Source organism: Melospiza georgiana, chromosome 8 (assembly GCF_028018845.1).
Source record: "Melospiza georgiana isolate bMelGeo1 chromosome 8, bMelGeo1.pri, whole genome shotgun sequence".
Classification (NCBI taxonomy): Eukaryota; Metazoa; Chordata; class Aves; order Passeriformes; family Passerellidae; genus Melospiza; species Melospiza georgiana.
In genome coordinates, this window is record NC_080437.1 from 21,241,414 (window position 1) to 21,443,768 (window position 202,355).

Genomic DNA, 202,355 nt, shown 5'->3' on the forward strand with positions numbered 1-202,355 from the left:
TGGAAAGCCTGTGTTTGAGCATTAGCAGTGGTTCAGTACAGAGAAAATAAGTAAGGCAGAAGTGATGCCAGGAGGCAGATAAAAGCCCTTTGAAGGGTTCACAGCCCTATATTCTCTCTTCTTTCTCTGAAGATTTCATATCCCTAGAATCTGTCCAACACATATTTTAGAGCAATCTTTGGATTCCTCTCACTCATTTGACAGCACAAATTTTCTCTTACCTAAGTTAGGGTATGAGCCCATAGTGGCAAGCCTAATTTACCCACTTACTGCAAGCTCTGGACCACAGCATGTAATGTAACTGGGCATTGATGCTCAAGGATACTTGCAGACTTGCAGGCACAACAGATAAGGTTCCACAGCTTACACTTACTACTTTGGAAATTGATTCAGATTCAAGTTCTTGTTCTTAATACACAAATTAATCTGGGTTTCCCCAAGCTTCATGCTGGTAAAGGCCACAGAAAATGCTCACAGTAAAGATCACAGTAGTAATAACTACTTGGTAATTATCCCTGGCCAGAAACAAACCCATCCTGAAGGGATCCCTTGGTTATAATCTTTGCCCCATAAGTTCCAACAGCTCACGCGCCTTGCCACCTAGTGTTCCATGTTCCTTCTCCAGCAAGGGCTGAGCAAACTTGTGTTTGAATAAAAAACAGATAAAGAAAGCCCCTTGTTTGTAGTATATGCTGATTTTCCTGTGGTGGAACATGCCAAATATCAGGTGCAGTGGCTATAGCTTGATTGCATGATAGGTACTTTCCTGGAGACACCCCAGTCTAGGAAACAGGTCTCTTTCAGCTCTTCCTTGATGCTCCATCTATGGAAACAATTACACAGAGAAATGGAGGCAGTGGGTATGATTGGTTCTTAAGACTGAGTCAAGATGAAATAAGTACAATGTACATAATGTCCTTGGAACGGAACAATGAGAAGTGTTCCACTGTCACACTGTTCAGCCACAGCCATCATCTAATAGCTCCATTTACAGCAGTGTTGAACTGGGACACTTCACTGATAAGAATTACATGAAAAACTTTATGGAATAATTCAGCAACACAGGCCCTCAGTGCTGTCTGGAAAATAGCTCAGGCTATGTGTAGGATGCAACACTGCATAATTAGAAGGTGATATTTCTGTGTAGTAAATATACGCCCTTTTTTTTCTCATTTCCCTCATTCCTGTCCATCCATGATGCCAAATGTTGCAAATTGGTTTGTACAAACAGGCAAACATTTCTCAGCAAATATAATTAACAAATGTCCTTAATAAATTATACACTTTAAAAGTTTCTCCCCTTTTGCACTGTCTGTGATTAGCCCTACTCCTACTGGCTGTGCCTGGCTGCAGCATTTCCTGAGGGATTGTCTGCCAGTTAAGTGCAACTTAAACACACTGCAGTAAATTGAACCTTACCCTTTCCAACTTTCCAACCACTCCCTCTTATTCTGTTTGCCCAAGATAAGGGAGATTTGTTCTTTTAAGGATAAACTCCTTTTTGCTATTATTTCAGACCTGGTTCAACATTCACAAGCAGTGCTTTGTAAACTGAGGTAGGCAGCTCTTGCTTCCAGCTACTTATTCCTGTATTTGTATCTTCCAGCTTCATGTGCTGTGAAACCAACAGAATTGCTAGGACAGTAATGTCAAAAAAACATGGCAAAAAAAAATTAGGTTATTTTTCATCCGTAAGACCAATTCATACCAATGTTATCACTGAAAACTGTTCACTCATTTGCTCTTGTACATTCTGTAATAATTTCTTCAACTTTCTATGAAAGGTTTGAAAGCTTCTATGCTGGTCATATCTCAAGAAAATAATTTATAATAAAATCCAATTAAAAGTTTTCATCTGCAAATAGTCCTAAGCCCCTTTCAACTTCCCTTGAGTTCAGGAGGAAAGGCTCTTTCAAGTTTCATCTTAGTGGACTTTTTTTTTCTGAGAGTACTTATCTTGCCACTAAATTTATCAAACAGAATTCAAAAGCACCCAGGTCCTCAAACTCAGTCTTGGCAACATTTTAGAGTCATGCTGTATATTCATACATAGCATCTGTAGGTTCAGGGCAAATTAAAATCAGATCAACTAGATTATTCCTAAATATTTAATGTGAACTTACCTTATGAAGAGGATGTGTTTGGAGAATGAGAAGACAGACTCCTCATAGCTCCCAATGTGTATTACAACATTATTTAAAATTTTATTACAGAATATAAATCAAATATGACTTGGCAAAAAAAAAATTAAAATAATAATTCCCATGTATTACTTTTCTTCCTGCTTTTGCTTTATCAGCCATAGAAGTGATTTTATCTGTATTAATGACACAGTAAGCAAACAGCACAAGACTGAGACAGGAATTTGTTGTAATCACCATAGGGGAGAACTAACAAATGTTTATCAACAATGTATTGATATTAGAAAAGTAAACACTCTAATTGCACGTGACCATATATGTTGGTAGGAAAAGTGCAAAGTAAAATCTCTGCAGTTCAATGAACTCTCACAAAAAATGGGTACTGCTGTAGGCTACCATGGTGCTATCCCGCCTAAAAACCAGAAAGTTTTTAAAACCTTCAAAACCGGTTGAGACTGAATATATGTGATTCAAAATTAGTGGATGAAATATGTGAGAGAATATCTGTTCTTGGTCCTCTAAGCCCCTTATAAAAACCCAAAAGAGGTAGGTTGAGAACAACTGGCCAAAATGTTCTCAGAGACAGGAGAAATGGGCTCAGATCATCTCCTCATTCAGTGACCCCCTTTTCACTTAATCACAAAAAGATGCCTCCCCTAACAACACAAGCTGAGGAACATGAGGTCCTGTGTTGCCTGTTGACACTTACTTGTTCCTTTTCTTCTGCTTCATCTATGTCTGTTCTCTGCCCATTTTTGTGCATCTCAAGGAGTGAATTTGTACAAAAAGGAAGAGAAAACCTGAAGTCTGTGAACACATCATGAGGTTTCTGGCAGACATGGACAGAGACTGTGGATCAGGTAAGTAAGTGGTTGGTTAACTGGATAGAAAGAGGAAAGGAAAAGGGTTTTGGATCATAACAGAAGTGGATTTTAAATTTCTTTCATTAATATCTTCTACACTCTTAAGAACCTGTGTGGTTACAAATCTGTTTTGGATGTGGTAATAAATACTTCTTTTTGTTTCTATTTTAACCTGGTTTTAGATAAGGGCAATTTCTAGGTAACTCTCTGTCCATATGGATTTAATGGCATTTAAACCAGGAACATTTGGATACATTGGAGTCTTTGACTTTTCTGTATTTTGATGGTGATAGCCAGAAGGAAACAGAAGTCTATATATAGGTATATAATCTAATTAGCCCTGTCTGGCCGTGGGAAACATGGAGGTTACATGGAAGGAGAGAGAGTCTCCCAGTGACTGTCAATAACCTGGAAAGGCTCCTAGGTGCCTAACAGAGCAATGACAACTACAGCTTAGCCCATAGCAGTGCTCAGGGTGGTTTTGGCACTGTTTGAACCACCACAAGCATAAACATACACAAGCAAAGTAATACAGACTGAACTGCCTTAATACAGGTATACAGAGTGTTTGATCCACAGGCAGTGTAATTTAATTCTAGGACTGCAGCAGGACTGGGAGTGTGCCAAGGAGAAGCTTTCAGTGTGCAGGAGTCTGCCAAACAACTAAATTAATTGTTAGTTACACTCTGCGATGAGATCTTGTCCAGAGGGCTTTGTATTGAACGTGCAAACTGCTATTAGTGGGCTGCAAAATGTTCTTTCCAAAGCAGCATTTCCAAAGGAGTGAAAGCCTTGGGAGGGAACTGCCAGAGATCACAACTATATTGCAAATAGAAGAACATGTGAGCTTTTGGGAGCCCTAGGGAAGAGCTCTTCCTATACATTGATTTGAGGAAGCCATTCCATGTTTTAATTACAGAAGTAATGAAACAGCTCTGAGAAACCATCAGCGGGGTATTGGTTATGGTGTACCTGTTACAGTGGGTATTTCAGTTAGCAGCATTGATTGCACAAGAGTTAGACTAATATTTGAATCCTTGTTATGTTGTCCTTTTGACAATGAGAAGTTAGTGATGGGCATTGGCTTATTAGTTATACAGTTTGTTGTTTGGGTTTTTTTACAGACTAGTGTTTTTTGTCAGTCTTTGGAACAAATTATAAATTACAGTTTCCTCATTCATAATCTGCTATTTAGTCCCACTGTGAATTGCTCACAACATTTTGCAAACTACCTCCTCATGCTTGCTCATTCAAATCAGACTGAGCTGAACTGGCTGAACATTTGCCTGATGATGGAAGTGCTGAATTAATTCCCTGCTTTGTTTTGCTTGTGTGCACAGCTTTTGCTTCACCTCTTAAACTGTCTGTCTTAATCTCAACCTATGGATTTCCTTATTTTTACACCCCTCCATCCCACAGGGAGATTGAGTGAATGGCTGTGTGGGCCTTAGCTGCTGTCTGGGATTAAACCACAGCAGTCCTGGAGATGGAAATCAATGCAAATCCAATGAACCAACTGGTCTTATTTTGTGCAGCACAATATGCTATCCTTTGGAAGCCCTGGCACAATTACCAGCTGCTGCACTGACTGAAATTGGCGCACCACAACCCAGCCCTGTGTTATACCCTCAGGCCAGTCTCCATTTCACTCAGCTTGTTTAACATCTGGGACTGCTTTGCTGCTGCTACATTAATGAAATCACTGAGGTCTGTTCAAGGGTGACTCTGCCATGGAGCATCCCAGGTAAACAATGAACACTCTGTTGAGAATGAGCACAGACACTCTCTGGATCTGAGTGTTTCCTTAAACCTGAACTTGAAAAGCAGGAGAGCCTCTGTAGCACCCAGGATGTATGTTCATTCAGCAGGCAGAGTGATCAGTCTCCACCGTGTCTGAGATGACCCGAATCACAGTGGAGAACAAAAAGCCTACCATCTTAGTTACAGCAAAACCTTAATTAGAAAGCTTTAGCTAAGAAAAAACTTAATTAGTTCATCTTTGTTAATGGTTGCTTTTGACCAAAGTAGCACACAAAGTGTTCTCACAAGCAGTTCAGATGTCCTATTCAAAGGATAGGCAATCCTGGAGATATTTATTGGGCATTTTTGCAAACAACGGTGGTCAATAGTCCTTTATATTTGGCACAGCTGCAGCTGGATGAGGCTGCATGCTTGCTATCAAGATAGTCAAATAAAATTTGAGATTATAACTATTAGCCAGTTACTCAAGTCAAAAAGGGTGAGATCAGACTTCCTTGCTGCACGTATAACACCAGTGTTGCACATCTGACCTCACGACAAAAAAAAAAAAAATCACTATTTTTTTAACTTGAGCAAAGCCTAGACTTTATACTGCAAAGTGCTAAGAAGTCACAACACAATGAAATGCATCAGCGTTTTATTTAGGTAAGGAATCCCAGTCTAAACCTTTCTTTCCAAAATGCTCACAATTTTTAAGGAAAAAAAAAAGCTAAGGAGAGGCTGCTCCTTCCCTGTGGCAAGTCACGCCTCTGGGCATGCTCCCCTTGCCTCCCTTTAAAAGCAAGGCACTCCAAACACTCTGGACCACCTTCTAAGGTGCGGACATTAAATGGAGGACTTCTTTGGCCAGGGATTTCCAGGACAATGGCACTTGTCTTGCAATGAACTGTGAGTATTTGCTGTTGGAATACCTAAGTAATCTGTTGGGTTGGGGTGTTTTTTGTGTTTGTCTAGGATGAGGGGTAGTCCGCAAGGGCAGCCATGGGACGTAATGCTGTTACTGATTTTCCGGGCACTTGAAGCCCCTTTACCTCTTCTTTGACTTGTGGCCTTGCTCTCCTGCCGGGCCGAATGGTCTGTAATAATTTGGTTTTTCTCTGAGAAATGTGGTGGGAAACAGAGGTGATGGGACCTGTACATGCCCTCCATCCACCTCTCCAGCGTTAACCTGGAGTTTTGACATTCCATCCCTTGCTCAGGAGAGGATTCACCCCAGGATTTCGAAGTGCCGATGTAATTTCCCTTTTCTCCCCATCCCGTTTCCCCAGAGCTCAGGAAGGTCCCGTCTCCTCCAAGAAGCGATGCTGCCCTGCCCTGCCCGTCCCTCGTGCCCACAGCTCGGCCGCCGCGGGGGCAGCGGTGCCGGGGCTCCCCGGGCCCTCTGCTGGAGCCCGTCTGTGTGCAGTGCGTGTGCCAGCCGGGACAGTTCGCTCAATCCCAGCCCGGGCGGCTCTGGGGCAGGGACGGAGGGATGAGGCGGCCGGGCTGGGCTTTCCGCAGCCGCGGCACATCGGCGGAACGCGGTCCATGCTGCGAGCCTCTGGGCGGAACACGATACCGGGGGCGCGGCGCGGCCTCCACAGCGCCCCTGGCGGGCGAGGGCCCGTCTGGGTGGCATCTCTATGGTTCCGGGTGCGGCCCTGCCGGGAGGGTGAGCGGGCGGGCGCTTCCTGCCCGGCCTCTCTATGGTGACTCTCCGGGGGAAGGGCCGCCGCCGGCGCCGCGCGCCTGCGTGTGCCGGGCCCGCCCGCCCCCTGCCGAGGCCGCTGCCCGACGCGCGGAGCGGCGCCGGCTGCCAGCGCTCGCGGCGCCGCCGGTGCGGAGGAAGGCGCGCGCGCCCCGGCCCCCGCCGCGCCCCCGGGGCTCCGCGGCGGCAAATGGTGGGGCCGGACGATGCCGGAGCTCCGGGCGGCGCAGCCGTGTTTCCCGCGGGCCGGCAGGAGGCGGCGGAGGAAGAGGCGGCGGAGGAGGAGGAGGACGGGGAGCGGGATGGGAGCCGGGGCTCGAGCCGGCGGAGCGGCGGGCCGGGGCAGGAGCGGCTGCTGCAGCGGTACCTGGCGACGCTCGGCCCCATCGCGGCGGCGAGTGGGAAGCGCTGCCCGGAGAAGCCCGCGAACGGAGCCGCCTGCGCCGTGGGCCCCTGCGGGAGGATGACCAACGGGGACGTCGGCTTCCTGCTGCCGCCGCAGGAGCCGCCGCCGCCACCCCCTCGGGCAAGACGGGATGAGCCGGGGCCGGAGGAGGAGGAAGCGAAACTGCAGAACGGGGGCTTCCTCCCCTGCCCGGCGGGAGGCGTCCCCGTGGGAACCGCCTTGGAAGAGCCGCTGAGGAGCTGCCGGCTGCGGAGCGAGGCGGAGCGGCCCGGGGGGGCGGCGGCCGAGAGTCCCTCGCCGCCCCGCAGCCCGGGGGGCGACGCCCCAGCCGCGCGGACCTGCCGGGACCGGGCCGAGCCCGCCGCCCTGGCCCCGGCGCCCCTCGGCTTCACGGACGTGAACCTGAACTCCCGCAACACGTACGAGGTGAGCCGCCGCCGCAGCGCCCCGGAGCACCTGCCCCACGGAGGGACCGCGCCCGCCGAGCCGGCCCCGCCGCCGCAGGAGCCCGCGGAGAGGGCCCGGCACCGGGTGGGCATCGCCGCCGCCGGCAGCAGCTTCGCCGAGTTCTTCACCAGGTAAAGGAGCTGGCGGCGGGGCCGGTGAGGCCGTGCCCGGCAGAGCCTGGGGCCGGGGGATGCGGGTCTGCCCGCCGCGTCACGGGCGGCCGTGGGCTCTGTGCGGGAGCGGCTCTCGGGGCAGCTGGGCCTTGCTGCGGGTAGCACAGGGAAAAGTGGCTCCGACCCTCGCGGGCTCTTTTCGCTAGGAAGCAGATACTGTCAGGGCAGGATAGAGGCTTTGGACGCGACAGTAAGATGATAAAGACCCTTTTACTGCTACGAACTTCATGGACTTCAAACTGGAATTTGCTTCCTGTACCAGGGCATATCGCTGAACGATCACAGTGGTACTCATTAAACCGCTGGAGAATAAAGTGAAAGTTGGTGGTGGTGGAAACGCCTTTCAAATCGTCGTGGAAATTGCCAAGTGTTATAAAGCGTTTCCTACTTGTTGACGGTGTAGATAGAGTTTACTTATTTAGTTCTAAGTGTGGTGTTGAAAACTTCAAGGACTATGCTTTGTGCTTGAATTGACTTGTGTTAAGTTTCTAGCACAAAACCGAAAGCTGTGGGACATCCAGCTTTGTCGCCTAGGATCTCTGTCGCATTACTCTTTAGCATACTACACAGGAGGTGCAGCTGGACCATAATCATTTATAGCACACTCCATAGTACCTTTATTATGTTTAAAGTGAGGAATTTTATTTCCAGCAGTTTTAAGTCTCCCAAACCGAGGGGTTATAGTTGTTGTTCAAGTCGCTGATAGGACAGTAGGTCTTTTAAGTGTTTTAAGATGACAGAATAAGATTAATTTATTAACTGAAGAATTGAGATGGGAGAGGTTTGATCTCAAAATGGGATCCCAAATGGAGAAATGGGCTCGCTCTGCCAACTCTCAGAAAAGGGAGAGATGGATTCTTAAGGATAAAGATAGTAGCAGTTGAAGATAAGTTTGGTGCACCCACTTTGTTTCAGGGATGGACTGAGAGATTCCTGCAATTCCTGCTATTCCATATTAGTGATCTTCCATCCCATGCTTTCGTTCCTTTTTCCCTCATGTTATGTAGACTGCAGTATATTGTATGAGAGTAGCTCAGTTGGTTGGAGAATGGTGCTGATAAGGCCAAGGTTGTGAATTCAGTCCCTGTCTGAGCCGTTCACTTAAAGAGTTGGACTCGATGATCCTTGTGGGTCCCTTCAAGTCAGAATATTCTGTGCTATTACCTTCCTTTTGCCTCACTACTTGAGCACGTCTACCAGTAACATTTATGTTGTTGCTTTTGCCCCAAATCAATAATTGATTGAAATTCTGGAGCATTTTCCTCATAGATGCTGTGGTTTAACCCCAGGTAGTAACTAAGTACTACACAGCTTCTTGCTTTCCACCTCCTTCACTGATGGCCCCAGTGAAATGGGAAAGAGAATCAAAAGTAAAACTTGTAGGTTGATGTAAGAAAAATTTGGTAATTTAAGCAAAATAAATTATAATAGTAATAATGATAATATAAAGAAAAACTAAGTGGTGCAGAACCTAGTTGCTCACCACCCATTGATTAATGCCAGACCTTTCCCCACACACTGATCAACCCCTTCTGGATAACTCCCCCAGTTTATGTTCTGTGCATTAGGTTTTTATAGTGTGACATCCTTTTGGCCAGTTTGGATCACCTGTCCCAGCTATAATCCCTCTCAGCTTTTTGTGTACTTCCTTACTGGCAGAGCATGAGACACAGTCCTTGACTTAGGATAAGCACAACTTAGCAACAAACAAAACATCAGAGTGTTATCAACATTGTTCCGGTACTGAATCCAAAACAGAGCTCTGTACCAGCTACTGGGAAGAAGTTAACTCTATCTCAGATAAAACCAGCACCATAGAAAACTTTGAACTTGGTGTGCAGTAGAAGTGGTCAATATACATTGATATTTGCTGGTTTTAGTAAAGGCTTGGGTAATAGATGAAAAAGTGTAATTGCTTCTATCCTGACAAAAGCTATAGTACAGACACCTCAGTGGAAGAGTGGCTTTCAGGAAATCCCATTCCACAGTGCCTGACCTGCCCAGCTGGCTGTGCCTCTGGTGCATTTGGCCTGGTGAGCAATACTGGCTACCTTCAGTTTTGCCTGTACATTCATAAAAGAGCCTTAGTTACAGCTGATTTCATCTCATCGGCCAAAATGAGATTGGCAAATGAAAATTTGCAGTGATTTTCTTTAAAAACAAGTTCAAACTTGTCTTGCTTGGTAGATTTGTATCTAGATAAATAAATACTAGAATGGGTAATATCCATTATGAAAAGTGTAATAAAGCTTTTATAACTTTCTCAGTAGTTAGTTCTTTTCTTCTGAACCTGTAATTCAAAAGCATAGACTTCTCACTTTTATTTTAAACTGTCCAGATTTATACAAAGCTGACAGTTGCCAATGTAAGTGGGTTATCCTATAGTTCTTAAAAAGAGGATGTCAGTAATGAGAACTAAAATGGTATAAAAAATTGTCCTGTGTTTGAATGTTTGTAGCAACTCTACTTCCTTGTGAAGTTCTCAGGAGAAGTTGTTGTATTTTTGGATGTGCACAGGCTCATAAATGATGTTGCTCCCCAGAGTTTGAGTTGTACCAAGTGGCTGTGTACCTGAGAGAGAGCAACTCATTTGTGTTTTGTCAGAGTGTAGCTGCTCCCACAATGTAAAAAAAGAAAACCCAAAAGGTACTGGATGTGCTCCGTGGGTAGCCCAGCAACCTGGAGTATCTTATGTAGGATGTTTTGTGCTTGTAATGCTCTTAGTTGAGTTTCCAAACTGTCTAAAATGTGGTATTTCCCAATGTGTTTTTCTAATAGCCATAATTACATGAAAATGATTCTAGAAGCTGGACATTTCTTGCAGATACTTAAAAAAGAGCAGGCAAAGGAAGTCCTACTGCCTTCGGCTTTATTGTTGTAATTGCTGTGACTGAACAGTTTGATCAGACAGATCTGGGTTAGGAGGCTGCTGTTTTCAGCTAGTCCAGCTTGTTCCCAGCTCTTCAGTTATCAGACTGACCTGCTTCATAGTTCTTTGAAATAATCCGTGTTAATTGTCTGTCTTCATTCATTGAACCAGAGAGAAAATTGATGAGGTAAGGTGGGGGAAAAAGCAAGCAGCTGTCATCAGATGCATCTTATCCAAGCTCTGTGACAGGGAGAGTGGCTGTGCCCTTGAAATTGTCGTTAGTAATTACTTTAAGATCCTGGGGAAGTTTGCATTGGTGACTAGAACCTTTTTTTAAGGTAAGTATTAGGGATGATGTGTAGCCTTGGAATTTTAAGTTGTATTTGTCCCAAATCATTAAGCCTGTCAAATCAATACTAATAACTTTTAACAGAAAAATAATTAGTTTTGCTGTACATCTTATTTCTCTTCACATGTGAAGTAGGATGCCACAAGTAGATCAGTATGTGGAGCAGAGTGTCATGGAAAGGAAAATTGCATGGCTATGGTCAGTTGTATCCACTGTGCTGCTCTTTTGGTCAGAGCAAGAAATAGCTTCTTGGAAGTCACCTGTCACTGCTTTGTAGTCCTGTAGTGTATAATTCATAATGCAGTCATATACAGGCATTGTTCTGATGGTTTGTGGTCTTACACAGCAGCTTCCAAGGGCAGTGCTCTGTTCTTGGGTTACTGGATCCCTGTTGGGTGCAGAATGGTTCAGTGAGCAGGAACATTGCATGGACAGTTGAATTAAAGCCATGATTATTACCTCGACTACAGTATGCTCTAAATGTGCTGCTTTTGGGGGCAGAGCAAAACAGTACACCAGAAAGGTCAAGCAGCAGCAAGTAATCCAGGGCTGAGATAAAGACTTGATTCTGAACCTCTTCTAAAGATGAGTTCTACTTAATAGTTCTGTAGGTAGGTACCAGACATCTTTTCAGCTTGTGTAGATATTGTACCTTTGTGAATTGTGTATTTGCTAGACAAATTTAGGTATCTGGTAGTTTGTTATTCCTTGATTCAAAGCTTACTGTTGACAACAGTGATATTTGCTTTTGTAGTGGTAGAGCACCATTTTCCCAAGTACTTGTGTTCCAGTATTCACCTCAGATTCACAATGAGATTAATTAATAACTGCCACTTCTTGTAGGTCTTTGGAGTGTGCTGTGAGAAATAGGTGTAAGGGGTTATAAGCATGTATGGCCAGTTGGCACACATATTCTTATGGAAAATGTCTTTAGTCTCTTACTCTTTTCATTGCCCAGAGTGATTGTGTTTGTTGTCCACAAGTTTTGAAAAATGTTCACTTGAAGAGGTGACGGCAAGTCAAAAGTAGTCAATATTTGTAGGCACAAAGCACAAGAAATCACTGAAGCTCACATCTTTGTCTCCCTCTTTGTAAACACAGCCTTGAGTAGGTAGTCCTTCAAAAGCTGCTAATCTTGCCTTTGCAGATGTCCTTGGCAGAGACTGGAGGGTTGCAGGGAGGTTCACTGAGTGTTGTTACTCAGTACACAGTAGTGTCTCTAGCTATGTAGTTTATATTTTAGTTTTTTACTAAGTGCCACTTGCAGCTCTTTGCACTACCTAGGCATCTACCTAGATGGGTCTTGTGAAAGTTTATTACCAGAATCAACATTTCTCTTAGAGAAAAGCTCTGCATACATAAGTCATCATGAAACTTCAGGGGATGTACTAGGCACCTATGGAGAAGAAAAATCTTTAGTGGACTTCTGATCAAAAATGAATCAAGTGGGAATGGGCTGTCCTTGTGACAGGTCTTCTAAACCTTCCATTCATGTAAAGATAAGAAAACAGATTGATGGGGTCACTTCACAGTGCTTAATTTCTATTCTGCTATTGCTTATGCCTATATCTTGATCAGATCTTACTGAAAAAAACCTGTGTGTTTTATGATTTTGGTGTTGTTTTTACATTGTCCAGATTAAAACAAACCGAATGGAAAAAAAGTACAGCTATACCATCAATATATATTGGAAAGATGATTAGAGAGAAGAGTTAAGGGAATACATAAAAGCTTCCCTGAGAAATCATGAGAGCACCCTTCTGCCTTCTGTTTTTGGGTGCATATGTTTCTGCTTTCTATAAGTAATTTTGTAACATAAGGGAAGAAATTGATACATATAATTGCTTTGAATTAAAGCTGATTGGAGAAAGTAAGCAAGAGTGCCTGGACCCTAATCTGTGGGTAACTTCAAACAGCCCTTTTTTCCCCCCTGAGTCAGAGACATAAGTGACTTGATAAAATAGGATATGGCATTCATATTATCAAATTGAGAAGCTCCTCTGTGTATTCTTCCTTGACATTTGTGAAGAATGATTTGTTCTGTGACGTTGTGTTCACCTGTTGACCAGTTTCGGACTTTCAATGAGTGTTTCACCATAGATAAGATGCTTTGCACCCATGGAATCAATTTGGTTAGGATGTCTGTTGACTAGCAAATCAAAGTGAAATTTCAGGAGCTCAAGCAGAAGAATGTTACGTTAATTTAATTCTGGATAGGTTTCAGAAGGCCACGTTGCTCCAGCTTCTGTCTGCAGCAAGTCTTTCCCCAGTTACCCCCTCAAGGAAAAAAACCTGCCTGAATAGATGTCAATTCTGAAACCTCAGATGTATAGTCTTCATCAGTCTGTAATGCCTAAAGTATTGTTAGCAATTTTTCTACTCTCCTTAGTGGATAGTGTAATGGACAGTGTTATATTCTACACTGGTACATATATTTGCACTAGGAGTTTTGTTATCCTGGTATGAATTTTCATGAAGTAAGTTCTCATTAAACTAATGCTGTAGGGGTTTTTTGTGGGGGACTGTGTGGATTTTTTTGAGCCAAACAGCTTAAATTGCTGTTTTGTATGCAGCAAACTGTTGGAATCATAGCTTGTTTTGTTCAGGACTGTTCCACAGAGGCATTTAAACTTAATCTGAAAGCATCTTCTCTTCTCCCCCTCCCCTTCATTTTGCAGAAGGCCTTTTCATTCATTGGTCTCTTCTGCTTATTTGGGGTCACAGGGTTTCTTACAGGGTATATTGAGAGTAGTGACAAAGTGAATGGAACATCTCTTCTGAATAGGCTATGACTAAAAGAAGAATGTTTTACATGGGAAATAACAACCAAAGGAGTTCACTTAAATCACAGCTGGCCTCTAAGAAAATGATAGTTCTATGTTTTTGCTCTCTTGGCTGTTCCAGTGATTCATTAGGTTATTTTGTCCTGATTGCTTAAGAATAAAAAAGGAGTTTAAGGGTTTTTGGTCACATTTCATTCACGTAGATGAAAAAATCATTACTCCTCTCTTGAGTTTATTGGAACTGCTGAGATGTTTACGATATAAACACCTGTCCTTTTTTATTTATCATAATTGGTCTTGTTTGTTGTTCAGCTGGGAAGGAACTAGGTTTGTTGAACGGGGTGGTTGGCACTGCTTTAAACTTTGCAATCTCTGTGTGTGCATCTTTTTATTATTGCTTTCTAAGGAAGTGAAGCAGGATTTCTGCATCATCTCTCTAGTACTGCAACCTGTTTCCGAGGTCAGTCAAACCTCTCAGAGTCTGAGAGAGCTCCAGCATAAAAATCCTACAGATTTTTGAATGAAGTGTGAACACAAGGAGAGCCTGCAAAAGAGACTGATAATTTGCCTCTGTATTTTCAGAAACCAGTCAGCTGTGCAAGCCACCTGCAGAGCATTTTGCTTCTGGCTCGATATTGGGGTAACAGTCTGAAGAAGAGTGTGGCTGTTATGTGGGTGAACTTATGACTTCAATTAGTAGAAAACTAGTTTTCATGGTCACAGATGAGTTTATTCTTTCAGAACTTCTGAGAGCCAAACACTCGGACTGGTGTTCTTCTGAATTCCTTTCCTGCTTTCTTATAGCCTGACTAAAAAGCTGTGGCCTAGAGGAGTACTTTCCTACAATTTTTCTCCCTTCTCCAAGGTACTCCTTTATTAAGAAGAAGCTATGTTCAGTTTCCATTGTTATGTTGGGTGCACATTGTAATGTGCTCTTGGCTAAGTGAAAATGTGTCTTTTGATCCTGTAGCATAATAAAGCTTCCTTGTTGGCTCCCCTTGCCTGTGACATTTGTTGGTCTAAGCTTCCTGAAGGCCAGCTGTAGAATAGGCAATCTAAGCTTGGCTGTGGTCAGGCCTCAGACCTTGCAGAGCTCTGTCCTGTCTGTGTTGCTTCAGTTGCCTAATGCATTCATTAATGTGGGATCTTGTCTGTCTGCTGCTGGGCAGTAATGAAGCAGTTTGTGTGCTGGATGCCAGAGTGCTTTAAAACTCAAACAATCCACTTGCTGTCAAAGGTATTTGTGTGGCTGGCATCTGTCTGCCTTAGGTAGCTGGAGCAACTGGGGTGGTTTGGACAAGAGAAAACTGAAGGGAGACCTTGTCATTCTACAAATACTTGAGAGGAGGTTGTAGTGACATGGGTGTCAGTTTCTTTTTCCACTTATCAATGATAGGATGAGAGGAAACAGCCTCAAATTGTGGCAAGGGAGGTTTAGGTTGGATATTAGGAAAAGCACCATCACTGAAAGGCTAGTCAAGCATTGGAACAGGCTGCCCAAGGAAGTGGTTGAGTCACCATCCCTGGAAATGTTTGAAAGTCATGTAGGTGTGACACTTAGGGACATGGTTTGGTGGTGATCCTAACAGTGCTGGGCTAATTGTTTGACTCAATTATCTTAGAGATCTTTTCTAACCTAAATGATTCTATTCTTGCTTTTTCTTGTTGTAAACTGTGTTTTGCAAATTGCTTGCTGTTCCTCAAATTCTGTAAGTAGTGGAGTGGTAGATTGGAAAATTTCTTCCTCATTCTTAGAAAAGATGTCAGGCAAAACTGAATTAAATCAGTCCCCTGCCTTATATCAGCTAAGAGATCAAAAATTAACTCTTGTGTTTTGTAGTATTTCTGCAATTGATCACTGAAGCAATGACAAAATATATTGTGAATTGCTAGTTGCAGCTGAAACCCAGTGCACTGAGTGACTGCAAAAGTGCTCCAGTGCTTGTAGCGCCACATTGTGCAATGGAGTAGTTGACAGGCACTCTGTCAGGCACCAGAAAGGAAAAATATTAACTGAGGCTTAACCAGGCTGGTCAGAGTTACAATCACCCCTGGGACAGTCTGCAAAATAAAACTCTGCCCTGTGTTTGAACTTCCAGTTCACAGACTTGTAGGCCATGTCAAAGGCTGGAAATCTTTATCGCCTTTGTTTTGAAAGCATACATTGTATGGAAGCATTTGAACTATAGGTATAGGGGTTGCCCTTATAAAGCTGGTGAGTTTTGCCTCAACTGAAAGTGAGTCACATCTAGAACAATTTCAGGTGCTTTGTTTAACAGAGTTGTACTTTGTGAGATATCTTGGTGAGCTGATTGAAGAATTTATTATTGTCAGGAAACAAAGGAAATGTTTCATCCCTGCTTCTGGTATTTATATGATCCTCTGTGAGCTGCCTGTTGCTCATTAAGCTGGAGAGTGAAAAAGTGTTGATGGTTTTCTGTGGGATTAGTGAGCTGGATTGACTTGCAAGGTATGGAGGGTGTGGGAGCTGATGCAGCAGAAGGGATTGTAGGACATTACTGTGCAGGGAGGGGAAATGGGCTTCCCATTATGTGGGTTTGTGGGAGGAAGGGCTCTTGTTCCTCTAGCACTGTTTTGCTTGGAGTATGTTGCTCATTACGTAGCTGTGACTTTGATGGATTAGATATTCCTGGCCATACAAAAAATACCAGAAAATACAGATACACAGAATATCTGTAGTCAGCTGGTAAAAATTCTCCACTTCTCACAGCTGTGATCTAAGACTTTGTTTTAAATGCTGTGGGTAAGTGTCCTTTGATCATTATTAGAGAAGATTGACCATAGTGTTTGGTGTAGTGTTAAAATAGCTTTATAACTGCCTGATCAAATATGAAAATGATAGAACAGTCTAACATTAAGCTCTGCTTTGCTACTTCACTCTGAAAAGTAAAGGCTGATTTTCTTCCTTTATTTGTATTAAACCATTCTGAAATTGAACCCCATCAGTTACCTTGCTTATATGTCTGCTTGTTTATGTGTGTTTTTGAATGCCTGAACTGCTTGTAAAGCTTACCTGGGCAACAGCTCTTTGTTGGGGGCAGCATGTAGTCTGGTAAAATAGAGTTTATCAGTGAGTGTTCTGTACAAGATGTTCTGCAATACTGCTAAACACTTTCAACTCTTAAAACTTCCCAAGTGTTTGTGTACCTGTAGTAAAACTGGTCTCCCAGCAGAGTTTGTAAAGCCACTTTGGGACTGGTATTCACTAGGAGCTTGATAAGACAGTTGATCTAATTAAGTCTCATCAGTGCAGTTCCATGATAGTTCTGTCAGTCTCTGTCCTCTCCAAGACACCAGAGGCCACCTCCTTCCAGCTTCTCAATCCTCAGCTTGAGAACTGTCCTTGACAGTTCATTAAATTTCAGGTGGACCTAATTGTAGCCAAGGCTTTAGTTGATCACTAATACAAATGGAGACATATTTAATTTAAAAAAAATATTACAAGCTTGGTCTTGCTGAGGATGGTTGTTTTTCTGGGTAGGATTTTTCATTTCCTTATTTTATTTGTTTTTGTTGGAGGGGTGAGGAGGGGAGAGAGGCCAAAAGCTTGCTTGTGTAGCATCTAAGACCGCAGATTTAGAGTATTGCAAACACTGAAGCTTCTTTGGAGAGAGTAGTTTGGAATATTCTTTGGGTTGTCTTGGTGCAGAGAGTAGGAGGAGATCTTTACATCTAGAAGGTGCTAAAACTGGAAACCTGTAACAAATCTGTGGTTGGGGTAATACAATTAAAAGAGAATCTATAATCTAGCTGCTGCTTGTAGCAAAATGGTGGAAATTTAAACTGTAAAATTGGTTGGGTCACATCTCTTCCAATATAGGGCACAACTTTGAAACTTGTGCTGAGAGCAATCAAAAATGTGTTGGATCAAAATGGGCCGACACTTGAAGCTATTGAAATTAAAAATGTAGAATGCCTGTTGCTCTGCAGGCTTTGTAACTGGCTAACCAAAAAGGTTTTATTTCCTTTCAATGATTCATTATTTATGCTTAGAGTTGAGTTACCTTTGTTTCTGCATGTAAATTATTGAAAAGTCTTGTTTAAAGCAGAGGGGCTAATTCTGCTTAATAAAGCAATGGGATTTTTTTGTCTGCTGTTATTTCCAAATTATTTCACATGAGAGCATAACAGAATGGCCAAGACTCGAGTATGGAGAAGAATTCTGATGTGTTCTTAAACAGCTTTTGTGTGTTATGCCTGGTAAAGAGATGCCAATATGAATTAATAGTTCTTGTTATGTATTTGACTATGGAATATTCCATACAGAATATGGAATTGCAGGCACGTAGAGGTTTCCAGAATTTGTTCTAAAAGTATGGTTTTAAGTAAAAACATCTAATTTTAGGGCTTTTTAAAATGTTTCTATATCAATTCATGGAACATGTCTCTTCTAACTCCTTACTGATACAATTCTCTGGGTAAAGATTGTTGGGTAAATAAGTAATTTCCTTATCAGCTCATCTTTCAGCTAATTCAAATTTCAACAAGTTTTAAACATACACCTATTTTGTATACCTATGAAGCTTATTAAGAAATTAGCATGGGGTGGAGCAAGAGCAGATGGCATGTACAAGCAGAACTCTACTCTTTGTGGGGATGCAAAATCAGTTGTTTGTAATACAAACACAGTTTTAAATGACTTTTGTTACTTCATTCCTTTTACATGCTCTGAGGTTTTGTTGGAATCAGTAGATTTTTAATGTTATCTCAGAGAAATTTAACTTCAGGGCTTTTAGCTCTATTTTTGTAACTATATTAAAAACACAGAGAAAATGTACTGGGGTTTTTTTGGTCCAACTTGGTGCTCATTTGTAGTATTACTTCTATGCTGCATTTCCCTTCTTTGTGATTCTGTGAGGAAAAGCTATGTGTGATAGAGTGAGGATGTTCTTGATGGGATGCTGATTCCTTCCTGGATTTAAAACGATGCAGTTGTCTTATGTAGTGTTTACTAACAGGTACTAGGTGCTTAATCAAAAGGAAAATCTAATCAGCCCTCACTTCCTCTGTCAGTTCTTGTGGCTTTCAAATCTTGTTTTCTCAGAACAATTCCCTGTTATCAAAGCTCTTGAAAGATGGATGCAGTGAGAAGAAATGATTGATGATGGAAAATGACAGTAAACCAGATTGCTGTGTGTAAAGTAAAAGTCAGAAAATATTTTGACAGTTAGCTTTTTTATCTAAAAAAAGTAACTTTTACTATGCTAGTATAACTTGAAGTCTCTTTTTGTAAATTAATGGGTAAACATTTTGAGCAAGCTCAAAGTTACCTTGTAAGGATTAGAAATCAGAGAATAGTAGTTTACCTTTCAGCATTGAGATATAAACACAACATTGATTTATTGGTAAAATAATCCTAAATTATGTGTATTTTATTTGGAAAGATGTTTTTTTGTTGCCACACTGTATGTTTGCCAAAGGTGCCCATAGTTTAGTGGTTTTGTTTTGGTTTTTGGGTTTTTTTTTTTTTGGTTGGATGGTTTTTTCCTGGTTTGTGTTGGGTTTTTTTTGGGTGTGTGTGATTTGTGTTGTTTGAGGTTTTTTTTTGTCTAACGTAATGCAGCATTTCAAATTAAATTAATTTTTATATTAAAATGAACTGTAAGGAAGTATACTTTCCTCATGTATAACAGTAGTGATGATAATAACATGGTTTATGCTCTCCTCTAAGACCACTTGAATTTTGCCATTTTTGTGTAGTGCAAGATGAATAAATTAGAGAAAAGATCTCATTGTTAGTATGGTTTATATTGATATTCATCCTGAAGGCTCAGGTGTAACTCCAGCCTTCCTCTACACCTGGAATCTGTCTATAGATTGGTGAAAGTGTCAGAATAGGTGAAGCTTGAGCCTGTATATGGAGTTGTAATGATGGAATGACTGGGAAGGAAAGCTGCTGAAGGTGGTGCTGGGATGCACAAAGCAGTGGGATGCTGCCAGCCTGTTGTTGTGGCACACAGTGGAGTTGAACAAAGGAAAGATCCATGTATTTTATCTTCGTTGAAAGAGCTGTAGCAAAATGATGTGTAGCTTGAAACGAGGTTAGTTTGACATTTTTGGTCAAACAAAAGATTCTTGTCAGACTCTTGTTCTTGAGGAGAGGTGACTCAATTATACCTAGAGACAGAGTGCTGGAGATGGAGCTGCCCTGAGCCATTCCTTCCTGCTGCTGTTCAAAGCACTTCAGCTTTGTTTGAGTGGCTGTTGTGCAAATACAGCACAGTCTAGTTTTGGATAAAATTTAAGATCAAGGTTCAGGTAATTATTTCATCTTTTCCAGTAAGTTCCTCTAAATCTTGGAAATCTGTTGTCCTCTTGACCTGTAACTACTTGGAAATCAGAAAGAAGTTTTTTGTGTGAAGATTTTTTTGCAGGGGAGGGCAAGTCAAAACCCCAAAGTAAATTAAAAAAATCACTAAAGTATCAGGTTCCACCTATCCCCTTCTGAGACTTAATTCTAATTGCATTTAGACTGCACTAATTAATCTTAAATAGCAACAAAAAAGTGATTTGGAAAGCAAAAGAGGGATGAAAGCAAGCAATTTCATTAGTAGAACATAGTGTTAATGTCACCTCTAGAAATGATTAACATTTTTTTAATTGCTGTACCACCAGTATGGTGAAATTTGCACAGACTATGCTGGGCACAGGCAGGAATAGTTGAAGCAACACAGTTAAAAATAAGGGGGAAAACCACCAGTCATAGCTGTCATTACAGTTGTGTGCTCACAGTCCACAGGTTTTTGTTTAGTGTAATCCAAACCATGTTAGCAAGAGATGTCTTGGTCTGTGCCAATAACTTCTCATTCTGTGGCACTTCATTTAGCTTTTGAGCTCTTCAAGGCACCTACTGAGACATTTTGGAGTGTCATTTGAGGGTGTTAATACGTGTTATATAAAAGAAGCAGGGAAAAAAAACCCTTGCAGCTTTCCCCTGGGCTTTTGTAAACCAGAGCTTAAATCAATGAACTAATTTAATACTTCTGTCCCATGGGTCCTTGCAACAGAAAGAATTGTTCACTTCTAAAGTGTAGACTCTCTTTTAAGGAATTTTGAGGTTTTCAAATGGATTTTGAGATTCTGTACCAAAATGCTGTTGACTTTCCAGTCATTTCAATAGTTGACTCTTCCCAGGATCAGTGAGGCTCATGAATATTCTAAGCAGCAACAAATACATCAAATCTAGTACACTTCCTGCAGTTCAGTGAATGCAACTTGTGAGCATTCACAGATGCTGTTCCTTAACAAGGCTTTTGTAAGGCTTTGCTGCTGTCAAGAACACCTCAGATGTGATACTGTTCTTTGCCAAAACAATGTATTAGAAGTGTCCTTCCATCTTCAGCAAAGCTTATTTGTAATCTCTCATTAATTTCTTTCTGATTAGAATTCCTGTGTGTGGTTTATTCTGACAGAATACAAAGTTTTGTGAGCTCTTAGCCTTCACAAGAAACAGACTTCATTCAATATGTGCTCAATAAATGTTAAACTTCATTCCTTCCAGACTACCTTAAAGTTTTGTTTTGATGTTTTATTTGTTTAAAAAAAACTGAAAAATTAAATCTTGTAAAAGCCATGAGCATGCCTAAATCTCATTTTTTTCCTTTTAAAAATCAACCAGTTACCTGGTTAATAATGAACCAGCTTTGATACAATGACAGATTGCCATCAATATTAAATGCATCTTTCAGCTTCTACATATGCTAGAGGCAGTGGAGTTCAACTGCCAAGTAACCCTGGTGGTATTCCATAGTGTGTACAGAGACTGGGTGGTTATTGCTACCTGTGAAATCAAGAAAGATGCTCCAGAATGTACCTTCCTGCATACCTGCTTTTGGGGGAAAAAGTCTTCTCTAATGAAGTTCAAATGCAGCTGTTGCAGATTTAAGGGCAAGGCTGTGGGGTAGTGCAGAGTCTTTAGAAAATTTGTCTTGTTTTGTTGTTTATTCTTTGACTGCTCCTCCTTCCCTCCTGAAGACAATGTAAAGCACTGTGAAAAGTGCCCTTATGAAATGAGCCTTTGTTATTTATGTAAGCACACTTTTTTGTCTTACAGAGTGGATCTGTTTATTTCACTATAGTGTTCAGTTCTGGGATTGACTGAGGATGTTTTTTTTCAAAGGCATAGGGAACCATGGTCTTTTTCACTGTTCCTCCTTTCCAGGCTGTGTATCAGAAACCACTGTCTTGGAGCTTCTGAGCTAACTTGGCTTCCACAGGGATGGATGAAGATATTACAAATTTCTCTGATGGGGACATCTGTGGGATGTGTGGATCACAACCAATGCTTCCTAGAACAATTTGTATTAAACTATTATTAGTAGCAATGGCTCAATTTCAATAATGGCAAACAACTATTCAAACCATGCAATCAGTTATTCCCAAGCATGCTTTCCCGGTAATTGGGTTGGAACAACATCTGGGAGACCTCCACAGAAGTGGCACAGTGTACTGTGGCACCAAAAGATTCTATTGTCTTTTGTGGGCATTCCACAAAAATGTCTCATGGTGTTCATGTCGATCAGGTGTGTGTGTAATCCTGTACTCCCTGCCTGCCTGTAGCAATTGCTGTTTTCTTGAATGCAGTCTTTTAATTTTTTTTTTTTTGATGAGTTGTTGATGATGGTAGTGAGTGGCAGTGGCCTCAAATGGAGTGAAGAGAGTCTTGGTGTTCTGGGTTTCTTGATTTTTTTTTTCTGGATTCCATGAGACCACCAGTCTTGAGCTTAACAGTTTTTGGGAGGCTTCCATGCTCTATCAGCACCTACTTCTCCATCTCTCCAGCTCACCGCTTGCTGGTGGCTAGATCCTCAACTACACACAAGCTCACAGGCTGTAGAGTTCATTCACACAGACTTGCACTGAAGGGATTTTTGACAGGCATTTCCTTGTTTCCCAAATAACAAAAAACATTCTGGGAACAAAAAAATTAGCTTGTATATGAAGATCATACAATGTCTTACAAACACTACAGTTCCTAATTGTAAAGCTATGCTGTCTGGCCAGAAACCCTGACAGCACTGGAATTTAAGAGCCCTGAACGCTTTTCAGACAGATTGTGGTTGTTGAAGCATGCTCCTTTTATCTGGGAGCAAAGCTAGGAGACTGTTTGCTGTGCACAAACATGACTGCTTCCAATTTGAAAAGGAATTGTATTTTAAAATACAGCAAATACATTAAGTGAAGAGTAAATCTGAGGATCTCTTTCCAGGAGAAGAGTGTGAAGTTAGCTAGTTAACACTACAAAAACATCTCCCACCAAAAGTACTCCCCTGTTGTGTTTTCTGAGGTCAGCTGGTAAGCTTCCTGAGAAATAACCTTACAGGCTCCTGAGCTTTTAATCCCTTTGTGGGAAGAGTTTCTGGAAAGTAACTTTCCAGTATTCAGAATAAATACACTTCTTTCATTTTTAAAGCACTTGTACATAACATGCTCTGTGGGAACTTGTGATTGGAGTCTAAATAGTATAGCTGAGTATCTGACAAGTGGTCGCTAACAGAGTCTTGTGATGGTTGGCTTTCTAAGAAGTAAGAGCCATGCAGTCATCTCCCTCGTTGGGTGTAATTGATTAGGCACTGATAAAGCATGTCTGCCAAACTGAAACTGTGTGATTGTTTCCTGATTTTCTAGTCCATACTATGAAAGTTGAAGCCGTGAAGATTGGTAGAAGTAATAATTTACCATTAAAAAAAAATATCTTTAAGTTACAGGGTGTTTTTCATCTGTAGTCATTTCAGTCTCCAAATAAATCAGGAAGAAACACTTAAAACAAGCCCCAAATAAAAGTTTGAGAATCTGTGGTGTGCTGTTTTTGTATAAGGAAGTGCCTGCTATTACTAAAAAAAAGCTCTGATAAAGTGGCTTAGAGGTAAAGTTGAGTGTTAAATACAAATATTAGCATCAAAGCACCTGTAATGAAAGATGCTCCACTTCAAATTAATTATTTGAAAGCAGAATGCACTTTGCATTTGCTGAGCAGTAAATCTCTACAGTTCACCCAAGTGAACTGGTGGAGAAATTGAAGAAATGTAAATAGGATAGGAACAATATTCTTTGTTTATATGCTTATAACAAACAAAACAAATCCTTTCTCTCTTTTCAGAAACTTCTTCACTAAAAGGACAAAGGAACTCAAACCTGCTGTCCAAAGCGCTCCTGGTTGGAAGTTGTTTGGAAAAGTCCCACCCAGGGAAAACCTTCCAAAAGATTCCAAAATTATTCAGCAGGTGAGTAAACATCACATAACTCAAGCTAGGAAAATTGTAAAAATAAGATACAGGTACTGCATTTCTCTGCTGTTATATCCACATTGGTGTTATATGAACACAGGCTGCTCTGAGAACATTACTTTGGGGCTTTAAGTAATAGTAGTTACTAAGGAATTTGAGTTTTATTATTATTTTGTGCATTCTTCAGTACATCTCAGTACTTATAAAAAGTACTTCTAAAAAGATGGTATAGGTTCAGAAAGCACTTAAGCTGTTTTTGTCAAGACATTAGAACTTGCATTAATTTCCCATAAAATTTTGTTGTATTTAACATGAAATGCTGCAATATGACTCATTTTTCCATTGCCATCCTTGTCTGGAAGACTTCCTATGTAGGTGACCTCTGACAAATTCCTTAGAATTCTGAAACATGTAATCTTCTTTAATTTAAAGTTTTAATCTCACTCAAGATACTTTGTTGCAAAATAATACTGTAAATTAAACTTGACTTTGAGCTACTGGAATTCTTCACAAAGACACTTCTGATTTCCTTCCTCTACCACAAGGTTGCACTTCCATATAATTGTTCCTGTGGAATCTGTCTTTGATAAAATAATACTTCTGATAAAATAATACTAAGATGTCAGTGTTCAAAGGGGAGCAATTGGTAATGTATCATTACCGTAATGTTAGCGTGCAAACCTGAAAGATTTGTTGACATAAGAAATATAAACGTCCACTGTGTTGGTTAAAACAGTAACTTGAATCTCTTGAGGTCTGCTTTCTCTGTCTGCTTTGTTAAATTCCAAATAAGTGTTTGGCAGGTGTAAATGGCTGTGAATGAGGCAGTGTTCAGTTGTCTCCTAGAAGGGGCTTTGTGGCAAAGAGGGCCTTTTGGGAGCAACCAAGGTCAAAAACTAGAGGATCTTTTTGAAGGACTTTAATGCAATGTGACTTGTGACAATGGGTTGAAATTATGTGACCTTTGAAGATCCCTTCCAACTCAGATTATTCTGTGATTTGAGTGTGAAGTAAAATGAATGCTTTTTCAAATTTAAGTGGTTTTCCTCTTTGGGTGGGAGAGGGCAAGCATTCTTGCTTTGCTTGCAGGTGCATGCTGTTGGCCTTGTGCTGTGAAAATACTGTGGTAAAATCCAGATGTCTCTTCCATCCTGAGAAGTGGAGAATCTGCACAGTGTTACCTGTCATCTGCTTACTGTTTTCTAGTAATGAAGATATTTGATCTGGAGATCATGTTATAATAGAATTGTTTGGGTTGGAAGGGAGTCCTGCTCTCCCTGCTATGGGCAGACACCTTCCAATAGACCAGGTTGCTCTAAGCCCTGTCCAACCTGACTTTGAACACTTTCAGGGATGGGGCATCCACATCTTTCCTGGGCTACCTGTTGAAGATGATGATCTGATGAAATAGTCTTACTTTCTTATTCTGTTTTCCCTCAGTGATGGTGTTTGTTTTAAACAGTAGTGTTTCTGTTTTTTAACTCCTCCAAAGTGTCGGAAAAGCAAATGTATCACAACAATGTATTATGTTTAGCCATGATTGAGTTGCTCCTAGTCATGTGGTTTGTGCTATAATGTTTTCCAGATTAGAGTCACTGTTGGATTTACATGATCTTGAGTGAAGTACCAGTAATTGCTAATGGTTTTAGCTTTCTATTTGGCTAAATCATTCATGGTCTTTATCTAAAGCATCATGAGCTAAAAGATAGTTACCAGTGGGGGAACCAGCTTGACACTCTGCTCTACACACAGTTAGAACTACATACCTAAGGAAATTTGATTTTAAATTGTGAAATGACCCCAGTGTCTCCATAATTAGCATATGTCAAATGTCTTGCACGTGTGTTTAAAACTTACTATGTAGCTCCTTGTGCATATGCCTTTGAAGAAAAGCTGATGGTTTCTTTTCTCAAAATTGTTGGAATTTGCTAAGCTGGTGATGGGTTAGAATGAATGTAGGCACAGTTGGTTATTGAAGATCAATGGGGAATAGCATTTTCACTTCAAATGGCTGACTGTAGTCTCTAGACGAATTTCTCACTATGCTGGGGATGTGAGTGAAAACAATATAAGGCCTTCAAGAAGTTGACAGAAGTATGATTAAAGCTTAATGTGTTTTGTTTACGTGGAATTCTGTGAATCTGTCAGGTGACTTCATAACCTACATGGAATATCTCTCCAAACATGCTCTTTGACTTTCTAAATCAAAGTGGAGGGATCAGATATGATTGAAACAGAAACCTCATATTTCCCCCCAATTTTTTAGCTCTTTGTGGCCAGAACCATGGTTACTTCTTGTTAGCCAGCTTTTTAAAATGAACCTTAGGTGTAAGACTACAAGAAGGTAGGAAAGCTGCCTGTGAGGGAGTTTATGGCAGTTTATTATTAGCCATAAATCTTGCCATTCCTGAACATTATTTTTCATGGTTGGACGCGGTCCTTTCACTTTACTGATGTCAGTGGCCAGCTTTGGGAGGGTGCAAATAAACCTTTGATTAAGGAAACTCAGTAATGAGTCAGCATCCTGCATGTAAAAGATGAGATCTGAAGAAGTCCTGTTGCAAGAAAAATTAACTCACAACAGGAAAAACTTTGCAATTAATAGGAGGAGGAAGTCTTTTGGATAAGGATAATACTTACATCAAAGTTGTATGGCAATATCATGAAGCATGAAATACTTTCCTGTTAGTAAAACTGAGAAAAATTGCATCATTGTAGATATATAGCCAAAAGACTGGTGGGGCTTATGTGTCCCTTTCCCATCCTGGCTGAAGGAAACCTCTCTTTTTCTTTTTGTTAATGGTAAGGATGATGTAGTAAATTGCTGATCACATTTAAATGAATGCTTGTGGCTCCCAGTCACTGTCTATCAACTAGACACTGCTATATGACAACTTCACTTCCAGAGAAGTCCGGTAGTGCTTGTATTATCTTGAATAACCTCCAGGAAAATCTGGGAACTTCACTGGGGATACTGTTTCAGACATTTTTCAGATGAGGATGCCAGCCAGCTGTGCCTTCAGAGACTGCCTAATGAACATGATTGTGAGTAATTTCTTTGCAGGCCTCTCAGGCCGAGTGGAAGATGCTGAGTGTTCCGTGGCACGGCAGCCCGTGGTGTTTGCCCCGTCCGTGCAGCTGCGCCGCCCCGGGCGCGACGCGCTCCCGCAAACTGGGTCAGAGGTTGGAAGTTCTTGGCAGCTGCAGATCCCCACTCGCAGCTGCTGGCACGCTCAGCTCTCCTTGGATTTAGAGCTGCCCAAGCAGGATGTGATTGAGGCCAACTCTTTTGCTGGACATCTCCTTCCTCTGGGCTTTTTTCCTTCACTGTTTTATTTTTTTTGAAAAGGGAAAACAACTCCCCAGGACTGCAAATGTCAAATGCATCTGATGGTTTTAGGAAGTGTGCCTTTTTTCATGAACTGCAGCTAATAAAACTAGCTATTATAAGAAGCATGTTGTCATTAATGATCAGTTTGGTAAATTCTTTTCAGTCTGTACAGAAATCTGCTTTAAATTAGACTGTTGAAATACTTTAATGCAGAAGCATTTAAAGCAGAAACAGACTCGTGGGCTGATATATAACATTTTGGAATGTATTGACCCAAAGTCCAGATGCTGTTTAAAAATGCAAGCACAATTTCAGTTTTTGTGCTTACAGTTAAAGAGCTTTTAATCTATGATAAAAATTTTTCTGAATATCAAATCATTAAGTTTACCTTATTTTATTAAGGCAGGCTTGCATACATTTTATTAATTTGTTTAAAGCAGTATGGTGGGTTTTTCATAATATGCCTGAATTGAAGTAAATTCAAAATATGCAATTACACTTTGCAATATAAAAACCAAGCAAAACATAGACCAAACTTGCTTTATCAGCAGTTTTAATAATGCTTTTCTCAGTGGCAGCCTTAAATGAAGTGGAAAAAAAAAGCTTCTTTTCTACTTAAATCTGCCACAACATTAAAAGCTTGCAGTGATTTTAGCAATGACTGCTTGTTCAGAAGTGAAGTGAAGCCATCTTTTCCAATAGCTGTCACCTTGTGTACAAAATTGAAGGTTTTAATCTTTGACAGTCCATTAAGTACTAGCTTTGACTGGGTCACTGTTTTGCATCTAACCTCTGCAAATATGTTGGGATGGCTCTGAAATATTTACAAAGATGAAGTACCTGAGGGCTAAAACAAGTGTCTTCACTTGAATGTTTTTCCAATGTTGTTATCTCCAGTCTGAGATCTAACGGAGAAATTGCAGTCATTAATTCGGCAGAATTCCCGTGGTCTCCCAGGGACAAGGGTTTTCAGAGGCTTCTCTTCAGAGGAACAGATGTGGTTTGAATCAGTTTTCATATGACTCAAACATTTTGGCTTGCAATATTAACTCTTCCCTCTTCCCTCCAGTCCTGGTTTTTAGAGTTTAAAAGTGCACAAAGCTCTTAATGCCTATAAAATGTGTGTGTGTGTTTGTTTGTTTGTAAGCAAACCCAAGGACTGACTATCTTAGGAAAGTTGTTGAATGCTTTTTTACAGGAGTGGTTCTTAAGCATATTGTTATTTAGAGGCCCCATTGGCTCACCTTGCACTACTACTGGAGAAAAAGGAAAGGCAATACTTCTGCCTGTTTGCCAGATACAGAGCAGAAATACATTGGTAACAATCTGCCTAGAAACAAGGACTGATAATAAATGGGGCTATTGGGTCTTGCAAGGAACCTGTAACACCTGTAGCAGTATTATAACAATTTGCCCTACCAGAAGCAGTGAGAAGGCTGGGATGGTTTCTTTGTAGATGCTGTAGCTGGTCAGATTTTCAAGAAATGTCCTGCATCATTCAATTATCACATGTGTAGTCAGTAAAATATCTGTTCTAGAGGTAAACCATAGACATTCCCCAATGTTTTAAATTTCTTCAGTGAGTATCTTGTCAGTAAAATGGTGACAGATGCTTTCTTTTGTTTGGCATAAAGGCCATAAAATACGGTTCAGCTCCTACTGCCAGGACGTCCCAAGTTGCTTTGACAAGGGAAACTTGTTAAGGAGAACTTCTAACAATATCAGTGCTATGTTGGTGGCACAAATGCATCTTCAGGGGAGTACCTTACAAGGGGAGAAGGGATCAGTGTTTTGAAAATGACATGCAAGTATTGACTCTGCTGATGTGAATTCTTTTGACTGCTGTTTTTTTTAAAAACAAAGTCTTTAAGAACAACTACAATGAGTATTGAAGCAACTGTTCTCTTACTAAGGCTTGAAAAAGAAAGCATGGGCATACATAGGTATGTGTTTTCATTTCTGTTCCTGAAAGTTGCTGCATTTGGAGGAAACAAATAATATAAATTGAGATAATAAAAATTATAGAACTTACTTTACTTTGATGTGATGGGGACATTATATTTTATTTTTTGGTCTTCTGGATTCTCTCTTTGTGGGATCCCTCTCCTTCTCTTGGGTCTTTGAATTTCTTTAGCCAAGCATGATCTGTAGGATTTTTTCTTCTCTCAAAGAACTGAGCATTTGCAGGTTAAGCAGATATGCTGCTGAGCTTGAGGTGCTGAGGAAGCAAAGTCATCATCTAGGCAGGCTGTATCAAATTCCAAAAGGGTAGGTTCAGGTGGTAAATCTGCTGTCTTTCTTGGACATTTATTTAAAGTGTGAGATTGTGGGGTTTTTTTTGTTGGTTTGTTTTAATATAAATCTTACCCTTCCAAGGTTAGCATGGTACTTCAGTATGGAAAAGGAAAAATAGTATGGCAAGGAAGAAGAAAACCTTTAAAATGGTTTCTATTATTCTGAACACTGCAGATGTGTTCCGTTGAATTAATGATAAAAAACTTTTTTTCCTTCTTCCAGGCACAGGCTTAAAAGCAGTGGGCTTTGTTTGTCACCTCCCCTACACACCCCATCTTTTAGCTTGGCTTATTATAGCTTTCCATTATAAAACCAGCTTTGACTTTTGGTTGGAAAATGTGCAGAGCTGTAGTTGTACCAGGGTCTCCTGTACCTGGGCTTGCTTTTATACCTGATTGCCTTGCTGCTTGAGTGGTGCTTAGAATCTTATTTTTAATGGAAGTGACTGTTGCTCAAACCTTTACAAATACATCCTTGTTATCACCAGCAAGGCTGAGGTATAGCCCACTTTTGAGCTTTCAGTTTAGAAATATCAATAATAACATGGCAGAGGACAATGTTTTGTTTCTCCTTTCTAACAGCATGTACCTTCCAAGGCTGTGGTTAAGTCAGTCTAATGTCTGTGAGTGGTGTGTACTAGGGAGACACAGGGTGTATCAGGGACTGCCTTTGTCATGCATCTGAGAAGTGCCATGGAAAAAATCTCCCATGGGCAAAGGGGCTGATTACTGAAAATATAAAACATCAATTAAACCAGAAGAACAATCCAGTCAATGTCTGTACAGACCTTGCACAAGTGGGAAGTCTTTGTATATGTCTGTTTTGAGGGCTGGAAAAGGAAGAGGAACAGACACATCCATGTTTTTTCAAAAATACAAGATAAATAGTCTACGTGTGAATTTAAATTTTGGATTGCATATTGCTGTTTTGTCATGGTCTTTTCCTTTATTTATTCACTAAGGCTCTGCTTCTGTTTTTCTTATTAGGATGACAGTTCTGGCAGTCTTGCGTCAATATCTGCTCTCAGTCTATTAAACACAGGGGTATGAAATTTAATATATACTTTTTGTAGTTGTATTTGATGCCATGCATGGGACTGTGTAGCACTCATTAAAATAGTACAAACATCACATTTTCACAGTAGCATGAATATTTTATGGCACTAACCATCAACTCATTAAAAACCATTAGCAAAATAAACAAGTTTCACATGTGAATCTCACTAACGACTTCAAGTGATAGAGAATTATTGTGTATTGTTTATATTGCATGTTCCTGGATAGCAAGAAATAGGTAATCATACAGCTTGACAGTAATTTACTTTCTATGTTTGCTGTGCCTCATTGCTTAATGGTAAAAGTTTTTTAAAGGCTAAATTTGTAATATTTTTTAACAAATTACTAAATTTGAAGATTTATATATTAGAATCTTTCTGTCTCTGAGCCACACAAGCTATTAGCACTTCAGAACTCCAGATGCTTTTAATCACTATTTCCCATCTGGAATTGGAAAACTAGAAAAGCATAGCTATTGAAACTTTTGTTACAATTTACATTATCTATTTGTGTGACTGGGATCCTTCTGAAATTGTGCATGCCCATTACTTTGTACACTTTTTGTGTAATTCTGCACTCTGTGTTAAACATGAACAGTACAGACTGGCTTCTCAGTTCTGTGGAACTGTGGAACAGCAGTCCCATAACTGCTGGTTGGTTCTGGTGCCTGTGGTTCACATTACACGGCCTGGCCACTCTCAGCATGTCTTTATTGGGCCCAGGGCCGGTGACTTCTTGTAAACAACAGATGAAACTTGATGCACCTTATTAAATATCCAATTGAGGAAAAAATACAGCAAACAAAGAATTGAAAGTGAATGGCATTAACTTTGGAAGATTGACCTAGAAACTCTTAAGTGTCTGTTTGGTTGTCCTTTTGTACTGTGTGAAGATTAGTATTTTCTTCTCCATCGATACATCTGTTCTTTCTATTTCACCTGCAAATTAGGCGAGAATGTACTGTTCTGCCTGTCCTGACAACATCTGGAATTCCTATTTCTGGGAAAATGTCTAGTTTATGACTCACAGGATTTTTAAGTGACATCTACTCTTGCTATAAACACTCCTTTGTTTATAATCACTTTATAGCCAATGCTAGCTCAGCAATTTTAACATTTAACCTGGAGGCAACATGCATGCTGATGTAGGATTATTCATTAGCAGAAATTCTTTTTACATGGATGCACTCCTAGGTGATTCTATTAATGCTTCTATTCTTGGATGATCAGCCCTGATTCAAATGAAGGCCTGTAATCTTTCTGATGATATATCTAGTTAGCTGTACAACATAATGAAATAATCATATAGATGTTTCATAGACCCATCTGCTCCAGTGTGTGTAGAAGGGAGAGAGGTTTAAAACCTTTTGCACAATATATGGCAATCCCCACTCTGTTTCATCAGCAGAAGCCACAGCTGATTGAATAAAAACTATTTTAGGATCAGACTTAGCATTAGAGAGGAGAAAGCATATTAGAAGAAACTGTCATACACAGGATGTTTAATTGGAGTATTAGTATGCCTTAACATCTACTTTAAATAGAGGCAATCCTTAAGACAGGGGAAGCTTATTCAGTGTTGCATTCTTTAGTTGCAGAAATTCTCTACACATCAGATGCCTTTCTCCTCCAGCATACCTACAACATAATTGGATGTGTGGTGTTTTGTTTATATAATTGGTACTGTGAGAACTTCCATAGTCCTTGTAACCAAAGGCATTTATCACTTATTCCCACGAGTTCAGCTTTTGTTATTGGATCATAAATAAATCAAACTTAATTCCAGATTCATGTTGAATTTTATGGTTGGTATTTATTCCTTTACAGCTGTATCGTTTGAGCTCTGTAGATGCAAATTTGTCTTTTCACACTGAATCCCTGTGTTTCACACTTAGCTAAATACTTTATCCCCACAAGCATACCCTACTTCAGGTCTACTAACGCTTTTGGAATGCTGCAGTGCAGCTGGCTTTCCTTTCTCTAAGGTCATTGGCTTAAGTATTGGAAGAGGAAGCTATGAGCAGTTACTTTTGTGTTACACAGAGCAGTCCAGTCCTGTTTAGAGGTATTGAAAATGACTCTCAATGATCTGACTGTCCTTTATGGTACTACAGCAGAGGAATAAATGAAATTTCAGACTTGCATGTTTTCCATGTAGATAACAAAAAGGTGCAAGCAATAAAGACCTCTGTGGGTTTATTTACTTTTTAAAATTATTATTTAGAATACCAGGGAATTTTTTTGGTGTTCTTTGTTGTGATGGTAGGGGGTGGGGTTTTTTGGGCTTCTGGTTTTTGGATAGGGTTTTTTGTTGTTTTAAGAAGAAACTATTTGAGATATCTTTATCTTCTTAAACAAATGCAGTTTATAAGCAAAATATGTTTTCCCAGCCCCAGTTACCTGTCTGTAGTTTAATAGGCTTATCTGTGTCTCTGCAGGAATAAATACTAGAAATGCAAGTCCCTCCACATATTGAAGCACTCTTAAGTATATTGTCACAGTGCTTTTCAGGAAAAACATGATTTTAGCTTCTTACTGAGTTGATTATTGGCGGTAGATAACAGGATGGTGTTCCAGACTTAGTAAGATGATAACTTTTTATTAAAGCTGAAATTTGTTTATTTTGGAATTAGGAAGTGTTCTGGAATTTTCAATAAATGCCTGATATGTTGCAATAAATTTTTTTTAAACAACCTTCTTGTGAAACCATACATGGGACGCTTCCAAAGTAATTGTTTTACATATACAGGTTTTACATAGTCTTGAATCTTAGCTGTCAGCTGTTCTATCTTCTGGCTCATGCCCTGCATGTTAAGCATTTGACAAGACATTTGACTTTAAGTTGTATTTTGACCTTGTTGTGGGAGAATATTAACTCGCATCTTTCAAAGTGAAGTTTTATGTCAGTTCAAGCTTTTTAGATTCTGCATGAACTGCACAGTGAAGGATATTGGATTCTTTACGTGTCGTCATATAAAGTATTCCAGAAAAAAATGGATACTTTATTTGTAGGATTTCTCTACACATCTGATAGTTGTGGGATCTGATCTTCAAATCAGTTTCCTAGAGCACAGGCTTCTTTAGGAAAAAGCATCTTCCCTTGGAAGGTTCTGATACTTTGGAATGTATTTCAGTTTGGGGAATGTGCAGCCATGACAGTTTGAGCCTGAGGCTATTTTGGTCTCTCTATGGACTCTAGTAACACTTATAGTTCTCCTTCTCTGCCCATATGATCTCTTTTTAAAAAATCCAAGTGTTCATGATGTGTACTTTCAGAAACACAGGTGGATGATGAGTTCTGCCTTTTGTGAATATCTCTGTTAAAGAATTTTTAATTTTTGGTTTTTTCTTCCTCTGTTGCCTTGGAAATAGTGTATCAGTTCTTAGCACAGGCAATAGCTGGAACCACTAGTCCTGTTCACATGTATCACTTGTGTTAAAAAATGGCTTAAGAGTGGCTTCATTTCTGATAGACATCTTGCAGTGCTTTTTTAATATTTTTTTCTTCCCCCCCCCCTTTTTTTTGCATACAAGTTAGATATGTAGAGATGTTGAAAAGGTTGCTAATGTTTGAACTTCCTCACCTCTGACCACTAAATGAACTTGATTTGGTTACTCTTGTTACAAAGGAGAATATGGAAGTAAATCAGAACTTCTACCAAGTTGGGATGGCATTGCTGTTGTGCTGCAGCCTGGATGCTGATCTCTGGGTGTTATCACAGGATACATTCCTAATTTACAGATGTACTGAGTGTCCTGAAGTATACAGCGTGACAGGAGTACTGAGGTTGTTTCTATTTTTAAGTGGAATGAAATCATTTTCGGCTTGAGACTATGTGTGTTCATTCAAATGGTGAGCATTGAGTTTTTGATTTTGCTTGTGTAAATTATAACAGAACTCTACCAGTCCTGTGTCCAGTCGTTCAAGATACTTGTTTCAATGTGCCAAATGGTGTTGATGCATATTATTCCATTAACTTGGCAGTAAATTTTTATTTACAGAGGAAAAAAAGAAGGGGATGTGAGATTTGATGTTTTCATCTGGCTCTGTTTAGCTTTTTTCTAAGGATTGTGTCATATTTTTGTTTTGTTGAGTTGCTGTTGTGGTCAAAGGATTAGAATTCTTTCTTCCTCAGAATCTTGTGTGTATTGGAGGCAGTTAAATATTTCTTTCTAAGTAGATTGCATGTTTTAACCTCAGCAGAAGGAAATTATATGGAACAGGCTTGTAATGATAAATACTGGTATATTGTCACTGAGTGTACTGTAGGTGGTTTTGGTTTATGTGGGTGTGATGGGGCTGTTCCAGGCCTTGGGAATGTGAGGTGTACTGGATCTTAAGGGGGGCTGGATTCGGGAGGAAGAAATGGAAAGAGACACATGTTCTTGATTAGTGGTGGGTTTTTTAATTGTCAGATTCACACGTTACTTAAATACGCTTGTGCACTAGCTAGGCTGGGTAGATTATGCAGATTTCTTTACCACCTGATCCTGGGATGCTTAGTTGAAATATTGAATGAGAACAGATCAAAGATTAAGTTGATACAAGAAACTGCTTTCTCATTCATCTTTACTCGGCAGTCTGGAAAGCTGCACTGTTGCTATCAGCAATTTCAACTTGTAGTGTTTGCCACTTGCTGTCTTATTAAGTAATGTTAAAATATTTAATGTGAAATTATTTATGCATTTAGTAATATCATGCTTACTAATTTGGAGTGAGACTGAAAGTTGAAATGTAATTTTTATCAATAATGCTGTTTAGGAGTATGAAGCACGGACAGGAAGAATGTATAAACCTCCACCCCCATCAGCCAGACGTAAAAATATTGAGTTTGAACCACTTTCAACTACTGCTTTGATTCTGGAGGATCGCCCAGCGTAAGTATGAGTCTCCTGTGCAACTCAAGGATTGAATTTTAGCTAAAATTCTCAAGTCTTATGTGAAAGAATGGTTGGATTATGCTGTCCCACATAATAGCCTAACAAACTTCTCAGAAGAGCCTTTAAGTGAATCACAGTGTATTTGAGGATTTTTTTCTCACTGTAGTGGAGCCACCAGTCTGTAATCTACTGTGTCTCACAGTGGTCTGTGACCATGCTCTGGGCATCCTCAAATCTTCAGGAATTTTCTTTATTTGTTTCTTCCCTGCTTTTTCAGTGTGCACTTCCTTCTCCCATATCCTCCCTTACCCTATTTTGGAAACTTAAAACATTTTAGGTAGGTAATACCTAAAAGTGCAGCTGAAGGCAGGGAAACAGCAGTCGAAGATGTAACAAAATCCACATAAAGTACAAATAAGAATAGTAATAAAAAATGGGTAATAAATTGGTCAGTATTTTCAGATCTACAGTCTTCAGCAGTTTGAAGGAAAGAGAAAGGACCTGCTGACTAAGAACATAAAGAAAGCAAATGGAGCAATGTTTTCAAATTGCACCATGGAAAAGCTTGTGATGGCACTGTTAAATGTTTGCTCTAATCTCTTCCAATTAGGAAATGGAAAATAAAGCATATTAGTGTTTCTTTGGATTTTCTCTCTGGGAGTGTATACACTCATTCCTTGCTAAGACAGAAATATTCTGAATGGAATTACAGATTACTATGAGTATTTGTTTTCATAAGTGCATTATTTCTTTTACTGTATGGTATAGGGTAAGATATGCAACAACTTGATTGCTGATGTTTTTCTTTACTTTTACAGTATTAGAATTCAAAAGCCAAGATAAATATGCTTTTACAAATGACACTTGTTTCAAATTGGAGAGCCATCCCAACCATGCAGTGTGTTGCCACAGTCTAACCTTTGAAAATACTTTCTGCTGTCACTTTCATTGAAGATATTAATAAGTTATTTTGTCTACTTATATGAGAGAGGAGACAGAAAAATTTTTAAATATTAAAATGACAAAACTGTTTTCTATTTATTTTGGACCAGAGTAGACTAGACATTAGTTAAGAGGCTGAGACCAAACCCTGTGGTCTAATTTGCTTTGAAGTGAGTCTCCTTGGTCAAGAAGAAGTGTGTTTAGCAATTAGGGGATCATTATGCAGCCAAAAAACAAACACATTTTTATCTGGTGAACTTTTAGACTGCACCAAGCTTCCTTAGCTTCAGCTCTGACATCAGTGGTGATCTACCCTTTCTTCCTTTGGCAAACTTACCTTCTTTTGTGAGAATTTTAAGAGGTTAACTACAATGAATAAAAACCTTTACCTTTTATTGAAAATACTTCATTATAGATTTCATATGAACATATGATTAAAATACACATGGCCAGAAATGCATTGGAATCAATAACTATATTGTATATCAGCATTTTCCTTTTGTCACTCACTTGAGCATCATTCCAGGTGTTCAGCAATTTAGTAACCTTACTTTGGGGGAAGCTCTAGGAGAACTAAAAAACAGGAGCAGCAAACATCTATCTAGTAGTTCTCTACAGCTGTTACTGGAACACTGACAATGTGGCAGTCCCAAAGCTCACCTTTGAGAGAAACCGAATTTAATCCTGTTCTGAAATGGTCCAGAATGTCATTTGTGTGTATTGAATTCAGGAACAACTTGTTTTCAGAAATCTTCCTGCCAAATCAGTGGAGGAGGCTTTACGTCATCGACAGGAGTATGATGAGATGGTGGCAGAAGCAAAAAAACGAGGTATGTCCACTGCCAGCAATGACTGTAATTCCTCTCCACTCTGCTGCAAAAATAAAGCAAATCCTGGCTTGTAGGCAAGTGGCTACATTAAAGAACCTCTTGTGTAATGTCTGGGTTATTCTCTGGTGCATAGGGGCACGCAGTTTAAAACAGAACTCAGCTATCAAATTGTTATTCTACTACAATGAACGTAGCTAAGTTCAGAATGCAACTTAACCTTACCTTTACTTTTTAAGGAAAGACTTAATTTTTTAAAGATACTTGTGTAGTAGAAACTTTCCGGATACTTGGACTCTTTTTGGAAGCTGTGTTGCTGCAGTTGCCACGACGAGCCACAGTATAATAAAGCTGACTGCTTTAAGATCTGGTTTCCTAAGAATTTCAGATCAATTTCAATGTGAAGAGAGATGAAAACTTTGGGGTTATTTTTCAGTCAGTTGTACCTGTGTGAACCTTCTCATTCCCACTAGGCACGATTAATTAAAAAACAGATCTGTAGCATCTGGTGCTGTGTCAATCTATGAATAGTTGTTGAAAGGACTTTTGTAGTCTTGTGCCTAGTATTCAGGGAATAAGCTATTTTAAGAATCTGTGCTGCATGTTTTACTTGGGCTATTGTCAGAGATACAAGCTTCAGAGATTGATCATCTATGGATCCATGGCAGCTTACTTTGAAAGATGCAGTAAGAAATCCACAGCATTTGACAATGCATTTCACTCTGCTCTTGTGGTGTGTTTCTTGTAAATTGTGATCTGTGGTCTGTGTTCTTTAATAACGGCATCTTTGGAGGTTCAGCCATGTGTGGTGTTTTCATGTGTGTGCCCTGGTTTATTAACTGTTGCTACACACTCAAAGCTTCAGTAAAACCTTGATGAAGCTGGTCAGCCATCTCTGTTTACCAGGGAGGGCATGTTTACTCTCTTGACGTGATCAGTGCATGCTTAAATAAAAACTGTCTTGCAATTTCACAGTGGTTCTAAGTGATGTCAGGAGAGCATTGGTCTGTCCTTCTTTTAGCCTTTTTGATAAGAGGAATCTGCAAATGATCTTTTTTTTATCAGAAGGCAGGACATTGTTCTCTTGTTCAGCATTGTGACTTTGTCTTAGGTCTTTAGGTCCTGTTTCCAGAAAAGAAAATAAGAATCCGTTTAGGTGGAAGCTTCAGTAAAATTTGAATAGTTTTAAAATGGATGTAGAATTGCACTTTTAAATAATAAAATTATCCATAAATATTGCTGGTTAGTCTAATAAATGAATAAGGCTCAGATGAAATATGGTATGAAAATCAAGAGTGGAAAAAGAGCGCTGATGATGTGCTTGCTTATTAGTTATCCTGTGTACTGCAGAAGAGAATTATCTTAGTTTTCTAGTCTGATTTTTGCTTGTCTAAATCACTGTATTTGAACAACTTAGCTTAAATTTAAAAATGTCCAGAGAAATACACCTACAATCAACAGAAACAGTACATGCAACAGTAATTTACCCTTGATCTTTTAGACATCTAAATACTTGGGTAGTAGCTGAATTATTTACCTACTAATTTGTATACACTAATACAGAGTTATTAACATGTTATGCCTGACAGAAATTAAAGAAGCACATAAAAGGAAAAAAATAATGAGAGAGCGTTTCAAGCAAGAAGAGAATATCGCTAGTGCTATGGTGATTTGGGTCAATGAAATACTACCTAACTGGGAAGGCATGTAAGTAAAGTTCTGCTGTATAAATGAGGCAAGCATGGCTTGTTTCTCCTCTGGAAACTGAGGACCCACATACCTTATTTTCCTTTTCTGTGTTGTCAAGAAGTCAGTTTTTGTTGCCATGATATAGTGTGAGGTCATTACAGAGCAACATGAAATGTGCTTTCTGGGAGCTGAGTGTTTGGGGGTTTTTATTGGGGTTTTAGCATCAGCAGAGATCTCTGAATATTGATTTGGTAAACAGTATGTTATTTTGCTTGTAAATTGCCCAGTGATTTTACAAAACAAAAATGTGCAATATGTGCCTTTTGTTTTTTTCTTCTCCCTGCTCCTACATATTAGGCGTGCTACCCGAAGAGTTCGAGAGCTGTGGTGGCAGGGATTGCCCCCAAGTGTACGTGGGAAGGTTTGGAGTCTAGCTGTGGGAAATGAATTAAACATCACTCCTGGTATGTTCCTAACAGATCACATGCTAATGCTAAATTAAGTTGATTATTTTCAAAGAAAAATGTGAGCTTTTGTTAAAAATAAATAAATCTATATCTATAAATCAGGGTATATTTCTTTCTGAAGAAATGTATTTTATAAGGCTAGGAACAATTGTGTTTTACAGTTAGACATTGTAGCCTCATAAATTATGGAAACAAGGTTCAAAACCTGCTTAGAAAAACATTTAGTATTTTAAGAATTAAGGTAGTGCTTCCCCCAGAAAACAATTTTTTTGTTTAAAACTGAGAATCTGTAGCTTTGCTTTCTTAAGGGAGTGAAAAGGGGAATTGCTTTATTTTATGACTAATGATTGATAAATTGTAAGCATTTTATTCAAAAATACAAATCTGTATTATGTAAGGCATGATTTCCCTGTCATAATTTGCATGTTCACAGCAGAAAGTACAAAACAGTGCACACTATAAAACTGTGTGTCGTGGTAACCATCTAATAGACTTGTTTCCTGCCCCCAGTGATGAAACCAAATAACCAGGGCCAAGAATACTTAGCATGCTTTTGTCTTGGATGGGTGCTTTTCTTACTACTTCCCTTCTGGTTATTGGTTTTGTTTTGCTTTCTTGCAGAACTTTATGAAATCTTCTTGTCAAGAGCTAAGGAACGATGGAAAAGCTTCAGTGAGACAAGTACTGAGAATGACATAGAAGGTGAGTGCTCAGCAACCTCCTATTCACTTTTACAAACCCAAGAAGTCTCACAAGTTCTTCTGCAGTTTCAGCATTAAGAATACTTGTTAAAAGTTCTCAAAGTCATTCCCTACTTAAATATTTGCTATCTTATAGCAAGTCAGTGAGTGAGGGGCTTGGCACCACTTACTTACTGTATTGATAAAAGACAGATTAAAATATTTCATGTGCTACTTTCAAATAAATGTTTCCTTTGAAGTGTCAAGACTCAGGCTCTCATGAAAATATTAGATGAAATACAAAAAGAAGAAACAGGAAACTCAATTACAATACATGTTCTTGCTTAGCTCTTCTTAGATGGGTTCTCCTCAGTTTCACTTCCATGATTTTGGGAAAGAAAAAATAATATCCTCTATTTTTTAGTTCTGAAACTGAGAGGTGAAAAATACAAAACATGACACATTTCAGATCCCACTTGTATTTCCTTGCATGCCCAGATGGCCTTTCCTTCCTGATCTATTAAGTGGGGATGTTAGCACTCTTTTGTCAAATGCAATTTTTTCACTGGCATATTGCTGTCTCCTGTGGATGTTCTTTCTGTTAAAAATAGTATCAGCGATGTTTTTAATGTTGGATGTCTCCTTGTTATAAAGGTTAACTCTTTGTGCTGTTAACTGATAGTTTTTAAAATGCTGCCCTGTAATAGTGTCTTTTCCATTACTTTAGTTGTTTGTGCTTGCCTTAGCCAGTCCAGACTAATTGCCTACTTTGACTGTAAATTATTTGGGTCTTCCTTAGGGATAGCCCTGTGACTCATCTGAAGGTTGTCTTGAGACAAACAATTTATAAAAAATTTGGTGTGTATATGACTGTAAATATGCTTATCCTTGAAAAACATGTTTGCCATGGCCCTTGGTCTGTGGAGTGGTGGTTTGCTTGTTCTTTTGTTGTGGGGGCTGTGGGCTGTCTTTGGGGGAAAGCTTAGGTAATCTGTTTTTTTGAGAGGTAATATTTCTGGATGGGAATGAAGGGAGAAGGAGCTGTTTTAATTGTGCCAGATGTCCTGGGAAATGGTGTAATAAGGGAAACTGAAGAGTGATAGAATTTTCATCTCTGAAAAGCAAGCAAGCTGACAGTGCTTATTACTAATCTTTGGTAGCAAAGTCTGGAAGACCAGCTATGATAGTTTTGGGAAGACTGGAATGAAATGCTGCTTCCCAAGCTTCAGCAGAGCAGGTTCTGTTTAGCTGTTCATCAAATTGTCATCTTTGCTTTCCAGTTGGAAATCTTGTCTGATTTAAGCCCTCTGAAAGAGCTTTTTCCCCAAGTCTTTTACCTGTATTTTTCCCACATTTTCACTAGTGTTTTTGTCATGCCCCTGTGGAGAGGACTGAACAGAGATAATTCAAGGGCTGGCAGAATTTCTTCTGGAAGTTTTTGGATGAATGCTGCCTTCCTTGTCTTTATGTGCCTACAGGAGTTTTGTTCTGAAGTTTGTAGAATTGATCAGCTTTAATAAGTGTTGGTTTTGCTTGCAGATGCAGGTGCATCTGTTGCTGATCGTGAGGCCAGTCTGGAGCTAATTAAGTTGGATATATCGCGCACATTTCCATCCCTGTATATTTTCCAGAAGGTGAGATGCCTTTAACTTTCGTTGTGACAGCTTTAAAATTCTGAATAGTTAAACAAGAAACATAACTGGCCAAATATGGAAGAGTTTTTAGAAGTTGTTTGGACTTCTTAAATGTTCTTAAATGAGAATAAAATAGAGACACTTAGTGATAGACTATGAGATTTTTTTTCTTCTTGAAAATGTATGAGATTCCTGTTAATGAGATTCCTATTAATTAATTGATTCCTATTAATTATGAAACTACAGGCAGAAATGAGAGTATTCTCACTGCTACAGAAATCTTGATGCATTTTCAGGCTTTATGATTTTTATATAGCTATAATATGTGCATACATGTATATAAAATAAGATGCAATATCGTTATACAGTAATTTGCACTATGAAGAATTAAAATATCCATTGTCTCTGAAAAGGAAAGTCCAACCTTGGATCTGTACCAGATATCTTTATTTTCTATTATGTACTGGTTTCTGCTGAATTATTTCATGGGATTATTGTTACTTTTCTTTTAACATCTGAAAAGCATTTGTGGCAATGCTTGGAGTAAAAGGTGGTATTACTCTAGGTATGATTAAAGCAACAATTCACTGGCTCACCTGCATCTTAAAATATCAGCTTGTTCCTTTCCTGTATTTTTTTTAAATAAATATTTCTTTTCTCCTTCTACTCTCTCCTCTTATTAGGGTGGTCCTTATCATGATCTCCTTCATAGCGTTTTGGGAGCATATACATGTTACAGACCAGATGTGGGATATGTAAGTATTTGCTGTAAAATGTTTGTAACATGACAAATAAGCTTAAGATGTCATGTATTAAAGTATATTGAATAAATAGGTGTTCTAAACATTGTGCTACAAGCATAATAATAATTTATTATGCTTTAATAATTAAACTTTGGCAGTTATTTCATAGCAGTCACAATGATGGTAGTTCTTAGAGACAATTAAATAGCTGAAAATGTACTGAATGTCATTGTTGAGTATCTGGATTGCATGGAAAATTTTAAATGGGTGTGTTCATAAGACATTATAGTTCTGACAGAGTATCCACAGGGAAAAAAACCCACAAGGTGTTAGTGGGCTTCCAGTTAGCACCTCACTTGTTCTGTCTTAATTTTTCTTCCCCAGGTGCCATTTCCATAGTGATACTCCCTGCTTCACTACTGCACGTCCTAAAATCCAGAAATTCCTTCTTAGTGTCTTGCTGACACAGAATAATCACTCTCTCTGAGTTCAGTGAAGATCAGACTGTTTTCAGCAAACATTACTGTGTTTAAAGACAAGCAAAAAAAAACCCATTAAAAAAACTGTCAAAAACCCCTGAACAAACCAACTAAACCGAACATCTCTCTGAAAGGTGTTAGCTTACAGAAGCATTTAAATAATGAACAGTAATGAAGAAAGGGTTTTGTTTTCCTTTGTTCCTGGGGGTATCTAGGAACATCTTTCACAAGCTGTAATGCTTCAGGGCTCAAAAACACTTGAAAAGTTTTAAGTCTCATCCATGTAACAAAGCATTATTTAGCACAGGGTGTGTCTTCCTCTCTAAATCAGATATGCTTGGGACTCTGCATAAATAACTAGTCGGTTTTTCATGTTCAAATGTTTTTAGGCCTGAATTCTGTAATCAGTGACCTCATTTTTGGAGACTCTCCCATATTTTTTAAGTGAGATTACAAACTCTGCAGGTTCTGAGACTGCTTGTTCCCAGGGTGGAGTTTCATAAGGCAAATAAGTAATTTTTTGTGGATAAGTCTTCTCTTTTCCATTAAAAGTATAGCTAGTCTTGATATTTCTTATCACATTTTTAAAATGTTAATATGGCAGTAAATGTAATGAAATCTTATTTCCACACCTATTTATCCCCCAGAAATGGAAAGCTGATTGTCTGTTTCTGATGCATATCAATACTCTTTTCCCTAGTTGGTTAAAATGCTGACTGCATGGGTTTTTTTAAATGAGAAGAGGCAGCATGAATATTTAGAGACAGTGGAATAAAGATGATTGCAATTGAAATTGGTAAAATTATTGTTAGCATAATGGATATTCAGATCATCACTTAACTGCAAGAATCATGCTCTTTACTTTCATTGCAGGCTAAAGTGTTTTTGGGAGAGTAATGGTGGAAAAATGTAAACTTGCACTGCAGCTAACCACCTAGAAGTAATTTTATATATGTGAAAAATTATGGTTTGGCAAGTGGAAAGGCATGTATTGACTGTTCTGAAACAGAATTTTGTCTCAGTTCCAATGTATCTGTCTGGGTCTAAACTGTCCCATATGTGAAGTTTTTCTCCATGACTGCTTTTCCCATAGTTTAACAGTGAACTTGAGGCCAGATTTTGTTTCTCATGAGCTCTGCATTCACTCTGTGTGGTTTTAACTTTCTTGTATTTCAAGTCCTGAGGACTTGTGATCATGCGACCTCCCAGAGCGTCTGAACTGCTGGAATCAAATTGATTGCATGCATAAAAATAATTTATCCACATTGTTTCTATTCATCTGGAAATGTTATGCAATGGTACTTGATAAATTGCAAACTGTAAATATTTCCATTTCCAAAGATGTAAGATCTACTGAACCTACTCACCTTTATTTGCCCCATGCTTTTCCCACTTGAAGGTACAAGGGATGTCCTTCATTGCTGCTGTGCTCATTCTCAATCTGGAGGAGGCAGATGCTTTCATTGCCTTTGCTAACCTTCTAAACAAGCCATGCCAGCTGGCCTTTTTCCGTGTGGATCACAGCATGGTATGCACAGAGTTTTCTGGTTTTGGACCTTACCGTTCTTTTGACTTGAAGCAAAGTTGTTTTATTGATGACTTCCTTTTGTCCTATTGAATAATGGAGAACTTTAACCTGTGATTATAAAACTGAGAATACTAGGTACTAATCCATAGAACTCATTCTCATGTTTTGATTTCTCCTCTAGAAACATTTAATCATTTTACTTATCCTAAGGAGTCACATTGTGCTGTGTTGACATCAGTTCTTGGTGGGGTTTGTGTTGGTTTACAACCATTCTTTTGATGACTGCTTATCATGTGCTTTACTATCCCTACAGATGCTGAAATACTTTGCAGCCTTTGAAGTATTTTTTGAAGAAAATCTTCCTAAATTGTTTCTTCATTTCAAGTCATACAGTCTTACTCCAGACATATATTTGATAGACTGGTGAGTTCATAGAACATAGAACTGTTGGAACACTTTCTACTTTGCTATAGGTCTTTCAATACTGGAATAAAGCATAAAAAAGGCATTCAGTAGGTCTTGTGAAATCATGATGAACTGTTTTGTGTAACTGCAGTTCCTCTGGCAGGCTTCAAGCTTTATTGAAAGGGATGTATTCAGTTAAAAAATGAGACAAACAGGAGTTCTGTGTGTTCATTTTCTTGTTGCTGCAGTTCTGTGACATAAGTAGGGGAGAGGAGGCTACTACACCATAGCAGTATGGTGTACTGTGATTGTAAGTGACCTGATGAAATTAGCATAGTCAGCTACTGAAGGAAGCATGGCTGTAGGAATAGAGACTTTAAAGCAGAGCGAGGATGAAATTTAAGGCCTGGTTTGAAAAGGGATAAACTTGAAAATGCAGTGAAAAATTTGAAGTAAGGAATGTTCTAAAGCACAGAGTAGCAAGCTCTGTGTGTGTGTCTGTAATGGAAGGTAGTAGTGCAGGCACCCTTGAAGTGTGGTAGTGCTGTCAAAAACAGAGTATCTGTTTGTGTGCATAAGGGTGAGCTTCATCTAAAATTATGATTAGATTTTTGTGATTTTAACATGAAAAATTGGAAAATGTATCACAGAAATGTAGCTATTGATTTATCGTTAGTACATTGGTGGGATGCAGCCCTCTATTGAGATTAGTTGTGGCTTCAGATTTAGTTTAGGAAACAAATGATGAACAGAGCTGTCAAACTGTATGGCTTAAATGGGAAAGGTTAAGTCACACAGTTGTGATCTTTGTTGCTTAAGTTCTTATGTGTTTATTATACTCTGTTGGAGTATGAAGAGATTTGTCACCTTTGTAGCCAGAGCTTTCTAAAGGAGATGGCATTGAAATGGAGGATTTCCTGTGGCATCAAAAGAGATGGCTTTCAGAGTCCAAGTTCTGACTTCAAGAACTGGAGACTTGTGGATCATTGAAATAGGGGGAAAAAAGGTGTAAAATAACTTGTCTTCTGCTTACTTTAAAGTAATGTAACTGAGATTTAAAGGAAGTTGTCTTTTCATTTTTCTGAAATAAGTTATAACTCCTCCTTTTTGTTTGTTTTTGACTCATTTGCAGGATTTTTACACTCTACAGCAAGTCATTACCACTTGATCTGGCCTGTCGTGTCTGGGATGTTTTCTGTAGAGATGGAGAAGAATTTTTGTTTAGGACAGGATTAGGAATCCTTCGGTTATATGAAGATATTCTCCTACAGATGGACTTTATTCATATAGCACAGTTTCTAACAAAACTTCCAGAAGATATTACATCAGAAAAGCTTTTTAGTTGTATTGCAGCTATTCAGATGCAGAACAGTAACAAAAAATGGGCACAGGTGAGTTTCTTGGAGGTAGATATCAAATCTGACATGTCAGCACATGAATATATGGGGCACCTCTCTTTGTGATTATTTAAGCTGCTTGTCTGACTCCTGAGCAATGGGCACTTCCTTCCTAGTGTCTCAATCTAGAAATTCATCTCCATGCTAATATTGTGGCAGTTAATATTGATATTATTATAACACTGGCAGCCTTCATATTCAGTCATTTACTTTTCCAGGTGTTTGCCTCACTGATGAAGGACAACAAAGAAGGGGACAAGAACCATAGCCCAGCACCAAAAAGCTAATGTTGGGGTCCATTGGAAACGTGGAAAACCACTGGATGACAAAGAAGTCTTCATGTCACTTCTATGTGGGAAAAGCACTAAAGAAAATGTGAAAATGAGATGGAAAAAAGACACAGCTCTCAGTGGAGTAACAAACTGATGAAATCTTCACCCTTTTGCCAGTATTAGTTTTTGCCATGGGAAGATCTGATTTCACACAGAAAACTAAAACCTATGAAACTGAGAAGCGGGGAGTTCATATTTAATACTTTAAAAGAATCAGCTCAATGCAATAAACATTTGTAATAACTTCTGTTGGTACTTTAAGCAAATTTTTGAGGCATAACTATTTTTAAAAATACCACAAAGGCACTTTTTGGAGGGGATGAGGGAAATGCTAAATCTTAAGACCCCAAAACTGCTATCCAAACCAAATGCTTTGGTGCAAACATTACCTCCAAAATTAACAATTTGCAAGTATTGAGGACCAAATAAAATAGTTTGGTGTGTTTATGTGCAAGGTGGTTAAGATTTGGGAAGGGATATTGTCTTATTTACTTGTTTTGGTTTTTTTTTTAAGTTGCAGCTTCATTCTTTAGTCTGGGCAAATGTAATTAACTCAGGAACTGTAGACATATTGTGCCCAAACCTAGAGCAAAAATAATCTGAATTTTAAACAGTGGTAAGAACAGGGCTGCTATTTTCACTGTACAGCTTTCAAAGCAAGTGGTGTTTAGGCATTTGTTTTGGTGTATTGATTGTGCAGTAAATGGAGTGGGTATTCTGTGAAAGGGTTTTGCCACCAGAAGTTTCATATTGTCGAGCCATTTCCAACTAAAAAATACTTGTATGTAATGGTGAACACTAGAAAATGACAAGGCTATCTAAAGGATTTTGTGTTCTCAAAGAAGCAGCCACTTTTAACACTTGGAAATAATGGAGACACAGAATTGTTTTTGAAACTGTCTTTTTGTTAGTGTGCAATACTGAAATCCAAAAAGCATCTGTTAAGTGATAATTCTTTAACATCTTTTAACTGTGAGACATAAGGTCATGCTGTATGTGTCACGGCAAATATTTTCCAACATTTCCTGTTCTAGAAGATGCTGTACAACAACCTGTGGTTGTAGGGGACAGAAATTTAAAATGGATAGCACTGCAGGTGAGGAACACTTGCACTCTCTTGATCCATTTTTTGCTAATATTTAATGTAAATAAATTCCTTACATGTGGGTTTTTGTAACTGGTCCCTCTGGAAATCAAGTAAAAATTTCCATTATGTATTTTTCAGTGCAGGAGGCTTCCAGTTGTCTGGTGTTTTAAAAGCAGAGTCTGCATAATCGGGGTAAAGATTTAGTGTGGTGTAACTTGCGTTGCTATCTGGTTTAAAATCTACATATATGCTACTCATAACATTACAATTTGAAATGTAAATGTCCGATTTTTCTTAACTTATGTATTCACTACTTTAATTGGATGCAATTTGTCTTATATTTTTGTGTTATCTTGTACAGTTTTCTTACTTTTCAACTATAAATCTGTATATAACTGTAAATAGAAGGCTCAAGCCTTCCTTTAAGACCACTAGTACCGATTCCTGTGTAAATAAAACTTACCTTAGCTGCGGGCCGTGCTTCTTTCCCGTTGCCGCCGCCCGGGCCGCTCCTGTGGGCGGCGCTGGACCGGGGGCGCCTCCGGCCTCCGCCGCCAGGGGTCGCTGTGGCCGCGCCGGGCCGGGCTGGGCTGGGCTGCGCGGGGAGCGCTTCCGCCGCCGGCAGCACGCGCGGGCCGCCGCCATGAAGCCGGTAGGGGCCGTGAGGGGAGCGGGCCGGGGGCTCACGGGTGGGACGGGGAGCCGTGGTCGGTAGCGGCCGGTGCTGCCGGGGCTCCGGAAAGGGCAGAGCAGTGCGGCTGTTTTGGGTGGGCACCGGCGGCGCAGCGCAGGCTCGTCTCTCACCCCGAGACGAACGCTGACCTTTCAGCGCCTTCCCGATAATCCAGCATAGAAAGGGAAGCTAAAGTTGAGCTGACAGAAATTCCGGGTTCACAGATTCTCGCATGTTCTCAGTTGGAAGGGGCCCGTAAGGGTGGTGGAGCCCAACTCCGACCGGCCCGTACAGGCGGTGATCCACAATCGTGCTGTTAGTAGCACCGTGCTCCAGCCATGAGCTGAGGGATCCCCACACCGATCCAGCCACTTGTCCCCTTTGTAAAGGGACACGGTATCCCCAACAGCGCTTCCGTGGCAACTCCTCTGCACAGCCTTGCCTTCCCATACCCCTCGTAAGGTGATCCCTGCCATTCCAATCCCATCCCGAGGACCCTCGGAAGAGCTTTGCGGGTTTGGCACGGGCCGCGTGTATTGACCCCGAGCCTCCCGGCTTTCCCCGATCGGGCCCGGTTCCTCAGCCCCCGGTGCCTCCCCGAGCTCTGGCCCCGTAACCCTGTTGTGCTACAGCTGCTGTTGAGAGCCTGGCAGTAGGCAGCCTCGCCAGGTCCCTGCAGCTGCTGGGCAGGGAGAGCTTCAGGCAGGAGAAAGCCAGAGCTCAGCTTGGGGAGATGTCCTGCAGGAGGACATTTGTCCGAGACTGGGGCCTTGCACATTAAAGCCCCCCTAGGTACTTTAGCATGTGCTGGGGAACAGCAGCACCCTGAGAAGAGAACAGAGTGCTTGGGAGCAAAGAACTGCGCCCTGACGAGCTGTGTATATACCTTGAGTGTGTAAAAGTGATGGACATAGGGTTTAATAAAAAAATTGACAGAGAATGTTTCTGTAAAACATTTGTCACCGTGCTCTCTTTCTCAAAGATGTAACACAGTTGTGTAAATTTGAGGCTAGTTGATGATACTTCTAGCAAGAAACATATTGCTCAGTCCTAATAGAAACAGGAACTCAGAGATCTTAAACAGTGGAATAAATTACACAAAGACTGTTAACATGTCAGTGACTTGTAGCTTTCTGTTTGTTTTCTAGAGAAAAAACACAAAGCGAGTTCCAAGTTTTCGCAAGTTACTGAGAACTAGTCAAATAAAACTTGACAATAAATTAAAGAATAAACAGTACAAGCAGAAGAGTGCTGCTAAGAAGTATCGTAAAGAACAAAAGAAGCTAAGGGAAGCTGTCAGAGATGCTATTTCTAGAAAGCCTTTTCCACTGGAGGAATGCAAGAAGAAACAAGTTGGTAAGTGTTTGTTCACTGAATATCCTGCTGCTTCCTGTTACAAAATTGGAGAAAGCAGCATTTCATTTTCTGTATACAAATAGCTGCTGTTCCTATTGAAATAATGGGAGAAAAATACAAAATGTGGCCATTCTGGCACCTAAAACTGTCAGTTAAAGATGGTAGAAATGTGTTTGCACTGATCATTTTGGATATCATAGTAAAGGGGCACTTTTCTGGGATAACAAAACCCATAGGCATAAAGGTCAGTAAATCCAGGTAGAAGTAAGGCATAAAATGGTCTCAAAAGTGTAGGCAGGGTTAGGTTTTCAAGGGTGACTATACATATGGGATCTTAATCTGTAAACATCATCTTCTAAAATAGCTAAAAAATGGGAAGAAAAAGAAGAAGAAGATGCTCTTCCACTGGACATGATGGATGAAGATGACTTAAAATTAATGGAGGATCTGGCCCAAAAAGCATCCTTTTTAACCAGAGATCTTTCCTCTAAGTGAGTTGCAATGTCTCCTTTTCATACTAATTCAGCCTTGTGTGGTTAATATGTAATTAATATGTAAAGTAATGCATTTATCAGGAGGTCGCTTTCAGTCTGGTGTTTCTTTGCAGCTCTGGTTTAGTGTTTCCTCAGCCTGTCTGTACTTCAGTATCAGTGTGTCAGTGTGTATCAGTGCATTTAGGTGCTCTGCCTGACCTTCAGGGTACTGCTTGTGCAGTGTTCCTTCCTGGGAGGTCCCTGGCTCTGAGATAAGTAGCATCCCTCAAATGGAAGAAATGCTTTAATCTGTAAACAGAGTCTTTTTTCTATATAAAGTGTTCAGGACATTCCCTGGACTGTGGACCACATATTGCACTGCAGATTGCTGGAAAAAAAATAAAAAGGGTTCTGTAAGCCATGTCTGTAAACACATGCAACACCAAAACATTCATACCAAAAATTTGTTATCAGTTTTGTGGACCAAGGCATTGGGTACAGTTCACAGTGACATATGTGGAAAGGCATTGCTCCTAGTTGTAGAATAGTTTTTAGAAATACACTTCTACCGTGTTGTCTGGGTACATGATTGTTTGAAAATCTTACCTTGCCCTTTTTGATGGATGTGAAAGGACTCTCTATGCTGCTGTAGGGTGATTTTAATTTGTTAATGCTGATTCTGCTTAGTAATTAATAATTTAGTCTAGTTTTGAAGGAAAGGCATAAATGGCAAATAGCTTTTATGTACAAAGTTGCAGTTGTGCTGCATGGTGTCTTGTAGCCACACTGCAAGTTCTGAATTAGAAGAATTTTGTTTTAAACCTTCCCCTTCCCCTTTCAAATTAACTGGGTGTGACACAAGTTTAAAGTCTTGCATGGCTCTTGTCTAATTGCATGGCTGGTTCATTTAGTTTGCCTTGTATTTTTCAGTGAACCTGTTCACATCAAAAAACGAAAACATGAAAGTGTGATTGAGAAATATGAGAAGATGCCAAGACGTTTGCAAACAGAGCCAGAAAAAGAACTCATTCATCTGCTCCCCATCAAAGACAAGAGTGGCATAATTCCTCAAACTGTGGAAAAGCCAGGTAAGACACAGATTCTGGAACTGGTATAGTAGCCAAGAAGTGTATAATTTATTGGTTTAAAATTTCACAGTGTTTGTTATGTGCTTGATGCTAGATACTCTGTTTTTGCAGTTCTCAATGTTGCACATGATGAAGAAGAGGACACAGAAAATATGGAGGAAGCAGAGGGTAATAAAAAATTTTGTTTGCTTTTTGTTGTTTTTTTTTTTCCAAATCACTTACATACCGGAAAAGTATTTTGCTGTTCCCCAAGGAAGTTTGCAATTGAAGTGTATTTTGTTCAGGATGTTTTTGAATATGTTCATTACCTCATTGCCACCAAAGCATAACCATTATTCAAAGTTTGCACTCTTACCTGTTAGAATCTCTGGAATGGCTGGCTTCAGATTCTCTTTGTTCAAAATTATTTTGATTTTTCACCTAGAACTGCTGCTTGCATGATGTTGCTTTTATCCTTTGTGTCATATTTGCTAGTAAGAAGGAAATATTGGTCTTACATAACGAATATCTGTGTGGTTCTATTTTGAGATAATTTTGAAATGCAGTTCTGGACACAGCCTTTGTAGGCTTTAAGTGTCTTGTCTTTGTCTTTAATTTTTTTTACTTAAAACATCAATACCAGGACACTGTAATTTTCATTTGCAGTTGGCTATTGAGTAATGATAATTTTCAAGTAACTTTGTGACTTCTGGGTCCTTACTGTCTAAATATAAAGTTGAGGAAGGAAATACTTGTAGCAAAATAATACTCAGAAAACACAAACAAAAACAATTGTATTTTTAAGAGAAAAAATGAATGGTGAATAATTTGATACAAATTGCAGAGCACTGCAATGGGGTAATACATTGAGTTTATATGTTCCCACTGTACTCAGAGAACACCATGAGGAGATTCAAAAACATTTAGTCAACTTTTTTTTAGAAGCAGGAGATTTTGAAGTGGAGCAAAAATGAATCTATGGACTATATAAGATCTAGCAAAGTAATTCTTAAAGCTTCTTTGATTGTGGAACTTCTTGTGTTGATCTCCTGGGGCCTTACTTGGGTACCTGTTTGAAATGCAGCATCTGCAACTTGGTATTTGTTAAATGATTCTCCTCTTTTCTGACTCTCACGTCTGTGCCAGACTTCATTGAGGAGCCCCTGCCTGTTCTCACTCCTGAGGAAATGGCTGCCCAAAGGAGACAAAAGCTACAGGAGAGGAAGATGCACATAGCTGCCTTAGCATCTGCCATTCTCTCAGAGCCAGACAGCAATGTAGGTACATTTACTTAACCTGCATGTACAACACAAGTGTGTGTGTTGTTCACTGTGTCAAGAAACAAAGATCTGAATGAGCAAACAGTAGCAAAAGCACAAGAATATATGGGTAGAACAAGGAAAAGGTCAGTGTTGTATCACTTAGTTATTTTTCTTGTTCCTTAAGCATGACCTTTATGTAAGCTCTGATTTCAGGGTTGTATCTCAATGCTTCATGATATACTAATAATTTTCTGTAATTCTGTGCAAGTTTGTAATATTTTGAATATTCCTGAGACTAAAATTTTGTTGGGATATCTATAATTTCCTGGCTCTTTATGCAGTGCTAAGTAGAGTCTGAGTAACTGCTGAGTTAATGTATGTTGTGCCTGTCCCTTGGTTTGCAGTTGATTTTCATCTGCTGTCTGCCTGTTTTCTCCAATCAGATTAAGAAGCTGAAGGAGCTGCGTGCCATGCTGATGGAGCAGGATCCCAACGTGGCTGTGATAGTGAGGAAGCTGGTCATGGTGTCTTTGATGGAGATATTCAAAGATATTGCACCTTCCTACAAAATTCGGCCTCTGACCGAAGTCGAAAAGGCTACCAAGGTGAAATAGCAAATCTTTCTATTGTGTATGTGAGCAGTTAATGTTGTTTTCAGCTATGCCAGATGCTAAGACTGACTTGTTTAATATGGTTTTATGGTTTGAGCAAAGGGGACAAATACACAAATACTTGTTGAAGCTCTAAAGCTATGACACTTTCAGGCAGAGAGATTTTGGTTTTGAGCATTAAATTCTTACATACTTCCTTCAGTAAGCAGGTGACATGCAGGTGGTAATGGAGGGGATAAGTTGTGTCTGAAAGTAGTATACCAAACCTGGGTGACTTTCCTCATGAACCTTGGAATAAGAACCTGCACTAAAGAGAGTTAGAAAGAAAGCAAATTATGCAATGTTGTCACCTAACTGGCATAGATTTCTTTGATATGTCTTCAACAATTTGCTGAACAAATGCAGAGTAACTTGTTTTCTGGAGCTTGTTGTTAACCAATATTTAGAAGGTTTTTTGGATATAGGTTTAGTGCAGTTTAGAGTCATGGTTTTAAAATAGCATCTGGTTGATAATATTTCTTCAAGCTCTATAAATGAAATAGGCCTAGTTGGAAAAAGCTCTCAGAACACATCTGTACAAAAGTGCAGATATATTTTATTTTTAATACATTTCTGGGAATGTCTGTCTAGAAGAAAAAACTGCTTAGATATCTGATATTTGTTTTAAAACTTTTTTTTCACCATTGGCTAATTTCCATATTAGGCTCTCCAAATAAATCTCATTTCAATTATGTTTACAGGTTAAAAAAGAAACTCAGAAACTGAGAGAATTTGAAGAAGGCCTTGTAAGCCAGTATAAATTTTACTTGGAAAATCTGGAACAAACAATTAAAGGTACAGTTAACATTTCTCATTTTTCATAGTAAAGGCAAAATTGTTTGCAGCAGTTTCCCTCCTCTGAATGAATGGTACCTTCTGTCTTTGAGATAGCACTTGTATGGAGTACACATGCAATCACTAAAAATGTAAATATTAATAAGATCATCATCATCATTCTGACGAGTAATCACTAAAAATAATATTTTGTGCAGATTGGAAGCAAAGGAAATTGAAGAAAAGCAATGTCATCTCATTAAAGGCATATAAAGGACTAGCAGAGGTAGCAGTGAAGTGTCTCTGTGAGCTGCTTGTGGCCCTACCCCACTTCAACTTCCACAATAACATTATTGTTCTCATTGTTCCACTCATGAATGACCCATCAAAAATGGTAAGTGATTTTCTGATTAGAGAAAGAGTTCTTTTTTTGTGTGAAAAATAATTATTTCTGAGCTTTATTCCACAATATCCAGATCTTTTGGCCGTATCTGTTCACTATTTTACAGGCTGTGTGCACTTTATAATTAGTAAATACCATGAGTATTATCTGTTAGTAGCTGTTGTTGTGGACTGGCTTTACAGAACAATTTCTGTGCTTTGCTTTTCAGATTTCTGAACTGTGTGTTGAGGCAGTTAAGAAGCTCTTTAAACAGGACAAGTTGGGCTATGCTTCACTTGGTGTTGTTAAAGTAATTTCTGGCCTTGTGAGGGGTAGAAATTATGATGTCAGACCTGAGGTAAGAGTCTTTCTGTTATACCTCACAATATTCTTCTGTCAAAAGTTTCAGAAATCCCCAGATGTTAAAGTTACTGCAACTGCTAGCTACAGACAAGCAGAATTTCCTCAGTCTGTCAGACCACAGACAATTCAGGATTAGGCTGAGCCAGAGAATTAGGGAGGTATGGGGCAAGAGAAAGAGACTGGGAGGTGGAGACCAGATTCTGCCAGAGAGACTTGAAGTGAGAGGCAAATGGAGGAATGGATAGAAATGGACAGTGCTGGGGAAGGAACTGGGAGCAGGGATCAAGAGATACAGGTGTGAAGGAACAGGAGGGGAGTAAACAGAACTTTTGACCATCTAAGCCCACTAGATGGAATGGAATTCAGGATTTTTTGCCCTAGTTCCTGTCAGGTTGTACATGACCTTCCATTGTATTTATTTTATTTTACAATAGGTGTTAAAAGTATTTCTTCACTTAAGAATTAAGGAAGTAGAATTACAAAAAGATTCTGAAGACATTGCACCAAAGAAAAAGTTCATGACTTACAAAGAAAAAAGAAAAAATCTTTCCAGAATGCAAAGAAAGGTAGGACATGTGCTTTCTCATGCTCTACTTCTGTTATTTAATGTAGCAATTTGTTCCAGCAATGACTGCATATCTGCTGTTGCCATTGTTAACTCTCAGCATCAGTGATCAATTTTTGCAATGTACTTGAAAATTAATGAGGTTCTAGACGGAATTTAATTACCTTCCTACTTTTTCCTCTTTCCTGTGTTGATAATGCCTTTGATTGGTTGTTTCTGATAGGACAAGGGTTACCCTGTAGAATCACAGGGTGACTTAAGCAACTCAAGCATGGAAAATTTATTCTCTGGGTATCTTTTCAATCTGGATATCCAGACTGGTTGGAAACATTGGATGCGTTGTCTTAAAATCAACTGTGTATTTTCAGTGGAAGAAAGCTGAAGAGAAACTGGAACGAGAACTCCTGGAAGCAGAAGCATCAGAAAGTAAAGAAAAGAAACTGAAGTTGGTAAATAATTTAGACATTATTCCCCTATTTTAGCAGCATGGCAGCTCCTAATCCTTTTGTAACTGTCTTCCCTCCATCCCAAGCTGGCAGCATTCCACATCTCTAGATCATGCAGTTAGCTAACACTTTGCCTGTGACAGAGATCTAGGTTTTAGTAAACCACACTCTCAGTTTAGCCAGGAAGGCCAACGTGGCCATTCCTATTCCCTTCTGCTGTCTGCTCAAAATGGTATTAAATCCATTGCCAAAAGTCCTCCATGTGCCCTGCTCCATAGGACACTGTGCAGTGGGTGTTACAGCCTCTCAGAGTGGCCTTTAGGCACAGGGGGAGTGTGGCTGTAGGCAGGAGAGAGCCAGGAGTAGGAGAGCACTGGAGCACTCGAGCTTTTCAGTGTGAGAAGAGCAGAGATGGCAGTGCCAGGACTGATTGGGAAGGCCTGAGTGCAGGCTTGGACAGAGAAAAGCATTTCAGTTGAGTTGAAGTGAAATAGAAATGTCTGTTTCACATGATTAAGTATTTTTATTTTCTTTCCTTCAGCACACAGAGACCTTGAATATTGTATTTGTAACTTACTTCAGGATCTTGAAGAAAGCTCAGAAGTCTCCACTTTTGCCAGCTGTGCTAGAAGGTCTTGCAAAGTAAGAACTGACTACCCTCTTTTGTGTGTGTTGGAAAATACATAAAGCACTAAAGAAATTTTTGTCTTAAGCAGTGAGAAAAGATAGTCCCTGATAAATTAGTTGAAATTCTTTTATTTCTCTGCTGAAGTTTTCTGCTATTTCCAAAACCATTTCAATGTGATTTGATATTTCATGATAGAATTGATGTGATGCAAACACCACAGAGTGTGGTGTGATTCCATTCTTTTGTCTGATTAATTGCTAAAGGACACAAGCATGTCTTTAATGCTCTAGAAGAGCCATGATTAGCATGTTGTGGGCTGAATTATCCTTTCCTGTGAAGATAGTAAGTGTTCAACATTTGATTTAGCCTGCTTTTAAAGTTTGGATCTTGGCAATTCAGAACACTTTGAACTGAGTTTAAAGATAATGTCTATAATTTAAAAATTAAAATCTCTTTCATTGCAGGTTTGCTCATCTCATAAATGTGGAATTTTTTGATGACCTATTGATTGTCCTTCATTCTCTTATTGCATCTGGGGTAAGTTGATTTTTATTACAGTTTTCTTAAAATTACTTTCTTTTGGGTACTTAATCAGTTTTGTATTCTTAGGATTTGAGCTATCGTGAGAGTCTTCATTGCATTCTCAGTGCTTTTCATATACTCTCTGGTCAAGGTAAGAGATTTTGTAAAACAAACTTTTGTTTAATATTGCCTGATAAACAAAAGGAGTAAATGTGTTTATTTGGGATTATGTTTATAGGTGATGTTCTTAACATCGATCCAATGAAATTTTACACACATCTGTACAAGACACTGTTCAGCCTACATGCAGGTAATTCCAGATTCCTATATTCACTGTTCACCTAGATAATGTTTATTCTGTTTCCTTGCTAGCAAAGCCTTTATGTAGCATTAATAAACTACACTTTTTAAAGACATCTGATTTCTGCGAAAAAGTATTGTCTGGTTTAACCTGCTTTTTTTTCTCGAGTTGCACATTGCATTACTGCAATACAAATACTTGAATTATTATTTCATACATGGTAACAGGTTCTAATCATGTCATTTCATTAGGAAATGCCAAATATTTGATCTTGGATAAGCATTTAGTCTATCCTCAGTTTTTTTGCTTCCTTATAATTATTTCTTTCAGTTGCAATTTAAAAATTCCCGTCTTTTTTCTCTAATTCTCTCTTCAATAAGAAAAAACACCTGATTTTTCCAACATAATTCGAAAGATAATTTAAATTTATATTCTGCTTCAAAAATTTTCTAGTATATATTTCTGATTTTTATAATGATAACATTTATATGTTCTAATTGAAATTTTCCAGTAATGTTGAGAAGTTGAAAAATTGATGAAAAAAAATTATAAAATTGAAATTACCATAATTTTAATTAACTTTAGAAATAAATATGGATTCACTAGGAATAAACTATTAAGAATAAACATTCTGCTGTTCTGGATGGGTAAAAGACCAGATCTTTTCACTTTTTAGTCATTTATAAAAAATTATACAATGAATGCATTTAGGATTAAAACAGTAGCTTAATTCTAATAAGCATTGTTTATAACACTAATAAGCAGTGTTTAATGATTAGATACTTTTGATGGAACAAGTATATTCTTAGAAAGGAGCACAGAAACAATGATACATGTTTTCTGTTCAAAGCTGGACTATTTTGACCAAAAATGCTGGATGTTTAATGTGTATCACATGAGAGGTGTCTGAGCTCCCAGCTTCCCTGCTGTTCTCAGTTCAGTGCCCAGCCCCTAGCAGGGTATACTGTGTTTGTCCTTGAGGTGGTTCTTTACTCTTTGTGTGAAATTCTGCTTTTGAGGTGGCACCAATGAGGACATGGGGATTGTGCTGCAGTGCCTGGATGTCATGTTTGCCAAGAGGAGGAAGCAAGTCTCCCAGCAGCGAGCTCTTGCTTTCCTAAAGCGACTTTCCATCCTTGCTCTTCACGTGCTTCCAAATTCCAGTGTTGGCATCTTGGCAACAAACAGGGTATTCATGCAAGTAAGTTTTACTTGTTCAGATTTTTAGCTTACTGGCTAAAGGTTATGGAAATTTTTGTTAAAATGATTTTGTGCAGAATCTTTTAAAGATCTTTAACAAGAATGACGAAAACAGAATATGTTTAAATGCTGCTGAAGCTGGCTGAAGTGGGATGAATCCTGAAACTGACTCAACCATGTTATAATTGGGTGGGTAGTGTAAACAACTCAGTTTCTTTTTTTTTTTTGTGTTGTAGACATTCCCAAGGATGGACCTCTTACTAGACAATGAATCTCAAGGCAGTGGAATTTATCTCCCAGAATTAGATGAACCAGAGCATTGCAATGCCCAGAACACAGCGCTGTGGGAGCTGCATCTGCTGCAGGTTTGTGAGTAACTCAGGGATTTGGGAAATAACAGCAGTAAATAGCTGCTCAATGTTTAGGTGCTTTACACAAAAGGAGAGCAGAGGTCTTCAGGCTTGTCTGTCAAATCTTGGCCCATATGAGCCTATTCCAACACAGAGGGAGAGGAGGACCAGCACAGTGGTATGGAAGGATGAGCTCAAAAGGGGATGTTATGCATCCCCTATTATAATATCATGCTGGTTCATACTGCAGGTTGCCTTGTTAGATTCCTTTGGATATTTTTTAGATCTGTTAAGTTCCCTTGCAGTCCAGCTCTTCTTCCAAGAAGAACTGACACCTTGATCTGTCATTACAGTCAAGGTTTGGAGAGGGCTCCCTCTGCCCTTTGTCCCTGTTTTCTGGGAGTAGGAATTACCTAACTGTGGAGAGTCATGCTCACAGCATGATTTGAGGGAATAAATGCATGACATTAATCCCACAAACTGACTGATTTTGAGGTACTCAGTTACTAAAATAAAAGCAGACCTTCAATCTTATGAATTGGAAATAAACATGAGATTGTGTAGATAAATACATTATCCCTTACTGCCTGTCTACTGCCTTCATTCTTCCTTTCTTTCAGAGACATTATCATCCAACAGTGCAGAAATTTGCATCTCACCTTATTGCTGGAGCTCCAACTGAAGGCTCAGGAGTTCTTCCACTTGATTTGAGCCAAAGGTGAGTTATCAAAGACTTCCTTTTTTTATAATAGGCCCTGAAAGGAAGCTGTTGCTTATACTATATTAAAGGAATTCCTGAAAATAACTTAACACTCTGATCTTCAAACTCTTTCTTTTTCTGCCAGTACAGAATGCAGAATGCTGGCTGCCCTTTTTTTTTTTTTTCTCTCCCTTTTTTTTTCCCTTTCTTTTCCCTTTGGAGACTTGTTGCCAGGCTGTGACAAGGGTAAACATCTCAAAATGCAGTATGTTTTCTTCCCCTGGGAGCAAAATACCTTCAGCAGCAGCCCTGATCTGAATATGGATCAGGATCACTGAACTGAGGCTGTCCAGAGGAAACTAGAACCCAAGTTGCAGTGTAAGGTCTGTAGCAGGATAAAACATGAGAGCAGCCATCAGACTAAGACCTAATTCAGCATCCTGTCTTTGGCAGTGGCTGGCAGCAGGTGCCTTGTGGGGGAGAGGGGGGTTTGTGTGGGATGCTCCTCTTGGTGATAGTCAGCTGAAGTTGTGTTTATGTAATGCCATTTTTCTTTCACTGTTTATTTACTGTAGGTCTGCTACAGAGCTTTTTGAGACATATTGTATGAAAGGAATGACCTTTAATCCTCCTGTTGCATCAGTAGCACCCAGAAGAAAGGTACTGTTCTCATTGCTCTGTGTCCTTTTCTAACCATGTGACACACCAATGTAACCTGTATCTGCTGGCTCACTATGCAGTGCCCAGGCATTGACACACGCTGTGGCTTTCTGGTTTCTGTGCTTTCTGCATCAAGTACATTTTTTAAACTGGGATAAGATAGGACTGAGTATAAGGAAGGAAAAAATAGCTGTATAAATAATCCTACCTCCCACAGCATCAGTTAACATAGCAAGATTAATATGGTAGCTGTTATTTTGCACTTTGCAGTGGTTCAGTGCAGATTTCTTGGCTCTTTTCTGTAATGATGAACTAATGTTTGTTCAAAAAGCAATGCTAAAAAGCCAGCTCTTTCCCCAGGGTGGGTAGTTGCCAAGACAGCTCGATTTCCAGAGTGTTTGATTCAGTGTGTTGAGAGACACTGATCCCTGTTAGTGTCACTACAGCTCTAAAGGGGAAATATGAGGGAACAAAGGGTTAATGTAAAAAGAGGAGAAATGGGGGAAGTGTGTTTATATCCTCAGTGCTGGATGTGTTCCAGATGCCAGCCTCCATTAAGTGTCCAGTTCGTGGCATGTCCTTTAAAAAGTGATAATTCTCCTTTCTAATGCAAACATTATAACCTATTAACCTTGTCAGTGCTCCACTTTGTAATGTCAGTTCAAGCCTTGGGAGCACAATTTTTTTTTCCATTTTAGAGAAGCAACTTCTGAAAACGTGTTTGTACTCAGTTGTTTTATAATGACTCTTTGATATGTGTGTCCTGCTGGGGAGTTACATGAGTAGCTCTGACAGAGCAAGGCTGAGAACAGCAGATGGGAGAAAAATGAAGGTTTGAGTAAGGAAATGCACAAGCTCGTTTAGGGAGCAGAAACAATGGAACAGCAAGATCACAAAGTGCCCATAGATGGATATCTATAATGGACCTAAGTGGGAAAATTACCTTGGGGTCTTGCCTGCTCTATGGCTGTTTGGCTCATTTAACAAATTTTGGCAGTTGTCTGAGTTTTACCCTCTGTGTTCTGCATGTCCCTTGCCAGGCTGTCAGCATCTCCCTGCTCTTGCCAGAGGCTCCAAACTGGAGCCCTGTGCACTACTAAAGAGAGGCTCTCATTTCTCCATGAGTGCACAAAGTACTTGGCAATGGAAATTTTAGGACTTTCACAGGGAAATTTAAATCATGTGCTTGATCATAATTCTTAATTTGAGCACCAGGAAAATGCAGAGCTCCAGGTATGGCTGGAGGCAGAAGGCTCAGGGGATTCCTTTCTGACTCACAACCTGTGCTCTGAGCATTGTTGCCTTTTGGTCAGAGGTGATTGATGGATAAATGTGTGCAGTCACCACAGTGTGCCTGATTTGTATTTGTAAGGTGTGTTGAACAGGGGGCAGAATGTGAACCCCTCACCCCGAGCTGGAAGCCATGGCTGTGTGTTTTAGGTAATCTTCTAAAGCCCAGCTTAGCACAAAGCAGAAAGGCCTCACCAAACCCAGGAGTTTATGAAGAACTGCCTGACACAGTGCTTGCCACTTGGACAGGTCTGGGCTCGATGTCTGGGACCAGGAGAGAGAAACAAGACTGCTAAACTGAGGTAGGCATGGAAAACATGGCCTTGTTTAGTAATAGAACTCCTATTTTGTAATTTTCAGGATACCTTCTCACAAAGGGATTCATTTGTAGATGAAGAACTAAACAAGCAGCTTCAACAACACATCAGTGAGACTGTTGCTCACAAACACTTGGATTTTGCTAAGCACTTGAAGGAATCATCCTTGGCATAAATGTACCTATCAATCAAGTTCACTTGGATTCTTAATTATGGAGAAAGATTGGCTGAAAGAAATCACCAGTCATCATAAAAGGAATACAAGCAGGCTTTTGTGTGAATATAGAAATACACAAAAATGTAACAGCAGTTTTTCACACAGCTACAGGCCTGTCCCCCTAACCACCAAGCCCCTGTTCAGGGGGCTGGGGAATCACAATGAACTGTCATGTCAGTGTTTTAAAAATATACAAACCCAAGTAATTTAAGAATTTTTTGCAACCATGCACAATTGTATTTTATGTATTTTTCTAATTTTTATAACAGAATATAGACATATGTGTTTCTGCGAACTCACTGGGTTGTGCTGATAACTTAATAAATATTTTGAAAATGTTAACATAATACTGACTTTTTGATGTCTAAGTTACATTTGGAATATGTATTGCATTTTTCCTGTTTTTCTTCTGATGTCCTCTAACCATTTATCTCATCTTGAAATGATTTTGAATTTGGTGGTTTTTTCCCTTCTGATGAATCTTGACACTGGCAAATTAAGAATATTGAATTTAAGTTCTAAGCTATCATCATGATTGAATGCTCTACTGCAGTGTCTTCAATAAAGCATTGCTGTCAAGAATACTGGACAAATGGACAAATACAAGGTAAGAATGTTTGGGTCGTGGGTTTGTTTTTTTTTGGTAGGTAATTGTCTCCACATTCTCCAAATATTATTTATTGTCTGACTGTTTTAGAATCCATTTTCAGCTACCTGTTTGCTTTGCAAAGAGCAGGTGAAATATATGAAATAATTTAAAGTTGAGTAGTGGGCTGTCCCTGGCTGACAGCTAATGCACTTCTGCAGTGCTTCATCTGTGATGTGATAATGGTATGTGTGTAAGTTTTGCAAAGCTTTCCTTTAAGTTAGAAAATATCTTATTTTCTCTAGGGTATTTCGTCCTTTATCCTTGTTTTATGTTTCTTAGGTAGTTTTACAATTAATTTATTTCTCTTTTAATACATTTTCAATATTGATCACACTAGGTCACCAAGTAATTAAACATAATTTACAAATATTTTTAGAACAGACATCTGTGTATTAAGGGATTAGAAAATACCTATGTATTATATTATACATATAAAATACCTATGCATTATATTATATTTACTATGTGGACTACAAACCTGCATGCATAACACTAGTGATAACACTGTCTGCCTACGCTGTCATTCCCATTCATTTTGAGGAGTTCTTTTTAGTTTAATTGTTAAGTGTTTGCAAATACAGATGTGATTTAAATTCTGCAAAATCACAAGGGGGCCATTTGTCAGTACCTTTGTCAGTTCAGGAAAGCAAAAACTAAGATTCAACATCTTAAACCATTTATTTTTTTACAACATATACAAATACAGTTTATTCAAGTCAGCAGAGAGAAAACAGTCCAGGTGGAAAAGTCTCTTTTAAAATTGTTCATTTTACATAATTTCCAAACATATAAAGACTGGCACATAGTGATGTTGCATTGTCAGAATATTTTGACATGCTTGAAGAGGCAGAGGAAGACAACTGTACAAGTCATTCTGAAAGAGCTTATACATCTATTGGAGCAAAATCTATTTACTGCTATTTATTTTTGTGTTTAATTTGCTAACTCTGCCAAAATGTCTATCACTATTTAAGTTACAAAATATTTATCACAGACAGGAAAAAAACTGCCACCATTGGTACATTTAGTGGGCTACACTAGAAGTAAACTGAGTTTTACAGTGGAATAGTAACAGACAGTGATTAAACACCAGATGTTAATTGAAGCATTTGAAGAGCAGAAAAGACAGTTGAGTTTCAGAAGCTGCAAACTTAGCCTCTAAAGCTACCAGCAGTTTTCTCTTTTTGAAAATAAATGATGAATGGAAGAGAAAGTGTTGTTGAAATATTTGGATATTTCTGTGTTGAAGTGTTTAATTCTCGAAAGCCTGTGAGTTCTAGCAGACACCTTCCTAAAAGCAGCTATTCAGACACCTCACCTGGTAATATTTGTAAGCAAGGAAAAAAGTGTCACTAGGCTTAAAAGCCCAAAAGCTGAGATGGTATTTTTTAGAGTTCTGACTGCTGTTGCTGGAGTCAGTGAGACAGAAGCAGGAAGCCCTTTGGGCGGCAGAGGAAGCAGCTCCCGGAGTCCCCGGTTCCTACAAACGGAGAGCTCTGCACGCACACAGCTCTGGGACTGCCCAGCTTTTGGCTCTGACAGTCACACGCTGCAAGCACCATGTGCTGCACAGCAAAGGGTCAGAAACTGGTAGAAAAGGAGCAGGTTTTAAATAGTACAAAATAGAATACTTTTGTGGTTTTGCCAATAGGCAATGGAGCAGGAGAAGCAAGAGATTTCCACCTGAAAAGTGTGCGGTGCAAGGCCTGCTACTGCTCAGAGACTGCATGTTTCTGGAAGATGTTGATTATTTACATTCTTTTCTTTCAAACTTTATCCTGGAAGTTGCTTCCTGTAAATAGTTTGTAATGTAAAAATGAATGTATTTTCCTAATTGATGTCCATACTCAGCCGAAAGCATGGAAAAGGACAAAGTTATTTTGTCAGTTTTGTCATAGGAATGTGTGGACAGATTCCTGCAGAAATAAAATCTGTGGCTAAACAGAATAAACATTCCTAGTAGTGTAACAGCTTAGCACATGAAAGCTCTTTAACTGAGCTTTCACAAACGCTAACAACTCCCCCTTGCTCTTTAATGCTTCAAGTGGTGGTGTATTTCCACTACTTGGAACTAGCAAGAGGAAGGGCACTGCAGTTCTTTCCCAAATTCACCCCAAAGTGCATCATGTTTCACCAAGAAAAGCTCACCTGGATATTTACCAACACTTAAACTTTAAATTAAGTGATGTGTGTATTTTAATGAAAATACTGGAACAGGTTCATTAGTCTTGCACAGTTCCAGATGTCTACATGCCTACAAAGTTTGAGTTTTTAAATAAAACTAAATATTTTGCTGTTCTCTTTCACTGTGATAAAGAGCAGACAAAGGAGGTTTTAACTGTGATTGATGATGAAGATACTTACATAAATAAGTTATTCCCACAGCTAGAAATATTGTATTTGCAGAAATAGTACAAAACTGCTGATTTTAAATGTCCACAAGACTTCAGGCTAGTGTTAGGCCTGTGGTGCACAATATGACATGACTACTGATGTCCCCTTTGCTTCCCCATGATTATTTTAAATCTATGTGACAGAAAAGCACTAGGGGATGACAAAATGGGTATAAGAACTTTCTATGCTGAATCCAACTAATTAGCAAGGGTGTCTGCTAGCCTACTGTGATATTACAGGTGATACTAAGAATTTTCAGAGCGGCTAAAGATAAAAAACAACCCAAAAAAACCACACCAACAAAAAAGAAAAAGCTAAGCAGGCAAGGGCAAACTACAGGACATTAAGTGTTTTTAAAATGCCATAAAAACAGCAAAAGGAAAAATTTCTCAGTGACATCAAACTGCAGCTGTGTTAAAGTAACAGAGAGAATGAAACTAACATTTAAAAAATGGTTGCATTAGTTGAACTGTGCAGCAGGTTGATGTATTTCCCAGTAATTCCAAAGTATCCAAAGCAAATTATGCATATAGAGCTATGGGTAAGTTGTCACTTCTTAACATTTTGCTGGGGCTCAGTCTTTCCCTTGGGAGGGTGAGGAGGGAGCACGTGTCCCTCACAGGGGCTGCTGCAGCTGGGCCTGGAAATGAGTGACAGGATGCGCTTGTTGGGGGCCATGATGGCAAAATGCTGATTTGGTACCTAAGTTCAAAACTTAACTTTTGTGAAAGATGAGCAGTGGGAAGTGCATGGCCTCTGTGAGGATATGCCACTGAGAAATTTGACTTTTTTGTATGTCTGTCTGAAAGCTGGAAGTGACCTCAAGAGGGCACTTTTTTGCTTTGGTAAATGGCTACCTTATAGGCATTTTCTGTAGTGTATAGTGAAAGACTTCATAGTTTCTGGTGACAGAATGCAGGTTCTGTCTGCTTGTTTATATGCCAGTTAATAATTCTGTTTTCTTTTATTTCACTTCCTTATTCATGGGGGGAATGGCATTAGCTGTCATGAGACTACTGCCTGTAACTTCTTTCCTCTGTTTAGGGTTTGCTCTAGTGAAACAAAAACATGTGCAGAGCAGTTTGTTCCCCACAGACACTCCTCTTGTGGGAGATGAAGGGGATGGCTGATGGCAGCAGTTGTTTAATTTGTGCCCCTGTAATGGATTATTTTAAATAACTAAACACACCAGTAACTCCCATGGAGGGAAAAATAAGAGACTACCGTAACTAACTTAGATAACAAAAGATGAATTCAGCACACAAGTAAAACTTCACAACAGTGGTGCTATGTAAACAGAATTGTCAAGAGTTAAAGTTCTTTATACTCTCTGGGTTTAACAGACAAGTAAAAAGACAGTTCCTGACTCCACGGAAAAATGTGGTTTGAATTCAAAATTTTGAAATGTTAATTACACTTATCAATGCATTGTTTTTAATTTGGTCAGTACTGGGTATTAAACATCTTGTGCTGAAAAGAAAGAACCAGAAAAGTTCTAACATTTTTTTCCTCTAAATCCAGAGAAAGATAAAAAAATCTGCATTTTCTAAAAAGTAGTATATGATAAATATACTATACAAAGGCATGTACTTTGAAACATGATAATAAATATTCTTTCTTTAAACACAAGCCTGGAAAACAAAAATTTATAAGAAGAAAATGTTGTTCCTTGCCAAGGTCTCACTACCAGTAAGGTATACTCAGGTATTGTACATTATTTTGTTAACGTAGATAAACCATAAATAATTTTGAGTGTTTTGTGTATATTCACCAAAGTTAAACAGATATGCAAAGGAAGTTACAGTATATTTAAATCTCTTTACAATCACTTAACACAGTGTTTAACAGTAATCATCAGGTAAAAGTGCGTTATTTTAATATAATACACATAAAAGACCACTCTGGTTCTCTGCCTTCTGATTCCTTAGAGGCAACAAGCTAAAATTATCTTTTGTTTAAAAAGGGGAGGATGATGACACGTGTTTGTTTACAACATACAGTCCAAGAAAACTTCTCCATCCGCCTATGGAGAATCTGCAGATGTGAAGAAACAGGAAGAGAGGAATCTTCCGAGAGCTGACAGGCACCTTTCCCATCTACAGCCTCCCATTTAGGATTCCCAGAGTCTGGATGTTAATCCAGCAGCATTGCCTGGATTAAGCATCTGTAGCACAGGGCACACAGTTCTGACCAGGTCAGTCCGCAGCAGGATCCTTCAAAGGCACTGCAGAAGGATTCAGTCATGTAAATTCCACATTTGGATTTCAGAAAAAAAAAGGGAAAAAACCACCCCAAGAAAACACAACAAAACAAAACCCCATCAAAACAAAAACCCAGCCAAATGCAGAAGAGGGAAAGTGACTCTGATTTTCCCATAATTTACTTTGCTTTCCTTGAATTCAGATTGTTTTAATGCATTAGGGTTTTATAGCAGCCTAGAAATAGGCTATCAAATTAATCCTTTCCTATTTGAAATACTTTGCAAATGAAAACAGTGCTTAAATTCTGTTAATTTAGTGACCTAGCAGCAGCATTACAGTACATGTTAAATAATGCTTTAATAATTAGATGTATACAAAAAAAATCTTAAATTGGCCATCAGTGAGGTGGGATTATCAACACTGAAAAAGATTTCTAGTTCATTTGCAATGAGCTGCAACTTCCCAGCAGCTGTCACAGTGCTGTAGTAGCACTGTGCATGTGTCTGGTTAGTGTACAGTGCTGGGCAAGTGGCACTTACTATCTCCAAATAAATGGGACAGTCTTTGTTGTGTATTTCATCTGTTTGAAGTCAAGCAAGATGGAAGAAATTGAAGAGATACACAAAGGATAGTGTAAATGTTTAAACATTTCTGGCAAGATTTCCACAGACAGAAATTAACACTACAAACTTGTTCTAGCTAAAAAAGAGATCACCATTCCTGATGATTTTATTATTAGGACATAACAAAAAACAATAAAAACTCTACTGCTCACTTCCATTTGCCACAGCCCAGAGCAAAAGAGTAAGAGAGTGTTGCTAGTTGAGCACAATTGTTGAGAAAAAGGAGAACTGCAAAATCAACTGGGATGCAACATTTTGGATTAAATGGCCAGAGAAAGTGGGTGAAACCACCATTCTGGTTCACTCTGAGCCCTTCCTGATGTCATCGTGCCTGTGCACACCAGTGTCTGAGGCTTTTCTGGATCATTCTGCCAATGCTTGTACCTCGCTTGGTTTGCTCAGCTCCAGCCTGGGAGTGGAATCTTCTGGGAATGCTGCTCTGAAAGGCTGCCCAGAGCTGGGCTCTGTCCCATACCTGGGCAGGCTGTGCCAGGACTATTCCATGATGTCGCTGAAGGCCAGGGCGCACGCGGCTCTCTCCTCCCTGCCCTGGCCACTGTCGGACACGAAGCCCCGGTACTGCTTGCTCGACTTGGTCAGCTTCTTCAGCTCACTGGTGAAGGAGATGCCTCTTCTCTTGTCATCTCGTGCTGCCTGCAAAAATTAAAAAAGATCATAGAGGTGGTTTAACAGCTGCTTGTTCGCTGGGAAATAAGGAATGAATATGAAAAGACCTGACATACTGCTGAGCAGGCCTCCCTTTAGGAATTGAGTACGGCTGTGCTTTCATCCAGGCACTTCCTTCTGATTGTTCTGAATAAATTAATTAAAAATTACTCATTGTTAAAGATGTGTTTAGCAAATTTGGTAATCTCTGCTTATAATGCAGTTACTTTAAAGCAACAGCAGCTGTGGATTGGTGATGTTTGCAGCTCCTTCTCCCAGCAGGCATGTGCTTAATTCCTGCCATTTTTTAAAGCCTGAGATAAAGCAACAGAACAACTTTTTCACTGGCCAGGAATAAAGGGGACTTTATTCCAGTAGCTTTAGCTTTTAAGTTCTGCCCATTTGAATGGTCCTTTATTATGATAGGGAACATGGCATGCACAGCCAGAAGGTTTTGAGAAACAGCTGGTAGCAGATAAAGGTTGCTCTGGATTTGCAGGCTGTGAGGGAATTGTATTGCTGAACATAACTGATGCAGTTTTGCAAAGGAATAAGTAAGGGAGGTTCAGAGAAAAGAGGAAATTTGCTTTTTGCTGTAGTCTGTCCTCTCCACCTGCTCTCATGCCTTTGTGTCCCCCTTGCATGGAAAGCAGGTTCCCATTAAGCTGATCACACACCATCTGTAACATCTGCTGCAAATTATTGCATCTTTACCTGAACCTGTTCTTTGAGCTTAAGGATAAATTTTCCTGCTCCCTTCCACTTGCTTTGGGCCTGAAACACACACTCCTGATCAGAGAGAATCCTCTGAGATGGTTTAGATGTTGAAGACTTTTTGTTTGCCGGCTCTTTAGTCACCTCTTCCAAGAGCACATAATCACTTGGGTTTGGATTGCTCAAAATGCTGTAGGAGTATTTGGCTTTGCAGAGAGTCTGTTTAAATAGAAAAACAAAAAAACAAGGCATTCTCTCAGATTCAGGTTACTAAATCAATTCTTCAGTTAATGCTGAGAACAAATCCCACCTTAGCGTGTTTGAAACCAACTTCCAGCCCACATGCTGAGGTGGGCACGCTCCCTTACCTGCTGTATGACATCCTGAGCAGTGCTGAGGCGCGGAGCTTTGATCACCGTGCGTGGCTGCTCTGGGGAGACATCATGTACCTGAACAAAGAAGCTGTCATCCTCAGAGCTGAGGGCTGCTTCTTCCTTTGCTTCTTGAAAGACATTTCTCTCATGTAAATTCTACAGAGAAAATGACAGACAAATTCATTTACTGAAGAGAAGTAACTAGTAGCTGGTGGTCACACAAGGATTTTATTACATGGAAATTGGAGACTGCAGTTGCCTTGGGTCCATTTTGTTAAGTGCATTTAAGAGAGGTTTGACAAGCCACTATGGCTAATAATAAATAATAATAATAATGCTACTAAATACCCATGTTTTCTGAAATCAATATCTGAAATACCTTTCATAGTAGGCGAGGAATGGAGATGTTTGCATAACATCCTATTTCACAAAAATGGTCCCTTAAATCCTTCCTTTATGTCTACAAAATGATGTTTTGTCATGTAATGGTGCCAGTACAATGGGAGAGGGTGGAATGGGTTCTTTTCTTTCTTGTTCCTGCACTAAAGCCAAAAGAATTTAGAGCCAGAATCTGAGTGAACATTTTTTTGTGGTGTGGAGCAAGAGGAAGGCTGTATGTTTCTCTCTCCCTTTTCAATGACTACTGCAGATTTTAGACAGAATTCCTCCTTGAACCTTCTCTCAGAGAATGCATTTCTGTCCAAGCGTTGGAAAACTTGGAACACAGCTGGGATTCATAAGCTGTAAATATGGGCTGTGTATTGCACCCTGTCACTGGACCTGCTCCTTGTTTTTCCAGTCAGATTTGCAGCTTCATTTCTAGCCCAAGCTCTGACATGCTGCTGTCTCCAGAAAGGCTCAAAATTATGGATAATGCTTTGAGGTACTCACATAACAGGACAGAACAACAGCATAATTTTCATATGAGCTCAGGTAGATTTTTACCCATTTTCTGAAGGAACGTGGCTTGGCAGGACACATGTGGCAGCATTCACTGACAGAGGCAGTGCTGCAGTCAGTGGAATTCTATTTCTACAAACAAATTTCTACCTTGTTATTTTTGTTCCAAAGATTAGATATAAAGGAAACCAAAATATGGACTTGTGTAAAATAATAGCAATTCAGATTGACGCTTTATCAAAAGTTCTGTCAAAATAAGCAAAAATACATTTTTTTCAGTTTGAAGTATACCATAGCACCACTGTAATATATATATAAAATAAATATATTATATATATAAAATCAGTGTACTAAGCAAGCGTTTTTATTTGCCTAACTGACCAAAGAAAGTGCATCTGAAAATGGGATCATTAAGCGTCTTTCTCCTACTTTTTTTGTCTCTGTCTCACAAGCCTGGGCACTAGCATATTTTAAGCTGTGGATGCTTTGCTCATAATGTAAACTGAAGTAATCTTACTCCTTTAAATTAAAAGAAATCACCTATTTAATTATTTTAGCCTATAAATGATAATTTAATCATCTTTTGAGGCTTTTAGACTTATTCTTTAATATTAAAATTATTTCTAATTTTTCTAGACACATGATAAGTTGCTGCTATCTAAATTGATGGTGGTTTTCTGGAGTTCTACTATGACCCTTTGGTATTAACTGTTATCTTTATATTAATTTCCTATCATGGAATCATCGAGATTTGCATTAAATTAGAACTATCACTCCAAACAGAGTCACTGAACTGGTGACTGAGCCATAATGAATAAACACCACAGAGCTGAGCTCAGGGAGGTCCAGTTGGTGTCACACAGGTGTACAAAGTCCATTTGTGCTTCTCACTCAAGAGTTAAGTTTGTTTTTAAATAATGGACACAGCATTGACATTACTCACTGAGTAGTGAAACAAATACAGCGCCCTTTTGTTTTGTGGCCCTAGGAACTATTTTTAGCTACTTTTGTAAATAATAATTTATCTAAAACAGACTTACTTCCTCTCGAGTTTTAAAGATAATTCGTCCAACATATCCTTCTTCTGGGAACCAACTGTTTAAAAGCTGCACTAGCCCTTCTTCAGGACCAATCACTCTCTGGAATGGTGGTTTTCTGCATTCACTCTTTTCTTTTGATATAAAACTTTTCTCTTCCATCAGAAAATAGTCTGCAGCGCATGACTCGGTGCCTTTTATGGTAGCCAAGAGCTAAGACAGACAACACACAACAATTAGAATGCTAAATATAAACACTGCATAATTAGTAGTTATAAATGAGAATGAATAAGGAAGCTTTAAGAATCAGTAACTATTCTGACAGTGCAGGCAGGATTTCTGATGTGCTATTTATTATTCAGATATTTTACTCCAGGGTAATGTCCTGTTCTCTTTAGCCCAGCCAAGCAGTTCAACTATTCCAGACAAGGCAGTACTATTTAAGCTTATTTTGGTCCTTTTTGGCTGGCCAGAAAATTTATTCATAATCCCAGGACAGTACAGTCTTTTCCCACTGCTAGAATAACAATCCCTGCTGAGTTAACTGGTTTTTCTACTCATGAACTTAGCCCTCTAACTTTTACTCTCTGTTCCTGCGGTGCCTCAGTTCAAAGAACTGTGCAGAAATGTTTGCCTTTGTTGCAAGGAGAACCCACAGCACCCATTGACTAGAGACATTGCTTTTCTCATCTGCATATGCCCAAATATTAAAATACTAATAGGGAATATGTCTTAAGATTAAAAACCCTTTCTCTGAAGCCACTATTGGGAAAATTCCAGTGCTTATATTGTGTGTTTGCTGTGTAATTAATTGCACAGCAATGCATTTCTAAGAGCACCCCTTGCTGGGATGAGGTGTGAGAAGTGCAGGGAGACAGAGGTGCAGCAGATGTTAGTGTGGATTCTGGCAATGCAGAGCCTGCAGTTCAGCAGGAGCTCACCTGATGGAGCAGCTGTGCAGCCGTGGTCCCTGCACTCACACTGAACACAGTGAAAGGCTCTGGGCCTGGAATTCCATGAACTGTCACTTTGTAAGTCATGGCAGCTTTCCTTTCTCCCGGGCTAAACAACTGTTCAGACAACATTCAACAGGTTACTGGACGTTTTTACACAGGCATGTTATTTCTAGGTTGCTTAAAAGAAACTGTACACACAAGTTGTGAGTGCCTTGACAAAGCAAAGCTGTTCAGTTCATACATGGCTCTTCCTTACACTACAGATTAAGGCATCTAAAAAACCCCAACAAACCCTCCAAAAGCCTCCACCGTCTCTTGAAGCTGAAGAAAAAAAGGAAGATTTCCAGTGGGAATACATAAACTACCCGTGGACAAAGGGCCAATCTCCACCACTCATTCCCCATTCTAGCTGAGTTCACATATTTGGTTTCAGCATACAGATTAATGGATGAAAAGCAATAGCTTTGTTTCAACCTCCAAACTCTTTGTTCTTCCTTTCTACCCTAGTAATTCACCGAGATACAAATTTGGAATGTATTCACAGGAGGGAATATCTGCAACCTATCTGCTGCACACACAGGAGCTCAGAAGGTTTTATCTAAGACTTTAGGAGTTGGCAAAATGATAAAATACATTTTTAAAGTTGCCAAAACACAAGTAACCCAGGTAACCTAACAGTAAGGGCTTTTAAACAAAAATCACATTTATGCATGCATATTTTTATATATACAGATACCTGTATGTATGTATACATACTTGCACATATAAACAACGGATGTGCACACATATATAAATCTGTACATATTTATGGAACTACAGAGTTCATCTTTTCTTATAACAGAAGTCAATTTTATTCTCATTATTTCAAAATTGTTGGTAATTTATGTATTTATGTCTTCCTTTTTTTTTTTTTTCTTTTGGTCTCAAATGCTTTGCTTACAATTCATGCACAAAGGAATGCATGAGGCTGCACTGAACCTGACTGCTCATTCACACTCCCCCAGTCAAGGAGCATATTTCTTATTCTATACCTAAATACAGCAGAGGAGTCAGACTTTGAAAAGATTTAAAAATATTTATCTTCCCACAGTTTTATCCAGGTGGGATAACCTTCTTACTTCCACCAAAGAAGAAGAAGAAGAAGAAGAAAAAAAAGAAAAAAAAAAGAGGCATCAAGGTATGTATGAAGAATGTCACTCTGGCTCTCTAAATCTTCACACCACAGTAGTTATTAAACCAAGAATACAGGTAATTCATGCACACAAACAAAACATAAATTACCATAGATGCAGGCAGAGTGTTTCCAGAGGGACTTTCTTCCATTCTCCGACTGTTAATGAACAAACTGGAAATTTCTAATGTTTCATTGTGTAGGTTATGGAGCTGGACATGTCTGTAGCCTAAAGAGGAAAAATCCTTCTGTAAATACTTTGTCACATCCTAGGACACAAGTCTCATAAATGGAAAAATCAAGTTTGCTGTTTTTATAGCTACACTTTGCCACACAGGTAGGATTTGAAGCACTCTAATAGCACTGCATTAACACACAGTACAACAGGGAAACACAAATCCTATTGATCATAGAGTGGCTCATAGAGCAGCCTGCCTTTGTTTTATCATAATATTCAGTACAGTCATACATAAAATATCTAAGTATCAGAACACAAATGAAGCAAGGTCAAATTCTCATTGGAAAACACGTGTATGGCCAAATCTCCTCACACAGCAACCCAGACAGTTGTGTGACATTAGAGTGGTACAAAGCAAATGTAAAAGAGCTACTGGCAAGATGGAAACTCTCTCCCCCAGGTGTCACACAATTAGTGATGGGGTTTTTTCACCCTTTCTCCGACTCCCCTTGAGCCATGGCTGTGAGAAGTGCAATTGCCCTCTGCACAGTGCTCAGCTGTTGCAGCAGTTTCTTGGGCAAAGGACAAGGCAGGAATGAAATCCCCCCAAGCTTCCTAAGGGAGCAGCCAGTCCCCTGGTGACACAGCCTCAGGATGGGAGCAGGTGTGTCCCACATGGCCCTGCCTCCACAACAGCACAGGATCAGACCTTTCACAAGCCACTGGGGCGGCTGCCAGCTCCCTGGAGTCCCAGCTCAGCACTGCGCTGCCAGGCCGTGGTGTGCTGTCTGGTATTTGCTCCCTGTCTCCTCTAGAAAAATGCAACTGATTAAAAATTTCCTTCTGGCAGGATTCAACCCAGGAATGTGCTGGACCCTTTTGGCTGAGGGTGCCAGCACTGTTCATGCTGTACCTCTCTTCAGCGCTTTCAGGGGAATGATCCTCTGCGCTGTGACAGCCGAGCAGTTGTTTTCAACCACGGCGAAGCGCAGAAAGACCAAATCCTCGAAGTGAACGCGGAACAGGAACTGCTCGTTCCACATGGGGTTGAGGGTGTTGCGGTGGATGGGCTTGGTGCGGAAGTGGCAGCTGTCCAGGGGCATCCCCAGCACGTCGATCTCGATGCAGGGGCTGCCCGTGCTGTTGCTGGGGCAAACGTTCTGGCCAGACACGATCTGCAGCAGAGGGAGGAGCACAGAGAACTGTTAGTGGGGCAATCCCTAAGCTGCCACGACCCTGAGCCAAATACTGCTCTGCACAGCCCTAAGCACAGTTTTACAACACTCACTTTTGGGATTGCCAGGGCAGTAAGTTCAAAAGCAGAGCTCCCTCAACCGTCCCACCCCCAACACCACTGCTATGGTATCTTTCCTCTGAAAAAATACAACTGTTCAAGGCATCTGAACATTAATCCACAATGAATGTACCAGTAATGCAGTCAAAAAGGATCACTTTCTTCTCCATTACTCCGAGGTGATGGCAGTGAGCTCTGGCTTGCTTTGGCATACACAACACAAGAATTAAGTGTGCAATTACCACAGCTGGGAAAATTCTGGTTCTTATGAATTTCACTTTTCTGACACATTTCCTGGAAAGGACTAGCTTCTGAGAGTACATTTTTTTGGCCACAAATCCATGAATTATATATCTTGTTATATGACTTACAAAAAATTTTTTTTTCAAGACTCAGTACAGCTTTTCATAATGGCTTTTTGTGCAGCTTTTCAAGTGTTCACAAATGTGTAGAACATCAAGGCACATGTGTAATTTTACACAGTTGTGTAGTCCCAGGGAAAATGCTTTCAGGACTGAGTTTCAACAAATACTGTGAAGGAAACAGGGGAAGTAACTATGGATACAAATCAGCCAATGCAATGAAATAAAGACAAATCTTTGTTCCTTTCCTCTCCAATTTCTGTCAGTTAGGCTGACCTTTGGAAGCAACATTGAAAGACTCAATCTTTTCATTTAGAAGCATAAAAAGTGACTACAATACTGATTAAAGACTCTAGTTGTATATTGTCTACTTCTATCTGTTTGCCTGTATGAAATTCTCTTTTAATGTACTTACTGTTAAAGAATATATAGCTGGCTCCTTATTATCAAGATCTCTTTCCAATGGACAAAAATGCTGGTACATTGAACAGTTTTTATCCCACAGAACTGGAGGTTTCAGCACATATCCACAGCCACCGTTAGCCTCAAACATTGCTGCGTTGAGTTGCAGAGGAAGATCTGCAAAATTAAGGTAGCCAAAACTGACAGAGAGCAATGGTACAATGGAAAAACCGCAACAGTGAAGGCAAAGTCATGTTTGAAATATCTTTTTTAAACTATTTTAGTTATGTACTATTCCTGGTTTTCACAACTATCTGTGATTTATGTGTCCAACCTATCCAGTACTTACACAAAACTCTAAGAACAGTTCATTTTTTCCTTTCCATTGTCTTTATTGAGCTGTAGGGCTTGCCTACAACAGTTCTCTGGGAAGTCTCTAGGAATGTGCCCTGAACTGCATAATGAATCACAGAATATTCTGAGTTGGAAGGGACCCACAAGGATCATCGTGTCCAGCTCATAAGAGAATGGCCCACTGGGGATCAAACACACAGCCTTGATGTTGTTAGCACCATGCTTTAACAAACTGAGCTCATGCCAGGTTCTGTAGAGCACTGTAGATGACCTAATGGATCCTCCATGGAAAATGTGAAGGAACACAAGATAGGATAGCAAATATTCAAAAAATGTTTTGACCAACATTAAACCAACATCCAAGGCAGCACTTCCAAGTGAAAAGTAGTTCAGTACTTTTTTATGCTTGAAATTATCAGGAAGGGATAAGAGTTACTTGAACTGGGAGAAAAAAAAAAACCAACCTTCATCAATAAAATAAAAATAAAAATGGAAGTATTGCTGTCCAGGCACTTCTGGGTTATCAGAGAACCTGGTGCACTGGCATAAAGCTCCTGGACTCTGAAGTCACTGCCCTCATAGCCCAGACTCTTGTGGTATGAACCTGCTTGTGGCTGGAGTGCAGGTACAGGAAGGTCCCCCTCAGGACAGCAGGGAAAAATAAATAGGGAAAATACAAATTCACAACTTAAGGCCTCCTGTCACATTTCCAACGCATTAAACCCTGTGTTTGTGCAGCCTTACCGTCTGTTTGGTAGTTCAGAGCCACGAGCTGCACGCCGTGGAGCCAGAAGATGAGGGGCTGGGGGTTGGAGGAGTCGATGCGCGTGGCAGCGGGGTAGGTCCGCAGGAGCTGGCAGGTGGTGTGCTGGATCAGCTTCTGGGAGTAGCGCCTGCAGAGCCGCTTGGCAGCGTTCTCGTTCAGGGACGAGATGTGGTAGCACTTGGGAGTCCTTATGATGGCACTGAGGGAGGCTGGAGAGTTGTAAGGAGAGCAAGAATCTTCCCAGGTCGGCCGCATCACATCAAAGGGACCTGGAAAATAAACAGTGCCCTCAAGGTACGGCTGCAGGTGCAGAGGCTCCACAAACGCAATGTTTTCTAGTGGAGTATGTGTGTGTGCTTCGGTTATGGTAGAAAAAGGTGATCCTGGAAAATGACACTACTCAGGACAAGTGTCACAGTCCTTCTGACACAGTAAGAACAATCCTTGAGAGGAAACACAATGTCCAAGTATTGAAATAATACCATGATTAGATGTGCTAACAAGCACTTTCATATATACCTAACTGGCATCTGTCAGTTAGGAAAAATTTAGGAATTAAAAATTAAGGAATAAAAAAATTAAATTAAGGAATAAAAAATTAAATTTAGGAATAAAAAAATGAAATAAAGGAATAAAATTCCCTTCTTCTCATTTATGCATTTTACATGAGGAAGAGAGGCAAGACTGAAAGCCATCTGCTAATTTTCCAAACAGTCTACAGAGACTGCAGAATTTGGGGAAAAAGACAGCAAAATACTTATATGCTTTAGAATAAGGCACCACACTTCTTAATTTTTAGGACACTGGCCTCTAGAAGGAAATCTCTCCTGTCTGCTTCAGCCATGCCCTTGGGCTACAAGAAATACAACCCTCCCTGAGCCAGAAAATGAGTTCAAAATATCTGTTTATGGCACTCACTTGAAAGTCAGGGGATCTGGGTCTTACTCCCGCTCCAGAGCCTTTCCTGTACTTTCTCTGTATTTCTTTACATCTGTTCCTAGGCAGAGGCACAATTTCCAGGTTCACAAACTGAATCACCTACAGAGTCTAATTTGCACAATTATGCATTTGGACTTGGCCAAATTTCAGGCCCCTAAATTCTACTTCAGACAATAAAAATTCTCTTCTGGACCAGCCCAGCAGTCCTGGCTTTCATTTGTACTTTGAAAATATTCACTTATGTCTTTAAAAATATAAATTTCAAGATACTTAAAATGTACATTAGTTTCAAATTGCTTATGAATTAGGGTCATCACATTTCTGATCAAGTAATCCTAATATTCCACACTCACCACTTCAGTTGTAACAGTGGTACTGTAATAGCTGCTGTGCTAACGGAAAACCATTCCAAAGTTTAACGTTTTACACATTGCAAAGTATTTGATCTTTAACAACTTGGTCTGCTACATGTGTTGGATTACAGAGTCATTCCATGTGACTGGTGAAAGAAGATGCTAACTTTACCTTTTCCAGATGCTTTGGCAAGAGCAGCTGACTCCCCAGGGCTCAGCCTGCCAGGATTGTTGCCAAAAATGGACTTCCTGCTTTTTCTTTCTTTTCCTCTGCTAGAGCCAGATGGGTTTAGAGTTGACAAGCCTATTCCCATAAATGCAAAATAAATGAGCCAAAAAACATGACCAAGAGGGCATGACATTTTCCACCATATTTTACATTATTTTTGAAGGTATGAATACTCTTGTTATATAGCACACAGGACAAACAGTGTATTTTCTCCACAATTTAATCTTAACATCTTTAAATATATACACACTTTTATATATGTATATATTATGCATGGTTTAATATATAATGCATATATGTATACATTTATATAATATATATAGAAACCCATATGAAACAATAAAATATACAATCCTCTCTGTGTGATATAACTTTTCTCCATTTTACTTTTTGGCTTGAAGAAGGTAAAGGCTTCCTATCAAATTACTAAATGGTCCAAACTGATACTAAAAAAATATGCAGTAACAGTCCCAATGTATTCATCCTAGGACTAATTTAAAAAAATAAAAATCTTTCCTACAAAAGTAATAAATCAGTAGCGAATATAATGAAATTAATCTAGGTTACAATACCTACATAATTAAATAAATGCAAGATTATGATTGAAAGATATAATATTATAAATATTGTATGTCCAAATGCTGTTGGTTAAACAGTTTAACTTCAAAAAATGTTTTCAGATTCCTCTTCTTCTGTTTATTTATACTTCAGTATTGCTAAATACAGTTAGGTGTGCAAAATCCATTACATATTTAATAGCCAATACATACTAGGAGTAGAGCTGGAAAGCTCTAGTATAGCTATTATTCAAACTTGTGCATTCTAGAAACATAATCATTAAAAGTCATGACCTGAATCCTGGTGAAGTAAACAGACTTAATCCCACTTAAGGTCAGTTTTTTTCTGTTGGCTTGGAGAGAGCACAAAGCAGATCAAAATTAAAGTGCACAATAATTATTCTGGCACCCACAGCAGTGAGATGTGGGATGCTCTCAGAAACTCAAGATGTATTTGTGATATGGAATGTAACAAAGCAAATACACTGTTACATGCCTAACTGTGACTCCTAAAACTTTCCACCTTAAGTTACAATAATTCACACCTGCCTAAAGACAGTTCTGGATTTAATACTAATATTTCAAACACAAATGTAAATCACCAAGAGGATACATTGGCCTCTTCTGATTTAAGTCTGCCCACAGCTGCAAATTTTCAGCTCTCAATCTCTATGGCATGTGTACATGTACTTACTAAAATTATGCACACAGTTTCAATGGAACTGCTTGGGTTAGTAAAATTCAGAACATACATAAATGTTTTCCATGTTGGAGATGTATTGTCTCTTTGGGCCAAAGCATACACATAAACCACAGAAGATGGTAGAAACTGGGATCAAGGAATATGAATTGAATTGGAGAATGAGGAGTTATGCACTGTGTGCTTCCAGCACTATTTAAATCCAGTTTTGAATGGATCAAATGGATTTGGCAAGTAAGATCCAGTTTCAAAGTCCTGTTGTGGAGACAGTCACTGAGGAAACAAACTGACCTCATACATCACCAGAGTGCAGTGCAGAGCCCCAGGGCTGACAGCCCAGCGTGATGGCCACAGGGCACACTGCAGCTGGCAGCTTCCTTTTAGTCTCTCCCATGCTCTGCATGTTACACGTCTCTTCCCACACACAAGCTCCATTTTTCACTCCAATTTAAATTTGACTTCAAAATAAAGCTTTACCAATTCACAGAATCATCAAATCACAAAATAATAGAGGTTGACAAGGATATGGAAGTCATCTGGTCCAACTCTGGTCAAAGCAGGATCAGCTCAGATTCCACCATACTGTACACAAATCCTACTGTACTACCACAGCGTCAGAGTAAATGTTCTGTGTTTCCCTACAACCCCTGTGCCATGTTTTTCAAGTTACAGAATTCAGTGCCCCTCTCATGTGTTAGACACAAGCACAGTGCTTTACTGCTTCTGGACTCAATCCAGAGGATTGCAAGCTTCCCTGCCCTGCTCCCTCTCACCACGCTAACATAACAGGTTAAGCTGCGATTCCCACCTTCTCACCGTGTGTTTCCAACCAACAGAAAGTCTGCAGGTTTGCAGACCTTAAAAGGGAATTTACAGCATTTTCATATGCAGGGTGCCCCTTTTTATGTTCACTTTAGTTTCCTGAGAAGTGCTATTATAGGGGCAAGTAATCTGATATGATGGAAATGATGGTGACAAATTTAATGCTGGTGAGCGCAGGTGGCTCCCTGCCCCCTCCACTTGATCATGCAAATCCTGCTCTCATGTACTGAGTTTCTCTACTCATTGTGTAAGGATCTCAGCACCAAGGGGATGAGCCATGTGCCAGCAGCAGTGCTCAGCGGTGCTCCACTGCCCTCAGCTTGGGTGACCCAAGAGAACAGACCTCCAGCCTCCCAGATAATGGTGCAATGATATCCAACACACTGGAAATCAAGTTAAGCAAGGACTGTTAGGCCAAGGAGCACAGAAACAACAAGAGCCATGGTGGGTTCCTTGTTACCAGAGGTTTTATAAGCAAGAAATGTTATTTTCTACACATGATAAATTCTGTTTTGACCAGGGAACACTTAGGGAAGTCTGTGTTACCCAGTAGGTTACGGTAAGTGAACATTATGGTCCTTGTCCTTTTTTATAGTCACAAATCAGTGTTTAACATTTAGGGATGCAAGCAAGTGTAAACATAGAACAAAATTATATGAAGACAGAAGAAATAAAGTATTAACACAATTGATCAGACACTGACATGAATTCTACCCTCCCTATTTCCAAAACTCCTGCATTTTCTGAGCTGGTTAGGAACACAGGCACTAGAGCTCACAGTTATGGATCTAGCAGCCTTGCTCCATCATTCATGGGCAATACTGGGTAGGGAACTGCACCACATCTGTGCTCTCCAGCAATCAATCAGTGGCATGGTGGCCATGGAAGCCTACATTCCTCCAGAGGAGGCAGTATTTGTCTCAAAGGAGACAGAGTTCACTGGAAAAGTAATTTCTACAGCTTTATGTGTTCATCTGTGAAAAGAGATAATCTTCTTAATTGTTCTATTCATGATCCCTTTAGAGCAAGAAGAAGAAATTTGAGAAGGAAAGCAGGTATTTCTTTAATAACCAGTATTACATTAAAAATTAAATACTTCAAAGTTTTCTTAGAACATCAGAATTTTTTATGTGTCAAAATGCTTGGAACAACCCAAACTATCCCCATTTAATCTTGAATATCTTTCCTTAAAAGAAAATATTTTACTTGAAATATATCTCATTGCAGATTTCATTAAAAAGAGTATCAGATTTGGATATTTAGAAGGCATTATTTTTACAAGTGACACCTACAATTTTTGAAGTTATAAAAGAATGTCTGTCCATTTTTCAGCATGTTTATCTTGCCTATTTGACACTATTTTATGTTTGGTTAGCTTCTCTAATCTGATTAAAGTTCTGTTTGTGTAAGATCATGATTTGGCAGAATCGCTAATTTTTCCACAGAGAACCATTCCACTAAAGAGCAGATTTTTCATTCAAAACATTAAACATATCAATAAACAATAAATTCCCAATTTAAAAGTATTTATGTACATAGTATGAGCCAAAATATACCCAACCTTGTATTTCAGTACAGAACAAGTGCCTATCAGTGATCTCTTCAGTTATTCCCCCTCCTTTTCTCTGCAAAAGTTATTTCTTCAGAAATACAGAAGAAGTACAGAAGAAGATTTTCTCATTTCCATAACTGCTTCCATGAAGACTGAGTGAGAGTCTGCAAGCAGCTGCCCTCACTCACCCTGTGAAAAGGTGCTTTACCCCTGCAAATGGCTCCTCTCCTGTCCACTTGGGAAAGAACAGAAAATACAGCTGGAGGCAAAGGTGAAACACACTAAACAGAGGTCACTTAAAGAAATGTGACACACTCTGCCTTCAAGGCCTTAAGAATATTCTCCTTCTTAATTCAGTAGGTCCTTACATGGAAACTCAGAGCTCTTAAGATAACGCTTTCTGTCATCTGGCATTTGGCAGTGAAGCAGTTGTCTAAGTTGTGAAGACTGGCAAATTTCACTTTTGTAAACATTTTAATATGACAAACAGTATGTATTCACATAATTTATGAACACTGCTTCTCAGCCAGGAGCTGCTATTATGAAGACTACCAAATCATGAAGAAAGAACCTTCTCGACTACTTAAAACTAATTCAAAACATAAACATAAAGTCTCCAGGAGTTAGACAGCTTAAAGCAATAAAACAGGGCAGTGTACTCACCAGGGAACTTTACTGCCTGACAGTAAATGACAAGATCTGATAGCTCTGGGGCTATCTGTCTGCTTTCCTTCTTGTTCTGTGGAAGATAGAATTCTTCACCCAGCTCCATGTCGTAAACCTGAGTGATAATACCAAGAACATTTAATAACAGTATTACTGAATGCAGAAGGACTGTTGCATATCTTACTTAGGTCTTTGAAATATTTTATCACTTTCTTCCTATATGGTTTCTGTTCTCACCTAACAAATCTCCCTCCCATGTGCACATTTCTGATCAATACCTGTTACTGATTCTGCAGTAGTGTATAAAGGCCTTATTCAGTCAGTTCTACAAACATTTAGACAAAACAAACACATCCCTGTTGAGAAGAATCTACAAAACACTAAACAGCAATACACTGGTTCTTTTTCCAGATGATTTAATAAGAGGTGCTGTGATTATCTGATACCATAGTGCAGTATTTTAAACTTATTTTGAAGCATAAAGATGCTGAAGATTCAGATGAAATCTTCAGTTCCATCAATATTAATTTTCAGCCAAGCAGCCTATATATACTATAACCTCTGAGGACATTTCTTGAACAGTATGTTGAGCATTTGTTCTACTTAGGCTATTTTCTCTGGTGTCTGTCCATGCTTTCTATTGTTTCTCTTCATTAAATTGCATTTGCTATCTCATGTCTAAGTTACCTAAACTGTCCAAATCCTTTTGAACCTGGTTATATATAAAAGTGCAGCTGAGAAGAAAGAGGGAAAAAGCAGAACTACCTTTCCTTTATTATTGTAAGTAGCACCATCAGCCTTCTTTAGCCGTTTGGCAGTCTCTTCATTATATTCAAACTGCAGTTTATCACTTGATAATTTATTCTCAGGTCGATCTTCAAGAATATTATCTAAAAATTAATGGGATTTTAATAAACATAAAGCCAAACAATTTCAACTGGAAATTTAACTTGAATTAACAATATTTGTGGACAGTGTTGTAAATCTTATATGAATAATTAGATGCTAAAATAATGCATTTACTGGTCAGAGCATCATCCTCTAGTAGTACCCCTCTATTTAAAAATTTTATGCTTCGGTTTGGTTAAGACACTGCCTTTCCTTTAAAGCCCATCCTTTTGTGCTCAGAAGATCTTTACAACCAAACCATCTAATAAATTAAGTTTGCCATCTGAAAATAACTGGTATTCCTGAATGACAAAAAAATGCCAAAGACCAAGCACAATTAACCCCATCAAATATGTAAACATTTTGTACAGCAATTTTTGGCTTTCCTCTCCTTACTTTCATCATGTACAAGTATTTTTTACATCTATAGAAGTACCTCTTCAAAGCTACATATTTTTCAGAGAACAGTATGCCTCATAATGATGTGGTCTTTCAAAATGTTACAGCTGTCACAAAAGGAATGGTTTCAATTTATTCTTGATAATCCTGATGCTTTGACCATATTCCTTTTATGCATAACAAGTGTCACACATGCAGGCTTCTAACAGCTCCTGACCAGTTAACAATGCCATGTAAGAATATCTGCTTGCATTTATAATATGAAGTAGAAGCTATATATTCACACTGTCACATTGAACAGGCTGAAGATGCAGTGCTGATTTCATGCAGTTAAAATGCTCAACCAAGTGGCTTTTACCTTCCTGGCTGTTAGGAGCAGGAGAAGCATTAAGGACATCAGCTACAGGAAAACGAGTCAGAGAGGGAATAAGAGTAAAGGGAATTAAGACTTAGAGCCAGAGATATGAAAATTAAGTGTCAGTTGTAAAACTATTAGCCTTACACAAAAAAAAAAGTATCAGTAAGAAAAATAAAACTGAATCTTTTTTATATCGTTTACAGACTATTATTTAGATTAGTTTTAACAAAATATTAAGATAATTAAAGACTTCAAAGAATAATCATTGTAATAAAGTAATAAACCATGCTGCAGATTCCTTCACATACTGGAAGGTGTAAATGTTTCTTGCTAGCTTCAGATTTTTAAAACCTCCTCTTAACTAGAACAGTGCTAAAAAGTCACTTACTGCAATCAGTTTGCAAAATTTTCTTGCAAATCTGTTAGCAAAGATTTGAGTTTTCACTGCAATTTACATCTACGGCATCTCCACCCTGTTGCTCACAAAGAGTATGCTCAAGTAGCCAGCTAGGCCAACTTTCAGGCAAAATGCAACTGAAGGCAGCACTGATATCAAACTCATAAATAACACTGCTATTCCACAAGCAGTGTCGAGTCTTGAACTTGTTAATTTTGTGCCTATTTTTAACATCACTAAACAGAGAAACAAGAGATGTAAACAAGAGACCACCTGGAAAGAACCCTGTGCTGCAGGACATGCTCAAGCCTTACATCTTCTCTGAACATAGCACCTAGAACTTAAATGGGTCCCCAGCAAAATGAAAAGTGCAGTGAGTGAAGCTGCTCACTCAGGAGAACATCCCCAGCTCTGTCAGACCAGTTGTCCATCTAGCCCAGTATTCCTTCTGAAAGTGGCAACAGAGCAACCAGCCACTAATCACCGCCCCAACAACCACAATCACTGAATAATAGGGATGTTGGACCAAATACTGCTACCAATAACAATTGCTTATACATCTCTTCATGAATTTGTCCAATCCTTTTTTTTTAATATGCTGATGCTATTTGGCTCTGCAATTTCCCAAGGCAGCACATTCCAGAAGTTTACTACCAGCTGCACAAACAAATCTTTACCTATTTTAGACTGATCTTCCACTTGCTTTACTGAGCACTTGCTAGATCTAACGAGTAACATTCTGTGCTTCCCTTAATCCACCACTTCATGACTTAGTAAACCTGCTTCCTATTTACCCCTCTTCTCTACCAGCTGAAGAATTTCAGCCTTTTCAGACTCATGCAGACACTGCTTACCCAGCTCATGCCTGAACTAGAATATTCACATCTTATTATTACAGTTCTAACAAAAGCACTGTAAAAAACAAAAAAAGAAATAAATATAGTTACCATCAGAGAGAGATTCATAGTCATAGTCATATTCATCTTCCTCATCTTCTTCCTCTTCATTGGTGGGTGTGGGGTTGCTAGCACCATTGTTAGCCTGTGCTTGCAAATGTGCCAGCTGGTGAGCCTACAACAACAGAAACACTACATCATTGCTAAGTACTTTTGAAGAGAAAAAGAGTTTTCATGTTTGTATCTTGTTTTGTTTCTAGCACTGAATATATTAAGTGAGAAATAGGTAAGATTGTTAAGATCACACTAAAATACCACTTTGGGGGTTTGAACATAAAGAGAAATTGCATTGCAAGAAAAACACTTAATTAGATATGAAACCTAATTAATAATGGAAATATGTCAAAGTTGCACATCATTCAAGACTATCTTTTTCCAGTCTGAGAGATGCTGTTTCAGAAACAGTTAAATACTTTTTCAAAAGATGGAGAATATCTATATACTGGGTATGATCAATGTGATTTACTCATCTGATAACAAGAATTTAAGTCTAATGCAATTGTGTTTCCATTTTGAGTAATGGCAATTAGTTTTCAAGGATTCAATTGAACTGCTGAGTAACAACAGACATTATTAGATTAAGGCTACTTGAGATGTAGCCCTAAATTCTAGAAATCAAAGAGAGTCTCACATGGGAATAAACACCATTTGAGTAGCAGAGTCTACCACAGAAAGTCAATTAAAAGTCAAGTATTTGACTGGCTTGAATTTGAAAAAAGAAACAAAGCAGAACTCTACCAAAAATGACTACATACTGTAAATACACACACATACTCAATGCATATGACTATTTCTCAATAAACATGAATAGTAAATGTTAAAATCTCAGAGAAAAAGATTTATTTATATTTGTCACACAGGGCATGTGGTGTTAATCATAATATTATGAAGTTTTATAAAATTAACAGACACTAAAATTTAGTTAAGCTGTCGCTATAATTTACTGTACCTGTTGTCTACTTATCTGAAAGCACTGGAATTCACTGTGAGTTATCCAAGCATGAATGTGCATTAGATTATTCTGCTGTACATTGGGATTAGCAAAAACTTCAAACACAAATAAACTATTTCTAACAAGAGTTGGGTCTCACTGCTAGCTGTTAAGGAAGGACTGTACCTTTTGTTTCAATATATCCACTGGAGTTTGATGGGCTTTCAGCTTTTTGTTTTTAAGCAGGATTTTTCTTCTCAGTTGACTGGGGGAAGGCAGCATGGGATCATCAGAAAAGTCGCTCTCAAATAAAAACTTTGTCACCAACTTATCTCCAAATACACTCTGAAATATCAAGAACAGGTGATGTGTTATGGAAAGCCCCAGGGCTCGTGCTGGGAATACCTGAGCACAGTGCAGGGCCCACCTTGAAGATCTCGGCCATCTTGCGCTGCTGGGGCAGCGAGCAGTGGTTCTCTATGGAGATGATGACCGGCATGTCGGAGGTGATGAACGCGTTGCGATCGATGGCTTCCACCACCTCCTGCCAGAGACAGACAGAGGCCATTGAAAGAGCACAGCAGCATTCTGCAGCTCTCAGTTAACCTACTGCTAGCTGAGAGGGGAGACATCTGCCTTCCTCTGTAAGAAGGAAGAGGCCACTCTGTGCTTTCAAAGCAAGCTGGCATCTTGCTTTGAAAGCACAGAGTAATGCAAGCACACTTGCATTACCACTTGTTACAACACAGGTGGTAGCACTTTTGTTACTTAGGTACCAACAAAAAGACAGAAAATCACATTACATATGCTACAAAAACTAACTTGAAAGCATATTTACCGCTGAGAATTTAGTGTCTGACATAATCTATAGTTTATATTCTGTTAGAATTTAGCCCGTTAGAATTTTTATTTTTCTTGTAGGCAATTTTTTTCCCCCTTCGTTACGGAAAATATAACTTCTCATTTTTTTTGCTTCTACATGCATTATCAGCATACCTTAAAAGAGATCTTTGTAGTAAGAGTGTGCCCATGATAAATGATAGGCATCCCATCATCACCATCCCAGCAGTCCAATTCTATGCTTCTGCAGCCTTGTAAAAGAACCTAAAATGCAATTGAACAGTGTAAGCACATCTAAGCTACAGTACCATGCCATCAAAGCAGAGCTGAATGAAAGCCCAGTGATTCAGCAAAATTGCTGGAAAGAGCAATCTCTGTGAAGTGAACAGTCCGTGGAATGTACAGCCCCCAGCTAACTCCATTCCCTAACTGAATTCCTTATTTCCCATTGAAAAAGACTGGGAAAATTAAGCAAAGCATGTATATTCTTGGGAGAATTACCATAAAGCTTTGAAATTCATGGTATCATACAGGACACATGGAATCTGTTTGCAGCAGGTGGTTCTTATTGCATAGCTTAATTTTCTGAGAGAGGGAAACATTTCCATATTTTTACCTGCAAAACCACTATAAAGGAGCATGGCAATTTATTTCAGGTTGCTCTCATGACGACTTATGGAGAAAGCATCTGCAGTTTGTTTGCTGGTTTTTTTTTGTTATTATTAGATTTATAAATAGAAGATAGTCTGAAAATGAAGTCTTAAGAAACTTCTATGAGAATAGTTACAATGGAAATGTTCCAGGCCATGTTAATCAATTATATCAAGCTATTTACAGCCATCAATTCATTCATCAATTTTTTAATTATTCATTTATTTCTTTTAGAAAACCATTGCTAGAAAACTAAGGAAGCAAAGAGGAAGGATGAAGGAAGAGATGAGCTAATCCATCTTTTGGCAGCCCAGCTTATTATTGCGATCAGCATTTAGCATGCCTGTCATCTGTACTACAAGCTAATATTTTACTGAATAGAAAGATCCCAAAAATTAAAACCATTTCCAGCAAAACCATTCATGAACAATGAAAAAATTACTTCTACTCAAAACCTGAATAATTTTATTTCAGACAGTTGTCCCCATAGCTGGCACTCCACCACTTCTCTGAGACCCAGACACACTGAGCCAGACAAAAGTGCCCCTTCAGCTGGCAACAAGTACTGGAGGGACAGGAAGAAGCTTTTCTTAATCATGCAAACTGTGAAGGCAGTTGATCTCTATCTCACTTCCCATCTTTTACCAACACAATACTAAGATCACTGTGCAGTGCTAGTACAGGAACCTCTGCAACTGCATTACTCAGTGCATTTGTGTTATTCAGCATTTCCTAACACAGCCTCACCTCTCTGCCTATAGCCTGAGGTGAAGGAGCATAGGGGACACCAGATGAGTCCATTCTCAGTGATGAGTCATTAACTCTCACCATAATGAAAACACTGCTGCCAGGAAGTTTGATGCTTTCTCCAGCATTTTGTAAACACACAAACATACAAATATATATATATATATAATATACACACAAACAAATACAGAACTGAAAGCCCAAGGGAGAAATTGTTCCTTCCCCAATCAGCAAAAACTGTAAAATTTTCCTAGAAGTAACGTTTTTAGAAGTTATAGTTCTATTTGAAATTAGTCTTTGCAGTGCAATGTACAGTATCTCAGTAGTGTTTCTGACATCTGAATGAACTAAAATATTAGATCAGTCTTTCCTGTGGGAAAGTCTAATTTTAGTAGGTTGGGTCAGACCGGCTGGTGTCTAAATGCTATGAATCTCAAACTAAACCCATTTTTTTGCTTTAGAAAAGGCATTTGAGCACAACTGTGCTTACAGGCAGCTTTCCCACACATCATGTTTTCCAACGTTTTGCAAGCAGGGGTTTAGGACATCTAGATTTTCAAAGCAAAAAGGTCATGTTCCTGAAACTTGCCAGTAAAACAAACAAGTTCATGTTGAAAGCTACACAACAATCCAATCTTGCATACCTGGCTGTACAGCTCCACTGAGGACTCCCCTTTAAGCTGATGGCCAGTAAGGTAAGTATTGTGTGAAGATTCTATGTAGTAATATGAGAGGGGAAAGTGCAAGTCCTCAGCATTCTCCTGTGATTCATCATTTTTGGAGGCAAAGTTGTCTTTATCCATCAAAAATCTAGAAGTGAGAAGATGTGAGGAAATTTTATACTGTGATGAGCATTTTGTGACTCTCTGAGAAACATCAATACACTGGTATCATCTTTTTATATATACATACATATATATATATATAAAAGCACATAAGTAATTACCTTGCAAATCCTTCAAAAGATAGCAGCCCCTGCTGGCACATGTTCACACTAGGTTCAAATTTCTACGAGGAGGAAGAAATCAAAGATGTAAATAATAAAAAATTTTAGAAACATGTCTTTGTCATGTTTTTATATGTAGTCTGCTCATAGCACTAAACAGTATTTAAACACAGTCTCTTTGTGGATAAAATACTCAGGTGCCTGCAAACTGTGTTTTACAAATGACTACACAAACATACTAAAAGCATAATCATAAATCAAAGAGGCATTCAGGTTGAAAGGGATGTTGCCTAATCCAACCTCCTGTTCCAAGCTGAGAATTAAATTAAATTGCAATTAAGAAAGATTCATGATCAGGTGTCCTACTCCTATCTAATATGCTTAAATACAACATACCACCATGTCAACAAGAGTTGTGATATTCCAATTTGAAGTTTCTTTAGAATTTCTGTCTTTTAAACTCTGCAATTCTATCTTACATGTTGGTAGTTTATATATAGTTTTTAGCCTTTGTTAACTGTTAAAAAGGGACTTAGTTTTTGAGTATATTAATTACACATGGAGGAATTTGAAGGAATAAAAAGTTTTCTACACAGTTTCTAAAATCTTCAGCCATGGTACATAAGGGAATAAAGTGGCCATGTTTGCTCTGGAAGATTTTTTACAATAAAACAAAAATATGTGGAACTGGTGCTTTTTAAAGTTCCAATGTAAGATTATGCTCAATCAAATATGGGGCCAGACAAAGAAAAAATAAAAAAAAATGTCATTAACACTTTTTGTAGGTGGTGACATCCCTTCTCTGCTAAAGTACACATTGCTAATAAAACTATTTATTTGCATTTTTAATGGATATATTTATTGACATCCATACAATTTTCTAGTCCAAAATAAGGATAGTATTAAATTTTAAATTCAAGTAAACTGTAGAGACAATATCAGTGTGAAAGGAGATACCCACACAGATGCTATTCTGAACAACACACAATGTTAATGGGGAAAATGGAAGTAACTGGAGTTCTAGTAAAAAGGAATTGCAAGATATTTGTATTACAGACCTGGATAATACTGAGGATTTCATCATAGGTGCAGTGTTCTCCTTGGCAATTCACTAGGAAGTCATTCAGCTGCTGGATTCCTACTCCAAACACTCCCAGTGATGTGCTTTCAACTCCAGTACCATTGGTTACGATGCTGGCAGCAGCAATAGCATCAGATATTTGCCTCTGGTTGTCTGATAGCTGCTGCCTGCTCTTAATGAACAAACCAAGGTCTGAAACATTTCTAGTCAACAAATCTTAAAAGAAAAATGAGGAAATAACAGTATAAGCTAAACAAATTATGTGTATTACATATCCTGTATAGAAGATAATCTAGTATACAATACACACAAGTATCTCACTGGGTGTTTTAGCAGTAAATTAGAACAAAATCATCTTGTTTCTACCCACTAATAAAAGAGAGAATTAAGCATGCATGTGAGCAGATTACAAGTATCCAATTACTCTGAACAAAATCCTGGAACCTTTAACATGGATCCACGGCCTCTTACACACCCAGGACTCTCCTGCTCCATCTCATCACCACAAACAGCCTCAAAGCCTTTCCTTCACTGTGTGCAACCCCACACCCTTACTGTTCAATTGCCCTTTATCTTCTTCCAGTCTCATATGCCAATTGTTCCACACCCTCCCCACAAGCTGCTTGGCAGAAAGACTTTTCTTTACATGTGGCGAAAATCCCAGACTTAGATTATGGTAACTGAGGAATGTAAAGGGGGACAGAGGCTTCCTTCCCCTTTATCCCACATAAAGCATATCCACTAGGAAAGTAGATAAGAAAAAAACAGCCAAATGGGACACAGGGCACAGCCTCTTCATTTCTCCTCCCTATATTTGCTCAGTGTTTTAGCCCTTCCAGGACTCCTGCAACCTGTACAGATCCCTGAGCTCAGCCATTCAGCAACAAGTTTTATTCCTCTGCTATTACCAGTTACAAATATATCTGGCTAATGGAAAGCTGGAATATTTTTCTTTCCCTTCATTTTTCTCTTATAGCCCACTAACTAGTATTAGTGGAGGCATGGCAGCAGTCCTCTACTTACACTTGTAACTGATAAGGAGACTGACTGAGACACATTTTATTAAGTGAAATAACTGAAGCTGCTCAGTAGTCTAACAATTGCATTTTTCTCCTTAACAAACCTAAATCAGGCTGGAATCCACTGCTATTTTCATCAATCTTCAAATTAGTATAAAGTGGAGCAGGCTCTAAGCCAGATCGATTGCAAGGCACAGCGTAAACATCAAAAAGGTCTTTCAGATCCTTGCGGCTACGGACACTGCAAAAAGAACAGAAAAATTCAAATTTTGCTCTTTTATAAACTTGGATGAATGAAGAAAAATTAGTACAGAAAAAAAAATCTTTTACCTGAAAGATTTGAAGAGCTCTACAAATTCCACAAAAGTCATGTTACTATCAGACACCATGAAGTTCTGAAATCCTTTCATTCCTCCTTTGACACGGCCATGCCAGCTACTGCTGCTCCATGTGCTAAATCAAAAAAAGACTGCTCTAGTTCGGTTACATTAAACTTCTACTTAACTGAAATATTATGCATTAACATATTAACAGTTTATTTGTGCTCTTCTTAATTCATTTATTACCAGTATCTGGAAGAAGCAAATAAAGAACCATCTTCTAAGATGCATAATGATATTTTCTACCTTCTTGGTTTATAGCAGCTATTTTTTTTCTTCAAGACAACTGTAAACTTTATCAGAATGAATAATGTATATTATTTTAAAACTTAATTTAAATTTTTAAATAATATAACTTTTTTCATGCGGAAAAAGGCCTGATGTACATGAAAGCACTTATTTTCCCTTTAAAGAAAACAATGCCAAGATTCTTGTAATGCAGGCTGTGTATAAGGTCCATTGAAGACAAAATAATAAAACAGATTGTTCTGTAACTGCAATCATTAATCTAAGTTGTGCAGCTGAACAACATTTTTGAAGTAGAACCAGCACATTTCCAAAAGTCATGTCCCAAAATCTTTGGCTTCTAGAGGATTTGCACTAGTAAGTACAGTTAGGCCTTACTTGAGCAGTATGAACAAGTCCTTAGTGAACTACATGGAGTACCTTGCAATGAGGGGCTGAGATGTTGAGCCCCTTCCTGGGCCTAAACACCAATGAACACACATTACAGGAATGGGATCTGCCAGGAACAGCACCCTGAAAAGGGCAGGATCTAAGCAACAACACAAATATCAAGAACTATCTAGTTTGAACCATAATTAACTGCACAAGTTACAGTATTTCCTTCAAAATATCAGATCACATGTCAGATTTTATTGCTCTGTAATGTTCAAATATACTGATCCATTCTTCTACGAATTTTGCCACCAGGCTCAGTACAAATAGTTCAGACAGCTGTGATGGAAAAACAGAACCAGCTTGTTGTCCAGTATTCCTAAGGACATGCCTGCAAGCAGGTGACTTTCTACACAAATACGCTGGACCAGATTCCTGAGTTCACTCCTGGCATGGGATGGATGCATTCAATTGAAAACAAAATGTGATTTAAAAGTATTAAAAAATACCATCTACTTTAGTTGATAATATTGGATTTGTTTGACATCACTATGGAAAGTACTGACATACTGCATAAAACTTTTTTAGTTAAAATAATTCCCAGCATTTTTATAAGACAGGAAAAATAAACCATGATGAGGAAAGCCTCTAGATTCCAGAAAACAGATTGGAACTGCAGAGTACCAAATGGGAGACCAAGAGCAGAAGAAAAGGCTCACCATTTCACCCAATCTGACCACTAAAGATTATCTTCCAGAGTAATGGGAAAACAATACAAACAAAAGGTTTAAATAAAAAAGGCAAAATCCCCAAGTAAACTCCATCATCACCAACCACCAAAATTGCACTTAGTAGCAGTTTGGATTGACTGCTGAGTGAGGAGGTTTACTCTCTCTTCCCAAAATAGCCACCATCTCTAGTTTTCCATATCCTGTCCTCTGTGTCCCAGGATGCTATCAACCATCCTCCTGCTTCCTCCACTTCACAAGCAGCACTAGATTTCTAAGGAACTTGGAAATTCATCAGATGCCCATCTGCTTTGAAGGAATGACAAAAGCAGCTGCAAGCTACTTGGGCTCAGAATAAAACTCTCTCCAGTGCTCCAAATTTCTTAATGGCTTATTAAAACAGGGTCAAGATAATGGGTCAAATATGTAAATCTGTTCTTAGGAAGACTCCTTCAGGACAGATGAAACAGTCATAAGGTACATCCTGAGCAAGTTCTGTCAGGAAGGGTCACAGTAAACTTGGGACTGCTCTGCAAAGTGATGCTGTGGAAGTGCCAGGCAATGTTGCCAAGGAAAACCTGTGGTAACTGGGGAAGGTCCACAGTGCTTAGCTACATGCAGATCCATGCAGAAACCCAGGCCTGAGAGGATTTAAATGAACATTAGCTGTCCTTTTCCAGGGAATGTGAGTTCTCCATTGAACCTTTTAATCTAATTTAGAGACAACAACTATTTTAGCATAAAAGCAAAAAGTAGATTTGCAAAACATGGAATAATTTTCTAGAGATTGTAAAGCAGTATTTCTTCAGTTCAGTGTAAAATAAAGCTGTTCTCACCATTACAAAAAAAAAAAATTGCTTACCAAGACAAATCCAAGTTTGTGAATGACAGTGGAAAACAAAAGGAACACAGAGGCTCACAAAGCAGCATTAACCCAACCACACATGTCCACAGGTGACTCTACTAATCACACCTGTTGCCAAATCCAACTATTTTAAGTATAAATACAATACCCAAGAAATACACAACTGAAACCACTGTACAAGACATGTCTCTACAAATAAAATGTTCTATCAGCAGCAGTAATCCCTTCTATTGTTTACTGTTCTCTCCTGGAACCCCCAAGATTCATATTCATAATGATATTTCAGCAATCCTTCTCCAGAAAGGCACTGGAAAGCCTCTGCAGAGACTGTCTTCTTGTATGCTATAAAGTACTGTCCACATCTCTGAACTATTATTAATATTGTAATTACTACTACCATCACAATTAGTATCTATAGCATGAATATAATAGTGCACTATGATACTGCATATATTGCAACAGCATAACCTTTTACACTGCCTGAGTGGCACAAAAAGGATGAATGTTCAAGAAAAAGACGCCTGTGAGAGATTCCAAATTGGTTCCTCCATTTCCCAAGATAGTACTTCAGCCATCACCAGGAATGTCAGCACAGGTTATTACTCTCTCAGGTAGAAATTATTTATGCTGAGAAACCTCAGAACCTCAGCTGTCAGCTTAAATGTACTGTGTTCTGCTACAATGTGTTTTAGTTGTCTACAAATAGGCTAATGACATTTCTGGTGCTGTTTTTGTCAGATTTTGCCAGTTGGGCACAAACCCCACATTAGATAATAAATAAGTAATTGTAGCTTCTTTTCTTTTTTCCATCAAATGGATTTTGCCCTTACCTAGACTGACTTTTGCTTGATGATATTACAGGAGAGGAGACTGGTCTTGCTGGTGAAGATGATGTGGCTCCTAAGTTGGGAGGTCCAGATGCTGTCAGAGAGTGAGCTCTTCTTGATGGAAGGTTGTTAGATGGAGAAGCATTAATAATAATATTTTGATCTAAGGAGAAAACAAAGTTTTCATCACAATTACATTTGGCCCAATAAAAATGCTTTTGTCAAGGAGACCTATATAAAAATTCATTAAAACATAGTACAACACTAGTAGGATTCCAGCTTTGTCCCAAAACAGTTAAAAAAGTATGTACTGAAAAACATAACAAATGTATTTTATCTGAATAGAAAGGGAATGCTGCTGAAACTAAATGAAAGAACAATCATGAACAACTAAAGAAATTAATTTCAGAGTTCACAGATTTGGAGCTTCAACTGCAAAAGTAGCTTTATGAGTTTATTTTTAACACTACAAAAAATATCTGCATAAAAAGGCTTTGAGCAAAACCTTGACAGATTTTTAAGTACTGAAGCAATATATTTACCTGGTTCTTCTTGTTCATCAATATCTTGAGGATCTGAACCACTTCTATTACGATATTCCTTACAGCTTTTTGCCTTCCGAGTTGCCATTTCATCATCAGTGGCCTCTCCACTTTCACCCTAAAATAATGAGCAACGTAATAAACATCCCAAACCTACTATTTGCATTTCATTTCAGCACAATCTGTAACAAAATAATGAGATAAATCAGCTATTCCTTACAAAACAGACTCCTGTGAGGCCAGCAACAGTAGAAAAGAGACAACTTAAACAGATGCATAGCATGGGACCATTAGGTGTTACCTCAGTTTGACACGACACAGAGATAATGATTGTGCCTCTCTAGAATGCTGCAGCTGGTTTTACACTATTTCACGGTTGCACTGGAGCCCTAAAGAGGATGGATCTTGTCATTTGAGAATCCTTCTACCTGCCCACTAGAAAATGTGGGTAGCATAGAGGTGCTAGTCCTGCATTTTCCTCTCTCCTGCCTATTGCTGAAAGCAGTTTTGTCCAGGAAAAGAGGAGACTGTCAGACTAGGTCATGTTCCTGTCACCCACACAAGATAAAATGCAATCTAATGCAATGTGGAATAACAATGGTAGTGTTTTTCGAAACATGAAAGCATAAAGGATTAAAAAAAATTACACCAACCTCCAGACACCACTTTGCATGTTAAGATTTTTATCACCACCAGTATTTTATCTTTATACGGAGGTAGCACCTAAAGGCTGCAAGAAGATTCTGTCCCATTCTGTTAGCCCTGGCACCTACACATCCTAACAACGCTGCAAGCATGAGATAAGAACAAACTATTGGAAAATAATAAACATCAAACCTGAAATGACAATAAACAGTTTTAAAATCATCATCATCAAACTTCTTTTCTCTGGTTCAGAACACAGCTACACAGTGACTGCAAGGAGGAAACAAAACACGTGAATAACAAAATATTCTACCCTGATGAGTACTTTCTTCTTTTTCTTAGCTGTACTGATTCCCAGAGTGTTGTTTCTCTGCACATTGGGCTTCTCAGTGCTTCTGGTGAGAGATCCCGTGCCTGTGCTTCTTGCGCTCCATCGTCTGCCTCCAAACAGCTCAACAGCCTGAGCCAAGGTTGGGCCTTCAAACCTTCCATCCTCCTACAAAGATTCTCAGTGTTAACAAAACAAGGAGAATAAGGACACATTTTTAAAGCAATAATATAGATCTCTGAGGAACCAATGAAAGAAACATCAAGAGGAGACAATTTCTGATTACTGAGTGAATTCCCCAGGGCTATTTTGTTTGCTGTTCTGGGGATGTTTTTGGCCCTAACTATTATCACTCATTATTTTGGTGCCCTTTTAAACTACAGTCATTGCTTTTTTCCTTAATAAAATACTTATTTCAAAACTCCAAATATATGAAGAGCTTTGTAAGAAAAAAAATTTAACCTTAGTGTACTGGAAACTTGCAAGGTTTGACATAACCTTGTGTGGAGAATCAGATCTTGCTGCTTAATCCGTGCTACAAAATTGGAGATTTAGTGTTAATCTTTAATCTAATCTTACTTATGATGGAAACTAATTGCATTACATTAAGCTGTCGATATCTTTAAACTTTTTTATAGAGAATTGCAGCATTTTTTACCTGGTAAAGGCTGACATACTGTTTCCGTAGCCACTGTAGTCTTTGATCAGGGAATCTTCTCATTTTTCTTACAGCTTTAGTCAGTTCCAGCAATCCATCATACAGCATTCTGGCAGTGTATTTTGGAGCAACAAAGTGCAGCAACTTATTATCAGTAGTCTGAAGTCCATAAAGTAGTGTTATACCATTTTCTTCAAGGGACATATTGCAAAGTTTATTTTGAACACACACAGTGTGCATATCAATGCCTGAGTGCCCCATATATACAGCCTTGGCTGAAAACAAGTCCAAAAAGCCTTCCACCAGTCCAGTATTACCAAGAAACTGGTATTTACCAAGCTCAGCAGTATTGCCCAGCACACTCAGTTTTGCCTTAGCATTTGCAGGGCAAACTGTGGTGGGTTTTGTCCAAGTCAAAGTACTATTGTCAGGCTGGAGCTGGAGGAAGCAGCGAGCTGAGAGATGTGTCTCCTGGTCGTAATGAATGACGGTCGCCCCTTGCTGCATGAACTGATGGACGTCAGCCCTGATGGACAACACGTACCAGGGAATGAGTTCTATCCCATGGCAGAAAGCCTTTTGCTGCTCTTCTGTTGAACTGGTGTCCCATTCTTTCAACTGCTCAAATATGTCACTTTCAGAGTCTGAAAGATCTCCAATGAGAAATCTGCAAGTGAGCAAAGATGAGAGATTTATATTTAGTGATACATGTACTGACTTGTGCTATGCTTGATGAATATTTTTTCTGCTGTAGTTTAAATAAAGGGAATACTATCATCACTATATAATTGGGACTTACAAGAACTTGTGTGATTTTTGAAGTACTATAATTTATGTCATTGCAATTTTGCATCAGTTAAGAGATGCTGTTAACTCCTGAAACAATATGATTATACTTTCCTAGACCTTTCCAAACTTTGCATTAATAATAAAGAGTGTCTGATTGGTTCTTAAGGCCAAGTGATATCAGTTTTTAAATCCTCTGTGTAAGATTGCTTCAGCTGAAATATTAAGTGCCATATGTGGAAACTGTTAGCAGGATATAGTGCATTTCAGACAGGACTTCTAATCTCTGTTCTATTACTGATTTAATGTGCAGACCTTTCACATTGTATATTATTCTGATTAAAATAAGTAAAATACTGGTTAAAATACATATCTTCCTCATAAGAATGCACAAATAATTTTATCAGATACTTTCCATAAGAAATTTTATTTTACCTAAAGAAAATATTAACATAAACTTGTATGCAGCAGCCAAAATTTCTGATATATTTTGCCAAAATTAGAAACAGTAGATAAAGAACAACAATACCGAGCTAATAGGAGAGGTAGTTAAAATGAAATGTCTTCCCTGCAGAAGTCTCTAACATGTATAAATCCACCAATGTTCAATATGCTCTTTGGATACTTCAGTGAACATAAACAAAGACAAACTGTTCTGTGTACAACAGAACTAATCAAGCACATTTTCCTAAGGATATCCAGGCAATAAAATAAAAACCATCTTCTTCTACATATCCTTCAAGATATCATGTCCTAATACCCTCTTTGCTTCCCCTTCTTAGCACCACAGTACTCCTAGTTCCTGCCCCTTACCTACCAGCTAAGTCAAAGATGACTCATGTCGTGTTTCCAAGTCACATACACCATCTCCCCGAGTGCTAGCACAGATGATCATCAGCTTCTCCTCAAACTCTCCTCTACCTGGATGACAAATTAATCTGAATTTTTCCCTCATTCTATACAGCAATGATTCCTCTATGAATTTATTAATGGGTGAGATCTCTGTCTCTTCACCAAATTAAAAAAAAATGGCAAACAGGTAGAGGTTTCATTGCTTGTTGTGAAGGGACTGACAAAATAACTGCATTGGTCTTAAGTGTAGCCTAGTTTCTTTAAGAAATGTTGCTACAAATAAAGGTCATGTGTTTTGACTGAGCTGATATAAATTGTCTTACTAGACACATACAAATTGAAATATTTATCTGTATTATATAAAATTATATTTTAAAATGAAACAAACAACTGAAGCAGCTCTTTCTCCCCTACGCCCTCAAAACAATGGAACAAGTCTCTGTACAAATGCTGTAACATGTATCTGGAGAGTAGCTGTGCATGGCTGGAGGAGTCTATCACAGCAGAGACAGAAATGGCAGAGCTTTGCTTATGCCTGGTTTCACATGCTGCATGTGTATTGTACAAGAAGCAGGTAAGCCAAGCACACAGAAATGGAGCCTCTGACCCAAGCTGCCAAAAGTGACACCGCTGCCAATTCCTGAGAGCACTCACAGAGCCTGGGCTGGACCAGGGGCTTTCTTTACATGTGCTGCCCTGAGAGGCAAGGAAATGAAAAGTAAAGAAAACAGTGACACAGATTGCAGAGGAGAAAATTGCAAGATATACAAAAAGAAAAGAAAACCCCTGAGGTTTTCCACCGCTATTTTATACGTTATTTACCATAACTGGAAAAGTTTAAATGTGAAGATAAGAGGAAGCTAATGAAGCAATGATTCAAAGTAAGGAGTATCTTCATAGGTCACTCAATAATTAACAATTCCATAAAAACTCTACTTCAAATTTGGTTGGTGGTTATTTTTTTCCCATTTTCCTGCATACCTTTATTTTTTTTTAATTTATTAATCATCAGAACAGAGTTCTAAGAAAGATTAATGTTTGATATTTATCTGGCATGTACAGAAATCTAGGGCAATTAGCTGGGTCACTGACTACAGAGTGATGGAGCTTATTTGCTAACGCAACTAGGAAAGTAATTATACCCATTGCCCACTGATTTTATTAGATGCCTTTCATTTTCTTCAAATCAAATTAACCTACCAGCTTTGGTGCATTCATGTTCCACAATACTAATCCAAATCATCAAAAGAAAAACTAATTGAAAATCTTTCTTACAATTACAAAGTAATGAGAAACATGTTTTGCAGTGTATTTTTCTGCCTTTATGACCACAATATTACAATTATCAGATAATGCATAATTATGGTATAATTTGGATTTTGTAACACTGTATCCAAATATGACAGGTCTCACCAGAAAGAGGACTAAATTTCTTCCTTAGAACCCTTTAGCTGTTCATAGGAATAAAATTAAACCAAACACAGCCTCCATAAAAGTACAGCATAACATGGCCCATCTGCCTCTGTAGCAATTTGCTCCTGTGCCTCACTCAGTTTCTGCATGCCTAGGAACAACATGGCAAGTGAAGAAGGAATTTCCAAAGCCTGTGAGACACTTGAGTTAAATTCATACTTTCAGAACTATTCTCCTACAAGTATTTTACTGTTAAAATCAGTATTTACTGCATCAGAAGTACAGACATTCATAACTGAGTAGGTAATGGCCTGAACCAGGAAACACAACTTTAATTACCTATCTGAAGTTTTGTTCATTTAAATTTTAAATTTTCATTTCAGATTCATACTGGGATTTTTAAAAAACTGAATTCCTACTTTAGTTTGGAGTGCAACTCACTATATTACATTTATGAATAAAGCATAAGTAATTTACCAAGAAATTATTTCATAAAGACATAAAAAAAGCAACTCCATTTAATTTCTATTTTGTTCGTCCAAGTGAAGTGTTTATATGCCTCATGTATTCACCATTTGAACTGTAATTTGCAAGTTGATTTTAAGGCATATTAATTAGCAAAAAATAATTTCTGGAAGAAAGTATTAGTACTTGAAAGTATTACTTGAAGTAAGTCAAGAGACCGCATACGTGGGCAGAGAAGTGGGTCTGTCTTTCTTGGCTTAATCTAGTGCACCACTTCCCAGAAGCAACTAAAGCCAGATGTGAATAATTCTATTAGAAACCATTCTTTCAGGAAATCATGATTATTTATTTTAAATGAAATTTAGAACTACATGTTAATGAAATAAATGCATTTTAAACAGGAAGATAGCAGTTGCCTCTCAGGCAGTCACTTTTTAGATTGAATGTTTAAGTAGGTGAAGCAAGTTGGATAGTTCTGAACATATTGATATTTCTGACACACATTATCAGTAAAATAACTCAAACAGTGACTTAAGCATGTTTTTATGCAAGCCCTCACGTAATTTTACAATGCTTTACCTCAGAGCAGTAAAGTTCTGTAACTTAATTTGAAGTTAGTCTAACACAGTTACTTAGTTGAAAGCTGACCTGACCCACCTATGTCTACATGGGCTTTGCAATGAAACTTCTCTGCAAAGCAACATTCTAGAACTTCCTGTGATGTCTTAAGTTTTACATTTCCTGCATTTCCCGCTGGTGACTAGTACAGTCCTCAAGAGTTGTCTTCAAAGTGAAATCAGACTGAACACTGCCTTTTTTTACACAGAGCACAATGAAGTAAACTTCTTTGCAAAACAGCAGGACTACAGCAACCTGAAAATTCAAAATACGTACTCACACATGAATGTTTCCTGGACAAAACTGAAACCCCTCAAAGTAACATGTCCTTAAAAGAAGAAGTCTTTTGAAGGATAATAAATAACCTTTTTTTGAAGGGGCCAGAACACTGCCTGAGCATGCAGAATGTAATGTTCTGAGCTCTGATAACAAATATGTCCTGGTGCTATTCCTGTCACTAGAGATCAAAATTGTAATTGTAACTGTGGATTTTTAAAGCTCTCTGTGTAAGACAAAAAGGATTTACCCTTATCATGAGAGGAAGTAATTACATCATGAGGGAAAATATAGCTATACAGAGAGTTTCCAAGCAGTTGAGTATCAGGGGAGAAAAGTTCTGAACTGGAAACAGGTAAATACAAGGAAAGATGCTAAAGTTGCTCTTATTTCAAAAGGCAAGCCTTGGTAAAAGAAAATCAAAGACTAAATCCATGACATATAGAAGTGGTGATAGTAAATAAAATGAGACCTACTGGTAGCGGTTTTTGTCCTTCAAGGAGTTTTTCCTTGAGCTGCTCCCTTCACTGACATTATCTTCACCCTCTTCAGACTCCAAACTGCGATTGCAGCTCCGAATTGTTTGAAAGATATTGTTTGTTGTTGATTCTTTTTCTGGATTATTTAAACCATCCTGGCCTACTCGTTGTAGGAAATTATCTTGTCCACTGTAATCTGAAACAAACTATAGAGATATTTAAAAGATTAGTACAGCTACAAATAGAACATTGTGTCATCTACTTCTCACTGTAGGAATTTTTACTATTTAGAACATTTAGTGCATATATCCTAATTGCTTCCCATGGGATTTTGTACCTACTTGCAATACAGAACAGACCAAATAATTCCATAAATCAAGTAAGATAAGTTAAACTCCTGAAAACCTAAAAAAAAGGCTCAGTCTTTAATGTTTCATCTAACAGGGGCATTTTTCTTTTCAAACTACAATAATAGAATTCATAAGAATAGTTTCTTTCCATAGAGGAAAAGCTTGATCAGCTGAGCTTCTAAATTCTGTTTTTAAGAAACCCCAAACTTCCAATTCCCACTTAATTAAGTAGAAGGTCAGAGTATTTAGCAGAAAATAATAACACATTTCAGGCTTCACATACTTACTTAATCCAAAGTATAATCAAGATCTTTTATTACTAATGCTGATTTCTCAGTACTCTGATATTGAACTAGGCAGAAACAACCAAATCTAAATTGCCAAGGAACTATGGGAATTAAATTCAGGTCCATGTAACTGACTAGCCTAGTAACAGTCTGGTTTAGAAAACTTTAATTTGATGATGCCTGTGGGTAAGATTATATAAAATAAAGCACTGGCTAAGAACATAACATCCTAGAATATTTGTCTCATTTACCTCTAGTGTTTCATCCTGGGAGTTATATCGTGGACAGAGTCTGATGAGGCTTGATGCTCCATCCAAAACTTCACAGAGCTCTTTTAAAAAGACACCACAGAAAGGAACAACTTTGCAGCCTGGAATATTGAGTGCCCTGTTGACCACTTTCCTGTATTCAGATGATGACTCATGTTGTGCCATAGCATCCTTCAGACTTCGCATGGTTTCAATATCAGACTGGTCCATAAATTGCCACATTTTTAAAACCTTTCTAGACCTATTGCAAGAAGGGATCACAAAATTTATTAAATTTCAACAACTTACCTTCAAGTCCAACATCTGCAGCATATATGTAATAGAGAAAATTATAATTGCACAGAGATTAGTGAAATCAAGACCATTATTTTTATAAAAATTCTCCTTTTGAATAATCCAAGAACAAAACCAAAAATGAGAAACTAGCAGTCTGATCTACTGAAGCAGTATTTCACATTTTAATAAAAGCCCACCTGCATAAAACACACCAGTAGGCTTTCTAACGTTTTTATTGCGTCATTGCCTAAAATTTCTAAGGGCTCATAAAGAAATGAGAAAAGATTGAGGAAACAGCATAAAGATAAATCAGATTGCTTCTTACAAATTCCTTCAGCTATATTATGAACAATCCATAAAGTAAGCAAAAGTTGGAGAGTTGTAATTAAATTTATTTTTAAGAATTTACATTGATTTCTTCCCTGATTTACTCACAAATGATTTAATTTCACAGAAATAAGGAAGTCAGGACCATGTTTAAGCTCTCAGGCATCAGTACAGAGTTGTAGCTGAAAAGAAATTCTGTTTTCCAACAGAAATAGCTGCAAGGACTATGAGTACCTCTGGGAGTTCTTTTACCTTCTGAGCTGTATGTCTGTGTAATCACACAGCCTTTCTTCCCACCCCTGGCCTCAGACATACCAAAAGATCCAAAGATACCTGACTGTAGACTGCCCTTAACCCCACTTTCCATCCCTGTCCTGAAATGCTGCTCATCAGCACTAATCGTCCTCTCCCTTCTCTCCTACACTGTGCAGATGCACTGGAGACAAAATTAAGCCCTTAATTTGCCTTGCATTTTCCCTCATAACTTATATGGCTTAGAGATGGTGGTTGAATTCTGCTGAAATATACTCCCCCTGCCTATGAGTGTCCCAAAAGAGCTTTATATACGAAAACCATAAACAAATAGCTCAATGAGGTCCTTACTGAACCACAAAGAACAGCAATGCAAACACTTTACAGCTTTGTTACACAAACATATTATACAACGAGGGTCAAAGCCAAGAGATAGGAAACTTGATCTTGACTCTTCCCTGTTCAGAGGCACTTGCTGCCCTCTGAAGTGCCAGTGCTAAGGCCCTGCCTTCCTGCTCCCCTGGCCCTACATGAACCTGTCATTCCAGGTGAGCTGTCTCTGAGCCCCTACTCTCTCCTCCTTGAGATAATGCAGGTCCCTCTACATAAGACCATGACAGTATGAGATCCCAACATCAGTCTGAGTAAGTAAATCAGAGGAATTAAACACAGATTTGGCTGTTTGGTCTTTTGAGGGTTTTTTGTCATTTTTGGGTAGTTTCTTTTTTACACTTAAGACTGATCCTTTTAAAGCATCACCATGATCACGCTTCACTTATATTCCGGAGACTCCAACCACAAGTTACATTAGTTATAGCTCATTAGATAAACCACAACTGCTTTCCCACCTTCTTTCTACATTTTTAAAAACTTCTGTTAAAAAAAGTTTTGCAATGCAGCATATTCAACATGCACCAGAAAAACAGATGGAGTTCTCAGAGCATTTTGAGAAAAAAAAAGAAAGGGTTTAGCATGCTTCATTTTTCAAAAAGGGATTACTAGAAAGTCACAGCATGAGATGATGTGGCTTAGCCATGGATTTTTGTTTAGTTTCATTGTTCTCCAGAGACATCTACTTAACAGAAGCTGCAATGCAATCTATCACTGAAAAGCCATTAAAAAAAAAAGAGTTGCCACTACCTTAGCCCTGCCAGGAATTCCATTACAGCATTGTAGTTGCCCATATTCCAGCAGCATTTTGCCACGTGTACTAAGTATGAGAAGACTTCTCGTTTCTCCTCCATAGAACCTGCAGTCAGGATCAGCCAGGTCACCCAGGAGCTCACCTGGTAAAACCAAACAGACAGTATGGTCAGCCAAAACAATGACCCTTGGAGCACTCATGCATCCTTGACAGGTAACATGGGCTTGTTTGGTTTCTTCCATCAGGAAGGTATCAGTCAAAATTCCACTTACAGACTCATAGCCAAATCACTTATGCACTGCAAACACAATCTACACAGTGACACTCACATGACAACAGTTAAATCATTAATTAGTCTAGAAAAACTTTTATTAAACAAAAAGCTACAGCATCTTAATATAAGATATTCTGAATCTGCATTGATGCCATAGAAGAAAATGGACAGCTTCAGCTAGTGCTGATTTCTAAAGCTGCTAGAGAGATCTGCAGTGTAATTTCTCATTAACATGGTTTATAAATCTCAGTCCCACATAACTCTTGTTAACAATATGAACAGGGAAAGTTGATAAATTGGAATTTTTTGTTTCGGTTAATTTCATAAAACTAGCTGCATTTAATGCACAATTTTGCTAATTCCTACATGCACTGAACATTTCAGATATTTTGCATTATTTGTTTGCAAGATCACTAATCAAGTAAATAAAAAGAATTCTCATTTTTCAAAGTGTGCCCATACTACCAACTTCTCTTTGGCAACTAATTAATGCTGGAATCAGAAATCAACTCAGTACATGATTCTGTTTGTATTTAAACAAATAAGAATCAACCCTTCATTTTATCAGTGTGCAGATTTTCTTTCCAGTTTATGTTCCCACAATATCCATAAAAAGTAGCTATATTTCACATGGAAAACTAATTTAAACCAACTGTTTCTTTTTACAATATGACTCCCTGGAGGCTTGATTTTTGTCATTGTGTAAACACTTAGGAGGCAATAAACGTGATTTGTTTACTGACACTGTGTTCCATTCTTTGGTCCTGAAGGACTCAAGTGTTTACAGATAATACAGTGTGAAGAGAGGCTTGTAAAAATTAGGAAATGCTAGTTCACCCCTCAGGGGCCATAGACTTTTATTTTAAAATCCAAGCATGTGAAATAAAATGTAAATGCATTAGTACTAACAGGAAAATAACCCTCCTGAAAATATATAGGGCTTCTATTTATGCAAATCTATACAGACTCTGTGTTCCAAGCCACCTGCTCCTGAGAGAGGAAAATCAAAGACTACAAAAAAATCTAAGTTACTATTTAACCTGTCTGAGGGCAACATCAATCAAGAACAATAAATGAGAAATGTCCATATAAGAAGAAAATTCATACATCCTATATATAAAAAAAAATTTAAAAGTCACATTTTTGGGACTGAATTCTTGCAGATTCATTCACTGGGGACATACTCAGGAGTGAGGACAGTGACTGTGGGGATGCTGCAATAGGTTGTGTGCATCAGGGGCAGCACACTAACCACTGCAGCAGCTCAGAATGAGATTCTGAATTCAGCTGAAATTTTATTTGGTGTATTCACTTAGTTACTTCTAAAATATAAAAACTCAATCTACTAAGAAGTGCATACCCAAAGAACATGAAGGTATGGAAAATACAAACCACCACAGAACTGCATGGCATGGAGGTCAAATGAGGGCAAAACCAGAATAAAAGGTAATAAAACAAATCCATTAAAAAATCAGAAACTGTGAAACAGAACAATCAGATCTGTGGCACAGATTTGTTTTTGTATGCTGGAATAAAGTGACATATTATTTTTGGAGATTATTCTCATTTTCCAGAAACGGCTCTGTTAGGGAATGCAACTGCTAAACATGCAATCTCACAAAAAATTGATATTTGTTTGTCATGCAATACCAAATGTGGTAATGACTTGATTAATAACGTTTAAAAAGTTTTAAAGAATCATATAATTTTAAACAGATATGTTTTAATCTAAAGTAGTAAAGATGTAATGATCAGGAGAAAACAGTATCAAAATTGAGAAAGAATATTTAAATAGGTAACTGACTTCAGACTCCCCGTTAACAGGAAACCTTTAAACTAGAGCAGCCACTTGATGAAATTCTATTTAATAGAGAGTTTAAGACCGCTATAAACAGCATGATGAACTTTTACAATCTGTAATCACAAACAAAAAACTATAAAGGGCAGCACGGTGAGCCTTTGCCGACTTGAGATACTGTGTAACATGTAACAGCAAAAGAAGGGTACAAAAGGCACCATGAAGTTCACGCTCACTCCTCCTGTTGAACAACAATAGAGGAGTAGAAAACATTTTAAAAAATCTTTCATTAAACAAGAAAAAAAGTGAATCTTTTCATTCTAAAATAGAAGGTACTTATTTTTTGGTGGCTGTGGAATTCACCTGGAAGCTGAATTCTGAATCCTACTTTGGCAAGCTATTAGCATAGATGGCATTTTGATGTGGCACAATTTCTCTGTCACTAAATCCAAGGATTTCTAGCGGGGGAAGAGAGCAAAGGGAAGCTGCACCCTGGCAAGCTCCGACTCCTGGACACTCCAGCCAAGTGGATACAGAACAGAACTTCCTCTTGCAGCACTTCCCTCTTGGTTGGCTTGCAGAGGCACGTTCCAAGCTGCAGCACAGCCGAGGAACGCCTGACCCCAGGATGCAGCACCATCAGCTGCCTTGGTACCAGGCTGCCATGACATCAGCACAAGAGCTTCAGGGCTCAGGCAATGCCTGAGCACACACAGCACATCCCAGCCAAAAGTGCACAGGAGTAGCCTTGCCAAGGAGATCAAAATACATTGCAAGTATTTGTCAGAAAGAGCAGTAAAGCTTTTTGGACTAAGTTTTTGTGTTGGACAGTACTTCCAACATCAGATCATGATCTACGTTTCAACACAGTAATCATTATTTCCTTAGTTTACTTTTTTTTTCACACTTGACTTACATAGTTCTGTTTATGTAAGTCATTTTAAGCTCCCTTCAGAACAGAAATCATCACAGCAAACCTATAATTAGATTTCCGCTGCACTGCTGATGAGTCTGAAAAGCATGAGAAAATGTATCTTGGCTTTGTTACCGTAACTCACATGATGGCAAGATACAAGAAAAGTAATAAATTAACACACAATCCACTTAAACAAGTAGATAACATCAGTCTTTTCATTCAGATGGATAAAAATGAGTGTCACTCAGGATTACTGGACACTAATATTAAGTACTAAAGAAGCAAAATTGAACAGATGCTTGCTTAAGATTTAAATATTTTCTGGTGCCCTAATAGAAGCACTAACAACATTGAGCCAGATAAAGTTCAGATACATAGAAAGTAGTCTCATTTGCAAAGTTTAGGAGATACAGGAATCTCCTTCAAATGTGAATCTGAGCACACAGGACCTGTACCCGATGTCCTGACAATGCAAGCTATACTGAGCAATATGTACTACAATTTGTAGTACAAAAAGATCTGTACAGTTTCAGGTTTTCTGAAATTATCTTTTTATATAATCGCTAGTATTTTAACTGCACCAAAATCTGCTGCATTCAATAACTAATTTAGCTATTTTTTAGAAGTTTGTTTGGCTTACCTTGCTTTGATCAAACACTTCAAGTAAATTCAGGTTAGCTATTGCTAATGCATTTGGGAAAGGCATATTTTTACTCAGTGTTATTATTTTTTTACTTTTAAACATGAGAAATATATATCAGTCACTAAAAATGTAAAATGAGCCTATGTTTTTGATTACCTAATTATTGGACTACCCCTGATTTCAAGACAGATCTATATGCAGGCAAACATCTACCAATTTGTCAGGGCCAGGATATACCTTATTACTGAGGGTCAGCTGCTTTTACTAATAAAACATGAAGGACATGAAAGAGACACTCCTGATGGAACTTGATCCTCAAGTTATGGTACATGACCTTAAATCACTGTACAAGTGCAACCTACAGGACTGTTTATCATTCACTCTATGGGAACCTCGCTCCATGTAGTACACAGGAAGGAACAGCATTTAATGCATGTTGAATTACTAACTGTATCCCTAAATCTGTCATGGATTTTCTTCAATCATTCTCTTATTTCAGTCTTCTAATACTCAAAATTTAGATTATTCATATATATATATATATATATATATAAAAATTCTTTACTATCCTCTATATACCTGCTAGAGAATGCATTATGTGATTTTTTTAAATGGGAATTAACTTACTTTTTATATTTTATAAGAATGAAAATGTAGCGGTGCTTTGAGGGAGGAAATTATTAACAATTTCCAGTTGCAATGTGCAGTGTTTTATCATCTGTAGTGTTTTACATTCATTTCACCAGCGCTTCAGTTTGTAAAACTTTTACAGCAATTCCCAAGCTACATACTTCAGGGGGTGATGCTAAATGGAAGAAATGATGTCTTCTATATTTATATTACATTTTCAGGAAATTCATAATACTTGAGAGATGCAGCTTTCAGAGGTGAAATTACCAAACACAGCTGCCTGCCTGAAGTTTAGCAATTACCGTTGCTAGCAAGTAAAACAAAATCTTCTGGTTCACCACAAGGTAAGATTACAGTACATATCTTCATTAACTCCTACCATAAATTAGCCATGGATATCTTTCTATAACAAATTGTAGCTGGTTTAAATACTGCCTAAACTGGAGCAAGAAAGAAAGAAACTTTAATACTGACAAAATAGAGTATGTGCATGAAAAATCTCTGCATACAAAACAAGATGATTTTTAAGGTATCCAAAGGATAAGCATGGCAATCTATAACCCATTTAAACAAGTCAATCTGGTTTTAGTAATTTTGTCTGATAAAAATCAAGATATTTGAGTAAAATCTAAAGAACATGAATGATAATCTTCATCAGATATCAGATGGTAATCATGGCAAGAGGGAAAAACATTACTGTGTTTAAAAGCAGAATTCTTAGTGTATCAGGATCATCCAATTTCTCCCTTTAAAAACAGTAATTAAAAAACACTAGCAGTATGCAGCATTAGCACTAATAGCTGCCTGAAATGAGTTCCTCTGCACTGCTAACTGTGCACAAACCTGTCAGTGCATATTGATGAATATCTGTGTATATATCTATACACAGTTCTGTGTATAAAACAGAACTGGAATTTTTTACATGAGTTTCACTGAGGTTAAATTATTAAATTTTTTTGGCTCTTGGTATAATATGCAAGATAATTTTCAGATGCATTTTTAATATCTGAATATTTTAAGTTGCATAGCTTATTAATAGATGGTTTACTTTACACGCTTGTGTGAAATTATATAACATTACAGAGAACATTTACCATTTTAAATCTGATTAAACACTATTCCAAACAAGGACTGGAAAGAGTTTGATATTTGTACAAACACAATCTTTTAAAAAGCATTATGCAAACCCATTTAGGCATTGCAAAAAAATGCTGAACTAAGAGACAGACTGCAATATTTATTTACATTCCATTATTTCAGTAAAATGATATGTCTCTGTTTTGCTAGTGAGATTTAAATTTGTATTTTGAATGAAAAATGAAAAATCCTTACAAAATTTAACCATTAAAAATAAAACTAACATCACTAAGTGACCTAGGTAACCGTATTTTATTAACTTTATTGATTTTAAGAAGGCTTTAGCGAGTGATGAACCCACTCCAGTAGCAGGGCTATACTAACATTTTTGAAACTTTTTAACCTTTTTAGCTTATTTTCTGGCAACCATATCTTTCCAAAAAATCACCTTATGCATTTGACTTCTGATTTTGCATTTTCAGTTCATCAGTGGGACTAACGTCAGTCAGTTGTCTGTCTTCCAATCTGATGCAACTTTCAATCTAAGAACCCACAATTGCTCTGTTCCTATATGTCAGCATGGAAAATTAAATGTTTCAGTTTGTTTAAAGCTTTATTGGCTTTCTTTTACTTGAAGCTTAAGCCAGAAACATCAAGTTACAAGAGAGTCTTTTCATGTTTATATAAAGCAATGACTGATATTATTTTAAATGTTTACATGCACATGAATGTTTACAACATGTGCATTGTGCTTGTGTCTCTGTGGTTGCTTTGCTGGTAACAGGCAGAAGAATGGCTGGGAGTCAGTCATAAAGGTACAAGAGCCTGGAGGGGTAAAGAGACAGAAAAAGAAACAGAATCCCAGGAAGACTGTGCCATATGACAGTGGGGAAAAAGCACATGTCACTCCATGTAAAGAAGCAGGGTGAACTCATGTCGTACAAGAATCAGAGAAAAGGACTGAATCAAGAAGAGAGGCACAGCAGGCAACAAGGAGAGATGGCAAGAAAGCATGTTCCAGTTGTTAGGGTCCTAAAACACACTTAGGCACCATTTTCCTAACTTCCCAGCTGCCAGGGCTCTGCTAACTCCGCAGAATCCCAACAGTTTCTTCCTACAGTTTTATATCTTTGAAAACTAAACTTCTTATAGCCAAAGCTCCATCAGAGCAGAAAAATACATTACTACCACTATGGAGTGCACACTCTTAGAGACTTAGAGCCAATAGTTTTGTAAAGGTAGATGTTACTGTATTTCACTCTAGTCCTCCCACTAGCTACTAATTCAGAATCAGCTTTTAATTACATTTAATAACAGGAAAGAGTATCTGCCTTTAGTTTAGTCTAGAGCCTTGTTCTGACGAGACTCTAAGATCAATTGGATATTATTAGCAGCAAATGAAGTATGAGCTGTGGCTCACCGGTGAGTACGTGTTGTGCCCAAGGCTCCACTATTATGGAATTCCATTTTTAATCAAACCTTAAAGACTACAGGCTTTATTTATAGCTGATGATACTGTATGCATGCAGCCCAAAATCTTCAGGATTGACTGTCATTTTACACAAGTTTTATAGAGTGTTCCTCCTTAATATGTATTGCCAGAAAAAAATACTAAAAAGTATACTACTTTATGAAAAAATCACAAAATAATATAATTATTATTTAACAGAAAAATTACATGGAATTGTTTTTCCCCATCATGTATCAGAAGGCTGTCATCCTAAAAGTAATTTTGGCTCCCACATTATAAATACACTTCAGTATTTCTATAGGGAATGCCAAAAAAATCAGCAAGTGCTCACTGAGTTTTGCCAACAAAATCATGACTCTTTGTACAAGAATTTTCCTTCCATTTATAAACAAAGACACTTGGAGAGTTCACGCTCGTGATTGGCTATGGCAACTGATATACTCCACTGTAAGATAAAGCATATAGCAAACCAGTGATTTATTACAAGCAGTAAATATTTTACAATAACTCTATTTAAACACATAACATCTATGTTTTTAAAAATGCATTCCAGATTATGCTTCAAATAATCTATTGCACTAAATACCAAAGAATTTGCGCACTGAATATCTGGGAATTAATTCAAATGATATAAAAATCTATCCTGCACAATTACCAAACAAGGAACACTAGACAACAAAAACTGCAAAGTCAAAAACTTCCAAGATTAAAAGATAATGCTGACTATCTTATCAAAAGGCCACTTTAATGGTAAAATTGTCATTGATATGGAACAGACTCAGTCATTTCTGACAAGACTTCTTCAGGACCTACTTGCTTTTCAATCCTGTGACCCTTCAATGTCAGAACACAATCATGGTCAGTCTGATTTGCGCAGCCGATGGCCACATGTCCTCAAGACACTGCCCTGGCACTGGGCCTCACCAGGCTGGAGCACAGCTTGGCCCGTGCACCTCATCTCCCCTGGCCTCAGCCCCAGGAGAAGCCCCCCAGGAGGGAGGGCCCCAGCAGCACCTACAGTCCTCTCCAGCCACACCAGCCACAGCATCTTCTGTAGTCTGTTCCAATGGAGTACTTCTACTGCAGTTAATTAAAACTATTTTTAGGCTCTGTTTAAAGACTGAATATTGTAGTTGCAACTTTTATGTATGCTCCCATAATTGAATGAGGTGAGAGAAGCCAATATATTTACCCTATTTTAGTTGATAAATCACAGTAATACACAAGAAGGAACACTTTGAAACATGCTAAATATTCACGCCCTGATTCTTCTTTGCCCAGCACACAGGAAGTTCACTGGGGGTCAATACACATTCTTCTACATTTACTTAATTTTATGCTTTTTTTTTTACTACTTGCATAGTAGTAAAAAAATTTTCATCTCACCCCCCATAAGAATGCAGTGGATAGCAAACTAAAAAAGCATTAAGTCAACTTTATCTTCATTTTATTCCACTTCTACAATTCTAGAAACTGCTAACATCACACATAGTTCACCCCCCTCTCCCCCCAAAAAAAGAACTAACTGTTCCACGTTTCTGCAGCTAAACCAGTAGTTTTTATTTAGGTGGTTTGATTTTTGATTTGGGTTGGGGTTTTGGGTGGATTTTTTTTTATCATTTTCTCAATCCTTAACCAGTTTTCTATTGAACTCGTCAGAAGACCACCTTTCTGAAAATAAAATAAAATCTTACTAAAGAACTCAACATTTGGCTTGTGAAAATGTCACGCCAAGTGACACTTCTTTGTATAACAATGCTTAAGACACACACAGTGATTAAATAAATAGTGCAGACTAGTGTAGTTATATTACAGCAAATACAGAAAATTCCAGTTTATAATACTTCTGTGCTGACTCCTAAGATCATGCTTAGTCTACAAGAATCAAAAACAAATAAATAGAACTCCAGCACCTAAACAAAATAATAAACTGACTGAAACTTTACCCCATACTGTCAGTATAAATACCAAGAATTAGAAGTCTTTTTAATTTTTTTCTTCATGTTTACTTTACAATGTGCAAGAAAAAGGTAGGCCACTGTTTCCCAGCATCACTGAGCAAATTGATCACATAGCTCCTACTTAATTGAATTAATGTGTAAGTTATTTAGCTAAAAAACTGGTCATCTTAAGTTATATTTTAAAAATTTGTTGTTACAGCTAAATTCATCTCGGAGAGATAAAGGAAATAACAAACCCACACATCAGGTAATAACCCTTACAAAAAGCAATTTAAAAGTTTTACCTCATTAAACCTTGTCACAAGATCTTCTACAGCATTATGTTCTCCATTGGGAGAAGAAAGAACAGTAGCAGATATGGATTCCTTAATAGACGGCAGCTTGCTTTGACACTCGGCACTGCCCAAATCCCTGGTGAGGAAGCAGAGGTAGTCGATGGGTAAGACTTTGCGGTAGAGCTCCTGCTCCTGCTCGGTCAGGATGCTGGCAACCTCCTCTGGGAACTGGATGAGGTGCTGCAGCTCGATCAGCTCCCTGCTGATACCGGCCACGCTGGAGGGAAGCACGCTGGAGCCAGCCATGGATGTACATGCTTGTCGTTCTAAAACAAAACAAAGGAAAAATTCATTAGGCTTTGCCTTTAACTCTTGCACCGTGCTGTGCAAAAGCGAGACAACTTGGTATTTTGGTTTTGTTAAACTGCTCATTCATTTACTCAGCAGCACACTATATTCTAAGTACATTCTTTCTATTTAAACAACCTAATATGTTCTTTTACATGGGTTTTTTTTTATATCTGGTGTTGGCTAGATAGAAGGCAGCTAGAGTCAGGAGATTGTAAAGCCACCTGCCAAAACACACCTGCTTCCAGAAACATCCAAATACCTTCTTCCAGCACCCGTGGCCTTGTCACAGCCTCAAATAAAGCGCTCATCTGGCAGAGTGTGCCTCTGCTTTGCCCCCATGTAACAGCCACAGTGCAAAGCAGTTTGAGGGCTTGACTGGGGCACTGAGACCCGATTCCCACAAGAAATAATGTATAATGATAATTAAAAACCCATGTGGGTCAGTATTTTTCTTCATAATCCACTTGCTAAAAGATAAATTGTATCTGAGCTTGCTGCATCGTGAAACCAAATGTCCAAGGCCACAAAATATTTTTCATTCCTCTCAGAAAATCCATATATTTAGGAGCATGCATGTTTTATCCGTTAATACAAAACATTCATGGTAGTTTTATAATATCCCAGCAGTGGTATCTCTTGAAAAATAAAACTTTTCCTAAGAAGGAAGAAGGCAAGCTTTCTAAGATCATGTGGGAAGCATGAAACATCAACACAATGATTCCAAAATACTGAGTGAATCTTCTTACTAGATAAGTTTAGAATGGGTTCTCTGAAAAATATTTCAATAATTACTTAAATGTAAAAACATTCATAGCCATATATTACATACTCTTCATCATTCTCAGAAAAAGGAGTTTATTTTTTTGCATTGCTTCATGAAATATCTTCAGAGAATTTTTCCACACATAATGGGATTACACCCTAGAACTATCTCTTACCCAGTGTTTTTAATATATCTATAAGCTCTCAAGTGATAAAGGGTGCAATTTGTTTCTCTAAGAAAGAAAAAACCAAGTTCATAATGACTGATTAAAATTCAGTGCCTTATAATAAACATAAAATATGCTGCATGAGTTTTCCACTCTAAGTCATTTAGTGCAAACTATTATTAATCAGAGGGAAGTTAAGAAGACAGAAAATTGGCTTTTCTTAATATAGTCTACTGAAAGTCAAATGATAAATTGCAATAGCCCTAAATAAAGTCTTTGGGCTAACAGAACCTATTGAGAAATGTTCAAATAGAGAAGAAGCTTCTGAAAGAACAAATTGTTTCTGTCTACACCAGCAAGAAAAAAAGTAATGGGATTAATTTGCAACAAGCAGTAGCTTGGTTAAATAGCAGGAAACATATGTAACTTTGGTGATAATGAAGAAGTGCTGCACAGTATCCGTATATACTGAGAAATCTCTGTCATTGAAACACCTGCAGCAAAGACCGAGGGGGGAAAAGCCAGTTAGGAACACCACTGATAAGTCACTGCTGGTTTGGGCAACAGGTGGAGTGCAGTGAGCTTCTGGGCTCCCTTTCAGTTGTCTTTGCTTCAATTCTAAATGAGACTTCAGTTCTGTTTCCTGCCTCAACCTGCACAGAGCTATTCTGAGAGGTTTTGTAATAAAAAGCACTCAAAGCTCATGTGCACTATTCTTGACTTTGCAGCAGAACACAAGCTTATGCCTAAATAAAAACAATGCAAAATACAATGTTCATTTTATATTAGAAGCACTACGTATTTACACATGCTTTACATATATGGACTGAACTGTCACTGTCACAACCAGCATTATCTCAGGAAGATGATATGGAAGGTGTGACACAAACACCCACTAACACCTATTTGCTCCCTAGAAGTCACAATGCCTCACTGACTCCATGTGCATGAAAGCCCTTCCCAAACCAGCCCGCCTCCCTGTATCTCACACTGAAACAGAGGGTGTTTGGTTGTGTCTATATTGTACATTTATTTTAGATCTCAAATGGACTTCTGAAGTGAGTCTCCCAAGCATCCTCACTTACTGTGCTTTACTTTAGTCTTAGTGCAAAAAAATGGATTCTTTTCAGACAAAACTGTACCAGAAGATGTGCCCCCAGAAGGCAACTAACACATCCCAACTGGTAAAATGCTGTAGCTGTCAGAAACATCCAGTCTCTGGAACAAGCACCGAGGTCAGGAAAGGAGAGGCAGCTCAGATGATGGCTTGGCTGCAGGTGATCACGTACCACAGGAGGCAGACAGCAAGTACTACGGTCAGTGCAACGCCACAGCGATACTGGTGCTTTGCAAACCCAACATCATTTGGTAAACACCTTAGAGCTGTCAATATGGCAGGGAAGGAACATATAACTCTATAAGGAGAGCCTACAGACTGATGAAAGAGAGAAAACATAAGAGCAAAGATGAGCTGTTCTGCATCACATTGCTCGCTGATGAGGTTTAAAGGTGCATTCTTAGTAATTCACCTTCTCCATCATTGTACCAACTACACCATGCACAAAGACCTCAAAATCTGGCAAAATTTGGCACTGAATTTGCAATAGGGTAGAGCACTGATCATGATCTTTTGTGCATTACCTTGCCTAAGTATAATCACCCTTCAGGCTCCACTTAGCACAACCTCTCACATCTAAGAACAAGGCTCAACACCACAGCGACCACAGCTAAGGCTGGCTCCAAAGCATATCTCTATATTGCCAGAAACCATCAAGAATAAGAATCTCATTAGAACTGGATTTCACTACACTGACTGCTCATTGATCAAATCCAGCAGAAAGCTAGCGGAGGGATTGTGAATGCCTTTAATCAAACTACCTTTAATGGAACTATCGTCTTTCATAATGAAATCTTCACAACCCAGCTTCACTTTAACAAAAAAATGAAGCTGTCAAAAAGAAAATCTTTTAATGGAAGTGAAGCCAAGATGACTCAAGAGCAGCCACTAGTATTGCTGGATTTGAAAGAAGATTGAAAATAAATAAAACACTTCCTGATTCAAAACACTGAATTTCAAACTAGCATTTCTCAATCCTTCATTAAACTGGAAGAACTTTATGTAAATTCTCTCTGTAATGTGAGAGCACATGGAACAGGCTGCTGCAGCAAAAATGCAGCTGATATCCAAGGAGAGGAATAGAGGCTAAACAGAAATCTGAAGGCACACAGCTCATGGGTAAAGTATGGCTATAAATACTGAAGAAGTAGAAATAACTTACTTAAGTAAGTAGACTAACTTATTTCTGTTGACTTTTTCTACACCTATAAATATTTAATTCTTCCATAATTCACATCTTTTGCAAGTCTTGGTTGTTGGCATAATTTACCTCTCCAGATTCAGGTATCTTATGTTTCGTCATTTCAGTCTTCTGTGTTTTATCACAGAAAATCCAGGATCCTTATTCTCAACTTCACCACCTTCCATGATTTACACTCTGCATGAAAGTGTACTTTCTGTCTCTTTGCCTGTATTAAGCTAGTTTTTTTCCCGGACTATTTTTTTCATCTTTTTGTGTGTGTGTGCTTCAGACTTCCACCATTTTTCACTCCAGGAACAGATCTGCTTCTGCTATAAAACTCCTTATCCAGTCTCATACGCAAATCCTCCAGCTTTGTGTTGTCAGGAAACTGATAGTATCTTTCTGCACTTCAAAGAATGGCCAGGTCCTTGGAGTAACTTGCAGAATGGAATTGCTTTCAGACCCAAATCACAGTAGTTTTTTTCACAGTTAAGGCAAGATACGATCCTCACTAAAATTAGCTGCTGCAGTAAACGATACTGGTTTTTGTGCTCTACCACCTCAAGTTAATGCTAAAAATACAAGAAAATGAGGACCCAGACTATTCATTTGCGAGTTGCCTAAAGCCGAAATGGATAGCTTTGCTTATCCTGCTGATAAACAGCTGAAGCAGATAATCTTTAAGACCACAAGTATTGCTTTTATTACTCAAAACAAGATAACCTCTGCTTAGCTTTAACAAAGGACTCCTGAACTGACTTAATCATCGCTAATGCCCGTGGGAACAAAGAGGGCTCTTCTTCTCTAACCAAAGAATAATCTTTTTAAGAATGGGAGAAAAATACAGAGTGCCAGGGAAAAGTCACTGCATTTTTAAAATGAATGCTGTCTAAAAAGAGTAAGCCTGCCTAGAATATGAAAATCTTCTTTCAACAAAGTTTGATGAACTGAAATATTCAATAACTGGATTTCTGTCTTAGTTTTATTTCTAGCTCCTTTTCTTTCTACACTTACTTTGATTTAAAAAAATAGTATTCTATCTTTACATTCAAAAAACAGTTTTAAAGCTGTAAAGTGAAAATTACAGTTCCTAACATGTTCACTCTCTAGAAGGCTACTGGAAAAGATCTTGTGATTATGACAGACTGCGCTCAAGAGCAAAAGACGGATTTCAATAGCTGTAAGAATAAAAGTAATTACTCAACCTATTATAATATCTTTTAACTTAGACAGTTTTTTGATAATAGACTTTGCTTTTATGACGTTATACTAATCTAACTGAAAGTATAGAAAAATCTTAAGAGGATTATTTTTCTCTCCTGGTATTAAAATGTGTGCAATAAATGGATTCTAATAGAAGCCTTTTTAGTAAGCTATGCTACAGATATCCTCCAAACTGTTCATATGCTTTAAGAGAACATATGGATTATGTGTACAGTGAGAAAATAAAATCTGACCACAGTAAAAAAAATTAAGAAATAGCCAGAGGTTAACAGCTGTCAATATAGAAAATGTAGAACCATTCTGTTCAAAAAAGAGGAATAATACAATAAAAGCTGCCCAATCAGAAGACACCTATGCAATATACAGCAGTTAAATTGAACACCAGCTTCCAGTACGGATCAGCACAACTGGGATAACATTGTTTTGCTGTCCCTTGGATGCAACATATCTCAATACCGTAGTAACCAAACCAACAAGCTTCTGTTAATTTCCTGTTTCTCTTCTATCTAATTAAAAATATCTCTCTCTCCCTTAATGAACATGAATTCGCCATTATCAATTTTGACTGCAAACAACTCACTCCACTATTAAAGAGCGTGATATTTAACTTAGTGGGAAGCTTGGCACAGAGCAGGATCAAGTTCAAGTTCAATTTCACTGAAATCAATAGATCTGTTTTGTCTTCAAATTTACTTATGAGTTAAGTAATCAAAGAATGAGAAGACACTCAGGTTCTCTGTCCATACACCTAAATCTAGCAATATGGGCTACCTCTTAAAACTGCCTATCAGCACACATTGGAAATTATTATTAGCAGGGGAGCTCTGATCTACAGCGTACTTGCACTACATAAAACTGAGTTCTTTAGGACCTAAGCATCAGCAAGCAGAAGACACAGAGACAACATGAAGAAATGAAGATGAGTCTCTAGAATTGTTTTTTTTATTAGACCAAGTAAGATTACTGATGCACTCTGAGGGCACAGGGCCCTTTCCAGGTTTGGAATAGAAACAGCAAACTTCACAGCTAGTTCAAGAATGTCTGCTTTGAGTTTAATTCAGTCATAGCAATAGCAAGACATTGGAGAAGGCGATCTTCTCTTGGGGAGCAGCAGCAAGTTACAACATTGGGCTGGGTTAAAAAAGCAATAGGTTCCACAGTATAAAGAGAAAATTAAAAAGGAGAAATCACATGTAGAAAAGAATTTTGCTGGAAACAGAACACCCTGAAACTATAACACACAGATATTTCCACTGAGGCTGAGATTTTATTGCTGAACAGATTTATGAAACTTCTGGAGAGGATTTTTTAAAAAGGCAACTAGCATGTTGAAGTATAACTGAATTAAATGACAGTGTACACCACAAAATCCTGACTCATGAACTGACTGAATAGTGGAATTCAGCAAAAAGAAAGATATGGAGTGACTGCAACAACAGTCACTTCTAAAATAACTTCTTGTTTTAGGAACTGGCAAAGAGTTCAGGTTTGAAAACCAGACCCTGAACACACTTTTAAAATTTTGCAATTATAGGATCAATCATGTGAAATCCCAGGGAAAAAAACCCATGAAAGTACTGTATTGTTAAGAGATACAACCTGCCTATATAATTTCTTACTTGAAACAAATTTAAATTTTCTAAAAAAGTGACATAATTATTAGGAGAGTTGAGATGCACAAGCATGGGAAATATTTTTTTTTTCTTTAACCACCAAAGTTGGCTACACATTTTCACAGGGTAAAACCTATGCACAACAAAACATTCATTCAGATTGTAAAGTTGATTTAAAGATGATCAGCATGAAGTATTTATTAATATATTAACTTTGAGTTAACAATTACATAGCAGTCCTTACATTTTTCAGAAGTTCCTACCCATAAGTATGAGCTTGAAAACCTACTTAAACTCTGCTTATGGCTGGATTAGAAGATCCTGGTTCTAAACTGTATTTACTGACATTAGCTCAGTTGGCTGGAGCATGTGCTAATAACACCAAAGCCATGTGTTCTATCCCTGTATGGGCCATTCACTTAAGAGTTGGACTCAATGATCCTTCCGGGTCCCTTCCAACTCAGAATATCCTGTGAAATCTCTGTGAAGTACAAGCACTGACATCATACATGCAAGGAATTCAAAGCATCACCATGATTTCACCACACCTGAACCGCCATGCCTGCCTCCCATCATCCCTAGTGTACAGCTACACTGCCGCGTGTAATTACAGCCACGCTGCTGCTCAGACTTCTGGAATTGTATCCAAGGGCTTTTACCACTCCACTAGCCTGAGTCATTCATGGAAATATTTTGCAGTGTACAGGAGAACTTGGCTGCTTGTCCCTGAATTACCATATATTATCAACACATTTAACCAACCATTTCCTCTCTGTATGCAGGTTGGCTGGTACTGACTGACAAAAGTCCATAACACATACTGGGTTTTCTTCTGGCTGTAAATTCCCAAGAAAAAAGATGCAACGAGTAGCAGTGTAACATTAATTTTGACTTGGCAAAATCAGAAGATCTCAGGACAAAACTCATCCAATTTGATGCTGACTTTCCAATTCCTTTCCATTTTCAGGGCAGCTACAGCAAACAGCTGAGATTGCATCCTCATGGAGAAAAGCAATGGCTGCAGAATATCTGCATAAGAATCAATGTGGTTTTTGTGTGTTAACCCCAGCCAGTAAACATTTCTTCTGCACCTGAAATGACAGGCTTTGAAGGCAGTGCCTGTAACAAAGGACCCTGAGGCTAACAGGGTAGCAAATGGATACTTCAACTACAAAGGCCACCCTGTGTTACACAGGGTTTGCTGAACAGAGACATACTTATAGGTATTATAGAGAGATGAATCAGCAGTGCTGCCAGAAGTCTGAAGAGATCCACCATGTACATGTTTAGTCAGAAAGCAGCTTTATTGCTTCCAGTCTACATGTATGGCAATGGGCCACCTGAGACCTGCTATTTTAGGAGACCTTCACCTACTGCTGTAACTCATGAAACTGTATCCTCATTTCAGAACACCTGCCAGAAGAAGGTTTAATTTTAATTTGGTAGATAGACTGTGAATGTCTGGTTGACGGGTTGAAAATTAGCTCTCAAAAGCTGTTTGATACCAACATGCCATGTGTCTTGCTGTGGCATGCTGCAGCATGCACTGTGCAAGACCAGACACAAGATTTCATTGCTTCAGAGGCAACTATCACCAAGAAGGCTGAATGAAGGGATTCTGGGCTATAATGATTGATCTTCTAAACCTACACCTTTATACCACAGTGTAACAGATATGTGAAAAGGTTGCAAAGAGGTTAATATGACACCACCGCACTTGCTGTTCAAATGGTTTTGGGTTTTTCATTTTTTTCCTGCAATGTAATCCCATCTAATGAATCCCCTCCTCTGCAAAACTCCTGAATGATTTCAGAAATATTCCACTTTCACACACATTTCATAAATCTTTCTCCTAAAGGCTGCCACAGTGGTAGACTAACAGGATTTTGACTTGAGCAACACACACCAGCAGGAGGGTTCTCTGTGCAGCATCTGTATTCAAGACCTTTAAATATCTGGATATAAATACAGCATAGCATATGGAATGTTAAGTTCAAATGCTAAATAAATGTACATGTAAATTACCAGATAAATTCCAACCCATAAGAACAAAATAGTCAAAAGGGAAGATTTATGAGTTTTCTTTGGAAGAAAAGAGTATTGTAGACAAAGAACACATAATTCTCAATGCAAAATGAACTCGTTACTGCTTGAGTCAAAGCAGAACTCAAGGTTCAACCTCACCTCCCAAAATAATACAAAGCTTGTTCAAAATCAAAGCAGAGCTGCTGTTCAAAATTAAATTAAAATGCATACAACTTTCAGTTAATGCTGCAATGGAGAAATATCCAGTGATTCGACAGAGTGCAAGAATCTCAAGTCAGGTTCCAATATTTGAGTATTTCAATCAAGACAGTAAAAATTATTCTTGCTTCTATTTTTACATTTATTTAATGCAAAAGCTTTTCAATTTTAAGAATTAAAGAACTCTGTTATAATCAGTAAATATGGGAGAAAATGCAAACAAAAATGTAGTTTGAAAATATATATACACACACCTATGGAAAAGAAGGATCCTAAAAATTAGATGTATATACAGTTAGGTACCCATTAAGGCAAGGGCTTATGATACTGTTTTTGTACATTTTCTTTTTTGTTGTTGTTTTAGGAACTTTTTAATTTTAAAAGACTACAAACTGTAGCAGCAAAACACAGCATTCATAATGTAAATACCTGTAAAACTGCAACAGGCATACTCAATGCCTCAGCCTTGAGTCATTTCTTTCTAGTCTGAGTGCACTGGACTTTGACATTAACAATCCCTGCATTTAATTAATGATCTGTTGAAGTTTACACCTTGCTGCACAACTTCATAAATTACCATAAGCACAAATTAAAACTCATTTCTGGCCTTAAGACCCTCAGAAATACATTTTGTAAAAAGCATCATCTTCCTTACTTTGGTCTTATCATGGAGATCAGATGCAGCAGTGACCCTTCAAGGATAGGTGGGAAAGAGCAATGGTCTGCTCCCATCGGGTCCAGTTTTACAAATACTGCACAGGAATGCCCAAGTTATAGCAACTATCCAAATGAAAACTGTTTCAATTTGGAAAACAATCATTAAATAGTCTTTCAAGGTAAAAATAAGAATGCTTCCTATGGCTTCAGTGCCATACCAAGTGAAGCACACACCAAAACTGCCATTGGTGTTAGAGACACAAGACGAACATTAGATACCAATCTGAGAACTTGATTTTAATCATGTCAAAGAATAACATGAGAATTAAGTAAGATCTGATAAGCGTACAACACTTACAACTAATTTTTCCTGCCTTTTGAATCTTCAAAGGAAAGACAATCCAGTGCACGAGACATGCTACCAGATTTTCCACATAGGCCAAAGGGCAGGCAAATCTGCTGCATAAGGTGTTTTGGTTATTATTCTTACTGATTATTGGAACAAAATTAATCCAAGCCACATCCAGTAAAAACAACACTTGATTAGATGTTCCCGATTTAAGCCCTGAAGCTTAGCAGTGAAAGAATTTTAAAAGAATGGAATACACTTGAAAAATGCTCAATCAGTTCAGAGTTTTCATCATTCTGGCCTGCTTTCACTATTTCCCTAAACAGAATCTGTTCCTAACATGAGTTTATTTTGAGACCTGTCCTCTACATAACTACGAAAATGGATAGAGAATAAAACCACTAACAGCAGATACTTTGATTGTGCACCTGGGTACAAAATGTCTTTGTATGATCTGCTATGGAAACTTTTTAACTTATTTGATATTACACTTGGAATAATATAAATTCAACCTCTACATAACTGAAGCACCTACAAAATCTACTCCTTCACCACTTTGTTTTGGTGATGATTCAATTATTGTGTGCTCTGAATTTTCTTTGATAATGAGAACATTTTGTGAATAGGCCAGCACAGTCACATTTATTGTAGCAGCTATAATTTAATTTGATATCCAAGTTTTAGATTCCTAACAAAAACAAAATCCAGGAAATATACCTGTATTTATCAAAACCATACACATAGAAATTCCCTAAGACACATCAGAGAAAACTGCATGATTTATTAAGGCATTAGTCAAAAACTTAGTAATGGAACACCACAAAACTATTGGGATAATAGTTTTGTATCCGCAGTGTACAGCAGGAAGAACCTAATAAGAACAAAATACTTTTCACACACTTTAACACACTTTTCAAAGTGCTGTTAAAGACAGTACCATAATTTATAAAGATACTTTAAAAAGAGTTAATAAGAACAGTGAGTTCTATGCTGCTAAAAAGAAATACTGCAGTAATTCTACCTCCTAGTTCAAAATTCACGATGTAGAGGAAAATATGAAAAGATTCTCTTGCATAAGGATAAATGAGTGAACCAAGGACACTAATTGAAAAAGATGCCAAAAATGGAGAAAAATTATGAACTGGAAATGAATTGATGGATTACATAACAGGGTGAAGGGCAAGGCTAATATTCATAATTCACAACCATTCAGCACTTGCACTTCATTATAAAGAAACAGCTTGAAAGTATTTTAAGACATACTATAAGAGTATTCACTGAAACTGGTCAAAAAGAGAGGGAGATGTTTAAGATGTGAAAATGAGTATGTCATTAAATGATGATGACCCAGTCAGTAACCTGCAGCCACTGGGAATGCTGTGCAGCAAATCCACGGCTCTCCTTGCATGTCCTGCAGAGCACTGTCACGGGGGTCACATACCTCCACTCTTCCCCAACACAGCCAGAGCTGTGCTACTCCTCCTTAGGTGTCTGCCTACAAAATATCATTTGGTCTGTGTCCTGCTCACACTGCACAGAAACACAGAGGTAGAATCACAGCAGATGCCCTTGCCGTAATCCTTACGTGTACTCCTGGGTAAAAACAATCTCCAAAGTTTTAGTTTAAAAGAAATAAGGCTAGCTACTGCAGTTGGACTAGATGATCTGTAGGTCCCTTCCAACTGAACTATTTTGGATTACTGTATTCTACACAATTTTTTTTCCTTGTGGTAAGTGAACTATCTTCAAAGCTAGTATTAATATCCATTTCTGAGAAATACAGTTTTATGGGCTAAGTATCCTGGGTTGAGCGCTCTCAGGACAAAAGGTATGTTACTTAACAGACCATCTAAAGGAAGGAAAAACAACATCCAGACCACATGCATGTCCATGCAGGCAAAACAAAGATGGCTTTCCTAATATATGTTTATTGTTTTATTTTAGTGTGGATTAGATTATCTTCTTTTTCTCTTTCCCCAGACACAGTCTTTTCTCAAGCTCATTGGTGAATATGTGTTGTAAACGTACAGCATGTCAAATTAGCATTTTTCCTGTAGGGTTAAAAATACAACTGAGGAAGCCAGTCTGACAAAAAGGAAAGTTTGTAACTACAGAGGAAAAAAGTAAAATTATTGCCATACTGTTGTTTTGTTTTGTTTTTTTTGTTGTTTTTTTTTTTTTTTTAAAGAAGGTAAGCAATTCAGCTCTTTTCTTCTGTAAACTACTTCCTCTCGTAATTCAGGAAGAGTAAAACTAATCTCTCTACCTAGAATAACAACAATCCTCTTAGTCTCACATTTTTTCCTTATTTGCAATTTGAATGCAAGTTTCCAGTGTAGTACAATACCTGTTTGGCAAAGTCCAATTACCATGGCTAAATTTACTGAGTGAAGAAAAAGATTCTCTAATGAGTTTACAGAATTAAATGAAAGAAGCTATTCCTTCCTCTAGAACGCAATTTCCAAATTTTTAAAAGGCAATTTTGAAAGGTATCTTTCAATGCAAACACCTAATGATGGCAATTACCAGAAAATTTTCAAAAGGGTTGTAACTGCCTGCATCCTTAACAAGCTCATTTTTTGTCATCCTTAACAAGCTGAGGAAGCTGATGGGAAGCTAAGGAAAATTCATACGCTATTTTAATAAGGGATTAACATGAATTTACAACTTCCCATCATAGTAAGTCACGTTCATGATGTTATGTAAGTATTATATCATGCCAGTTTTTCTTTTAAGAAAGTATTGCTACTAGCCAGTTATTCTTAGCAAGGTTTCTAGAACCACAAAGGCTGTGCAAGAAGCACAACTCAAAGGATGCTGAGAGGCATTTTAAAGTGGAAAAGAGAAATACACAACAAAACTTAGGTCAATATAATCAAAGTCAGGTCAATATAATCTTTCACAGACATACAGAACACACCAAATGCACAGTCACATACTTTCATTGGCTATACCAAGGACTGAAGGACCAATGGCACCACGGGCTTCCTCACCACTTCAGACAGAGCCATGAGTGCTATGCAGTACAGACATGGCCAGGCAAGTTACCAGGGGAAATGCTGATGTGCTTAACAAAACCTGGAGTCCAAGAAAAGTTCTGTAGTACTGAGACAGCAAAAACATTATGCAGTTTAATGAAAAAAACCTCATCACAATAACAAGAATTGCCAAAAAGTCAAAGCTTCAAAGATTTTGATTCTTCCTTTCATATGTTTTTAAATTACAGAGTGGAGCAGTCTGTGTGATTTAGCCTTAGAACTGAAATCTGCCCTACAACACAGAAGTTTAAGCCAGAGGGGGATTAGTGGAATACAGCAGACAGCAGAGAACAGGGCAGGCACATGTCTGGAAGCCAGAAGAAGTAAAACAAGAGACTACACAAAGCATTAAATCAACCTTAACTTCATAATAGAGATCTAAACAATCTCAACATCTATGACTTGCCTCAATATTACTTACTTCTTCCTACCTCTAATATAAATGCTCTAAGTGCTTATTTATCATTGCAAGCTTTTCTACAACTTCACTAGTAAATTGATACAGTTCTGCTTGGACTAAACCCTGCTATAATCAACTATATAAGCAACTATATTATACAATTAACTATATTATACAATTATTTTCTGTAATTGTCTTTGTTTAGTTTATGTCATTTGGGCATCATGAGGTAAATTTAAAAAGATACATAGAGCTATATTTGTTTGCTTGAACACAATCTTGTATAAATGTATCATAATGCTGAAGCTAGCTATTTTGTAAAAAAATGGGAGTATTTATTACCTTTGGCTTTCACAGGATTAATACACTTGCTGCATAAAAGCTGTTCTAAACAGTCACAAGATTCCTTAATGAATTGTGTCTTTGTCATTAGGCTTTAGCAGATTATACTAGAAAGGGTGTTTGCAGTCCTTTCTTAACAGGAAACTTTCAAAGCCAGTGATTTTACCATCTGAAAACAAACTCAAAACTAGTACCTTCCTCAGACTTTAAGAAATCTCCCTTAACTTGAAGACTTCAAACACAATTAATTCCTTCTATAAAAGTACATAGCAAAAATTAACACTCCTCTTCCTTCCTTGTGGTGCTACTGCTACCTAAATTGAAGTTAAGATTTTAAATAGAGTTAGGCCCAACCATGTCAACAATATTGTTTATATAGCAAGAAAATATAACAACTGGAAAAATAAAGCACATTTGTCTTTAAGACCAGCACAGTCCCTTCCAACCCAAATTATTCCAGGACTGTTACAGGGCAGTTAACCACTTTACCTTACAAACCTGACTTTAACAGAAAAGCAAGTAGCCAGGTTAGTGTACACATTATATATCTATAAGAAAGAGGAAGCATTCTAGACATAAGAACTGCAAATCCTGTGTATGAAAAGGAGGTTTGCTTTCCTAAGGTTAACAGCTCTGAAGAAATAAGATAGGACCCTAAAACCAAATTTTGTCTTTGAGCTTTTAGGAAGTGGTGCTGGCAAAACCAGGTCCCCCTGCACAGATCATGGATGACACCAGTAACATGCAGTTATCTTTTCTGTATTTCTTAAAGACACAGACAAACCACAGAGTATCCAAAGAGAGCTATAAAATTATTCCAGGCCTGAATAGTGAGACCCAGAGAAAGATATTTAGATCAGAAATATGTAACTTTACTGAACTAAAGTGAAATTGAGAGGAGACTTGACTGTAGCAGATATGTAAGAACCTCCTAGCAGGGGAAATATATCAGATTTGAAATAATTAAATCCAGCAGAAAAAATTCATAACAAGAACAAATGGTTGGTCCTTGATGACAGACAAACACACTAGAAGTGCCACCCTTCTTTGCCTTGGAGTGTCAATGACCACTGGGAAAAGCAGTGCCTGTGGATGATAGTTCTCAGGCTTCCTCAGAAGGCTGTACAGCAGCACAGCTGCCTTTTGACTACTGAGCTTAGAACAGAGACAACTCAGAATGATGTCAGACCAGCTAAATGTCTCCACTGACACTAGGCTTTGCAATTCTATGAGCTTTCTTACTTTCCCAAACAACAGGCTGTTAGTGCCGTCCTGTTTTTAAATTTGATGTACCATCATCCATGCAATAACTAAACCTTTTTTCCTTCTCAAGATTTCTGAAATATTTTCCAATATTTGATGTTCAAAGCAAAGTTTTGGTTTTTGAAGGATCTGTTACTTTTGAACAAAAAAAAGTATAATATTTTGGTGATTTGGAATCAAACAGAAATCCTAGCTACTGACACAGTTCTAGTTCTATTTTTGCAAACAAGAATATGTTTTTCCTCTTGATGTCTTTTTTAGAGAAATTAATTCTATATATGCTTATGGAAAATACCTGAAGACTTCTCTCCCCAACACTGTCTTATTATGCAAATTCTACCACCATCCTCAAGACAACCAGTACCTGAAGCAGCACCTCTTCTTTTTGTGCTCAATACAGATTTAAAAGTTTTGTTAGTAGCTATTAGGAGGTTCTATATTCAAATACTGTACCTATGACCTATGTACCTAGACATGAACTATATGATTTAATCAGATTCCTGGTACTTCATGGCAATTACAGAACTGCATATTATGAACACCTAAAGCCTAGAAGAAAATTCTACTTCTAAGGTTCTTTTTTTTTTTTTTTTTTTTTTTAATTTAAGACACTTCAACTTAAATAATAACAAAACTATTTCATGGTGCATTAAAGTTTAATACCACAAATAAGTTCCTAAAATGTTAATTACAGTTTATCAGCAGCGTGCCTACACCAACACCAGAACAGAACTAACTCTTCTAAGCAAACAACACAAAAGCATTATTTTTAGGTATAGCTATTTTCAGAATCAAGTCCCAAAGATTAACGACCTTTCCAATTGGAATTCTTCTGAATTCCAACTTGAAACTTCTAGAAATTAATAAGAAGAGCAGTTTATTTGAAAAAACTGTACAATCATTTTTAGAATAAGTTACAAATATTTATGACACTTCATCCATGTTAAACAAATTTTTCACAGAATCACAGAACATGCTGAGCTGGAAAGGACCAGAAGGATCATCCAGCCCAACTCCTGGCTCTTCACAGGACGATTTTGCTGCTTCTCTGCAGAGTTTTGCAATTTAAATTTGAACAAGCAAATACAGGTGAACAGCTCCAGATAAAATGTACTCTAAAGCTAGGAGTAACATAATAAAAGGCATTTGAAGCAATAGCTTTTCCAGATTGAGAATTCTTTTTCTCCCCTCAAAGAAAAATGCTCTTATGGATGGGGGCAAAGAGAGGAGACATAATGCAACAGAAGCAGATCTATCCCTTTCCTAGATCTCAACACTTACAAAGAAACATGAAAGTGTGCATGAAATCTGTCCCACAAAGTCCATGGGAAATGTAGACAAAAATATGTAATTACTGTAGAGTTGTGCAAAGCCCTTAAAATTAAGCTCAAGAAAAAAGTTAAAGGTACTTTTAGCAGCAAATTGTATCCTAGTTCTTCTACTATTGCTTTGAAATATTTTCAATTTGCTTTTGATAAATCTTCCTGGCATATTACTTATTTCTGAATTACTAAAATAGATAGCAATGCTTTTATATACATAACTAGTATTTCAAAAGCAAATACCTAAACATTTCAAAACTATGTCAATATGAATCCTCTTAAATAAAAGCGAAACCAATTATGCCCTAAGAAAAATCCTTATATCAGCTTAATTTTTAGAAAAATGTTTACGCCATTCTGTCTCAAATCAAAGCTAAAAGCATTACAAAACAGCCAAAGAGAAGAGACTGAGCTAAAATTAACTAAAATAAATTTCACTCCCTTTCTTGTACTATTTCTAGTTATCTCAGAGTTGTTATCACTGACTGAATAGGCACACCAAAACCACCATTGTTTTGCAATTAATACAGATACACTTGATATCAGGGTGCTTTTTTTCTGTGCCCTCTAACTCACTGAGGTGAGAATAACGGTGTTGACAACCAAGACAACCTTCCTATTGCAATGGGGTACTGCCGCTTGGAATGGTGAATGCTTGTCATAGCCTTTAGCTAACAGCCAGATTAGGGCTATGGGAGAGTTAGCACAGAAAGGACATTCCTTTCACAAAGTAAAATATTATGAACCTTCATTCAAGTTACAAATGCCACTTGAAAAAAATATGCAAATGGAAGGGTTTCTTTATGACCAGTTAGGAGCAAAAACATTGCTATTACATGCCGCTATGTGTACATGCCATTCAGAAAGGAAAAAAACCCATAAACTCCCTTAAGCAATCATGAAACAAAAACTGCTTGCAAGTTATAAACTTGCATACTGAAGATCCAGGAAGAAAAGCTCACTAAAGAAAAAGCAGCAGTGCATTTACATTCAAAAACATGTTATGAACGTGTAATGTTTGAGCAATTTATATACTTTAGGAAAAAAAAACTTACCTTGTTCCAGTACTTCTTAAAGTACTGAAATTCATATTTTGTCCAGCAATTTTGCAACAGACACTTGTTTTTTTTGTAGAATACAAAACAAAGGAATGTCCCACAACATAATTTAATAGTGAAATAGTTGCAATGTGAACCAAATAAATGCAAAGCAATTTTCCTAAATTATTTGAAATATTGCATACCATTTCAAACAAGTTGAAATACAAAATACACTGTTAAGACATTATTTCATATTGTTTAAATTAAATCCTTACTTCATTTTCCACCTAGAAACAGTTTTGTGTCCTTAAAGCACTATTATTAAATGCAGCCATTATAGCTCTAAAATAAGATTAGAAAACCGGCACCCAAGTTACTTCTCTGGAAACAAAACTATCACTTTGATTTAAATCCCTGTGCGTAATCAGAACTGCGTACTACAGGTCACAGAAGGGCAAATCTTACCAGCACATGTGCCTTCCATTGAATCCTAGATTCCTCCTAAAATGCCAGAAGAGCAGGTACTTCAGTGCCCCAAAAAGTCTCCACGCTGCACTTGTCCAAACTAACAGTGAGGCAACAGCTGCTCAGTTTAAAGCTACAAACTGTGGCAAAATGCATAACTGACATGCCTTGTGTAAGCCATGAAGAAGACATGCATTTGGCTGGCTCACTGAAAGGTCAGGTTTCCCACCTCCCCAGATAAAAGCTGAAACACTAGGATTCAAATGGAAGGAAGTTTAGAAATTAAGGATGAGCATACATCCTGCTAAGACTAAAAGCATTTGATTTTGACAGCAGAGTTATAAACAAGAGTCATTTTAATTCTGCTGGATTTTTGTCTTTAAATATATTAAGAAATAAGTTACCCTACACTCAGGCTTTTGTACAAGTTATATTTATATCAATGTTGTTTAAACAGGCCAAAAGTAATAAATGGAATTACTTCTGTTTTAGGAAACTTCATCTGAAGCATTACAAAAACCAAAATGTGTGTTTCTTTATTAGCAAATGCCCTACCTTTACAGCTATTATGCTCTCTGCACTAACAACTCTAGTAAAAGGCAATAGCATTAACTTTAATGGGACAAAGGGCTATGACTTAGGCAACCACCCAAAAAAATTTATTTGAGAGGCAAAGTAGAGAAAAACCTCCCTGAGGCTTCCAGAAATGTGATTAACCTTGAAGAAATTACAAATAGGGGGAATTAAAAAGACAGCATAGCCCTCAGATTGCATCTATGTCCAGAAAGCCAGCAGAAACCAAACCCTGCCTTCATCCCATAGCCAGTATCTGTCTCTGGCACTTTTATCACTTCTTTTCTTCATTCTAACCTAACCCTTGCCTACACGCAGTTTACACCACTTTTACAAGCAGCAGGACTACATCACTGAAAAGTTAGTTATGAAATTTGCTAGAGTACACAAGACTGAAAACCAATATGCTGCCACAAGAAAGCTTTCTCCATTTCCCCAGGAAGTCTGAGAGAGGTCTGTGCAGAGCTGGAACGCGAGCAGTACACTCAGAGACACTTTGTTTATATGGTGAATATACGTCTTGTCTGAAAAATCTCTGCTGAAGGAAGGACTATGGGACCTGGCCAACACACCATTATTTTTTCATTGACAACACAAGCATATTCTTTCTTAATTGGAAGAATGACGATTTAGTGTTGTTTCCAACTTCCAGATGGAAACTAGGACACTTAGATTTTCAAAAAAATCATGTTATATATGAAAACATAAGGATGCACATGGAGATGCAATAGAAAACTTTAAAAATAATTTTATTTATAAATATAAATTTTATTAATGCTATCTCACTACAAATATATAAAATGAGCCATCAAATTAAGCATTTCTCATCATTATAGGCTCAATTACTAAAGTATTTTTCACTAGTTATAAAAGTAAATATCAGAAAGCCCAAAGGAAAAAAAATTGAATGTCTTTGATCTGCTAAGTGGACTGCACATTATTTCTTCAACTATAGCAAAAAAATTCTGTCTGGACAAATAGAACACCATTATCCTACAAAACTGAATTTTCTCTTCTAGTTTGTTTCCTAAAACCAAAGCTTCAAGAGATGACTTTTGAGTCATCTTGTTTCTTGAGTCCTTGGGGTTTTCTGCTCATGACTGACATGCTAACATAAACATACTGAAAAAGTTCCATTCTACACTTTAAAAGTTCCCATGGACACTACTTTTACAAGGTCCATTCAAACATATGTTCAGACCTTTGAAATAATAAACAATAATAGGCAGTTCAGGGATTAACCATCTGCACTCAGAATCCCTTTTCATTTTTCTCTGAAGAGTAGTTGTCATAAAAAATTAATAAATTTGAGTTTAAAACTAACATCACTTTGCACAAACTTCTGCTCTCTCAGCCTTCATCTACAGACATCAGCATGTCCTTTACTACCTTCCCCACAACAAACCTCTAACAACAGACTCATTCTATGTATTTAAACCCTTTTGTTTTTCTTTTAGTGGAAATAACAGCTATAGACTCCCAAGAAAAATATTGCTATAAGCTGAGACTCAGATAGAGAGGTTAAGGGATCAGACAGGTTAAAGGATCAGTTTGTGAGTGTACCCAAACTCTCACACAGTATTACTGAAAATCTATGTACAAGCAGCTGAAATTCTGTTGTTTCTTAATTGCTTAGCCCTGTACACAGATTAGGATATCCAGATCCATACAGACATGTACCAGGAGTATGATACCTATTATATCCAAATGTGCAATTTTACACATGAAAATATTTTTAATTCTTTTAATAAGATTATTTACAGTGGTTAATTTCAACCTTCTGCCTGGTTCAATTATGTGTCTATCTTGCAATACTATGCCTTACTGACCCTGGAAAGAAGACTAAGGATAAGACAAACTATGCTGACAGAACTTAAATCTTTGTGCCTATAATGTATTAAACAGGTTGGATTGAAGGAAGTTTTTTGCTAAATTAATGTTGTCAAGGATCCTCATTAAAGCCTTCTCCCACTAACCTTTGTGTGTCCCTTTGATTGCAGCCCAATCTGGCTGCAATTAGGGCTGGCCAAAGGGTGAGACAGGTCCAGGAGACTGACCTCAGTGATCTTTCCCTTCTGCCAGTTTGCAGGGACAATCACTGTAGCCAGCTCCAGACGGTCCCACGTGTCCCTACACTTACAGCTGTCCTCCAAAATCTTTCTCCTCCTTCCTGATGTCTCAGCCTTGATCTGTGCTTCCTGCCTTCTTTCTGTTCCTAACCAGATGACCTGCACTTGTTCCTGCTATTCCTAACCTACATCCTGGAGGCAACACAGCAGGCATGAAATCCTCTTTTCCTGACTCACACCCTTGCCTCAGGCCACATTATCTACGTACAGACTGACCTGTCTCCAGTGTCTGATTTCCTCTCCTCTAGTGCATTGACACATCTCACCACAGACTGTCACCCTAAGACACATTTTGTCTTTTCAGGTCTCAATTTCAGCTTGTTTGGCTTTATCTCTCATTCTATATGGTTTTAACCTTTGGGCACAACATACACAAACACACACACAAACCACCAGCTAAATTATGCTGGTCTTTCTCAATCTATGTACATCAAACTTGTTATCACCCATGACTCTGACATATAGCTATCAGACAACTGCCCTAACTAGAGGGATCCTGGAATTTTCCCAATATTGCAACAATACACTTTGTGCAAAGGATACAAGAAACAGCAGTGGGAAAAGCCACAGAGACTTGGGCACCTGTTTGCTGCGCAGTCGCAGATGGCAAAGTCTGATTACAAAAAAAAAGGGAAATCACTGAATTCTGAAGGATGAACAAAGCAGGTTTTCTTAAGATCATTGCAGTCTGTCTCCACATTCATCACAAATTACTTTCCTTATGTTCTTGGTCAAAACTGCTATTTTCTGTCTAACAAGTCTTGTTGAGCTTTCTCTAGAAGATGTAGTCTGATTTATATCACAGAGTGGCATCAGACTTACCCATTTTAGAAGACTCTAAAGTGAAAATAGTACTGATAAGAAATGTGTTTGCAGTCTGCTCCATCTTCAGACACCTCTTTCTAACTGTCCTCCCCTTTTTCTTAGATTACAAACAGAACTAAATTTGGGGGGCGGGGAAGTGTACATGTTTCTTTCAAATGATAATTCTATCAAATGTAAAGTACAAACATTTTCACATACTTTAGTTCCTTCTTTAAGAAAGACACAACTTTTTTCACTTTCTGCATAAAAATGTCAACACCATATGAACTATGACAATGACTGGCCCTTCAAATATGATTCCAGTGGAAGTTCTGGCCCATTCACAACTATGAGCAAATTTCTATGACAATCAATTTGTAAGACACAGAGCAGGCCGAGAAGCAGGGTTTCCTTTCTACAGGAAAAAAGACCTGGCTTCAATCCAAATCCCATTGAAAGACACACTTGAAATTTTTACTAACCAAAAACTGAGTTACATACAGAGGTACTAAAACAGCTCAGCCTAAATGTCTTCAGTGTTCATATGTGAAAATTATGTTCTCTGCAGGAACAAAGATGCTGACGAGGATGTGAATGTCACTGAGCAGCTGTGGGAACTCCAGGCATCTGTGGTTCCCGGGAGCAGTCTCAGACCATCCCTGTGCTAGCGGGAGCAGAGTGGCAGCCCCTCAGTCGGGAGCCTGAGAGCCCTGAGAGCCATCTGAGAGCAGGGCTTGCAGGAGCTCTGCTCCAGGCCCCAGACAGGACTCTCCTACACAGCAGGCCCTACTTGAGTTTCTGAAAACTCTTCAGTCTCAGATCCACGTGACTGGGAATTCTGGCTTAGAAGGTCTGGTATGTTTGGAAGCCTTCTGTGGAACTAACAACAGTGGCTGATCTGCCCACAAAACCATCCCAGCCCTGGGGACTCGGAGCATTTAAGGTCCTTAGCTACCAAGCAAAACCTTAGAAAGTATTCCCTGGAGTTGGACTGCTTGTGACTGCAAAGTTCATTGCTCAGGGCACTCAGTAACCCCTGAAGGACTGAGCACAAAGAACTGACGAAGTGCTTTGTGCTAGGGAGACACAAACCCAGGAGGGTATCCCAGTGTTAGGGACTTCCTGCTCGCAGGATCCCTATTTCCTGGGCAGATATTACATAAAAGTCCTAACTAAAGAGAGAATTGATTTTTTGAGAAGTCCTCTTTTTGAACCATGAATGCACTCCCCATTAAAGTAATGGGCTCCTCTTTAAACACACTGTGCAAGAGTGCTGAACTTTGTCTCCAAAAATTGCAAACATTTTGAAAGTAGTGGAATGCTGTCTAGTTCAGAAAAGGTTTCCAAACACAAATTCAAGAGCCCTTGAGATATTTTCAAGACTTCATGATATAGATTGGTTCTATTAAGCAAATTTACTTCTGCTTTGGAAGCTTTTTAAGAACTGTCTTGAAAATCATGTGAAGTGCAGTAATATTTACTCTTTAGTTGACAACCAATTTGGAGTTACAATGCCTGTCTTCCCAAGAAGACATTGTATGTGACAGAGCCCTGCTTTCATGGAAAGGGCTAAAACACCTGCCTGCTGACTGCAGGTGTTGAATTACTTCTTTATTTTGCTTTGCTTGCACACACAGCTTTTACTTTATCTATTAAACTCTCTTCAACTGAATTTTTCAATGAATTTTTGCACTGTCACCCTTCTGATTCTCTTCCCATCTCATTCTAGGGGAGTGAGGGGCAGCAAGGTGCTATCTACTAGGGTTAAACAACAGCAGCTATTAAACCACAACACCATCAATATCTTCCCTTTTCAATGCCTGCAAACAACTACTGAGTGAAGTGTTCCCATGACATTCTGTATCCTGAGATAAATCCTCCATTGCATTTGATGACAGAGTTATTGATTTGAATTAAAATTTCTCAGGTTTAGATGAGGTTAACTTATTGAGGTTAAATTCAGCAATACAGAGGATGCTGGACAGATGAAAATAACCTTCTTATCAATCTGTATAGACAGGACAATTTCTCAAAAGGTACACACCCATGAATGATGACCAGAGCTCTGAATTCAGAATACAGCTGGGTTCCCCGCTAATGTAAATGACTTGGTCACATCACTAGGTAACACTCCATATAAATGTTTTAGAGAGGACTCTTAAAATTTCTCTGATATAATACATCATCACAATATAAATGAACAGGAAGCTTCCACATCCAGAAAATTTCAATATCCTAGAGCTGCAGCACACCTCTTCCTCACCAGAGATCAGCACAGTAAATCATGCCTAGACCACTACAGTAAATCCAGTCTCTACTCTCTACACAGGCTATCAGTGGAATTGCAAACTGAGTTCAAAATCTTGAACTAGTTTTTAATGTCTTACATCTTTTGGCTCAGAGTCCAACAATATACATCACGTAATACTGTCACCATAGATACCCCCAAACTAGTGCAAAGTGTGCTGGTACATGGAGTACACAAAGCACACAAGAGCACTCACTAGCTGAAGCTCCATAAAAAGATGTAGCCATATCAGCAGCTTGGTGGGACTGAGCTAACTATTGCTGCTGCTTCAGTTTCAGAACTCAGCTCTGAAGCACATGGCTCAGCTCTTCTAATCTTGATTTCCAAGCTATCGCAGGACTGTTCCTGTCTATTTTTCTAAAGCACTCATCTCCCCAGAACAAATAAAACCAAACAAAATAAAATGGAAAACCCTACCAAAATTGGCTGCTATACTGTACATATCTGTCTCTCACAGACGATGGTACATGAAGCTTAGTAATGTTGCTAAAGGCACTACTGAAATTCATTCACATGCTACAAGTTTGCCATCTAATGTCATTCATAGAATATTTCAGTGCTTCTCTCTACCCTTTGATTCACCTAGAATTAAAACAAGAAAGGGCCACTTCTTGGGATAAAAATAAGACAGCCATATATGACCACAAACTATATCATTATTTGTCTGTTAGAGATGAAGTCAGTATCTGTGTTAGTTAAGGAACCACACTGGTTTTGCACTTATTTTGTCCTATTTCTGTAAAATTTTGGGCAAGCCATAACACCCACATGCATCACTCCTACCATGGTATGACAGAGATAGTACATCCTTTTGTTATGGTTTATCAGATGATGACAGATCTCCAAATTCTTGAGTAACTTATGAAATATTCTAGGCATGAATTAAAAATTAATCAATAATCTAAGTACTGCTCTGTACAAAACCATATTTTAAAGCACAGAATTTGTACCAAGAAGGCTTTGTTTAGCTTCCAAAACAGACTAAACTAAATCACATTAAGGATTTTATTACATACGAAGATGATCAGCATGGAAGTTTAGTATGCAACATCCATTTTCCAACAGGCACTTTCCACACACAGAGCACCCACGTTATTTGCAATGATCCATTACTATACAACGATGATGGACCCAAGAGAAGACCAAATATAAACCAGTAATGAAGCGTACATGCTTCACAATACAGTGCTATGCTGACAGCTACTTGTACAATGACAACAATAATCACCAAGTAGAGCATACACTCCTTTCTCTAGTTCTGAACCAAGTCAGCCCATGCACAGGAGCACTTGGTAAATGCGAAATACTACACATGGAAACACCCTAAAAACAATGGCTTAGGCATTAAATTTGGATGCAGGCAGAAAAGATTCTAACAAGAAAAAAACCTGAAACATTTTGTAATACAAGTCTTTCCAGTTTAGTTGCATTTTTACTTTATTAAACTAAGATAGCTATTTATATAATGACTGCAAAGGAAAATATTTGAAAACATAAAATTTTTTTATCTGTATTCATAATTTTGCAAGTCACTCTATACTTTAAGTGGACAGAGATAAAAGAAAATCTTCACTACCTTTAAGCATTGTTCTTCCAGTTGATCCTCCGAAGATATTTAACAGACCACTTCTTGCTCCTAATGATATAGTTGCTTCTAGCAAAGCACCAGTTACATAGTTAGAGAGTGCAGTCCTCTGAGAAGTGGCACGATATTGACAGTAAGCACCTGTTACACATGGTTTTACACAAAAACCATCTCCTTTGTATATACAGTCTGTAACAGATGTTGGGAGCTTCCTCAGAAGATGAGGAATAAATTCAAAAATATCTTCTGCTCCTTCCTCCTCTTCTCTCACTGTACTGAAGATCTGTGAAGAATGCAAAAGCATGGACTGTTAGTTCACTTGCTTAGAATAACACACTGAATATAAAACAATTCCAAATGACCACGACTTCTTGTGAAGTTCAATGACCTGCAGTATCTACTTATCCAAAACTGGTTTGTTAGAATTTTGGGTCAGGCTCCCAAACAGGATCTTTAAGTAAGGAGTCATTCTGGCCTTCAATCTATGTTTAAAAGCATTCTAAAGGAAACCATTAGACTAAAAAAACCGCACATCAATACACCTCATCAACATTTAAAATACTGAATATGAATAAAATTGTTTATAATACTATTAGATCTGTTGTACTTCCAGAAAACCTTAGAGATATCAGTAGCAGAAAAAAACAGATCAACTTAGGTTTGGCACTTTTTCTTGCTGAGTAGGAGGGGTTTTGCAAACAGAGATGGTTTTAATCACTCTGAACCCTCCTTCAAAATGTTCACATTTATTGCATTACTTCCAGCCTACGCACAGGTCCTCTATCTTATATTGGTTTAGTACTCTTTCTCCAATATTTGTGATAACACACTAATGAACTTCAGTCTGTGGCTTAGCAACTAAGTAATGTTTGCTTATTTAAAAGAGTCTAATGATCAAAGCAAGAATCTGGAAGAAATCTCTTCATTTAGTATACAAGGGGAGACTTGATTCTTTGCATTCTTCCATGCTGACTTACTGATTAACATTAATAATTTGTTTCAATGATCTGTGCTTCTTAATTACAAAGTGTAAACTAAAAATTAACACAGGGAAAGGTCAGCATAACTGCCACCAGGACAGGTGCTGAGACAATTTTCATGAGATTGATCCCACCAGTCAAAGATGTGCAGAAGAAACAAGCTGATGGCTTCATGACAGTTTTTTTCAATTAGCGCCTTGTGCCTTGTTGCCATCCTTTCCCACATATAAACAAAATACAGCTATCCATCAGCATGGCAGAAGCTGCAGCCAGCCCTACAAAGCAAGCACAGGTGCTCAGTCAAATGATAAGAAGCTGTTTGCACAGCCTGTGCACACCACATGTCACAGGCACCGACACCCTGCCCACGGGACACACACGTGCCCAGCCTCGGATCCAGGGAGGGAAGTGGCTCCCAGCACAGGGATCTCACACCCATCACTTCTGCCCCAAGTCTGGCATTCACCCTGCCAGGTCAGTGAGGAAGGATCCAACTGCCTGCTCCAGGAGGGATCTGACCCTCCACTAACAGAAGAGGTGAACAATGATGTGGTTCCTTCATCTGTGTAAACAAATTGCAGAAAATCAATTACAATTTAATCTATTAAGTAGATATTTGTTATTTTAGCTTTAATTTTTGTAATAACCACCTTTGGGGGAAAACAGTAAAATTTTATATTAAAAATATAATAATTAATTAACTAGTAATGTAAGTCAACGATCTGAAAAAGACCACTGACATATTTATTAAGATAAAAAAAGAAACTTTCACATGTTGACTATGGTTATATATAGCTCAATCCCTTTAAAAGATACCTTCTGTGATGCACTGCACTACTCATGTACTACACTACAGCATGAAATGTTGTGGCACCTTTCTTTTTTCCCCTCTCCCTGCAGATTTTCCAAAATTTGTTTGGTCTGAGGTTTCTAGAAATATTACACCTGCATCTTTATCTTCTTTTCTTTGCTATCTGGCGGTTTCACAGACTTTTAGACTGTCAGTATAGACACATCACCACCTTAATTCAGAAAGAAAATGTGTTTTTAAAGCGTGCCGTACCTGGATGGGATGTGTATAGATCTTTTATTTAGCTAACTGTCTAAAAGTACCTTTTCAAAAGGTGTACTGTGAAATAGTAAACCTTTGGACTATGAGTGTGTTACACATAGTAGACATAATTAGTCTTTTTAGTTTGTTTTAAAAAAATATTTAGTTAATGAATATAATTTAACTTCTCAAAACTGCAGTTACCATCCAAAATATTTTTAAAATTGGGTTCTGCAACTTATAAAGGCATGTTCTGTTGCCTACACAACTAAAATTTCTTTCAGCTGCCAAAGCAAAGAAACCATTTGTTGACAGAAATAGGCGACAGTGTTTTGCCAGAGAGATTATACATGGAATAATGGTGTTAATCTCTTCTGTGTAAAGTAGACTTTGGGGCACTAGCTGTCTCCAAAGACTTTGCACATCACATAACATTTTCAACTTCTGTTTGTTTTGATGTGTTAAAGTTCTGAGTGTGTTACTTCGGCTGCACACCGATGAGGTTACGAAAAAATACAGACTTACAATGTGTATACTTGTCAGCCCCTGTAAAGAACTGAAACAATCAGAATAGCAACAAATCCCTCAGGTACCTGATAGGTAAAACCACCTTTCAGAGAGATTACACCAGACAATTGGGAAACTTAATCTTGCCTGGGAGACAAAGAAGTTTATTCCAAGCCAGAGCTTACAATTCATCCTGGCAGAATCCAGATCCTATTGATCCATGCCACTAACAAAGAATGATTAATGTAATTAAAAATGAATGTGAACCAAAAAGAGTAAGATGCAGCACTGAACTGAAAGCTACACATCAAGAAAACCAAGCCTCACTTTTGCCTTACATATTAAATTAAAGATTTCAAAACCATCTGCAGTCTGATGTTGCCACGCCTCACTTACTGCATACAAAACAGTAACTCAAAAGAAACTCAGGACAGTATCTGACTCTGAAAGTGTTGCAATACTAAACACTCTGTAATGAACACACAACACTTTTAAAATAAGAAACAAGATGAAACCAGAAACTCCATATACTAATACACCAGTATTCCAATAAAAGTATACTATGGCTTAAATAGCTTTTTACTTTCTTTTCTTTTTTAAGGAGATTTTAATAGTAAGTAAAAAGAAAATAAAAATTACTTGCAACATACATTTCTCATTTCTAGTAGAGAAAATTGTCCTCCAACTCAAAAATTAAAATTAGCATTAAAATAAAGATTAAATTCAGAGAGAATTCCATCCTTGCAGCTTTACAACCAAGTCCATACTTGGAAAATGCACAGAAACAAAATAGAATATTCACCTCTTAATAATGTATGCAATAAATCATCAAAACTTTACTTTTAAAAGCCCCTCAGTTTTGCTTCTAGTAACTTAAAATGGTATCTTCAAGTTAACTTATTGATAACCTTCAGGCAATAAAAGTTTCCTAAAAGTTCCTAAAGTGACAACAGACGTATTTTGCTAAGATATTAAAAATCTCTTTAAAAATAACTATAAGAACAAGCAACTTATGCTAGCCTTGAAATTATTCCTTAGTTTTCTCCTGCAATCTTTTTTTTTCTGTTTAATCATCACAGAATTGCAAATTGCAATATGTCCTTTTCTCCACAACATTACTATAGCTTTACTATGTAGAAATGGCAGAAACCCAGACACCGCAGCAGCTTAATGTCCAGTTTATGACACATATTCCCCCAAAATGAAGCTGGAGTTCATGGGTACTGCTGTACTGGAAATATCAGATATAGCAGTTCCTAAAAAATAATCGCAATTTCTTACTTAAATTCACATGTATCTCTCACTGTAGTCTTTTTTTGTTTCTCTTTTCATATTTTGTCTGCCTCAGGTATTTAGTTTAGAACTTGGAAGCATACTATCATATTGTCAAATATCTAGCTGCTGCTGTGCTTTTGAAACCCAGAAACTGGAATTATGAGCTGACTAAAAACATCCCATTTATTAGGCAGCAGAATATGTACAGAAGAATATATGTACCCAAGAATTTCATTGCAAAGAATAGTAATGAAAAAAAGAATAGTAATGAAAAATTATGCTTATTGCTACTACACTGTAAAAATATGATACAAAAGGGTAATGAGGTTTTAATGCATCTGTCCAAACACTCTCTAAACACATCTATCAAGATATCCTGAATGATCAAGATTAAATACTGAAATGTAGGAGGTGTGTGCATGTGTTCAGTTGGTACGATACATTTCAGTCTGATTTCCTGGCTGTTCACCTACAGGGCACTTCTGTGATGGAGGATGCTGACAGCAGCCTGCCTTCATTTGTTGCACACTTTTAAAGCATTTTAAGATGTCATAGTGGTATATTAGCAAGTAATAACTCTCAGGACAGTATGTGTTGAAGATCATTTAAACATCTCCTTTGAAAACACAAAGGTTTCACAGAACATACAAGCCTAAACACAATTAACAACACAGGAAACGCTGCTCTTTTCAAATTTGTTCTGTTCCAAGAAAAATTACATTAAAGTGAGGAAATTCTGTGGGTGATTTTTCATTTTGGCCTTGCAGATTTTTCAGAAGAAAACCCTTACTAAAATTGGTCAAATGAAGCTAACAGTGGTCTCTTGGAAGTCATGACCAAGGACCATTCCAATTGTGTTTACATGTATTTATTCTATCATTTATTTATTTATAATTCTATCATGCATTTATTCCATCATTATATCATTTATATATTGGACATATATAGCATGGAATACAAGCACAGTCTGCTATGCAAAAAAACACCTTTGTCTGAAAGAAACTAATATGCAAGGTGAACTTGGGTGAATGAGGCATTAATGCAGAATTGGTCAGTATTTCAGTTTTATGTCTTCCAAAATGGTACTCCAGCACAATGTAAAAAACAGGTACTACTGATAGTTAATTTTCTGAAACACACTGGATTTTCTCAGCTTTATCTCATTCAGGTTATGACCATACCCCCACTCATCAGTTCATGACATTTCAAGATCACTGCTAAAGTACAAATCTTTAATTCAAGGTCTTTCTAAAATATGAATTGTCTTGTAACAATTTCTGATTATGTATCAGAAACTGTTATGTATCAATTATAAGAACTGATGTATCAATTACAAGAACTGAAATACATCAAACACCTAATGCATTTTTTGTTATCCTTACAATAGTGTATATGTTTGTCTTTTTCCCTACTGTGTACACGATACTCTCAAGAGGACATGCCAGAGGCCACATCTCAAACAGTTGCGCAGGTTGTTCAAAGCCGAGGGATTTTACTGTGTTTGACAAGGAGGATGCTGAAAACAGCAGAAAGGTCTGCTCTGTCAGGACTATTTCTCAGCTCTGTTCACTGGCAAGTCTTGTTCACTTCAGCAATCGAATAGGTGAGGTCTTCAGAAATCCTTTCAAGAAACTGGACATTTTGATAAGTGGCTTTCAGTGTTTGGAGTACAAAAGTCAGACATTTGGACTGTTAGAACACTAACTTCTTGGTGGTACTCAGCAGCCTGTAATCAAATAAGCACACACCAGGACAGATGATGAAATTTTTGGCTATGTGTCTAACTGAGTTCTGGTATTTACAAGAACAAGCAGGGCAAGGTTTATGATAAAACCTGTGGTCAACGAAATTTCATTCCCAACTTATTATTCCAGATGAAGTGGATGAACGCAATCACTCAATTGTAAGCTCTTCTAAATTGTAGCACCACTGAGATTTGTGAGAGACTCTTGACTGTCCAGCCCAGCCGGAGATGAAACACCATTTCCATTCCAAATCCTCTGTAACAGCTACTAAGAAGAAAGCTCTACCCTACCTGAAACCAGGGCAACTACCTCACCCAAGCTTCTCTGATCTGCTGTTTGTCATGACACTCTATTGCAGTTTCTCCCTGCAGCAAACACAAAGACAACTGTCTGGCAGTTTTGCAAGCTGGCATCAAACTCACAGATCCTCTCTCAACATCTCATGATCCAACATTTTTGGCTAACAGGCAACATTCTCAAAGTACAAACAGCCATACCAGACTAAAATAAAATGCAATCAAATAAAGCGTTACATATTATGATGCCTTTCTTCATACTCAACAGCTTTTGGAAATGTATTTGAGCATCACCCTTCAGGTGGCTTTGCAAGCCAGCAATTGTCCCACCAAGCAGAACTGACAGACTCAGTAGTGGCACTTGCCACCTAGCCTGCCTGCAGATTCACCAACAGGAGAACAAGAACTACCACCACCTGAAGGTTTTGCTGAAACACAGCCATTTGGTACAGGTTTGCAGATGTGCTTAAGAAATAGCAGTAAAGGGCTATTTCGATAAATAATCAGCAAGAAAACTAGAGCTATAAATACATATTCACAGTGAAATATATGCAATTCAGCAAAAATGGAAAGAATTGCACGGAGTATGAGTATTGTCTATATCTTAACTTGCTCATATCTTGCTTTCTATGTTTTTTCACATGGTGTTAAAATGGAATAACTTCCCTGCTGAGATGCCAGTTTTTGTAATGGAAAAGTTCCTTAAAGTATCCCTAGACTGCTGAAACAGTGTACTGTATTTTAAAAAATAAGAAAAAAAAAAAGAGGATACAGTGTCATGGTATAATCTGAAGTGTACTTCATAACATACAAGGAATGCTATATTGTCTTCACCTTCTCCTTATAGTAGGCATAAATCTCCCAAATGAAACAGAAGCTGCCCTCCCTGGGGTAGGGCACATACAACTTGCAGAGAAGGTGCATGCATTGGAGCCTGTCCAGTCCCCTTACACACCTGAAGGAAAGAACAGATCACAGGAAAGCAATAAAAGGCTTCAGGCATCTCTTCATCATAGGAGTCAATGCTTTTTCCAGCATACTCACATAGCTTTTCCAATGTTCAGTGATGCAGTCACTGTGGGAGATCCAGATATTTTCCTTTCCTGCAAATGATCTTCAGGTTCCAGCAATTTAGAAGAAACCCTTCCAGCAGCTGTCTTGCCAATATCCTTTTTGCAATGTCTGCTCTCAAAAACCCTTCCAACTTTTGTGCTCTCTTCAAGGATGAGGAAGATGCTGACAGAATGTCAGCACAGAGCACAAGACAGCAGTATTGGGCTACAGAGCAACAATGCTCACTTACTCAACAGCAAATTCTGTTGAATATTCAGTTCTACACAGTAAGTTGTAAATGGGCAATGTGGCCCAGAGCAGCAGAGGACACACAGAAAACAGATGAGCTGACCCTGGGAACATGGAAATCAGTGTCAGTGGCAGCTGGAAGGCTGCCAAAAGAGCGATCAAGCACAGATGTGCCCAAACACTAATATTCATTAAGTGATGTTCTGTGAACTTTCTACAGCTTCGATTGCAATTACAGAATGTGCATTACCTCACCAGCCAATATTTTTTATGAATTGCATCCTGTTAAGGATGAGATAATTTCAAGAACAGAAACAGAATTTAATGAGGATCAAACTATCTTGCGCAGGCAATAATCCTTAAGTACAGTTCAACATTATTCAGAAATATTAATAGCCATCCCTACTCAGTTCTGGTATCTGACAAGCGCCTTTAGTGGAGAATTTTTTTCATTCCTTATCATCAGGAAATGATGACACAGTTTTAAAAAAAATTAATTTGACATTTGGATTTATGAACAGAAATTGTAACAGAAGATCGAAACTTCGAACAAGTCATCATTTTTACTTCTGATAAAAACTTGGTTGCTATTACTTACTTATTTTCCATTTCTGTAAGGTAACAGTATTAAATAGCCCTTTCCAAAGGAAAGATGAACTTCACAGATTTAGAAGACAGAAAAAGCAGTGTGATCTAATTAAGATACAGATTTAAAACAGTACCTCCACTCCGAGAAAGTCCTACTTTTCATGGCAGGTATTATAATTTAGATTCAAATAACTACTAAGAAGAATCAACTTAAGATATAAAACACAGGCTGCTAAAAGACATTAATTGCAATTTGGAAGTTTTTACATCAACACTTGAAATTTCAAGTTGATTACAGAGAAAATGAAAGGATGACACCGAACACAAAACAGGAGTTCTTCACATCACTTTTCAGCAATGTGAAACAATGCCCTTGCCACTGAGAGAAACCTCTGTAATCTTAGCTAGGAAAAGCCAAAATATCAGTTCCGGCAGAGTCAGTTATTTACAACTCTGTTGGTACAAGTGTGTATGTGAAAAAATATATAGTTATTAATTATTTTATCACTAAGTTCACTTCCTAACTGAGTTTTAAATATTTTTTAATTTTTTTTAGTACTTTGCAACTTATAACTTTTAAATGTTTTCTGTTCTACCCTTGTGAATTCTACATGCAGCCAGTATTCGTTTTATTTCCTGAGTGTTTATTTACTTCCTCCAAACTTTCACCAACAACAGAATTTATGAAAAAAATGGCTGCCTTAGTAACTAAATAAATTAAATTTATGAAAAAATGGCTGCCTTAGTAACTAAATAAATTAAATTACTCTTTTAAATAAACATCTGCGTAATCTCCATCTAACTAATGCACACCTTGGGGTTTTTTTATTGAAAAGCTGATAGTTTTACTAGCCTGAAGTGGATCATGTCTTTGAATACCTGAGCATGTGGACTGGAATTTCTTGGGTTATTAGCTTATTACCTACTATGTTTTAAACATAAAAGTATAAGTACCACACACATAAGCGCTGTTCAAAAATATATTTTAATAATGACTTTTGATATACCTTACTGATGGAAAAAAAGCATTCATATAAAACTTCACAGGTATGTTATAAAAAGTATTTAAAACAAGAGGATGATTAGCAGGTTGAATTTTTGATTCTGAAGTTTTGGTGTAGCTATGTACATTATCTAAAATAGGCAAATTAGGCTTAAAACTCTCAGAAAGACAGAAATAATTCACTCAAATAATTTAGATGTTAGAATATTGAATGTGTCATGATGAAACAATTTCAATTCAGGACAGGTTAATATTTTCATTTTTAAATTCCTCCTTTCATCATAGTAGAAAAGTCTTTGGTAGCCAAACCATAAAGGATGGTGCTATTACAATGGATCACTGCATCTTCCAAATGTCCCACATTTTTTTTTAACCTATTATTCTGTATGTAGAACAACAGCAAGTCTAGATTTTCTCTAAAAAACAAACAAAAACTCCAGACACGCATCAGATACAGGCAGAAATCTCTATGGGTTTGTACCTTAATATCAACTGTATTCTTCCCATTTGAGGAAAGGCTTCCACAGAACTCACACATTTAAAAATAGCTGCATTCCCACTCATGTGAACTGATTATTTAAACAACTTTGAAAGATGATCAGGCATAGTCCTGATCTATAAACTGACAATAAGGTTTGGGAGTAACATACAGTAGAGAAAAAAAACTACTTAAGAGATCTCCTGTCAACATGATCATCTTAGAATCAAACAGAAAAACCTAAAAGTTATGGCTGTTGAAGACCATATCTCACCACCCCTTACAAGTTTGGTTTCTCATCCTCTTTCTCCAATCTCATCTATTTCTCAAAGTTCACTATAGCTGCTTATGCCAAACTCTGGCCTTAAGTGTTCTTTAAAAATATTTTGTTAATATGTATACTTATAACTGATTCAGAAAGCACACAGTCTGTTCCATTCCCATGTCTCTCATATTAAAATTCATAAGATAGCCAGTGGCAAGGGTTAAAGGGCATAGAGCTGGCTAATTCTCTTTTTACAGAGTAATGCTGCATCCCTGTAAGTAGACAAACTGCTCAGAATTGCTTAAGATCTCAAGCTCAGAGTAAATATGCCAAAGCTTAGACACAAAGTACATGTAATAAAGCTGCCTTTCTAATTATATGATCACTATTTCTATTTGCATCAAAAAGGGTTCATAATGGGAACTTTTATTGTACTTTACATTCTGGACTTACACTGAAAGGTGGATCTCAGCCCATCTATCAGAAACAGTCTATAGTTCAGATATGTAGACAGAAACCTAAGGATTGAATCAATGTAAAGTGCAATAGAACCTTGCTGTATCGCAAAATACTTTTATTTATAACCAATTTTAACTGATATTACAGAAAAAGATTGGTAGGCAGATTACTACAGCTGTGAAGTTTATGCATCCTACCCAATGGCATACAGCTAATAAAAGAGCACGTTTTCCTTAGCACAGGAAATCTAGTTCTCATTTTCTAATTTTATAGACACTGAATCCATGCTTATTTGTTTGCTTCTACTTCAGCTGTTGGGTTCATAGGGTCACATGAATAATTATAAGATTATTTTGGATAGTACTTTGGGGCCAGGAAATTCTCAGAGTTTTCATGACTGAATTGTTTGATAGACTTTTAGGTCAGGATACAGAACATGATTTCATGAAACAAAATAACTCTGTTCTATAAAGAGGCATTTTCCACTTTAAGGGTTTTTTTAAAAATTACCCAGAAATAGAAAAGGCAAAATTCCTTGCCCAAAGTCACAAGAGAATATTGATATTTCAAACTTAACCTTGAAGTTACATGTTTAATCATAATTTACTGATAAAAAGTGAGTCTTCATTCATCATTGTTCACAATGAACATTTAACAACAACCCTACAAAAAGATAAGAATAAAAAAGGGCTATCCTGTAAATTTTTAGAATATAAATTTCAGCTAAAACTAAGCGATCACAATGATCCATCATGGTACAATGCAGCAATTCTCCTTATGTTGCTTTCTTGAATCAAGAAGGCAGTACCTTCAACACTATTCATCTTCCCTGGTCATTAGCTGCTAAGGAAGACTGCACTGCATCTGTAAGTATACAAAAGCTACACATGTGAAGACACTGTGAACTAATATACAATGCGGCAACTTAAAAAAATAACTTCCTGTTATCCTTGTTGCCAGCTCACCTGGGTGTTCACCTGTTAACTTTAAATAACTGTTCTAGAGAACACCATACATTCAATTTTCACATCATATTTCTATTTTATGAAACAATTTTGATGACAGATACCGAATACACACTAATAGCCATACGTACATTAAGACAACTGTATACTGGAATCAAACAATCTATGGCAATAATTGTCACTGAAAGAGTTTTTAATTATCATCCAAATCTGCTAAAATGATGCAAGGGTGGTAACATTGTTATTAAGTTAAAATTGATGCTGTCTCCAAAGGGAGCTTTGGAAGCCAAGTCCAAGATCTAAACATGGGGCATTGATTCATTAATTATATTTTCAGTTCAGTTTAACTGGACTGAAAATCACAAATAGATAATCTAAATCTAAAGTTCTGCAATTTTCAAAAATTCTAATTCCTTCATCAAATTTAAAACATGTTTTTTAAGATAAATATTCTTGTTTTAAGAGAATGAGTATGAGTGAAAAAGTGGAGTGACTGAACAAGGGAGGAGGAATAAGAGCACAGTAGTTCAGTATTTAAATTACACTTTTTAATTGTTGATGAAGTTTCTGCAGGATCAGAGTGTATGTTCTCCTTTCTTTTCCCATTGGAGTGGAATGTCAATGGAGGCTTGATTTTCAGAATTTAAGGCATCTGGCTTAAGACCAGATGAACAAAAATATTTTAAACTAACTTTCCTTATTCTCTGGGGATTGTTACAGACCCAGGGACTAGAGTTTAGTCATCCATGAGATTTATTTTGCTTTAGCATTAGCTTCAACTAAACTTTGTATATACAACAGCTTCCTTACCAAAATTCATAGCCACTCTGCTCAGTGTAATCATTTTTATAAATTGCAATTATATTACACTGAATTACATGCATAAGTGATCTGTGTGTATGCTTAGCCTCACAAAATGAAGGATAAAACCTAGATTCCTATTACAAGCTTCTCTTTCATACTATCACACCAGTTCTGAAAACATTTTGACTTATTTATCTATAAGTACATGAGCCAAATTTAGGATTCTTTAAAATTCAAAAGCTTCACCTTAATGAGAAATAGCGCTCTTTAACAGCTTTGGGAGAGCTGAGTACAGATTTGTTTTGAATTAACTGCAGCAAGTTTTCATGTACATAACAAACTATTCATGTACTTGAGGGAGGAAAATTTGTAATGGATGTTTTAGTTAACTATGAAGCAAAAATGGTTGTTTGCTCTTGTTTTAAATAATTATCATAGAAAGACAAAAAAACGTAGAAAGCATTGTATGTTTCCATGAAACTCTAGCAGTAGCTTAACATTTTACTCAAGTCCCAAATACTTTCAACTTGACAAGTACATTCTTAAGATCTTCAGAGGGCAGTTTTGTCACGGCATCATCATTCTGAGAATAAGCAGGAAGACTTGTTCAAACAGTGCTACGATAAAAACTGAAGGTGACATCAAGGACAAAAAACCCCAGAAAACCAGTACTTTATAAAGATTAAATAGATCTAATGGATCTTTATTGTAGAACAGAATAAACAAGGAGAGATAATTTCCAGGCTCCTATCTTCTCAGAACCACATCAAGGACAATCTACTCCGTAGAGGGAAAAGTTTACATATGCTTTTTATAACAGAAATCTCATCAAATGCCAAATCTACATTAAATATGTAAACCTATTGCAATACTGGCACTGCAAAGGGCAACTGCGTGGTGCAAAAAAGTAATTTCCATCTGTACTTCTAAAACCTATTTTCAAACTCGGTCTTTATATTCCATAAGTTACTCTACAAACTGTACTAACGCATTCTTCTATAATGAAACCTGCTTATAAAGACGTAAAGACCACATGAAAACAAACTGATGCAATGATGGAGGTCTAGCTACTTATGAAAATGGAAGATGTAAAGCTTGGGCACTAGTTTGGTTTTATTAAAATGACTGATACAGAAAAGATGCTGGCTGAGAGTCATGTCCCCTCTCTAAATTAATAGAAAGGTAAGAAAGAATAAAGATGGCAACAAATACAATTCCATAAACTAAGAATGGGCTTGCTAACTGCTCCTTCAATATATGCTTGACACATGTGTGACTGTAACTCAACATTTTGTCCAGTCATTATTTTTTTTAATCTTCTGACTGGCTGAATTTGTATTTTATTCACTTACAGGACATTAGCGCCCTAGACTTATTAATATATCAGCAAAAGCCCATATTTACATGCTACTTAGTCATATGGTAATTTAGTAAAATGCCCAATCTGTATAACCCACAACTCACCTTTTTATCACTGTGTACACACTTTAAAACAGGAACTTTTATCTTCCTGTGCATTTATTCTGCTTCTTGGAGAGTAAGTCCCACAACCTAATGCTGCCAAACATTATCATGGTATATACGATTTAACATATTTTTAATGTATCAACCTTTAGTTCCCCTTTGTGTTATGATTTTGTAGCAGCACCAAAAAAAAATTAATATTTGGACATGTTACTTAAAACCTCAAAGCTCTGTCATAATCTTCCCAGGTCATTTGATTTGAACACAACCAAACTATAAGGTATCAGAAAAGTAAAACTCCTGCTATTTAAGTGAAAGTAAGAAAAGTTGTCACAGAGATACAAAGTTTGTGTTCATTAACTGTAACCATCACAACTTATTCTTATGAATCATGAGCGCTTACGTACAAAAAAGAACAGTATGGTGTTATTTTTCACAAGCAGGTACTTGGATCCCCTCATAAACCAACCTACACAATAAATTGTTTCTCAAGTCAAAAGCACTGTTCAGTTTAAATTCCTGAAACATATTACTTTACTGGAAGACTAGTCCAGTACATTTAAACATTAGACAATTTCCAAGTTTTATAGACTATTTAAAAGTACAATATATGTTTGAGAAAATGAAACAATTCTCTATCATCACTAGTGGGTAGTGTAATTTTAGCTTCACATGCACGACACGAAAATAAGACAAAACCAAATTTTTAGCATTTATAAAAATATCCATAATAATCAAATGTCATCCTGATTGCATTTCTACTGAACAGTTTTGTATTGATTACACTGGGTGAAGTGATAGCTACAGAATTTTTTCCATTTATATTTTACTGCATGTTCAAAAAAACAAGTCTTACATACTTTGCTTATGATTTCAATATTCTATACTAAAAAATATCCAGTGTTTTCTATAAATCCTATTGTACATGCAATATTTCTTCATCAAGTCTCAGTAAGATTCCGAAATTCATTGGGGGGTTTAATGTCAACTTCATTAATGGCATCTGAGTATTTTATCAAAACAATAAAGTAAGGAAAATAAATGTATGTAATTAATATTTACATTATTTACAGAGTTAGAACCCAATACTAAGCAAAAAAGTAGACTCTATAACTTTATGTGCTAAAATTCTGGCTTTACAATCAATTAAACACAATAAGCTAGTAAACATTCACATTCAGTATCCCTATTTAAAATAAAAAGGAAACAACACAGACTCTTCAAAATTACTAACTGTTTACAACGACAGGATAAGTACTGACTGAAAAGAAAGTTGTTCCAGAAAGAAATGGCTTGCTTAATAAAGCAAGAATATATTTTTCTCCAGCACTACATTCTTCGTTCTGACAAAGGAAAGCTTTCCTATTATCCCTGGAGTAAGAAAAACTTTTTAACAGTTAATATTACACGAACCATACCTTTTTCCCTTGTGTTTCACCATATCCATATCATACCATCTGGCAGGAAAAATGACAAAACTTCTAGAGATTGAAACAAGCCAACACAAGCAGAAAGTGCAGGCTGGCTTTCAGCAGCCCACGGTGACAGCCTGTTCCCGTCTACAGAGACTGCCTGAGAGCCTGCAGAGAAAAGAACTCTGCTGCCAAATCTTCATCCTGTGGCTGCACTGCACATGGGGCTGCCTCACCTCTGCAGCTCCTACAAGTCTACTTCCCAACAGTCTGTGGAAATTTGTTCCTTGTTAAAACTCCATAAGCATTTCAATGTGATCACAGACACAGAGATAATAAAATCTGATACATTCAATGTTTAATTTTGCAGGCCTACTGGAGTTTGTGTTTACATTACTGCAAATAAAATGATGCAATGCTAAATTTATCTGAAGGCACCGCATTGTGCTTGGTATTGTATGAATTTACAGAAAAAATTAACTTACAATGCCAGCCATGAAGCAACTTCGAAAACATATTTATAAATACAGAAAATAAGGTCACTGGCATGATGTAAACTCACTGTAAGTAGAAGTAAAATGATTCTTCCCACATTAGATTTCTCACCTCTAAGCTACTAATACAATTATACTACTGCAGAAAATGTACAGATTAATAGAAAAAAAATTTGAGACAAATTATATAAACAGAAGAGGATTATTTATAATTACAGTCTTCTAGAACCAGTTCCCAAGCACACAGCTGAGGCTGCCACACACTGCTCTGCTCTCATGCTGTCCTTCCTGCTGACCCACCATATTTCTTCACAAGGGGGCACAATTTATAAAGGAAAGGCCTGGTGCACAAGTCATTTTTACAAGCCTAAAAAATTCCAAGGACAGCTGTATCCTACTTTAAGAGAGTCCCAGAGGAACACAAAGTAGATGAAGGAGAATTTTTGCTAGTACAGGAACTGAAATAAGCAGCTTTACAAATCCTTGTTTTTGTTAATTAAAGATACACGATGGAGCCAACATGAAAGCACTGCAGCACACTGGCTATTTTGTGGTTTTCCCCAGAAAGGGTCCTTAATGTGGGTCACACTTCAAATGAACATGAATAATTCGGTACCTGGTAACCTGGGTAACTTTATCTCAGAAGTGGGCCTTGTTACTATTTAGTTATCCCTCAAATACTGCTCTTCAGTAACTTGATCTCAGAACAAAGACCGATTGAAAAAAGATTATAGGTGAGAATAACAAGTTATGGAAGGGAGAAAAAAAAAGAAGTATGTGATAAAGGTAATGATGACAAAGGTAAAAGCAGGAAAACCACTGACTAGCAGGAGTTTTGAAGAACCACTGAGTAGCAGAACGTGTGACGTAAATGTGAGAGTTGCATATCTTCTGAATTCTTTTTAAATAACATGACACACCACTTACTGTCTTTAAGATACCTTTCTCTACAGTTATGGAAACACACAGAAGAAAAACTCTTAAAAGATATGCTACAGTTGCATGCTGGGATGGTGGGAAAGTAAAAAGCATGTAAAATGTCCAACTATTAGTAAAACATGATAGCTTCATTCAGTATTCTCTTACAATAATTACCAGACAGCAATAAGTACATAAAAAACGCATATGGCAGAGAGCATTATGTTCAAAGAAAACAGATATAATAATTTCTGGGAAAAAAAAAAAACTCTATAACAAATGTTTTAATATTATTATATTTATCAGGACTATCAATTTTAAATACAAGATCATCTAGGCAAGTAATGCAAAAGTAGCAGGAAGCTGCTTAAGGCTATACAAAAAAAATCATAAAATTTCTTATTCTTGTCATTAAACACCCCAAAGATCAATACATTAGAACCATTTTAAGTATTTAGGCTCTGGCATTGCAATGCAGTTATCTCACTCTTCCAAAACTGAAGCAAGAAAAATTTCACATGCATGCTTTTGTTGAATAAGGCTTCCTAGGATTCATAAAATGAACTTTTCTACAGAATCTTTTATTTCTCTAAAAGTAATGAAATATCATACAACAATTACATGTGAAGGACTTTTCTTTAGGAAAAAATAATTTGTTTAACTCTAATAACTGATCCTCTGGTATTGCTTTGATATTTTAAGATATGCTTTAGTATCCAACCTCCCTAACACCAATTTCTGGTTTATTTTCTCAAGTGCTAGAAGCTGGAAGAAATATTATATATATTCCCTGAATACAGTGGTTATATTCAGGGAAAATGTACTTTTGATTGACAAGGCATGATGCCTTTAGGATCTTCTAAAATTTGGTTCACTGTTCCCATTCAGATTTGTGTCTAGAAGACAACCCCTTGGAACAGAACAGCGTAAACACCTTTTCCATATATGCCAATTTCATTGTATCTTTTGTAGTCAGAGATGGATCAATTACTTTTGAGCAAAAGGGCAACAGTAAAACAATAAGGGAAGAGGAGTTCATATGGGTAATGAGCGAGAGAAATAGCTGTAGTCTCTTCTTGCCTGTTTTGTGCCCAATAATGAGTGTTTCTATACAGTACGACAACATAGGAGGTACACACTCAGCCTTCTGCTTTCTTGCTCATGATTAACTTTTGTTGAAATGTCAAATCTACAGTCTTTGGTAGAGACATATCATATAAATATTTTAAGATACCTCTCCTACAGAAAATATGTTGTACAGACTTCTAACCATGCTGAGGTTTGCAACACAGATTAGCTCCTCAAAGAAATTCCCTACCATTATTATATATGTTTGAAACTACAAGTCACAAAACCCAGCTATGGTCCTTTAGCAGCCTGCCAATGTTATACTGGATACGGAGAGAAATGTCAGCAAATGTTCTACCTGCTAGTATTTAAGTAATGGACATCTCAGATGACAATCCTGTTCCTTCATTTCAACAAAACCACTTTCTGTATAGCAGGTGGCCCTACTTTTACTGGGAGATTATCACTGAAAAGATGCTCATCTTCACTACATTCATTCCAGTCTCAGTGTCAGCTTCTACTTCCACTGTAAAGCAGGGGAACAATTGTTGTTCTGAATTAAAAAAAACTTAATGAATAAATATGATAAAGTTCAGACAAAGAGTTGTAACTGTTTTTCTTATTTACAAGGACATTTATTCCAAGATAAAAGTGAAGTTTGCTGCAAGGCACCTACAGGCATTTAGTTCAGAACGAACTGACATTTTCAAGTATATGGATGTTTTAAATGAGACATTAATGATTTCTTAGCAAAAAGATTTTGAAAGAAGGTAACTGGAAAAAAATTTTAACATTTACAATGCATTTAGCTAAGCAGCTCTACCTATCTGTAGCTTTACCTATATATACTGTGTGCTGCTTATGTTCATAGTCTTTTATAGCTACTACTCCACAAAAGCTGCAGAAATGTTTGAGAATTTAGAAAAAATCACCTGAAAAAAGATGTAATTTCAACTGAAAATTCCTAACTTCTGCTGAAAATTCCTAACTTCTGCTGTCCATACTAAAATCTTCATTCTAAGTGCCTACAACCACATCATTATCCAAAGCGTGAACCCTGATACCATCTAGCACAGAAACTGCTTTCTTCTTTTAAGCTTCTTTAATGTGCAGCATGATCCACTATGCAAAGAAATACTTCAGGACAGCCAATCCGTTCTTGGCAGTTCCAACAAAACAATAATCTAACAGATTTATTCAAATACAATTTAAGTGCACTTCTGGCAGATAAACAACGAAATTCTCTCCTTCTTTTGGGGACTTAGGGTTTGTGTAGAAAAACACAACACTATCTAAATTCCATGTATAGTCTGGTAATGTTCTCTATCAGTTGAATTTAAGATCATCATGTCACTCTGGTCTGGAACATATTATTTTCTACACAAGTAGGCTTGTCAATCTAACTAAACTGACAGCACTCTGAAGCGTGTCCCTGCACATACATACACACACACACACAAAAAAAAATATAGGAAGACAGAGGAGGCAGCTGACAAGTCTACATGCATTTAAGTTGTCAGTTCTGAGTTGTTTCTAAGCTCTCACCAGGAACTCCAGTATCACCTGAAGGACATGAGGTAAAGCACTGACATGACTAACACAGTCAGGAGTCAGGCACCCTTAAGACATCCTTGCTCTCTTCATCTTAGCACAGGGTCAGCAAGAAAACCAAATGCTTTTCCTGTCAAATACACTTTTCATGTATTTTTCAGTCTCATAACATATGGACCTAATAGCATTTACAAGACGTCCCATTCATCTGTGGAATCCAACAGATGAACAACATTGTTCCCTCCAACCCACATCAACAGCTTTTTTGGGGTTTGTTGCTCTTTCAGTCCAAGGAAGAAAAGCAATGTTTTCTCAACAATATCAAGAAATTTTAGGTAAACAAACCAATACAAATGCCTGAGGGATGAGAGTTAGAGTTTATTGTGCCAGCACAAGTCATAAATGGTGTGACATGTTTTCAGAGAAGCCGACATTGTCCCCAGCTGTGGGATTTTCTTGACAAAAAGGTGAAGGTACCCTATTACTCAACTTTGTTTTCCTTCCAAAGAGAACAATCCATCTCTGCAAAAGACTGATTATTTGACCTCTTAATTAAGAGCAGTCAATTCTAATATAGCTTTAACTTCACAGTGACCTTCTTTGACATTGCAAAGAGCAGAAACTTTGTGCTACGGAACAGAAGCAAACTCCATATTTCCTACAAATCCTTAAATCCATAACTCATTAGCTTTCTGCTTCTCTGTCTGAATGGAACTATAGAGAGTGCATATCTGCAAAGAATTTTACTACAGTATACATCCTAGGAAAGAAAAAAAAAGAAGACAACAGCAAACATATTCCCTTTGGTCTGCTTGCCAAGTCTGTCCCATAGCTGGAAACCCCAGATGCAGAATTCTGGTGTTACAAGTTCTCCCACATACCTTTCATGAATTTGTCTGTGTAGGTTTCTCCCTGAGGGCTTTCGTTCTTCAAACATTTTGGAACCTGTGTCCATACCAAGACATGCATTTGCAATACATTAAACATCCCTGTCCTTTCACTGAGAAAGTGTAAGCTGCATTTTGAGCTCCAGTAAATTATACCTTTCATCACAAATATTCTGTATAATTTGATCCAAACCATCCCTGGAAAGCTTGTCCTCGGTGAAAGGAGAAAAACATTCCCATGAAAAATTATTTCCTCCTAGAACATACATGGGAACTCTCCAGCACACAAAATTTCAGTAAAGAAGGACGAAAGGCAAGAATGCAGGAGACAATTTTAGCAGATTTAAAAAAATAAAATACTGAAGTCTAACTTGCACTTTTTATATCTGCCAAAGACAAGCTGGAAAATCTGCATTGTCCATCACTAAAGACCTTAACATTTTCTGTGCTGTAAAATTCCTAATTTCTGAAGTTTATTGAGAAGTTTCACAAGTACTGGGTGGGTAAATATTTTCACTCACTTTCCAAAACACCCAGAAGGAAAACAAACTATACCCCAAAATCAGTACATAAAACTACTATAGATTTACGATACAGAACCCATGGAAAAAAATGAGTATGTAAATAGCATTTTCAAAGTGAGAACAGAGAAAGAATCAGAAGGAAAATCTGTGATGTCTAACCTCAGCATCTTGCTCTTAGCTGAACAACTCTCCCTCAACTGCCACGAACACAACAAGGCTGGACAAACCTTTTTCTCCTGCTTGAGCTTTCCAAAGGATTCCATACCTCTTTCAATCAGCTGGATGAAGATAAACTGGTGTGTGAATCAGCCACTCTTTTGTGCATAATCTCAGATTTTTCAGAAGAGATATATGTGACAACCCTGCTACCTTAATTAAATGTAAAACTAAGAGTTAACACTGCCAAAACTTTATACACACTATACATGAAACTATACACACTACCAGGAAACCTTTACTCCCTCTTTTCTTCTGAATAAATGTATAAAATAAATTATACAGCCAACTTTCTTTATAAGAGGTCTGGGAATAAATGTAATACAAAAAAATTACAAAAATGATCAGAATTATTTTCTAAAATAGTGTCTATAAAACCCAGATGTTCATAAGTTTCTGGCACTGTATTCTTTTTGTATCGTATATTTGTATTTATAATTTGAAGAATTTAATTATAAATTTTTATTAAAAAGTTGCCCAGAAGAATAACTGCCTACTGAACAGACACAGATATTAACTAATAACAGAAATTTCTTTCATGCAGCATTTTTAACCTATCCAGGAGTACTCTCCAAAAGTGCATTTAAGGAATCGGTGACAAAGTCATAGTATTCTTAAATATAAATAATAACTTTCTATTAGTCTAATTTCTATTCTCATGAGCTACATATTTTTTAGAAAGCTGCTATTATTTTTGAATTTCAAAACTGAAGCAACTGAGATGATTTTTTTTAGCTGGATCAGAAAATACAGCTACATTCTGTTTAATAATTAAGATTTTCATCTGATTCCACCTACTGGTAGGAAAATTGTTTTCTATAGCCTTGATAGTGACATAAACAAGAAAAAAGCTTTGCCCACAATGTTATTCAAGTAATAGAGAGTAAAAGGGAAAATTGGTTTTTTAAACAAGGAATCTAAATCTAAAAGGTCCTAGTAAAGAGTTGGAGTGACATTCCATTTTTTTAAAATTCACAGGCTGTTTTGAGGCTTGACTAACTTTAAAGCCTAAACTTGTTTGAAATAAATAGCATTGAAGACTGAAAAAAAAATTCATTTTAAATTGTTCTTTTATATAATCTATTCTATTTAGTGTTTGTAACGTTTTTTACATGAAAAAATGTTTCTTTTCATCCTTTTGCCAAGAGCAATGTTTTACTAGACACAGATTTTTAAATGTCTTTAAATACATACATGAAGACAAAGGACATTTTAATCAACAACACAAAGCAAATGGAATAGATCTTTTATGTTAAGATAATTTGCTCAAAATAAAACTTCTTTTTGTTTATATTCATATAAATGTAAGTGTCATGGCATAAGACTATCCAAGAGAAAACACCATCTCTGTTCAAGCCATATAAGCACAAAAAGCCAGGAAGGCTGGCCCCATGATGGGCAAATTCACCTCAGAAAACAATTTGTCTGGTTTGTAGAAGAAATTCAGCAAAACACTAAAACCAAACCTTAAGTATTTTCTGAGGATTCTCAAGCTGGTAAGGCAATGGGTATCTCAGAAAACTAAGGTTTGATATATACATCACAGACCTAATTGTCCTAAATAAAACATGGGATCTGGACCTACGTGACATCACAAAACCTGGGAAAAGACCTGACCCTTCTACTTGGTCCCGCAGGATGGAAGCAGACCGGTCTCCCTAACTGCACTCTTCAGCTGAAGAGTGGAGGAAGGCTTCACCACAAATTGCCTAAAGGAATCCTTGAATATCCCTGAAATATCATACAAACACTCTCCCCAACAATCATTAGGAAAATATACCTATACACGCGCACTTTTTTTTTTTTAATGACCTCTTTTTGAGCTCCTCCTTTGGCTGACCATCATTTAACCAGGATGGGAAGAACACCTTGTTTTTTTTTTCTTTAATATGGTAGAAGTCATTCAGAATTTCAGGGGAGAAAACAGCAGCATGTGGAAAATGCTTACAAGTTTATGGGAAAAGTTCTTTTCAAAGCAACTTTCGACACCAGTGTTTGTTGAACCTTTTGAAGTGCTGTGGCCTTTCTGGGGGTAAATAATCATACAAAACATTTTAGTCACAGTAAGACTCATAGCACAAACCAGAGAATTTACTCCAAGTATAGCATACATACGCTCCTGCAAGAGTGCAGACCATGTGAAGTATAAGCTTGTCAACATTTTAGCAGTGTTCTACTGAGTATGTGTTTCTTGACCAGTGAAACAGTTAAAGGACTGTTAAAAAAGACTGTAAATGCTCTTTCTTCACTAAATATTCAACACAAAAAAGTGCCAAAGCAGCTTAGTTCAGAAAGAAGCCTGTATAATACCACAGTGCAAATAACATCTCAACTCTAATTTTCGTAAATAAGCTGAACACTTGTTCTACTGTATTTTTAAACATTATTTATCTTTGAATGTTGAGAAATAATTCAGTTACAAGGAGAATAAAAACTCCATGAAGTCTGGAGTCACATATAGTAAATCTGTTGAGTCTCCTCTCAGCAAGTTTAATGTCAAGAAGAATCTTTAAAAATATTTCTAAAGTAGTCCATTACTTCCAGTAATAAAACACACCATGAATGCTTCCATGTACAATTATATCTCCCTCTTGTGCACCATGATTGAACTAATAAACCTCCAGACACCTGAGCTAGTGTGAATTAGGGAAATCAGGAGCATGTGGAAGCAATAGCATTACTTGTTTTTTCCATTGTATTGTATTTCAGCTCTTTCCTTGCCTTTTCATTAGCTAGTGGAACAATGACATAACATGGTGATGACAATTCCATTTCACACATGCATTGATTACACTGTATTTGAATAATCTGTTCCTTTTCAGACTAGAAGCACAAACTTTTATTAGATCAAATCTGTAGTAAATCTCAGTATGAAAGACATTATTAAGTATTGCCATTATTTTCTAATATGCTAATAGTAAGTTTCGAAAAAGTTAAAAGCAAGTTTAAAGGAAGTAAATAAGTTTAAAGTTTAAAGCAAGTAAATAGTAAGTTTTGAAAAGTTAATTTTAGATATTTTAATTGCAGATATTTGGTCAGTCAATCTGAAGAAAAAACAAGGGAGCTGTACTATCAGTCTTCCAGTAGATTAACAGGATGTTACATTCCTTCATGTCCATAAAAGAGCAAAGAATAAAAACCATTCATCAATATAACAGAAATTCTCTATCAACTGCTCCACTTGTTATCCCATACTATGTCTATTCCATAAACCATCCTGAGATGTGTACCATGAAGTCATGCCCCCATGTAGCATTGTGTGCCAAGAGAAATACTGGAAAGTGACCATGCTCTCTAATGTATCTGCCTAATCTAGGCTTTTTAAATAGTCAAGTCACCTCTGCATTCACACCAACCAGCAATCCAAGAGTTTTAGAAGCACAGCTTTCTGCAGAAAATGATATTTAATGAAATTGTGCTCCAAATGGGTGGGAAAATGGAATTGTGACCTGCAGGCAAAGGCACCTGAATGATGCTGTGGGACATGGGTGTAGGGGCCCAGAAAGGCTGCCCAAGCCCTATTTGCTGTGCCAGTGCGAATACAGCAACAGCCATGGCAAACACCTCATCATCTGCAACAAGCCAGAGCCTGGAGAAAGGTCTGTCAGGTATGATCTTTGACTAGTTGGTACGCAATTTTAAACATTTAGAATTAATATCTGAAGTGGGGGAAAATGGTTTCATTACCATTTGGGCTTTGGAGTTTTTCTTCCAAGCACCCAGTTGTCTAATCAAACACCAGTGCCAAATTTGGAATTCCATTTTGCCTCAAATTCAGTTTTCAGGGCTTTTTTCCCTTTCTGACTGAAGAAATACCCACCAATGCCAATTAAAAGTGATAATGCAGCAGAGAAAATATATCAAGATTTGCAGTAAAACTGTATGAATTATTCTTTCCACCAGATGGCATATACCTCACATTTTACTTCAAATATAGTACAATTTCAATGACAGGTGCAAAGATCAGATTTTTCCTATTTCTTTTTCTTCTAATGTACAAATTTTAATTATATTTTAGTATTCATACAGTTTTAACAAATGAAAATACGTGTTCTGTAACCACGGTATGGAAAAATGAGAAAATTTCCACATATAAAATACACACAGTCCATCTGTGAGCTGTTTTGAAACCTTAGCCTTTGCTCTCCTACCAAGGAGATGCTAACACAGTTCTGTTGGGAAAGTTACACCTGTAAAACAATCCTTGCAGAGATGTGGGTCAGTATAAATATAGTATAAAGATTCTTATCTAATGAAGCCTTATTGTCAAAAGGACTGCAGAAATACAAATATTTTATCATCATGGGTATCATACCACATTCTGACAGTTACTCCTGATTATATATGTATGTGCATGTACATACACATCCAAACCAAGTCTAAGTGGAAATCAGTGATGACAGAGATGCAGCAGCCCTGTCAATACTTTCAAAGAGCGTTTCAGTGAAACGTAGGCCCAATTTTCAAACTGGACTCCTAAAAATCAAACCTGTAAATCCCTAAGACTTCTAACTGTTGCTGGTCTGATTATGAGGAACACAGGGCATTCAGCATCTTGAAAATCATGGTAGTTTTGCCAGCAGGCTAATTAGGAAATTTCTATGTCTAATTTAAATACATGATTTTTGCTGCAATATTTTCTGAATAGCACCAAAGTGTGAAGTCTAACTTCAGATAAGTATAATGAGAATTACTGTATAAACAAAGCTTTCTCAGATCATCTCCATCCTGTTTTCAGGACTCAACTCTGACAAACAGTTCAAACTTTCACGCTTTCATTGGCTGATGTCAGCCAGACCAATTGTATCTGTCCATGGTATTAGGCTAAGTTAAAAGTACTGTGTTGGACAACATGACAACAGCTGGCTGGAGAGAAGCAATGTGCAACAATTAGCAAAATGCAAATAGCCTTTGAACCAGGGATGTACAAAATCTAATGGTCCTAGAGCCATCTGATCCAAGCAAAACCTATGACCAAACTTGATTCAGGCAGGACACACAAAATATAATTTCTTTTATGCCCTTCATTCTTACCTAAGTCTTATGTCAATAAATGTAGAGGATCATCTGCTGAACCACATGCTAATGGACATACTAATAAGGAGATCCTCTAACTACTGATCATATAGAAGAAAATATCAGGTAAAGTATGTTAATAAGCACTTCTCTCCTGTGCTAGAGAAAAAAACTGGAACCAGTGATTTGCCTATAGTTCTTGCTTGCATAAAGAAGTTAAAAATTAGAGAAGTACAAAAATCAAAACTGCAGAATGCTCAGTGGCAACAACACTGCTGTCTTTCAAAAACAGTGTGGTTTCAAATTTCCAGTTAGCATTTTGTCAATGCTTAATCAATTTTATGAATGATTCTTAAAGAAAAAAATTACAATGAGGCAAATATCTAGAAGAAAATATAGTATGGTTTTCCACCATACAAAATAATGAATAATCTATTGTAGAAAAACATGCCCCAAACACTTTGTTATCCTACAATGGTAATCTTGACAAGTCATCAAGAACTTTTTTCCCCAGACTTAATGGGTATTCCAGACTTTTAATATCTTAACATCTTGGCCTAACAACATGGCAAGGTTTTTATAAAAATATCTGTAAACCTTGAAACTGGTCTTACAGTCCTGCAGACATGCTGTGCTATTGAGCTGTTGTTCACCTAGCAGCTGCTCCAGGTCCCTGGTACAGCTGTGGGACTCCCTCCCAAGCAGCTGGAACTGACACAGGCACAAAGAGAGGCCCTATGATGTGATTCAGGACAAGCCCAAGAGATAAGGGATGCTAACAGGCTGTTTTCCAAACATGAAAACAACTTAATGGTCTAGACTGTGTTTATGGAGCCCAACATAGTATTTATCAAAAGAACATAAAGCAAATAATGTCATCTCAGTCAAAAACTTCACAATTTGATCCAAAGTCATGGACTCAGTCATGGGTTTCCAAGCTGTGGTCCACATACTATTAATGACACACAAATGTTAGCTAAGCAACCAAAAACCTCCTCTTGTATGCACACAAATACTGCCAGTACTGTGGCAATGGTAATATATGAGCAAGGAAAGTGGGGAGCTCTGCTCCTTGTCTCTGGGAGAAAGGTGGAAGTCTGCAAGTCCCTGAAAGCACAGAGACTCAAACTAGCAGCAGCAGTGTTAAATATTTTGATATGCCTCATCTTAGTCTTCTAAGAAACTTTGTTATTCTAAGCTTTCCAAAATTATGTGCCATTCTATTTCATTATTTAATTTCATTTGTTGATCAGGTAAGAATTTAAAACCAATTTTTATCAAACTTGAGACACTAAATCTTCTTGAAGATCTGTCTTTTTTAAACTAACAACCATTTTTTAAAAAGCAGGTCAGTTTGTCAAGTATTTTCCATGGCAGAAATGTTGTTGAGAAAAAAAACCCTATAAAATATCATGTAATTAAAAATCCAAGAAGGTAGTAAAACTGCCCAACTACTGAGCCTTGCCACACATGCTTGGCCTTGTCACATCAAGCTTTGCCAAAGTGTCTCAATTCAAATGATTTACAAATCAAATTATGGCTGGTAATCTCTCTCCAAATTCTATTAATTTTCTTTATATTTCTATTTGAAAGTACAAACTCTGTACATAACTATCATGACAGCATTAGCACTAGTTTACATATGTCTTAGTTCCACAGAAAACCAGCAAATCTCTTAGTTCTGGTTAGGTTTCAAAACAAGATTTTGTCGGTTTTTGCTCTCTACATTTTTCAAGTCCCAAAACTCAAAGGACGCTTTGTCAACTATCTCTTTTATTTTCCTTCCAAGTTTTTCATAGAACACTGGCTCCTTTTCATTAGTTCTTTCAGTTAACTACCTTTCATATCCCATTAGCAAGTTCGCCCACTACTGTTAAATCAATTTCCATGTCTTTTACTTTAAAAAAAGGGGTTTTAAAGTTTTTGTTCTCTTAGATCCACTGAGTCACAGACACATGGGTATGTCCTGTGAATCTGCTTTCATCTTGGCTGTTGTTTTCCTTGTGGTTTTTTGCAGACTGGTGGAATTTAAATTCAGCAAGGATTAGGGGAATCTGGTCATCATTGCCTAATATAAATATTAATTAGCAAATACTTATTATTTCCTGATGAGTAAGAAAAAACCCCTTACAAACGTACTATGCTCTATCATAGTTGGATTTAACTTCAGTCAAAAATACCAGCTCTTTAGGAAAGCAAATTGCAGTCTTAAAGTGTAACAGTACAACCATTTGCATATCAATCACCCAATGTAAAGTTTGAATGCTGTTTACCGAACCTCACATGAAAAAAAAATCCCTAAAAATAATATGGAAAACAACAGGACAAAACAAAATTTTAAACTGACATATAATAGCTAAAAATGCAACAGATGACACATGGGAATGTGAGCTCTACAAAGCTGGACTTTTATAAGTAGAAATGCCCATTAATACCATGCAATTTCATGAAGAAGGAATTTCAGCCTCGAGTACTGGACTTGGCTGAACATAGACCATGAATATTACAAAAAAGTACTATCTAATAGTAGAGAACTAAAGAAAAATATACTGGGAAATTCTTGCCCTCTATAAAGAAAATTAAGAATAAAGGAGACCCCATCAAGACCACCAGGGTAGGGAATAGTAAGCATGCTGAAAGTAAGCTCAAGAATGGCACTAGAAGACAAGATCAGAAAACCATTTGATAGACTTGCTGTAAAAACAGCAAAGCTACTTAGGAGAGTTATAAATAACTAGAATTTTCAAAGGAGAGAGGAAAATGCTTCCCCCTTCCTATCACTGAATTTAATGAGAATTGCCATGGAGACTTCCAAGGTCAGGATGCCTTGAAAGAGAGAGCAGATCATGTAGTCAGTCACCAAAAGGAACCTAGGGAGAAGGAGCCTGGAAAAGCCATAGAGAAATGAAGAGAGTGCAAACTGCAGCGGTGAAACTTTTTCAAATGGCAAGAGCTGGACTAAATCCTGAGGTAAATACTGTTAAGGCTGGCATGTGTAGAAGACTGCAGAGTCCTTAAAATGGGAATGGAATAACCCTACAAATGGGTAAATAAAATAGTTGAGGTACGTTGTCCAAGGAAGCAAATGCATGCCCTGAGGTTCTGGAGCTGGGGCCTTCACTACAGACCCAGCTCTTCCTCTGCTACTCACGGATAAGAAACTCAGTGACCCAACAGTAAAGAATATTTGAAGCCCTCAGTCCAGGGGACTGACCATGGGAGAAGACATGCTACCAACTGTCTCTGTGTGCTTTTCTATCGTGCCAGAGGGTGCAGACTAAATAAAATCTGCCTACTCAGCTTTCTGGGGAGGACTAAAACAGCACAAGGGACAGGTGCAGCTGGATGCCACAGAACAGCCTGCTATTCTAGAGCAAAACAAATCTGGGGCAACAGGTGATCCTTCTACAATCCTACACAGAAATTACTTCAAATCTGAAGACAGGGAGCAATATTTTCTTTATTATCTATATAAACACCTTTTGGGTTAGTAACTAAGTCATTCAAAGGTCCTGAAGAAAGATGTCTGAAGCAAGGACAAAACACAGCTGGTCTCTATGTGGATATGGAGTCAGTTCACCACGAACAAAACAGAAACAAAGTGTACTGAACAAGCCAGCTCTAACAGGCAGGTAATATACCAACTATTCTCTGTCTTCACTGATACACCAGCCCTGCTTTATTCTGAAAATATATATAAAATTCCGTTTTAAAATTCCAAAGTTATTTGTATGATTACAAAAATGAAACTGTTATCTATCCAAAGCAGTCCAAAACCTAGGAGTAGCAGAACAGGACAAATATGATGTAACGGTCTGGTAATTATGTAGATGATATACCAGATAAGTCAAAATATCCTCATGCAAACACAAAAACCTGGAACTGCTTGAAAATTCCATCACGCACACCCAAATTCCCCACACAAAGCTTTATCCTGGTATTTCCGATGGTAATTCTGGCAATTCTGTATCAAGTGAGTTCCTGGTGTAGCAAAAGCCCTGCAATATATGAAACACCTAGGTATAGCAAACAGTACTTCATCTTTGAATTTCAGCGTAACTTCATGCTTGTAATAGTGTCCAACATATTTGTTGTACTCTTCCATCATTTTGTAAAGGTAATTTAATTCTGAAACAAACCATTGATGCATTTATCTCCTCAGCAGCTGAACCACTGGGCGGAAACACAGGAAACAGCTGGGCAAAACCAATGTGTGATGAGAAATTTATTCAAAACTAGAAAAAATATGACTCAAAAGTGATCATCATTTACAAAGGCTGGATTTCAGTTTTTACAAACCAATTGCAAAGAATCACTGTGCAAGCTAAATTAGATATGCAAAGATTTACAAATGCCCACTAAAGAGGAAAGAAATTTGTTGCTCAAATGCATTTAAACTATAATAGATGTCCATCCACAATCTGTTGGTTAAGAAAAACAATAAAAAAGAAACAAACCTCTCCATTTCTGTACTTACAGAAAACAAGAAAATAAACACACTGCTGTAAAATATGCTTCATGTTATACTTCATGCTTATAGATAACCTCTGTCTTTTCTGCAGCCCCAACCCTGTTGAGTGACTTGGTGTGAATAGACCAAAAATTCCTTTATGCTGACAGTAAATCACTACATCTCAATGAAACGGTCACATAGCAAAAGGTTTTGCGCTTTTGCAGTTCCTCTTGACTGCATTTTAAGATAAGTTTCAAAAAGATATATAGGTAACCCAGAATACAAGTTACTTTCTTGAAAGGGAAATATTCGGAATGCTCATGAAATCACATGTTTTCCCTTGAAAATGCATACATTGACATACACAAGCCACCAATGCAATTGCAGCCTCCCAAGATTGCAAACAGCAGACAGGAAGTCCAATGTTACAGCTCCCATGACAATAGCAATGTGCTTCTATAAAGTCAAAAAATCTCACATATGCAAGGGTCAGAACTATAATGGCTTCAAGCATGCTGCAGGATGCTCTAAGTCTGCAAAGTTACTCAAGGATTTAAATCAGGAGATGGAGGACAGTTTGCTCTATGGAGTATTTTTCTTGATTCAACACAAAATCACATTTAGAAAAATTCTCCAGGCCTTGGATACATTCTTATGGTTTTGCTGAAAGACAAACCATCCAGAACTATCATTCAGATTTTTATTCAGCCTAGAAGTAGTTCATAGTTGATTGGTTATATACATTTTTATTAAAACTTGGTTTTATCTTTGCTGTTATGCTTGTAACTACAAAGTTCCTAAACATTAATATTAATAACTGGTAGGTAAATTTGAAGGTGGGTTTCCACCCCTTTCCCCTTCACTGGAAACTTACAGGATATGACTCTTCTGCAGACTACAGTGCAGCACACAGCTACTGAGCTTGCTGAGGATAAAAGGAAATCTAGCCACAGCATATGGAGAGTGTTTGGGAGAAGTTTATCTTCAAACTCTGAGTGAGCTCACTAACAACTGACTGCCTCTAAGTCTAGAGAACAGATGAGATCATCACTTGTTTGTAAAACAGCTAGGACAGATTCGAGTCCAGAAGCAGGGCTTCCAAGCACTGTGATAACATGACCAGTAAAAAACAGCATAAACAACTGATGGGGACTGAGGGAACTTTTATTTATTAAGTTAATGATCCCACCTCATTTATATTACAATAAATATACATTTATATAGGGAATATTTTTAGTATAAAACTGTAGTTTTAAAAGTGCTTAATATAAGCTTGTCTGTCATCCTGGCACACGTCTGTCTCTTAAAACATTTGACATAAACTATGGTTCACATGAAACAAATAGCTTCATTCTGCACATGCTTCTTTTTCTCCCTCCAAGTAACATTATCCCAATAGGAGATTTTAAAAGATTACAGTATGATCAGGATTTCACCCATTCTCTAATACTTGAAGCGAATTCCTAAACACTCTAAGAACTATGACTGCTGTAACATGAAACTGGAGCAGCTAATAATACCTCCTTTGTTTTGCCCACTATTTACTAATGAAGGCCTGTATCCATGCTGATTGCTCGAAAACAATATTTACAGTGTTGAGAGACTAGCATGAAAATAACCAGTACATAACAATCACTTTTAATCACCTTAAAAGAAGATTACATTATTTTACTGTGGATTCAAAGTCCAAATGGTAGCAACACTCAACAGGCATTACAGTTACTGGAAAAGCTAAGAGAAAAAAAAACCCCTACTTTCATGAGAGTTCATTAGAGTATTCAGAGTCCTGCAACAAGTGCAGGTGCTGATTTCAAGACAAAAGTAAATTTTTTCATTGCTTTTGTATGCTTCTGTGCTATCACAGCAACCTTCCCTGTAGGTCTCCATCTTCCAGTATTTTCTATACTAAAAGCAAGTCTTCAATCTCAGTTCAAAAATTAACGTATCTGGTTACAGTTGAAAATATTAAACAAATTTTTACTTTCACACGATTTGCAGGACAATAGAAGCACTGTCTGCTATGTGTGTTTTACAGGTAAATAATAGTGTCTAACTATATCACTGTCTAGTGAAATTATAAGGACAACAAAAATTTTAAAAAAGAAAGAAAATTAAAAAGTGGCTACAAACGCCAGGGCTGTTTGTTTGCCTCACTTGCAGCATTCCTGATGGAGGCTGTGTGCTGTCACACTGCCCTGAGTCAGCCTGGTTCCCGTGCTGCCCTGGTGCCATTAGCTCTGATGGGTGTGGGAGCACCCTCAGACCCCCTGGCACTCGGTAGCCCAGCCAAGTGGACATACTTGGACAGTGCTTAATGGCTGTATTATATTCAATCTTTATTTTGACTTTTAGGTTGCCACTAGTCCATATTTTCAAGAAAATTTCACAACCAGAGGGCTCGTAACTATACATTATCCAATCACTTTTCACACACAGAAGAACCAAATAGCCTCATATCTCATGGAGGATGGCATAGATATTGTGGCACGTAAAATTTTCCAGCAGACATTTTTCCTCTAAGTTGTTCTTGAAATATCATACTGGTAAGGTATATACCCACCAATGACTGTCAAGCCAAGCTTACTTCATTTTAGAAAATTTTTTAAAAAATATATTCTTATAATATAAAAATATTCTGAAATATTGTAGAAAAGCAAGATAAATTAAAATGTATACGAAATCTCAAAAATTCAGATTTTAGTTATTCACTCACCAAGAGAGTCATGTTTATATGGCACAGTTTTTATTAACTTACACCAGAGTAAACAACCCAACTTTTCAACAGTTCATACAGGTAATGGAGATAACTTAGTTTCAACTGAGAAAGAATTTAGAAAAGTGTCCAACTCAAACACTCTAAAATGAACCCTTTAATGTGCTGCAGGGAGATTTTCTAAACCAGACCTTCATGCTGCTTTACAGTTAATGAACAGTCACTAGAATGAAAGTCAGAAAATGTGGAAAAACTGAAAGCATAATATAATGCTCTTGCCAAGACTCCCACACTATTGGCTCTAAATACCTAAGTGTGGTCACAGCTAAAACTTATTGTTCATAATTTGACCCAATGTTGTTAAAGGTATAAGGCAACTGTAAAATAATACAAAATATCAAGCAATTTAGCTCAAACCCTATCACATTATGGCAGTAAAATGACTTCTACAGACAGAGGGTAAGTTTTCTGGTTTTAAAGCTAGCCTGTAAAGCTGGAGTAACTCAACCCAAAGCAAATACAAGTATAGACCTTCATTTTTAAAAGTTCAATTTATTTTTACAGAACTTACTGAAGGGAAAACATAATTTCATGCCTATTTGGCTCTTCTCCTGCTTCCCTGATTTTTTTCCAAATAGTCAATTCTGCTCATTAACTTCTTTCTTTAAACAAAGAAATGAGAAATACTGGGTCCAGGTAGAATAAAAACCTGTTTGTCCTTACCTACCAACTACTTTACCATAAGTAAATACACCTTTATGTCTAAAAAGCACAATGGCATTTTAACAGGCAAAATACTCATGCACAGTCAGATAAAAAAATTATTGTTAGAATGGAGAAACACTCCAACCACTTGCAGATTATTTGCTTTATGTCATTATTTCCCGTAAATTCCTTTCAGCATGCTAGACTAGAAATTTTATTTCAAAATGGAAAGCTGAAAAATCTCAAATCTGCCTGTGGTCCACACCACAGAATCGCGAAGTAGCCTTTTTTGTTAAATACGAGTACAAGTACAGCATAAATGTTAGCCTGAAAAGCAATGTTACATTTCAGATATGCAGGGAAAACTGTGAAGGAAGAGAGTAAAAGTCCATTTAAAGAATTCCATCTTTTAAAATATGTAGCAAGAAGTAAAAAACTGTGGGAAAAGCACATAATTCTAACAGAAATAAGGTATGACAGCAAACCCAGACCTGAAATTCCTACAGAAACAATTAAAAACAACCCAGAAGTGAAAGTCAGTAATAATTTAAATTTTTTAAACTACTTTGTGGGTTGTGAATCTCAGAGAGTTTGGCAGAATAACTTTACTAATAAGACTTGTGTCCAGGTAACTTCATGTGGACACTCCACAAGCTTTCTGTCCCATAGCTCAGATCAGTCATGTGACTGAAACACAGCACACAAACAGGGACTCTATACTGCTAATTCATACTAGCACAGAGGGTAATCAAATGCTTGCAAGTTTTTCTTTCACTTCTTAAGAATCAATATGGGCCTCTTCATTATATAAATTATGTTTTGAATACATTGGAAAAGTGTATCTTCCAAAATACTACTAGATATAAAAGAGGGTTGCACCCTTCATTCTGATAAATATTGACAAGTTAAGGTTACAATTAACTCAACAAGTGAGAAAAACAACCAAATTGAGCTCCTGCATTTGGTTAATGCAACTGTTGTTGAAATAGCCTAAGCAACCATTATTTCCATGACTGATAGTGAAATACTCAATCTATCTGTATTTTCAGAAATGCCACAAAAGCATGCACCGACTAGAATTGCTGATACAGCTCTGGAAGGGAGGAGGACAGCAGAGGGAGGGAACTGAGATCTCTCTACAGGTTCAAAATTAAAATCAATATTTATATTAATTACAAAATATTTACTGTAACTAATAATCTATTAAGAATTAAAAATCAATTATCAGCAACAATTAAAATACTATATATTAAACAGAAAACTTCTGCCTAGCTCTATTTGTTAAAAAATATTATCCAAAATGACTATTATATATTCCACATTAATAAAAATTTTAAAATATAGATTTTTATAAAATGTCTACAAAAATAAACATTTTTTACCTCCAAATCTTTTTTCTCCCTGAAATTTTTGTTAACAGACACCACCAACTGATTATAGCTCAACTTCATGGAAATAAAGAAATCTTAACATGCAACTTCTTACATTAGCCATGCATATCACAAATCTTTGCATTACATTTATTTAACACAGGAGTCATAAAAACACCATGGACACTACAGGGGAAAAAACCTGATGCTAACAAATGCTGAGGTATTATACCAAACCATTGCATGAATTATGAAAAACTCCCACAAGGTAAATCTATTACAGAATCACTATTCTCCATGGGAACAGACATGGAGCAATTAATATTTTCTTTAATTGCTGCCCAATTAGTATTTGGCATTTTAGTAACTTAGCAACTATGAAGAGCATCAGGTATATTAGAGTGCTAACTTCCATCTGAGCAGAGTTGAGCAAGGCAGCAGAGTTCTTGCTTCTTAAAGCTCAAACTGCTGGCACCAGGAATGTAATGACACAGCAGAGATAGTACTGACGCCTACAAAATAAGCTTAACTAAAGAATTTAGCTATTATGCACTGCAACTATGTTGTTGCAGCTGCCATCTGCAGATCTTGAGGTCACTTACATAGCTTGAGAGAATCACTCTGTGAAAGTCTAGTGAGCTGCCCAGATTTCTTATCTTAGTCAATGGTGGACAGGTTCACTTTTGTCACATTACTTTACCACCACGGCAAAATCACCATCACACCAGCAAAAAACAAAGTGTATTTCAGCTCTGTTAACCTTACATCTCACAGATCCCAGAAACTCTGACTAGGAATTAATCAGATTGCTAACACAGTGCAGCTGAACTCAAGCCAAGCCGTGGATCCCTGTTCAAGCAAAGCCAACACCAGAGCCTGCACTCTCATTGTTTTAGGGCAAACTCTTTGCACTTGTGACTCCCTGAATATGTACTAATGTGAGGGGTTTGCTCTGTTCCAACACAGACAGGCAGGTGTCTCCTGAACAGATGCAACAGCCCGTCACGCACACCAATCTGATCAGGGGAAATGCTGCACTGTATTTAGCTACAAAAAATAAGTGCAAAATTAGAAAAAATATTCAAGATAAAGATCTTCTCTCTTCATACAAAACATACATTAAATTCAGAGGAGTCTAAATCTGCATATGAAATGCCTATCAACAGTAATAATATGCTACATGAAGAAAAATGTAACATCATGTATTTTCAATATAGTGCAAATCCTTAGGCCCACCTCCCTAAGCAGAGGAAGAAAAAAGAAAAAAATCACTTAACCAAACGACAGTTCAGTGCCTTTCCTTTATTAGAGCTAGAATTTTTATGTAAGGGATATGCACAAATGAGACCCACATTTTCCTACTTTAAAATATAAAGGTCTCTATTGTTCCATGTTGCACCAGTACTGCTATGAAAACTTAATTTCTCCAGCTTTTTTTTCCTCTTGAAGAACAGAACTACTGTTCACTTAGCTGTTCCAAACAGAATGCATGCTCAAAGGGTGAGATAAGGGGAAAGGAAGAACAAATTACCACATTCATTTATTACTTTTTCCTTTTTCCTTTGATTATTAGCATGAAAGATTCCTACAAATGCCCATAATTCATTAAATTATTTTAACCTAGTGCATACATTCAAAAGGCCCATATATTTATCACATCCATTAAGTTAATTTCTATGTTTCTGTAAATCCATCTATAATGCTAATAATATAAGCCATAAACCCATACAAATATTATTACAAAAACAATATTCTACACTAAAATAAAAAGAAACAATGCTAAGAGAACTTGATGCATGTTGTATATAAGGAGATTATATACAGAGGTTGATAAGAAGAAAAACAGTTTTAGTGTCCATTTGGATGAAGAAAGACTTAGAAACATGTGGTTTTAAGCTTTTTCTGACCATGCACCATTTTGTGCATTGTAGTTATGCAAAGTGCTTTACAGTGCCTGTTTATCTTTTGCTGACTTGGAGACAGAACTTTTTCTACTTAAATAATTATTCAGTGAGTACTTACTACTTTTATTTCTGAGTTCATATACATAGACTGCAAAAAAATCTTCAAATTAAAGCTCTCTCACCACAAAATGCTGTACATTCAATATTATACAGCGGTAGTGGAAAGTGGTTAAACAGGCAAGCATGACAGAACCTAAGGAACTCATGTCAAACTGGAGATGTCCAATGAAAAAATATAAACACACCTTTTAGCTATCTCAGCTACAAAACACTGCCCCATCTCTCCCCCATAAAATTTGTAATGATACTTAAATGTACCATGCATACACCATGTTAAGTAAACCTACAGAATTATATTCACCCCTTTGTGGGACAGTGATCACGCCCTCTTCACTGCATCTGCTGTCCCAGCAAGTGTGTGCTGCCACTGAGCAGTGTGGTGAATTTCACAACAATCAACAGTACCACAAAGCTCTGCAACCTGGTAAAAAACCTGACATATACACGTTTAGAGAACTCTTCAATTAGCTACTTAAATGGAAAAATACAAATTTCTAGAAGGACACCAGTCTATTACAGGAGGGCACAACTGTCATGGGGTCAGAGTCCTCTCTTCCCTTATCACTGACAAAATTTCATATTTGTTTGATCAATTTTACCGTAGGATTCTGTGATCTCACATGAATGTAAATGATAGATGAATATGTAAGTTTTCTTCCATTTCATTCCTACTGGAAGTTGTTGAAGACTCCGAGCAATAATTGCTAGAAATTTCTTCGAGAAGAAGAGATTTCCATTTATTCAGGACCAATTTATAAGCATAGCTTATATGACAACACACTTCTTTACCTTATTTTTTCCCCTTCCTCCAGCTTATTCATACATTTTAACAGAAGAAAACTACAGCTCCTTTTTTTGCTAAGCTCTGTAATCAGTGGTCAAAATCTTTTATAGATTACATCAACAACTATTTAATTTCCACCAGTGCAGAAAATCTTTTACTACTTAAAATAATTAAGAACGTGCTTAAAATCTTAAAATATTAAGAAGATGCTGTGTAATTTCTATAATAATAATTTATACATTCATGATTTCATTCTAAATTTAGTATTCACTGTGTTACGTAACTTAAGGGAACACAAACCAGGGCAATATCAGCACATTAATGTACGCTATTCAAGTATTACTTGTTTTATTATTGTAAAAGAGGTGTAAAAGAAATAGAAATACCTCCAACTTGGGGAAACACTATACTTTCTTTTCCTGAGCAACAAATTTTTCACTGTAATCTAATAGTCTCATCTATAATGCTTTTATTATATTTATGGAACAACTATATTATTACTATATCCATCAAATGTTTATACATACATATATGCTATATATATTCAATTGTGTAGAATCATAATAAATAATTTTACACCTATCATATATATGGAAAAATATAAATGTATATTACATACTTTTTCTGTTTAAAATAGAAATATCTATAAAATGCATTTATCTTTTTGACTTGTATATAAGTGTGTTATATTTTTATAAGAAAAGAATATTTATCAAGAAATAAATTTATACATAAATCTAGGTATAAATATTTACCTATACATTTTTATACTGATATATACTGTATAGACATATATATGTATAAATTTTATATACAAATAGTTATAGACATATTTACCATGTGTCTATATTAAACCAAAAGAATTTTAGAAGATGGCAATACATTTTTTCTGAAAAGCAGTGTTTAGCATAAGGTTGTTCAATGTGGGTAAGTGAAATATCCCCTTCAGTGTTACTAAGTATTTACTAGTTGAAGCCACTTTTTTAATGGAAAGGTCATCACATTATCAAAACAAAAAAGGAAACAAAACAAAACAAAAAAAAAAAAAAAAAACCAGAAAAAAAAAAAAAAAAAAAACAGAAAAAAAAATAACAAACAAAAAACCAAAAAACACTATGAAAAGCTTACCTCATACCATAAAGACTTCTCAGGACAGGAATTAAATTTCCATTTTATTAGGGACTGAATTATAGTTAGCTGTTCTGTTGTAATCCTAGAAAGCTTCATGCCACTGTTGTTTCTCCTTTGCTCAACATAATTCCAAGCAACAGTTCCTATGTGCCCTGATGGTAAAGTCCTAAAAATTGCTCTTGTTCCAGTATAAACTGATTTTTTAACCTCTTTATCATTTTTACAGAAACGTCTTATTAATAGCGTTGAACGTTCCTTTTTGTTTCTAAAAAAATCCTCTTCCAGCTCTTCTTCACAGTTATCACTGCAGTCCTCAAAATGGCTCAGAAAGGGCTTTGAGGGCATCCTTCCAGTAAAGTTATTTCCACAGAAGTTGTGACCTGAGCATGCCACTTTAACCTTTCGTGGTGCTCTTTCCAGACATAAGAACTTATCCCTTAAAGCATCTTCATACAACTGCTGTCCATTTTTATTCTCACAATTATTTGTCAACTGCATTATGCTGCAAGTGCAGGCTGGGGAACCAGTGGTGTTACCATCACCATCACTCATGGGCTGCAAGCAGTCATCCAAAAGGAAGCTCTTGTGTAAACCACACAAAGCCTTTGATATATTCCTTTCACTAGCACAATGTAAGTGAAAAAAGGCCACTTTATCAGGATCACTGCTGTCATTCTTATTTACTGCTGTCTGGCTTCTTAATGAAGGTCCATTCATTTTCAACTGAATTTCAGCAAGCATGGCTCTTTCCAGAGAAACAGGAATTCCAGTTTCCAGGCATGCCTCTTCCCCTGCTAAAGGACCACAAGATTGATACAACTGGCTGCAGGAGATATTGCTCTTGTAGTTCTTCTGTACAATGTTACAGTTAATATTAAAAAATTCCACTGAATCAGAGATGGAGCTGTTCCTCTCCCAGAAGTTTTCATTACTCTTGTCGTTAGCCAGTTGTTCTTTGGCCAGAGGGAATATTTTGGGCACTGAGCCCTGAAGACTTTCTTCTTCAAGTCTGTGTAAGTAAGACAGATTGTGTGTGGTTTGCCTTCCTGAACTGGCTGTATGTCTTCTTATAACACTGGTGTCCAAAGCATTTTCAGTATTTTCATCTCCAGCTGACTGGGCAGCTATCACCTTACCCTGTACCACAGAGAGCAGAACAGATGCTGTCATCTCCTCAGAGGTCATCTTGACACAGTCTCTAGTTGCTGGATGTGTGTTGGGGATGGGGGGAGGACTTTCCCCACCAATCCTCATACCATGATTTCAGTGTAATGAAAGATTCAGTGCTAAACAATCAGGGAACACATGGTAAAATATATATCAACTGCTTGTTCTTTATGCACCAACGTTTACAAAAAATTAATTGTTTTTACTGTTGGGCTGCTAGGCTTTCCCAAACTTGGATTACTGGCTTGAGACATTAACATTTTTAAACCAGTTCTTTATTATGATGTAGCCATTCAGCTGGACTGTCTCCACAAGTAATTCTTCTGTCATATATAGCCCACACACTGTTGCCTCAGACTGTAGATGACCAAACACATATTTCATGTCACAGATGCATCTCCCCACAGGGCACCCACAAAGTTGTTTTTCTGTAGAGAAAAAACATATATAGAGATATTAAACAGCATCCATGGCACAAAATTCACCATCACAACTACAAACACAAGATAATTGTACTTAAACCTAGAGAATTCCAAAATACACATTTAAATCTGTCTTAAAATTTCACAGAAGAATTTTGGACTGTCATCATTGTCATGTTTTACATATTTAAATAGCTTTCTCCACTGCACTACGGAAGGCCACATGACTGCAGAAAACTTATTAGTCTGAAGCTGTAACAATGAAATTGAACACATAAATAAAAAGGGGAAAAAGAAAATGTATTTTCAGTATTTTTTTCTGACTCATAGCCCGGATAAAACATTTTGAGGAACACAGTTTTAAATCTACACTGTCTTTTAAGCAATTCTTTTTGTGTTCAGAAGTACAACTACAATTGTTTTGGTGTTATATGGTTTTTGCTTTCCTTAAACTGTATGCTGTTACCACGAAATCATAAAGAAAACACAGTATCTTCACCACAAGTTTATAACTAAAAAAGCATGAAGAGTAAAACTGAAACACAAATAATATTCTGACTCCTTTACTGTATGCCTTAAGCTAAAAAGCTAACCTGCCTTTCAACATTGTCATTAATTCTCAACTACCTTCCTGCAAGCAGCATATTAGAAATAAATCTTGGAGTCAGAAAATATGAAATTACAGACAGCTCAATAAAGGAAACAGAAGACTAAAAGAGACATGCCTAGATAAATCATGGTGAATTAAACAAATGCACTTATACTTCAATTTATCACATTTGCCACTGAAAAACATAACATGTATTATTAAAACTATGGAAAATGTAGGCAGTTATATTAAGGCCTACATTTACCAGAACAGTCTAAATTCAATAGGAACAAGCAAAAGAAAAAAAAACTTTAAAGTTTGAAAAATAGCAGAAAACAAAGGCAAATGATGAAATCAGTGTTTCAGCAACACATAATAATTAAATCATCCATAGCAGATAGAATTAGAAATTATGGGGAGCATAAAAAGCAGCAAAGCACAATGATTAATTTGAAGTGTAAAATCTATTTTGATATTCTTCTCAAGTAATTATGATTAACAATTTTATTTTAATCCATTTTAGAGTGTCAGCTTCCATTTTTTATTGATTGCTAACCTTCATCCAAAGGCAGTCTGGCACCAATCAAAAGGTAAACACAATCATTAGTTCATGGGATATTTGACATCCCATTTTCCCACCAAATTAAATTAATAAGTGTAACTAAATGCTACGGTGGATGGAGGGTCGCAAAAAAAAAAAAAAAAAAAAAAAAAAAGGAAAAAAAAATTAAAAGAAGTGACATTTAGCTACAAATCTGTGGCTTAAAAGTTTGCTAGGCCGGGAACAGCACTATTTCTTCATACAATAACTACCACAAGTACATGGAAAAAAAATGCAATTTCATACCTCAATAAAGATTTCAATTTTACTGGTTTAAAAACAGGGAGGGTTACAAAGGAAAGTGACAGAGAACAAAGAGCCACAAGTTTTACATTCTCCACCCATTACGAAGTGCACGTGCATGCCATATCAGCCAGATCAGAGTCCAGGTGGTAAACTCAGATCCTGTACTAGAGAGATTTCGCACCAGAAAGGAAAATAACAGCCCCAGTTCATAGAAAAGTTGTGTAGAAGGAGATAGCAGTAGTTCAATGGAGTGACAAGCTTGGGTCTTAAGACAAGAGTCATGTCACCAACACAGATCACAGAGCACCCTGTGACTTACTGCAACAGCTCAGCTGCAGGGCACATCCAATGAAAAGGTAACACTCCTGCAATTTTTAAAGTCTGCATTCTCTGGTAGTCCCGCTACCTTTAAACTGTACCCTGGAATTTATTTTAATCCTCTTTCTTCAACCTCACTTATTTCACTTAAAAAAAACAAAAAAAAACCCCACACTACCATCAACATGCACACAAAAAAAAGGAAAGCACTTCAGCAATTCTTATTGTATCATTTCCTATCCCTCTTCCCTGTCCCTCCTCTTCAAATACACAGATGACAGCTTACGTAACTTTTTGACACTACACACTTGATGGAGCCCATCTTATTTTTTCTGGCAATCAGGGCCATTCAGTCGAAACCTACATGCAGTGATGCTGATCAAAGGAGAAAGATTTAGGAAGGAGAAGAAGCTGATTTTTTTCTTGATCTCTATTTTTTTTTCCAGCTATATCAAGTAATAATAATTCTTTGTAAAAGGTATAAAACATGTCTATCAGTAGCTGTCTTCAGCACTGATTTTTCAAAGAATTCTGTGATCTATCAAAATGTCTTACTCTATTGATTTATGTTTCCTGCCACCATGATATATTTATCTTTCCTGCCACCATGATACATAAATGTACTCCCTGTATTATTCCTAAGTCAAGGATAAAAATTAATGGATTGAATTGTCACTGCAAGTATTATACCTCTCATTACAGCTTTTGCTAAGTGAAGCTCTAACAAAATATCACTCTACTGTGCAAAAAGACAACATTATTATGCAACTTTAACATCTCACAATGACTTTAAGATCATGAAATTGACCATGTATGTTAAATTACACTGGTATTTTATGAAGAAACATTAAAAAAAGAAAACTAATCACATCACTGATTTGCTTCTGTAAGTAGAAATTTACTAAAGCCAGAAGTCCATTTATATCCCTGACTATCCAAAAAGCCCATTCACAGACTAGGACTGAGCTTTCACAGTTCTCTTTCCTACTAATAATAATGGAATAATTTTCCCATCTCTCTCTTACACCAAAGTGTTTCCACACCCTCCCCAAACAGCTTCTCTCAGACCTTTTTATTTTCTCTAGAAATTATCTCAAATCTCCCTCAACACTGGCTCTGTTGGTCACCTCTCTCCTGAGCTGCTGAGGCCATACACCTCTCCATTCCCTCCTTGCTCATTCTCTCTACCAGTATCACTCTTCTCCATCTGTGCCTGTTTGAAATCCAATTCATCAGGAACAATGTCTGCATAAGAAGCTCCCACTGCATGTCCAGCTGTTCCCATCCTCTTGTGATCACTGCAATGTGACTGCAATGCAAATGTGATCCATCTCAAGAATCTTTTTACTCAAGTTACTTCACAGCTAAAATATCTTCCTAATCTAATTCGTAGTATGGTTGCACTAATGTGCTACAATAGCTCAAGGGAGAAAATTAGCAGCATAGGGAATGGAAGAAAATGCTTCCTAATATGGTTTATACATTTCTGCAATTTGCAAACTTAATTTGATATTTCAGCCATGTCAATCTAGCAGGTTGCTGCCACCTATTCCTCTCCTCACTCTTCTCTTTTTGTCCCCACTCTCTCCACCTCACTCATTTGGAGATCATGAATCCACAGAGTCAAACTGATTCACTTGGTTGATAAGTCAAAAATTATTCTTTTCATCCAAACAAATTGCAGCCACATGATCACTATATTCCATGAAAAGAAAATATCAGGAATGCCTGGTAGGGACAACACATCTCAGCAGAAGCTTCAGTTTAGATCATGTTTGCTAGGATGTCTAAATGCACCCTGAAATTTCTCTAAGTCTGGTATGTCTAGTGTATGATGCAAAACCTCATGAGATAGCAAGTAAATACCACATTGGCAAAGCCTCTGATCTATGGACAACTGCAAAAATATCTGAAGTTGTGGCTCTGCTGAACAGATGACAGGGGTTTCATGTGTCCTCAGTTATACTCTTCTCAGTGTCTGCTTTCCACTGCAATCAACAGACTTCAATTCGGTGTGCACAGCAAATTCCTGAAACTGATGGAATTCATTACACATGCTATGAAGTGTGTTAACACAGTGTTTTATATGCTATCAAGTAAAAACCTCCCAAGCTCAACCAATAAAACTGTATTTCATATCTTAGTGTAGAATTGCAGAACTATCACTCCCTGCAGCTTCCTTTACTTGCCCGTCTGCATCTGGGTAGCCAAAGCCTAGAGCTCCATATAAAATCCACAAACAAACATACACATGCACTTGCATGGAAAAAAGCTGAAATTATTCAAAAGCATACTCTTCCCGTTGTACATCCACAGTGATGTAGTTTACAGTTAAATCTGACCATAAAAGCATTTGAAGCAGACAGCAAAGCCTGCACTGTACTCAGTACATGCTGGTATTTTCTGAAGCCACTAGATTGGCTAATGAAATCCATTAATAATGACACTGGTTCATTTTACAAGGCCTAAGTTATGTCAGAAATGTAATGTGCTCCTTCTATCAGTAAAGGAAAGTAAAAATATAAGAAATTAGATCCAGCGTTAGTGAATCATTGTGAATGCAGAGGTCAGCCAACAAAGACAAATGAGTAATTAAAATAAACAACCTGGCAACCATTCAGCACACGCATTCTTAGAATGTATTAAGTCTGAAAACATGTGACACAAAAGAATTTGTCTACTTTTTTTTTTCATTTACACTGACTGCATGCATTTTAAGACTTCAAGTACAAGCTGGTTCTAATTAGTATTAATAACAATTAATATCAGCATTTAATGATTTCTTAATCCCAGATATCTGGACCTGCAGTCTACAACAGTCTAGGCAAAACATCCAACATAATTAAAGACTACAAAACTGTATTAATTTACTATCCATTTAACCAGTAACTCATTACTCAATCTGAAGTCAGACAGAATTCTGCTTCAGTGAAAACAAAATATAGCATGTTGAACTTAGAGCATTATTTAGTCTTAGAAAAGGCATGTGAAGGACCAGAACCATCACACGATGTAGTTAAATTAGAAAGCCCTTCAATTCTAGGCTGTCAAAGGAAAAGAGGATCATGTAAATGTTTGAGGATGCTCTTTGGATTGTGGGAACAAGTAGCAACTGCATGAGAGGCAGTAGGGGATGGGTGTCAAGGTGAAGATGGGGATTGTTTGGAGAAGCTGGGTGCTGTCAGTGATGCCAAATGCAATTCTGTATGTATGATGCCATGGAAGCTGCACAGGAAATTCAGTGAATGCCTGGTAGGGGCAGGATTATGAGTGCAGAGAATAAGGGGGACCAAAACAGATACATGACATTACTAAACACATACTGTGGTTTCCATGGACTAGCTGCTATTGGACTGAGACAGACAGTAATTCAAAACAGCTAAAGGGAAGTGCAAGAACCCTGACAACCCTCCCCTCTACCCTGGCCACACTGGGACATTTACAACCATTTCTTCAGTGTTCATCCTACGTGCTATGTATACAAGGTAACTATCCTAAGCAAAAGTCATTTCAGCATACAAAACACAACAACCAAGTGATTTCATTAATTATTTCAAATTACTATTATTTACATAGTATCTAAGGAATAAGCAATCAGTTACTGAGTGTTTCTTGGGAAATTACAGAAAACAGTTTGGCATAGTAAGTGGATATAAAACTACTGATCATCTTTGTCACATCACCCCAACAACTATGCTTGACAACTATAATCCCAGTTCAAGCTCTTAAGGAGAAAACTGATTGATGAGGAAAATGCTTTGTATATTAGAACTATCAATTTACAATTAAAAAAGAATAATGGGCTTTGTTTTTTAGTAGGTAAGCTATAGTTCGTTCCAGACCAATTCCTTAAACAGAATAAGAAACCACATTTATTGAGCCCTCTTCAATTTATACTGTATCATGCACAGTATAAGTTTTTCATTACAGTGTTTTATGTCAGAAACAAGCAGGAGATACTATCACAATAACAGGGCACCAACATGTCATCACCATTTTCTAAACCTCATTTCTCCCTAGGGGACTATGGGCAAACAGTAAAGAGGAAATAGCTAGACTCTTAAGAATCACTCAAGATGTGCACAAATCCTATTTGAACAGTTGGAAGCAAGTTATAACAACATTTGATTTGGCAAACAGCATCATTCAGAACTTCAGATTTATCACCAGCATCTGTGTTTCAACAACAAAAAAAAATCTCAAAGAACTACAGTATTTATATGTCCTGTCAAGTTAGAGCCTTTTTTCTAATTTCTAGAATACTTATCTAAACATAATTGTGTATTAGATGTCTCAAACTATGCAAATGTCTGCCAGATGGTGAACCCTCTCAATTGCCTCATCATTCATCACTCCATCAGGGAGAATGTGAAGCTTCTGCCAGATACCAGCTCCAGTCTTCATTTCTTTACAGGAATTCCTTTTCTGCCAAGGAGATGCACAGAGAGAAGCCAAAACTGCATTTATCTCACTGTCAGGATCAGTTCTGTACTTCTTTCTAGATCTGGCCTGTAATAAGCTGTTTAAATAAACTTTCTGTTTAGTGGTTACTTGAATTTCATGCTAAGTGACCTTATCTGGAAGCTGTAATTCCATCACTGACACTTGGAAGAACAAGCCCTTCTACCTGAGATGCACAACTCCAGCTGTTGAAGGCAGAATAATTCTTCTCCATCTTTGAACAAATACTTCTGGAATAACTTTTCTTAATTTTTTTGAGGAATGTGAAAACAGTCTTAAATGCATAAAAAAGATTTTCAAGCACTGAGTCACTCACAGGAAAACAAAGTGCAGTACAATTAAAAACAAAAATCTTCAAGGCACAGAATTCAGCAGACTTATCACTGGTAAGTAGATCTCTTAGAAAGATTAGACAAAATAAAAAGCGAGAAGAAAATTACTGACAATTAATAAACTATATTACGCAAAAGAATAGGCTAAATAATGCTTATACAGAAGAAAAATAAGAAATACAGTGAGAAATAAAATGATTTTTTTAAAAGCATGTAAAAAACAAACGCACTAGTGCCATCAGAATTTAAGATCTGGAAATTTAAAAAGTAATCATACAAACCATGCAAAAAAATAGACACAATTAAAAATGAGGTTTGAGTTTTAAGCCAACTGCCCTGCCCACACATTGAGTGTGTGTTTAAGTACCAACAATTAGTCATTCAGATCCTTTGAAGCACCTAGAGCTTCAGACTTGAAAATAATTCATCCATCATCCTATTTCAAGGCTTTGTCCGCCTTTGAAAACTTTATAGTTTCCCTGAACTCAATGCCATCATTCATACCTTCATCTTACCCTTAAAAAAATTCTCTAGTTCTACACACACACACACATACCCCTTCATTTGCATGGTTTCACTTTAGTCAAATTATGCCATTTCTCCTCAGTTGTTAAAGCACAGTAAGTCCCTTCATTAAGGCCACCCAGTACTAAATATGTTGAAAAATAACAGGAGACTTTTCTACTGATCAAGGCTCTAAGTCTATCAAATGGAAGTGAAGAAGAAGAATTCAAAGTGCTTTGTGCACAACACACCTTGATTTGAAATTATTTTTAAAATATTTCAAATTGTGTCTTTGTAAAAATACTAATGAAAATAATTGTTGTCATCAAAATACAATTAATAAATATGGGGGAAATTATAGTACATACTTATTTATCAATCACTTAAAACATTAATACAAAATGGAGGGCTTACAGACAAAAACTAATGTGCTGAGACTTTGGTTGTCACATTCAAAATCTGCCACTTGGAAATATGAACTGATTATGATTCCAAAGAGTCAACACTAACCTGGGACTACAGACTAATGTAGTAGTAAAATGGCACACCATATCCATCATAGTTTTTATCAAACAAACAAAGTACATGAGCAGGACAAATTACAGAAAGCCAGATAAAAGCCAGATGAGTTCTTAGATGTGAAAGGAAGTAAGCAGGAAACAGATGTTGGCCTTCAGTTGTAAAAAACATCCAATCACAGATTCACAATGGCACACCAGTGACAGAACTGGGTGTTTCACACTCTGATCCCAGTCTCTTCCTACCACACCTGTGAAAAATGCTTTTGGAGATGCTGCATTAACCAGAGGATACCATTTGTTGGAGTCAGCTGCTCCAAGCCTTCAGAGGTCAGCCAGCCACTGGCCAAGCCCTACAGTATCACAGCATACCAGCCACACTCCACACCCCGCCTGGAGAAGCACCCATGCCTCCCAGCAAAGTTTCAGCCCCTGTGCTGGGATCCACACTTCAGCAGTGACAGAAACCAGCACATCAGTTTCTACAGCACAGGATTATCTGCCTGGACACTGGTAACACAGTGACAGTTCAGCCCTGAGGTAAAGAACCCTCTACCAAATAGGCAAACACCATGAACTCTCATTCTCCTTTTTCCTAAGACAATACCAGAGAGGTTCACATCACAAAGCAAAACCCCATGTCCAGCAGGAATCTCTAGCCCTGGCAAGCCTCTTTCTTATCTAGCTCTGCTTAACAGCAAAGTGCCACTGGTAGCAGTCTTCCCACGTGAGCTCACCAGCATTTGTACCCAATGTGAAACCATGTCTTCAAGGGACTTTATGTGCCACACTGACACATATTTCCATATACAGCAACTGCACTTTGTCATACCTGTCACCCCACTGAAGTTTTGAAATTACTCCAATCCAGGTGTGATACAATAAGCAGCAAGAACACTTCAGTTTCCTAGTCTTGTTTGTTTTTCCTTACAGCATTTTCCTCGTGTGAGCACCCAAGTCTTCTCTCATTTCCCTCTCTCTCGCTGTCCTGTATTAGCTGTAATTCAAGCCACACTGGTGAGAACAGAACAAACCTGCAACAAAAATATTTCTGAGACTAAAATGTCTGAGGGTACGTTAAAAGCACATATATCACTACAATTTATGTTCTGCAAACCCAAGCTAAGACTTTTAGTCACAGTATGTTAAGCCACAGTAGTCCTATTTAAAACATGACTTGAGAAATAACTTTAATGTTACTGTTCAGCTGTCATAACTACAATAAGATTGAGTTTGAAACCCCAGTATATGTTTCAAATAAAAATTAAATGCTAATCTGTAGGAGGACAAAAGTTCAGTCATTTGTCAGTTTATGCATTTACACTTTAGTTAAGGAAAAGCAAAGAAAAATATTTCAAATGCTGAAAGCTGACATTATTAAATTACTGCACAATTTCCCTTTCTCAAAATAGATTTTCTTTGTATACCACTCTGGATCTATTAATGCCATTCATTCAGGAAACTTAATATTTAACCTCTGATTCTTTCTCTTTTGAACATCTGCTATGTTCTATGCATATTATTATGCCTAAGAGAGAATATAAGAGTAAAAAACAGGGTAAAAGTAAAACAAGGCAAGAGCAAACAACCTGTTTACTTCGATTGTAATTAATTATCTTCTTTAAAAACATGGAATTTTCAGAAGACTATTGATTCAGCAGCCCTGAAAATACATTAAATTATTTCCATATTACTATTACTGTTCTAATATTTCTAGATATTAAGCTCTGTGACACTGAAAACAGCACTACTCAAATAATATTTGCTCAGCAAATCAAGACTACATTAATTTTTTTCCTATGACGGTTTTATCAGTCACATCATTCTCTGGGAGAAAGCCCACCCTGCATCTAATTCAAGCCATGAAGCAACCTCTAAGATGTTGGCTCTTGCTAAATGAAATGTGCAAGCAGCAAGTCACCACACAACTGCAAATTATTTTTTCAGGATGCTGGAAGATGTTCCTTATGTTCAGATAAAACTGATTGTTGAGAAAGACCTCTTCAGTGATCATTTTAAATTAAATGTTTTAATACTTTAAAACCCATGTAGGCCTCATTGCAATTCAAATTATAAATACTATTTATTCAATCTCACTCAATAAATAAATAGGACAGAAATATACCCACAATCAAAATTACAAAGTTTCTTTTATAATATACTGCCACATCTTCCAAGATAAATGGAGTCAAATACAGAAAATACAAAACAAATTCCATGTTTCTTAAGTCTCAGTCGCATTTCTTTAACAACTTAACCTATCTGAAGGAGAAACATGCCTGAAGATTAACATAGCATGTCTTTGTTAATGATTGTGACATATTTAGGTGATCTTTCATTTGAGAACCTTCAAAATCATCATAATGAACACTTACATCCTTGCTGAGGAGGTATTTGTTTGCTTTTCCTGATTATCTTTCAGATACTTTAAGAAAGTAGTCCATTAAATATTTCTGACTACTTGTACTTATAATCTGTGGCTCACAAATGTGCATTTGTACTTCATCCATTATTTCAGGATAAAAAGACAACCTGCACCAAGTATTCAATTTAAGTTCAGTCTTCATAAAACAGGTCACTCATGGGTAGTACAGTTAAGCTCCTTGCTTCAAGAATAGTAAGAATATAGAATTATAAACATTAAAATCTGCTCCCTTGATGAGATGGGACTTTTGGCCAGATTTTAGTCTACTTCAGTCCACAAACTATAGTTAATTAGGTTAAGAATATGTGGCAAAAGCTAATTCTGTATTATCTAACACAACCAATCACTTGCTCAAAGCTTCTTACATTTCTTAAAAAGTTCTTGTACTTCCAGCTGAATAGATGGAATTTTAACCCAATGAAGTTGTTGGTAAAATCAATGGACAAGCATCTCAGTGGATATTTAAGGTTCATGTAGTGTAGCTAAAAGTACAATCTAAAACAAGAGAATGCACAATAATCAAGCATTATATAACTGAGTTACTCCTAGAAGAAATGAATTTGAAATAACTGTGACGCTACTTCCAACAAAAGCTTTTCTTAATGCTAAGGAATTAGTATTACCAAGGTCTTTCTCCTCTACAGACCCCCAACTAATGTGCGACTTCTTCACAGCCAAAATGATTTACAGAACTTCTCTTCTATATCTGAGTTACATCTGCATGAAATTTATTGAGTCTAGCATTTTTGAGACCTGCACTTTGTAATAAACCCAGTTGCTACAAGCCAAGTTAAAAGTTGGAAGAAAATGTGTACAGACACACAGTGTGCCTTTACAAAGTCATTTCCATAAGAAACTAGGCTAAAAACTGCAGTCATAATTTGGAAAATGACACTTCCTTCTCCAGAACACCTTTTTTTCTATTTTGACTTAACTGGCAATACGTGCCAGAGAGTCTGCTAGTATCCAAACAAAACTGTTTCATTAAAATCTGAAAATGTTGCTAGGAAATCATCTTGGTTCTTTCACCCTAGGATACATTCTTATATTAATATGCCTCTGTAATAACATATTACATAAAAATGGGTGTTACATATATAATTTCTCAGTCAAGCAGAAAGATTGTTTGCATCCATTTGATTGTGCAGCCCTGCTGCTAACACATTAACTCAATACAACTCTACTCCTTGTATTTAGGTCAGAAAGGTCCTGGAAGGGAGGAGGTCTGCACATATGCCTGATCAATGCTCTAAACTTGAGCAGAGAAGGGACAGCTCCACAGAGGAAGCAGCTGGTGCCACAATTAAACAAGCCAAAGAACACAACCACAAAAGGACTGTAAAAGATAACGAGGCAGCAGACGCATGCTGAAACACTCAAGGTTATTTCTGCTGTAACAGTTTAAGACCAAACCACACTGCTTTCTGTACCGTTCTTGGGCACGATAATGAATGCTACAAGCAGCACAACATTCCATGGTGTTAACCCAGGACAGGATCAATGTGGGTATTTATCAGAGGCATTGTGAGGGCTCTGAGAACACCAAGTCCTCTAACGCCATCAGCAGCCCCACCTGCAGCCGCCCATAGCAAGCCAGGAGCCATTTCAGCTCAGGACTGCACCAGCTCTGTCTGAGCTATGTTGCTGACATCTCTGGGCTCAGGCCCCGCTCTCTGCTGCTCCCGACCATTTGATCAGATTTTTAAGATCAGAATCAGGACCCAGCTCACCCACTGGTGCCTTTCTTGACCCAGGTGGACTGCAGCAGACTCTCAGCGCTGGGCTTGTCCTCCCACTGATCCCTCCTGCAACTCCCCAGCACAAGAGGTCATCTGTCTCACCATCAGGCACAACCACAAATGATAAAAAGAAGTTGAGGGAAACAAATTATCAAGTAACACTCCAGCAGTACTAAGAATATGGACTTTTCAATGTCGCCAAGAACAGGGATGAGGATGTTACTCTGAAATGCTGAATCAAACACTATCAGGCCAGCACTGAACCAGCAAACTGAAAGATAAGGAGCAGTCCAAGGCCTTGTAATCAGACTTCTCTTGGGCAAGATGACAACAGTGACTTCATCCCGCTGAGGGGAAAACCCTGCAGACCAGTGCAGGAGGAGGCTCACCTGCAGGACAGACCGTTCAAACCAGCACTGACCCCAGCAGGCGGCTGAGTGTGTTATGAAGTAATAACTGGCATGAGAAAAGATCCCTGAAGGGAGGCAAAGCAGCAAGGAAAAATAATGGTCTGTGCAGTCTACACAGCTCTGAGCAAAACAAGGGCTGATGCTGGCAACAGTGCTCTGCTTGCAACAAAAACCTTGTAATGTTTCAAAACGGTGCAAAACAAAAACCTGCTTCAAGACAGTCTGCAAGGGGATGCCTCTCAGCGACGTGCCACAACTGGTCAGGTTCATTGATGATATGAACAGAAAGTGTTTACACATGGCAGCTCAGTGAGGGTACCACCTGTTCCAGCACTCACGAGGTGCAACAGGCAGACTGTAGCTCTCCCTTTTCTCAATCGGTATCTTGCATACTGCATGGAGATCTTCGTTTAAATAGTAACAGTTTCTAATGTGGATGGTATTGCTTTCCTCTCTGGTACTTCCTAGTCAATAGAAAGCCAACAAGGAAAAGTAAATTTCTCACAAGGTTGTATGAGAAATGTGGAGATGAGGTATAAAGATACAGTACCTGTACATCTAGAATAAAGTTCATGGATAACCGTAGGTGACCTCTGAAGAAAGAGCATATAAAACCAGCATACGTAAATGAATGCAGACTAACCTGTCCTTTGAGATTTCAAATTAAACATTGTTCATCTATCTTCTTAGGCATGCTACTGCCACACCTCAAAACAGTTAGCTGCTCCTGCAAATCTTTTTCATTTTCATCTTTTTCTTCAAGTTCAAGATCAACTGTTTTCTTGATTCTTTAATTTTTTATCAGTAGCCCTTTTATTTTATTACGAGTTTATCTTGCAATCTTGTAAGTACCTCCTTATAGATCTGGTCCTGATAATTTAGTGGGGACTGTGTCACACTCAGACCCACTGTATTCCAGACAACTTCTTACTGATTTCCAAAGCTATCTGCTTTCCCTTTTTACCTACCTTTAAGAAAAAAGAAAAATCAGTAGAATTGAATTTAGTTTAGGAAAGGCAAGCTCTACCTTCAAACACAAAAGCTACCTTAGACCTCACAGAGTATTTGACAAACTTCGAACACTTCATGAGAGTAATCTAAGAACAAATTTAATTAGAAACAGCACACTCCTTACACTGAAGTATTCAAGGATTCTGTATAGTTTTCTGGTGTATTACTTGTTCATTAATGCTGGTTGGTTTTATTTAAGTGTTCTAATGCTTTTATAAAAGCAGAAACAGCTATGGAAGTAATAAGGGTAGTAGTACTACCACATTTAAACTTATTTTTGAAAATACAATGCATTTCAGCACTTCTAATCTTACAAGCTACTGCTCTAAAAAACAAAAACTGTACCCACTACAAATTTTGTAATTATAGAGAAAAAGCAAGCAGTTTGGGTGTACATTGTTTATATAACTTAATAATAGCTGTACATAATCCAGGTGTGCATAATTACTGCTTATAATAACCATAAAAACCAAAGTACTTGCTTAGTTTCCATGATTCACTCACCAGAAAAAAATTACACAGCAACATATACATAATCTTAGGTACAGTTATGGTAAAAAAAAGTGCAAGAGATATTATTATGTACTAATTATAAAACCCATATTCTGACTTTTAATATTTTAAGTTCAAATATTTTACAATAATTAATTATTTTTGAACCATAACAGAACACATTAAAAATAGTCTAAATTTTATGGATAATCTCCTTCATAACTTAAGATTCTTATTTTATATAGTCATACATCATTCAAGGGATTGTCAGATTATCTGAATACTGAAAGTTGCAAACTCCTGAATACGAGCAAACCAAGTAGTAGAAATGCCTACACACAAACATGCAATAAATAGTACAATATCTATGCTTTTTTAATTACACACCCATATGTACATCAAATATTGAAAAAGTAAGCAATTAGGTCTTTAGATTTAGTAGCATGAGAGACAAGCCACATGCAAAAAAACTGTAATTCTGTAGACATGGAATTAATTGTTGATATTTAGGACTGCAAGTAGAAGGGAAAAAAGTACTACCAAACTGATAATCAGAGAAAAAAGCCCAGGTTAATATATACAATTGTAGATAAGAGATCTTTTCTCAGGGGCTTTGGGTCACATCAAGCAAGAAAGAGACAGACAAGTCATACCAATAATATGTCAAGGACCAATACTTCCAAAACTCTGTATGCAGAAAGATCAGAGCTTCCCTCTCTCTCAGACAGAGGAGGGGCCCCAGCTTTCATGCTTTTCTGGCAAATAGAGGGAACATGGCCAACTTTCTTTGCATTTGCTGGCCAAAAGCTGAGACAGTCTCTGTCTCAATTCAAACTTTAAAACCTTTATTGGGATGCATATGGTTGCTCACAGAATAGAGCTTTATTGTAAGCAAAATGGCTAAGGCGGGAAAACCAGGACAAAAAGGCATTCTTAATAAAATTATCCACTGATTTCTTTGACTCAAATGCACAGAAAATGTATGGGAGAGTTTTGCTAAATGCAAATGCAAGCAAGAACAAGAAATTGAAGGTTGTTTTTTTTTCTTTTGTCCAGGGCTTTCCATTCTTCTCAACAGCAACCTCAGAGCTCCAATGCTGTCACACCAAACAATTTCCTTTGCTTTAAATCTGTGCACACACCTTCCTCAAATATTTTTACAGCTCTCCCACTAACTCCTAAGTCAATTCTATGCAGCTTTCTGTAAAGCACCACAGTTGAAAAGAAGTTCAAGGGTGCACTGAAGCTGTTATAAAGGACAATACTATGCTGTACTGTTGTAACTGTGGTACAGTATCTTTTGAGGCTAAAATCAGAAATTTTAGCCTCAAAACCAGCTTTCTGCACCTAGCCAACAAGATGACTGACTGTTAAGGACAAACATTTTCATTATCAACTTGCATAACAGAATAAATAGCATGTGGAACAAAACGAGGGGATGACACGAAGATGAAGTTAAGCTTTGGGCAAAGCAGAATGATATTCACAAATTTTTAGAGAATATACAAACTTGCCTCTTCTGGGAGGGTGGAAGTGAAGATCTCCAGAAAACCCATTACTGTCTGTGAATCTCTAACATTCCTACACCTACCAGGTAACAAAACTCCAAACAAATGCTATGATCTGAACCTGAAAGAGAATTCAGGCAGGCATAGTAGTCTAATGCTAAACAGACATTTGAAAGATGTTACTGCATATTTTAACACTGACCTGTTTTATAGGCTGCTGTCTAGGGAACTGTTTATTTCTACACACCACTACTGAACCTGGCTTGCAAATCTAGAATCACAGTTCACAAAGTATAAAGAATTAATTTCTGAAGGGGATTCCCAGTATTGCCAATTCTTACAGTCATGTACTCAGAGAGGGACTGTTTTTCCAGAAGCCCTAGTTGAACTATTATATAATTACTAGTTGTACTGGTAATATAATTATTCATAATCTGAACCTTAAAAACAGAACTTTTGTTTATAAAAACAAAATGCAAATGGGAGCAATAATGGTTCAATAATTCTAAGACAAAAAGGAAGGTTCCATGGAAGGAAAATGAGATTTTGGAACTCGATGCTCTGAACACATTTTTCATAATAAAATCAGTTTGTTAGTATGTCCCCAGAATGGATCAGAATGATGAGACAAAACAGTGAAGATACATCTCAATTGTAGATATTATCCATTTATTAATATCATAAACTACCCCATTATTTTTCCAATGCCCCCAAAGTTAATCTAAAATTTTAGTATTTCCTTATCCTGGTAAAGCAGAAGGACCATTTGCAATCCAAAATGTCACTGACTTTCAAGGTATCATATTGCTTTCTACAAATGAAACTACAAAATTTTAAACAAGACTCTTTTTTCCATGATCCCTGAAGTCCTTATATCTCCTACCACAAAGAAATAAGAAGTTTTAAGACAGTTACAGAATTTGCTGCATGAATATAATCAGAGCAAGCAAAACATTCTTCCAAAAAGTGTTCATAGTGAGTGACACAGGGATCCAGCAAAAAACATTTACCATAGCTCAGAATTTGCTGGGACAAGAAAAAATTTCAGCTGACCACTAAGAAAAAAAAAGCATTGAATAATTTAGGAGACTCATAAATGCCTTCTTAGTCATGGGCCTAAACTAACATTTTACAAGAATATTCTTTCATTATTGCAAATCTAAAATGTTCCCATAACTATATATAAACAAATTCAATCTGCACAAATAGATTGGTAGTTGACAATATCTGTTTAACACAAACAAGAACAAACAGTATTAATATTATACTATTTCTCCACAATGAAACTGGGTGCTAAAGCTTGATTTTTAATGATCACAGCCTTCCTATACCAGGGTACTACATATAAATTTAACTTTTATTCTCTTTTAGAAAAGTTAGGTAAGAATGAGAAATGAGAAATAGTCAACTTTATACTTATCTACAAATGTTTTCTGCTTAAGTAGCAGGAAGGCTAGTTAAAAAAAAAAACCACCTTCTTCAACCTGACACATCTAAAGACAAATTAAAGAATTTCTTTATTAAAGAATTAATAAACAACTCTGTACTGCAATTTAGTTTAACCATGTATTGCAGTCCTACAGTCTCTGAAATCTGCTTTAACTAGAGGGACAAAAGCATAACAAGTACCACAATGAAAACAACAGCACCCAATGCTACATGGACTTGGCCTAAGCTAATATAATTTCACAAGATGATGGAATACTGATAGCTACTTTCTAAATCCATCCAAAAAAAAAAAAAACCAAAAAAAAAACAAAAAAACAAACAAACAAACAAAAAAACAGAATTAAAAAAAACCCTATAATTGTACTAAAATACTTAAATTACCCAGGCGAATGATAAAAGGAATGCCTCTAAGTGGTATTGTCAAGGTGGTTTTTTAAATGACACGCATATTAAACCATTTATTTTATGTTGCTATTTCTTCCTATTTAATTTCTAAGTCTACTGAGTTAACACCACCGCTGAAGTTGAACTTCTTGCTTACACTTCTCTGAACAAAAGCACAGAATGAGAAGACATGTATATTCAAATAATGACAGCAACATTCTGAGTGGCTCTTCAGACAAAAATAATTCCAGCAGGTGTCCAACTGTTTGATTTCACTGTTTCTATTTTTGTTGTCTATTCCATAAATTGATTATTAAGAAAACCACAAACAAACAAAAAAGGTGCAATCATAAGATTTTTCCCTTTTTATACGTCTTTTGGACGTAAAAATGCAAACAATAGACTATTCATGCTACACTGAAAATCTTAAAGGGCTCTAAAGGAGCCACAGTAAGAAATATTCTTTAATGAAGAAGTACCATAACACAAAAGACTTCAAGAAGCATTATCTGCCTGGTCTTCTTTGACACCACAGCCACTGAAAACGCTCCAAAACCATGGGCTGTGGCACAGCTAAGGAGTGAATATGAACTCCACACCCAAGCAGGGACTCAGCCTGTTTGGAGCCCCTCCTGCAGTCAGAAACCATGGGGCTGCCTGCCTTGCAGAGACACTCCTCTATGTTCACTGCTTCCCTAAGAGTGCTGAACTAAAATGGGTGCACACCGAGTGATCAGAAACTCAAAGCTTTCACAAGAAATACCTGCAATGAGGTTATTTTCCCACTGCTTTCAGTAGACACAATGCATGTACTCACAGAACATCTGACACACTTGAAAGTCACTGGAAGCGTGACTCTAGAAAAAGTTAGAAAAATACTATCCAATTATTAGAAATTGCCCACCAATGGGCAACAATCTCATATAAACACATTTTAACATACTTGTCCACACTGAACAATACTAACTGGTAGAAAATACATCTTTGAAAAAGTCAGAGTATGAAAATCACCTAGAATTAGAACAGAAGCAGAATATCATCTTCAAAATGCAAATCAACCCGGATATTACAATACTGTGTTTTCTTTTTCCCTTGCAATTTGGTACATACCTAAAAATCCAAAACTTTAAAGGAATTAAAATGGAGGCATTCACATCAAGAAAGTTCCTCAAGAAGAAATCTACAGGTTGTTCTTTGATGTAAACTGCCTGTAGTGCACACAGCAGTAGCTGGTCTGGTATGATCCCTTTTTATCTTGCTAAATTCCAAAGGGAAACCAAGTTGGTTTTCCCCAAAACACTGCTGAAAGGTATTTGTACTACTACAGAAAGAAATTAACCTAATCCAAGCAACAGAGTTTTGTACTTGGAGTAAAGGAATGCATTATGAACATGTTTGAAAGAAGATGCAGTGTAACAAAAACCTCAAATACCAAAGATCACTGCAGCAGCATTCTTGCTGTATGCTGTAGCACAGACAGAGAAAAATACTGTGGGAGGAGAGATCTCACATCAGAGCATTGTCTGAAACAGCAGACAGCAAGGTCCTACTGCACAAGGCAAGGTCAACGCAACTGGAGAGTCATTTGTTTAAGAAAACACACTATTATTAGATGCAAGTTATACAGCACTTGTGCATACTAACAGAATAAAACCATTACCCCATAAATATTTTCAAATGGTAGCTTCAACTTTGCTCTCAGTGTTTCTACTTTTTTGTGTCTCATTTAAAACATTGAAATAAGTAACATAAAGAACACGAAAAATGCCTGAGCATTTAATTTTTAAATTACTAATGAAATGTTACAACTGACAAATACAATAGTATACTCATTTTTTTTAATGAGGAGGCATCACTGAAAATGTTGTAACAAGTTATTAAATATTACTTACTGATAGCATACTGTAGAATAAAAAGTATCCCAAGTGGACAGCCTATTTAAGCCCTAATGATATGCCTCAGAGTACTGTAAATGTCACAGTACCTATCCTGGCCCACAGATACCTCCTCCTGAAGGACTTGAGCCTGCACTGTCTGTACCCCCAATGCTAAGCCAAGTACACACAAGTTTCAGATGTAAAGAATGCAGGAGGCAGCTCCGTGGGGCATGTCACATACTCCACAAGGTTTGTGTCCCTACTGCTCTAAATCATTTACTGAAAGAGCTGGTATTACACTGACACTTGATAAACTGGAGCAACGTAGCAGGCTCTGGAAGAAGGATAATTCTGGTGGGGAGCTGAGCTCGTTCCTCTCAGCTCTGGTTACCAGGTTTCAATAAGTGCTGCCACATCGAGCTCCTGCTTGAACATGCTGGATTATTTATGAATGACTGGGCAGTTAAGAAGAAAGTATTGTGGATGGCCTAGTTTAAAATCAGTGACATTAATTATGTCTTGTACAGAGATGTCAACGTGACAGAGTAGGAGAAACCAGATCGCATATTGATGTACTTACAAATTAACTTCCTTGTTTCAAGTAAAAACCAAAATTCTGTGCCTTGAAACAGATCAAAAATATTAGAGACTTCCCAATATAGGAAATTCATACAAGGTCTGTCAGCACTTTATCCTCAGCTCTTAAACACAAGTCTTGTTTCAGCAGATAGATGTTTTGCTCAGAAAAATCAAGGAGTGAAATACGACCATCAAGGAGAGAAATATGACCAATATCTGGCATTTCCATGACTATGGAAAACCCTACCCATAAGCAGATATATATATATATATCAGTTTGCCAAGACAAATAAAGCAGAGTAAGCTGGACTGCTCTCACATAACATGTACTCAGTCATGTAGGTCCTCAAGTACATGAGCAACATGAGCAACACCTCTCTTCTAAACGATTAAGAAAGCTCAGGAAGGGACAAAATTAAGGAAAACATGGATTTAATGCTAGCAATGCTAACAGCTTCCTAAAACAGAGACATGATGAAAAGTGTTACTCACAAATGAATCAGACTGCATATTAAAGGTACAGAGAGCTGTTAACCTGCTGTCTGCACAATCAAATGATAGACACTGCTCAATGAAACCATCAGTGGCTGCACTGTGAACAGGCATGAGAGTAAGTCTGTCCACTCTGGAACTACATGATTTGTTCCAACCTTCCAGTTACTGGTATTTTCAAGAAGTATATAAAACAACCAAACAAAGAGATATGAGTTATTGCTAATAACACGTATCACTGTCATTTATAAAATTTAAGAGTCAGTCATGACCCAAAATCTGTTTTGTACTAAGTGCTGTAGAAACAAGAAACAAAATCACAACCCAAGTTCTGAAGTGTGGTTATCAGTGTTTTAGAAGTGTTTAGAAGAAAACACTCATAAAGAAATGCTCTTGCAATACGCACATAAATTAAGATGATCACTAAAAAAAACCCTTAGTTTAATGTTTAATAAAAAAATCCCTATGCAAATCATGGCCCTCTAATGAAATAATAGATTAATTACTTTTTGCCTCCTTAATAACTGAAGTTTTTCTCTAACTAATTCTCACTTCAAATCCAAGAGCTATTGGTAAATAATAGCTGCTTTTCTCCAAAAAAGAAGGAAGAGCTGCTAACTTAAGCAAAATATTTCCAGTGGTTATAAATCTACCATCTTTCATGAACAGTCACAGCTGTCACTTTTCAATATGTGCCTTGTCCTATACTGGATTTCCATGCAGGTTCTAGTCACTAGAGGATCTTAACATCCATGTTTCTCTTAAATAAAACAGCCCTTTGATAAAAGAAATTCTTCTATGGATACTTACAAATAGTGCTCAAATTGTTTCTTACATTCTTTTGGATAACCTAATACAGAGAGTTTCTTTTTCTCATATTACAAATCTCCCAAATCTCAAATTACCTTATCATCTCCATGAACTTGCTCTATGTTTAACACAGTTTTGAGAAATTTGTTATTCTGCAGTAGGGCTTCCATATTTCTTGATCTGAAAGTTTTACCTTGTGGTATTTCTTTTCCTTTTAAATGTCTTGGAACCCTGGTTTGAACATCACACTTTTATTGCATAAAATGCATCACGTTAAATTAATGTTAACTGAGAGGACAGGAACTGCACTGCCTCGTCTACAGTCACAAAGTCTAAATAACAAACTTTCTACCTTGTATGAAAAGACAAATGAACTCATTACAGCATCTGAGATTACTACCTCAATGTGGCAAGAATGAATTCTATTTAGATCACTAAGAAAGCAAGATTTTTAGAAATCCCCTGCAAATTTGTGCAGATGGGCATCCATGTCCATTATGTCTTGTGAATTTCTCTTGAGCACTTCCTACTACACAAACCAGTGTCTGTTTCACGTTTCACCTTGTATGTTTCACTGCTTTTGTAATGATCACAAACATTGCTTGTTTGCCATGCACTTTTTAAGGGATGTGATAGCACATATCAAAGATGATTATTTGTAGCTGGAAAAACATGACTTCTTAAACTACATAATAGTCACTGCTCTGCAATGATTACTAAGAGGCTGCTTCATAATTAGCAGGTTCTCTGATCTTCTTTCAAATATATAAGTGTAAATGATTGAAATATTTACAAACTTTTGTCATACAAATGTAGAGGATGGAAATATTTGGAAAACTTTAAAATAATAAATGGAACAAGAAGGCCAATTCTGTTCCTTACACAAATGCCTCACAATGAAACAAAACATTTTACTGTTCCTTGAAGTACAGCTGATCTTTCAGGCATTTCTCTACCACTCTTAATCCAGCTCTTTCATTGCCCTTATCAGAAGAAGCCCAGTTCACAGTCACCTGTATAGGCTCTTCCCTTTATCACCTGTGCTGGTGGCATCCCAAGAGGGTGCAGCAGAACAGATAAGCATCACACCTAGACACTTTGGTCCTGATCCTACAAACACTTCAGTGAAACTACTTCTCTAAGTGTTTGCAGACTTTGAGTCTTTCTAACTCAACAGCACTTCAGCAAGTGGGGCAAAGAGAAGTCTGGAGCTGGGAGGAATGCACTGCCCCTTCATGCCTGGGTGTCAGGGCCTGCAGCACCCCCAAAGAGCAGAGAGCCACTGAGGGGGAGACACAGCACCCCTTGTGCCTTACAGCCACAGGCGCCTTCCAACGCCACATCTCCGATGTGCTGCACCAAGCTGGGACTAAATTTTGCCAGACTCGAACGTAAAAATTACAACTCATTGTACAGTGGAAGAGAGAAAGCGAGGGATGAATTGAGAACAATTTCTAGCATGTGGGATAAGGGCAGCCCACCCCAATTTTCATTTGCAATTGCAATCCTTGAACCCTGCCAGAGGAAGGGGGAGAAGCCGTAAGCCGAAGGTCAGGCGGGGAGGGCGCAGGGGCTGCGGAACATGGCCGAAAGCGGAGCCCCCGCCCGCCCCGGGCACGGCCGCAGCGGCCGGGCAGCCCTCGGCAGCCCCCCGGGGCCACGAGAGCCGTGGGGGCCCCAGAGAGCCCCTGACGAGAGCCAACCACGCTCGGGAGTCGGGGAAAGAGCCCGTGAGAGCGGGCGGGGGTGTGCAGGGGACGCACCTTTCAGCGTCCCCCCGGTATCTCGTCCTCCTCCTCGGCTCGGCGGTGACTCCAGCGGCGGCGGGGCCGCGGCGGCGGAGCGCTCTGCGGGACGGGGCCGCCCCCGCCTCGCCAGAGCTCCACGGCCGCCGCTGCCCGGGGCGGCGGAGCGAGCGAGGCGCCTTCCCCGGCGGGCCGGGGGCGGGGGCTGCGGGCGCGCACCGCCCCGCCGGGCTCGGGAGGGACGAGGAGAGCTGGGGAGGGGCCGCGGGGCAGCGCCGCCGGCTCAGTCAGCCGCGGACAGAGGGCGCGGGGCCGCCGGGGAGTGGTGCCCCGGGACCGCCCCTCCTCGGTGGAGAGCGGGTTTCTCCCACCGGATGGCTGCTCTTGGGACGGTCGCTAGGATCATCCCCTGCACCGAGACAGATGGGATGTGGCAGCTCCTCCTTGTCCTGCCCGGGGCAGCCCCGCGCTCCCGCAGGCACTGTGGAGCCCCCGCAAGTGCGGCAGCAGGAACCGCTGGCCCCGGCCCCGCGTGCGCGCGGCTGCCCCTGAAGGACCGGGCGGCTCCCGCTGAGGGGACTCCCGGAGCCAGAGAGCGCGCCCCGGGTCCCGTCCCGCCGCTCGGAGCTGCCAGCTGGAGCCGCCCGCGGAAGAGTTTCCTCCTACCTCCCGCGAACGGGCGCCGTCGGCCAAGCGC

General features: G+C 37.7%; 3 protein-coding genes across 5 annotated transcripts; 2 read left to right on the plus strand and 1 right to left on the minus strand.

Annotated features, from left to right (window-relative positions):
* The first annotated feature begins 6,642 nt into the window (after positions 1-6,642).
* On the plus strand, positions 6,643-47,971 carry TBC1D12 (TBC1 domain family member 12). Of its 2 annotated transcripts, XM_058029052.1 has the most exons (14): positions 6,643-7,436; positions 23,600-23,723; positions 30,339-30,395; positions 35,169-35,284; positions 36,977-37,059; positions 38,646-38,763; positions 39,103-39,209; positions 39,834-39,914; positions 41,432-41,526; positions 42,210-42,281; positions 44,148-44,276; positions 44,590-44,699; positions 45,814-46,072; positions 46,297-47,971. In XM_058029052.1, exons 1-14 carry the CDS (start codon positions 6,643-6,645, stop codon positions 46,363-46,365), a joined length of 2,214 nt encoding a protein of 737 aa, XP_057885035.1. In that variant the 3' UTR covers positions 46,366-47,971. The 2 variants fall into 2 exon arrangements, with proteins under 2 accessions (XP_057885035.1, XP_057885036.1); XM_058029053.1 differs by lacking the exon at positions 30,339-30,395.
* Positions 47,972-48,091: 120 nt separating this feature from the next.
* Positions 48,092-62,030, plus strand: NOC3L (NOC3 like DNA replication regulator). The gene is made up of 21 exons (XM_058028960.1): positions 48,092-48,149; positions 49,319-49,526; positions 49,891-50,017; positions 50,930-51,087; positions 51,199-51,255; positions 52,213-52,343; positions 52,772-52,933; positions 53,680-53,773; positions 53,971-54,146; positions 54,364-54,492; positions 54,932-55,063; positions 55,431-55,511; positions 56,050-56,150; positions 56,601-56,673; positions 56,746-56,809; positions 56,897-56,968; positions 57,979-58,160; positions 58,396-58,524; positions 59,130-59,227; positions 59,785-59,869; positions 61,520-62,030. Exons 1-21 carry the CDS (start codon positions 48,141-48,143, stop codon positions 61,649-61,651), a joined length of 2,400 nt encoding a protein of 799 aa, XP_057884943.1. The 5' UTR covers positions 48,092-48,140; the 3' UTR covers positions 61,652-62,030.
* A 2,490-nt stretch (positions 62,031-64,520) lies between these two features.
* Positions 64,521-201,764, minus strand: PLCE1 (phospholipase C epsilon 1). Of its 2 annotated transcripts, XM_058029093.1 has the most exons (34): positions 201,677-201,764; positions 177,577-179,174; positions 139,123-139,414; positions 114,205-114,521; positions 105,147-105,292; positions 103,134-103,392; positions 102,243-102,451; positions 97,357-98,023; positions 96,684-96,866; positions 95,726-95,843; positions 95,187-95,346; positions 92,096-92,218; positions 91,870-92,006; positions 90,724-90,962; positions 89,666-89,727; positions 89,364-89,529; positions 87,478-87,585; positions 86,909-87,025; positions 86,668-86,826; positions 85,542-85,665; positions 84,198-84,239; positions 83,318-83,442; positions 82,550-82,667; positions 78,199-78,330; positions 76,713-77,003; positions 75,628-75,791; positions 74,470-74,731; positions 73,489-73,607; positions 72,193-72,321; positions 71,255-71,464; positions 69,309-69,470; positions 68,941-69,159; positions 68,036-68,214; positions 64,521-66,960 (listed from the first exon to the last, which is right to left on the minus strand). In XM_058029093.1, exons 2-33 carry the CDS (start codon positions 178,831-178,833, stop codon positions 68,056-68,058), a joined length of 6,975 nt encoding a protein of 2,324 aa, XP_057885076.1. In that variant the 5' UTR covers positions 178,834-179,174; positions 201,677-201,764; the 3' UTR covers positions 64,521-66,960; positions 68,036-68,055. The 2 variants fall into 2 exon arrangements, with proteins under 2 accessions (XP_057885076.1, XP_057885077.1); XM_058029094.1 differs by lacking the exon at positions 84,198-84,239.
* Between the last annotated feature and the right edge of the window lie 591 nt (positions 201,765-202,355).

Bases quoted from the DNA above. Each gene is read 5' to 3' on its own strand.
- PLCE1 (XM_058029093.1), bottom strand. From the start codon at position 178,833: ATGAGGATTGGTGGGGAAAGTCCTCCCCCCATCCCCAACACACATCCA. The intron at 92,007-92,095 runs GTAAAAGATTTT...TTCTTTTTGCAG, and splicing joins GAGCTCTTCAAATCTTTCAG to TGTCCGTAGCCGCAAGGATC. The intron at 78,331-82,549 runs GTGAGTACACTG...TTATGGGAATAG, and splicing joins TCAGGCAGTAAAGTTCCCTG to GCTTGTCAACTCTAAACCCA.
- NOC3L (XM_058028960.1), top strand. The intron at 52,344-52,771 runs GTAGGTACATTT...TTCTCCAATCAG, and splicing joins TCTCAGAGCCAGACAGCAAT to ATTAAGAAGCTGAAGGAGCT. The intron at 54,147-54,363 runs GTAAGTGATTTT...TTTGCTTTTCAG, and splicing joins TGAATGACCCATCAAAAATG to ATTTCTGAACTGTGTGTTGA.
- TBC1D12 (XM_058029052.1), top strand. From the start codon at position 6,643: ATGGTGGGGCCGGACGATGCCGGAGCTCCGGGCGGCGCAGCCGTGTTT. The intron at 7,437-23,599 runs GTAAAGGAGCTG...CTCTCTTTTCAG, and splicing joins TTCGCCGAGTTCTTCACCAG to AAACTTCTTCACTAAAAGGA. The intron at 38,764-39,102 runs GTAAGTAAAGTT...CCTACATATTAG, and splicing joins CTACCTAACTGGGAAGGCAT to GCGTGCTACCCGAAGAGTTC.